We start from the raw sequence: 285,007 nt of genomic DNA on the forward strand, positions 1-285,007 counted from the left end.
TATGTCCTTCTCACCCTACACCATGACACCTGTGTGTATGTTTGAGTGTGTATTAGTTTGAAGGAAAGTTAGGGTGCTCATTATCTCAGCTCACCTTGCCACTGTGTGTGTGTAAGACAGAGAGATGTGTACTGGCACCACAGAACTGTGATGTTGATGGTGGAAACGTCACAGTGAAACTTCTGGACCTGTTCTGATCCTACATTATCTCACTGTGATGCAGGGATGTCCCAAATAAAACCTATCGACTTGTAAGAGAAATGCAGGTGTGTCTGTGAATAAGTGATGGTCCAGTGCCAACTTGGACAACGCCTTGCATTCACACAGCATTTTCCAGTTTTTGTGGTGTTACACCTTGTAACTGAGACGGACTTACTTGGGATTTTATATCATGGATCTAAAGCTGGTGGTTGGAGAAATAATGTAGTTAAATAAATAAATAAAAGTTCTGATTGCTTAATGAACTATTCACCCCATTGCTGTGAAACCCCTAAATTAGTTTTGGTGCAAACAGTTGTCATAAGAAGTTAACTGAATGGAGTCCACTTTAGTGCAATTAAATTGTCATGTGATCTCAATATAAACAGTTTGAGAGCACGCCTAGACAGACAGCATCATCACCACCCAAACAAAGCAACATGGCCAGGTAAAGAAGGAATTGTACAATTATACAGAGAAACGACCACAAAAACAACGATGCTCCCGCCACCATGCTTCACTCTGTGGATGCTGTTCTTAGGGTCCTAAACAAACACAGTGTCTGTTTTTACACTGCATCCTTGAAACAAATCCTAGTTCTAGTTCATTTTCCATCAACTTGACAGATGATGTAACCATGACAAAAATAAAAAAAAAAGCCTGCTTCATCACTACACTGACAACACCGTTATAGAACTAGTGCAGTTTAACATTTGTTTTCTAACCAGACCGAAAACAAAGTATTTTTTCATGCGTTATGTTGTAGGAATCTTTGCCTATGCTAATGCATATTTCTAAGAAGGCATGTGTGTTTCCAGCAGGGGCGCAGATAGGATTTTTGAACTGGGGGGGACTGAGCTGTCAGCAAATGATTCCATTTTGTGTATGTGTGTGTGTGTGTGTATATATATATATATATATATATATATATATATATATATATATATATACACACACACTACTGTTCAAAAGTTTGGGGTCACTTTGAAATGTCCTTATTTTTGAAAGAAAAGCACTGTTCTTTTCAATGAAGATCACTTTAAACTAATCAGAAATCCACTCTATACATTGCTAATGTGGTAAATGACTATTCTAGCTGCAAATGTCTGGTTTTTGGTGCAATATCTCCATAGGTGTATAGAGGCCCATTTCCAGCAACTCTCACTCCAGTGTTCTAATGGTACAATGTGTTTGCTCATTGCCTCAGAAGGCTAATGGATGATTAGAAAACCCTTGTACAATCATGTTAGCACAGCTGAAAACAGTTGAGCTCTTTAGAGAAGCTATAAAACTGACCTTCCTTTGAGCAGATTGAGTTTCTGGAGCATCACATTTGTGGGGTCGATTAAATGCTCAAAATGGCCAGAAAAATGTCTCGACTATATTTTCTATTCATTTTACAACTTATGGTGGGAAATAAAAGTGTGACTTTTCATGGAAAACACAAAATTGTCTGGGTGACCCCAAACTTTTGAACGGTAGTGTGTATACATGTTATTTCACCTCCCTCACTGCCATCACCAGGAACTACCTGCAGGCCAGGACAATGATAACATTTTAACATAGCCTGTGGAAATCCAAAGTTTACACATTATCATCACGCACAGAAATTGCAAAACTGCAAAACTAGTTTTAAAACCGCTAAGTTCCAACTGTTAACCATAGCGAGAGGCTGGGCTACGTGTGTGTGTGTAAAGTGTAAACCAGTGCATTCTGACTTTCTAACTATGCCTGTGTGTTGCGTGAGCGGCAGTCAGTCAACAACTCTTCGCAAAGTTTCCTTATGAAACAATATGCTCGCTGAAATTATGGCAGGGAACGCCAGATTAAACATTAAAACTGCCTTCTGAGCACTGTATCTACAGGCTACCACCGAAAGAAGGAGGCTACCAGAAAGGCATCTCTACTCCGTACGATTTTACTTTCACTACGACATTACTTTGAACAGACTATCAAAAAATTGCAAGGTGATATGATAAAGTAAGGCACAGTTTACTTACAGTTTTTTGAAAAAATGATGCAATCGTTTTCTGCCTTTTGGCACCCTTCATCATGTCGTGTTGGGGTCCTGAACTAGGAGGAGCTGTCCCTGATATGCCTGTCAAATTTGTTGTGGGTAACCATAGCAACCAAGCTCGAGCTCGCAACCTGTGCAGTCTGCGCAGTTGCAACTATGTCTGTACTGCTGTGCACCTCAATAAACCGAATGGTAATTAGTCTTTTGATTTTTCCGTGAGGTTTGCCTTATGCAAAGAAAGACAGCATAGATGTTTTTTCCTCCCTATAAGTGGGGAGGACCGAACGAGGTGAATTTAAATCTGGGTGGGACGAATCCCCCCCGTCCCTCCCTCTATCTGCACCCGTGGTTTCTGGTAAAGGAAATATCTCACAAATAAACAAATTGAGCTAAAAGTCAGTCATTATGTCTGTCCTTTATAAAAAAAAAAAGCTGCATGTTGAATTTGTTCTTCACGATATAACCACTAAAGTGATGAAAATAGACGGAACCACAAATCCACAATCTTCTATAAAATGCTCACTGCACAATTTACTGCTTTTTCCAGGAGTAAAGATTTCTCACTTTACTTGATGAAGCTACATCTTGGTTCTTTCAGAGGATAGCCATGCCATGACAGTCTCTGTGTTTTCTTGGGTCCCGAATCATGGGTTTCACACTTGTAAGCGGTGCGTTTACGCATCTTTGAGAAGATATAGCTGGAGACACTGGGAAGCCATGGCTTAATGGTTAGAGAAGCAGCTTGGAGACCAAAAGGTTGTCAGTTCAATTCCCTGGATCAGCAGGAATGGCTGAAGTGCCCTTGAGCAAGGCACCTAACCCCCAAATGCTCCCCAGGCTGCTCTGGGTGTGTTGTATGTTACTCTGGATGAGTGTCTGCTAAATGCCTGTAAAGTAAAGACACTGCTCCTTCACAAAGCACTAGAATTATACAACTTGAAATGTAATACACAGACAAAATAAGGCTTGAAAAAAGTGGACGGTAATAATAGCTTTGGCTGCAGGCAATGGCAGATCCAGGATGGAATGAAGAAGACGTACGGAATCCTATGTCACGCAGTGCCACCCTCTTTTTCGTCTCCTAATACATCTGGCTAATCCAGTATGGCATGACTGTGCCTGGGGAAATGGCCCAACAGACTGATCTTACAACTTTAATGTTTTTTAAGCTAAAGTCCGTTTAAAGCGAGACAGCCTTTTGAGTTCAGAAAATTGGTGAAATTTATTTCCCTCTGAAATGTGGTCATTGTGATATATGTTTATTTCTGTAATATCTCACAAAATATCAGGCCGTTCTGTTCTGTGGCTGGGAAGTGATTTAATTTGAGGGGATTAAAGCAAATAATGTGCATGAAATCACTTGCTTCGCACAGTCAAGCAGACAGAGGAAGTCCATGTGTGCGTATGTGTGTGTGCGCATGAGCAGGTTTACCTTTGAGCGTGCACAGACAGTTCCATCATTCTGTTGCTAAACGAACAGCTGATCACACTGAGGTGCTCGCTGAGCGCCGATATTTATTAGTTTAGTCCTGCGTTTCCTGTCCTTCGTATATAATGTAATGTCTTTTCTTCTTGCTTTCTTTCCGTTACTGTAGTCGGTCTTTCACGTTTCATTCGCACACTCACGTCCTCCATTTTTCACTCCTGTTTCAAATTTGCATCCCACAATGTCTTATGTGAACGGGGAAAGCCCACCGCGTGATGCATGACGTAGTATCTTGTATTGGGTCATGGTGAAGCAGGAAAAAATAGTGGAGAATTTAGAGCCATGTGGCCTTAAATCAGGGGCGATTTCTCAGAGACAACAAGGGAAGCCGAGCTTCCCCTAAAATTCTCTCCCCAAACTGCGGCGTCTACGACGTTGAATTCTCATTAAAACAATAACTTGTATAACATAATATATGCCCAAGATTGTATTTATGTTCATAACTATCCTGTAACTTATTTGAGTGATGTCTGACGAACTTGCAGTTTGCTACGAGAATCACCTTTGCTGCCAGGCTGTAACCTTTCTTATTTCAATGGGCTCTATGGACTGGCAGCAGTGTTGCCAGATTGGGTGGTTTTAAGTGCATTTTGGCGGGTTTTGAACATATTTTGGGTGGAAAACGTCAGCAGTATCTGGCAACACTGACTGGCAGCCGGGTATCCGTTGCAGTCTACGAGACGGGTCTGAACAGCCAATTTCGGCTAGTTGTTATTGGTTAAAATCAACAAAATCGTTACTTCCAGGGAAGCCGGGCTTCTCTGGGACTAAACGAGACAGTGGGAGGGACAAGAAGCTGGGCTGATAAAGGATTATTGGAGGTAGTGTTTGAAAGACATGAGGAGGGCGGTACTTCGGCGAGGAACACGGAAGTATGATCAGTCAGTCCCTAGAGGATGTTGAGAAAGTGTAGTTGTGTGCCAAAGTGCTGTCCGAATTTCTTTTCATATAAACGGTTCTTCTCATTGATGTCTCTGTACATTACTCTGTAAATAAATGTAAATATTACTCGTTGTGCTCCATTAACTTTCATCCATTCTATCAGTTTGATCATTCGTGAATTCACTCATTTATTTCATTTGTAGTTCAATCTGGTTGTAGGCTAGCTTGAGCCTTATTGGGATCTGCAGTGCTAGCTGCTAACAGAAATTGGTAAAGTCTCTGGAAAGCACAACCAGCTGGTATGACAGGGTCACAGACCATTTTCTGGAAAAGGAGCGGAGGGCAGAATTTGTGTATAAATAGTGTTCATGTTCATGAATCTGAAGTGTGTATATTGTTCAGTAATGTTAAGAGAATGGTGGGCTCTGTGTTATAGGTTATACCTGGGTATAATATTCAAGGTTCTGTGTGTTGCATAGCCTACCTGGTTATGAATTTCCAGACTGTGTTGCAGAAGATGTTCAAGGATGTGTTGCACAGCTGGGTGTTGTGTTAAAGACTCTGTGTTGCATATCAGGGTATGATGTTCAAGGCTCTTCGTTGAATAGGCAGTGATTTTTGGATGTTTGATATTTTTGATTAAGGTTTGGGCTTCCATGCTTAGACTGCTGCCTCCGCGACCCGGTCCTGGATAAGCGGAAGAAGACGAGGACGAGGATATGAGGCACTAGCCTGGCAAACCAGACTATAACATGAAATGTACAAGCAAAAATACTTTCTGCCACTAGGTAGGGTTGTCTAGTTCACTATGCTAATGGGGCACACCTTTCTATGCTTTGATATCCGGCCTACAGGTTTTACGATGAATGCGTAAAATGGGCTTCCCCTGTTTTAAAAACCAGCAGCCGCCACTGCCTTAAATTCATTAATTGTTCTATTTAAAAAAAAAAAAAATACAATTGGAAGTCTGTGATTTGAATTTAGTAGCTTTCGGTCCACTAAACAAAAATAATTGTGTGTCAGGGAAAATTCTTTTTATGACCGACACTTGTAAAATCCTTTAATTTTTTCATCTAGAACATTTTGTATTAATGTATAATGTCAGCATTTCATAACCCTATAATTTCAAAATTTCCTGGTTAATCAGTTTAACTATGATCCTGTAAAAGCTTGAAGTTGAAGCTGTTGTTGTCCTCGGTCAAAGACATAGTGACATTTGCTGTCATTAATTAAATTAAAAAATATATATTTTATTGTCTTTGCAAACACATGTCCATGTTTAGAGAAACTGAAAAACTCTAAACAAGCTTTTTTGTTTGTTTTGTTCCCATTACTTTTTCCACACCTCGTTGTTAGCGAAAGTCTAACCAACCGCGGACCAACATATTTTTTGACTTTGCATTAAAGAACTGATTGGGAAGCCCCACTGAAATGTGTTGACGTCTCAAAAGTGTGTTATGTTGTAAAAGTTTTAAAAATGTAAGGTGACCATATTAACACCCAACATTTTGGATCTTAAAGGGTTAAGTGATTCAACTTTTTATAGAAGACTCTTATATTTTGAACAGTTCATCCTTTCTTCTCCTCTAACCTCCTTTCATGCCCGTAAGTTTTGTAGATGCAGACACGATAATAAATCTTGATCTAACATGCAGCAGGTATGCGACGCAACTGAAAAGTTGGAACACCTGGAGCTTCTTGTTTTACTGCAGTTAAATCACTATCAAGCAAGAATGACAGGTAAAGAGGGAGAGAAATGAGGGCAAAGGTTTGTATTCCCCACTGGGTTTAAAAGGAAAATGTGTGTATTGTGCAACAAGGCAACAATAAAAAAAATAATAAAGTCAGCAGAAAAATAGTTTAAAAAGAAATTTTACCCAAAGGGTCTTAGTTTCCAAGTAACATCTGTGTCCTTTATGAAGGGGGTGCAAACTTTTGCACTGAACTGTAAACACTGGTGTTCTGTTCATGTTTTTTGAGTTTAAGTCATGTCAAGTTTATTTGTATAGCACTTTTAACAATAAACACTGTCGCAAAGCAGCTTTACAGAATTTGAACGACTTAAAACATGAGCTAATTTTATCCCTAATCTATCCCCAATGAGCAAGCCTGCGGCAACGGTGGCGAGGAAAAACTCCCTCAGATGACATGAGGAAGAAACCTCGAGAGGAACCAGACTCAAAAGGGAACCCATCCTTATTTGGGCAACAACAGACAACATGACTATAACATTAGCAGTTTTAACATGAAGTCAGTTTCGTTGATGTTATAAACTCTTCATTGATGGAAACTTGAGTGCAAAACTGTTCATGACAACTGCAGTCCTAAAGTTAGCAAGTCAACTGTAGTCCTCAGCCATAAAAGCATTACTGTAAGAGTCCAGAGCGTCCTCCAAGTGCGACTTTCAACTGTCCACATGGGGCCGTCCTCTACAGGAGCAATGTGATGAGACTCCAATCAGACACAGGGCACCAGGATGGATCAGGCAGGTCCGAGGAGCAGAAGAGGTCAGCATCTCAATCCCAGGACCAACATGTAACTCAGACAGACAGATTGGGGGGGGGACACAGGTTGTTAGGTATGCCCAATGTCACCTGAATAAGTAGGAACAGTATACATATTGCACTGAGTACAAGCAGGGACTCCGGCAAAACTAACTATGACAGCATAACTAAAAGGGGAGAGCCAGAAGGTAACACAGGCATGAGGGAGCCCCGGGACATAAAGCAGCAGCCACTACACCGTCAACAAACTCGAGTGAGCAGGTGAGTGGGGACTGACAGCATCCATACATCCCAGTTTACCAAAACACTCTGTCTGAGGACCCTCCAGATCTACACCTTTACCTCATAAACACCATTAACACATGGCTTGACTAAACAGATATGTTTTCAGCCGAGACTTAAACGCTGAGACTGTGTCTGATTCCTGAACACTACTTGGAAGGCTGTTCCATAACTGTGGGGCTTTGTAAGAAAAGGCTCCGCCCCCTGATGTAGCCTTCACTATACGAGGTACCAGCAGATAGCCTGCACCTTTTGATCTAAGTAGGCGTGGCGGGTCATAGAGGAGCAGAAGTTCACTCAGGTACTGTGGTGCGAGACCATTCAGTGCTTTAAAGGTCAATAGTAGTATTTTATAATCAATACGAAATTTGATTGGGAGCCAATGCAGTGTGGATAAGACAGGGGTGACGGGGTCATATTTTCTAATTGCTGCTGCATTTTGAACTAACTGGAGGTTGTTTATGCACTTATTGGAACATCCAGACAGTAAGGCATTACAATAATCCAACCTGGAGGTGATTAAAGCATGAGTTTTTCCGTGTCATGTAGTAACATTAAATTTCTTATCTTAGCAATATTTCTGAGATGAAAGAAAGCTATCCGGGTAATGTTATCAATGTGAGTTTCGAATGAAAGACTGGGGTCAATAATCACTCCGAGGTCTTTTACTGCTGCACGTGAAGAAACAGAAAGGCCATCCAGAGTTACTGTGTAATCAGAAAACTTACTTCTAGCTGCATGTGGTCCGAGTACAAGTACTTCAGTCTTGTCAGAGTTAAGCAGAAGGAAGTTAATAAGCATCCAGTGTCTAATGTCCTTCACACATTCCTCAATTCTATTAAGCTGGTGTCTCTCATCAGGTTTTGCAGAAACATACAACTGTGTGTCATCAGCATAACAGTGGAAACTAATACAATGTTTACGAATAATATCACACAGAGGTAATATATATAAAGAAAAAAGCAGTGGACCCAAGACAGAACCTTGTGGAACACCAAACTTTACCTCAGTATGTCTAGAAAAATCACCATTTACATCAACATACTGATAGCCATCAGTTAAATAAGAGCTGAGCCAGGAGAGGGCCGTTCCCTTAACTCCCACAGCATTTTCTAGTCTATCCAGAAGAATGGAATGATCAATGGTATCAAATGCTGCACTAAGGTCAAGCAACACAAGCAGCGAGACACAGCCCTGATCAGACGCCAACAGTAGGTCGTTTACTACTTTAACCAGAGCTGTCTCTGTGCTATGATGAGGTCTAAATCCTGACTGATACATTTCATGGATGTTATTCCTATGTAAATATGAGCATAACTGCTGTGCCACAGCTTTTTCAAGGATCTTGGAGATAAAGGGGAGGTTTGATATTGGCCGATAATTGGTCAGCTGACAGGGCTCAAGGTCAGGATTTTTAATCAGGGGTTTGATAACTGCTAGTTTAAAGGATTTGGGTACATAGCCAATCCTAAGAGAAGAATTTATTATTTTTAGAAGCGGTTCAATTACTTCAGGCATTATCTGTTTGAATAGACGTGTAGGTAAGGGATCTAGTACACAAGTTGAGGCTTTTGATGCGGAGATTAATTAAAGTAATTTAATTTCTCTAAGGGGAGTAAAACATTCTAATTGCTGATCTGATACAGTTATATTGTTAACTACAGGGTCACTTACATTGTCTGACCTTAAATTAGTAGTTTGAATTTTTTGTCGGATATTCTCAATTTTGTTATTAAAAAAATTCATGAAGTCGTTGCTACTACATACTGCAGGTGTGCGTGTGTCTATAGTGGACTTATTCCTGATTAATTTTGCTACAGTATTAAATAGGAATCTAGAATTATTTTTGTTATCTTCTATTAGGGAGGAGAGATATGTTGATCTAGCAGCACTAAGAGCTTTTCTATACTTCACAAAGCTCTCCTTCCACACGAATTTGAATCAGGGGCGATTTCTCAGAGACAACAAGGGAAGCCGAGCTTCCCCTAAAATTCTCTCCCCAAACTGCGGCATCTATGATATTGAATTCTCATTAAAACAATAACTTGCATAACATAATATATGCCCAAGATTGTATTTACGTTCATAACTATCCTGTAACTTATTTGAGTGATGTCTGACGAACTTGCAGTTCGCTACGAGAATCACCTTTGCTGCCAGGCTGTAACCAGCGTTGCCAGATACTGCTGACATTTTCCAGCCAAAATATGTTCAAAACCCACCAAAATGCACTTAAAATCGCCCAATCTGGCAACACTGGCTGTAACCTATTTCAATGGGCTCTATGCGCTGGCAGCCGGGTTTCCGTTGCAGTCTATGAGAGGGCTCTGAACAGCCAATTTCGGCTAGTTGTTATTGGTTAAAATCGACAAAATCATCACTTCCAGGGAAGCCGGGCTTCTCTGGGACTAAACGAGACAGTGGGAGGGGCAAGAAGCCGGGCTGATGAAGGATTATTGGAGGTAGTGTTTGAAAGACATGAGGAGGGCGGGCTCTGTACTTCGGCATTGGCGAGGAACACAGAAGTATGATCAGTCAGTCCCTAGCGGATGTTGAGAAAGTGTCGTCGTGTGCCAAAGTGCTGTCCGAATTTCTTTTCATATAAACGGTTCTTCTCATTGATGTCTCTGTACATTACTCTGTAAATAAATGTAAATATTACTCGTTGTGCTCTGTTAACTTTCATCCATTCTATCAGTTTGATCATTCGTGAATTCACTCATTTATTTCATTTGTAGTTCAATCTGGTTGTAGGCTAGCTTGAGCCTTATTGGGATCTGCAGTGCTAGCTGCTAACAGAAATTGGTGAAGTCTCTGGAAAGCACAACCAGCTGGTATGACAGGGTCACAGACCATTTTCTGGAAAAGGAGCGGAGGGCAGAATTTGTGTATAAATAGTGTTCATGTTCATGAATCTGAAGTGTGTATATTGTTCAGTAATGTTAAGAGAATGGTGGGCTCTGTGTTATAGGTTATACCTGGGTATAATATTCAAGGTTCTGTGTGTTGCATAGCCTACCTGGTTATGAATTTCCAGACTGTGTTGCAGAAGATGTTCAAGGATGTGTTGCACAGCTGGGTGTTGTGTTAAAGACTCTGTGTTGCATATCAGGGTATGATGTTCAAGGCTCTTCGTTGAATAGCCAGTGATTTTTGGATGTTTGATATTTTTGATTAAGGATATGAGGCACTAGCCTGGCAAGCCAGACTATAACATGAAATGTACAAGCAAAAATACTTTCTGCCACTAGGTAGGGTTGTCTAGTTCACTGTGCTAATGGGGCACACCTTTCTATGCTTTGATATCCGGCCTACAGGTTTTACGATGAATACGTAAAATGGGCTTCCCCTGTTTTAAAAACCAGCAGCCGCCACTGATTTGAACGCTACCAATTTTGTTTGATGCCATTTACGTTCCAACTTTCGAGTCGTCTGTTTTAAAGTCTGAGTGTCATCGTTTTACCAGGGTGCTAATTTTTTTGTCTCTGACCATTTTCCTTTTAAGAGGAGCTACATTATCTAAAGTATGGCGGAACATTGACTCTAAGCATTCAGTTGCCTGATCGAGTTCTGCAGGGGCTGACAGTGACCCAATCAAAGTTGATAACTCTGGGAGATCATTTATAAAGCTCTGTGCAGTAGTTGACGTGAATGTACATTTAACACAGTAGCGTGGTGAGGTGCATATATTATTACTCAGACATAGTTTGAATGAGATAAGAGTGAATGAGATAAGCGTGAGATCTGAGTGAACTTCAGACTGTGGAAGTGTGACTATATTTTCTACGTTTAACCCGAATGTTAGTATTAGATCGAGGGTGTGACCACCATTATGGGTCGGTCCTATGACATTCTGATTAATCCCTACTGAATCTAAAATGGACACAAACGCTGTTTTCAAAGAATCTTCTGAGTTATCGAAGTGAATATTAAAATCTCTGACAACTAAAGCTTTGTCTAAGGAAATAACCAGATCTGAGATAAAATCTGCAAATTCAGAAAGAAACTCAGAATATGGCCCCAGGGGCCTGTAAATAATAAGTAACGGAACTGGGTAGACTTATTTTTCGAGGCTACATACATTATATGAGTATGAAGAACTTCAAATGTATTAAATTTATAACCAGGTTTGTGTGTTACACCTAGATAATCATTATAAATAACCGCAACGCCTCCTCCTCTGCCAGTTAGACGAGGCTGGTGTATATAACTGTATCCAGGAGGACTAGCTTCATTTAATGCTATATATTCATTTGGCTTAATCCATGTTTCAGTTAAACAAAGTACATTAAACTCCTGATCAGTAATGAGTTCATTAACCATTAGCGCTTTAGATGTAAGAGATCTAATATTTAATAGCCCCACCTTTAGATCAAAGGTACTGACAGCGGCTGTACAGTCAGTCTGATCTAATTTTATATTGATTAGGTTACTGGAACAAACTCTCTGAGTATTTCTACTCTTTTGCTGATCTCGGGGAACAGACACAGTCTCAATGTAGTTTAAGGACTAAGAGATGGAGCTTGGAACGTAAACCAGATTCGCCTAAAGAGACAGTGTTAGTATTCATGGTGAGATAAATATGCTTATAGTGGGGACAGAAAGTCTGAGACCACACTGAAACTCTGGGACTTTTTAAAATTATTTTAATCAGTTAAAACTGGAAATAAACAACAAGTTTTAGAAAGTTTAAATATTTAGAATGAGGAAAGTAAATGTTCAATATCTTGAATATTTAATAGATGTGTGATATTGACCATGTGAGCTGAAACATGTGACATGAAACTCATGTAAATATTTCAGAGGTTCCACTGTTGACTCAAGTTGTTTTCAATGACATTTGTAATAAAAATAGTCCTAAATGAGAAAAGAATGCAACAGGAGCATTTTCACTCGCACTCTCAGACTTTTGGATCCCACTGTACAGTGGTGCTTGAAAGTTTGTGAACCCTTTAGAATTTTCTATATTTCTGCATAAATATGACCTAAAACATCATCAGATTTTCATACAAGTCCTAAAAGTAGATAAAGAGAACCCAGTTAAACAAATGAGACAAAAATATTATACTTGCTCATTTATTTATTGAGGAAAATTATCCAATATTACATATCTGTGAGTGGCAAAAGTATGTGAACTGTTGCTTTCAGTATCTGGTGTGACCCCCTTGTGCAGCAATAACTGCAACTAAACGTTTGCGGTAACTGTTGATCAGTCCTGCACACCGGCTTGGAGGAATTTTAGCCCATTCCTCCGTACAGAACAGCTTCAACTCTGGGATGTTGGTGGGTTTCCTCACATGAACTGCTCGCTTCAGGTCCTTCCACAACATTTCAATTGGATTAAGGTCAGGACTTTGACATGGCCATTCCAAAACATGAACTTTATTCTTCTTTAACCATTCTTTGGTAGAATGACTTGTGTGCTTAGGGTCATTGTCTTGCTGCATGACCCACCTTCTCTTGAGATTCAGTTCATGGACGGATGTCCTGACATTTTCCTTTAGAATTTGCTGGTATAATTCAGAATTCATTGTTCCATCAATGATGGCAAGCCGTCCTGGCCCAGATGCAGCAAAACAGGCCCAAACCATGATACTACCACCACCATGTTTCACAGATGGGATCAGGTTCTTATGCTGGAATGCAGTGTTTTCCTTTCTCCAAATATAACGCTTCTCATTTAAACCTAAAAGTTCTATTTTGGTTTCATCCATCCACAAAACATTTTTCTAATAGCCTTCTGGCTTGTCCACGTGATCTTTAGCAAACTGCAGATGAGCAGCAATGTTCTTTTTGGAGAGCAGTGGCTTTCTCCTTGCAGCCCTGCCATGCACACCATTGTTGTTCAGTGTTCTCCTGATGGTGGACTCATGAACATTAACATTAGCCAATGTGAGAGAGGCCTTCAGTTGCTTAGAAGTTACCCTGGGGTCCTTTGTGACCTTGCCGACTATTCCACGCCTTGCTCTTGGAGTGATCTTTGTTGGTCAACCACTCCTGGGGAGGGTAACAATGGTCTTGAATTTCCTCCATTTGTACACAATCTGTCTGACTGTGGATTGGTGGAGTCCAAACTCTTTAGAGATGGTTTTGTAACCTTTTCCAGCCTGATGAGCATCAACAACACTTTTTCTGAGGTCCTCAGAAATCTCCTTTGTTTGTGCCATGATACACTTCCACAAACATGTGTTGTGAAGATCAGACTTTGATAGATCCCTATTCTTTAAATAAAACGAGGTGCCCACTCACACCTGATTGTCATCCCATTGACTGAAAACACCTGACTCTAATTTCACCTTCAAATTAACTGCTAATCCTAGAGGTTCACATACTTTTGCCACTCACAGATATGTAATATTGGATAATTTTCCTCAATAAATAAATGAGCAAGTATAATATTTTTGTCTCATTTGTTTAACTGGGTTCTCTTTATCTACTTTTAGGACTTGTGTGAAAATCTGATGATGTTTTAGGTCATAATTATTCAGAAATATAGAAAATTCTAAAGGGTTCACAAACTTTCAAGCACCACTGTATGTTGTAAGTTGATGTAAAAGTTTACAGACTTTGAAATTTGTCATTACAATTTTTTTGTCTGATGATATATTTTTTCGGACGACTATAAAAGTGATGTTTATTTTTTCACAGCAGGTTTGATTTTGCAAATATTTTGTCCACAGAAGGAATGTAACCAATCAGGGAGCCAATCAGGGTGCCAACTCAACTAATCAGGACACCAATTCAATCAGTTGGGGGGCCAATCAGGGCACCAATTCAACCAGTTGGGGGGCCAATTAGGGCACCAATTCAACCAATGAGGGCACCATTTCAGGGCACCAATTCAACCACTCAGAGCACCAATCAGGGCACCAGTTTGACCACTCAGAGCACCAATCGGGGCACCAATTCGACCACTCAGGGCACCAATTGGGGCAGCAATTCGACCACTGAAAGCCCCAATTGGGGCACCAATTCAACTACTCATGGCACCAGTTCAACATGTCCGGGCGCCAATTAGGGTACCAATTCAACCAGTCAGGGTGCCAATCAGGGCATCAATTCAACAAGTCAGGGCACCAATTCATCCAATCAAGACACCAATTCAACTAGTTAGGGGGTTAATCAGGGCACCAATTCAACCAATGAGGGCACCATTTCAGGGCACCAATTCGTCCATTCGTCCAATCAGAGCACCAATCAGGGCACCAATTCGACCACTCAGAGCACCAATCAGGGTACCAATTCGACCACTCAGAGCACCAATCGGGGCACCAATTCAACCACTCAGAGCACCAATCAGGGCACCAATTCGACCACTCAGGGCACCAGTTCAACATGTCTGGGTGCCAGTTAGGGTACCAATTCAACCAGTCAGGGTGCCAATAAGGGCATCAATTCAACAAGTCAGGGTGCCAGTCAGGGCACAATTCATCCAATCAAGACACCAATTTAACCAGTTAGTGGGTTAATCAGGGCACCAAGTCATCCAATCAGGGGACCAGTTCAAACTTTTAGAGGGCTAATCAAAGCAGAAATTCACCAATGAGGGCATCATTTCAGGGCACCAATTCAACCACTCAGGGTGCCAAACAGGGCACCAATTCATCCAATCAGGGCAGCAATTCAACCAGTTAGGGGGCCAATCACCAATTCATCCAATCAGGGTACCCATTCAACCACTCAGCATGCAATCAGGGCACCAATTCAGGGCACCAGTTCAACCAATCAGGGCACCATTTCAGGGCACCAGTTCAACCAATCAGGGCACCATTTCAGGGCATCAGTTCAACCAATCAGGGTACCAATTCAACCTGTTGGGGGCCAATCAAGGCAGAAATTCACCAATGAGGGCACCAGAAGCAATCTCAGTGATACCACTAAACCCAGGCCTGGGCTATAGATATTGTTCTGGTGTGACCACCAACAACATACACTGCAGGGGACCAATTTATTTATAGTTATCATTATAGTTTTAATTATAGCTATCGGTATTGTAGGACCAGACCTTAACCCAATTCCAGTCATTTCAGTAATCTCTTTAGTTGTTTTCTTTGCTTGGTTCAGGTCAATAATTTGAACTTCTGAAACACAGGAACATCTTTTCCATGAGCAAGAGATACATCTTCCGAGATGTTTGTTTAAGAAATGAGAAGCTACTCACTGCTTCAGTGAGGGTTAAAAGACTTCTTGTCAGCTGAAGCACATTAATCACTGCAGTAATTATCTAATCAAAGACTCTTATGTATTTGCTTATTTAAATCCAAATGGTGACTTGCTTTTTTTTTCCCATCTAAATGCTCAGTCTAAGTACAGTTGTACAGAAATGGCTCAAAGAGACATTCCGGAGTTGTGTACATCTGCGATCCTCTTTCTCAGATCTGCACTGAGCTCCCTGGACTTTCCCACTGTATTGCGTGTTGGTCAATTCAATGAGTGCTGTAAACAAACCCTTTTTATGAAGGCACAGAGAAGCTACCAGCCGTAGTCAATCATGATCACTAACAGGAAGTTAAGAGACCTCGGCCATGGCAAGATAAGAGACATTTTGGAAGTTTCAGCACCTCTGAATTAATCATCTAAGTGAGCGTATGTAAATTTTTGACCTTGTATGTATAATTTTGACCCTGTGTTGATTTCAGAAAACCCAAAGAAAATTAAAACTTGTGCACTAAATTCTAGTGTTTTTTTTTATTAAAGCTGTATGCTGTACAATCATTCTGCCACAGAAAAAGAACAGTTCAAAGAAATTACTGAAAGCCCAAATATTGCCATGACATTCATATCCAAGATGACATTCATGTCACTGTATCTAAACTTCTGACCATAACTGTATTTATCACAGGTTTACCTTTATAATAGTGATGTGCCATTTGTGAACGGGTCAGACGAACAATGATCTCTAACTTGTGTGTGTATACACTACCGTTCAAAAGTTTGGGGTCACCCAGACAATTTTGTGTTTTCCATGAAAAGTCACACTTTTATTTACCACCATAAGTTGTAAAATGAATAGAAAATATAGTCAAGACATTTTTCTGGCCATTTTGAGCATTTAATCGACCCCACAAATGTGATGCTCCAGAAACTCAATCTGCTCAAAGGAAGGTCAGTTTTATAGCTTCTCTAAAGAGCTCAACTGTTTTCAGCTGTGCTAACATGATTGTACAAGGGTTTTCTAATCATCCATTAGCCTTCTGAGGCAATGAGCAAACACATTGTACCATTAGAACACTGGAGTGAGAGTTGCTGGAAATGGGCCTCTATACACCTATGGAGATATTGCACCAAAAACCAGACATTTGCAGCTAGAATAGTCATTTACCACATTAGCAATGTATAGAGTGGATTTCTGATTAGTTTAAAGTGATCTTCATTGAAAAGAACAGTGCTTTTCTTTCAAAAATAAGGACATTTCAAAGTGACCCCAAACTTTTGAACAGTAGTGTATATACATACAGTATATGAGTAATTTATTTTTGTATCCATCGACAATGCTGTAACTCTTGCAGTGCGGCATCCACAGAAATCTCAGTTTAACCTCAGAGCTGTTCGTTGTCTGATACAGAAATAAAAATGGCAATGAATCATTTAGGAGTCAAACGATCTGAGTCAGCATTCCCATCCCTACTTTAAAATAGAAACACATCAGATGTCTTTTATCTTTGTCCTAATCACACTTTCTGCTCCATTGTCCTCCTTTTATGCACGTAGGTGTCCAAAATGTAAAGACAATAACTGCAGACTGATTCGACGTGCAGTGAAGATGCTGATTGGACAGATAGGCGGGATGAGCTACGTGTCCTGAGGAACACTCACTCACATTCCAGAGGACATCTACATCTCATCTCGTCTCGTCCATCAGTTCATCGCTTCCACCCTCAGGGACATCCTCCTGCATTTTAGCCTTTCTTTTTTTGCTTGAGGAAGATGGTTAAGTAATTTCTGGCTCTGTTTAGTTTTTTCCTCGTTTTCTGTCCCTGGTCTCAGAGAGTAAAAAAGAAAAAAGGTGTTGACCTTTAAGCGGTAATGTGTTTCACAGGATCCAATGTGCTGCTGAAAAAAAAAAAAACAAGCAACTTATAAAAAGCTGTCTGTAGTTTCATTACAGGGATAAATGGCACACACCTTTATGAGAGCAAGAAAGGAGCAGAGCTTCGGAGGCAGAACAGCTGATTAATCGCGACTAATTCTACCAGGAATTGTGTGGTGCGGAGTGAAGGAGTGTAAAAGTGATAAAGTGTGAGCCTGAAACTCTGAGATTTATCCGTTCCCTGAACAGATTAGGCCCTCTAACAAGACCTGTATTAAGGGTGGAGGAAGGAAAATGATTTGTCATTCGAACAGCTGGCGCTTGCGGCCTTGAGATTTACGAGCTCGCCTATGAAAGCTGACGTAGCAGAGTGGAGGATTGTGGGGTAGCACAGCTAGCAGGGAGGTGATATCCAGGTGTAGGAGATCGAGACTCACCCTGCTTGGTATGCAGGTGAGTTACGTGTCTGTCGACACACACACATACACACACACGTAATCCTGATCTCCTGCATCACTGCAATCTCAGCGATCCCCATCTCCTCTTCACTGCCTGCAGTTCCGCCAGTAGGACCTGCTATTTTTAGCTAATCATCTTATCCTGAACTGCATAAGGAGTGAAATGGCCCAAATCTGTCCTGTGTGTCAGGGACGACCAAAACCATGACTACGACCAAAACTGCTTAAACTGTTACACCAAGAGACATACAGATTTAAACAGCTTTAAGTTACGATTGATCAATTTTACACAAACCCACCTGGATAACGAGACCGTCAATGATAGCATAGCTCACTCCGGCCCCGTCTAGTCCAGAAGGAATGATCTAAAAGTTGCGCAATAAATGTTGTGAGCTATATACACTATACAGTATACAAGCTATATATACCGTAGAACCAATATCCACCCTAGGAATACCGACCTATTTGCCAGAAAGAATCCAAAACAGTGAGGAATTGACCGAGAAGAAGCGATTTTTGTTGAACTGCTCATTAAGGCTTAATTAGTCCATAACTTCATTAATAATTGTAATGAAGCAAATCTGGGTAGAGGTTATATGCACCCTAGGTACCCCGACCTTCATGCCAGAAGGAATCAAAATCAGTGAAGAATTAAGAGAGAAGAAGCGATTTGTGTGGAAACGGCTCGTTAGGGATTGATTAATTACTCCATATCTGCATTATTAATTGTAATTATGCAAATTTGTGTGGAAGCTATTCATATGCACCCCAGGCAGACTGACCTTCCTGCCAAAAAGAATAAAAATCAGTGAAGAATTGAGACAGAAGGAGCAATTTTTGTGAAATGTGGACGACGGACAACACATAATGGGATAAGCTCATCACCCACCAGCCAGATGAGCTAATAATGTTAGCACAATAACAGATTGGAATGATCTCATCTCATCTCATTATCTCTAGCCGCTTTATCCTTCTACAGGGTCGCAGGCAAGCTGGAGCCTATCCCAGCTGACTACGGGCGAAAGGCGGGGTACACCCTGGACAAGTCGCCAGGTCATCACAGGGCTGACACATAGACACAGACAACCATTCACACTCACATTCACACCTACGCTCAATTTAGAGTCACCAGTTAACCTAACCTGCATGTCTTTGGACTGTGGGGGAAACCGGAGCACCCGGAGGAAACCCACGCGGACACGGGGAGAACATGCAAACTCCACACAGAAAGGCCCTCGCCGGCCCCGGGGCTCGAACCCAGGACCTTCTTGCTGTGAGGCGACAGCGCTAACCACTACACCACCGTGCCGCCCGATTGGAATGATATAATAGAAATATAGCACTACTTTTATCGGACATTAATCAGTAATCAGGTGGGGTGGGGTGGGGTGTTGAACTTACTGTTAATACCCTGAAGGAAAAAAATGCAGCTTTGCCTCTCTGATGGTTATGGTGTGTTTAGACCAAATGTAACCAGAGCGTCAGAACAGAATTCACTTTGGCTGCCCTGCCAATGACACCATCAAAGTCCGGAGATGATGTAGATGAAACAAGCAGCTACAAGCTTGGTCTTGATCTTGTGAACTTTATTTAAACTGGGAAATTTGCACCAACTGACCAGTTAACCACATAAAATTATTTTAAGGTAAGAAATCTTTTTTTTTTTTTTTAACAGCTTTATTGGCCTTCAAACAACAAAACTAAAAATTTACAAGACATGCAAATGAAACAAAACCATATAAAAAAAAGCAAAAAAGTAAGGTCCAAAAGGGTAGGCGCAAACGAGACCTAGAGTCCCACCCATGCAAGACACCCGCCGTACTAAAATGTTAAAAATCTCAAAGAACTTCGAGAAAAGAAAAACACAAGTAAAATCTATTGTGCCAATGGCAATCACAATTACGACCAAGGCTCCACAAGCAAGGCTGGTCAGTATCAAAAACATTAATTAACTGATCCTCGTACACATTAGTAACAAAAACCTTGAAAGACTTTAAACTAAGGAGATTACTAGGTGTAGATAATTTGCATATGAGGTTCCAGAGTTTAGTACCGCGATTGAAAAAAAAAGAGGACTGAAGAGTAGCAGTTTTACAAAAAGGTGTTTCTAAGGACTTAGTTTCACTAAACTGGGATCGTTGTGTGTGTGTGAGCGTGACCATGACTTACATACTTTAAGAAACTAGTATCAGTGTCAGCATGTCCGTATAAAGCCTTATAAAGAAAAATTAAGTCCTTTACTTTGCGGTCAAAGGTAAGAGGTAACAGATCCAGCTGAAAAGTCTTTCAATCAATAAAGGAAAATAATGAACAATTACTGTATGATTATATGTTCTGCCTCACTTGGGATCACCACCTTACTCGTGGTGGGGTGGTTTGCGTGTCCCAGTGACCCCGAGGGCTATGTCGGCTGGAGCTTCATGCTCCTGTTAGGGCCACCCATGCCGAACAGGTTGAAGGGTAGGGGCCAGACGAAGAGTGATCCCCCATCTCCCCCCCCTCCCCTCGGGAGGAGGTTGGTCTAGGGCTAACAACCCTATATCGTAAAAAGTAGATGTTACAAAATCATCGATGAGTAACTTTCAGCAACTGGGCCTGGGCAAGGTAGGGCCTTCAACACGAAGGTTTATGATGTGACACAGTGAAAGCCAGACAGAAACCATGGGGCCAAATGTACTCATACTCTGCGGATGCCTGCAAACAACATCATGTGGCAGGCTCTCGCTTGGAACCCACAGGGGAAAAGGAGAAGAGGCCACCCAAGGAATAGTTGGAGGAGGGACTTAGAAAGCTAGCTCCAGGGGTTGGGACTAAGCTGGACTGAACTTGGAAGGAGGGCCCAGAACCGTGTAAGCTGGAGGAAACTTGTCGCTGACCTATGGTCCGCAGGGGGCGACGGGCCCAAGGAAGTAAGTATGAGTACATGTTTGGTAGGAAAACAAACTTATTAAAAGCCGTTTGTGTGGAATTTGTGTGTTGATGCTAAGTCAATTTCGTCATGCAGTTTATAGGATACTTTTACTAGCCTTGGGTTTTAATCAACATTAATGTTACTTTGCGTGTAGCCTTCATTGGTCCAGTTGTTTTGAACCAATGATTTAGACGCATCATAAATAAATATTGAAACCCACCACCACAGTTATTCATTTCTCCACCATTGTACTCGGGAACATTTTGAATGGAATCCAAATTTACACAACTGTAAGGGACCAAACAGCAACACAAGAGGACACAGGAGTTTTTGATTCAAAAGGCAGGGTTTTATTTAGCCAAACATGTTTGAAAAAAGTTTACAAAGAACAAAATTAATAATAACTAGGCCTATAAATGAGGACGACTTAACTCTACTCACAGCCATCCAACATGATGTTAACTGAACAAAACTGACCCTCCCACAATGAGACAAAAGGGAACATATATCATAGCTTGGCCAAAACAAATAACACAGAAGGGGTAAACAAAACTACAACCCCGATTCCAAAAAAGTTGGGACAAAGTAGAAATTGTAAATAAAAACGGAATGCAATAATGTACAAATCTCAAAAACTGATATTGTATTCAAAATAGAACATAGACAACATATCAAATGTCGAAAGTGAGACATTTTGAAATTTCATGCCAAATATTGGCTCATTTGAAATTTCATGACAGCAACACATCTCAAAAAAGTTGGGACAGGGGCAATAAGAGGCTGGAAAAGTTAAAGGTACAAAAAAGGAACAGCTGGAGGGCCAAATTGCAACTCATTAGGTCAATTGGCAATAGGTCATTAACATCTCATCTCATTATCTCTAGCCGCTTTATCCTTCTACAGGGTCGCAGGCAAGCTGGAGCCTATCCCAACTGACTACGGGCGAAAGGCGGGGTACACCCTGGACAAGTCGCCAGGTCATCACAGGGCTGACACATAGACACAGACAACCATTCACACTCACACCTACGGTCAATTTAGAGTCACCAGTTAACCTAACCTGCATGTCTTTGGACTGTGGGGGAAACCGGAGCACCCGGAGGAAACCCACGCGGACACGGGGAGAACATGCAAACTCCACACAGAAAGGCCCTTGCCGGCCCCGGGGCTCGAACCCAGGACCTTCTTGCTGTGAGGCGACAGCACTAACCACTACACCACCGTGCCGCCGGTCATTAACATGACTGGGTATAAAAAGAGCATCTTGGAGTGGCAGCGGCTCTCAGAAGTAAAGATGAGAAGAGGATCACCAATCCCCCTAATTCTGCGCCGACAAATAGTGGAGCAATATCAGAAAGGAGTTCGACAGTGTAAAATTGCAAAGAGTTTGAACATATCATCATCTACAGTGCATAATATCATCAAAAGATTCAGAGAATCTGGAAGAATCTCTGTGCGTAAGGGTCAAGGCCGGAAAACCATACTGGGTGCCCGTGATCTTCGGGCCCTTAGACGGCACTGCATCACATACAGGCATGCTTCTGTATTGGAAATCACAAAATGGGCTCAGGAATATTTCCAGAGAACATTATCTGTGAACACAATTCACCGTGCCATCCGCCGTTGCCAGCTAAAACTCTATAGTTCAAAGAAGAAGCCGTATCTAAACATGATCCAGAAGCGCAGACGTCTTCTCTGGGCCAAGGCTCATTTAAAATGGGCTGTGGCAAAGTGGAAAACTGTTCTGTGGTCAGACGAATCAAAATTTGAAGTTCTTTATGGAAATCAGGGACGCCGTGTCATTCGGACTAAAGAGGAGAAGGACGACCCAAGTTGTTATCAGCGCTCAGTTCAGAAGCCTGCATCTCTGATGGTATGGGGTTGCATTAGTGCGTGTGGCATGGGCAGCTTACACATCTGGAAAGACACCATCAATGCTGAAAGGTATATCCAGGTTCTATGTAGAGCAACATATGCTCCCATCCAGACGACGTCTCTTTCAGGGAAGACCTTGCGTTTTCCAACATGACAATGCCAAACCACATACTGCATCAATTACAGCATCATGGCTGCGTAGAAGAAGGGTCCGGGTACTGAACTGGCCAGCCTGCAGTCCAGATCTTTCACCCATAGAAAACATTTGGCACATCATAAAACGGAAGATACGACAAAAAAGACCTAAGACAGTTGAGCAACTAGAATCCTACATTAGACAAGAATGGGTTAACATTCCTGTCCCTAAACTTGAGTAACTTGTCTCCTCAGTCCCCAGACATTTACAGACTGTTGTAAAGAGAAAAGGGGATGTCTCACAGTGGGAAACATGGCCTTGTCCCAACTTTTTTGAGATGTGTTGTTGTCATGAAATTTAAAATCACCTAATTTTTCTCTTTAAATGATACATTTTCTCAGTTTAAATATTTGATATGTCATCTATGTTCTATTCTGAATAAAATATGGAATTTTGAAACTTCCACATCATTGTAACATAGTGTTAAAATGTGTGCACTCCATATAAAACATCCATCCATCATCTGTAGCCGCTTATCCTGTACAGGGTTGCGGGCAAGTTGGAGCCTATCCCAGCTGACTATGGGCAAAAGGCGGGGTACACCCTGGACAAGTCGCCAGGTCATCACAGGGCTGACACAGAGACACACAACCATTCACACCTACGGTCAATTTAGAGCTACCAATTATCCTAATCTGCATGTCTTTGGACTGTGGGGGGAAACCCACGCAGACATGGGGAGAACATGCAAACTCCACACAGAAAGGCCCCCGTTGACCACTGGGCTCGAACCCAGAACCTTCACGCTGTGAGGCAACAGTGCTAACCACTACACCACTCTCATATAAAACAATGTAAGTTTAAAGCTAAAGTATAGGCCTACTGTCTTTCAGATTTTTCAAGTGTAGGTCATAAACAGAATTTTCCCGACACCCAGTTATTTTTGTTTAGTGGACTGAAAGCTACTGAATTCAAGTCACAGACTTCCGATTTTATTAGTTTTTTTTAACAGAACAATTAATGAATTTAAGGCCATGTGGCTCTAAATTCTCCACTATTTTTTCCTGCTTCACCATGACTCAGTTCAAGATACTACATCATGCATCACATGGTGGGCTTTCCCCGTTCGTGCAAGGCATTGTGGGATACAAATTTGAAACAGGAGAGAAAAATGGAGGACGTGAGTGTGCGAATGAAACGTGAAAGACCGACTACAGTAACAGAAAGAAAGTCAGAAGAAAAGATGTTATGTTACATACGAAGGAAAGGAAACGCAGGACCAAACTAATAAATATCGGCGCTCAGCGAGCACCTCGGTGTGATCAGCTGTTCGTTTAGCGACAGAATGATGGAACTGTCAGTGCAAGCTCAAAGGTAAACATGTAGATGGTAGTAATGCAACACTGTGGATGCCAGCTGCCGTAAAACCCAAAAGAAGAAGTAGAAGGTAAACCTGCGCATGCGCACACGGACTTCCTCTGTCTGCTTGACTGCGCAAAGCGAGCAATTTCATGCAAATTATTTGCTTTAATCCCCTCAAATTAAATAACTTCCCAGCCACAGAATGGTCTGATATTTTATGAGATGTCACAGAAATAAATATATATTAACAATGACCACGGGCAGCACGGTGGTGTAGTGGTTAGCGCTGTCGCCTCACAGCAAGAAGGTCTGGGTTCGAGCCCCGTGGCTGGCGAGGGCCTTTCTGTGCGGAGTTTACATGTTCTCCCCGTGTCCACGTGGGTTTCCTCCGGGTGCTCCGGTTTCCCCCACAGTCCAAAGACATGCAGGTTAGGTTAACTGGTGACTCTAAATTGGCCGTAGCTGTGAATGTGAGTGTGAATGGTTGTCTGTGTCTATGTGTCAGCCCTGTGATGACCTGGTGACTTGTCCAGGGTGTACCCCGCCTTTCGCCCGTAGTCAGCTGGGATAGGCTCCAGCTTGCCTGCGACCCTGTAGAACAGGATAAAGCGGCTAGAGATAATGAGATGAGATGAGGCAATGACCACATTTCAGAGGAAACTAAATTTCACCGATTTTATGAAATCGAAAAGACGTCTAGCTTTAAAGCAAATAAACTGTATTGTGTTAATTATTTGAGTTTGATTGTATAGATGACTGTAAATGATAAACTGTGCAGCAAACTAACAAGGTGCAAAGGTAGAATGTGGGATGATGTTACCCTGTGTGGCTTTGGCCATCACAACGAGTTTACAAAATTTTCTAGGATACTTTAGAGCGGAGCACTTCTAATTTCCGTTTTGGTTGCCGCTGAACGATGTCATAGCTCATTACCAAAAAATTAATGAAACTTAGCCTTCAACTTTATTCTTACGCCTTCATCACCGAAGACACGCCACCACTAGTCATGCTGCTGTTCACCACTAAGAAACGCTGTCTCACATAGGCAATGGCTGTGTCCAAAATCACTCATTCGTTCACTACTCCCTACTCACTATCTAGGGAATTCTATATAGAGGACTATATAGTGAGCAAAATACCAAAAGCAACCCTAAGGAGAGTTATTGACGTCACATGAGTCGTTGACCCTCTCAGCCACCCTGTAGGTGTTAGGGTCACTGGAGGCTGGGTGTGAACGGTGCTTTTGGTCCACTATATGATAAATACCTGGAACTCCCCACTAGTCAGATAGAGCTGAAGAAGCCTTTTGGATGAGAGGTGAAATGTCTTCTACCCCTTTTCCACCAAATCAGTTCCAGGGCTGGTTCGGAGCCGGTGCTGGTTCACAACTCGTTCAACTTGCGAGCCAGCTGAGAACCAGTTTGCTTTTCCATAGCTCGCGGGGCTAAGCGGAGCCACGTCATTACGTCACTGCATACGTCATTACGTCGCTGTATACGTCAGTTACGTCGCTGTATACGGAAGTTACGGCGCTACGTTTGCATAAACCTTGGCGCGAATATCGAAGCAAAAACAACATGGAAGAAGCAGCAGCAACAACAACAATAATAATAATGGATGACTTCGCGTTTGTACAGCTGCTGCTTCTCGTCGCTTAAAAATGGCGATCTTTCGCGGTCTTGTTATTGTTGTTGGTCTTAACAACTCCGCCCCCCCGCTGACGTAAGCGGTTCTTTCCTCTGGCCCAGCAGAGAGTTGGTGCGAGCCTGGAACTGGTTTTTCTGGTCCCAGAGCCAGTTCTTTGTCAGTGGAAACAGAAAACCCGGTTCCAAACTAAGCACTGGCCCTGAACCAGCCCTGGAACTGCTTTGGTGGAAAAGGGGCATTCAAGGATTTCAAGCAAGTCCAGTTGCTGTCTTTAGCATCTATGGTAGTCCTCATGTAGCACTTTATAGCCCTCACCTTTTAGCCTTGTCGCCGATATTCCCAACATATCCCAATGTTTCTCTCTCATGAGGTCGATAACTTCTTCTTCCTTACTGCGTATAGTCCCAACATTTATAGTAGCCAATTTTAGGAATGGTTTAGTTTTTCCTTTTTTCTTCTCTTTTCCTCTGTCGATTATTCCAAGTGTATCCATCCTTTCGATGCTTATCTTGAGTAACTTGAGCAATATTTATCCAGCAGTGGCTTGCTCAGTCTATGCTGCCTTCACCAGAGTCCCTTTAGTCGCCCCGTCCATAGACAAGAGCGTTATCCAGGATGCACCACAAGGAGTTGGGGCTGGATTTTGCATCCTGCATATTTAGTTGTCTTGCATTTTTTTTAATAAAATAATATTGTTCTTTAACTAGAACATGCTTGTTGTTTAATATTAATTATACATACCAGACACTTTTTCAATGGAAAAAAAAACATGCTTTCTATTCTCTTCTAGCAAGTTTCATTAATTTGGTTTGATAGCATGCAATATTGTTAGCATATCGCTTATCCTACGTGTATTACATCACTCCACCCAATGGAGAATGAGCATCGAATATGGTTTACAATATTGCATGGTTGTTTTACGTTGGAGATGTAAAACTTCTGCACTAGCAAGCAACTGTGACAATTTGTAAACAAACATGGCCACCAGGTTTGCTTCATTAATTATGGAAGATTTTGAGAGAATAATAATAATAATAATAATAATAATAATAATGGTTGGTTTTGTTTTGTGATATGTCTGATATATTCTTTTCAGCTAGCATGATATTGAACTTGTCTTCAACTTGTTCAGTATAAGGCTAGCTGAATGGAATATATCTGGTATACCACTCAACGCCAGCCAAAATTTTTTAATTATTATACATACGGGCCACTTTTTTCCATGGAATAAAAACATGTATTATATTCCCTTCTAGCAGGTTTATTGATAGCATGCAATATTGTTATCATATCGCTTATCCTCCATGCATTACGCCACTCTACCCAATGGAGAATGAGCATGCAATATTGTTATAATATTGCACATTGTCAAGACAACACGACATCGCATGGCAGAGCTCATGCAAGGATCCAGTGGCAAAACTTTTCTGTTGCGCATTAACACAATCATTTCTTTGTTGGGTGGGAAAGAGAGAAGATGGGGTTAATTCAGTGCTCGATTTAAGCACGAAATAAATAAACTGAAACTAAAGATGAACTGAACACCCGAAAGGCTACCAAAACTTTATTATATATTCTTCACGCATATTTACAAGAGAAAAACATACCAACAGACATCAAAAAACTGGAAAAGAGACACGTCGGAGATGTAAAACTTCCTTGCTAGAGAGTGACTGTGACAGTTTGTAAACAAACATGGCCGTGAGGTTTGCTTCATTAAAAGCAGAAGATTTAAAGAGAAAGACGCGCTGGACACCCGAAAGGCTACCAAAACTTCACTGGATATTCTTCACACATATTTACAAGAGAGAAACAGACAAACGGACATCAAAAAACTGGAAAAGAGAGCAATGGCAGAAATATTGTCAAAGTTCTACTTGGAGGTGAGGAAAAGTGATGGAGACTTTTACAAGAGGACTTCACTCGTGGACTTCACTCAGCAAAGCCCTTTTGTTTTGAACAACTGCAATGTAACGATAAAATACAACCAAAAGTAACTGTGAACTTGAACTGTAACCTGGATATCGCTTGTATATACAGTAAGTTGGGTTGTTGTTCAGGCTTTTTGGATTTGTACCATTTGTATTGTTAGAACTTTGACTTTATACAGTGCATTGGATTGACAGAACATAGAATTACATTTGATCAGAATCATCATTCAATATTGGTAAGTTACCGCCCTGTTCTTAACTTTTTGTAAAATCTATAATTGTTCCATCGAATGTGTATGTAGTATAATAATAATAATAATAATAATAGGGCGGCACGGTGGTGTAGTGGTTAGCGCCGTCACCTCACAGCAAGAAGGTCCGGGTTCGAGCCCCGTGGCCGGCGAGGGCCTTTCTGTGTGGAGTTTGCATGTTCTCCCCGTGTCCGCGTGGGTTTCCTCCGGGTGCTCCGGTTTCCCCCACAGTCCAAAGACATGCAGGTTAGGTTAACTGGTGACTCTAAATTGACCGTAGGTGTGAATGTGAGTGTGAATGGTTGTCTGTGTCTATGTGTCAGCCCTGTGATGACCTGGCGACTTGTCCAGGGTGTACCCCGCCTTTCGCCCGTAGTCAGCTGGGATAGGCTCCAGCTCGCCTGCGCCCCTGTAGAACAGGATAAAGCAGCTAGATGAGATGAATAATAATAATGGCTTTTTTCATGGTCTATCAGATATATTCCATTCAGCTACTCATCTTCGACTCATTCAGTATCGTGCTAGCTGAATGTAATATATCTGATATACCACTCAACACCAGCCAATATTATTTAATTAGACAACACTTAATTCCATGCCAATAATTTGACTGTTTGAGCAGTATTCCAAAAATGCTGATACAGTATTTACTTGTGAAAAGTATGCACACGTGATACATGGGTGTATCACGGCGCTCGTCCGTGTCCTGTGCTTAAAATTCCACTTTCTAGTTTGAAACGGTTGCTATAGTAGTGTTAGCGATATTATTAGCAGACATGGCTGTAGTAATTTCCCTGTGGGTGGGTGGAGCACAGAGGACGGCAAGACAGAGATCAGGTGTAAACAAGGCTTTTATTGCCACACTTTTCAGTCTAACAATATATGTCGGACGCACAGAGACACACACATCAGCGTCTCGTCCAGGGATGAGCTCCTTCCTCTCTCGCTCTCCCTCCTGATATAGGGCGCGGTCACTGGGAAGACACACAAACACAGGTTAATTGCTCTCAGGTGTAGTGATTCTGCCACTTACCTTCCCTGACTCCGCCCTTCTGTCACAGACTGGCACTTGACCACGCCCCCACTGCCACAATGGCATTTGATACTTTTCAGGAATATAACTTTTTTAAAAAATATCAAAGCTCGTCAGATGAAGAAGAAACAGAAGAAGGGAGACCAAATTTACCAGAAACGTTTTTAACGTGAATTGGGAATGTACGAATCAATGTGAGCTAGCTAGCCAGCTAGCCGACGTGCTATAAAGTGAGCGTGGCTTCTTCAGGATATATTTCTGGCAGTGAGTGAAGGAAAAGTAAACAGAACATTTGGCCATATTGTGTCCAAAATTTCACGTCGTCAGTATTAATTTCTTGTTTGTTGAACTGTTGTAGGGAAGAGATATCACATTCGAGGTCGAGGTCAGCACGGCTGTGATTAGCTACGGCATATCACAATCAGTACAACAGCACTTTGCTATTGCTCACACACACACACACACACACACACACACACACACACACACACACACCCCCCCCTGTTTACCAATGCAGATATGTTCCAATACACGATGTATTTAGGTGAAGGGTTGTGCTCATACCTTTTAAACTCAGGGTGTGTGTGTGAGGTGACTAATGACATGTTTCAGCTTTTTCTCTTCTCACACATTCACTATAACACTTTACACACGTCGCTCCTCAGCTGCGTAGTTAAGTATCATCAAACCGAACAATAGGGATAAAGAAGACTGGACATGTTTTGTTTTCTTTCCTCCTCTTTTCCTTTCACTTTTTTTTTTTTTTGCCAGAGAGAAAGACAGCGCCAAGTTGCAGCACAAGAAGGAAGAATGAGGTTCTGGGAAAAGCAGGAAAGAAAAGGAGGAGAAGGACGGTTGGCTGGTTGACTGGTGGAGAGGAACATGCTGCATATGAAGGGGAATTCGGGTGTGTGTGGGTGTGTGTGGGGTGGGCGTATTGGGGTGTGGGGATGGGCGCACACAGAGGAATGCAGCGGCGGTTTTCAGCCTGTTCTGTTTCCCTGCACTGGAGAACACAGCTCCCTCCTGACGAGCAGCACATGGCCGTGCCTGTACATGTGCGTCACACACTCCGCAGCTCCTAACACTGACTCTTAAACATCATGTTTATTATCTGGTGTCATACTATCCATAGACACGCATGTGGTGGGGTGAAATATGGACAGAGTCTTACATAATTTTCTGCTTTGTGGAAGGAATAAAACACTCCAGGGCATGCAGTTATAGGAAAATAAGCAGCAAAGGCATGATGTGACGAAGTGGAGTTACTGTTATAATTCTGAAGTTTATTCTTATATTAAAGACGTCCTTTATATTATACAGTGTCTTGCAAAAGTACTGTATTCATCCCCCTTGGTGTTTCTCCTGTTTTGTCGCATTACAAGCTGGAATTAAAATGGATTGTTGGAGGGTTAGCACCATTTGATTTACACCACATGCCTACCACTTTAAAGCTGCACATTGTTTTTTATTTGTGACACAAACAATAATTAAGATGGAAAAAAAAAAGGACAGAAATCTGGAGTGTGCATAGGTATTCCCCTGCAAGTCTCTTGGGGTATGTCTCTATTAGCTTAGCACAGCTAGCCACTGGGATTTTTGCCCATTCCTCGAGGCAAAACTGCTCCAACTCCTTCAAGTTAGCTGGGTTGCATTGGTCTACAGCAATCTTCAAGTTATGCCACAGATTCTCAATTGGATTGAGGTCTGGGCTTTGATTAGGCCATTCCAAGACATTTAAATGTTTCCCTTTAAACCACTCCAGTGTAGCTTTAGCAGTATGTTTAGGGTCATTGTCCTGCTGGAATGTGAACCTTTGTCCCAGTCTCAAACCTCTGGCCGACTCAAACAGGTTTTCCTCCAGAATTGCCCTGTATTTAGTGCCATCCATCTTTCCTTCAGTCCTGACCAGCTTTCCTGTCCCTGCAGATGAAAAACATCCCCACAGCATGATGCTGCCACCACCATGCTTCACTGTAGGAATGGTGTTCTCAGGGTGTTGGGTTTGTGCCACACGTGGCATTTCCCATGATGGCCAAAAAGATCAATTTTAGTCTCATTTGACCAGAGAAGCTTCTTCCATGTGTTTGGGAGTCTGCCACATGCTGTTGGGCAAACTCCATACGTGTTTTCTTCAGCAGTGGCTTTCTTCTGGCCACTCTTCCATAAAGCCCCACCCACTCTGTGGAGTGTACGGCTTAAAGTGGTCCTATGGACAGATACTCCCATCTCCGCTGTGGATCTTTGCAGCTACTTCAGTGTTATCTTTGGTGTCTTTGTTGCATCTCTGATTAATGCCCTCCTTGCCCGGTCTGTGAGTTTTGGTGGGTGGCCTTCTCTTGTCAGGTTTGTAGTGGTGCCATATTCTTTCCATTTTGCTATAATGGATTTAACGGTGCTCTGTGGGATATTCAAAGTTTGGGATATTTTTTATACCCCAACCCTGATCTATACTTCTCCACAGCTTTGTCTCTGACCTGTTTGGAGGCTCCTTGGTTTTCATGTTGCTTGCTTGGTAGTGTTGCAGAGTCAGGGTCCTTCCAGAACAGGTTGATTTATACAGACATCATGTGACAGATCATGTGACACTTTGATTGCACATAGGTGGATCTTAATCAACTAATTATGTGACTTATGAAGTGAATTGGTTGGACCAGATCTTATTTAGGGGTTTCGTACGAAAGGGGGTGAATACCTACTGTATGCACACTCCGGATTTCTGCTTTTTTTTCCATCTTAATTATTGTTTGTGTCACAAAAAAAAAACAATTTGCACCTTTAAAGTGGTAGGCATGTTGTGTAAATCAAATGGTGCTAACCCTCCAACAATCCATTTTAATTCCAGTTTGTAATGCGACAAAACAAGACAAACACCAAGGGGGATGAATACTTTTGCAAGACAGTGTATATTAACAAATGAAATGAAGTTGACCAACAAAACATGAAATATCTGGGGTTCATTCTGTCTGCAATGAAATACAAGTCAAAGTAAATTTAGAAATGACTGGTTTCTTTTTTTATTTGCATTTTCCAGACCATCCCGAGTTTTTCTGTTTTGTTGTTGCAACGTTACAGTATTATTTTCTATTCTTACAGCATTTATTTGCTTGTTTTAAATACATTTTTACAGTCTTGATACTCAACTTTTAGTCTTTATTTTCTAACTTTACAACATTTATTATTCAAATTTGTTGAAATTGCTGAAGCAAACCAATATTAGCTCCAATAAAACCCAGACATTGCCTCACAGCCAGAGCTAATAGTTGCACATTCGTTTTATTGGTTTGGTTTATTAATACAGTGGTTATTTTAGCCTCAGGGACTTTCACAGACAAAATAAACAAAACGTTTATAAAACTATAAACATAAAATATAGCTTTCTGACAATACAATACCTCTGGCTCAGTCACTATTTATACAATACAAGCATCTTGCACGCATATAAACACAACAGCGCTAATACATTTGCAAACTCTGGATAGTTTTCTTTCTTTATAAAATGATTTACATATGTTTATACTATGAATAATTACCACCTTGTAAAACTGGGAGAAGGTGATTGGCTGACCACAGTAAGAGGAAATAAACACTGTTGAAATGAGACCACTGGAATACCATGTGCTAGAGTTTCAGAGTTCAGTCCTGCAGCTGAAGTGCCAAAGGTTCGAGCAGGTTGCTAGTGTGCAGTGGTCTGCCTGCTCGACACCACCGAGACATGGAGGCAGGAGGGAGCGAGAGCGGTCTCGTTTCATTTCAGTCACACGGCTACCTCGCAAGAAAGAAAGAAAGAAAGAAAGAAATATCTTGTCTCAAGATTGGACTTTGCCATGTAATCAATAATGAAATGCACAAGAGGAAAAGAAATGTTAAAGGACAGGAAAGGGAAATAAATTAAGGACAGAAAAAATAAAAGAATAAAGAAAAATACAAACTAAAGAGAAAAAAGTTAGAATTAATAAAACAAAAAAAAGAAAGGAAACATATCAGCAAAATAAAAGAAACTGAAAGAATAAAATGAAATAAAGAAAGCAAAGTAGAAAAAGGTAATAAAAGAAAACTATAAAAGAAATACAAAAGCAAAGAAAAGAAGATAAAAGTGTAACGGGCTTATTGCACCCTTATCCATTGGGCCTCATTTATCAATCTTTAAGTAGTGTTGTTTTACAAACGTTTTCGTGACTTTTTTTCATGCTCATACAGTATATAAGCGATAAATCACCAAGTGTGTTTACAGAACATTTACATTTAGCCACACCCACAAATATCCATAAAAGGCTCACAGAGAGCTGACAAATGACAAAATGGCGAAAGAGCACCTGCTTTAATCGCTCAGTGATGCGGCTCAGTCGTTACAGCGCGTCATCTATACATAGGGCGCTATTACTTTTGTCATAATTAATCGGCTAGTCCGATTTATCTTAATTTATGGGTTATATTTTGGAGTTGCTTTCTGATCGAATGAAGACGAAGAGACTGAGTGTATGTAACTGAAATAAATACGTGATTTAAACTTGACGGTGTAATATACAGCGTGTATAAGATGGCGGTAACTCTCGGATAATGATACGATTATCGAACTGGATTTTCCTAAACACCAAATTTCTCGTGGAAATGCTCCTGCGAGCGAGTTAGAAATAAATTTATTTGTATGCAGTTTGATAAATGAAGCCCAACATCGGTTGTAACCACAGAACTCTTGTGATTGGTCAGTACATCTGCCTGTGAAAGTGGCATTGCTCCAATAAGCTGCAGGCGATTGACCTGTGGATTCCCCACTTCCTCCACAGAGGCTCCTGTATAAGTGTCACTACGGAATAATACAATTATTAGCAGCTTCGTCTATATATATTTACTGGATTTGAAGTAAAATATACACAAGGCTCACATAAAAGACAAAACAAAAAAAAAACAATAATATCTGTATTATATATCTTATTTATGCAGGACTTGTAGGCAGTGGGTCGGTGTGTGTATGTGAGTATGGACGTGAACACATTCTTCCGATTCTTCCTCTGGACATCCTCCTTCTCCTCTTCCTCCTCACCGACTCTCTCTCATGTCCATCATCTGACATCGTTCGGTTCGGTCCACGTGAAGGCAGCGCCGTGTGTCCGCGCGTCCCAGGACGGATGCTAGCACTCTGTCTGCCGGCTGGACAGAGACAGAGGGCTGTCCAGGGAGAGACTAGTGGGAGAGCGGTCTGCGGGACACGTTTTAAACATGGAGGAGATATGGAACGCCTGCAAACAAGACACACAGGGAGAGATGAGACCTAAAAACACACACGAAGATGGAAATGTAAACATAAATGCGAAAAGGACAGTGAGGGTCTCGTACCACCCAGTACGCAGTGATTCCTCCCTGCAGGAAGCCGGTGAGGACGTCCGAGGGATGATGGCGGTAGTCTGAGATCCGGGAGAGCCCGGTGTACAGGGCTAGCATCACCAGCAGGAACTGCAGCAGCGGCCGCAACAGTCTCGCACCGCGCCACGAGAACCGCGCCTGAAGGTAGAACTGAGACACACAGACAGGAAGTCATTGAAAGTCAATTGAAAGTCAGTTGAGCCCATGTCTTTTGGCAACTTGATAAGCACACACACAAAAAACTTTAGAAAAACTATCATCTGGAGATATCAGCGAAAATTCTATGCTATATACAGTATATCAGTGGCTGGGAGTCCAAAAGAGCAAAATGGTGCTCTCTGGGTGGGAGGGAGCTGTTGTTTGATAGGGGAGAACTGGCTGGTGGGGAAACTGGCAAAGACTAAGGAGAAAACTAGGGAGAAAATGTGGGGACTAGACCCCCACCCCCGACCAATTAAAAGTCAATGTAATTTCAAATTCATTAAAAAGATAATATTTCGTCTCTGATAATTTCACTGTAATAATACCACTACTTCTACCACTACTACCACTACCATCACTACCACTACCAGTGTTACTACCACTACCATCACTACCACTACCAGTGTTACTACCACTACCATCACTACTGCTGCTACTACTACCACCACTTCTACCACTACTATCACTACTGCTATTACCACTACCAATGCTACTACTACTGTTACTACCACTACCATCATTACTACTACTACTTCTACTGCTACTACCACTACCAATAATACTATTACTACCATCACTACCACCACCACTACCATCACTACTGCTACTACCACTACCAATACTACTACTAGTCACTACCACTACCATCAGTACTGCTACTACCACTAACAATACTACTACTACCACCACCACTACCATTACTACTGCTACTACCACTACCAATACTACTACTACAGTCACTACCACTACCATCACTACTGCTACTACAGTACCAATACTACTACTACTACCACCACTTCTAGCACTACTACTACCACTACCATCATTACCGCTACTACTACTACCAATACTACTACTACCACCACCATCACTACTACCACCACCACCACCATCACTACTACTACTACTACCACCACCACCATCACTACCACTACCAATACTACTACAGTACCTCTACCATCACTACTGCTACTACTACTACCACCAATACTACCACTACCATCACTACCGCTACTACCACTGCTGCTACTACCACTACTACCACTTCTACCACCACCAGCAATACTACTACTACTACCGCTACTACCACTACCAATACTACTACCACTACTATCACTACCACTACTACTACTACCACCATTACCATCACTACCGCTACTACCACTACCGATACTATTATTACTACCATCACTACCATTACCAACACTACTACTACCACCACCACTACCATCACTACTGCTACTACCACTACCAATACTACTACTACCACCATCACTACCACTACTACTACCACCACCACCATCACTACCACTACCAATACTATTATTACTACCATCACTACCATTACCAATACTACTACTACCACCACCACTACCATCACTACTGCTACTACCACTACCAATACTACTACTACCACCATCACTACCACTACTACTACTACCACCATCACTACCAATACTACTACTACCACCACCATCACTACCACTACCAATACTACTACCACTACCATCACTATTGCTACTACCACTACCAATGCTACTACTACCACCATCACTACCACTACTACTACTACCACCACCACCATCACTACCACTACCAATACTACTACCACTACCATCACTACTGCTACTACTACTACTATCACCAATACTACCACTACCATCACTACCGCTAGTACCACTGCTACTACTACTACTACAACCACTTCTACCACCACCAGCAGTACTACTACTACCACCACCACCATCACTACTACCACTCCCATCACTACCACCACTACTTCTACCGCTACCACCACTACTACCACCACCACCATCACTACCACTAGCAATACTACTACCACTATCATCACTACCACCACCATCACTACTATCACTACCACCACTACTTCTACCACTACCATCACTACTACCAGTATTACTACTATCACCACCAACATCACTACCACTACCAATACTACTTCCACTACCATCACTACCACAACTACTACTACCACCACTTCTACCACGACTCCTATCACCACCAATACTACTACTACGTCTACCACTATTACTGCCACTACCACCACCACCATCACAAACAATACATTAGATTAGATTAGATTAGATTAGATTAGATTAGATTAGATTAGATTAGATTAAACCTTGTCATTGTACATGTCACAGGTACAAGACAACGAAATGCAGATTGCATCTAACCAGAAGTGCATAGCAGTAAATAACATGTATAATATACAAATATAAATGTACAGAAATTACAGGGTATGGAATGGTATAATGATATGATAGGTATTTACAGTATGTACAAACATGCAATATGAATATACTATGGTATGATATGATATAGATATTTGCAGTATATACAAAACACAGTATGAATAAACAGTAGTGCAAATAGTGATAGTGCAGTGAAGTCATCCATCCATCCATTATCTGTAGCCGCTTATCCTGTCCTACAGGGTCGCAGGAAAGCTGGAGCCTATCCCAGCTGACTATGGATGAGAGGCAGGGTACACGGGCTGACACACATAGACAACCATTCACACTCATGGTCAATTTAGAGCCACCAGTTAACCTAACCTGCATGTCTTTGGACTGTGGGGGAAACCGGAGCACCCAGAGGAAACCCACACGGACACGGGGAGAACATGCAAACTCCACACAGAAAGGCCCTCGCCGGCCACGGGGCTCGAACCCGGACCTTCTTGCTGTGAGGTGACAGCGCTAACCACTACACCACCGTGCCACCCCTTGCAGCGAAGTCAGTTCAAATCAATTCAGTTTGTTCGGGGGGGATGTTGGTGAGTGTGTGAGTGTGTGTGTGTGGAGGGGGGGACCGTGGGGGGGCGGAGTTCAGCAGTGAGACAGCTGAAGGAAAAAACTGTTCCTGAACCTGGTGGTTTTGGTCTGAAGGCTCCTGTAGCGCTTTCCAGAGGGCAGGAGAGTGAACAGTTTGTGTGCTGGGTGGCAGGAGTCTTTGTAAGAATAATAACAGCATTTTTACTGGAAAACGTAGTTTGTCATATGATTGCCATGTGATCTCCAAAATTCCAAGATGGCAGAAGTCTTTGTGATGAGATGTGAGTTTTATATATCTGCATATCTGTATCTATATTAAATATATTAATGTCATGGCTGCATAGTGTAAAAGCAATGCCAGTACATGCACGGATGTATGAATTATATTTTTCATCTGCCAAATAAAAATAGCAGAAATTGCATTAGGGTTGTGACTGACATCCAGTGCGTAATGTGCATCCTGACATTCACTGACGTCTTCACATTTCATCGTAGACAGGAAACGTTTGGGTAAATGGACTGAAAGCATTTGCTAATTTTTAACTAAATGACTCACACCATGATTTCATCATCCTTGTTGCCGAAATGACATTCTGTACATGTGGCTTCACAGAATAAAATACGTAATTGCCTAAAAACAGAGCATGTGTCTTGCGTAGGCCTCGCTGTGTTGTGCATGTGGTAGCTGGCTAATGCCCGTGGACAAACACTGTACGTGAGAGAGGATATGATTCATGATAGCTAAAACGAAGCCACAGGCACTGTGCAATCTTATGCTTGAGGAAGTGGTTTTAGTTGCTCACAACCCTCGCGAAAGTTTGATTTGCACCTCGGACGCTTTTTATTATAAATAATTTTGGACTGAATCTGAATTAGACATGAGCTCATTACTGAAACCAGCTGGAGGGAACAGATTGTTGGTCGAAGTGAAGTGTTTTTTTTAAAGTTTCAGCAGTAAACTGAAGTCGAATGATGAGTTGATGCGTTTTTGCCAGAGCATTCCTGACTTTGATTTATTCATTCTTTTTTTGTGTGTTAAATCCAGTCACAGGCGGCACGGTGGTGTAGTGGTTAGCGCTGTCGCCTCACAGCAAGAAGGTCCGGGTTCGAGCCCCATGGCCGGCGAGGGCCTTTCTGTGCGGAGTTTGCATGTTCTCCCCGTGTCCGCGTGGGTTTCCTCCGGGTGCTCCGGTTTCCCCCACAGTCCAAAGACATGCAGGTTAGGTTAACTGGTGACTCTAAATTGAGCGTGAGTGTGAATGGTTGTCTGTGTCTATGTGTCGGCCCTGTGATGACCTGGCAACTTGTCCAGGGTGTACCCCGCCTTTCGCCCGTAGTCAGCTGGGATAGGCTCCAGCTTGCCTGCGACCCTGTAGAACAGGATAAAGCAGCTAGAGATAATGAGATGAGATGAGAAATCCAGTCACTGACAAGCCAGACAGGATGACAAAGAAAATGTCCAGCCTGTTGGAAGACATTTCATATAATTCAATTTCATACTGTTTTATTTGGCTTGTGATATTAGAGTTGTGTGAAGTTTACCGTTATTACGTCGTCCGCGACAGAGTCAGCAGGGCGAGGTATTGTAATCAATGTGGTTTGTTTGTTTGTGCGTCTGTCTGTTAACAATCTAACGTCTAGACGGTTGCACCGATTGACTTCAAATTTTTAGGGTAGGTGGGCAATGGTCCGTAGATAACCTGATTAAATTTCGGGGGAAATTGGGTCAAGGTGAAGGTCAAGCTCACCGGAAAGGTCAACCTTTCGGTTAAAATAACATTTTCCATTATAACTCAAAAACGGTTGCCGATAGACAGATGTTTACTATTATGAGCATATAGGAACTCCCATATGGGCTTTCATTTGGCACCACAACCTTTGACCTTGAGTGACCATGAAAGGTCAAACTCAAGGTCAAGGATTTTCAGAGGGCTGTAACTTGAAAACGGTTGATGGTAGACAGATATTTACCCTTATCAACTTACAGAAAGTGCCATATGGCCTTTCATTTGGCACCATGATGTTTGACCTTGAGTGACCTTAAAAGGTCAAACTGAAGGTCATGGGTTTTCAAAGGGCTATAACTTTAAAATGGTTCATGATTGCTAGATGTTTACTATTATCAACATATGCCGGTAAGACGTGTCATATGGGCTTTCAGTTGCCGCCATAACCTATGACCTTGAATGACTTTGAAACGGTCATGGATTTTCATAGGACTATAACCTGACATCTGATGATTGAGAAATATTACCATTATCAACACATAGGTATAAAATAAGTGCTGTCGGGCGAGGTTTGTTTTGCCTGGCAACACTTGTTAAAAAGTCTAACAATTACCAAAAGCAAAAAGTGTAATCTGGGGGCTATTTCTAAACATTTCCGCTAATTTCACGTTGTCAGATGTCGTAATGTTGCTTAAAATCAACAAAGTGATCTTAACCACCAGCAGAACAAGAGAATAGGTTGAATAATCTGATATGTCTTTTTCTCCTGACCTCATCATAAGAATTATTAAATAATTTTGACATTTTCCATGATATTTTCACTCGATATCAGTTGTAGGTCTGTATTCGCACTAGTACAACACGTACTGTAGGGTGTGTATGGAATGGAAGTGAGAGTTCCTGCACAAAGATATTTCCTGCTGCACTTGTTGTTCATCTGGGAAAATGTATCCATTAGCTGAAACTAAATCCAAATGAGCACTTAACCTCTCCACAACACTTTATCAGCTTCACCTACCAGTCAGGTCACTCAGTACATGTACAGTTCCTCGCTGTAGTCCGCATATTGCTATGGATAACATATTGGCACCTATTTAATGCTACATGGTGATCGACAGGCTCAGAAGGGTGCCAATACTTTCTCTTTGCAACAGCGCAGAAGGCCAGCTAAGGCGTGCACGATAAAGAGCCTGAGACCCGATTTCAGAGGGTCCTTCATCAGCTATAACCCCATCCCCTTCTTCCCACCTCTCTCTCTCTCTCTCTCCAATCAGCACCGCAGCTCTCCCGCCCGGACCGGAGACATGAACCCGTGAATGGATGGGCAAAAAGAATGGAAGAAAACGGCTCATTTTCAGATTTCCCAAAATCACAGCCACCTCCTGACACATGACTGGCGCAGAGCGCAGGAGGGAGGAAAAGAAAGAGAAGAATTGAGAGAGAGAGAGAGAGAGATGGTGAAAGGCAGATTTGAGTGTAGTTGAGTGTCAGCGTGGGTGAGCCTCACATCATTTTTCCCTTTTCCCTCTCCATCAGAGACAGAGAGAGAGAGAGAGAGAGAGAGAGCAGAGACAGAAAGCTAAAGAGAAACAACAGAGGGATGGAAAGAGTTATAGAGAAATGGACAGAGTAACAGAGAGAGAGACAGAAAAAGAAAGATAAAGAGCAGAGACAGAATGAGAGCTAGACAGGGAGAGAGAGAGAAAAGAGAGAATGAAAGAGAGAGAAAGGGACAGAAAGAAAGAGGTGCAGAGACTGAGGGAAAGAGACAGAAAGAGAGAGAGAGAGATACAGCTCGAGAAAGAGAAAAATAGATAGGGAGAATCAGAGAGAGAGAGAGACAGGAAGTGAAAGAGAAACAGCAGAGGGACGGAAAGAGTTATAGAGAAATAGACAGAGTGACAGAGAGAGAGAAAGAACAGAGAGTGAGAGAGAAAAAGAAAGGTAAAGAGCAGAGACAGAATAAGATATAGACAGGGAGAGAGAGAGAAAAGAGAATGAAAGAGAGAGAGAGAAAGGGACAGAAAGAAAGAGGTGCAGAGACTGAGGGAAAGAGACAGAAAGAGAGAGAGAGAGATACAGCTCGAGAAAGAGAAAAATAGATAGGGAGAATCAGAGAGAGAGAGAGAAAGGAAGTGAAAGAGAAACAGCAGAGGGACGGAAAGAGTTATAGAGAAATAGACAGAGTAACAGACAGAGAGAGAGAGAGAGAGCAGAGAGTGAGAGAGAAAAAGAAAGATAAAGAGCAGAGACAATGAGAGCTAGACAGGGAGAGAGAGAGAAAAGAGAATGAAAGAGAGAGAGAAAGGAACAGAAAGAAAGAGGTGCAGAGACTGAGGGAAAGAGACAGAAAGAGAGAGAGATATACAGCTCGAGAAAGAGAAAAATAGATAGGGAGAATCAGAGAGAGAGAGAGAAAGGAAGTGAAAGAGAAACAGCAGAGGGACGGAAAGAGTTATAGAGAAATAGACAGAGTGACAGAGAGAGAGAGAGAGCAGAAAGTGAGAGAGAAAAAGAAAGATAAAGAGCAGAGACAGAATGAGAGATAGACAGGGAGAGAGAGAACAGAGACTGAAAGAAAGAGAGAGAGAGATGCAGATCAAGAAAGAGAAAAACAGATAGGGAGAAATACAGACAGAGAAAAAGAAAGAGAGAAAAAGAAAGATAAAGAGCAGAGACAGAATGACAGTTAGACAACGAGAGAGAGAACAGCGACAAAAAGAAAGAGATAAATGCAGACTGAGAAAAGGAAAATAGATAGGGAGAAAGAGAGAGAGAGAGAGAGAAGGGGTCAGTTGTGAAAGAAGCCTGTCCATCTCTCAGCAGGCCAAGTCCCTCCTCCCATCTCTACGCTCGACAGCCCAACCCATAACTAAACAAGGCTTCCTCTGTCCTCTCTCTCTCTCTCTCTCTCTCTCTCTCTCCATCTATTCATCCAACCTTTGGAGAGCTTTCTCTTTTTTCGTCTTGTCTTTGGCCTTTCTCTTTCATTTGAAACAAGATGCCTTTGGGGATGTGCCGTTCTCAGACCTTTTTCCTTTCACTCTGTGTGTGTGTGTGTGTGTGTGTGTGTGTGTGTGTGTGTGTGTGTGTGTGTGTGTGTTTTTGCATGTTTATTTGTGAGCCAGAGTGAGAAACAGACATTTTTGGCAGCCTCCCATATGGCAGCACTGGAGGCCTACAGCGGTAAATCTCATCAGCGCAGCCGAGCCAGGATGCTCTGTAATTAAAGCTCAGCTACAGCTGTTGGCTAAATATCTGTTCACGGATGTTTCTTTGTGTGTGTGTGTGTGTGTGTGTGTGTGTGTGTGTGTGTGTACTCACAGCAAGGTAAAGCATTGTGTACATGGCGAAAGAGGCGTGGCCTGAGAAAAAGGATTTCCTGTAAAAGAGGAAAAAGCGGGAAACAATGTATACACTGAAGTTCTCTTGTGCCAGCAGTCCCACCCTGACATCTGCACATCATCACGTACATCTCACGCACATCTGTTCTACATCAACACTCATATTTCTAAGACGCAACAATTAAAAAGCCTAACAAAGAGTCTTGACGCTGTTATACACTCTTTTTCATGATTTGGTCTATTTTTTAATCATACAGCTGCTATATGTGGAATAACACACTTCGTGCTCTTCTGTTAGAGGAAATTAATCAGTGATAATGTGATATTGGTGGTGGTGAAGTTACTGTTACCAGTGTAAAGTTGATTATTTTCCTGTAGCGGCATGTGTTTTATTCCACTTATACCTCAGGAGTTTGCATAGAGTATATGTACAGTGGTGCTTGAAAGTTTGTGAACCCTTTCGAATTTTCTATATTTCTGCATAAATATGACCCAAAACATCATCAGATTTTCACACAAGTCCTAAAAGAAAATAAAGAGAACCCAGTTAAACAAATGGGAAAAACATATTATACTTGGTCATTTATTTATTGAGGAAAATGATCCAATATTACATATCTGTGAGTGGTAAAAGTATGTGAACCTCTAGGATTAGCAGTTAATTTGAAGGTGAAATTAGAGTCAGGTGTTTTCAATCAATGGGATGACAATCAGGTGTGAGTGGGCACCCTGTTTTATTTAAAGAACAGGGATCTATCAAAGTCTGAGCTTCACAACACATGTTTGTGGAAGTGTATCATGACATGAACAAAGGAGATTTCTGAGGACCTCAGAAAAAGCGTTGTTGATGCTCATCAGGCTGGAAAAGGTTACAAAACCATCTCTAAAGAGTTTGGACTCCACCAATCCACAGTCAGACAGATTGTGTACAAATGGAGGAAATTCAAGACCATTGTTACCCTCCCCAGGAGTGGTCGACCAACAAAGATCACTCCAAGAGCAAAGTGTGTAATAGTCGGCGAGGTCACAAAGGACCCCAGGGTAACTTCTCAGCAACTGAAGGCCTCTCTCACATTGGCCAATGTTAATGTTCATGAGTCCACCATCAGGAGAACACTGAACAACAATGGTGTGCATGGCAGGGTTGCAAGGAGAAAGCCACTGCGCTCCAAAAAGAACATTGCTGTACATCTGCAGTTTGCTAAAGATCACGTGGACAAGCCAGAAGGCTATTGGAAAAATGTTTTGTGGATGGATGAGACCAAACTAGAACTTTTTGGTTTAAATGAGAAGCGTTATGTTTGGAGAAAGGAAAACACTGCATTCCAGCATAAGAACCTTATCCCATCTGTGAAACATGGTGGTGGTAGTATCACGGTTTGGGCCTGTTTTGCTGCATCTGGGCCAGGACGGCTTGCCATCATTGATGGAACAATGAATTCTGAATTATACCAGCGAATTCTAAAGGAAAATGTCAGGACATCTGTCCATGAACTGAATCTCAAGAGAAGGTGGGTCATGCAGCAAGACAACAACCCTAAGCACACAAGTCGTTCTACCAAAGAATGGTTAAAGGAGAATAAAGTTAATGTTTTGGAATGGCCAAGTCAAAGTCCTGACCTTAATCCAATCGAAATGTTGTGGAAGGACCTGAAGCGAGCAGTTCATGTGAGGAAACCCACCAACATCCCAGAGTTGAAGCTGTTCTGTATGGAGGAATGAGCTAAAATTCCTCCAAGCCGGTGTGCAGGACTGATCAACAGTTACCGCAAACGTTTAGTTGCAGTTATTGCTGCACAAGGGGGTCACACCAGATACTGAAAGCAAAGGTTCACATACTTTTGCCACTTAGAGATATGTAATATTGGATCATTTTCCTCAATAAATAAATGACCAAGTATAATATTTTTGTCTCATTTGTTTAACTGGGTTCTCTTTATCTACTTTTAGGACTTGTGTGAAAATCTGATGATGTTTTAGGTCATATTTATGCAGAAATATAGAAAATTCTAAAGGGTTCACAAACTTTCAAGCACCACTGTATTTTATGTATTAAAGAATGACATGCTGTACTTTTTATCCATTTATTGTTACATTTAATGGAATTGAGTCCACTGTGTCTATATAAGGAGAATATTCTATTCAAATTCACTCAATATGAGCAATCATGCGCTCTGACTGACTATTACTAGAATATCAGCTCATATACCGTGAGTAGAGAAAAACAAAATGGCAGAGCGTGTTGCTGAAGCAACCGAGGATGAAAAAAACTCTACTCAAAAACAAAACCCTGAAAATACAGAAAAAATAAAAAATAAACGAAATATGGAATGAAAGTATTTGATGGTAAGAATGTATCGTTTATTTTTCAATAATAATAATAATAATTATTATTATTATTATTATTGCATTTTTCACAAATTGCTCCCGTCATTTTGCTGCCGGTTTGTTTACATTCTTCATCTTTAAGCATTAAAGAAGAACTGAAGGCCAATTTTTTTATGATCAAAATTCTATTTATCTAATTTCATTAAATATCGGAATGCATTTCTGATTGCTATTTTCTCGCTGCTATAGCAAGTTCTGAGTGTTTGAAATATGCTCTGTAATATATCAGTCCATATGTCAAAGCAATGGCCATAAAAGAGATTCGCTGAGACCTGTGCGAGACATCGTAGGACGGAAGTAAAACGTACAGCGGAAATCAAAGTGACCAACATCTGCCAACGTCGTCAAAAGACGCACACGCCCTCTTTCGAATGCTGATGTAATCAAGCCGGAAGTTTTGTTTGTTTTGATAGCAATCAGGAAAGTTTGAAAAAAGTAGGCAGTAATCGTCATTTAAACTCGTTTTTGTGCAATATTTCGTTTGGAAAGCAGTTTTCAAAATGGCGGCACTGACACCTGGCTGACACTAAACGTTTCGAAGTCTCGCACAAGTCTCGTGAAGATCGCACGGATAAGCGACGCCTGCCGTGGACCAAACGAACTAAATTCAACACGGCTAAAAACCGAACAGGCCGATAAGTATAATATTTAATTGCAATTAGTTGCCAATACGAGTCACGATATAAGGTTACTAAAACCGAAAACGTCATTGAATAACACGTTAATTAAGAAATAAAGCAAGTTTCAGAATGACTTCAGTTCCCCTTTAGTATTTGTTGAATTTTTTTTAGACTGGTTCAAAAACTCAAAGAAGTTTGAAAATTACGGAACTGAAATGTCCAAGGAAGAATTAAATAAATGTCTAAAGTTATTCTATACCTCGACAGCATGACAGCAAGACGGCGCCTTCTACAAAAAAACAGCACTAAAGTCAATTCGTGCCGCCATCGATAGGTTTTTAAGAAGAATGCCTAAACGGAAATTATTTTGTTGGACGTTTTGTATGAAGTTTTTATTTAACGAATTTGCAAAAGCATAAAAATAAAAATGCTCCATTTCTCAAAATCTAGTGAAAGTGGATAGAATAAAACAGTTATTCCACTCAATTTCGTCATACACGGATTATATGCTTTATGACTTCCCACTAACCAGGGTAGAAGCAATGGAGAGAGTCTTTAGCAGGTTTATCCGGAAATGGCTGGGTGTCCCTCCAGCGTTTAGCTCAGTCAACCTCGACAGCAAGTCATCAGTACTCTGTTTACCATGCTCCTCCGTCGTTGAAGAATTCAAGGCAACCAAGGCAAGGGCAGCATGCACGCTTTTACTCTCCAAGGACGCAAAAGTCAGGCATGCCAACACCGCTATCAGCTGCGGCAGGAAGTGGAAACCCCTGGAAGTGGTGAAGGAAGCAGAAGCCTACTGGAGGCATCGGGAAATCGTGGGCGCTGTGTGTCGGGGACGTCTAGGGCTCGGCAACTACAGCGTCAAGAGCTGGGCGAAAAGTAGCACACCAGATAGAAGGGACTTGGTGGTGCAAAGGGTCCGGGAGACAGCCGAAGAAGACCGTCGTATTAAAGCGGTGGGGCTGGGCTCCCAGGCACGTTGGATGCAGTGGGAAGAGGCGCTCGAGAGGCCACTGTCTTGGAAAGAGTTGTGGGCTACTGACCAAGGCAAGCTGAACTTCCTGCTGCGTGCTGTGGCTGATCTCCTACCCACACCAAGCAATTTGAAGATCTGGGGCAAGGAGCAGGAGGCATCCTGCAGTCAGTGCAGTGCCAGCCTCTGCACACTGAACCACATTTTGACCAGCTGCCCAAAAGCTCTCGCGGATGGGCGCTATAGGTGGAGACACGACAAAGTCCTCACCGAGGTCGCTAAGTGGGTCGAACTGCAGAGAGGCAACGTCAACAAACAGCCGCCAGCACCACCAAGATTCACAGGCTTCCATTTAGAGGGCAGCAAGGTTCCGAAGGGAAAAAGACCTAATAACCTACCATCTCTGCTGCACCGTGCAACAGATTGGGAGCTGCGCGTGGATCTCAAGAAGAAGTTGGTCTTTCCTCAGAAGGTCGTGGTAACTACCCTCCGACCGGATATGATCCTTCTTTCTAGGAGTTCAAAGTCCATCATTCTAGCCGAACTCACTGTTCCCTGGGAAGACAGGCTAGCCATATCCCACCAGGCAAAGAAGGCTAAGTACCAGGACATAGTGGAAGAGGCGAGCCTTGCCGGGTGGTATGCCACCCTCTATCCAATCGAGGTCGGTGCTCGGGGTTTCCCTGCAACGTCGTTGCGCAGTTTTCTGCAGAAGATTGGGCTTGATCCCAAGCAACTGCGGAAGGCTATCAGGGAGATAGCCACAGTAGCCGAAACCAGTTCCAGGTGGCTGTGGTTGTCAAGGAATCGTAGCTGGACCCCTTCTGCAGGTGAAGGCTAACTTAGCCTTTGCCGCCCCACTCAGGAGAGGTGTACAGGTTAAGGGGCGAAACACCTGTGACCCTGAGATGCCTGCTGAGGATGCGGAAGGGGTCCCTAGGAACATCACAATACTCCACCAGTTCGATCTTTAACTTCCACATCCTTAGTTGCTCCTGCAGGTTCTGCTTGTAGCAAAGCATCTTTGGTGTTTAATTCATCGCCAATCAGCTCATGTATGACTCAATTTCATGGGATAATGGTTAAATATACTATATATAGTCATATTAAACATTCTCTCTCTCTCTCTCTCTCTCACCTGGCCTCCTCCACGTCTTTCTGGTCGTTGTTGCATTGCACGTTATCCACATAATCGCCCTTGGAGCAGTTCAGCGATGCGTACGTCACATTGCACACTGCTAAAAAGTTGGGGCGGAGCCGGCCCACGCTCAGCTTGGCCATGTTGGTCAGCGATTGGCCGATGCAGCAGCCAAACAGGAAGCTGCCCAGCTCTTTGTAGAGGGAGGAGATGTAGGGGTTTCGTATGAAGGCACGGGAGTTCACGCGGCGGGAGCGCACGCAGTAACACTCAGCCAGCGCGATCTGAAACACACACACACAAAACACTTTAGAGAAGCAGATCATAATTACACAATTATAAAACCATCTCTTTTGAAACATACAATTTAACTATGTTTTATACACTCTCTTCAGTTTACACTTCAAAGCCACACCCACAAAACACCTCCCTAGACTGTGCAACGCCGGCTCAGAGGTCAGGACTCTGAAATACTGATCGTAACGTCATGACTTTGTATCCTGATAGTGCTCAGGTTCCTCCACCAGGTCCTCAATTAAGATCCTTAACCCGCATCTGGTCAAGTCACTACTCCGTCTAAAAGCATCTACAACCCCGATTCCAAAAAAGTTGGGACAAAGTACAAATTGTAAATAAAAACGGAATGCAATGATGTGGAAGTTTCAAAATTCCATATTTTATTCAGAATAGAACATAGATGACATATCAAATGTTTAAACTGAGAAAATGTATCATTTAAAGAGAAAAATTAGGTGATTTTACATTTCATGACGACAACACATCTCAAAAAAGGCCATGTTTCCCACTGTGAGACATCCCCTTTTCTCTTTACAACAGTCTGTAAACGTCTGGGGACTGAGGAGACAAGTTGCTCAAGTTTAGGGATAGGAATGTTAACCCATTCTTGTCTAATGTAGGATTCTAGTTGCTCAACTGTCTTAGGTCTTTTTTGTCGTATCTTCCGTTTTATGATGCGCCAAATGTTTTCTATGGGTGAAAGATCTGGACTGCAGGCTGGCCAGTTCAGTACCCGGACCCTTCTTCTACGCAGCCATGATGCTGTAATTGATGCAGTATGTGGTTTGGCATTGTCATGTTGGAAAATGCAAGGTCTTCCCTGAAAGAGACGTCGTCTGGATGGGAGCATATGTTGCTCTAGAACCTGGATATACCTTTCAGCATTGATGGTGTCTTTCCAGATGTGTAAGCTGCCCATGCCACACGCACTAATGCAACCCCATACCATCAGAGATGCAGGCTTCTGAACTGAGCGCTGATAACAACTCGGGTCGTCCTTCTCCTCTTTAGTCCGAATGACACGGCGTCCCTGATTTCCATAAAGAACTTCAAATTTTGATTCGTCTGACCACAGAACAGTTTTCCACTTTGCCACAGTCCCTTTTAAATGAGCCTTGGCCCAGAGAAGACGTCTGCGCTTCTGGATCATGTTTAGATACGGCTTCTTCTTTGAACTATAGAGTTTTAGCTGGCAACGGCGGATGGCACGGTGAATTGTGTTCACAGATAATGTTCTCTGGAAATATTCCTGAGCCCATTTTGTGATTTCCAATACAGAAGCATGCCTGTATGTGATGCAGTGCCGTCTAAGGGCCCGAAGATCATGGGCACCCAGTATGGTTTTCCGGCCTTGACCCTTACGCACAGAGATTCTTCCAGATTCTCTGAATCTTTTTGATGATATTATGCGCTGTAGATGATGATATGTTCAAACTCTTTGCAATTTTACACTGTCGAACTCCTTTCTGATATTGCTCCACTATTTGTCGGTGCAGAATTAGGGGGATTGGTGATCCTCTTCCCATCTTTACTTCTGAGAGCCGCTGCCACTCCAAGATGCTCTTTTTATACCCAGTCATGTTAATGACCTATTGCCAATTGACCTAATGAGTTGCAATTTGGTCCTCCAGCTGTTCCTTTTTTGTACCTTTAACTTTTCCAGCCTCTTATTGCCCCTGTCCCAACTTTTTTGAGATGTGTTGCTGTCATGAAATTTCAAATGAGCCAATATTTGGCATGAAATTTCAAAATGTCTCATTTTCGACATTTGATATGTTGTCTATGTTCTAGTGTGAATACAATATCAGTTTTTGAGATTTGTAAATTATTGCATTCCGTTTTTATTTACAATTTGTACTTTGTCCCAACTTTTTTGGAATCGGGGTTGTACTGAATGAGTAAATGATTGACATGTGACGTAGAAATGCCTTCTTTTTTTTCTTTTTCTTTTTTTTTGCCAAACAGAATTTTTGGCTGCGTATAAATAGAGACGTGTATTTTTAGCGTGAACACAAAAACAAATCGAACAACAGGAAGCAGCAGGTAAAGACATTAAGCTGTTGTTCTGGGTGTTCCTTGAACAGATATCATCTCTGGCAGCAGTTGCCGAAGCACTGGAGCAGATCAGATTTTGTGTGTGTGTGTGTCTCACCGTTAGGCCCGTAATGATGATTCCTCCTGTGATTAGCACGCTGTCCGGGATGGCCTCCCTCTCCACGTAGGGGTAAGTGATGCTCGGGTCTTCGCAGAAGAAACCCCTCTTGTACGCCTTCACAGTTTTCAGTTCACACGCAAAGAAAGGGATAGATGCTAGAGAGAGGGAGAGAGAGAGAAATTTTAATTTCATGAAATATTTGAATATACAGTGTCTTGCAAAAGTATTCATCCCCCTTGGTGTTTGTCCTGTATTGTCGCATTACAAGCTGGAATTAAAATGGATTTCTGAAGAGTTAGCACCATTTGATTTACACAACATGCCTACCACTTTAAAGGTGCAATTTTTTAAAATTATTGTGACAGAAACAATAATTAAGATGAAAAAAAACAGAAATCTGGAGTGTGCATAAGTATTCACCCCCTCTCGTACGAAACCCCTAAATAAGAGCTGCTCCAACCAGTTCATTTCATAAGTCACATAATTAGTTGATTAAGATCCACCTGTGTGCAATCAAAGTGTCACATGATGTCTGTATAAATCAACCTGTTCTGGAAGGACCCTGACTCTGCAACACTACCAAGCAAGCAACATGAAAACCAAGGAGCCTCCAAACAGGTCAGAGACAAAGCTGTGGAGAAGTATAGATCAGGGTTGGGTTATAAAAATAAATATCCCAGACTTTGAATATCCCACAGAGCACCGTTAAATCCATTATAGCAAAATGGAAAGAATATGGCACCACTACAAACCTGACAAGAGAAAGCCCCGCCCACCAAAACTCAAAGACGGGGCAAGGAGGGCATTAATCAGAGATGCAACAAAGACACCAAAGAGAACACTGAAGGAGCTGCAAAGATCCACAGCGGGGATGGCCGTATCTGTCCATTGGACCACTTTAAGCCGTACACTCCACAGAGTGGGCGGGGCTTTATGGAAGAGTGGCCAGAAGAAAAAAAAAGTCATTGCTTAAGAAAACAAATTTGGAGTTTGCCCAACAGCATGTGGCAGACTCCCCAAACACATGGAAGAAGATTCTCTGGTCAAATGAGACTAAACTTGATCTTTTTGGCCATTATGGGAAACGCCAACCCAACACCCCGAGAAAACCATTCCTACAATGCAACATGGTGGTGGCAGCATTATGCTGCGGGGATGTTTTTCATCTGCAGGGACAGGAAAGCTGGTCAGGATTGAAGGAAAGATGGATGGCACTAAATACAGGGCAATTCTGGAGGAAAACCTGTTTGAGTCGGCCAGAGGTTTGAGACCGGGACGAAGGCTCACATGCATGTATCTGCGCAGCTTATTACATAAGAAAGCACTTTTCAGATTAAAAAAGAAAACATAATGAAGGCTGCTGGGTTTTGGTGCAAAATGAAAACGCGAGTGTGACAGCCAAAGTGTCCAGAAGAACCGTGGCTGGTTCTGTAAGATGCTCAGTAAAACCTACAGCTCATTTCTGCATAAAACTGCACTCACTGCAATCACTGAGACGACTATTGTTTGTCTGTTTTTTTAAAACAAAGGGTCGTCTCACACCAAATATGGGCTTTGTTATATTCATTTATTACGGCTTACTGATTACTGTTTATAGATTAGATTAGATTAGATTAGATTAGATTAGATTAGACTTTATTGATCCCTTTGGGCGGGTTCCCTCAGGGAAATTAAGATTCCAGCAGCATCATTACAGATAAACAGAGAAAAGAAATAGAGGAAAAACTTCTAGATAAATTAAAATAAATTAAGTATTTACATATACAAATATAAAAAGAATAAGATATGGGGAAGAGAGGAAAGGGGGAGGAGGAAAAAAAGGGGGACGGGGGCAGCAGGAGAGATATTGCACTTTATATTGCACATTATATTGCACATTGTCCGGTATTGCTTTTTGTCAGGCTAGGCTACTGCTCCTTCCTGTCCTCTGTCCTCCTGTTACCCCTCCTCCCCCCCAGAGAGGAGTTGTACAGTCTGATGGCGTGAGGGACAAAGGAGTTTTTGAGTCTGTTCGTCCTGCACTTGGGAAGGAGCATTCTGTCACTGAACAGGCTCCTCTGGTTGCTGATGATGGTGTGCAGAGGGTGACTGGCATCGTCCATGATGTTCAGTAGTTTGTCAAGTCAAGTTTATTTGTATAGCGCTTTTAACAATAAACATTGTCGCAAAGCAGCTTTACAGAATTTGAACGACTTAAAACATGAGCTAATTTTATCCCTAATCTATCCCCAATGAGCAAGCCTGTGGCGATGGTGGCAAGGAAAAACTCCCTCAGACGACATGAGGAAGAAACCTCGAGAGGAACCAGACTCAAAAGGGAACCCATCCTCATTTGGGCAACAGACAGCATTACTATAACATTAACAGTTTTAACATGAGGACAGTTTCGTTGATGTTATAAACTCTTCATTGATGGAAACTTGAGTGCAAAACTGTTCATGATAACTGCAGTCCTAAAGTTAGCAAGTCAACTGTAGTCCTCAGCCATAAAAGCATTACTGTAAGAGTCCAGAGCGTCCTCCAGGTATATCCCTCAACTGTCCTCATGGGGCCGTCCTTCACAGGAGCGATGCGATAAAACTCCGACCAGACACAGGGCACCAGGATGGATCAAGCAGGTCCGAGGAGCAGAAGAGGCCAGCATCTCAATCCCAGGACCAACATGTAGCTCAGAGGGACAGATTGGGGGGACAAATTGACATCATTTACCCCACCACACACACACACACACAGAACGTTAGTTTGTCCATAGACCTCTTCTCTGCCACCGTCACCAGAGAGTCCAGCTTCATGCCGACCACAGAGCCGGCCCGCCTGATCAGTTTGTCCAGCCTGGATGTGTCCTTCTTGGATGTGCTGCCCCCCCCAGCACACCACGGTGTAAAACAGGACACCGGTGACCAGAGACTGACAGAACATCCACAGGAGTTTCCTGCAGATGTTAAAGGACCGCAGCCTCTTAAGGAAGTATAGCCTGCTCTGTCCCTTCCTGTACAAGTGATTGGCGTTGCAAGTACTTTTTAATGTTGAAACATTTCATTATATTACTTTTAAGCCATTTTTTTTTCATCTGCAGCATTTCTTTACGTGCCTAAGACTTTTGTACAAGACTGTATATTCAGAATATATTTCAAAATTAAGATGGCTTGTTTTACAGCATTTCACTGCCTTTGTTCGTTCTTACTTATGCAATTTATTTTCAGATTGACTCCAGAGCGTTTTTTATCCAAACTTGTGACATCATTTACCCCACCACACACACACACACACACAGAACGTTATACTGTACATATATCTTCCTCCTTTGATTGACTTTTCACCAAAAATCTTCCTTGATTGATCACGACAGACTCACTATTTAGACGTGCGAATGAGCTCTGTAGAGTTTGGAACTGAGTAAATGAAGGTCTGGAAGTAGAACACGTAATGTGTGTGTGTGTGTGTGTGTGTGTGTGTGTGTGTGTGTGTGTGTCATGAAACACTCAATAAATTGACAGGGAAATTCTGCGAGACACAAGTTTCATTATCCTTATTATGTGCAATTAGACTGTACTTAAGCTCTTTGCTGTGTAATTCCTGTCTTTATGCTGAAATGAAGACCTGACATTCCTCAAATAACTTAGAGAGAGAGAGAGAGAGAGAGAGAGAGAGAGAGAGAGAGAGAGAGCAGGACGACAGCTTTGAAAGATTAAAGAGAAAAAGGAGACGGTCTTAAAGAACAAAAAGTGATTGTGAGCATCAAGGAAGCTGAAAATGAGAATCAATCCGTGAAGAGAGCTTTCATTGAGAAGAAAAGAGAAGAAAAGTAGGAGAAAGGGTAAACTCAGCTTGATAAACTCACTGTATAAGAACCGTACGACTGAATATCAGGGTTTTCATTAAGCGCCCAACATTTACTCCTAGGCATGTAACAATTCACCCGATTCAAAATATTCATTTCGCGATGCAATTTTTCCACGATATTTAAATAAATAAAAAATAAATGAAGAAAATTTTATGACCAACAGAGATACAATATTTATTTTCCTATTCTTTATCAACTTACACTACCGTTCAAAAGTTTGGGGTCACCCAGACAATTTTGTGTTTTCCATGAAAAGTCACACTTTTATTTACCACCATAAGTTGTAAAATGAATAGAAAATATAGTCAAGACATTTTTCTGGCCATTTTGAGCATTTAATCGACCCCACAAATGTGATGCTCCAGAAACTCAATCTGCTCAAAGGAAGGTCAGTTTTATAGCTTCTCTAAAGAGCTCAACTGTTTTCAGCTGTGCTAACATGATTGTACAAGGGTTTTCTAATCATCCATTAGCCTTCTGAGGCAATGAGCAAACACATTGTACCATTAGAACACTGGAGTGAGAGTTGCTGGAGATGGGCCTCTATACACCTATGGAGATATTGCACCAAAAACCAGACATTTGCAGCTAGAATAGTCATTTACCACATTAGCAATGTATAGAGTGGATTTCTGATTAGTTTAAAGTGATCTTCATTGAAAAGAACAGCGCTTTTCTTTCAAAAATAAGGACATTTCAAAGTGACCCCAAACTTTTGAACGGTAGTGTAAATCTTCCTTTAGTTAAATTAAAAATAAACTCTTGTTTCATTTTCATATTAAGATAAAACTTTATTAATCCTGAAGGAAATTCTTGTGCCAAAAATCACTCCATAAAAATACAGCACAAGTTAGAATACAATAATACAACTTAAAAACAAACTGTACGTAAAATAAGAACTGTACAACAAATAAGGCAGATTCTTCAGCAGAAAGGACAAAATTATGAAATTATTAAAAGGTCGACTGCCTTCCAGATTTTTCAACTGTAGGTCATAAAAAGAATTTTCCCGACACCCAGTTATTTTTGTTTAGTGAACCAAAAGCTACTGAATTTGAATAACAGACTCATCTCATCTCATTATCTGTAGCCGCTTTATCCTGTTCTACAGGGTCGCAGGCGAGCTGGAGCCTATCCCAGCTGACTATGGGTGAAAGGCGGGGTACACCCTGGACAAGTCGCCAGGTCATCACAGGGCTGACACATAGACACAGACAACCATTCACACACACATTCACACCTACGCTCAATTTAGAGTCACCAGTTAACTTAACCTGCATGTCTTTGGACTGTGGGGGAAACCGGAGACAGTGAGTCTCACTCACTCACTGTCTCACTCACTCACTCACTCACTCACTCACTCACTGTCTCACTCACTCACTCACTCACTCACTCACTCACTCACTCACTGTCTCACTCACTCACTCACTCACTCACTCACTCACTCACTCACTGTCTCACTCACTCACTGTCTCACTCACTCACTCACTCACTCACTCTTTCACTCACTGTCTCACTCACTCACTCACTCACTCACTCACTGTCTCACTCACTCACTCACTCACTCACTCACTCACTGTCTCACTCACTCACTCACTCACTGTCTCACTCACTCACTCACTCACTCACTCACTCACTCACTGTCTCACTCACTCACTCACTCACTGTCTCACTCACTCACTCACTCACTCACTCACTGTCTCACTCACTAACTCACTCACTCACCCACTCACTCACTCACTCACTCACTGTCTCACTCACTCACTCGATCACTCACTCACTGTCTCACTCACTCACTCACTCACTCACTCACTCACTCACTCACTCAATCACTCACTGTCTCACTCACTCACTCAATCACTCACTGTCTCACTCACTGTCTCACTCACTCACTGTCTCACTCACTCACTCACTCACTCACTCACTCACTCACTCACTCACTCATTCATTCACTCACTCACTCACTCACTCACTCACTCACTCACTCATCCTCTCACTCATTGTCTCACTCACTCACTTACTGTCTCACTCACTCACTCACTCACTCACTCACTCACTCACTCACTCACTCACTGTCTCACTCAATCACCCTCACTTACTCACTCACTCACTGTCTCACTCAATCACCCTCACTCACTCACTCACTCACTCACTCACTCACTCACTCACTCACTGTCTCACTCACTCACTCACTCACTCACTCACTCACTCACTCACTCACTGTCTCACTCACTGTCTCACTCACTGTCTCACTCACTCACTCACTCACTGTCTCACTCACTCACTCAATCACTCACTGTCTCACTCACTCACTCACTCACTCACTCACTCACTCACTCACTCACTCACTCTTTCACTCACTGTCTCACTCACTCACTCACTCACTCACTCACTCACTCACTCATTGACTCATCCTCTCACTCATTGTCTCACTCACTCACTTACTGTCTCACTCACTCACTCACTCACTCACTCACTCACTGTCTCACTCAATCACCCTCACTCACTCACTTACTGTCTCACTCACTCACTCACTCACTCACTCACTCACTCACTCTTTCACTCATTCATTCACCCTCTCACTCATTCATTCACCCTCTCACTCACTCACTCACTCACTCACTCTCTCTCTCTCTCTCATTGACTCACCCTCTCACTCACTGTCTCACTGACTCACTCTCTCATTGACTCACCCTCTCACTCACTCACTCATTCATAATCATGATTATTATGATTATTAAACTGCGTAATCTTTGTTTTTCCAAGCTGTAATTGCATTGTTTAGAGAGCAGAGGGCGAAATAGCTAATGTACAATCACAGGAATGCACATGACTTCACTGTAAACACAGCTCTAATCCTGCAAAAAGACACAACAAGAAACAGATCTACAATGGGAAACAGCTGTTGTGTGATTGTGTACAAATAGATTTAACAGGAAATGAAGTAAGTTTTTTAGGTTAGTCTCTCACGTAACTTTCCTTATGTCTGTTGTTAGAATGCTAACCATTTGGTACTGGTTTTTGCATTTTCTTTTCCATCTTATTTTTTCTAATGTTTACATGTGAAGCTGTGTTTCCGTACGCTCGGCCCTGAAACTGCTCTTCAACACAAGGAACCGTGTGACACCAGGTGAATAGCGTGATCACGTCTGAGAAAACAATCCACATTAAAAAAATTATTTTTTTAAAAAGCATGCTTGTAAAATTCCATACGTGAAGCATTTAAAATCCCGACGATGATTTGCACGTTAAACACGTGTGATGTTTCTGGCTTCTGTATGGGGAAATACTGAAGTGTGACTTCGCAACAGGAAAGAAAAAATACATTCCTACAACATTAATGATTAAACTGAGCTTAAAACGAAGCGGCTCGCTCACAGCACCTGTTAGCTATCACCTGTTACTTATCACCTGTTACCTGTTAGTTATTACCTGAGCCACTTCCTGTTGGATCCTGATAAGCAGACTACAAAGAATTCTGGGAAGACCAGGACTTTCTCAAGGTCTGAGTGAAACTGAAAGAAACACACACTACAGTGGGTGAGTGGAGTATGCACTGTATGTCGGGTGTGTAGGAGACGGACTCTGAGAAAGAGAGAGAGAGAGAGAGAGAGAATTCCAGCTTGCTTTCTCAGAAAACTCTTTCCCTCTTTTTCTCAAACTGACCTTGTTCGGTCCCATGCCCTCTCTCCTCAGAGCTCGACCCGTAGAGAGCATGGGATTGATCATTAACCCTCCCCTCATTCCCTCACCGCACCCTTTGGAACCAAGCCACACACACACACACACACACTGGTAAGGAAGGTTTAGGAGTACGTGACTGAAGCATGCACAACAGGACACAAAGTTTTATTCCAAACACACACACAGTGTGGATCAATACAGTTGAAAGTGCAACACTGGACAAAGATTTTTTTAAGGAACAAAACACTCCGTGTCACGTTGTTAGAGGAAAATAATCAACGAGGCAGCAGTGCAATGAAGTGGACTCACTGTTAGCAGCCTGAAGTGGATTATTTTCCAAGAACAGCGCGTCCTGAAGTGCTTTATTCCTCTTATACCGCAGCAATTAGTCAAGTCTCTCTCTATATATAATTTATTAAAAAACTAGTTGTACTTTTTATCTGTTTACAGTTACATAATGTCCTTGAAACAAGTTAATTCCTGGTCTCACTATAAACAGCAGCAATAAAGTCATTCCATCTCCGGCCTCTCGTTATTCTTTTTTGAGAAGTGAATAAGACAAAAAACAACATAAAACACACACACACACACACACACACACACACACACATCTCGTCATATTACTGAGAAACCACCAAGTGTAATCTCCTCTCTCCTGAAGAGTTTCCTGTGTCGGAAAATGTACAGCTTTACCATCTGCTTCCTGTCCTTCCTCATGTGGCGCTCTCACTGCGCCAAAACACCAAGAACACGACGGAGAAAGGGTTTGAATTATTTTTTTTCAAGAATCTGGAGATTTTTTTTCCTTGTTAAACAATGCCATGATCGGAGAGTTCCGAACATTTCATCGGATTTCATCAGGCTGTATACAGGCCAGAGATTGAAATATCCGGGCGAAACAAAACCAGCTCTGGATTCTGGAGAATTTTGTGCAGTGACTGCCACAATTTTCTGAGCAGTATTTGTGGCAGGAGAATCAGTGAAAAAAAACCAAACTTTTCAGCAACAAGAACATAAATAAATAAATAAACAAATAAACCCTACATATTAAGGAGAAATGTCCATATTTCTCCTACATTTAGTGGATGAAATGTAATACAAAAATTAAAATAAAAACAACCCAAGAAGCAATTACAAAAAAAAGTTTAAAATTTATTTATTTATTTCCCATCCATTATCTGTAGCCGCTTTATCCTGTTCTACAGGGTCGCAGGCAAGCTGGAGCCTATCCCAGCTGACTACGGGCGAAAGGCAGGGTACACCCTGGACAAGTCGCCAGGTCATCACAGGGCTGACACATAGACACAGACAACCATTCACACTCACATTCACACCTACGCTCAATTTAGAGTCACCAGTTAACCTAACCTGCATGTCTTTGGACTGTGGGGGAAACCGGAGCACCCGGAGGAAACCCACGCGGACACGGGGAGAACATGCAAACTCCACACAGAAAGGCCCTCGCCAGCCACGGAGCTCGAACCCGGACCTTCTTGCTGTGAGGCGACAGCGCTAACCACTACACCACCGTGCCGCCCTTATTTAGTTAGTTAGTTTAAAAAAACTACATATTAAGGAGAAATGTCCATATAGTCACATTTAGTGGATGAAATGTAAAAAAAAAAAGAAGCAATTAAAAAAAAATAGTTTTGAACAATTAATCAATTAAATTGTTTATTAATTAGTTAGTCAGTCAGTTAAAAAAATATATTAAGGAGAAATGTCCATATAGTCACATATAGTGGATGAAATGTAAAACATAAATAAATAAATAAATAAATAAATAACCCAAGAAGCAATTATAAAAAAAAAAGGTTTAACATTTATTTAGTTAGTTAGTTAGTTTAAAAAAACTATATATTAAGGAGAAATGTCCATATAGTCACATTTAGTGGATGAAATGTAAAAAAAAAAAAGAAGTAATTACAAAAAAGGTTTAATTAATTAATTATATAATTATATAATTAGTTAGTTAGTTAGTTAGTTAGTTAGTTAGTTAGTTAGTTAGTTAGTTAGTTAAAAAAAACCTTACATATTAAGGAGAAATGTCCATATAGTCACATTTAGTGAATGAAATGTTAAAAAAAGAAGTAATTACAAATAAAAAAATTTTCAACAACAGCAATTAGATAGATAGATAGATAGATAGATAGATAGATAGATAGATAGATAGATAGATAGATAGATAGATAGAAACCCAAGAAGCAATTCCAAAAATAAATAAATAAAGGTTTTAGACAAATACAGAGTACCAAAAATGTGGACGCAGTTCAGACCTGTTCACAGTAATGAATACTGTAATACTGTACAAATAAGAAGTTTAATAATAATAATAAGAATAATATTCTGGTTGTTTATTAATGTAAACAGCTCTCGACGTTGATTTGGATATTAATTTGCATATGAGGAATAAACTCAACAGAAGAGACAATCGCATCATTTTTCACCGTCATGTACATGACAGTTAATCACCCACAATACTTTATAACCGTGACACGTCGAGTTCCGCGTAACACACTGAGAGAAAAACCCCAGATCATTCCCGTGAGCCGAAAAGGAAGCTCGGGTCACAAACCAAACACTACAGTTCTCAGAATGAGCGTGAAGTCAGTAATTGGAGTTCATCATGGGTGGGGGACGCAATATGTTACACAGTATGTCACGGCCTGAGGGAACGTGAATCACGACAGAATTATTGACTCTCTTATGGAAGGTGACAAACAGAGCAGCGAGGCAAAATCTGAGTCTAAAATTCGTCTTTATGCGATTATTCTCTAACGCTAACGCTCTGCCAGTGGAGTGTGTAATGTGTCGTCGTACGAATGAGGGATTTTAGATGCTTCGATTTCATGAAACATCAATTTCAACAATTTAATGTTCAAACAATGACACGGTACTCATAAGTAAATAGATAGACATGCAGCCGAAGAACCCGGCCCAACCCACACTAGTATTAATAAAAATAATAATAATAATAATAATAATAATTTTTATTTAAAAGCGCCTTTCAAGACACCCAAGGTCATGTCACAAAAAAAAAACATGCAATGCAATTAATAAAGTATTAATAAACAAAAATCTCAATTTTACAAAGTAATAAAACCAAGTCATAGTGAAAACGCCAGCTTATTATATATAGATATTTTGTTGTTGTTGTTGTTTTTGTTGTTGCTTTTTTATTTTACTGACATATGACAGCATACGAGGATTACTGTAGGTAAAACAAATGCAGTTGGGGAGGGGGGTAATATTCTCAGAAAAAAAAAAAAATAAATAAATAAACTCAGAATTTTCAAGATTCAAGTTGTAAATTAATTAATGATAAAAAAAACTCAGATCTTGTCTGAAACTAGAAACTCGTACACTTGTGTGAAAAAAAACTCAGAAATTCCGTGAGATTAAAGTCATAAGTTGATGATGAAAAAAAAAAAAACTCAGAAAAAAACCTGTTGTTGTTGTTTTTTTTTTCAAGGAAACCGATGCGTTCACTTCGCAAGGTCAAATCAAGGTCATCACACCACAGATGCCACGGTTGAGCTGAGAGTTACAGGAAATGCAGGCTTTAGTCCTCGATCACGCAATACAAAAGAACAAAACATGAGGAGATTTTCAGCTGTATATATACAGTGCGCTCCATAATTATTGGTACCCCTTGTAAATATTAGTAAAATGGGTTAGAAAGAGGCGGCACGGTGGTGTAGTGGTTAGCGCTGTCGACTCACAGCAAGAAGGTCCGGGTTCGAGCCCCGTGGCCGGCGAGGGCCTTTCTGTGTGGAGTTTGCATGTTCTCCCCGTGTCCGCGTGGGTTTCCTCCGGGTGGTCCGGTTTCCCCCACAGTCCAAAGACATGCAGGTTAGGTTAACTGGTGACTCTAAATTGAGCGTAGGTGTGAATGTGAGTGTGAATGGTTGTCTGTGTCTATGTGTCAGCCCTGTGATGACCTGGCGACTTGTCCAGGGTGTACCCCGCCTTTCGCCCGTAGTCAGCTGGGATAGGCTCCAGCTTGCCTGCGACCCTGTAGAACAGGATAAAGCGGCTAGAGATAATGAGATGAGATGAGATGGGGTTAGAAAAAAAAATCCACCTTTTAGTGAAGTCGCTTCATCTCACACTGAAAAAATGAGCCACTATTATTGGCACCCCTGCATTTAATACTTTGTATACCCTTCCTTTGGCAGTGAAACAGCACTGAGTCTCTCCTGTAACATTCTACAAGGTTGGAGATCCAGAGCAGGGAATCTGAGCCCGTTCCTCTTTACACAATCTCTCCACATCATCCAAGGTCCTCGACCCTCTCTTGTGCTCTCTCCTCTTCAGGTTTTCACTGGGGTTCAGGTCAAGAGACTGAGACGGCCAGGGCAGAAGCTTGATTCTGTGCTAACCATTTCTGTGTTGATTTGGACTTCGGACCATTGTCCTGCTGGAAGATCCAACGACAACCCAGTTTTAGTTTCCAAAAATACAGAGGAGCCAGATTCTGATTTAAAATGTCCTGGGATTTCATGGCGTCCATGATGCCATGGACCCTAACAAAGTTTCCAGGGCCTTTGGAGGAAAAACAGCCCCAAAACAAACATCACAGAACCTCCACCATATTTTCCAGCTGGGATCGGGTCCTTTTTTAATTATAGCCATCCTGCTTTTTACACCAAACTCAGATTGAGTGTTTACTGGGGGAAAAAGCTCTGTTTTTGTTCCATCAGACCAGAGAACACGGTTCCAGTCAAAGTTGTCGTAGCGTTTCACAAACTCCAGGTGTTTACGTTTGTGGTTAACTGACAGAAAAGGCTTTTTTTTCTGGAACCTTCCAAATAATCTGCTGGTATGGAGGTGGAGTCTGATGGAGATTTGGAAACCCCAAGGTTTTACTTTTCCTTGTAATTCACCAACAGTGATCCTTGGGGATTTTTTTTCCTCTCTTACCCTCCTCCTTACTGTACATGGGAGAGAAATAAACTTGACTCCTCTTCCAGGCAAGTTTGCACCAGTTCCAGCTGATGTCCACTTTTTTTTACACTACTGTTCAAAAGTTTGGGGTCACCCAGACAATTTTGTGTTTTCCATGAAAAGTCACACTTTTATTTACCACCATAAGTTGTAAAATGAATAGAAAATATAGTCGAGACATTTTTCTGGCCATTTTGAGCATTTAATCGACCCCACAAATGTGATGCTCCAGAAACTCAATCTGCTCAAAGGAAGGTCAGTTTTATAGCTTCTCTAAAGAGCTCAACTGTTTTCAGCTGTGCTAACATGATTGTACAAGGGTTTTCTAATCATCCATTAGCCTTCTGAGGCAATGAGCAAACACATTGTACCATTAGAACACTGGAGTGAGAGTTGCTGGAAATGGGCCTCTATACACCTATGGAGATATTGCACCAAAAACCAGACATTTGCAGCTAGAATAGTCATTTACCACATTAGCAATGTATAGAGTGGATTTCTGATTAGTTTAAAGTGATCTTCATTGAAAAGAACAGTGCTTTTCTTTCAAAAATAAGGACATTTCAAAGTAACCCCAAACTTTTGAACGGTAGTGTATTTTTGCCCTAACAGGACACAGGAAATGAACATTTTCAGGCGAGTAGCTTTTTTTTGTTTAATAATCATCCCCTGACTTATGAAGGTCAACATACTTCTCCCTCATTTGGTTTGTGTGTCTCTTATCTTTCCCATGTTGATGTTGAGGGAATTTGGCCTCTGTGTCGCCTCATATTTGTTCCCCAGTTTATCAGGAAGTCATGGATTACAGCTTGAAAGTTCCTACACACTCCAATCAACTCAAAAATACTGTACGATTTAACCGGGAAACATGCTTCAGTTACCGTACATTGTGTTCACTATCATTTCATTTCCAGGGATGCCAATAACACTTGTACATGTGTTTGTGTTGAAAATAATTTCTTGATGACGGCTTTGCTAGGGCGGCACGGTGGTGTAGTGGTTAGCGCTGTTGCCTCACAGCAAGAAGGTCTGGGTTCAAGCCCCGTGGCCGGCGAGGGCCTTTCTGTGCGGAGTTTGCATGTTGTCCGCGTGGGTTTCCTCCGGGTGCTCTGGTTTCCCCCACAGTCCAAAGACATTCAGGTTAGGTTAACTGGTGACTTTAAATTGGCCGTAGGTGTGAATGGTTGTCTGTGTCTATGTGTCAGCCCTGTGATGACCTGGCGACTTGTCCAGGGTGTACCCCGCCTTTTGCCCGTAGTCAGCTGGGATAGGCTCCAGCTTGCCTGCGACCCTGTAGAACAGGATAAAGCGGCTACAGATAATGAGATGAGATGAAGAAAAACGAGTTCGTCTAAAACCCGCTTGCATTAAATATCATCAATTATTTTACATACAGGACACTTTTTCGATGGAATAAAAACGTGTTTTATTCCCTTCTAGCGGGTTTCATTCATTTGGTTTGATAGCATGCAATATTGTTAGCATATCGCTTATCCTACGTGTATTACGTCACTCTACCCAATGGAGAATGAGTGTTGAATATGGTTTACGATATTGCACGGTTGTCAAGACAATATGACGTCACACATCGGCGCTGATACAAATATCTAATGAGAGTTTTCTGCTGTGCATGCACAGAAGCATTTCTTTCTTTGCCGGGAAAGAGAAAGACATGTTGAACACCTGAAAGACTCCCAAAACTTCATTATATATTCCTCACGCATATTTACAAGAGAAAAACATACCAACGGACATCGAAAAACTGGAAAAGAGACATGTCGGAGATGTAAAACTTCTGCGCTTATGAGTGACTGTGACAGTTTGTAAACAAACATGGCTGCCAGGTTTGCTGCGTTAAATACAGAAGATTTTGAGAGAATTTTGGCTGCCAGGTCGCTCCGTTGTGTGTAGATGTTGATGTTGATTTTAAAAGTAACTCAGTAAATTACACAGGGAAATGAATACTTAAGTCTGAGTGAAAAATACTGTAGCGAGCATGCAGCGTGAAAGAAGAGTCTGGAGACAGAAAGCTTAGTTTCTTGGTCGTTAGCCTGTAGCTCTCAATAGCACTGGCTTGACTGCTTTATTAGCATTCGCTAACAGTACTGATGAACGCTACACCGGCTGGAAGGTGACTTCACTGCTGCGCTGACGGCACCGACTCGCGGTTAAGCTAGTGTTGGCCTTCAAGAATGCTCATATGAAGACAGTGTATGTATAATAATAATAATATTGGCTCACTTTTTTTCATGGTCTATCAGATGTATTACATTCAGCTACTCATCTTCGACTCGTTCAATATCATGCTAGCTGAATGGAATATATATCTGATATACCACTCAACACCAGCCAATATTATTTAAAGGTAGACTGCCTTCCAGATTTTTCAAGTGTAGGTCATAAAAATAATTTTCCCAACACCCAATTATTTTTGTTTAATGGACTGAAAGCCACAGAATTTGAATCACAGACTTCCAATTTTATTAGTTTTTTTTTAAATAGAACAATTAATGAATTTAAGGCCACATGGCCCTAAATTCTCCACTATTTTTTCCTGCTTCACCATGACCCAATACAAGATACTACGTCATGCATCACGTGTTGGGCTTTACCCGTTCACGCAAGGCATTGTGGGATACAAATTTGAAACAGGAGAGAAAAATGGAGGACGCGAGTGTGCGAATGAAGCGTGAAAGACTGACTACAGTAACGGAAAGAAAGTGAGAAGAAAAGACGTTATGTTATATACAACCCCGATTCCAAAAAAGTTGGGACAAAGTACAAATTGTAAATAAAAACGGAATGCAATGATGTGGAAGTTTCAAAATTCCATATTTTATTCAGAATAGAACATAGATGACATATCAAATGTTTAAACTGAGAAAATGTATCATTTAAAGAGGAAAATTAGGTGATTTTAAATTTCATGACAACAACACATCTCAAAAAAGTTGGGACAAGGCCATGTTTACCACTGTGAGTCATCCCCTTTTCTCTTTACAACAGTCTGTAAACGTCTGGGGACTGAGGAGACAAGTTGCTCAAGTTTAGGGATAGGAATGTTAACCCATTCTTGTCTAATGTAGGATTCTAGTTGCTCAACTGTCTTAGGTCTTTTTTGTCGTATCTTCCGTTTTATGATGCGCCAAATGTTTTCTATGGGTGAAAGATCTGGACTGCAGGCTGGCCAGTTCAGTACCCGGACCCTTCTTCTATGCAGCCATGATACTGTAATTAATGCAGTATGTGGTTTGGCATTGTCATGTTGGAAAATGCAAGGTCTTCCCTGAAAGAGACGTCGTCTGGATGGGAGCATATGTTGCTCTAGAACCTGGATATACCTTTCAGCATTGATGGTGTCTTTCCAGATGTGTAAGCTGTCCATGCCACACGCACTAATGCAACCCCATACCATCAGAGATGCAGGCTTCTGAACTGAGCGCTGATAACAACTTGGGTCATCCTTCTCCTCTTTAGTCCGAATGACACAGCGTCCCTGATTTCCATAAAGAACTTCAAATTTTGATTCATCTGACCACAGAACAGTTTTCCACTTTGCCACAGTCCATTTTAAATGAGCCTTGGCCCAGAGAAGACGTCTGCGCTTCTGGATCATGTTTAGATACGGCTTCTTCTTTGAACTATAGAGTTTTAGCTGGCAACGGCGCATGGCACGGTGAATTGTGTTCACAGATAATGTTCTCTGGAAATTATTCCTGAGCCCATTTTGTGATTTCCAATACAGAAGCATGCCTGTATGTGATGCAGTGCCATCTAAGAGCCCGAAGATCATGGGCACCAGGTATGGTTTTCTGGCCTTGACCCTTACGCACAGAGATTCTTCCAGATTTTCTGAATCTTTTGATGATATTATGCACTGTAGATGATGATATGTTCAAACTCTTTGCAATTTTACACTGTCGAACTCCTTTCTGATATTGCTCCACTATTTGTCGGCGCAGAATTAGGGGGATTGGTGATCCTCTTCCCATCTTTACTTCTGAGAGCCGCTGCCACTCCAAGATGCTCTTTTTATACCCAGTCATGTTAATGACCTATTGCCAGTTGACCTAATGAGTTGCAATTTGGTCCTCCAGCTGTTCCTTTTTTGTACCTTTAACTTTTCCAGCCTCTTATTGCCCCTGTTCCAACTTTTTTGAGATGTGTTGCTGTCATGAAATTTCAAATGAGCCAATATTTGGCATGAAATTTCAAAATGTCTCACTTTTGACATCTGATATGTTGTCTGTGTTCTATTGTGGATACAGTATCAGTTTTTGAGATTTGTAAATTATTGCATTCCATTTTTATTTACAATTTGTACTTTGTCCCAACTTTTTTGGAATCGGGGTTGTACGAAGGAAAGGAAACGCAGGACCAAACTAATAAATATCGGCACTCAGCGAGCACCTCGGTGTGATCAGCTGTTCGTTTAGCGACAGAATGATGGAACTGTCAGTGTACGCTCAAAGCTAAACCTGCGCATACACACACACACGAACTTCCTCTGTCTGCTTGACTGCGCAAAGCGAATGATTTCATGCACATTATTTGCTTTAATCCCCTCAAATTAAATAACTTCCCAGCCACAGAACAGAACGGCCTGATATTTCGTGAGATATTACAGAAATAAACAGATATCACAATGACCACATTTCAGACGGAACTAAATTTCACCGATGTTGTGAAATCGAAAGGCCGTCTAGCTTTAAGGTAGAAATAAAGTTTTACAGAGTATAACTGCTGTTTAGAATAATGATTCACATTTCAACATCTAAAACAAAACAAAACAAAACAAAACACATAATTCAGGAATAAATATTGTCTCAATGAACAGGGAAAGTGGCAGCAAAGAAAGAAAGAAAGAAAGAAAGAAAGAAAGAAAGAAAGAAAGAAAGAAAGAAAGAAAGAAAGAAAGAAAGAAAGAAAGAAAGAAAGAAAGAGAAACAGAAAGATGACAAACATGTCTGCTTTGAGTCAGATCCCTTCCTCAGTTCCAGTGCCAGCAGCACCACATGTTCCACAGTGCACTTCTCTCCAGGCCTCGTTAAGCTCTCTGTGTGTGTGTGTGTGTGTGTGTGTGTGTTAGACTATCTGCTAGTGTTGCTGTACTACCTGCTACGGTTCTGTAGTTCATTAAAATGGAAGACGCTGAGCCTGCTGAGGAAAAGCGACTGCCTCGAGTCAACAGAGCCGCCTAATTACACTGTGCATCAAATGCACAGGAGTAAAATAAAGTTACATAAGCAACTGATATGACTATCAGCTATTTCCCTATAAACTCAACAGCGGGAGAAGAAAACCCTGTGGTCAAGCTGACTTTTCTATCTGGATTAAGAACACTGCTGAAACGACAGAGAGATCTGTATATACAGTCCTGTAAAAAAAAAAAAGTCTTAGGCACACGTAAAGAAATGCTGTCGACCAAAAATGGCTTACAAATAATGAAATGAAATGTTTCAACATTAAAAAGTACTATAAACAGTAAGCTATAATAAATCAATATACACTACCGTTCAAAAGTTTGGGGTCACTTTGAAATGTCCTTATTTTTGAAAGAAAAGCACTGTTCTTTTCAATGAAGATCACTTTAACCCTTTGGTGACTGACCCCTTGAAAATGGTTCCTCCAGGAACCATGACGTTTCAGTTGTCAAGACAACGGAAAAACTAAAATACAAATACAAATACAAGAGCATTTTGTTTTGTGCACAAGAGCATTGTGACGTATCTTTCTGTTTTTGTATTTTAGTTTTTCCGTTGTCTTGACAACTGAAATGTCATCGTTCCTGGAGGAACCATTTTCAAGGGGTCAGTCACCAAAGGGTTAAACTAATCAGAAATCCTCTCTATACATTGCTAATGTGGTAAATGACTATTCTAGCTGCAAATGTCTGGTTTTTGGTGCAATATCTCCATAGGTGTATAGAGGCCCATTTCCAGCAACTCTCACTCCAGTGTTCTAATGGTACAATGTGTTTGCTCATTGCCTCAGAAGGCTAATGGATGATTAGAAAACCCTTGTACAATCATGTTAGCACAGCTGAAAACAGTTGAGCTCTTTAGAGAAGCTATAAAACTGACCTTCCTTTGAGCAGATTGAGTTTCTGGAGCATCACATTTGTGGGGTCGATTAAATGCTCAAAATGGCCAGAAAAATGTCTTGACTATATTTTCTATTCATTTTACAACTTATGGTGGGAAATAAAAGTGTGACTTTTCATGGAAAACACAAAATTGTCTGGGTGACCCCAAACTTTTGAACGGTAGTGTAACAAAGTCAATATTTGGTGTGAGACGACTCTTTGCTTTAAAAAAAAAAATAGTCTCAGGTCCAGTGAGTGCAGTTTTATGCAAAAATGAGCTGCAGGTTTTACTGAGCATCTTACAGAACCAGAACCAGCCACAGTTCTTCTGGACACTTTGTCACACTCGCGTCTTCATTTTACACCAAAAATTTTCCAGTAGCCTTCATTATGTTTTCTTTTTTAATCTGAAAAGTGCTCTCTTATGGAATATGCTGCTCAGACATATTACAAACTTTTAGTTTTCTGTAACGTTTAATTTTGCGCCAGGGGAAAAAAAAGAATGGAACTCTAAAATGTTTTTTTTGTAACATTTTGACTCGATAATGTACAGTGGTGCTTGAAAGTTTGTGAACCCTTTCGAATTTTCTATATTTCTGCATAAATATGACCTAAAACATCATCAGATTTTCACACAAGTCCTAAAAGTAGATAAAGAGAAGCCAGTTAAACAAACGAGACAAAAATATTATACTTGCCATTTATTTATTGAGGAAAATGATCCAATATTACATATCTGTGAGTGGCAAAAGTATGTGAACCTTTGCTTTCAGTATCTGGTGTGACCCCCTTGTGCAGCAATAACTGCAACTAAACGTTTCCGGTAACTGTTGATCAGTCCTGCACACCGGCTTGGAGGAATTTTAGCCCATTCCTCCGTACAGAACAGCTTCAACTCTGGGATGTTGGTGGGTTTCCTCACATGAGCTGCTCGCTTCAGGCCCTTCCACAACATTTCGATTGGATTAAGGTCAGGACTTTGACTTGGCCATTCCAAAACATTAACTTTATTCTTCTATAACCATTCTTTCGTAGAGCAACTTGTGTGCTTCGGGTCGTTGTCTTGCTGCATGACCCACCTTCTCTTGAGATTCAGTTCATGGACAGATGTCCTGACATTTTCCTTTAGAATTCGCTGGTATAATTCAGAATTCATTGTTCCATCAATGATGGAAAGCCGTCCTGGCCCAGATGCAGCAAAACAGGCCCAAACCGTGATACTACCACCACCATGTTTCACAGATGGGATAAGGTTCTTATGCTGGAATGCAGTGTTTTCCTTTCTCCAAACATAACACTTCTCATTTAAACCAAAAAGTTCTATTTTGGTCTCATCCATCCACAAAACATTTTTCCAATAGCCTTTTGGCTTGTCCACATGATCTTTAGCAAACTGCAGACGAGCAGCAATGTTCTTTTTGGAGAGCAGTGGCTTTCTCCTTGCAACCCTGCCATGCACAACATTGTTGTTCAGTGTTCTCCTGATGGTGGACTCATGAACATTAACATTAGCCAATGTGAGAGGGGCCTTCAGTTGCTTAGAAGTTACCCTGGGGTCCTTTGTGACCTCGCCAACTATTACACGCCTTGCTCTTGGAGTGATCTTTGTTGGTTGACCACTCCTGGGGAGGGTAACAATGGTCTTGAATTTCCTCCATTTGTACACAATCTGTCTGACTGTGGATTGGTGGAGTCCAAACTCTTTAGAGATGGTTTTGTAACCTTTTGCAGCCTGACGAGCATCAACAACACTTTTTCTGAGTTCCTCAGAAATTTCCTTTGTTCGTGCCATGATACACTTCCACAAACATGTGTTGTGAAGATCAGACTTTGATAGATCCCTGTTCTTTAAATAAAACAGGGTGCCCACTCACACCTGATTGTCATCCCATTGATTGAAAACACCTGACTCTAATTTCACCTTCAAATTAACTGCTAATCCTAGAGGTTCACATACTTTTGCCACTCACAGATATGTAATATCAGATCATTTTCCTCAATACATAAATGACCAAGTATAATATTTTTGTCTCATTTGTTTAACTGGGTTCTCTTTTTTTACTTTTAGGACTTGTGTGAAAATCTGATTATGTTTTAGGTCATATTTATGCAGAAATATAGAAAATTCTAAAGGGTTCACAAACTTTCAAGCACCACTGTATGTAGAAGTCATAAAATAGAAATCTATCACAAAGTTTGTATGAAAAAAATTGCCAAGACTTTTGCACAGTACTGTATATTGAGGAATAAATAATTATTAAGACAGTTTCTCAGGTTATATCGACATAAACTAAAGCAGATCATCACCTACTTGTGAAGAACACCAATAGCAAGTGCACACGTGTAACGTGAAAGTGAACAGCAGTGTTGGGCAAGTTACTCAAGAACTGTAATGCATTACTTATTACTTTTTGCTGTCATTTTTAAGTAATGCATTACATTACAATATTACTGCATTTAAAAAGTAAGGCATTACACTACTTTTACATTACTTTATTTATTCTCGCCAAAATGACTGGAATGGATTTTGGTAATCTACAGAGCAAATCTAGCTCATGAGTCATGACTCTTTCACCTCCCATCCAGGAAGCCTGCAGACTAAAAACCAGCATGTTCAGGAATAGCTTCTTACCCGCCCACAATACCAAGGATAAATCATCCTTTCCCTTCTTGCCATACCTTACCATGCACACACCGGCACCAGCACCAGTTCAGTGCCGTCCTCTTCAATTCTGTAGCAATCTGCATTTTCACAACTGCACATCTGGTGTTATATACACGTCTGTGAATGTAGCCCTTCTCTATAGGACATCTATTAAGATAGTTCCAGCTGTATTACCCTCTGTTAATCATAATTTATACCCATTTTTTCATTGTTCTACCTGTACATTCTGCACCCATAACTTACCTGTAAATAATCTGCACATAACTATTGCCCTACATATCAATGGCCATACTACATGTGCATGAGCACACACACACACACACACACACACACACACACACACACACACAATAACACACACACACACACACACAATAACACACATACACACAATGACAGAAATATATAATTTATTTTCACTCTCACTTTCACGCATGTGCGCGCACACACACTCTCTCTCTCTCTCTGTTTGCTATGTGGCTGTTTTTTGTCAACGTATATGAGTGTGTGTATGCGGCCCCTCATAGAAAAGTTCTGCGCGGACTTTTATCAGTAGCTAATCTCGCGGTGATCCGCGAACTTTGTAAGAAGAAAACACACAAAACCCACAAAACAATCCAGGTTAAAAATGCATTGTAACGTGCGTTACTGGCACTGTAACGAGTAAATATTACCAGTTTTCTCTCCTGTAATGCCTTACATTACTGCGTTACGCCAAAAAGTAATGCATTACAGTAATTAATTACTTTTGTAACGCGTTACTCCCAACACTGGTGAACAGAAATCATAGTGAAGCTTATAACGTGCACAAATAACCATAAAGTTAAAATAAATTCGATGAGTCATTGTTTGTAAAGTAAAACAAATAAGTAATTTTAAAGTAAAGTTCATTTCTACGACTAATTTACAAACAGGTTAGTCGGTTTTACTTGATGAAACTATCATAAAACTTTGTAAAGTTGTAAAGTAAATGTTTATCAATTCAAACTGATCTGTAACATTTTGCAAACTAGTTGTAAAGTAAACCGATAAATCTTTGTAAAGTAATCCAAACAAATATCGGATTGTAAAGTCGGCCAACTGATGTTTATAAACCAGAATGTTAACTGATTGTCAAGTAAAAGCGACCTGCGACTATACGGTCCATAGAAACGTAAAGCAGAGCGATAACTGTTTTCAAAGTGAAACTGAACAGTATAAATAGTAAACTTTACTTAAGTAAACTAAAGGGAACAAATTCCTGTAAAGTTAAATTGAGCAGTAACTGTTTATAAAGAAAATGTATTAATAACTGTAAAGCTGTAAAGTAAAATAAACCAATAATTGTTTGTACAGTAAAATAAATCAGTTACTGTTTATAAAGTAAAACTAAACAAATTACAGTAAGTGTTTGTAAAGTAAGTCAGACAAATATTGGATTGTAAAGTAAACCAACAGCTGTTTGGTGGACAAACAGCTGGTATGTGATAAAACTGACCCACATCTTTAGACTCAAATAACTGTAAAGTGAAATGTTTAAAAATGTTTATATAGAATCACTGGACTAACCAAAAAAATGTTTTGTTTTTCATCCAAACACCATTATCAGTTGTAAAAGTGTTACAGGAAGTAACACTGGCACAAATACAGACAACGAAGTCACATGATCATGATGATGGTGTTTGAATGAACACGGAAAAGTCTTGTTTGTTTGTTTTTGGGTGGTCCAGTGAGTCCAAATAAATATTTTTAAAATTTTTAAACCTGGATGTCTTAAAACAAACTTAGATAGAAACCGTAAAGTAAAACTAAAATTGTAAAAATTCAAATCAACCCCTAACTATTTGTAAACTGGTTGTAAAGTAAAACAATGTACTGTAAAATCAATATTTACTTGCAACTGTTTGCAGAGTAAAACTGACCAATAACAGCTGATAAACTGGTTGTAAAGTAAAACTAGATTTCTTTTGTAACTTAAAACTGAGATCCTGCACTCCTTTTTAACACCTTATCCAATTAATCCATCCATCCATCCATCCACTCATCCCTTTCAGCTCATTGTGAGAGCAGTATTTCTGTCAGGAAGTATTTATTGGATTTAACCAGGTGTTAGGAAATGACCACCGAACAAGAGCAGTCATCACTGTGAAACATGAAGCCTGGTACTTTTGGCAGTTTTCCAGCATACAACAGTGAGAAGTGTGAGTACCTTCACACTTGGTTATCAATACAGACTCACTCTGCTGCTAGAAATTAGCATACCTGTAACGTAGACTGGAGCGAACATCGCCGGCCAGTTTAACACCGCAACTCTTCAAGTGACAGATTGCCATGTAACCTTGTTCATATCTTGTCATTTGATTCACGCATGACATTTTCTGCTAAAATTAACTTCTCTATATAGAGAGTACATAGTAATCCCTGTATTAGCCCACACGTCAGAGCCAACTGTTAAGAGACACCGTGCAGCCGGTCCATGTCAGAGTGAGGAACTGGAATAGCAGAGCATGTTGGCACACAGGGAACACAAACATCCCACTCAGACAGAGAGAGAGAGAGAGAGAGAGAGAAACCAACAACACATGCCCTAAAACCCAGCCCTGAGGTACACAATCCTGTCAAGTTCAGCTGCAACTTTAAACACACCTTTCTGAGATCATTAAAGTTGTACGATGATGAATATTAGATGTAAATCTCTCAGGTCAGTGCTAAAACTGAACCTCATTGGGTTGGGCCTCCTGACACATCTCGGTTAAGTAACGTCGCCAGAGGACATCTGTAGTCATTACGATTAATTCACTCAGGATAAGTCATGCCTGGATAAATAAAGAGACGGGAGTGTATTCATAAAATACACATGGTTGTTACAGTAAATTAATTCCATGACTACTAGATATGCCTCATTTTAAGACAAACTGATTGTTCTGACCCTGTTGGCGGGGGCGTGGCCACACATGTTGCACCTTATACCTTTGCTAGGAACCCTGTTTCTCTAAAAGCTCTAAGAATTTGAGTTAATGCACCGATGAGATCCAGTTTCAAGCAGATGTTCACCAAAACAAGGATCCTAGTAAGATAATCTCTATATAAAAAAGATATTAATTAGAAATGCAAATAAACATATAGAATATTTACATATGAAAGAAAAGAAATGCAGAGTGGATTTTTTTATTTGCAAGTAATGCTTTTCCAAATTATACAAGCAAAAAAAAAAAAAAAACTAGATAGAGACTAGGGCTGGGTATCACCAGATACCTCACGATACGATGGCGATATTTTGCCCACGATAACGATAATACAGTGCCATGAGAAAGTTTGGGCACCCTTGACAAATCCCAGTATTTTTCATTCATATATAATTGGGTGTTTGATTCTACAACTTAGTCTTGACATATGAAATAAATAAAAGACACAGACATATTTCAGCATTGAAGAGAAGTTTATTGGGCTAACAGAAAAAGTGCAATATGCAGCAAAACAAAAATAGGCCCGTGCATAAATTTGGGCACCCTAACAGAAACATTCCATCAATATTTAGTGGAGCCTCCTTTTGCAAAAATTACAGCCTCTAGACGCTTTCTATAGCCACCAATGAGTGTATGGATCTTGGACGAAGGCATCTTGGCCCACTCCTCCTTGCAAAACATCTCTAATTCCTTGAGGTTTGAAGGTCTACGAGCATGGACAGCTTGCTTCAATTCATCCCACAGATTTTCAATGATATTCAAATCTGGGGACTGGGATGGCCATTCCAAGACATTGTACTTGTTCCTCTGCATGTATGCCCGAGTGGATTTTGAGCAATGTTTCGGGTCATTGTCTTGTTGAAACATCCATCCCCGGCGCAACTTCAACTTTGTTACAGACTCTAGCACATTATCCTCAAGAATCTGCTGGTATTGAGTGGAATCCATGCGACCGTCAACTTTAACAAGGTTCCCAGTACCAGTACTCGCCACACAGCCCCACAGCATGATGGAACCTCCACCAAATTTCACTGTGGGTAGCAGATGTTTCTCTTGGAATTCTGTGTTCTTTTTACGCCATGTGTATTGCCTCTTGTTGTGACCAAATAACTCGATTTTTGTTTCGTCAGTCCACAAGATCTTATTCCAAAAGGATACTGGCTTGTCCAAATGTGCTTTTGCATAGTTCAAGCGACTCAATTTGTGGCGACTGCGAAGAAAGGGCTTCTTCCTCATCACTCTCCCGTACAGTCTTTCCTCATGCAAATTGCGCTGTATTGTTGCCCTATGCACAGTGACCCCATCTGCAGCTAGATCCCTTTGCAAGTCTCTGGTGGTGGTCTGTGGGTTGTTTTTAACAATTCTCAGCATCCTTCGTCTTTGCCTCCCTGAAATTTTTCTTGGCCTACCACTTCTGGCCTTGACAAGGACTGTGCCTGTGGCTTTCCATTTTCTTACAATGTTCCTCACGGTAGACACTGACAGCTGAAATCTTTTGGAAAGTTTTTTGTAGCCTTCCCCTAGTCCATACTGCTCTATAATCTTTGTTTTGAGGTCATGAGAAAGTTGTTTTGAGGCCCCCATCTTGCAGCTCTTCAGAGGACAGTCAAAGAGAAAGAGAACTGGCATTTGGCCACCTTAAATAGCCTTTGTCATGATTGGATGCACCTGCCTATTAAGTTCAAGGCTTAATGAGCTCACTTAACCAACTTGATGTTTTCAATTACTCTGTGATGATTAGTTACAGGTTTTCAAAGCAACAAAATGTCAAGGGTTCCCATACTTTTGCACAGCCTATTTTTCACATTTGATTTAATTTCATACAAAGGAATACACCAATAATTAAAATCAGTGTCTGCAAAACAACCCAGCACTTGGCTCTGATGGGCAAAGGAAGGACATGCCACTAGAGTGTTTTTCTGTGGAGACAGAGTCAATTATTGTACAACCTCAGACGGGGTGCCCAAACTTTCTCATGGCACTGTATCACGGTACAGCGATTCTGTGATAATCGATATATTGCAAGAAATTTCAACCACATCACGATATCTGTGTCACTGAAGAAAATCAGAATTTATTGACCACTGTAAAATTACATTTCACATACATAACTACACACTCTTGCCAGACATATATTTGTCTCTATTCCACTGCTGGCAAAACCAAGAGTTGCTTCGCTACAACATACAGAAAATTCCCATTTCTGTGCTAGTATTATCAACTTTTTTGTAAGCATGGACACATCAGTGCTGCTTAACAAGCAGAATCAGATTGTTTTATGAAAACTTAAAACTTGCACTGCAGACTGCACATACATTTCAGTGCTAACACTAATATCAATTTGTTCTTTGTAAACTTGAGAACATACACCTGAGAACATTTAACTTGTGCTTATTTTGCAGGAACAACACACTGTCTGAAACACATTGAAAAGTGCAGTGGGCATCTTATGGCCCTTTTCCACTACCCTTTTTCAGCTCACTTCAGCTCACTTCAGCCCGACACGGCTCGCGTTTCGACTACCAAAAACCAGCACGATTCAGCTCGCTTCAGCCCTGCTCAGCCCCTAAAACTCGCACCGTTTTGGAGTGGGGCTGAAGCGAGCCAAACCGTGCCGAGTGAGGCTGGGGGCGTGAGCAGACACTCCCCTGTGCACTGATTGGTGAGGAGGAGTGTCCTCACATGCCCACACACGCCCCGCGAGCACGCTGGGATCTGTAAACACCATAAACCCGGAAGAAGGAGAATTACGAATTACGAGAATTTCTGAAGCCTTATGCGCCTCGCCTCATCTATACACTCTTGCCAGTATCTGTTGGCGTTGTCAGTGACAACAAGCCACAGAACCAAGACCAGCAACACTAACGACTCCATGTCCTCCATGTTTATTGTTTACTATTCGGGTCGTGAGACTACCACTTAAAAGATCACTGATGTCACTGTTTGCGCTGCTTAACGACATCACGTGACGTCCACCCACTTTCGCTAACTCCACCCAATGTGTCCACCCACTTCCAGCCAGCACGGTTCAGCGCGGTTGTAGTCGAAATGCAACTCCAACAGCCCCGCTCAGCCCGACTCAGCACGGCACGGCTCAGCCCGACTCAGCCGCGTTTGTAGTGGAAAAGCGGCATTAGTCTCCCTGAGCACAATTATGAAACAAAGTGCAGTGTGGGTCAGTGTCCACACACTGAAACTGAACTGAAACCTCAGTGAATCATGTTTCTTCTGAACTTTGAGTAAATACTCAAAATAAAATGCAGTGTCTCACACACACTAAAATTGAAAATGCAAGATAAAGTGCAGCTTCTTGCCTTTGGCCTTAAATGACCAAATTAAGTTCACAGTTACAGTAAGTCACACATCACTGAAGTAGACGGGAGGACTTTGGCGCTGTCCAGTGTAGTTTGCTTCGGGTCGGGTTTCGGTGGCTCCGGCTGAGCTAATATGTCGGGGTGGTGTCGTGCTAAGTAAGTTCGCAAGTTTGTTGTGTTACCTGAATATCTAATTGGAGCGAAACAGGTTTTGCAGAGTGCGTACTCTTTGTCCGGCTCACTGTTTTTTTCTCCTTTCCTTTGGAATCCAAAGTGCCTCCAAACATCTGCCTTAAAGTTCGGCGGCGTCTCTAGGTTTACGTTAACAGCCATGCTTGCTTGTTTTTTTTTTTCCTCACTGCAACCGCCGGGGAAAAAAAGAGAAGATGAAGAGTGCCTTGCAGTGAGGGAGCGGCACAGCGACACCTCGCGGAGCGGAGGTGCGGAAGTCGTACTGGATTTACAACCCGTCTGAAACATGATTTATTATTTGAAAAAATATCGATATTCAAATTTTGAGTATCGATATTGAATCGGAAGACAAAGTATCGCGATATATCGCCGTATCGATATTTTTGCACACCCCTAATAGAGACGATGACTAAAGTCACAGTAATTTGTGCTAGCTGTTACAAACCAGGACGTCTGGTCACCGTACACTATAGATCCCGAATGGTAAGAGATAGAGAATGACGCTTAGTGAGGAAAAGTTGCGCCCTACCGCCCTGAACCTCATCTCATCTCATTATCTCTAGCTGCTTTATCCTGTCCTACAGGGTCGCAGGCAAGCTGGAGCCTATCCCAGCTGACTATGGGCGAAAGGCGGGGTACACCCTGGACAAGTCGCCAGACAACCATTCACACTCACGGTCAATTTAGAGTCACCAGTTAACCTAACCTGCATGTCTTTGGACTGTGGGGGAAACCGGAGCACCCGGAGGAAACCCACACGGACAACATGCAAACTCTGCACAGAAAGGCCCTCGCCAGCCACACGGCTCGAACCCGGACCTTCTTGCTGTGAGGCGACAGCGCTAACCACTACACCACCGTGCCGCCCGCCCTGAACCTAAATAAATAAATAAATTATAAAGATTGAAAAAAATCATGAAAATTGACAAAGTGATTGAAAAAAAATCCCGTTATTCACGGATCATTCTGGATCAGTGATCCAGATCAGCACCAAAAGTCATAGCAATGTAATTCAGCCCAGAGGTATTCTTCATGTAAAATTTGGTGATGATTGGTTGAAAACTGAAGGAGGAATAGCATCCTGAAAAACGTTAGAACAATAATAAGAAGAAGAAATTAGAAAGATTCTGCGCGAGAATAACAATTTGCACCAGCACTGCTAGTGCAAAAAAAAAAAAAAAATTAAAGCAATTTAATTTTTAATAACGAAACTGCATAACGTTTGTCAGGAATTCACAGACAGGTGGATGCAAACGCAAGTGCAAGCGTGACCTTTATTAAAATCCAAATTGTCAAGCAGGATCATGGGCAAAAGCAGGTTTAAAATAAATCAAACAATCAGGGAGACAGGAATAAACACAAGACAGCGAAAAGGTCAAACCCAAGAAAGCAGTCAGGAAATAATGCTGAGAGTTGTTAAGTGTTACGACGGCAAGACTTCGCCAAGAATGGGAAGGATCAAGTTGTTTAAATACACAAAGTTCACTGAAGATAAACAGGAAACAGGTGTTTTAGTGTTTAGGGAGTTATGTGCGTCGTGGTAAAGTCCGGGCTGGATTCGCTTCAGGATGAGGAGCCGTGACTCGTGAATCCGCGGTGGCACAAAGTCAATAGTTCAGTTTTCAGATATTCAGAAAACTGAATTCAGGTTGCTCAGAAACAGACAAAGCCAATCTAAGCTGACTGTGTACTCGATTGCCTGGATATCGATTCACTTGAAGCATTCCAAACTTTTTTTTTTTTTTTTAAATACGCTATATGTGGACCCCTGGCCATGAATGAATAACTTTATTTAAGCACAATAAGTTGATCAGCAGAGCTGGTGGGGTCATGCATGTACAGATACTAATAATTACAAACACAAAAAAAACTAGAAATATACACAATCTCATCTCATCTCATTATCTGTAGCCGCTTTATCCTGTTCTACAGGGTCGCAGGCAAGCTGGAGCCTATCCCAGCTGACTATGGGCGAAAGGCGGGGTACACCCTGGACAAGTCACCAGGTCATCACAGGGCTGACACATAGACACAGACAACCGTTCACACTCACATTCACACCTACGCTCAATTTAGAGTCACCAGTTAACCTAACCTGCATGTCTTTGGACTGTGGGGAAAACCAGAGCACCCGGAGGAAACCCACGCGGACAACATGCAAACTCCGCACAGAAAGGCCCTCGCCGGCCACGGGGCTCGAACCCGGACCTTCTTGCTGTGAGGCGACAGCACTAACCACTACACCACCGTGCCGCAATATACACAATCTTTTAAAAAAAAAAAAAAACTTAAAATCTGTTGATTACTGTGAACGTGACACAGGTCGATCTGCTGGTTCAGGAATCATTTAATCCACGCCTCTTTCTGAATTGTTTGAGCTGATACCCATCCCCATAACTGGTACGCATCATCTTGTTTCAGTACATTTTATTTCCTAATGTGCGGGAGTAAGCCAGTCGAAAATCTGGGTAAGTCTGAGTCAATATGTGTTGGAACAAAAGTTTAGTCTCTACAATGTCGTCTACCAACACAGATGAGTCTACACACGAATTCTTCAGCACTAGTGTCCCATGAAAGTCCATATAATATATAAGGGGAAGCCATGGCCAAATAGTTAGAGAAACAGCTTTGGGACCACAAGGTTGCTGGTTCAATTCCCTGAACCAGTAGGACTGGCTTAAGTGCCCTTGAGCAAGGTGCTTAACTCCCAACTGCTCTGGCAAGAGTGGTGGCATACCTTGTGTCTGATTAGCCAGAGAAAAACTGATGATGCGATTATCAGTTTGGGCAAGAACCCAGCCATAACTAAGAATAAATAATACCCTCAGCCCTTGCATGGATTTCTTCCAGGTTGCTTAAGTGCGTCTTGTTGCACAATCCCCAAACTATTAGACCATACAGTGGTGCTTGAAAGTTTGTGAACCCTTTAGAATTTTCTATATTTCTGCATAAATATGACCTAAATATCATCAGATTTTCACACAAGTCCTTAAAGTAGATAAAGAGAACCCAGTTAAACAAATGAGACAAAAATATTAGACTTGGTCATTTATTTATTGAGGAAAATGATCCAATATTACATATCTGTGAGTGGCAAAAGTATGTGAACCTTTGCTTTCAGTATCTGGTGTGACCCCCTTGTGCACCAATAACTGCAACTAAATGTTTCTGGTAACTGTTGATCAGTCCTGCACACCGGCTTGGAGGAAATTTAGCCCGTTCCTCCGTACAGAACAGCTTCAACTCTGGGATGTTGGTGAGTTTCCTCACATGAACTGCTCGCTTCAGGTCCTTCCACAACATTTCCATTGGATTAAGGTCAGGATTTTGACTTGGCCATTCCAAAACATTAACTTTATTCTTCTTTAACCATTCTTTGGAAGAATGACTTGCGTGCTTAGGGTCGTTGTCTTGCTGCATGACCCACCTTCTCTTGAGATTCAGTTCATGGACAGATGTCCTGACATTTTCCTTTAGAATTCGCTGGTATAATTCAGAATCCATTGTTCCATCAATGAGGGCAAGCCGTCCTGGCCCAGATGCAGCAAAACAGGCCCAAACTATGATACTACCACCACCATGTTTCACAGATGGGATAAGGTTCTTATGCTGGAATGCAATGTTTTCCTTTCTCCAAACATAACGCTTCTCATTTAAACCAAAAAGTTCTATTTTGGTCTCATCCGTCCACAAAACATTCCAATAGCCTTCTGGCTTGTCCACGTGATTTTTAGCAAACTTCAGATGAGCAGCAATGTTCTTTTTGGAGAGCAGTGGCTTTCTCCTTGCAACCCTGCCATGCACACCATTGTTGTTCAGTGCTCTCCTGATGGTGGACTCATGAACATTAACATTAGCCAATGTGAGAGAGACCTTCAGTTGCTTAGAAGTTACCCTGGGGTCCTTTGTGACCTCGCCGACTATTACACGCCTTGCTCTTGGAGTGATCTTTGTTGGTCGACCACTCCTGGGGAGGGTAACAATGGTCTTGAATTTCCTCCATTTGTACACAGTCTGTCTGACTGTGGATTGGTGGAGTCCAAACTCTTTAGAGATGGTTTTGTAACCTTTTCCAGCCTGATGAGCATCAACAACACTTTTCCTGAGGTCCTCAGAAATCTCCTTTGTTCGTCCCATGATACACTTCCCCAAACATGTGTTGTGAAGATCAGACTTTGATAGATCCCTGTTCTTTAAATAAAACAGGGTGCCCACTCACACCTGATTGTCATCCCATTGACTGAAAACACCTGACTCTAATTTCACCTTCAAATTAACTGCTAATCCTAGAGGTTCACATACTTTTGCCACTCACAGATATGTAATATTGGATCATTTTCCTCAATAAATAAATGACCAAGTATAATATTTTTGTCTCATTTGTTTGACTGGGTTCTCTTTATCTATTTTTAGGACTTGTGTGAAAATCTGATGATGTTTTAGGTCATATTTATGCAGAAATATAGAAAATTCTAAAGGGTTCACAAACTTTCAAGCACCACTGTACATAACTGATGGCAGTACAACCTTCATGTACGGTAGAAGTCCTCCAGTTGTTTCCAGGGAAGAACTGGCCATTACACCTACCCATGTGCTCTTTCCTCAAACTGTTACCACAAATTTGGAAGCGCACCATTTATCCAGAATGTCTTTGTATAGCCTGATGTAGATTTATAATTTCCCTTCCTTGGAACTAAAAGGCCCAACCCTGTTCCAGCATGACAATGTTTGCGGTTTCTAGAAGGAAATCAAACTTTTGAACACAGCAAAATAAAGCCAGTCCTTGTAGTCACTGGACTGAAAAAAAAAAAAATTGGCAAAATACTTCCTTCAAGTAGACAGGATGTTCTGCTGGCGTCAACATGCAAACACTGTGTGTACACATGACACATGAGAGTTGGACGAACTCCATGGATGTATGTGGGTCATTCTAGAATTCAGGGTATGTTTCACATCTCCGAGATCTCATCTCATCTCATTATCTCTAGCTGCTTTATCCTTCATCTCCGAGATGATAAACCTTTTGCTATTTCCCACAAAAGAAATCTTTACTGAATCAGTTTTGAACAATAACGCAAATTATGACAAGCTTTCACCAATAGCGATGCTTGGTGTATATTTTAGACCCAATGGATCCATAAAATATTCACTAAATGACTCCCACCCCTCCCCCCAGCATTACTGGCCGTCTTCGACTCCTGATTTATCCATTCAACTCAAATAAACAGGAAGTGATTCAGTCTAACAATCTGTTTGTTTGGGATTATTCTATTAACTGCTCTAAAATCCATTGCACAGGAAGTCTGTTTTGTGTATTATGTGAAATTTCAGTCATAAAAAATACGTCCCAATGTTATTGTCAACTCTGTTGACCCTGTTATAAAACTGCATCAAATCCACAAAGACTTTTAATAAATAATACGCATGACACCTGCACCGAGTGATGTCACTTCCTCTGGCGGGAAACCTCAGAAAGGCAGTGAGGTGTATTATGTGATGTTTCTTCTGTCGTTAATTTGAACAAAATGTTGCTCCAACAGGAGATTAATGATTCGTCAAATCCATTATTGTGATATTGGGATGAATCTGTCACTCATTTTTTTTTTAAAACAGTAATATGATTAACATCCATAAAATTCTCGCGTTATCAAAGGTGCACAAGAACGAGTGGCGAAGCCATGATATCATCGTGTTGTAAGAATGAGTGTACGGTAACAATAGCGAAACTTCGTAAGCAATCAGCACTTTATCCTGATCGAGTTCGATTACCCGTTCTACTTCTTGATAAACTTCGGAACCAATCAGAATCAGAAACGAAATAAGAGAAACCTCGTTATAACTCTGTTGTATCGGAGATAATCTGCAGATAAAAAGATAAACGAAATTCACCGCGTGGTTCGCCGAGGCTACTGATTCGATATCGAGTAAGTGGTGTTTATTTTAAGAAAATTTACCTTTTGATTATCGCAGTGGGCGGCACGGTGGTGTAGTGGTTAGCGCTGTCACCTCACAGCAAGAAGGTCCGGGTTCGAGCCCCGTGGCCGGCGAGGGCCTTTCTGTGCGGAGTTTGCATGTTCTCCCCGTGTCCGCGTGGGTTTCCTCCGGGTGCTCCGGTTTCCCCCACAGTCCAAAGACATGCAGGTTAGGTTAACTGGTGACTCTAAATTGAGCGTAGGTGTGAATGTGAGTGTGAATGGTTGTCTGTGTCTATGTGTCAGCCCTGTGATGACCTGGCGACTTGTCCAGGGTGTACCCCGCCTTTCGCCCGTAGTCAGCTGGGATAGGCTCCAGCTCGCCTGCGACCCTGTACAACAGGATAAAGCGGCTACAGGTAATGAGATGAGATTATCGCAGCTTTTTTCTTTGGTCCTTCTGAAAGGTCAAATGAAAGGTTTTGTAAGTTTTTTTGAGCTTTTGGGCAGATATTTACGCCAAGCCTTCCAGCCATTCAACAAAAACTGGAGAAGGCAGCGAAGACAACGTTGGACTCTTTTGAGCGATCCGCTCGGTTTACAATTACAAAAGTCCCATGTGGGAATAAATCAGATCCTTTGTGAAAACTAAGAATAAATGTTAAAAGTATAATTGGTCACACTTCTGATATTCGCTTTAATTTTTTATTTTAGAGTCTTTACACTACACTTGTGAAACAAAATGTGCTCATTCGTACTAAACAATGCTTCTAAGACACTTCATGAACAAGTGCTTTCTTACTATTTTAAAAATAGTTCACAGCACTGTATTTTGAAAAAAAACACAGTAAACAAAATCGGTAACCAAAATACTCCGAGCCCTGATGCTGCTCACAGCTCGGTGATGCTTGAGGCGAGTATCGTTGATAACACACATATATATATATATATATATATATATATATATATATATATATATATATATATATCTCATCTCATTATCTCTAGCCGCTTTATCCTTCTACAGGGTCGCAGGCAAGCTGGAGCCTATCCCAGCTGACTACGGGCGAAAGGCGGGGTACACCCTGGACAAGTCGCCAGGTCATCACAGGGCTGACACATAGACACAGACAACCATTCACACTCACACTCACACCTACGCTCAATTTAGAGTCACCAGTTAACCTAACCTGCATGTCTTTGGACTGTGGGGGAAACCGGAGCACCCGGAGGAAACCCACGCGGACACGGGGAGAACATGCAAACTCCACACAGAAAGGCCCTGGCCGGCCCCGGGGCTCGAACCCGGACCTTCTTGCTGTGAGGTGACAGCGCTAACCACTACACCACCGTGCCGCCCATATATATATATATATATATATATATATATATATATATATATATATATATATATATATGCGCAATATTTACTGTATGGACATGGGATCAGAAAACAGTTTTATTTATAAGCAGGAGCCACATGGACCCATAGGGGACCTATTTTTATACATACCATGTGGTAGCTGGTTTGAGGTTAGTTAGCATGCGGAGTTAAGACATGAAATGGTGGCGAATATCAACTCTGCTTTCGTCAATCGCCCAGTTGGATGATAACAGAGCTGACGCTGACTAACAGAGTCAGCACTTGAAATGTACCCGCAATCACAGAATGGGCCACATGCATAGAATGGCCATGCCTCTATCTGGGGACTCTCTAGCAAAAGGCAGACATCTGTCTCACAGGACTGTGACTTGTAGCTCGATTTCGACTATGATTTAGAGACTCGGAGAGTAACTTGGACTTTGCTCTGCTGTGTGAATTAATATGTAATTGTTTATCTGGACTTGTTTGAATCTCCACTTGGACTTGAGGTTAAGTGTCCTCCTGCTTCTACTTCAGGCTGTAAATAATGCCGGAAACAGCATAAGCTATTCGAACTGCAGGACCTCCCAAAGATTTATCTTAACTTCACTGACCTTCACGGAACACACTATTTTGACTCACAGTTTATTGAGGAAACAAACATGCCTGTATAACTTCGTGACTCACTACGAGCCAAGATCCGAGTTTGGGGGCTTTTTGCACTGGCTACAAGAATGTATTCGTTTCACAAACACGGCTTACAAATCCACAGCTGTGGATTTCTCAGAGTGACTAGAGCTCACTACATTTATAATTATTGTTCATGTTCATTAGGGTGCATCAGTTGCCCCCTAAAAATGAAAAGTTCCTCCGATCATGATGCATTTTTGTTTTTATGTTCCTTTTGGTAAGAAAACACACTGGGTGAAATATTTTGACAAATAGGGAGGCGCTACAGGGCACACATCGCAAGGAAAAACATATACAAACACTCATTTATACCAAACGCAATTTCCATGGTCAACAAGCAATGGAAAAATTAGACAGGTGTAGGCTGGAACTGGTGCTGACCTTGTTTATGATGTGTATACTGGGAGGGGCGACTGGGGTGGGGGGGTAGAATGATCTATGTATGTATTTATGTTTTTGTGCAATGGTATGAATCAGGGGCGATTTCTCAGAGACAACAAAGGAAGCCGAGCTTCCCCTAAAATTCTCTCCCCAAACTGCGGCGTCTACGACGTTGAATTCTCATTAAAACAATAATTTGCATAACATAATATATGCCCAAGATTGTATTTATGTTCATAACTATCCTATAACTTATTTGAGTGATGTCTGACGAACTTGCAGTTCGCTACGAGAATCACCTTTGCTGAATTCACAGCTATGCAACAGCTATACAGATGTATTTGGTGATACAGTAAGTGAGCTAAATTTTAACAGTGCAAACAATGCCACAGAAAGAAAAGATTCATGCCGTTATCATGATTCGTTGTCATGCCGACCGAGGCTGTTGTGTTTCCCGCTTGTGGTCTCGTCACTCGTCACTTCCGGAAGGGGCAGTGCTGAAGTAAGTAGCTCGACTACGTAGCTCGATAGGGTTTACATGCACTAAGTAGCTCGGCTACAATCGCATAATCTAGGTCGCGTAGCTCGATTACGAGAAATCAAGTTCGGTTCAATTTCAGCCGAGCTAAGGTGTTTCCATGGCATTTAGAACTTCGATTTCAGTCGAGCAATGGCAGAAATTCGATTTTCTCTATGTGCATGTAAACGCACTGACTGTATTTTAGCCCTCTAGGTTTGCCCTAGACAGATCACATGCTATTGCATAGGGACACTCGACAAACAAATCAACAGAACCGTAGTTCCAGAAGAACTATAGCGTGAACAGAAAGAGGGCTGAGTCGTCTTTTAAGACCCGGTCCCATAATACCGATAACTATAACTATAATGATAACTATAAATAGATCAGTCCCCTGCAGTTTATGTGGTCGGTGCTCACACCAGATCGATAACGATCCCTATACGGCATGCTGGTGTAAGTGGTTAGCATGGTCGCCTCTGGGTTCGAGCCCCGTGGCCGGCGAGGGCCTTTCTGTGCGGAGTTTGCATGTTCTCCCCGTGTCTGCGTGGGTTTCCTCCGGGTGCTCCGGTTTCCCCCACAGTCCAAAGACATGCAGGTTAGGTTAATATGGGACGGCCTTGGGCTGAGGTGGCCTTGAGCGAGGCACCTAACTCCCAACTGCTCCCCGAGCGCTGTTAGCATGGCTGCCCACTGCTCTGGGTATGTGTGTGTGTGCTCAGTGCTCACGTGTGTGTGTTCACTGCTTCAGGTGGGTTAAACGCAGAGAGGAATTTCACAAGTGTGTGATGAATAAAGTTATGCTTTCTTTCTTTCTTTCTTTCTTTCTACCCCAGGCCTGGGTTTATCCGTATCGGTGAGATTTGCTTCTAGAGCAATTTTTCCAAACCTGGATCTGATCCGATAAAACATCTGACCAATCAGAGAATTGTTTACGTGACGTTGTCTGAGCACGTGCTATTTTTCCTGAACATCTTTGTACATCCTTGTTGCATCATGAATACAGATTTACGGAAAATAAAAAATATAACACAAAGCATGGATCTTTTATTCACGGATATGTGATTATTTTCCGTGAAATATCAACAGTAAATTAATAAAGTAAACATATAAATGCAGGGAAGATATATTTAATTATGAACTTCAGCAGTCCAAACATTTAATTGTTTTAGGGGTTTTTTATCCGTGATTAATCATCCGTATGAAATCGCTAACCAGTGTGTAATATACTGAAACGTCCGTGACCGATCCGTAAATTATTAGCATCCGTGATGCATCCGTATTAAAATCCAGAACCATGCCGTTTTTATTTTGTAGCCTTTTTTATTATATTTCTGTAATCCGTGACCTATCCTATATATTATATCAATGACCAGAGTGTGTGCATGGGTTGTTTTGGAGTCCAAGCTGTACAGTACGACCCGGAATAAAGTGCTACTACTTGGAAAAATCTTCCATGACTATTCCTAAGTTGCATGTGTTTATTTCCCTGAGTGTCAGGACCAAGCGATATTATAGTATACAGTATAGTATACAGCAATAGTGACACAGCCATCGTTGGGTGTATCAGTGACGACAGAGAGGAGGAGTATAGGAGCCTGGTGAGGGACTTTGCTGTGTGGTGCAACAGGAACCATCTGCAGCTCAACTCCTTGAAGACCAAGGAGCTGGTCAGTGACTTTGGGAGGTCCAGACCAAGGTCACGACCAGTTCTGATCGAGGGAGTCGAGGTGGAGGCTGTGGATTCCTACAAGTACCTCGGGCTGTGGCTGGACAGCAAGCTGGACTGGACTTGCAACACCAAACACTTATACAGGAAGGGACAGAGCAGGCTATACTTCCTTAGGAGGCTGCGGTCCTTTAACATCTGCAGGAAACTCCTGTGGATGTTCTATCAGTCTGTGGTCGCCAGTGTCCTGTTTTACACCGCGGTGTGCTGGGGGGGGCAGCACATCCAAGAAGGACACATCCAGGCTGGACAAACTGATCAGGCGGGCCGGCTCTGTGGTCGGCATGAAGCTGGACTCTGGTGACGGTGGCAGAGAAGAGGACTATGGACAAACTACTGAACATCATGGACGATGCCAGTCACCCTCTGCACACCGTCATCAGCAACCAGAGGAGCCTGTTCAGTGACAGAATGCTCCTTCCCAAGTGCAGGACGAACAGACTCAAAAACTCCTTTGTCCCTCACGCCATCAGACTGTACAACTCCTCTCTGGGGGGAGGAGGGGTAACAGGAGGACAGAGGACGGGAAGGAGCAGTAGCCTAGCCTAACAATAAGCAATACTGGACAATGCGCAATATAAAATGTGCAATATAAAGTGCAATATCTCTCCTGCCGCCGCCCCCTTCCCCCCCCTTTTTTTCCCCTCCTTCCCCCTTCCTCTCTTCCCCATATCTTATTCTTTTTATATTTGTATATGTAAATACTTAATTTATTTTAATTTATATAGAAGTTTTCTCTATTTCTTTTCTCTGTTTATCTGTAATGATGCTGCTGGAATCTTAATTTCCCTGAGGGAACCCTCCCAAAGGGATCAATAAAGTCTTATCTAATCTAATCTAATAGTCGGGATTATAGTTGTGGTGTTTCTGCTCCAGACTGGAACTAAATTCAGGCAGAGGGATCGTCAGAGTTGGAGTTATAGTTATCGTGTTGTAGGACCGGGCCCTTAAATGTACTCATTACCGTATGTGAACGCAAAAGTACTTTCTGGTGCACTTTAAGAGGACCGAAGGTGTTTTCACCAAACTCAGTCCTCTGAAAGTGGACCAACAGTTCACACTATGGGCGTATTCACACCTACGTTGTTTGGTCCGGACCAAACGACCAAACGAACCAAATTTCCCTTGGTCCGGACCTTTTGGGTTGGTCTGAATACAAACCACCGAACTCTGGTCCGGACCAAACAAGCGGACCGAGACCGAGCTGCAAGGTCAGACTCGGTCCGGACCAAAGGAACTCTGGTGCGGACCTTTTGGAGGTGTGAAAGCAGACCGGACCTAATCCGACAGTTTTGCTTTTTTGTACCTCGGGAGCTTCCGTCGTTTGTCGAGCATTATGGGAAACAGAGTCTTGACACTCCACCGCAAAGTGCAAACACTGTTTCGGTTGTCAAGGGAACCTTATAACAGTAGTTCAGTCATTCAGACCAGTGGTAGGCTCGACTACAGAGTACAAAAAATGAGTAGGGGGCAAACGTGGGCCGAGGAAGAAACGCGTACCCTTGTGGATATATGGGCAGATGTCCACATATCTGAGCTTTTGGAGAGAACACGCAAAAATGCCGACGTGTTTGCTGTATTCAGTGAGAAAATGAAGGAGAAGGGGTTCACGCGCTCCCCAGAACAATGTCGGCTAAAAGTGAAGAAACTCCGTCAGACCTACATTAAAATCAGGGACATTCTTTCAGAGAGTGGCGGTACTAGCGACGCAAAAAAGAAATTCATCTATTGCGTGAAGAGCCAGAACTGTCACAACATGATGTACGCTCATCAGCGCTATCCTCCGTAGCCGCCTTGCCCTTTGTCGTCGTCGTTGATAAATTACTTGTACAACAGCATCGTAAACGCACAATTGTGAAAACAGTAAAAACTGGAAAAAACATATAGCTTTGATGACATTAAAAAGAATAACAGCACGGAAAGCCTCCATGACTACTTTTGAACTTAACGCTTTGTGCGCGTGTCGTCTCTGACCAATAGCTGAACGACCTCAGGGCGCGTGGCTTTGTTGACAGATTTTGGTCCGCTTATTAAAATGTACAGCGTGAAAGCGAACCGCACCAAAATGAAAAAATAAAAAAAACATTTGGTTCGGACCAAAGCAAGTGAACTATCGAACTATCCTGGTCTGAATACACCCTATAACTCATCTGGAGCTCTCAGACCTTTACTGCTTTGGATTATGGGTTGCTTTGACTTGGAGCATATGATCTACGGCAAACCTAGAGGGTTAAAATACAATGCTGAAAGGCAAAGAGAACCTAAAGGGCTTTGTGTTTGCAGTGCACAGGTTGAGCAAACATCAAGTACGTAATGTTAAATAAAAAATGTAAACCACAAGAATTCTTAATGAATAACAGAAATATATTACAGTTTGATGTCGAAAAAGCTCTATTGTTCATGATAACCGAACCCTAACAGACATGAATTGATATTTTTATAGCGCCAAATTTCATTTCTCAGTAAGCTTTGCTGGATACGTCAGGGTGTTGTTGTTGTCTCATCTCATCTCATTATCTCTAGCCACTTTATCCTGTTCTACAGGGTCGCAGGCGAGCTGGAGCCTATCCCAGCTGACTACGGGCGAAAGGCGGGGTACACCCTGGACAAGTCGCCAGGTCATCACAGGGCTGACACATAGACACAGACAACCATTCACACTCACATTCACACCTACGCTCAATTTAGAGTCACCAGTTAACCTAACCTGCATGTCTTTGGACTGTGGGGGAAACCGGAGCACCCGGAGGAAACCCACGCGGACACGGGGAGAACATGCAAACTCCGCACAGAAAGGCCCTCGCCGGCCCCGGGGCTCGAACCCAGGACCTTCTTGCTGTGAGGCGACAGCGCTAACCACTACACCACCGTGCCGCCCTGTTGTTGTTGTATTATTCACTATTTTAGGATGAATATCAGAGCCAGATGTGTAATATTAGAGTTGAAATTCACTGCTCTTCAGAATCCAGCCTCCAAACTCTAGAGGTCCTCACTGCACGTACTGTTATTAAAACTCGACAGTTTGTCATAGAGGTTGCATAAAAAGCATTGAATCATTTGACTTGGAAAAAAAACGAGCCCTGAGTAGCTTTTCTGTGATCAGTGCGAGATTTCTCTGAAACTGGTTCGTTTAAATCCAAACACATTGTTGATGTCATCACCATATGACATGCCAAGTCGATTAACTCTTACGTGTGAGTGATTTACCCATTAAATATGAGTGTTGCGGATAATTAAAGTGTCACAATGAAAGTGAAATCGACTCACTGAACTGGCATCGTTTCAAAGTGCAAAGGAAAGAAAAGAAAGTAGCAGTCTGGAAAAAGGAAAAACCCTAAACTGAGTGAGAATTTACGGTTGTAAAAAATGAAGCAGAAATGGTTACTTGGCATGACAGCTGTAATTATAACCTCTCAGTAACTGCATGCATTAATTCGTCACGGCATGGTGTTCGGTGTGTGGACAGAGAGACTCAAACTCAGCAGATAACACGCCTGAGAAAAGCCAGGCTGGACGTGATTGATGCTTTAATTTGTTTTCTGTGAAACATTGCAAGCTGGACTTATCTGAGAAATCTATCATCGAGTACGGCATCACAAAACAACTGCAGAGAGATGCAGCAGGACGATCAGCTCTTCGTAACGCGCAGGGTTACGGCACCGAAAGAACGCGTAACGGGAGACAACCAGGAGTCTCTTCACTCATCACTTGTAAGCTGGGCTGAGTCAACTATATCGACTGGACTGCATCCTACAGGCCGATCCATTTGTGTGTGTGTGTGTGTGTGTGTGTGTGTGTGTGTGTGTGTGTAGTCCCAAAAGATCAGAGCGAAAGGGCAGTGGTTTGTGCACATTGTGCTGTCCTCACTCACTTCACAACAAGCCTCTAAACCAACAGTGTAACGTCTCACACAGCAGAGAGAAAACAGCAAAGAGGAGGACAGGAGAGAGAGAGAGAGAGAGAGAGAAGGATGCATGTCTCTTTAAGAGAACGCACCATTTCTAATTTACACTTCAGTGAACTATGGCACAGAATGAGGTCACCATGAATCAAGAAGAACAAAACAAGAGGAGAAGAGAGAGACAAAGAGAGAGAGTGAGACAGAGAGATTGAGAGACAGCGAGACTGAAACAGAGAGAGAGAGACAGCAAGAGTGAGAGAGAGACTGAGACAGCGAATGTGAGAGACAGCGAGAGTGAGACAGAGAGACTGAGACAGAATGTGAGAGACAGCGAGAGTGAGACAGAGAGACTGAGACTGAGAATGTAAGAGACAGAGAGAGTGAGACAGAGAGACTGAGACAGCAAATGTGAGAGACAGTGAGAGTGAGACAGAGACACTGAGACAGCGATTGTGAGAGACAGCGAGAGTGAGACAGAGAGACTGAGACAGAATGTGAGAGACAGCGAGAGTGAGACAGAGAGACTGAGACTGTAAGAGACAGAGAGAGTGAGACAGAGAGACTGAGACAGAGAATGTGAGAGACAGCGAGGGTGAGACAGAGACACTGAGACAGCGATTGTGAGAGACAGTGAGAGTGAGACAGAGAGACTGAGATAGAGAATGTGAGAGACAGCGAGGGTGAGACAGAGACACTGAGACAGCGATTGTGAGACAGTGAGAGTGAGACACAGAGACTGAGACAGCGAATGTGAGAGACAGCGAGAATGAGAGACAGCCAGGGTGAGACACAGAGACTGAGACAGCGAATGTGAGAGACACTCACTACGTTTACATACACATCCAAATCGAGCTACTGTCAGTAATCAAGCAAAGGGTCCCAGCAGGGGTGCCAGAGAAATCCAATCCTACATGCACAGCGTTTAAATCGAGCTATTGTTATGAGGTGCATTGTGCACCCGAGCCACAGGTGGCGCTACACGCCCCATCGTGTTGGTACACTTCCGGTTGTCGTCATGAAGAAGAGCTATTCAAGAGTATAAACAAAGGGACTACAGGCGGAAATTAGCATGTACCGCTATAACCTGGGACAGACATCTGTCCTGACCACAAGGATAATGTTTAATTTGTGCACTGTCCCTTTTAAAAATAAAATAAACTCTAAGAAGAGTGTTTGTAGTTTGTATGTACGAACAGAAGTGTTCCTAATAAAGTGGGCGGCTAAGGTGAAGTGTCATGCCGACCGAGGCTGGGGGGTTTTTTTTTCGACCGAGGCTGTTGTGTTTCGTCACTCGTCACTTCCGGAAGGGGCAGTGCTGAAGTAAGTAGCTGGACTGCGTGGCTTGATAGGGTTTACATGCACTAAGTAGCTCGGCAAAAATCGCATAATCTAGGTCGTGTAGCTCGATTACGAGAAATCAAGTTCGATTCAATTTCAGCCGAGCTAAGGTGTTTCCATGGCATTTAGAGCTTCGATTTCAGACGAGCTACGGCAGAAATTCGATTTTCTCTATGTGCATGTAAACGCACTGAGTGAGAGTGAGACGGAGAGAGGGAGAGACAGCCAGAGTGAGACACTGAGACAGCAAATGTGAGAGACAGCGAGAGTGAGACAGAGAGACTGAGACAGTGAATGTGAGAGACACCAAAAGTGAGACTCTAAGGCTACGTTCACACTGCAGGCTGAAGTGACTCAAATCCGATCTTTTCGCCCATATGTGACCTGTATCCGATCTTTTATTGACAATATGAACGACACAGATCCGATTTTTTCAAATCCGACCCAGGCCGTTTGGATATGTGGTCCTAATTCCGATTCCTATCCGCTCTTTTCATATGCGACTTCAGTCTGAACCGCCAGGTCGCATTCATCCGACTTACACGTCATCAACAAGCCACAAACGTCACTATTCTGCGCTGAAGTAGGCGGCGGGTCTCTCAAAAAAGTTACAACAACATGGCGCATAATCACGGGCGCAGATAGAGGGTGGAACGAGTCATATTTAAATTCACCTCGTTCGGTCCCCCCCACTTATAGGGAGGAAAAAACGTCTATGCTGTCTTTCTTTGCATAAGGCAAACCTCACGGAAAAATCAAAAGACTAATTACCATTCGGTTTATTGAGGTGCACAGCAGTGTATACATAGTTGCAACAATTCACATAAAACAAAACAAAGACTGATATTCGGTTGGTTGAGCTGCGCAGACTGCACAGGTTGCGAGCTCGAGCTTGGTTGCTATGGTTACTAACAACAAGTTTGACAGGCATATCGGGGTTGGGGTTGGTTTGCTTTGTCCCCCCCAGTTCAAAAAACGTATCTGCGCCCCTGCGCATGACATCAATGCGAGGGACGCTTCGGGCTGTGAAGGTTCTGAATCTTCTCAATGGAAGGACGCAGAGGTTAGGGAGCTGATTTCCATTTGGGGGGATACAGCTATTCAAGCTAGATTGGATGGGTCATACCGCAACCGGGCGGTTTTACTTCCGTAAACACTGGCCATGCTCACTGCGTGTGACGTCGTCGTATCCTGCAATGCGCATGCGGAACACTTTTAGGTCGCTTTTCGTTCATACTGAGGATCACATACAAGTCGCATATATTTGTTAATGTGAACGACCTCACAAAAAAATCGGATTTCACAAAAAAATCGGAATTGAGCATTAAGCCTTGCAGTGTGAACGTAGCGTAAATGAACTCAGACTTTTCAGAAAGGAACCGAACTCCAGCCCTTAGGGGACGGTCTCAGTTGGGTTCGGTTCACTTCAAATCCGCATTGCAGTTTGCTGAACCTGTGCACTCCAGGCTCGTTTGCCTTTTATCATTGTATTTTAGCCCTCTAGGTTTGCCGTAGACAGATCACATGCTATTGCACAGGGACACTCGACAAACAAATCAACAGAATCGTAGTTCCAGAAGAACTATAGCGTGAACAGAAAGAGGGCTGAGTCGTCTTTTAAGACCCGGTCCCATAATACTGATAACTATAACTATAAATAAATCAGTCCCCTGTCACACCAGACCGATAGCGATCCCTATAGCCCAGGCCTGGGTTTATCCGTATCGCTGAGCTTGCTTACGGAGCAACAGCGAGAGACAGAGAGACTGAGACAGCAAATGTGAGAGACATTGAGAGTGAGACAGAGAGAGGGAGAGACAGCCAGAGTGAGACACAGAGACTGAGACAGTGAGAGTGAGACAGAGAGATTGAGAGACAGTGAGAGGGAGACAGAGAGAGGAAGAGACAGCCAGAGTGAGACACAGAGACTGAGACAGCGAATGTGAGAGACAGTGAGACAGGAGAGATTGAGAGACAGTGAGAGGGAGACAGAGAGAGGAAGAGACAGCCAGAGTGGGACAGAGAGACTGAGACAGCGAATGTGAGAGACACCGAAAGTGAGACAGAGAGAAAGTGGAACAGAGAGAGAGACATCAAGATTGAGAGACAGCAAGAGTGAGACAGAGAGAGGGACAGATAGCAGCCAAAGAGAGACAGCCAGAGTGAGACAGAGAATAAGAAAAAGCAAGAGTGAGACAGCCAGAGACAAAGTAAGAGACAGAGAGAGTGAGGCAGAGAGATTGAGAGACAGTGAGAGGGAGACAGAGAGAGGAATAGACAGCCAGAGTGAGACACAGAGACTGAGACAGCGAATGTGAGAGACAGTGAGACAGGAGAGATTGAGAGACAGTGAGAGGGAGACAGAGAGAGGAAGAGACAGCCAGAGTGGGACAGAGAGACTGAGAGAGCGAATGTGAGACAGAGAGAAAGTGGAACAGAGAGAGACATCAAGATTGAGAGACAGCAAGAGTGAGACAGAGAGAGGGACAGATAGCAGCCAAAGAGAGACAGCCAGAGTGAGACAGAGAATGAGAAAAAGCAAGAGTGAGACAGCCAGAGACAAAGTAAGAGACAGAGAGAGTGAGACAGTTATAGTGAGACAGCAAGAGTGAGACAGAGAGAAAGTGAGACAGAGAATGAGAAAAAGCAAGAGTGAGACAGCCAGAGACAAAGTAAGAGACAGAGAGAGTGAGACAGTGATAGTGAGACAGAGAGAAATTGAGACAAAGAGAGAAATACAACTTAGACTATAAACTAGGCCCCAACTCACCATTACATCTCTCTCTTCTTACTGATCCTTCTGTTCTCTCTCTCTCTCTCTCTCTCTCTCACACAAACTGTTTAAAAAATTAAAGTGTCTTTAACTGTATAACTGTAAATATTTGAACGTGTTGAACATTTCTGAGTCTCTAACAGACGGAGTGATCATCACCTGTCACCCCACGCTGCACTCAAAACTGTCTCACTTTCTGAAGCGATCGTTAAAATCGCGAGCATGTTATCCGTTTCAGCACAGGAATGTTTTATCTGGCTCAGTTTCGTATTTTCGATATAAACACAACACCCAGAGACCTCGAGTCATTTGACTTCCTGTTCACTACAACATTATCACAAAAAACCCCACAGGCATTTCTGACATGACACGCATCAGCTCTCTTTTAATACAGAAGATCAACTGAGCCCGGGGTCAATGAGCGAAGAAAAAAAAAATAATTACTGATACAAAAAGAGGAACATGTTTAAATATTAAAAGATGAAAAATAAAATTGTTTTAGTGGTGAAATTCTGACAGCTCTAACAAACACGCGCTGAACAAATCAACACTGTCGTTCAACTTTCAACACACACACACACACACAGAGTGTAAACTCCATCGAGCATCACCACGGAAACCACCAGTTTCGCTCAGCGTATGCAGTACAGGGCTTCATACACACGCCACACACACGTCAGCCAGCCAAACGGACCACAGAGCAGGAGCTGCAGCTCAGGAACCGACAGAGAACGTGACCAACACTCAACCAAGTCACACACACACAAAACTTGTGATTATACAAGACCACACAACTAGAGCCGGTCTTCGCCTTGACCAAACGAGAGCTGTATTTTGCAGTAGTGTGTGTGTGGACAGTAATGATAGTTCTGGATGATATAACAGTACTAACACAGCAATAAATTCACATCATGGTGCGCATTTTTTGTCGTTGTCTGTAGTCAGGTGTCGCTCCACTGCCACGATGTACCGAGTAACTTCCTTTTTTCTCCTGATTATATCCTCTTCTACTGCATCAGTACTCATTCCAATACTATGTGTCTGGCATGGGTGTTGGTTTGAGCCAGACGGACTGCTTTGAGTATTTCAGAACCTGCTGATCTCCTGGGGTTTTCACACACACAGCCTCCATACACAGAATGGCGCGAAAAACAAAAAACATCGAGTGAGTGAGAGACAGTTCTATGGATGGAAAAAACAAACACCTTGTTGATAAGACAGGTCAGAGGAAAATGGACAGATCGGTGGTTCGAGCTTTTTTGCCAGGAAGGATATAGTAACCCAAATAATCACTCTTTACAACCGTGGTGAGCAGAAAAGCATCTCAGCATAGTCTGGCTAACGCGACTTCAAAGCTCTGCGAGCATTTGGTCTGGCAAAGATATTAAGCCCAACCGTTTCCCAAAGCGCGTGGTTGACCCGCCTCCCTGAAATGCCTGTTTGCTACTGGTCGAAGCCAGAAAAGGCTGTGACGAAGCTTAAACCAATCACATCACTCTTTCCTCTGACGTATGTGATGCGACGGAAACTGCTTGAGTAACAGGAAGAAGATAAATACCTCCAGGGCTGCTCTTTGCTCCGTTTTCAATGAGAACTTCCCGTTGAATGCTTTCAATAAGCTGCGTCAAAGGCTTGCCGCTGCTCCGTGTTCGTAATGTTTCTAGTGAATGAAGCGCTTCCGGCATAGATTCTGTAAACAATCTATGGCTTCCGGTCGCAGTTCTACTACGTCACTGCCTTGAACACGCCTCTACCCAGGGCCATTGGAGATGCTCAAAGTTGATTGGCTCCCGATTTTTAGGGAGCTTGGAAGAGCTGGAGATCGCTTGCCTTGCCAAACTAAGCTCGCAACAGGCCCTCGTGTTGCGTCACGCTTAGGATGGGCAGGCCCAGGCTAATCTCAGCATGCAACAGCAGAAAGAAGGACACATTGGATTCCACTCCTGCAGCCAAGAACAGGGATCTTAGAATCAAGTTCCTATTAAAGTGGCTGGTGAGTGTAATTTGACCCTGATAATAAAGATTAAAAACGTCTCGCTATCTAATATTTATGGAAGGAGTCTCCAGTGTAAGGACGTTGTCGTAGGGGTAAAGCTGTAACTTTTCCGTCATCTTCAGGACAGATGAGTTTAGTCTTTGCAGTTTCTTGCAAAGTCACACAAAAAAGCTGCGTTTTTTTTTTGTCTTATCAACTTCAAGAGAGAGAAGTAAAGACAGGCTGGTGAGGAAAACACAGTTTATAGACGCTGTAGTGGAAGTGAGAACAGGAACTAACCTGTTTCACGGACATAACTTAACATTAAATGTACTGTAACTCGAGTTGTACATGAGCTGATGGCTGACGAGGCGCGTAGCACCGAGCTGATTGGCTATAATCCATGTACGACGAGATTGAGTGGAATAACTGTTTTATTCTATCCATATTCATTGGATTTTGAGAAACAGAGGCTTTTTATTTTTTGCAAATTCGATAAATTAAAGCTTTATACAAAACATCAGGGGCGGCACGGTGGTGTAGTGGTTAGCGCTGTCGCCTCACAGCAAGAAGGTCCGGGTTCGAGCCCCGTGGCCGGCGAGGGCCTTTCTGTGCGGAGTTTGCATGTTCTCCCCGTGTCCGTGTGGGTTTCCTCCGGGTGCTCCGGTTTCCCCCACAGTCCAAAGACATGCAGGTTAGGTTAACTGGTGACTCTAATGCTACGTTTACATTACGTCGAATCAGCGGATCATCAGATTAACGTTCTTAAAACGATTTGCGTTTACACTAAAACCGTTAGCCGTGCACACAGCAACACCAATACACGGATACGCTCGGCTCCGCAGGCATCCTGCGCTCCAAATCACTCCGCCCTGAACAGCGAGTGCCCTCTGGAGGGTGCGCACTCCGGCCCTGCGCAGCTCACACAGCGCGCAAGTGAAGTGCACAAGCCACGATTCGGGACTGAGCCGCTGTGTGTGTGATCCCAGCGCAGATCACTTACCACTTGCAAGTGGAAGGATGGCAAGCCTAAAGACAATCATAGCTACACAATGGGCAGTATTTGCATCAGTATTTGCAGTATTTTCATACTTTTATACTCTTTAATGAAAGGTGATACAAGGCGGAAGTCCGCTCCGTTTTTCAGCAGTCGCGTCACATGACCAACGCCAGCGAATCAGGAAGGTGGATGTCACAGTGACGTTGTCCAATGACGACGCCAGCTAGAGCTCAGCACAGCGTATCCGCGTATTCTCAATGTTTCCACAGCACCGGACCAGATACGATCTAGATTGAATACGTGGACGCTGGCGGATTCCCGTTTCCCGGCTTTTCCAGGTGGTTTAATGTAAACGGACAGTGCATCCGCGAAGAAAACGAGACAGATACGGTCTAATGTAAACGTAGCCTGAATTGAGCGTAGGTGTGAATGTGAGTGTGAATGGTTGTCTGTGTCTATGTGTCAGCCCTGTGATGACCTGGCGACTTGTCCAGGGTGTACCCCGCCTTTCGCCCGTAGTCAGCTGGGATAGGCTCCAGCTTGCCTGCGACCCTGTAGAACAGGATAAAGCGGCTACAGATAATGAGATGAGATGAGACAAAACATCAGACAAAATCATTTCCGCTTAGAATGTAAACAAACCGGCAGCGAAATGACAGGAGCAATTTGTGAAAAATGCAATAATAATAATTCTTGAAAAATAAAAAAAGATCATAATAATAATAATTCTTACCATTAAATACTTTCATTCCATATTTTGTTGCCTTTTTTTTTTGTATTTTTTGGGTTTTCGAGTAGAGTTTTTATTTTGTCCTTGGTTTGTTCAGTAACACGCTCTGCCATTTTGTTTTCCTCTACTCACGGTATATGAGCTGACAGCCTAGTAGTAGAGGAGCCAATCAGAGCGCACGATTGCTCATATCCAGTGAATGTGGATAGAATAAAGTATGATACTTATCTCATCCCTTAATAAATACAAACTGTTATCGCTGTGGTATGAGACAATTTAAACACTTCGGGATGTGGACTACTACAGGACAATAATCAGCTTCGAACTCCGCTTCGTTACCCCACCCAGTTTCTCAGCGCTCACCACACTGATCAGATTTCCTTTCCTTGGGAAACGAACCATCATTAATGGACTAATGGACTGTTTCGTTTGACTATTTCAAAAATAAAGTATCTGGTTCCCTTTCATTAAACTCTCCTCTCCTCTCATCGGCTACAGCTGGGTGATGATCACTGATAAGTTTCGCTGATAATGCAATTTATTCTGGAAAATTCTGAAATACTGTCGATAAATTCATGGCATGCGCATGAATAAGTGTAGTCTGGTTAACACCAGACCATATCACAAGTGAAATATGGTCTGGAATCCGCCTATTGAATTTCTCGTAGGGGAGGTGTGGTTTATGACTGTCAACGGCCGTTTATTGGACGTTGCGAATGTCTATCATTTGGCGTATACGTAGCCCATGGCCAATCATGGCAGTTGTACCCGGTAACGTAGTTAGAGCGACGAAGAGGTGAAGAAGAGAAGGAAAGAGTTTTTTAAAACAAACTTTCGCTCTAAACTATTCAGAACAGTGTCTAAAGCTTGATCGAAAGTTTGGTTCGTATCGCTCGCCGCCATGTTAAACGTGATCCGTAAACAGTCCCAAATAAACTACAAGCTTCCGTTTGTCGAGTAGTACGCATCACTGTCTTTCCACCCCTCCCCACTCTCTGATTGGCTCCCTAACTCAGGCGAGCCTTTAGACCATAGTTTCCATGCTGTCTTTTCAGATCGGAACGATTGTGCAAAGCAGCATGGGATTTCCCAGGCTAGAATAAGTGTGTTCAGTGCAGTGTGTAATAGCACTGTTAGGCCCAGTCAACTGGTTACTATGGACGATACATGACATAGAATTTTCCCTTACGATACACCAGTGGGCGGCACGGTGGTGTAGTGGTTAGCGCTGTCGCCTCACAGCAAGAAGGTCCTGGGTTCGAGCCCCGGGGCCGGCGAGGGCCTTTCTGTGTGGAGTTTGCATGTTCTCCCCGTGTCCGCGTGGGTTTCCTCCGGGTGCTCCGGTTTCCCCCACAGTCCAAAGACATGCAGGTTAGGTTAACTGGTGACTCTAAATTGACCGTAGGTGTGAATGTGAGTGTGAATGGTTGTCTGTGTCTATGTGTCAGCCCTGTGATGACCTGGCGACTTGTCCAGGGTGTACCCCGCCTTTCGCCCGTAGTCAGCTGGGATAGGCTCCAGCTTGCCTGCGACCCTGTAGAAGGATAAAGCGGCTACAGATAATGAGATGAGAATGAGATACACCAGTGATTGTAAAAACGTGGAGAAAAAAAAAGTGAAGCAGTGACAGGTCTAGCGCCCCTGCTGGCTGGCTGCAGTATAATGTTTATCTCCGCCCATCCTCATGTGTTTCAATGACAAACCCCAGCTTATTTTGCATGTCATCTAAACTGTCTTTCAGTCCGCAGTGTCTCGTCTGGATAGTTGGTTTTCTCAATGCTGATATCTGCATATCTTTTATTTGCCTCCAGAAATTATTTTCATCTCATCTCATTATCTCTAGCCGCTTTATCCTTCTACAGGGTCGCAGGCGAGCTGGAGCCTATCCCAGCTGACTACGGGCGAAAGGCGGGGTACACCCTGGACAAGTCGCCAGGTCATCACAGGGCTGACACATAGACACAGACAACCATTCACACTCACATTCACACCTACGGCCAATTTAGAGTCACCAGTTAACCTAACCTGCATGTCTTTGGACTGTGGGGGAAACCGGAGCACCCGGAGGAAACCCACGTGGACACGGGGAGAACATGCAAACTCCGCACAGAAAGGCCCTTGCCGGCCCCGGGGCTCGAACCCGGACCTTCTTGCTGTGAGGCGACAGCACTAACCACTACACCACCATGCCGCCAGAAATTATTTTTTAAATTTAAATTTTGTTCTACTTTGCCGTAAGAAGGCATGAATACACTTGGGAATGAAGTGACTGATAGCCTTGGTTGCGTGCTGGACCTTGGTATTGGGAGAAGGGGGCGGGGCCTATCATACCAAATAAGAAGGTGTACCTGGTTTCGACTCTCGTCTCTACTGCACAGACTCTGGCTCTAAATGGCTTCATTTCTGCACTCGTTCCCCCTGACGCTATGGACGCACCACTGTTTCTAAAGAGTCGCATTTATTGCACTGTTGTACAAGAGAAGTATTTTTTCTGCAAAACTAGCAATGGGCTAACAAAGGATAGTCTGTCCTGCTACCTGGTGGTGCACTGCTCACACTGCTAGATGATACATGGCTCATTCTATAATTGCGGGTACAGTTCAAGTATTGACTCTGTTAGTCATCTCTGTTATCATTAAACTGGGCAATCCATTAACAGAACTGGTGACAACAGAGTTGACCTTTTCCACCATTTTGTGTCTTAACTCCACATGCTAACTAAACTCAAACTAGCTACCACACTGCATGTCTCATCTCATCTCATTATCTCTAGCCGCTTTATCCTTCTACAGGGTCGCAGGCAAGCTGGAGCCTATCCCAGCTGACTACGGGCGAAAGGCGGGGTACACCCTGGACAAGTCGCCAGGTCATCACAGGGCTGACACATAGACAACCATTCACACTCACACCTACGGTCAATTTAGAGTCACCAGTTAACCTAACCTGCATGTCTTTGGACTGTGGGGGAAACCGGAGCACCCGGAGGAAACCCACGCGGACACGGGGAGAACATGCAAACTCCGCACAGAAAGGCCCTCGCCGGCCACGGGGCTCGAACCCAGGACCTTCTTGCTGTGAGGCGACAGCGCTAACCACTACACCACCGTGCCGCCTCCACACTGCATGTATAAAAAAAAATTTAAAAACAGAATTTTATGGATTTTAATCGTCATTATTGTTTTTTAAAAAATGAGCAAGAGATTCCCTCCAATACGACAATAACAGATTTGACAAATCATTAATCTCCTGTTGGTGTAAAATCCTCAACATTTTGTTCAAATTAATGACAGAAGAAACATCACATAGTACACCTCACTGCCTTTCTGAGGTTTCCCGCCAGAGGAAGTGACATCACTCAGTGCAGGTGTCATGCGTATTATTAAAAGTCTTTGTGGATTTTATGCGGTTTTCTAACAGAGTTAACAGAGTTGACAATACCATTGGGAAGGATTTTTATTATTATTATTATTATTATTATTACTGAAATTTCACATAATACACAAAACAGACTTTCTATGCAACTGATTCGATAACAGTTAATAGAATAAGCGCCCAAAAAAACAGATCATTAGACTGAGTCACTTCCTGTTTATTCGAGTTGAATGGATGAATCAGGAGTCAAAGATGCCCAGTAATGTGTGTGTGTGTGTGTGTGTGGGGAGGGAGTCATTTAGTTAAGGTTTTATGGATAAATTGGGTCTAAAATGTACATTGAGCATTGGTACATTGGTGAAAGTTTGTCATGATTTGCGTTATTGTTCAAAACTGATTCAATAAAGAGTCATTTTGTGGAAAATAACAAAAGGTTTATCATCTCAGAGACGTGAAATGTGCCCCGAATTCTAGAGGGACCCATATACAGTAAACCAGTTTGGTCTGCCATAACTGTTATTATTAAAAGAGCTTTAGATATGTTGAGATATTTAGATTCAGAAAGAGATTTAGATCTGTTCATTCATTGATTTCCTAACCACTTACAGTGGTGCTTGAAAGTTTGTGAACCCTTTAGAATTTTCTATATTTCTGCATAAATATAACTGAAAACATCATCAGATTTTCACACAAGTCCTAAAAGTAGATAAACTTTTCTCGCCTACAAAAACTATTTGTAGATCAACAAGTCTCGCCTGATGTCAGCTGGGATTGGCTCCAAATTCCTCGCGATCTACAATGGATACAGTGGTGCTTGAAAGTTTGTGAACCCTTTAGAATTTTCTATATTTCTGCATAAATATGACCTAAAACATCACCAGATTTTCACACAAGTCCTAAAATTAGATAAAGAGAACCCAGTTAAACAAATGAGACAAAAATATTATACTTGGTCATTTATTTATTGAGGAAAATGATCCAATATTACATATATGTGAGTGACAAAAGTATGTGAACCTCTAGGATTAGCAGTTAATTTGAAGGTGAAATTAGAGTCAGGTGTTTTCAATCAATGGGATGACAATCAGGTGTGAGTGGGCACCCTGTTTTATTTAAAGAACAGGGATCTATCAAAGTCTGATCTTCACAATACATGTTTGTAGAAGTGTATCATGGCACGAACAAAGGAGATTTCTGAGGACCTCAGAAAAAGCATTGTTGATGCTCATCAGGCAGGAAAAGGTTACAAAACCATCTCTAAAGAGTTTGGACTCCACCAATCCACAGTCAGACAGATTGTGTACAAATGGAGGAAATTCAAGACCATTGTTACCCTCCCCAGGAGTGGTCGACCAACAAAGATCACTCCAAGAGCAAGGCGTGTAATAGTCGGCAAGGTCACAAAGGACCCCAGGGTAACTTCTAAGCAACTGAAGGCCTCTCTCACATTGGCTAATGTTAATGTTTATGAGTCCTCCATCAGGAGAATACTGAACAACAATGGTGTGCATGGCAGGGTTGCAAGGAGAAAGCCACTGCTCTCCAAAAAGAACATTGCTGCTTGTCTGCAGTTTGCTAAAGATCACATGGACAAACCAGAAAGCTGTTGGAAAAATATTTTGTGGGCGGATGAGACCAAAATAGAACTTTTTGGTTTAAATGAGAAGCGTTATGTTTGGAGAAAGGAAAACACTGCATTCCAGCATAAGAACCTTATCCCATCTGTGAAACATGGTGGTGGTAGTATCATGGTTTGGGCCTGTTTTGCTGCATCTGGGCCAAGACGGCTTTCCATCATTGATGGAACAATGAATTCTGAATTATACCAGCGAATTCTAAAGGAAAATGTCAGGACATCTGTCCATGAACTGAATCTCAAGAGAAGGTGGGTCATGCAGCAAGACAACGACCCTAAGCACGCAAGTCATTCTTCCAAAGAATGGTTAAAGAAGAATAAAGTTAATGTTTTGGAATGGCCAAGTCAAAGTCCTGACCTTAATCCAATCCAAATGTTGTGGAAGGACCTGAACGAGCAGTTCATGTGAGGAAACCCACCAACATCCCAGAGTTGAAGCTGTTCTGTACGGAGGAACGGGCTAAAATTCCTCCAAGCTGGTGTGCAGGACTGATCAACAATTACCGGAAACGTTTAGTTGCAGTTATTGCTGCACAAGGGGGTCACACCAGATACTGAAAGCAAAGGTTCACATACTTTTGCCACTCACAGATATGTAATATTGGATCATTTTCCTCAATAAATAAATGACCAAGTATAATATTTTTGTCTCATTTGTTTAACTGGGTTCTCTTTATCTACTTTTAGGACTTGTGTGAAAATCTGATGATATTTTGGGTCATATTTGTGCAGAAATATAGAAAATTCTAAAGGGTTCACAAGCTTTCAAGCACCACTGTATATTTGAGTTGAATAATCTGGCAAAAAATACAACATAGTACCTGAAGGTGTCAATCTCCCATCTTTTAATAAAATTTTGGGATAATCCTGTAAACTGTGATAAAAACTTTGGTCCTTATCATGATGGCGCATGTTTACAGTGTGTCACCGTAACTATCCTGGATTATCAGTGATTGGTCACCGTCTCGCTGTCTCCTTGGCATGTTTCAACCAGAAAACAGCAGCCTTTGTGGAAAAGCCTGGATGCGAGAAGAGATTGGATATTAGCTGGCAGTGTTTTGGATCAGAATGTCACCCCTCACAGTGTTGTGAGAGGGGGTGATGGGAGATCTCTTGTCAGTGGGAGTTCTGTTTAGTCTGCCCTGATCCGCTCGGAAAAGACAAATCACACCAAGAACAAAGACACGACAGAGAGACAGAGAGACAGAGTGAGAGAGAGAAAGAGAGGGAGAGAGAGAGGGGGGAAGAGGATAAGGGCAAGAAAGGAAGATAAAAACCATCCTTTACATCCCAAATAACCCTATCTCTCATCATCTGAGGCTACAGAAGCTCCTTACACACACACACACACACACACACACACACATAAACACACACGTTGATTCCAGGAAACACTTAAAAGACAGACAGTGCTTCGGAGCCTCAGCTGCTAAGTTAGTAAAGTAGGCGTAACTTGGGCTCTTTCTCTGACTCCCAGGGAAGTGGGCGTGGTCTCTGTGTCTCAGTCCCAGTGAAGTGGGTGTGGTCTCTGCACCTCAGTTCCAGTGAAGAGGGTGTGGTCTCTGTGTCTCAGAAACAGTGAAGTGGGTGTGGTCTCTGCGTCTCAGTTCCAGTGAAGTGGGTGTGGTCTCTGTGTCTCAGTTCCAGTGAAGTGGGTGTGGTCTCTGTGTCTCAGAAAGTGAAGTGGGCGTGGTCTCTGCACCTCAGAAACAGTGAAGTGGGCATGGTCTCTGTGTCTCAGTTCCAGTGAAGTGGGTGTGGTCTCTGTGCCTCAGAAACACTGAAATGGGTGTGGTCTCTGTGTCTCAGTTCCAGTGAAGTGGGTGTGGTCACTGTGCCTCAGAAACAGTGAAGTGGGCATGGTCTCTGCACCTCAGTCCCAGTGAAGTGGGTGTGGTCTCTGTGCCTCAGAAACAGTGAAGTGGGTGTGGTCTCTGCACCTCAGTCCCAGTGAAGTGGGTGTGGTCTCTGTGCCTCAGAAACAGTGAAGTGGGTGTGGTCTCTGCACCTCAGTTCCAGTGAAGTGGGTGTGGTCACTGTGCCTCAGAAACAGTGAAGTGGGCATGGTCTCTGCACCTCAGTCCCAGTGAAGTGGGTGTGGTCTCTGTGTCTCAGAAACAGTGAAGTGGGTGTGGTCTCTGCACCTCAGTTCCAGTGAAGTGGGCGTGGTCTCTGTGTCTCAGTTCCAGTGAAGTGGGTGTGGTCTCTGCGCCTCAGAAACAGTGAAGTGGGCGTGGTCTGTCTCAGTTCCAGTGAAGTGGTTGTGGTCTCTGCACCTCAGTTCCAGTGAAGTGGGCATGGTCTCTGTGTCTCAGTTCCAGTGAAGTGGGTGTGGTCTCTGTGCCTCAGAAACAGTGAAGTGGGCATGGTCTCTGTGTCTCAGTTCCAGTGAAGTGGGTGTGGTCTCTGTGCCTCAGAAACAGTGAAGTGGGCATGGTCTCTGCGCTTCAGTTCTAGTGAAGTGGGCATAGTCTCTGTGCTTCAGAAACAGTGAAGTGGGCGTGGTCTCTGTGCCTCAGTTCTAGTGAAGTGGGCATAGTCTCTGTGCTTCAGAAACAGTGAAGTGGGCGTGGTCTCTGTGCCTCAGTTCTAGTGAAGTGGGCGTGGTCTCTGTGTCTCAGTCCCAGTGAAGTGAAGTGGGTGTGGTCTCTGTGCTTCAGAAACAGTGAAGTGGGCGTGGTCTCTGTACCTCAGTTCTAGTGAAGTGGGCGTGGTCTCTGTGCCTCAGTTCTAGTGAAGTGGGCGTGGTCTCTGTGTCTCAGTCCCAGTGAAGTGAAGTGGGCGTGGTCTCTGCACCTCAGTCCCAGAGATGGAGGCATGGCCTCTTAAGGCCTCTGCATGCTCTTGCGACAAGGCTTTCGCAGACAGCTTTTCTCAGACAGTTGTAATTTATTGTTGAGCGGGGAGTTTAGGCGTGCGCGATGTTATTCACCGGCACAACGCAAGGGGGCGCGAAGTCGCTAGGAGTAGTTGGTGGGTGTGGTTAGTGGAGTGTTTATCCTCCGGTTACTTATAATGACTAGAACTTTTTTTTTTATTTTTATAATGACTAGAACTGGAGTCGTATAGATGTCCGTACTTCCTCACTTCCTCAATCAACCGCTCTTCATGCTGCTCCATCTTCGCTCGTGTTTTTAAAAATGCCGGTCGTGAAAACAAAATAAACCGGGAAAGTAGGGAAGCGGAAGTGCGTGTACAGCGGCTGTAGAGTGGACCAATCAGAGCCCTCTTGTCTGCGACGCTGTCTGCGAGGCTTCTGCGGTGGTCACAATTTTTGGGAGGTGCGCGCAGAGCGTCTGCAAAGGTGGGGGGGCTACGCAGACGCTATCTGCGACACCGTCTGCGAGGACTGCGTTGTCAGCATAAATTGGCCTTTACTTCTTATCCGTACTTTTTTTTTTAATTTAAACAATACTGAATCACAGTCTTTTACCATATATCAGCATGTACACATCATCTCACCACATCTCACACACCTGGAGCCAGTTCCTGTAAAAAGTCAGCATCCCTGCCAGGTACTTCACTTTCAGTTTTGCAGGCAGGAAAGAAAAGATTCTCACAGTAGAACAAGTGGCTCTGGAAGAATGAAAAGGAGTGAAATAATGAGGCAAACAAAAGGCGCAGCTGAAGTGAGGGATAAGCCGCAGCATGCCGGAGTTATTCTCGCCGAGTCTAGACTTGTTTCCCAAAGCTGTTAATGCACACAAACATCTGCCAGGAAGGATTTTCTTGAGGAATGTGTGTGTGGTAGGACCTGACTGATCACAAACTCTTGTTACAGGAGCTAACATTTCTCTCTGATGCAATTTGTCAATAAACGTACTCTATTTTTATAGAAAGATACAATTTGATTGACACGACAGAGGATTCTGTAAACGTTTTTCAATCCAGTGATTGCATCGGGCTCCGAAATGCTCATCTGTGTTCAAATAGTGTTTCGTCGTTCGAAACCGGTCTACAGTCGTGCGTACAGACAGAAATACAAAGCACCAAGCATCAGACTACAACCTTCAAGATTCTGAAGCTCGTGGCCAGAAAAGTCTACAACAGATATCAGATGCTTTGTGAGCCGTGGGCGGAGCTTCTGAGGCTGAGACTCATTGAAAAGTTGATTGAAAAGTTTTTCTTTCTTTCGTTTGTGTTGTGTCACGTTAGTCACATTACTGATGGCTTTAACTAATGGTAGGATGAATGTGAGTATTATGGGATGTATTTGCACTCTCGCAAAGGTGTTCACTCCTTCACTGAATACACACACTGGCCACTTTAATAGGAACTTGTCCTTGATTCTAAGATCCCTGTTCTTGGCTGCAGGAGTGGAACCCAATGTGTTCTTCTTTCTGCTGTTGCTTTTCTGATTCTGAGATGCTTTTCTGCTCACCACGGTTGTAAAGAGTGATTATATGAGTTACTATATCCTTCCTGGCAAAAAAAAAAAAAAGCTCGAACCACCTCAAATCTGGCCATTTTTCTCTGACCTCTCTTATCAACAAGGCGTTTGTTTTTTCCACCCACAGAACTGTCGCTCACTGTCGGCCACTTTATTAGGTACACCCATACACCATCACCCAATCCCTCGACAGCAAGAGCTTCAGTTAATCCTCACAATGTTCAAAACTTTGTGATCTCAAAGTTTTGACTTTCACTGTGGCGTGGGTGTTGGTTTGAGCCAGATGGACTGCTGGTTTGAGTATTTCAGAAACTGCTGATCTCCTGGGGTTTGTTTTCACACACAACAGTCTCTAGAGTTTACACAGAATGGTGCGAAAAGCAAAAAGCATTCATGGAGTGAGTGAGAGACAGTTCTGTGGGTGGGAAAAACAAACGCCTTGTTGATAAGAGAGGTCAGAGGAAAATGGACAGATTGCGAGCTTTTTTTTCCCCCAGGAAGGATATAGTAACTCATATAATCACTCTTTACAACCGTGGTGAGCAGAAAAGCATCTCAGCATGCAACAGCAGAAAAAAGAACACACTGGGTTCCACTCCTGCAGCCAAGAAAAGGGATCTTAGAATCAACAAGAAGTTTGTATCAAAATGGCCAGCAAGTTCACAACAGGCCTACCTGAGGAGCTCTGACAGAGGCAGATCCTGATGCTAATGTGGAGGAAACAGAAATAAAAACCAAGGCAGGATGAAGAGGAATGTGTGGATTGAAGGCCAGAAGGGAAGTGGGAGCCTTGCCAACATAACACAACAGCGTTCTCTGAGAACTAAAGAACTCCAGCACTGTAAACACACAGCATACAAACTTAGAGAAGATGCATATTTGCAGCAATAGTCTGGTGTTGGTGCAATGAGATAATTGCAGATCTTGGGTATTTTCCTGACACTGCAGCTTCCTCTGCTTTCAGGTTCTCAAATTGTGATCCCAAACCTCCTTGCAGGATTACGAACATTCTCACTCACACACACACATGCAAGCCTCAGGTCGTGTCCTCGTTCAGACCTGTCTCCCCGTGAATCCATCGACCACTTGAAACAGGATCTAGATTGGGACTAATCACCGAGTGTATTTACTTGCACAATAATAATCTGATCATTATCTGATTTCAGCACGTTGTTCAAACAGGTATGTAAATGCTATACTACAGTAATTTAACCCTCTGGGGTCTGAGGGTATTTTCTGGCACTCTAATGATTTTGGTATGCTCTGATGTTGTTGTCAATTTCAACAAATCCAAGCAGTATTTTCAAAGTCATATGAATTTTTTTTTGTATTCAGCACAAGTTCAGCTACAATAATATCTGTTTAGTCTGTATGTCATGATTGTACTTAAAAAAAATAAGAGATAAATGAAGATGTTGTAAAAAGCAGTTTTAGAACTGAGTTGGAATGTGTGAAAAAAACATGACCTTACCCATTGTGACGAACCGTTTTGATCACTTGAGGTGATTTTGTTCAGTCTGAGGAATGGCTCGAGCACAGAAACTTAAATCTGCTCCATTGATTTGGACAATAAACTGGCCATCAAGAAATGTATGTCGTATTGTTTTGGGATAAAGGGTTGGCATTCAATGAGAAGGGTAAAAAATTCCATTCCATTCAATGAGAAGAGTGAAAGCCCCCCACACCGCCAATTCTTAATCCCATCAGATTAACTCTTAATCCCATACACTACCGTTCAAAAGTTTGGGGTCACTTTGGAATTTCCTTATTTTTGAAAGAAAAGCGCTGTTCTTTTCAATGAAGATCACTTTAAACTAATCCGAAATACACTCTATACATTGCTAATGTGGTAAATGACTATTCTAGCTGCAAATGTCTGGTTTTTGGTGCAATATCTCCATAGGTGTATAGAGGCCCATTTCCAGCAACTATCACTCCAGTGTTCTAATGGTACAATGTGTTTGCTCATTGCCTCAGAAGGCTAATGGATGATTAGAAAACCCTTGTACAATCATGTTAGCACAGCTGAAAACAGTTTAGCTCTTTAGAGAAGCTATAAAACTGACCTTCCTTTGAGCAGATTGAGTTTCTGGAGCATCACATTTGTGGGGTCGATTAAATGCTCAAAATGGCCAGAAAAATGTCTTGACTATATTTTCTATTCATTTTACAACTTATGGTGGGAAATAAAAGTGTGACTTTTCATGGAAAACACAAAATTGTCTGGGTGACCCCAAACTTTTGAACGGTAGTGTAAGGTCAAGTCCCAATGGGTAAGGTCATGTTTTTTTCACACGTTCCAATAGTTCTAAAACTGCTTTTTACAACACCTTCATTTATCTGGTATTTGACATTATTTTGGTATTTGACTCTATTCAATGTGTCTTGAAATTAACTCTTGTACTATTTTACTCAGTTCAGAGCCACAACCAACTCTGTTACACAATTACTCTGTAATTGAGAAACCTCGACATGAGGTTTCTGTCTCATGTCGAGGTTTCTTCCTCATGTCGTCTGAGGGAGTTTTTCCTTGCCACCGTCGCCACAGGCTTGCTCATTGGGGATAGATTAGGGATAAAATTAGCTCATATTTTAAGTCATTCAAATTCTGTAAAGCTGCTTTGCGACAATGTTTATTGTTAAAAGCGCTGTACAAATAAACTTGACTTGACGACTTAATTTTGCTCCCACTCCAACTCCACATTTTACTCTCTAAACTCAAAATAGAGCAAAATTAACTATTTTTGATGCAAATACTTTTAACTCTGGAAAAATTGCTCTGTCGTGTTTCCTGTGTCTGCACTACAGCGCACGCATATCAACCGACCTGCTCATCAGAAACAGGAGAAATATTTACACTTACTCAAGTTGATCTTTGGCCGGATTGAGTCGAAGTAAAAAAACGTGCTGCTCATCATCAGTGTCGCAGTTCTCAAGATTGAATTGAATCACTGTCCTGAATCATGAATTGAATCATGAATTGATTCGCTGTCCTGAAATTGAATCACTGTCCTGAATCATCCGAAGCGCATAAAATCCACGTGCCATCTTGCAACAAGTTTTACCTCCAAATAGCCTAAACTGTGGCTGACATATTTTATCCTGTTTACGGTGGGTGTTCCCACCATGAAAAAGAAACCAATCGAAGCTGAAAGAGTGAAAGTGATTATCATGCCGTTACCATGGGAACAGTCTTTTATGAATGCGTAATTGTGCGCCCAGTGTGCCAACTCCAGTGTGACTGACGAAGGTGATAAGTTTTATGTTTCAACTAATTTAGGTAATTTAAAAAACTATGATATTATTTGGCAGTGGGCACATAGGAAAGTGTAAAGTATAAAGTTTCTGTTAATATGTTTATCACAGTTGTATGATAAAAAACTCGTGAATATATTTATCTAAATACGAGGGTAAGTCAAAAAGTTCGAAGACAGATGGTATAATTTCAAAAGGTGTGAAAGACATCCCCCAGAATTCTACAAAGCAGGAATTCTCCAATGGAAACACCGCTTGCAGAAGTGTTTAGACTTAAATGGAGGATATGTAGAGAAATATCTTTGGGCAATTCCATGTAAATGTCAACCTCACCATGCAAAAATAAAGCAACATGTAATACATCAAAACCACTCCCAGAGATATCACCTAGGCCTGTATTTTACAGATGTGAATAAGTTGAACCAATTTGTAACCAACCTAATATGTCACAGTCAGTCTTTCTTTCTTATAATGTAAAACCCAAGCTAAAATCAACTTTGATCATGTACAATTCTATATTATTGCCACAAGCCACAGAAATGTATGCTAAAATCCACAAAACAGCAAAACAATAGCCATCCTAAATATTATTTAAGAACTTTGATAGTTTTAGCTGATATTTAGAGAGTTTTTCAAAGGGTTATGGTGGTTAAATTGCTGATTTTCTAAACATATGCCATGTCTATTTCAGACGCGTCACATCCATAACGGAATTTCGTCACATCCATAACGCTGACTTTTCCTTCCGAAACTCTGCATGAAATACAAAATATTTTAAACAAAGATTTTTTAATATTCACCTTGGACCCCTCTATCAAACGGATATCTCCATTTCGACATTAGGTTTACAATTTCACAGAGTTTGATAAAAATGTACAGTCACCCAAGAAAAGTGATACTTTTTCTGTCACATCCATAACGCATCTTTTATTGGCGTTTTCTGGCATGCCCTAGATGTACTATGGGAATTGTTCTTGTTCTATCACTTCTCCAGTATGGTACAGCCTTAAAATATGCAACACCTGTTTAAATACTGGGAGACAATAAAACATGCACTGGGTCATTTGTTGCCATTTTGAGTTCAAGTGCCACGTCCATAACGCTGGAATTGCCCCTTTGTTATTTTCATAAATAAAGATTTTTTTTTTCAATTTGTCTTAGAACTTTTTGACTTACCCTCGTGCATGACCTACTCATTCTAAACCTGCTGAGCTTCGCCGGCAAAGCTCTCGACCCCAGAGAGTTAAACAGAATTAACAGATTTGAAAAAATGTGATGCAAAAAAAAAGCGTATCAGTTACGTTACATCAGCCTACATTGTTAATCCACAGTTCAAACATGCTAGGACGTCATGCAAAGGGTCAACCACAGAGCCGTAAACCACGGTTTAAAAAAACTAAAGAGGAACCGCAAGTTCAGTAAAGACGATATGAATATAAGAAATAAAGACTTATTTGAACAAGTAAACAGTTTGGAGTGTATTAAAGTGGTTGATGTGTCATGAAATAATCGTTGTGCACAGAATTAAAGAAACTACTTCAAATTATCATGTAATTAAACTCTACTTCATTTTTTCTTGTGTTTGTCATTGCCCAGAAAAGTCCTGTTTAACTTGTTGAGCTTGTGTTGATGTCTATGTTTGGGTTACCAGATCTGCATCACAAAAGCAGCTCAAATTGGACCAGCAGTATTCATGCTACGTTTGAGGTGACGTTGCAACCTGTAATTCCACATCTACAACCGGTAACAGCCACCACAAACACCCCAACTACCAGCTTGGGGTGGTTACTCAACTACCAGCTCCTTCGCTGTTTACCGAGTGACATCGAATCAGGAAGGCCACAGACACTGCAAACAGTGTAAAAGTTTCCTTTCTCTACTTTATAATTAGTTTACAGCAGTGCTGGCGGATACAGTACTTGGTTCAATCTGTAACACTGTCCATATTAATCACTGCTTTGAGAATTTTGTCACTAATCCTAGCTAAGTAACTTGTTGCTAACATTACCCAATACTGTCCACTGGCTAGCTTGTTGCTAAAGCTAATCACCGTTGTCTGAAGTTGTTGCTGTGCTGCATGTTACTTTATAGTTATAGTAGAACAGAACTAATACACCCTCAGGCCTGAATCTGTAAAAGTGCACTCAAATGAGATTTTTATCAGCTTTACGTTCTCTGACAGAGCAAACAAGACACACTTTCATGGAGGACATCTCATCTCATTATCTCTAGCCGCTTTATCCTGTTCTACAGGGTCGCAGGCAAGCTGGAGCCTATCCCAGCTGACTACGGGCGAAAGGCGGGGTACACCCTGGACAAGTCGCCAGGTCATCACAGGGCTGACACATAGACACAGACAACCATTCACACTCACATTCACACCTACGCTCAATTTGGGCTACATCCACACGACAACGGCAACGAGATGTTATTTAAAAAAATATCGCGTCCAAATGGGCAACGATCAGTAAAATATCAGGTCCATATGGCAACACAACGCTTGCTGAAAACGATACAATACACATGCCACACCTCAAGGGGCGCTGTAAGATGGTCCCTTCGGAGACACCAGAACAATAGAAGAAGTAAGGACGCATGCGCATAAACTATTATGCGCAAGACTTCATATTAGCCACAAAGTCAGAAAAATCTGTTCGTAAAATTACATTATAATGACCAAATACAATGAAAAGTATTTTTCCAGTCTCACCTGTGAAAGGTAATCCCATGTGATCTCGTTTGGACGGTAAACCTGTTGGTACAGTTAAACGCAGCACATGAATGAGGCATCTTTATTCTCCGCTTTGACCCATCCAATATGGCGGCGAGGATGACGTATGATTCTACGCGGAACGCGGCGTCTTTAATGGTCCGGAATAAATTGAATGCTACACGTTGATGGATTAATTTGTTCTTCTACGCCCTTTTTGAGGAATGTATTGTAGGACTTAAACCAACATCTGAAGAGGTGAGATCGCTCCTTTTTTTCCCTATTTTTGCTGGCGGGATTGACTCTGCCCTAAGGGCTATTCTCTCTCTCTCTGTCTCTCACTTTGCACCATTACACAATAAATATTCACAGTGAAAATATTTTGTAAGCGCGTTTCATGAACCAAGTTATAGGATTTGTTGACAACTCGCATCGAGTTCGATACACTTCTACCCGGCGTGAAGCACTCACAGTCATGTGGTTGTGACGTCATCGTAAACAAATCCGTTCTACTCATCCAGACGACTTCGCAACGGCAACGTTGCCAGATCTTTCCACTCTGGAACCCGTTCTCAAAAGATTGCGTTTTGGGGCACCCAAAACGCCGGTGCCGTGTGGACGCCAGGCCGAAACGATAAACAATTGTATCGGATTCACCTGAATCCGTTGCTGTGTGGACAGGGCCTTAGAGTCACCAGTTAACCTAACCTGCATGTCTTTGGACTGTGGGGGAAACCGGAGCAAACCCACACAGACACGGGGAGAACATGCAAACTCCACACAGAAAGGCCCTCGCCGGCCGTGGGGCTCGAACCCGGACCTTCTTGCTGTGAGGTGATAGCACTAACCACTACACCACCATGCCGCCCCCATGGAGGACATGTTTTTTTGTTTGTTTTTCCTCCACTTCGCATAACTTAAAATGCACCACGTAAATAAATTAGAATTGCATAAATCTTTACAGAGGAATCCGGACGTCCGTTAAGTACTGGAGCACTTGCGTGAAATAAAATGGAAATTATGTAAAAAATGATACACATTTGTGACACCTCTTTGCAAAATTTAAATAATTAAGGTTTTCATTCAGGCTCGTATTATGTATTATACATTTTGTCAAATTAAAAATTAATTAAATTTATTCTGTGACAATGAATTTTTAAAAATCTGCTCTGGCACTTCAAGCATAACTCAGTTCTGCTGTTGCACATGTGGCAACACTGTTTATAAAACACTGAGACTGCGTCCACATTAATACCTTTTAGTTTTAAAATGAAAATGATTTTTCAGATGAGTGTTTTTCTCTCCGTATTACATTAACGGCATTTATCAGACGCTCTTATCCAGAGCAATGTACAACGTTAGGTGCCTTGCTCAAGGCACTTCAGCCATTCCTGCTGGTCCAAGGACTCAAACCAGCAATCTTTGGCCCCCAAAGCTGCTTCTCTAACCATTAGGCCATAATCTCCTTCCATACTAACACTAACACGCCTGAAAATGCATATCACATGACCGTTCACGTACACTGGGCATGCACATGCTGGAATAAACACCTGATGCTGCTAGTTTTTGTCCTGAAAAGGGTCACGTGAAGAATATGCCGTGACTGATGAGACCCAGTCAAGAAGTGAACGTGAGCATCTGCGTCATTGTTTCCAAATCTCTCCGTTTTTCAGGGTCGGAAATTCCGGAGCAGTGTGGAGCAGGACACCAGGTGTAAACGTAGCGAAAGTGATGCGTTTTAAAACTAAAACGTATGAATGTGGACGTAGCGTAACCTAAGCAACATGCATGGCACTGTACAAAGCACAGACATACGGTATATACCGTTCAAAAGTTTGGGGTCACTTTGAAATGTCCTTATTTTTGAAAGAAAAGCACTGTTCTTTTCAACGAAGATCACTTTAAACTAATCAGAAATCCACTCTATACATTGCTAATGTGGTAAATGACTATTCTAGCTGCAAATGTCTGGTTTTTGGTGCAATATCTCCATAGGTGTATAGAGGCCCATTTCCAGCAACTCTCACTCCAGTGTTCTAATGGTACAATGTGTTTGCTCATTGCCTCAGAAGGCTAATGGATGATTAGAAAACCCTTGTACAATCATGTTAGCACAGCTGAAAACAGTTGAGCTCTTTAGAGAAGCTATAAAACTGACCTTCCTTTGAGCAGATTGAGTTTCTGGAGCATCACATTTGTGGGGTCGATTAAATGCTCAAAATGGCCAGAAAAATGTCTCGACTATATTTTCTATTCATTTTACAACTTATGGTGGGAAATAAAAGTGTGACTTTTCATGGAAAACACAAAATTGTCTGGGTGACCCCAAACTTTTGAACGGTAGTAGATATATATACAGTATACACACACACACACACACGTTTTTTTTAATTATTTGTTACATTTTTTTTCTTTATATTGTATAGTGGGATTGTTCTTGGGATTTTTGTTGTTGTTGTTGTTATTGTTTTGGTTTTTGTTTAAATTCTATTATGTTGTACAGTGTGTCTTTTTCTTTTCGCATGTCTGATAACTTGCTGCTGTAACAATATGGAATCAATTTTGTGCCAAAATGTTCATAGAACACTTTTGAAATATCAAACAAAAAGGACAAATCAAAATACAAAAAAAGAAAAAAAAAGTCAATTTTTTTAGACTGGCAAACAAATTATTCGTGTAATCGTGCAAAATATCAGTCTATTACTCTTCAGAAACCTTTTATTTTTGTTCCGCGTCTTTCTCAGTTTTGTTTGACGTAATTTATTTTGGTTGCGATTCCAGCTTTCTCGTTTGCGCTCCCTGACTTTTTGCTTCACGTGTGGGCGGGCTGTCCAGGAATGCATTCCCATTGGGTAACTTGTGTTTGACTGACAGCTACGCTCAGCCATTCCCTACTCGGATTTTGGCGGACTGTTTGACGAGTGACCGATCCATTGACGGTAAACAAGGATCGAGTGGACTTCAGTGGCGACTATGATATTGAATTTACACTTTGTTGAATTAATTCAATATCATAGTCGCCACTGAAGTCCACTCCATCCTTGTTTACCGTCAATGGATCGGTCACTCGTCAAACAGTCCGCCAGAATCCGAGTAGGGAATGGCTGAGCGTAGCTGTCAGTCAAACACAAGTTAGCCAATGGGAATGCATTCCTGGACAGCCCACCCACACATGAAGTTTGTGCCAAAACTGCAAGCAAAAAGTCAGGGAGCGCAAACGAGAAAGCTGGAATCGCAACCAAAATAAATTACGTCAAACAAAACTGAGAAAGACGCGGAACAAAAATAAAAGGTTTCTGAAGAGTAATAGACTGATATTTTGCACGATTACACGAATAATTTGTTTGCCAGTCTAAAAAAATTGACATTTTTTTTCTTTTTTTTGTATTTTGATTTGTCGTTTTTGTTTGATATTTCAAAAGTGTTCTATGAACATTTTGGCACAAAATTGATTCCATATAACAAAACAACTTCCCATTTTGGAAGAAGAAGAGAAGAAATAAAGGGGATCAATAAATTGAATCAATCAATCCATCTGTCTGTTTATCTATCTATCTCTCTGTCTATCAATCTGTCTATCCATCTGTCTGTCTGTCTGTCTGTCTGTCTACACCTGGATTTGAGAAGCACTGAAATCACGCACAAACCTGAGTGCAGGTAATATCCCAGAGTGGAATATGTGATCAGCCGCACTTCCCATTTCTCCACCCTTTATTCAGTGACTTCTCACTTTTTGAACGATCGTCCATCATTTGCATATTCATGAGGGGAAGAAGCACACTTCATACACCGGAATTAAATTATCCATTTGGGCTTGTGCACCTAAATTAAACCTAAAAACAGGTACAAACAGCTTTATACATCTGGCCTTGGCAATAATAATAATGTGTGTGTGTGTGGGTGTGTGTGGGTGTTACTGTTGCGAATCTATTCAAAGGGCAAGTAAGAGCAAATGTTGAATTTATGTAGACAGATAATGATATGTTATCAATCTTTTTTGCAGTTTGTCACGATGGTATATGATTTGAAAGAAATAATCGCTGAGCTGAATGTCGTCCGCTGTTTGATTTTACTCTGAACTACTGGTTATGAGAGAAGGGAAAGCATGGCAAACATGTTCACCTTCAGAAAGCGTCAGGAACATGACACTGTGTACATGAGGAGAAATGGAGTGGGCGGTGACGGTGCGGTGAAGCCGCATTCTACTGCCTCATTTTCCCTCAAACGATCATCCGTGATCTCGACGCGAGTCAATGTTTGGTTGGCTGATCAAATAAACCATGATTTTCAACACAGTACATTACATTACAGGCATTTAGCAGACGCTGTTATCCAGAGCGACGTACAACGGACCCAGAGCAGCCTGGGGAGGGAGCAGTTGGGGGTTCGGTGCCTTGCTCAAGGGCACTTCAGCTATTCCTGCTGGTCCAGGGAGTCAAACCAGCAACCTTTTGGTCCCAAAGCTGCTTCTCTAACCAAAGGTCAACACAGAATGGGAAAAAAAATTGTCAGAAGGTTCTTGAAACTGTATTACAAATTTCCTTCCAAGCAAAAATTTTTAACCGTTTATAGTTACATTCCAGAGCTCGACGTTAACTCTTTAATCCACTCGTCCATTCGGATGACAAGCAGCAAGATTTTCCACTTGTCCTGACCGAAACCTTTTTATTCCTATGCATTTACTAGTTCAATGAAAGGAGAGTGATTAACAGGGTTTATCAAAAAGCAGGTGTAGTTATAATCATCATTATGCTTTTTCATTATGAGTCATAATTTTTCAATAAAACTCAAGCTTTAACTGTAACAATAAACAAAAACTATCCAAAGCCCCATTATGGTGCGTGTGTTGTTCTCACCCATTACCTGATCTGCAGCTTTAGTTAGACTCACCTAAATTCGAAGCTTCTGGAGGAAATAAAGTTAAATCCTGATTAATCCAGTAAAACTTGAAGTATAAATTAATTTTATTTAAAGAAAACGAGTTGGACATGATAAGGGTAACAGAATCACGCTGTGAATGAAAACAGACCGTGAGTGAGTTCAGTACTGCCGTAAAATTCCCACGAAATATGACATTTTATAACACTTGTGATCGTTAAAGCTAGACTGTCTATCAGATTTTTCAACTGTACATATGTCATAGAAAGAATTTTCCCAACACCCAATTATTTTTGTTCAGTGGACCGAAAGCTACTGAATTCGAATCACAGACTTCCAATTTTATTAGTTTTTTAAAAATAGAATAATTAACGAATTTATCTCCACGTGGCTCTAAATTCTCCACTATTTTTTCCTCCTTCACCATGACGCAATACAAGATACTACGTCATGCATCACATCACGTGGTGGGCTTTCCCCGTTCACGCAAGGCATTGTGGGATACAAATTTGTAGCAGGAGAGAAAAATGGAGGACATGAGTGTGCGAATGAAACGTGAAAGACCGACTACAGTAACGGAAAGAAAGCGAGAAGAAAAGACGTTATGTTATATACGAAGGAAAGGAAACGCAGGACCAAACTAATAAATATCGGCGCTCAGCGAGCACCTCGGTGTGATCAGCTGTTCGTTTAGCGACAGAATGATGGAACTGTCAGTGCACGCTCAAAGGGAAACCTGCGCATGCGCACACACACACACGGACTTCCTCTGTCTGCTTGACTGCGCGAAGCGAGAGATTTCATGCACATTATTTGCTTTAATCCCGTCAAATGAAATAACTTCCCAGCCACAGAACGGCTTGATATTTTGTGAGATATTACAGAAATAAACAGATATCACAATGACCACATTTCAGACGGAACTAAATTTCACCGATGTTATGAAATCGAAAGGCCGTCTAGCTTTAAAGTAGAAATAAAGTTTTACAGAGTATAACTGCTGTTTAGAATAATGATTCACATTTCAACATCTAAAGCAAAACAAAACACATAATTCAGGAATAAATATTGTCTTAATGAACAGGGAAAGTGGCAGCAAAGAAAGAAAGAAAGAAAGAAAGAAAGAAAGAAAGAAAGATGACAAACGTCTGCTTTGAGTCAGATCCCTTCCTCAGTACCAGTGACTGATATTTTGTGAGATATTACAGAAATAAACATATATCAAAATAACCACATTTCAGACGGAACTAAATTTCAATGATTTTATGAAATCCAAAGGCCATCCAACTTTAATGTGAACTATACAAAAGAAAAATACAGTAAAAAGTCCGAATGAAATGAACGAAGATTCACCACAGATATGTATTTTATTGAGGTATTTGATCACCATTTCTCCAATTTCGATGAGTCTAATAATCTATAATTAGATATTATGGTGTGATTATTTTTACACACGCACCTGCTGCACTCGGCTTCCTCTGAATTTCGTATCACTGAGGGGATTGAACTCATTTTGTTGGAACTTTATAGATGTAACTCTTGAATAATTACTACACAAATGCCGATCTCATCTCATCTCATTATCTGTAGCCGCTTTATCCTGTTCTACAGGGTCGCAGGCAAGCTGGAGCCTATCCCAGCTGACTACGGGCGAAAGGCGGGGTACACCCTGGACAAGTCGCCAGGTCATCACAGGGCTGACACATAGACACAGACAACCATTCACACTCACATTCACACCTACGGTCAATTTAGAGTCACCAGTTAACCTAACCTGCATGTCTTTGGACTGTGGGGGAAACCGGAGCACCCGGAGGAAACCCACGCGGACACAGGGAGAACATGCAAACTCCACACAGAAAGGCCCTCGCCGGACCCGGGGTTCGAACCCAGGACCTTCTTGCTGTGAGGCAACAGCGCTAACCACTACACCACCATGCCGCCCCCGCAAATGCTGCCCCCGCAAATGCTGCTATTCAACAAATATTCAACTCGTCCTGTCAGACAGGCAGATGCAGATTTGACTTGTCCGGATCAAACATTTGGTTGTCCCGGACAGTCGGACTACCGTTAATGTCGAGCCCTGTATTTAATGTTGTGGAACATCGAGCTATGAGCTTGTCATGTTACTAAGAAACCAAGTCAAGTTTATTTGTATATAGCACTTTTAACAACAGACATCGTCATAAAACAGCTTAACAGAAAATTAAGGACTTTAAACATATGAAATAATTTTATCCCTAATAAATTTATTTATCCCTCCGTCCTGAATCCGGAAGACCTTCCCATGGCAGAAAACTTGGACACTCGAGATTCCTTCCTTAAATGATAACTAAAACATACAATCAACCATTATGTTAACAATCATATGTTACTATAGAAACTATAACGCATTCAAACGAGTACACTGTGGAAAAAAAGAAAGTTATATCCACAGGAGTCAAAGCCAAAGGTCATGGAAGGGTGTAAGCAGTCAGGCCTCGGCTCAGGCGTGCTCAGACCTGCTTGTGATTCGTCGTCTCGCTCCTTATGTAGTTGAAAACATAAACTCTGGCACAGAGACACACCTTGAAAACACACACACACTCTCGATCACCTCCAGCACGCCATGTGTTGGGATGTGTGTCTGAATGCAAGAAGGGAAATGGACGAGACGTTTCCTTTCCTTCGGTGTGCTCTGTTTCTGTTTCTGATCGCTGGCTTAGATGGAAGCTAATCATTCCATGTATCAGGTTCCCTCTCTCACTTCCCATTCATCATCGTCCAGACCTGCTTCTTTTATGTCTCGTTAGTTTCCTGATGTTTCATCAGCTTCCTGCCATAATCTACTAAATCTACCTTAATGCAAACATCAGAGCTACATAAAACGTTTAAAGGTGCAGTTAGTGATTTTTAAATCAGAAGAGTGTTTCTAATATTGGCTGAACTTTCTACTTACAATGCACATGCTTCAATAAAATGTTTGCTCTGATATTAAACATTACCTCATGGCACCCGATGCTCTAAATGCAAGACAAAAATTACACAAGGTGGACCACCACCTACTACATGCAACCAAGCCGTGATGTAATGATAAAGAAGCAGCATTTGGACCAAAAGGTTGCTGGTTTGATTCCCTGGACCAGCAGAAATGGCTGAAGTACCCTTGAGCAAGGCACCGAACCCCCAACCGTTCCCCAGGCTGCTCCGGGTATGTTGTACGTCACTCTGGATAACAACGTCTGCTAAATGCCTGTAATGTAATGTAATATAGACAAGGAGCAGACTTGACTCATCCGTCATTCACGTATTCTGACTCTTGTGCTAGTTTATACAATTAACTTGTCTCTAGTGCAAGCTTATACAACATAAATTGCAGATTATACAGCAGAGCCAAATTGACAGGAGCACAAATCTGGGTGTGAGCTTATTATCGTAAAACAAGAGTGCCCTGAGAGCACAATATACCCCGCTGGCAACGATACCATAACTCTGGTAAAATGTGACGGAATTGCAATATGAGTATTACCGACATATAACAAAGAATCCTGCCAAATTTTGTGAAATTCCGTCAAAAATTGTGAGAGGAGTTGATTTCAGAAGGTGAGTACCCTTCCCGGGACGGACGGACGGGTGGACATCGCCACGACGTAATCCCCCTTCGGGCCTTTTGGCCAGCGGGGGATAAAAATCGTGAGGGAAGTTGATTTCAGAAAGCAAGCGCACCTTGATGAAATTGCCAAAGTACAAGTTTACTAATTATCAAGGGTAAAATTTGCCCAAATTAAACGAAATTTCAATATGCGTATAGCTGTCATATAACAAGGCTATTTGCCAAGTTTCGAGAAATTCGTCCAAAAATTGTGAGAGGAGTTGATGTCCGAAGGCGAGCACACCTTCATGAAATTGTGAAAGTACAAGGTTGTTAATCAAGGGCTGTAACTCTGGTAAAGTGTGACCGAATTTAACAAAATTATAATCTGCGTATTACCGACGTATAACAAAGAATCCTGCCAAGTTTCATGAAATTCTTCCAAAAATTTTGAGAGGAGTTGATTTCAGAAGGTGAGTACCCTTTCCGGGACGGACGGACGGATGGACGGAAGGACGTACATCACCATGACATAATCCCCCTTCGGGCCTTTCAGCCAGTGGGGGATAAAAAGCTCTGTGGAATTCTTGATTCAAATTAATCACATGATTGGCGTACTTGGCCACAGGTTTATATACATGGACTTTCTTGGGAACATGACATGCTCAGGCTTGTAGTACTCGAGTCCGACTCGTGCCCTAATTTTAAGGACTCATGACTTGACTTGGACTTGAGCACTGATGACTCGGACTCGTGCATTAACTGCATTCAGACTCATAAATTGGAGACTTGGACTTGGATTTTTTCTTTATTTTTTATAACGTGCCATAATAATTTGGCATAAGATGTTCATATCTACATTAATTTTTATACTAATTTTGTGCAAGAGAATGCACATTCACCTGTTCATACGTCATGTTCAGGAACAAACTAACGTTAATGGCGCTAAAATGCCTGGAGAGACGCCGCTAGGGTTGGCAGCTTTGCTTATACAGACTTCTCGTGCAGTGGGAAAAATGCACTGCTATGTGTTCCATATGTAGAAGAACTATCGAGGAGATGACGGGGACGACCTCGAACTTCAATCGTCATTTGGTAAGACTCCACCCAGAGAAGGAAGTGACACGCTATGTTCATTGTTCTGTTGATAGTGGGCAGGGCTTGCTGATCAATGAACAAGCTTTAAAATCTGTAGCCTGTTAACTAAAATGGGGCAGTCGAGCAGGAACGTTAGTCCAACACAGTAGCAGAGACGCTTTCACATAAAGGCAGCAACAGACACCGTCACATGGTGCCATTGGAGTCTTGTTCTCGGACTCGACTTGAAATTTTTTTTAATGACTCCGACTTGAACACTTGGGACTCGACACTGGACTTGGACTTGAGTTTTACTGACTCGACTACAACACTGTACACATTAGGGTTTAGGGGGGTTTTTTTGCTTATTAACTGGTGGTGTAGTGGTTAGCACTGTCGCCTCACAGCAAGAAGGTTCCGGGTTCGAACTTTCTGTGCGGAGTTTGCATGTTCTCCCCGTGTCCGCGTGGGTTTCCTCCTGGTGCTCCGGTTTCCCCCACAGTCCAAAGACATGCAGGTTAGGTTAACTGGTGACTCTAAATTGAGCGTAGGTGTGAATGTGAGTGTGAATGGTTGTCTGTGTCTATGTGTCAGCCCTGTGATGACCTGGCGACTTGTCCAGGGTGTACCCCGCCTTTCACCCGTAGTCAGCTGGGATAGGCTCCAGCTTGCCTGCGACCCTGTAGAACAGGATAAAGCGGCTAGAGATAATGAGATGAGATGACATAACTTCTGGCAAAATTATAAGTGAAGATTCAGAAAAACAAAGTGTGCTAAAAATGAATGAAAAGAGCGTGACAAGTCGGGCCTGTAAGGAGTCCGATTGCACGTTGAGAGTTGAGAATCGGACTCCTTACAGGCCAAACTTTTTGTTTAGCATTCTGCTAATCGATATTTTTTAAATATGTTTTGACACTGACTTAGTGTACAAACACTCGCTTGATAATGGTGTCCGAGCGGCACTGAAATGTCACGCTGTTTTCCTTAATTTTTAGTCAATTCTGGCAAATCGCTGTTGTATATGATGAATAAAACACTAAGCAGATGCGCTGTTATTGGAAAACGATACCGTCAGTGACGGCGTAGCTCACTCCGGCCCCGTCTAGTCCAGAAGGAACGATCTAAAGTTGCGCAATGAATGTTGCGAGCTACCGGTATATACACTATATACAAGCTATATATAGAAGCAATATCCACCCTAGGAATACCAACCTATTTACCAGAAAGAATCCAAAATGGCGAGGAATTGACCGAGAAGAAGCGATTTTTGTTGAACTGCTGTTGAATTAAGGATTAATTAGTCCATATCTTCATTAATAATTGTCATGAAGCAAATCTGGGTAGAAGTTATATGCAGCCTAGGTCCACCTACCTTCACGAGAGAAAGAATCAAAATCGGTGAAGAATTGAGGGAGAAGAAGGAATTTATGTGGAAACTGTTCGTTAGGGATTGATTAATTACTCCATATCTTCATTATTAATTGCAATTATGCAAATTTGGTTTGAAGCTATTCATATGCACCCCGGGTGGGCAGACCTACCTTCCTGCCAAAAAGAATAAAACTCAGTGAAGATTTGAGAGAGAAGAAGTGATTTTTGTGAAATGTGGATGACGATGGACGACACGTGATGGCATAAACTCATCACCTGTCGGCTGGATGAGCTGATAATCACTTTCCCAAAAGTGGTGGTCCTTTTCATGGACCTTGCATTTAATAAAATGGAGACAAGTTGTGCAGTACGTTTCTGAATTTTGGAGACTTCAGTACAAACTGTAGAGTTGAAATAAAATAATTTGGTCCAGGGGAAGCCATGGCCTAATGGTTAGAGAAGCAACTTTGGGACCAAAAGGTTGCTGGTTCGATTCCCTGGACCAGCAAAAATGGCTGAAGTGCCCTTGAGCAAGGCACCTCACCCCCAACTGCTCCCCAGGCTGCTCTGGGTGTATTGTACGTCACTCTGGATAAGCGCGTCTGCTAAATAACTGTAATGTAATGAGGAACATCAGAAGGCACAGTGACCTCTGTGACCTCTGATCAAACCCGGGCGTCACCTTTCAGGCTTGTGATGATTTCCTTACAAACCACAACAACTTTAAGTGCCCCATGTTCCCAGTTACCACTCTCTCACACACACACACAGCTGCCAAGCTTACGAACTGAGTGCCAGCGTGGGTGAGTGATCTTCTCAGTATGTCCAAAGGCCTTCACACACAATGCACCTTGTTGTTCTCCGGAGGCCTGCGGCGCTTTTCACAAACACAGCAGGCATTTCTGAGACAGATCTGCATTCGGAGCCTCGCTCACTCGGATTTATTAAAGGAGGATCGGAATGCCACGCTATGAATACTCTATTCACGACCCGCGCTAAACGCCAAGACGACAAATGAACTGTAACGAGCTACAGAACGGCCATGTTGGTTTGGATGTGTAGTAGTGTCACAGCTGAATGTGTGAGTTGTCTGATTAATATATTCTTGACGTTGTGCTGGCCAATCCTGCTCCACAAAATCCTCAGGGGCTCAGAAGAGATCCTGATTAGCTGGCTCGAGTGTGCTAGTTTAGCCCTGGACCTAATCCAAGTGGGGTCATATGTCAACTCGGTCATGATTAGATGGAAACATTGCAACGGTGGAACTTTTTTTTATAGTGTTGACCAAGTTCAAAGGTTGTGACATGGTACTGATGTTTCTCAATGCAGTGGAACCCGTGGAAATTCAGCATCATGCGTACAGTAATTACAGACATATTTGTCATGGGAAGGTTTCTCTTGGGTAATTAACAACACATCAGGGAAATGCTGATATTCCCAGTATTTCTGTGTTATTTATACTTGATAAAAGACTTAGCGCCTATGTGCTAGCTTGCTAGTCAGATTATTTGTTTCAGTCATTAGCTTGCTTGCATGTTCAGCAGCTATATTCCCATGTTGTCCAGTTCTCACAACTTAACTCACTCAGAAACAACAGTTTTTAATGCACCCTTTTTAACTTCCTCTTGCACCATAGCCCAGTTTCCCTTGAGGTAATTCCTGAGGCTATGTTCGGGGGTGTTACGTTATTGCTGCAAAATACGTTATTGCTGCAAAAATGAAGTGGCTTTTAGCAAGATAACTTTTTCATCTGTTGATGAAGGGTGATGTATCTTTATTATGTTTTCGTAATAATTACTTGGGTAGAAGGTTGATATAACAGTGTTACCGTGATACTCGGGTAAGTCTTCTCCAATTATAAACAACAGCCTGCTGTACTGCCAGGTGACACTTGGGGATATTAAACAGATTTCCATCCAATAATTTCAGACAAATTTTAAAGCTACACTGTAAAAAATGTCCGTAGAATTAACAGTGAATTTATGTAAAATCATGACATAAAAAAACTGTAAATACAAAAACAATGAAGCAGTGTGTAATTTACATCAATATACTGTAAAACTCCCAGGGCTTTGAACCAGAATTTTTTTCCTATTGGTTCGTTCCGAACAGAAACGGAATTTTAACGTTTCCGGTTTTGGGTTCCACCATGAAATAGACGTTCCCGAACCGGTTAGAACAAAAAAATTTCGTTCCCGGAACGGTTAATTACGTTCCCTGTCAGCTGTTTAACAAATGGCTATAAAATTATGTCTCTGTCTCATCCAGCTTAAGCCAAATGTAGGCTAATTCTATTACAGCCTTCATTAAATAAGACAAGAAATAATTCAAAACAATTATTATTTCAAATGTTGGCGATTTGGATTCTCAGTATGTCTTCCCATCTACACAAACAGAAAAAGTGCCAAAAATGAAAGATAATTCGTTTAGTGTGTTACCAAAGGCTAGTCAGGCCCTACGCATTGATAGACTAACAGAGGTTAACGTCATTTAATGTTCGCGAGCCTCTCATTAATGTGGACAAATATATTGATATCGTGTTTGAAATTGACGTTTTTGAATAACGATAGACTGCAATATTTACCTCTTATTTAAGACGCGGAGACGTGATAGTAGTCCACCCTCCCGCTCTCTCCATTCAGTCAGCGAACGTCACACAGGAAGTGAACCCCAGCGGGTCATAGAAACTTGCGCAGGAGAAGAATGACTTCATTTGTAGGCTACGGAAACTTTGAGGAACGAAATAAAAACCGGTATTAACCGGTTACCATTATTTTTAATAAGCGTTTCTGTTCCGGAACATAAAAAATAATAAAGTTTCTGGTTTCGTTTCTGTTCCATGTGAAATGGAAAAAGTTCCCGGTTTTCGTTTTCGTTCCTTGAACCGGTTCAAAGCCCTGAAAACTCCTAACCAAATACCACTGTTAATTTAACTGTAAGAATATGTTGAATTGATCATAATTTTTTGTAGAATTTACAAATTGTTGTAGTTTAAACAAAGACAAACTGTAATACTAAAACAAAATGTGATAGTTAAAATTACATCATTGCCCTGTTAAAAAAATTTAAAAAATGTCAGTAGAGGCTCATTTCATAAAACTCTAAATCAAATAAAATATCTGTCTAGTAGATCATTGCTTGTAACCATCATTTTGGAGCCACAAAAAACAATAATCGAGAACACTCGCAATTCATTCCTAGATGCTTTTTTTATTGGCGGCACGGTGGTGTAGTGGTTAGCGCTGTCGCCTCACAGCAAGAAAGTCCGGGTTCGAGCCCCGTGGCCGGCGAGGGCCTTTCTGTGCAGAGTTTGCATGTTCTCCCCGTGGGTTTCCTCCGGGTGCTCCGGTTTCCCCCAAAGACATGCAGGTTAGGTTAACTGGTGACTCTAAATTGACCGTAGGTGTGAATGTGAGTGTGAATGGTTGTCTGTGTCTATGTGTCAGCCCTGTGATGACCTGGCGACTTGTCCAGGGTGTACCCCGCCTTTCGCCCGTAGTCAGCTGGGATAGGCTCCAGCTCGCCTGCGACCCTGTAGAACAGGATAAAGCGGCTACAGATAATGAGATGAGATGAATATCTGTAAAATTAACAGTTATGTGTTGATTATTGTACATTGAATACCTGTAAAATTTACATTTAGTTATCATTAATTGTACATGGAATCCCAGTGAAATGTACAAGTTATTCTGTAATGTTGTTTACATTTCACTGTATTTTTAACAGGATTATTCTGGCAACCACAGCTGCCAGTATTTTTCCATAAAAAAAAACTGATTTTTTTTTACAGTGTAGACCGCCTTTCAGATTTTTCAAGTGTAGGTCATGAAAATAATTTTCCCCGACACCTAATTATTTTTGTTCAGTGGATCGAAAGCTACTGAATTCAAATCACAGACTTATTTGGGTTTTTTTAAAAAACAAACAATAAATGAATTTATCCCGACATGACTCTAAATTCTCGGCTATTTTTTCCGGCTTCACCATGACCCAATACAAGATACTACGTCATGCATCACATCACGTGGTGGGCTTTCCTCGTTCACACAAGGCATTGTGGGATACAAATTTGAAACAGGAGAGAAAAATGGAGGATGTGAGTGTGCGAATGAAACATGAAAGACCGACTACAGTAACAGAAAGAAAGCGAGAAGAAAAGGCGTTATGTTATATACGAAGGAAAGGAAACACAGGACCAAACTAATAAATATCGGCGCTCAGCGAGCACCTCGGTGTGATCAGCTGTTCGTTTAGCGACAGAATGATGGAACTGTCAGAGCACGCTCAAAGGGAAACCTGTAGGTGGTAGTAATGCAACACTGTGGATGCCGCATGATGGAAAACCCAAGGCCCAAATATATCTCTGACATGCTTGTGATATATGAACCTTCTCGCACCCTGAGGACATCTGGGGCTGGTTTACTGACCGTCCCAAGGGTTAGAGCAAAGCATGGAGAAACAGCAGTGTTTTGTTATCACGCAGCACAAACCTGGAATAACCTCCCAGATGATGTGAGACTCTGACCAACTTTAAGACAAAACTAAAAATGTTTCTTTTTTTTTTTTACTCTGCCTACTCCACTGTATAATGACTACTGTTTTATCTCTTCTTTTTTTAAACTCGATTTTAAATCATTTTAAATCTTTTATTCTTGCACCTTGTCTGCACATTTGCTATTTTTAATGAACTTTAAATTTAAATTGTAAATCAATTTTACCTTTTATATTTTTACCTGGGCGGCACGGTGGTGTAGTGGTTAGCGCTGTCGCCTCACAGCAAGAAGGTCCGGGTTCGAGCCCCGTGGCCGGCGAGGGCCTTTCTGTGCGGAGTTTGCATGTTCTCCCCGTGTCCGTGTGGGTTTCCTCCGGGTGCTCCAGTTTCCCCCACAGTCCAAAGACATGCAGGTTAGGTTAACTGGTGACTCTAAACTGACCGTAGGTGCGAATGTGAGTGTGAATGGTTGTCTGTGTCTATGTGTCAGCCCTGTGATGACCTGGCGACTTGTCCAGGGTGTACCCCGCCTTTCGCCCGTAGTCAGCTGGGATAGGCTCCAGCTCGCCTGCGACCCTGTAGGACAGGATAAAGCGGCTAGAGATAATGAGATGAGATATTTTTACCTTTTACTCTGTTATTGTAAATCTATAGGGGAAGCCATGGTCTAATGGTTAGTGAAACAGCTTTGGGACCAAAATGTTACTGGTTCAATTCCCTGGACCAGCAGACTGGATTAAGTGCCCTTGAGCAAGGCACCTAACCCCCAACCACTCCGGCAAGAGTGGTGGTGTACCCTGTGTCTGATTAGCCAATGAAAAACCGATTATCAGTTTGGGCATTGAACCTGACTGACTGATTATAAATCTGTATCCTTTATCACATTTTTGCTCTGTAAAGCACCTTGAGTTGCCTTAGTGTATGAAGTGTGCTATACATTTCATAAAGCTGCCTTGCCTTTTTCTTTTTCTTTTTTTGGCCCAAATCTCCAAAGCACGTGACATTCCTGCAGTGTTACGGATCTGCTCTTTGTCTCAGTACAACAGCTGACGTCGACAAGAAAAATGCTGAAGTCCAAAACATGTGGCATGTTCGTGAGATGTTCAGAGTTCTTATAGAGTTCACCTGGATGTGAAACAAGACCGCCTCGCTCAGATGCTTTCGGAGAAGTGTTTCTGTTCTCACCTGACTGAAGAACCACACTGATTGGACAAACACATTCAGGTTCACTAAATATTCACAGATGAATAGAAACCTGGCTATCAATTCGCTGTCCTGAGAGGCGACGTAAAAAAGCTAAAAGCTAAAAGCACTACTGAAACTCAAGCGTGTCTGAAGGCGTGGCTTAATGGTTAGGGAAGCAGCTTTAAGACGATAAGGTTGCTGATTGGATTCCCTGTACCAGTAGGAATGGGTGACGTCCCCTTGAGTGAGGTACCTAACACCTTACTGCTCCCCAGGCTGCTCTGGCTATGTTGTATGTCGCTCTGGATAAGAGCGTCTGCTAAAGGCCAATTTATGCTGACAACCCAGTCCTCGCAGATGGCGTCTGCGTAGCCCCCCCACCTTCGCATTCGCTCTGCGTGCACCTCCCAAAAATGATAGGCCAATTTATGCTGACAACCCAGTCCTCGCAGATAGCGTCGCAGACAGTGTCTGCGTAGCCCCCCCACCTTCGCAGACGCTCTGCGCGCACCTCCAAAAATTGTGACCACCGCAGAAGCCTCGCAGACAGCGTCGCAGACAAGAGGGCTCTGATTGGTCCACTCTACATCCGCTGTACACGCGCTTCCGCTTCCCTACTTCCCCGGTTTGGTTTGTTTTCACGACCGCCATTTTTAAAAACACGAGCGAAGATGGAGCAGCACGAAGAGCGGTTGATCGCGGAAGTGAGGAAGTACGTACATCTATACAACTCCAGTTCTAGTCATTATAAGTAACCGGAGGATAAACACTCCACTAACCACACCCACCAACTACTCCTAGCGATTAGCTGGCATCCACAGTGTTGCATTACTACCATCTACATGTTTACCTTTGAGCGTGCACTGACAGTTCCATCATTCTGTCGCTAAATGAACAGCTGATCACACCGAGGTGCTCGCTGAGCGCCGATATTTATTAGTTTGGTCCTGCGTTTCCTTTCCTTTGTATATAACATAACGTCTTTTCTTCTCGCTTTCTTTCCATTACCGTAGTCGGTCTTTCACGTTTCATTCACACACTCACGTCCTCCATTTTTCTCTCCTGTTTCAAATTTGTATCCCACAATGCCTTGCGTGAACGGGGAAAGCCCATCACGTGATGTGATGCATGATGTAGTATCTTGAATCGGGTCATGGTGAAGCAGGAAAAAATAGCGGAGAATTTAGGGCCACGTGGAGATAAATTCATTAATTGTTCTAGTTTTAAAAAAATGAATAAAATTGTTAGTCTGTGATTCAAATTCAGTAGCTTTCGATCCACTAAACAAAAATAGCTGGGTGTCGGGGAGAATTCTTTTTATGACCTACACTTGAAAAATCTGAAAGGCAGTCTAGCTTTAAACCGGTTGTGATGTAAGATCTTGAAACCTGCTTACTATGCAGTAAATACTATGAATTATTTAGTAATTAAACACGAGGAAGATAAGTGCGGATGGCTCATCTGAGCTTTTGTCAAATCACCAGATGTTTGAGTCGAGTGTAACCAGTAACTCAGGCAACCACAAGCAAAGAGGAAGTCACCTAGCTACCTAGAAAAAAGGAAGATGATGCATGTGACACTTGGCACACTGGCATACCGCAAATGACGCCTTCGTTTATAACGTCAACAGTCATTCGAGCATGGCTCACTTCTTTCCTTGCTGTAAAGGAGAAAGGCATCAACCTGCATCCGGACTGACATTCTGCTTCATCATGATGAGCGTGCAAATCTCTATCATACCATGTGACTGACAAAAAGTGCATCAGCGAGTCAGAATATCTGCTGGGCTCCAAACATGATGGCACTACACGGCATCAAGGAAAAATCACTACAGATCTGAGGAATAGTTTGGATAGTGGCCAATCATCGGCTCAGTCAGGGTGCTTCATTTCTGCTGACGGACACTCGGGGGTGGAAACAGAAGTGTTCATGGTGGCTCAGTAGTTAAAATGTTGACCTAGTGACCAGAAGGTCATGAGTTCAAATCCAAGAACTGTCAAGCTACCGCCACTGAGCAAGACCCTTAAGTGCTCAGTTATAGAGATAATGGTGTCTGCCAAATGCTGTAAGTGTGTGTGTGTGTGCAGGCTAAGGGGAAGGACAAACAGAATTTTATCACGTCCTTGGATCACTGTCATGGAGCTCAGGGAACCGTACCCGACAACGTTAACGTTACACAGACCTGTTGGTCTGCCTGGACAGGTTGAGCTGGGCTTAACAAACAACACAATTACGGCCATTATCTGTTTATTAGCTAAAAAAAAAAAAGAATGTTCCTTGTAGATTATTTACCCAAAATCCCAAAATGTCTGTATTGTGGATCATTTCTTTTCAAATTTGGAGAAATAAAGCAGTAGAAAGAGGTTGCCTAGCTGCATTTTCTCTGAATTGTACTGGCTTATGTAAGCTCCAAAAAAAAAAAAACTGGCTCAAAAACACACTTGGGATGCGAGCAACAACTTTCAGCATCTAAACAATAACAAGCTTCATGTTGTTCAACTTCCGCACTCTTTCTTTTTCCGCACTGTTTTCCCTTTCAGCTGCCATGGATACAACTGAATGCAAGTTTGCACATTCTTGCTTCAAAAAGATCCCAAGAAACGGCTCCAACGAAGAAAAATTATGATCTTGTGTTCTCTTTGTGTTCATTTTTCATCCGTTTCTGTTGGAAGCGATCTCCCGAAAATCTCTGAGCTCTGAAATGTCAAACGTTTTTCTGTTTAAACCCTTCCCTTCTGAAAGCAAACTGTTTTCCTGATCACGCCAAACTGTTTTCAACTTTCCATGTGACTTATAAGAAAGCAAACATCTTGTTAGTTTAAGATAATTAGCACGGCACTGCAGTGGATTAGCGCTGTCACCTCACTGCAACAAGGTTCCAGGTTCGAACCTTGTAGAGTTTGCATGTCTGTGTTTGTGTGGGTTTCCTCCGGGTGCTCCGGTTTCCTCCCAAACTTCAAAGTCATGCAGATGAGGTAAAAATACCCGGCGGAGGCAAAGACAGGTTTTTAATTTGGGCACCATGGCGAGCGTAGCGAGCCAAAAATTTTTTATTTTTATTTTTATTATTTTCGCGCGTAGCGTGCCGAAAATTTTTGACGTATCATTTTTAGTAATTTTTTTAACCAATTATAAATATATCGAGCGATAAAAATAATAGAAATTACATAATCATGTGCAAGTAGTGCTGTATCTAAAAAGTCAAAAGTTTTCTCCAACATTCTGAATAAATAAAAAAGATACAAATAGTTCATGAATTTTTTATATGCATGAAAAATGGGAAACAATATGTAATATCAATCTATTTGCACAAGAGTATGGGCAGCAGAGAACTTTAAAATCTCAAACAGTGAAACAATAATGATCTAGAACAATAAAAATATCAAAAATATGACATATGTATCTGTCTAAATTAAGCTATTGATACATATCGAAAAAGCTAGAATATGTCAATTCAACAATATATCGATTAAACTAAAACAAGATATCAATATATATTATAACCACATAAAATAGCTTGTAGTATGTCTTTACATATATTAATAATACGTCCAGTAGTATAATTAGTATAACAGTCATTCAACAACACAAAGTTCTTACTCTTAGAATTATCACAAACCGACAGCCATGTGTTCTCATGAATCGTTGAGAATTTCACAGCATAAACAAAGGAAGTATATTTTATGACATTCAGACGTCAGAGACTCAGACACGGTTTACGGTAATCGCTAGACGCATTTCATGTTCACGGCATGTTATGAAGCGACTGAACAACAAATTGAAATATATATGCCAAAAAATGACATTTAACAATAATTTAAAAATATTTTGGGTTCTCCACCCTTATGAAACAGGATTTTTTCTTCTAATTTGGGCGATTTTCGTATGTTCTATTTTGGGCCTTTTGACAAGCCCGTAATTTGGGCGCCGTTATACGGTATGTAATTGGGGCTGTATTTGCCCTTGCCCAGCTTCCAATGACTGGGGTTGCACAAGCCAGTGCAGACTTAGTGCCAGTCCCAGGCCTGGATAAAAGCGTCAGGAAGGGCATCCAGTGTAAAAACCATGCCAAATCAAATATATGGAACAGATCTGCTGTGGCGACCCGTAACGGGAGAAGAATTAGGCACTTTCAGCTGAATTAACTAGAGAATGTGAGGATACAAACTTTTGAGCTTGTTAATAAAGATTACAGTTTAGTAGGCTGTCAGAATAAGAGTACTAAACTTCCTTGTCTCTGGAGTGATATTGGTACCTTCTGTACCGTTAATATGCATCTTTCACCTGGAAACTTGGATATAATTTAATCTCATCTCATTATCTCTAGCCGCTTTATCCTGTTCTACAGGGTCGCAGGCAAGCTGGAGCCTATCCCAGCTGACTACGGGCGAAAGGCGGGGTACACCCTGGACAAGTCGCCAGGTCATCACAGGGCTGACACATAGACACAGACAACCATTCACACCTACGGTCAATTTAGAGTCACCAGTTAACCTAACCTGCATGTCTTTGGGGGAAACCGGAGCACCCGGAGGAAACCCACGCGGACAACATGCAAACTCCGCACAGAAAGGCCCTCGCCAGCCACGGGGCTCGAACCCGGACCTTCTTGCTGTGAGGCGACAGCACTAACCACTACACCACCGTGCCACCTTGGATATAATTTATCTTTAAAAAAAAAAAGTTTTAATGTGCATAATTGCATAGGAAGCCATGGCCTAATGCTTAGAGAAGCAGCTTTGGGACCAAAAGGTTGCCGATTTGATTCCCTGGATGAGTAGGAATGGCTGAAGTGCCCTTCAGCAAGGCATCTAACCCTCACCTGCTCCGCAGGCTGCTCTGGGTATGTTATACGCCGCTCTGGATAAGAGCGTCTGCTAAATGCCTGTAATGTAATATAATTGGACTGTAATTACCTTTAAGAGTGACGTTTTAAAGCTGCACTACATACAAACTAACGGTATAAAACGTGGACCAACCCAGCAGCAATGAATGGTACCAGCAAGTTCAGTACCTTTTTTTTTAAGAGTACAGGTAAACTATTAAAGTGCAACTTCACTCTTAGATCTGAGCCTCACTTCAGCCACGACATCATTTTGAAAAATGCTAAAAAGTGGGCTGGGTAGGTTTTACAGGGCTGATGATGGGTATTGATCAATCTCGATATTCAGCCTCCCTCTGAAGTTCAGCCTCCCTCTGCGGAAGATGGGACACCTATCTCTGATTAGAGGGTGTTAAAAAATAAAAATCATTTTGTTCTGTTTTTTAAATAAAAAATTAATGACGTAGAGAAATACCAAGCGATGGACTCTACATCAACATCAGCATCAGCCTTGCAAGATTCAGGATGATATTAAGTAGTAGACTACAGTGAGACATTTTCAACCCAACCAAAAAAAAAATGCTGATTTTTTTTTTTTTTTTTACAGAATGGTCATTTTGTTAATATCAACACCAGCGCTGAAGTGTTCCATCACAATACAGTCATATCATTACGTTTAGAGCCCATAAAACATATTGAAGTCTGCACTACATGTTTATACTAATCTCACTGATCAAAGGGATGGAACTTAATTTTCCAGACCAAGTGGAACTCCATACGTGGTCCAACCCGATCGGTTACCATAGTGACCATGGATAGCATGTTATTGCGACATACTAATTATAATACGTTTGTAGATATGTTGCTTCATTAAGTTCAATTGGTGTCTTCTTCTTCTTCCTCCTTGTCCAGCACTATTGCCAGGTCAGGGTCCATATAGACCCTACTGATCAACGTCATACTAACTGGAGCATAGTTTTACGCCGGATGCTCTTCCTGCCGCAACCTTCCCATCTCTGGGCTTGGGAAACAACACAGCAAATTCCTCAGTGTTGAATTAACACTTTCAGAGTTAATTTGTGTCCAACTGGACCTATATAAACACAGTAGGGTGTTAAATCAACACTCTGGGTGTTAATTCAACACTGGGGATTTTGCTGTGAACCAATCACGCACACGTTCACACCTAGGGGCAATTTAGAGTAGACAATTAATCTAACTGCATGTCTTTGGACTGCGGGGGAAACCGGAGCACCTGGACGGAACCCACACAGACACGGAGAGAACATGCAAACTCTACACAGAAATGAAAGCCTCCACTGGCTGTGAACCCAGAACCTTCTTGCTGTGAGGCAACAGTGCAAATCTTCCATCCATCCATTGTCTATAGCCACTTATCCTGTGCAGGGTTGCGGGCAAGCTGGAGCCTATCCCAGCAGACTATGGGCGAGAGGCAGGGTACACCCTGGACAAGTCGCCAGATCATCACAGAGCTGATACACAGAGACAAACAACCATTCACACACCTTCACATTCACACCTACGGTCAATTTAGAGCCACCAATTAACCTAAACATGTCTTTGGACTGCGAGGGAAACCGGAGCACCTGGACGGAACCCACACAGACACGGAGAGAACGTGCAAACTCTACACAGAAATGAAAGCCTCCACTGGCTGTGAACCCAGAACCTTCTTGCTGTGAGGCAACAGTGCAAATCTTCCATCCATCCATTGTCTATAGCCACTTATCCTGTGCAGGGTTGCGGGCAAGCTGGAGCCTATCCCAGCAGACTATGGGCAAGAGGCAGGGTACACCCTGGACAAGTCGCCAGATCATCACAGAGCTGATACACAGAGACAAACAACCATTCACACACCTTCACATTCACACCTACGGTCAATTTAGAGCCACCAATTAACCTAAACATGTCTTTGGACTGCGAGGGAAACCGGAGCACCTGGACGGAACCCACACAGACACGGAGAGAACGTGCAAACTCTACACAGAAATGAAAGCCTCCACTGGCTGTGAACCCAGAACCTTCTTGCTGTGAGGCGACAGTGCAAACCTTCCATCCATCCATCCATCCATCCATCCATTATCTGTAGTTGCATATCATGTGCAGGGTCGCGGGCAAGCTGAAGCCTATCCCAGCGGACTATGGGCGAGAGGCGGGGTACACCCTGGACAAGTCGCCAGATCATCACAGAGCTGATACACAGAGACAAACAACCATTCACACACCTTCACATTCACACCTACGGTCAATTTAGAGCCACCAATTAACCTAAACATGTCTTTGGACTGCGGGGGAAACCGGAGCACCTGGACGGAACCCACACAGACACGGAGAGAACGTGCAAACTCTACACAGAAATGAAAGCCTCCACTGGCTGTGAACCCAGAACCTTCTTGCTGTGAGGCGACAGTGCAAATCTTCCATCCATCCATTGTCTATAGCCGCTTATCCTGTGCAGGGTTGCGGGCAAGCTGGAGCCTATCCCAGCGGACTATGGGCGAGAGGCGGGGTACACCCTGGACAAGTCGCCAGATCATCACAGAGCTGATACACAGAGACAAACAACCATTCACACACCTTCACATTCACACCTACGGTCAATTTAGAGCCACCAATTAACCTAAACATGTCTTTGGACTGCGAGGGAAACCGGAGCACCTGGACGGAACCCACACAGACACGGAGAGAACGTGCAAACTCTACACAGAAATGAAAGCCTCCACTGGCTGTGAACCCAGAACCTTCTTGCTGTGAGGCGACAGTGCAAACCTTCCATCCATCCATCCATCCATCCATCCATTATCTGTAGTTGCATATCATGTGCAGGGTCGCGGGCAAGCTGGAGCCTATCCCAGCGGACTATGGGCGAGAGGCGGGGTACACCCTGGACAAGTCGCCAGATCATCACAGAGCTGATACACAGAGACAAACAACCATTCACACACCTTCACATTCACACCTACGGTCAATTTAGAGCCACCAATTAACCTAAACATGTCTTTGGACTGCGGGGGAAACCGGAGCACCTGGACGGAACCCACACAGACACGGAGAGAACGTGCAAACTCTACACAGAAATGAAAGCCTCCACTGGCTGTGAACCCAGAACCTTCTTGCTGTGAGGCAACAGTGCAAATCTTCCATCCATCCATTGTCTATAGCCGCTTATCCTGTGCAGGGTTGCGGGCAAGCTGGAGCCTATCCCAGCGGACTATGGGCGAGAGGCGGGGTACACCCTGGACAAGTCGCCAGATCATCACAGAGCTGATACACAGAGACAAAAAAACGTTCACACACCTTCACATTCACACCTACGGTCAATTTAGAGCCACCAATTAACCTAAACATGTCTTTGGACTGCGGGGGAAACTGGAGCACCTGGACGGAACCCACACAGACACGGAGAGAACGTGCGAGCTCTACACAGAAATGAAAGCCTCCACTGGCTGTGAACCCAGAACCTTCTTGCTGTGAGGCAACAGTGCAAATCTTCCATCCATCCATCCATCCATCCATTATCTGTAGTTGCATATCATGTGCAGGGTCGCGGGCAAGCTGAATCCTATCCCAGCGGACTATGGGCGAGAGGCGGGGTACACCCTGGACAAGTCACCAGATCATCACAGAGCTGATACACAGAGACAAACAACCATTCACACACCTTCACATTCACACCTACGGTCAATTTAGAGCCACCAATTAACCTAAACATGTCTTTGGACTGCGGGGGAAACCGGAGCACCTGGACAGAACCCACACAGACACGGAGAGAACGTGCAAACTCTACACAGAAATGAAAGCCTCCACTGGCTGTGAACCCAGAACCTTCTTGCTGTGAGGCAACAGTGCAAATCTTCCATCCATCCATTGTCTATAGCCGCTTATCCTGTGCAGGGTTGCGGGCAAGCTGGAGCCTATCCCAGCGGACTATGGGCGAGAGGCGGGGTACACCCTGGACAAGTCGCCAGATCATCACAGAGCTGATACACAGAGACAAAAAAACGTTCACACACCTTCACATTCACACCTACGGTCAATTTAGAGCCACCAATTAACCTAAACATGTCTTTGGACTGCGGGGGAAACTGGAGCACCTGGACGGAACCCACACAGACACGGAGAGAACGTGCGAGCTCTACACAGAAATGAAAGCCTCCACTGGCTGTGAACCCAGAACCTTCTTGCTGTGAGGCAACAGTGCAAATCTTCCATCCATCCATCCATCCATCCATTATCTGTAGTTGCATATCATGTGCAGGGTCGCGGGCAAGCTGAATCCTATCCCAGCGGACTATGGGCGAGAGGCGGGGTACACCCTGGACAAGTCACCAGATCATCACAGAGCTGATACACAGAGACAAACAACCATTCACACACCTTCACATTCACACCTACGGTCAATTTAGAGCCACCAATTAACCTAAACATGTCTTTGGACTGCGGGGGAAACCGGAGCACCTGGACAGAACCCACACAGACACAGAGAGAACGTGCAAACTCTACACAGAAATGAAAGCCTCCACTGGCCGTGAACCCAGAACCTTCTTGCTGTGAGGCGACAGTGCAAACCTGATTGGTGGTAAATCTGGTCTGTCAGGAACTTGTTATATTGTAAATAAGCGGCTTAGTAACCTGATGTGGTTCATAATAAAACAGGAAAACATTTCTGTAAATATTATTGATGTTTGTTTCCAAGCCCTGATCCTACCAGTGAGGATCTTCATGCACCTTCATCAAACAATGGTTCTTACCCACAATGAGACACAAGATGTCCAAGCCGACCAGCATCCTGGGGTTGGAGCTGTGATCCCGGGTCACGGTTCGGTTCTGACCCGCTCCAGCCTTCCCGTTCTCGCGCAGCGGCTCCTCGGCTTCTCCGATCTCCAGGTCCCGCTCCACGTCTCCAACACCACCACTGTTCACGGCAAACTTCTCCATCTTAGCTGAACGGACCACGAGCGCACGTCTTCCTTGGTGTTCGGTGGCTTGTGCAGTCCAGCCTCGGCGCACATGAAGCGTTGTTGTCTCCTCCACAGGTATGAAGGTCAGTCCAGCCTGAGTGAGATCAGATCTTCCTGAAAGACAAGCACGAAGTCTAACTACAGCGGCTCATGTTTACAGACAGACCCTGCTTTAACCGAGCAGATTAATAAGTCACAGATCCAGCAGCTGGAGCCAAGTCCCACATCTGGAGCCAGGAGTCACTTTTAGGAGGAAAAATCTCGCCATCCTCATGCTGGACTAAACCCGGTCCAGGATCTGTGCAGGTCCGGTTTCAGACACAGAAACCCAAACACTCCTCATTCTTCAACCCAGCCGAGTCTGTGATCTCCATACAGGAGTTCCTCCTTCTTCACAAGTCAACTCCAAGAGCTAGAAAAACTTTTCTTTTCTGTTGCGGTGTGTGCTTTCATTCCGAGTATTATCCTCTACTCCTCCCTCCTTCCTTCCTCCCTTCCTCCCTCCCTCCTCTCTCTCTCTCTCTCTCTCTAGTTCAGTTGAGTTGAATAACAGGAACAATAATAAACACTCACAACATCACAATAACATCAGTAGTAATAATTCCAGTGTTATAAACACGACTGCGTCTCAAACAATCAGAATATCATGAAAAAGTTCAATATTTTCCAGCCCATATACAGTGAGTAGAGAAAATCAAAAAGCGTGTTGCTGAAGAGGACGAAATAAAAAAATAAATAAATAGTAATAATATGGAACGTGGACGGCACGGTGGTGTAGTGGTTAGCGCTGTCGCCTCACAGCAAGAAGGTCCAGGTTCGAGCCCCGTGGCCGGCGAGGGCCTTTCTGTGTGGAGTTTGCATGTTCTCCCCGTGTCCGCGTGGGTTTCCTCCGGGTTCTCCGGTTTCCCCCACAGTCCAAAGACATGCAGGTTAGGTTAACTGGTGACTCTAAATTGACCGTAGGTGTGAATGTGAGTGTGAATGGTTGTCTGTGTCTATGTGTCAGCCCTGTGATGACCTGGCGACTTGTCCAGGGTGTACCCCGCCTTTCGCCCGTAGTCAGCTGGGATAGGCTCCAGCTCGCCTGCGACCCTGTAGAACAGGATAAAGCGGCTAGAGATAATATAGAATGTATCTTTTTATTTATTTATTTATTTGAGTCTTGGAGTCGGGCAGCACGGTGGCGTAGTGGTTAGCACGGTCGCCTCACAGCAAGAGGGTCCAGGTTCGAGCCCCGTGGCCGGCGAGGGCCTTTCTGTGCAGAGTTTGCATGTTCTCCCCGTGTCCGCGTGGGTTTCCTCCGGGTGCTCCGGTTTCCCCCACAGTCCAAAGACATGCAGGTTAGGTTAACTGGTGACTCTAAATTGAGCGTAGGTGTGAATGTGAGTGTGAATGGTTGTCTGTGTCTATGTGTCAGCCCTGTGATGACCTGGCGACTTGTCCAGGGTGTACCCCGCCTTTCGCCCGTAGTCAGCTGGGATAGGCTCCAGCTCGCCTGCGACCCTGTAGGACAGGATAAAGCGGCTAGAGGTAATGAGATGAGATGAGATAATATGGAACGTATCTTTTTATTTATTTGAGTCTTGGAGTCGGGCAGCACGGTGGTGTAGTGGTTAGCACGGTCGCCTCACAGCAAGAGGGTCCAGGTTCGAGCCCCGTGGCCGGCGAGGGCCTTTCTGTGCGGAGTTTACATGTTCTCCCCGTGTCTGCGTGGGTTTCCTCCGGGTGCTCCGGTTTCCCCCACAGTCCAAAGGCATGCAGGTTAGGTTAATACGGGACGCCCTTGGGCTGAGGTGGCCTTGAGCGAGACACCGAACTCCCAACTGCTCCCCGAGCGCTGTTAGCATGGCTGCCCACTGCTCTGGGTATATGTGTGCGTGCATGTGTGTTCACTGCTTCAGATGGGTTAAATGCAGAGAGGAAATTTCACAAGTGTGTGATGAATAAAGTTGTGCTTTCTTTCTTTTTCTTTCTTTCTTATTTATTTATTTACTTATTTATTTTCCAAGAATTATTATTATTATCGCATTTTCCACGAATCGCTCCTGTCATTCCGCCGGTTTGTTTACATTCTAAGCGGAAATGATTTTGTCGGATGTTTTGTATAAAGTTTTTATCTATCGAATTTGCAAACAATTAAAACAAAAATGCTCTGTTTCTCAAAATCCAGTAAATGTGGATAGAATAAAACAGTTCTTCCACTCAATCTTGTCGTACATGAGCTTATAGCCGACGAGATGCATAGCTCCGAGTTGGCTATCAGCTCGTGTACGACTTGATTTTGTGGAATAACTTAAGTGTTTCAAGCATTTTTCCATTTTAATTTTCATAATTATGGCCTACAGCGCAAAAAAATCTCAAAATACAAGAATATTTCATTTCCAGTTTGAGTAAGACAGTATAAATATCAACAGTGTATCTCTCGGTCTAGTTCAGTCCATGCAACAACGATCATGAGGACTTGAGGACTGCTGACTTGACAGTTGTCCAGAAGATGATCATCGACCCCATCGACAAGGACAGTAAGCCACAGAAGGTCATTGCTGAAAAGGCTGGCTGGAAAAGGTGCACAAGCAACAGGGATGACTGCAGCCTTGAGGGGATTGTCAAGAAAAGTTAAGATTGTCAAGAACTTGGGTGAGCTTCATAAGGAGTGGACTGAGGCTGGTGTCAGTGTATCAAGAGCCACCATGCACAGATGTCTTCAGGAAAGGGGCTACAACTGTCACATTCCTCATATCAAGCTACCCCTAAACCAGAGACAACATCAGAAGTGTCTTACCTGGGCGAAGGTAAAAGAGAAAGAACTGCACTGTTGCTCAGTGGTCCAAAGTCCTCTTTCAGATGAAAGTAAATTTTGAATTTAATTTGTAGCCCAAGAGCATTAGCTCAAAATTGAGTCCAACCCGGAACAAATTAGTAACAAGCTGAATTTTTCAGAATGTGTTCAGAATACCCTTAGGAATAACATACTAAAAGTCCCCGGGAATCCACCTTGTGCTCTCTGAGAAATTCAAGATGGCGTCCAAAATGGCCGCCGATTGGAGATTTTTTCAATATCTCAGGGATAAAACATAATATAAATGCAATTAAAATGTTAAATTATATGTTCTCTCATACAAGCAATGCAAATTCACCATTGTCCCACTGTTAAAATTAAAATTAACCAAGATTAAAAGGTCATTAATGTGGAAATTACATGGAATTTGATGGTTGACATGATTGACAGATTAGCTTAGTAGGCTACCTACATACATGAACATAATGTAAGACAACAATTAGACATCAATTTCCTTAATATTTAGTGCATCTTTAAGCTTTGATAAAATATTAAAGGGAAATTAAATTTGAGAACTCTATCTTCTAAAACTACAATGGCAAGCTGTTTCAGTACACTTCTTCAACATTCCGGCGACTTTCATGACAAAAAGGTCTGCGTCAATAAAAGCTCTTGCTTATAAACAATGAGTAGACTTAAACACTTCTCAGTGCCTCAGTTGTAATGCTTGGACCTTCGTTGTACCATCAATGAAGTAGGGAATTTATTCAAGCTTGTTTAAGGGTGGAAAAAAATTAATCTTTGAGTTTCTAGCGCCAGTCTTTACTACTAGCAATGCCAGTGTGTTCGGACAAAAAATGACTAAACTCAGCATGACCTTTTAAAAATGACTGAACTCAGCATGACCTTTTAACATGCCATTTTTCATTTTACACCACCAATTTACTTTAATTAATATTAATGAAAATAAGTGCTCCAACCCCTAGTAATTGTGTTTGTTGTTTTGTGAACAGAATAGGATGATACGGCGTGAACGAGTAACCAATGGATCCACACTCTATAATCGGTAGTGTACATTAAATAGCACATGTATAGATTTACAATTATAAGTCTGTAATTATTAGTCCTAAACATTAAGAACTGAAGCCATTTCAGAAACATATGAGATATCTTCATGATACCATAACGATTATTTTGTCATAACAGTCATTGTTATTTCTTCTTGGATGTGAATTTATGGGCCAGGGCGTTTCAAGATTGATACTTGATTCAAGGATCGGACTGGATGAAACCTACACACATTCATAGTACTGTGCACGTTCATAAATGTGAACTGGTGAAGTGCCAAAAATATGACAATCTAACCAGACATGGCAAGCGAACACATTATACACAAATATACTGTTATAATAATGTGTACATTGTTATTATATAATGTTAATACACAATGTAATTAATACACACATGTTGGAATTCACTCTCCTACCCTACAAAACATATATTCTGACCTTTTAATTGCATTAATATTTTGTTTTGGGCCTGAGATATGGGCAGATCTCCATTTGGCGGCCATTTTGGATGCCATCTTGAATTTCTCAGAGAGCATAAGGGGGATTTCCGGGGACTTTTAGTATGTTATTCCTAAAGGTATTCTGAACATATTCTGAAATTCTCAGCTTGTTACTAATTTGTTCCGGGTATAACCCTATTACTCCTGGGCTATTGGAAATCGATGTCCTAGACTCTGGACGAAGAGTGGATAGGCACAGAATCCAAGGTGTTTGAAGTCCAGTGTGAAGTTTCCGCAGTCTGTGATGATTTGGGGTGCCATGTCATCCGCTGGTGTTGGTCCACTGGAACCAACTTTCTCAAGTCCAAAGTCAACACAGCAATCTTCCAGGAGATTTTAGAGCACTTCACGCTTCCATCTGCTGCACTGAAAAAAATGGCCTGTTAAATTAACACAAAAAAATATTGTACATCGGTTGCACTTATTAAAATCATATCCACTAAGACCAATTAAGTCATGTTCTGTTTGACGAACATGACTTAATTGGTCTTAGTGGATATGATTTTAATAAGTGCAACCGATGTACAAGATTTTTTTGTGTTAATTTAACAGGCCATTTTTTTCAGTGTGATAAGCTTTATGGAGATGCCGATTTCCTTTTCCAGCAGGACTGACCACCTGCCCACAGTGCCAAAACTACTGCCGAATGGTTTGCTGACGATGATATTACTGTGCTTGATTGGCCAGCCAACTCACCTGACCTGAACCCCAGAGAGAACCTATGGAGTATTGTCAAGAGGAAGATGAGAAACACTCGACCCAAAAATACAGACGAGTTGAAGGCCGCTATCAAAGCAACCTGGGCTTCAGTAACACCTCAGCAGTGCCACAGGCTGATCGCCTCCATGCCACGCCCCATTGATGCGGTAATTTGTGGTAAAGGAGCCATAACCAAGTATTACATGTATAAAAGAACATACTTTTCAGAAGTTGGACATTTCTGTAATTGTAAATACTTTTTAGGAAATATTCTAATAATTTGAGATTTCTGATTTTCATGAGCAAAAAGACAATCATCAAAATTAAAACCACAAAATGTTTAAAGTATATTTCACTTTATATGTACTGAATATAGAATATATGAAAGTTGATTTATTTTTAAATTTGAGATGCACTAGTATGATTATGGAGTAGGAGTACAGTAGTACTAACTGTAATAAAATAAATGAACAAATATCTGTGTGTGACTTGTTATAATGCTTGTTATGACGGGTCATAGTGTGTATTGTATTGGTCAAGGTAAGCGTTACGAGGACAAATGACAACAGGAATAAATTTCAGGAGTAAATTTTATTTATTTATTTACTTCATTACATTCAGCCCTGTTTTTTTCTTTTCTAGATACAGTTTATTTGTTTGTTTGTTTTTATTAGTTCTACTGATAATGCTTATTTTGTTCATTAGACAATCTTTCGTCTCTTCAGTACTCCACTGCCTGTCCAGTTGAAGTCATATTTATGACGAGTTACATTACGATGCACAGTTTGAACGTAGATTACAGACTACAGAGCCCTTTGCTTCAACTTTGTCCTCGAGAAAACCAAAACATTCCTCATTACAAGACCTCACATTGATGTAGTGGTCAGTGGTTTGATCTGGGGGGGAAGAAAAAAGAAATCGAATGTGAGTGTGAATGGTTGTCTGTGTCTATGTGTCAGCCCTGTGATGACCTGGCGACTTGTCCAGGGTGAACCCCGCCTTTCACCCATAGTCAGCTGGGATAGGCTCCAGCTTGCCTGCGACCCTGTAGAACAGGATAAAGTGGCTACAGATAATGAGATGAGATGAGATTCTGACTTGTGTTTTGGACTCTGTGTTTGGTTAAATAATTTTCACAGCGCCCTCTGCAGGTCAGGTGTGCTCTTGTCTTTCTTTAACAGCTTTTGGAGAAATTACACTGAAATAATTCTTTATAGTAAATAGAGATAGAATATTACAATAAAGTATGCAAAATTAAAACCATGAAATCTGTATATATGCTTTCAAATAAACTAATAGGGTTCAGTGGCTGCAGAAGCATTTTTTTTCTTGTCTTTTCTACAGTTCCGGATAGCTTTTTTGTAATTTTTCATAGAGTTGGAGTTTGTCTAGATGTGTTAATGATGTTATCATGATGTTAAAAAAGTATTTGAGAGCCATTACATAGCTAGTTAGCCTTAACCTTATGTTATAAGTGGATTATTATTATTATTATTATTATTATTATTATTATTGGGGCGGCACGGTGGTGTAGTGGTTAGCGCTGTCGCCTCACAGCAAGAAGGTCCTGGGTTCGAGCCCCGTGGCCGGCGAGGGCCTTTCTGTGTGGAGTTTGCATGTTCTCCCCGTGTCCGCGTGGGTTTCCTCCGGGTACTCCGGTTTCCCCCACAGTCCAAAGACATGCAGGTTAGGTTAACTGGTGACTCTAAATTGAGCGTAGGTGTGAATGTGAGTGTGAATGGTTGTCTGTGTCTATGTGTCAGCCCTGTGATGACCTGGCGACTTGTCCAGGGTGTACCCCGCCTCTCGCCCATAGTCAGCTGGGATAGGCTCCAGCTTGCCTGCGACCCTGTAGAAGGATAAAGCGGCTAGAGATAATGAGATGAGATGAGATTATTATTATTATTATTATTATGGGAAGGGATAGCTGGACAGAGTATTCTGGTTCCCGGCCATGCCTTAGACCACCAGCTCATGTCAGGGTCCCATCATCATCATCATCATCACCATGGCATGAGCTGGTGGAACGGCAGTGATTAAAAAAAGGGCGCCATTTAATGCCAGGCCCTGAGCTGTTGGATATCAAAGACGCATGCAGAGTCCAATGGCCTTTTGATAAGACATGCAAACTGGTGGTTAACTTATCTTCTTACAGTCATACTCTTTCTTTTTTCTTTTTTTTTTTTAAATCAGATTAATTTAACCAGGCAATAACCACAAAACCATGGCTTGGTTTCATGCCATTCAGGGACGTGACAGTCCCAGTGTCCTACTGATTCATGGACTTGGGATTAAGAAATACACCAATAAATATTCCCTGTGTCCAAAATCATTCACTACTCACTATATAGTGGATGATATAGTGAGTTCACCCTTTTGTAGTGCTGTCCAAATGTAGAGTGAGAATTATTACACCCTATATAGTGGGCTCATGGTATCCCACAATGCACGGTGAAAAGTAGTGTATAAACGATGGTCACTAACCAAGCAATATATCCCATCATGCATTGTGATCACGCTGAAACAAAAAAACTGTTGGGGTGAACGGATGGAGGAAGAAACACATTATAAACAGACATTCAAGTACAATTAAAAATAGTAAGAGAACAGAAAATAAGCTAAAATAGAATAAGACAGATAAAATACAAGAATAAAAGTTACAGTGTAGAGCGAGGAATTAATCAAAAGCACCAAATTTGATTTAATAAAAGGCAGCGGCAAAGAAGAAAGAAAGGATTCAGCCTTGATTTAAAAGAAGTGGAAGATACAGCAGACACAAAGTACTTTTGTATTTATTAATGTGGGAAATACGCTCAGTATAATATGCATTTATCACAAAAATACATGCCTGTATTTATTATTTTGAAAACCCACCAGCCGACTGAACTGGCACGTTTTAACTGTGCGACAGTAATGACGTAAATAACAGCATGATGGAGTAGTGTCGGAAAGGGTTTGTTTTGTTTTGTTTTTACCAATGAGCTCACTATATAGTCCTCTATCTAGTAATTCACTATATAGTGAATAGGGAGTAGTGAACAAGTGAGTGATTTTGGACACAGGGTCTGTGTTTAAATTATTTCAGGATATATATATATATATATATATATATATATATATATATATATATATATATATATATAGTAGATATAAAATGTCCACACACCCTGTTCACTGTGTTAAAATTTCAGGGTTTAATCTTTAATGTGATATCGTAAACAACAGAATTCAAGTGAAAAACCCCCGAAATGTTTTAGGAGAAAAGAAAGAAAAAGAAACGTGTGCACACCCCTTAAGGAATACAGTGGAGCTTGAAAGTTTGTGAACCCTTAAGAATTTTCTATATTTCTGCATAAATATGACCTAAAACATCATCAGATTTTCACACAAGTCCTAAAAGTAGATAAAGAGAACCCAGTTAAACAAATGAGACAAAAATATTGTACATGGTCATTTATTTATTGAGGAAAATGATCCAATATTACATATCTGTGAGTGGCAAAAGTATGTGAACCTCTAGGATTAGCAGTTAATTTGAAGGTGAAATTAGAGTCAGGTGTTTTCAATCAATGGGATGACAATCAGGTGTGAGTGGGCGCCCTGTTTTATTTAAAGAACAGGGATCTATCAAAGTCTGATCTTCACAACACATGTTTGTGGAAGTGTATCATGGCATGAACAAAGGAGATTTCTGAGGACCTCAGAAAAAGCGTTGTTGATGCTCATCAGGCTGGAAAAGGTTACAAAACCATCTCTAAAGAGTTTGGACTCCACCAATCCACAGTCAGACAGATTGTGTACAAATGGAGGAAATTCAAGACCATTGTTACCCTCCCCAGGAGTGGTCAACCAACAAAGACCACTCCAAGAGCAAGGCATGTAATAGTTGGCAAGGTTCCAAAGGACCCCAGGGTAACTTCTAAGCAACCGAAGGCCTCTCTCACATTGGCTAATGTTAATGTTCATGAGTCCACCATCAGGAGAACACTGAACAACAATGGTGTGCATGGCAGGGTTGCAAGGAGAAAGCCACTGCTCTCCAAAAAGAACATTGCTGCTCGTCTGCAGTTTGCTAAAGATCATGTGGACAAGCCAGAAGGCTATTGAAAACATTTTTGTGGACGGATGAGACCAAAATAGAACTTTTTGGTTTAAATGAGAAGCGTTAGTTTGGAGAAAGGAAAACACTGCATTCCAGCATAAGAACCTTATCCCATCTGTGAAACATGGTGGTGGTAGTATCATGGTTTGGGCCTGTTTTGCTGCATCTGGGCCAGGACGGCTTGCCATCATTGATGAAACAATGAATTCTGAATTATACCACTGAATTCTAAAGGAAAATGTCAGGACATCTGTCCATGAACTGAATCTCAAGAGAAGGTGGGTCATGAAGCAAGTCAACGACCCTAAGCATACAAGTCATTCTACCAAAGAATGGTTAAAGAAGAATAAAGTTAATGTTTTGGAATGGCCAAGTCAAAGTCCTGACCTTAGTCCAATCGAAATGTTGTGGAAGGACCTGAAGCGAGCAGTTCATGTGAGGAAACCCACCAACATCCCAGAGTTGAAGCTGTTCTGTACGGAGGAACGGGCTAAAATTCCTCCAAGCCAGTGTGTAGGACTGATCAACAGTTACCAGAAATGTTTAGTTGCAGTTATTGCTGCACAAGGGGGTCACACCAGATACTGAAAGCAAAGGTTCACATACTTTTGCCACTCACAAATATGTAATATTGGATCATTTTCCTCAATAAATAAATTACCAAGTATAATATTTTTGTCTCATTTGTTTAACTGGGTTCTCTTTATCTACTTTTAGGACTTGTGTGAAAATCTGATGATGTTTTAGGTCATATTTATGCAGAAATATAGAAAATTCTAAAGGGTTCACAAACTTTCAAGCACCACTGTATTTTGCTCCTTTTGCACGTAATGCAGCCGGCAATCAGTCTTTTTTTTTGTACTTACTTACTTACTTATGGTCCCTCTCATGTGTGAGAATGGGGGACCCTTCTATGTCGTCGTTCTCTACGCTCTTCAGCTCGTTTTTGCAGTCTCAACTCCGACAGTATTTTGCCATCGGAAATTAGGTTTCTCCATTTAGGTCGTTCCACTGTGGCTTCATACCATTTATCATCAAAACCAATTATGGATAGGTCCTCTTTGATACAATCTTTCCACCTTTTCTTTGGGCGGCCGCGGGATCTTTTGCCTTTGGCGAGCTCACTAAAGAGCAGTTGTTTTGGTATCCTATGATCTGGCATCCGGCATACATGGCCTAGCCAACGGAGGCGGTTGCTCCGAATCATGGTCTCTATTGTTGTTGATTTAGCTCGCCTGAGGACCTCAGTGTTAGTTACATGGTGCCACCATTTTACGTTCAAAATCTGTCTCAATGATCTTTGATGAAACATCTCGAGAAGGTGGATGTGGGAAGCAAGAGTGCTCCAGGTCTCGCTGCCGTATAGCAGGCATGGGAGGACGATGGCTTTGTAGACTGTAACCTTGGTGGTTATGGTGAAGCCTTTACGGTCCCAGCACCTGCTCGAGAGTGAGTGGAATGCGGCTGCTCCTCTAGCAATTCTCCTCTTAATCTCGGCGTCAAGTGAGGCGTCAACGGATAGTTCACCACCCAGATAGATGAAGTGGTTGGAATTGGTGAGTTGGTGGTTCTCAATAGTAATTGGTGGAGGATCTTCGCATCCGAAGTGCATGACTTCAGTCTTGGGCTTGCTTTTTTTTGTAAGAATGTACAAACTTAACACATCATGATTTGGCAATTTTATTCCTCCCTTACTTGGAAAAATGCTACAGCTCTATCAAACTGTAAGGGAATCTCCTGTGCACAGCTCAGCCAATTAAGCCACAGCCTAATGGTTAGAGAAGCAGCTTTGGGACCAAAAGGTTGCTGGCTCAATTCCCTGGACCAGCAGGAATGACTGACTTGCCCTTGAGCAAGGCACCTAACCCCCACCTGCTCCCCAGGCTGCTCTGGGTACGTTGTACATCATTCTGGATAAGAGCGTCTGCTAAATGTCATATAATGTAATTAGCCATTAATTTGTTGACATGGAATTGTGCTTTGGGTCATTATCATGTTGGATGGTCATTTTTTCCATCTTCACCTCTCCAACAGAGACCTGCAGGTTTTATGCCAAAGTACCGTAGATTGCTATTTGCTTATCCATGATTCCCTCTACCTTGACTAGAGCCTCAGTCTGAGCTGAAGAGAAGCAGGCCCACAGCATGATGCTGCCACCACCATGCTTTGCCATGGGTATAGTGTTCTTTGGACAATAAGGTCTTGTTTTTGCACCAAAATTATTTTTTGGAAGTTCTACTTTGTTTTCATTCGACCATAAAATATTTTGCCACATGCTTTTGGCAAAATCTAGGCAGGCTTGGATGTTTTGTTGTTGCTGTTTTTGTGAGAAAGAGCTTCTATCATGTCTTGCCGTTCAACCCCACAGCCGAGACTCCAAAAGCATAGAGTTTCCAGTACGTACCAGATATTCCTGTAGCTCTACAAATGTTGTCAGAGGCCTCTTGGCAGCCTTCCTAATAGCTGTTTGTCTTGTTGTTTTGCCAGTTTTGGAAGGATGTCCTGTGCTATTCTTGGTAATGTTACCTTTTGACAATGTTCCTTTGGAAGCCATACAGACTTTCTCAGCTCTTTGTTTACAAACAGCTTACGCCATTGGATGAAATCAAGAAGATATTTTTTTTAAAAATCCCCACACAAACAGCTGATCTTTATATATCTTTATTTGGGTTTAATTAGAGCCACTTCACTGATAACAGATTTATGAGAATTATTTTTGGACGCGAGTTTGAATATGATTGGTTAATTCTATTATTACACCCATTATAAGTGTGTGTGCACACTTATACAATGAGGTTAACATTAGTTTCTTTCATTTCTTTTTTTCTTTTTGACTAAAATGATTTGTTTTTTAATTTGAATTCCGTTGACTGTTGTATGATGTTAAAAGTGGGAACAAGATCTGACATGATTTATCTTGGTTTCATTTTAACAGGAGCGTGTGGACTTTGTCACACATAATTTCTTCTTTTATTAATTTGTCACCAATATACATACATACACCGCAAGCACCATGCATTTTTCAAAGCATGAAATGCACTAGTTAAAGATATTTTACAATCATATTATTTAAAGTGCATGGTACAAGGTCTCCGGTTCGACTCTGAGGGTTAGCGTCTGTACAGAGGGTTGCCGTTTCTCCACCTGCTTGTGTGGGTTTCCTCTGAGTTCTCTGGTTTCCTTCCATTCTTCTGTCTAAAAGTACACACTGATCCTTTGTGTAAAATAGGGATCCTTGCTCCTGTATTTAAAAAAAAAAATCATTTAAAATGTCAAACTACAGTATGCTATATTTAACCTGCAATAAAATTTCATCTGAAGTAGAGTTTAGTTTTGTGAAATACAGTATATGAGTGTTTCTGTGAATACTGAGAAATTTGGGGTGGGCAGTTTGGCAAAAATGAAGGATGTTGGATTTTGGTATAAATCCTGCCGAATGATAAGATCACATCCCAAGTGAAAGGTCCACAGCAGAGCCGTGCTCAAATGCATTTATATTTTTCAGGATACAACACTAATCACATATATCATTTTGTGAGACGTCAACTCTGTGACAAGTAACCCAGCTACTACAGTGGTGCTTGAAAGTTTGTGAACTCTTTAGAATTTTCTATATTTCTGCATAAATATGACCTAAAACATCATCAGATTTTCACACAAGTCCTAAAAGTAGATAAAAAGAACCCAGTTAAACAAATGAGACAAAAATATTAGACTTGGTCATTTATTTATCGAGGAAAATGATCCAATATTACATATCTGTGAGTGGCAAAAGTATGTGAACCTCTAGGATTAGCAGTTAATTTGAAGGTGAAATTAGAGTCAGGTGTTTTCAATCAATGGGATGACAATCAGGTGTGAGTGGGCACACTGTTTTATTTAAAGAACAGGGATCTATCAAAGTCTGATCTTCATAATACATGTTTGTAGAAGTGTATCATGGCACGAACAAAGGAGATTTCTGAGGACCTCAGGAAAAGCGTTGTTGATGCTCATCAGGCTGGAAAAGGTTACAAAACCATCTCTAAAGAGTTTGGACTCCACCAATCCACAGTCAGACAGATTGTGTACAAATGGAGGAAATTCAAGACCATTGTTATCCTCCCCAGGAGTGGTCAACCAACAAAGATCACTCAAAGAGCAAGGCGTGTAATAGTAGGCGAGGTCACAAAGGACCCCAGGGTAACTTCTAAGCAACTGAAGGCCTCTCTCACATTGACTAATGTTCATGAGTCCACCATCCGGAGAACACTGAACAACAATGGTGTGCATGGCAGAGTTGCAAGGAGAAAGCCACTGCTCTCCAAAAAGAACATTGCTGCTTGTCTGCAGTTTGCTAAAGATCACATGGACAAGCCAGAAGGCTATTGGAAAAATGTTTTGTTGATGGATGAGACCAAAATAGAACTTTTTGGTTTAAATGAGAAGCGTTATGTTTGGAGAAAGGAAAACACTGCATTCCAGCATAAGAACCTTATCCCATCTGTGAAACATGATGATGGTAGTATCATGGTTTGGGCGTGTTTTGCTGCATCTGGGCCAGGACAGCTTGCCATCGTTGATGGAACAATAAATTGTGAATTATACCAGCGAATTCTAAAGGAAAATGTCAGGACATCTGTCCATGAACTGAATCTCAAGAGAAGGTGGGTCATGCAGCAAGACAACGACCCTAAGCACACAAGTCGTTCTACCAAAGAATGGTTAAAGAAGAATAAAGTTCATGTTTTGGAATGGCCAAGTCAAAGTCCTGACCTTAATCCAATGGAAATGTTGTGGAAGGACCTGAAGCGAGCAGTTCATGTGAGGAAACCCACCAGAGTTGAAGCTGTTCTGTACGGAGGAATGGGCTAAAATTCCTCCAAGCCGGTGTGCAGGACTGAGCAACAGTTACCGCAAACGTTTAGTTGCAGTTATTACTGCACAAGGGGGTCACACCAGATACTGAAAGCAAAGGTTCACATACTTTTGCCACTCACATTATGTAATATTGGATCATTTTCCTCTATAAATAAATGACCAAGTATAATATTTTTGTCTCATTTGTTTAACTGGGTTCTCTTTATCTACTTTTAGGACTTGTGTGAAAATCTGATGATGTTTTAGATCATATTTATGCAGAAATATAGAAAATTCTAAAGGGTTCACAAACTTTCAAGCACCACTGTATCTGTTCCTGTAATGCAATCGGAGATGGGGACATTGGTCTACCATTAACTTTGCTGCCAATGGCTGGAACTCCTCTCTTAGAGAAGTGCCTACTTTAGCAGCTTTTAAACGTGGCCTAGCTAGAGCTTCAATTTAATGTATCAATGAGTCTACTTAAGGTCATTGCTATTGTATTATTCATGTCGACAGGGTCTTTTTTAGTTTATCTTTTATGATGAGCTGGAAGGGATTCTGGTGATCGTGATTGTGGTGATGTAGTATGATGGCAGTGATCTGATCTTACTTTACTTTTGGATAAATAATATCGAATTTAATATAGAATCTAATTATTTTACTTATAATTCTATGTTTAATGTATTGTTATGATTTATATTATCATATATTTATATGCTTATTTTGGAGTACCCCTCTGTAAATCACCCCGCAGTGTAGTTGGCTTCCTCAATAAAGATCCATCCATCCATTATCTGTAGCCACTTATCCTGTGCAGGGTCGCAGGCAAGCTGGAACCTATCCCAGCTGACTATGGGTGAAAGGCGGGGTACACCCTGGACAAGTCACCAGGTTATCACAGGGCTGACACATAGACACAGACAACCATTCACACTCGCATTCACACCTACGGTCAATTTAGAGCCACCGTTTAACCTAAACATGTCTTTGGATTGTGGGGGAAACCGGAGCACCCGGAGGAAACCCATTCAGACATGGGGAGAACATGCAAACTCCACACAGAAAGGCCCCCATTGGCTGCTGGGCTCGAACCCAGGACTTCTTGCTGTGAGGGGACAGTGCTAACCACTACACCACCGTGCTGCCCCTCAATAAAGATTATTATTATTCTCATCTCATCTCATTATCTCTAGCCGCTTTATCCTGTTCTACAGGGTCGCGGGCAAGCTGGAGCCTATCCCAGCTGACTACGGGTGAAAGGCGGGGTACACCTTGGACAAGTCGCCAGGTCATCACAGGGCTGACACATAGACACAGACAACCATTCACACTCGCATTCACACCTACGGTCAATTTAGAGTCACCAGTTAACCTAACCTGCATGTCTTTGGATTGTGGGGGAAACCGGAGCACCCGGAGGAAACCCACGCGGACACGGGGAGAACATGCAAACTCCACACAGAAAGGCCCCCATTGGCTGCTGGGCTCGAACCCAGGACTTCTTGCTGTGAGGGGACAGTGCTAACCACTACACCACCGTGCCGCACCTCAATAAAGATTATTATTATTATTATCATTATTATTATTATTATTAATAATAATAATGCTGGTGGCTGTGTTCCTTAAGTAGTTTGATCAAATGGCTTGTTGTCTAGAATTTGGCTTCATCAGTAAATGTTGTAGGTGGAACTGTATCCTGCACTGCAGTATCCAGCAGCATCAGCAATGCTAAATCCACCTTCAATTAACCATCACATAGTTGACAAATTTGGGGCTTTTTGGCTTGCCATGTCCATCGGTATCAACCTGTTATCACCCAGGGTCATGTGCATGAAGAGAGTGGGCTGCCATTTTGTTTCATCATACTGACTACTTACCACAGTTCATTACGCAGATGTAATCACCATCACAGAGTTGACACACAAAAAAAGGTATGCTTCAATTTTCACACACTCAACTCCACGCAAAAAAAAAAAAGCAGTACACCCGACCATGTGTACGAGATGTTGTTCTGTTGCCCTCCCTGCCAGATAACACGAGGCAGATAACACGAACCTTGTATCTGAGTAACCGTTGCAACGCTGGGGCTGAATTCAGCACTGTCACAGAGTTGACCCCAAGTTCGTGGGACGCCTACTTTGGCTGAGCTGCAGCCGAAATGATTAAAAGACGCATTGAGTTTTGTTGTATTTTCTTTACATGCACTCATACCCATGACATGCAGAGAGGGTAATCCTGTCTGCTGGCTTTCAATGGAGAAATAACACTGTTAGTTCAAACCAAAGTTGCAGGTGGGTAGGACAAGCCAAGCTGGCCATTTTCAGACTTATTTCAAAATGTCCAAGAGGTCTGCTGAATTTTTCACAGTAGGTCCCAGGGAGTTCTTGCTGTACGCACAGGTTTTAGATTTCTCCACATTACATAGGCTGAGAGATGGCTCTGGGACACGAATTTCTCAGTATTCACAGAAACACTCATTTAATGTGTATATTTATCCACTTATCCCAAGCCAGGACATGTTTGGAGACTTTAGTTTTTGGAGCTTTACTGCTTTGGTGTTGCACTGAAGCTATAAAGCTACGGTATTTTTTTGTAAATATGTTGTACATGCCTTCATACTGAGCGGCACGGTGGTGTAGTGGTTAGCGCTGTCGCCTCACAGCAAGAAGGTCCGGGTTCGAGCCCCGTGGCCGGCGAGGGCCTTTCTGTGTGGAGTTTGCATGTTCTCCCCGTGTCCACGTGGGTTTCCTCCGGGTGCTCCGGTTTCCCCCACAGTCCAAAGACATGCAGGTTAGGTTAACTGGTGACTCTAAATTGACCGTAGGTGTGAATGTGAGTGTGAATGGTTGTCTGTGTCTATGTGTCAGCCCTGTGATGACCTGGCGACTTGTCCAGGGTGTACCCCGCCTTTCGCCCGTAGTCAGCTGGGATGGGCTCCAGCTTGCCTGCGACCCTGTAGAAGGATAAAGCGGCTTGAGATAATGAGATGAGATGAGATGAGTTATTCCATGAAATCAAGCGATCACTCCAAGAGCAAGGTGTGTAATAGCCGGCGAGATCACAAAGGACCCCAGGGTAACTTCTAAGCAACTGAAGGCCTCTCTCACATTGGCTAATGTTAATGTTCATGAGTCCACCATCAGGAGAACACTGAACAACAATGGTGTGCATGGCAGGGTTGCAAGGAGAAAGCCACTGCTCTCCAAAAAGAACATTGCTGCTCATCTGCAGTTTGCTAAAGATCATGTAGACAAGCCAGAAGGCTACTGGAAAAATGTTTTATGGATGGATGAGACCAAAATAGAACGTTTTGGTTTAAATGAGAAGCGTTATGTTTGGAGAAAGGAAAATACTGCATTCCAGCATAAGAACCTTATCCCATCTATGAAACATAGTGGTGGTAGTATCATGGTTTGGGCCTGTTTTGCTGCATCTGGGCCAGGCAAATTCTAAAGGAAAATATCAGGACATCTGTCCATGAACTGAATCTCAAGAGAAGGTGGGTCATGCAGCAAGACAACGACCCTAAGCACACAAGTCATTCTACCAAAGAATGGTTAAAGAAGAATAAAGTTAATGTTTTGGAATGGCCAAGTCAAAGTCCTGACTTTAATCCAATTGAAATGTTGTGGAAGGACCTGAAGTGCGCAGTTCATGTGAGGAAACCCACCAACATCCCAGAGTTGAAGCTGTTCTGTACGGAGGAATGGGCTCAAATTCCTCCAAGCCGGTGTGCAGGACTGATCAACAGTTACCGAAAACATTTAGTTGCAGCTATTGCTGCACAAGGGGGTCACACCAGATACTGAAAGCAAAGGTTCACATACTTTTGCCACTCACAGATATGTAATATTGGATCATTTTCCTCAATAAATAAATGACCAAGTACAATATTTTGTCTCATTTGTTTAACTGGGTTCTCTTTATCTACTTTTAGGACTTGTGTGAAAATCTGATCATGTTTTAGGTCATATTTATGCAGAAATATAGAAAATTCTAAAGGGTTCACATACTTTCAAGCACCACTGTACATGAACTGATAGCCGACAAGGCACGTAGCACCAAGTTTTCTATAATCCATGTACGACGAAGTTGAGTGGAATAACTGTTTTATTCTATCCACATTCACTGGATTTCGAGAAACAGAGCATTTTTATTTTTTGCAAATTCAATAAATAAAAACTTTATACAAAACATCTGACAAAATAATTTCTGCTTAGAATGTAAACAAACTGGCTGTCAGGATAAAGGTACTTATGGATGTATGTACAGAGGAGAGCGGGGTGCAAACTGTAAACAGAGCCAAGACATGAGACTGAAATCAGAACCAGAAAACTAGCGAGGGTTGGGCAATCGGCGAACAATGTGGTAGAGGGAAGACAAAGAGCGAAAATGTGAGATGAAGAGCAAAGGGTCAGAAAATCGAGAGGCAGTCAGAAAATACAAGGCTTGGTATGAACTGAGAAAGCAGAACAATACTTCACAATGGTGTGTGTGAGAGAGAAGCTTAAATAGGGAGACACGTACAGTAATTAGGGAGACGAGTGACAGCTGATTTCAATAGGCTGGTGACAGGGGGCGCTGTGGTGCTTGGGAACTGTAGTTCAAGGTGTCTATGTATGTAGTTTGTTCGTTCTCAACAGGTTTACTGACAGAACATCCCCCCCCGAGGAGCTACCTCTGGGAGCTACATTCTTTCTAGGACAACCCCTACCTCTCGGTGCTGGTTTGTCAGGATATAGAGCATAGAATTCTTGTTTGAGGAGTGGGTCTAGAATGTCCTCAGCAGTGACCCAACTTTGTTCCTCAGGTCCGTATCCTTCCCAATCTACCAGGTATTCAACTTGGCCTCTTCTTCATCTTGCGTCGAGGATCTTATTTACCTGGTAGATGGGCTCACCCTCTAAGTTGAATGCTGGGTGCTCCTGGACTGGTGTGTTTCCAGCAAGAGGGCCCAGGATGGTAGGTTTCAAATTGGAGACGTGGAAAGTTGGGGATATTTGGCTGTGAGGGGGAAGTTCAAGACAGTATGAGACCTCATTGATACGATGCAATACCTTGAATGGCCCAATGTAATGTGGTTGGAGTTTTCTACAGGCGTTGGGTTCTCTCAGGTTTCTTGTAGCCACCCATACTCTGTCACCCGGGGAAAAGTTTGGAGTGTCTCCTCTATGTTTATCTGCATATTCCTTATACTTGGCATTGACTGACTCTAGATGTTGATGTACCTCCTCCCAGATTGTCTGGCTGCGTGCAAACCAGTCATCTATGGCTTGTACCTGGCTAGGTGTGTCATTCCAGGGAAACAGGGGCGGTTGGTAGCTGAGTATTCACTGAAACAGTGTTAACTGGGTTGCAGAGTGTTTGAGGGAGTTCTGTGCATACTCGGCCCACGGAAGAAAGCGTGCCCAGTTCCCCTGGTTATGCATGCAGAAGATCCTCAGGAAACAGCCGATTTCCTGGTTGGCTCTCTCTACTTGGCCGTTAGACTGGGGATAATAGCCAGATGCGAAGCTCACTGATACCCCTGATCTTTCTATGACGCTTGTCCAAAAACGTGAAATAAATTGAGAGCCCCAGTCACTGACTATATCTTTGGGAATACCATAGTACCTGAAGATTTGTTGGAACAGTAGTTCTGTGGTTTGAGAAGTCGTGGGGATGCCAGGTAAATGGATGAGTTTTAGTGCTTTAGAAAATGAATTGATGGTTACCATTATAGTAGTGTTGTCTTGTGAGGGAGCAAGATCCGTGATAAAATCAATGGCTATATGGGACCAGGGTCTCTGAGGAATTGGGAGAGGGCACAGTTTGCCAGCAGGTGGGGTTCTGGGAACCTTCACTTGGGCACATTCAGAACATGAGGCAATGAACTGGTTAATTTCCATGAGCATGTTCTCCTACCAGTATTTGTTTTTTAGCATTTGGTGAGTGCGTTGACTGCCAGGGTGCCCCATGGCAGGAGATGCATGGGCCCAGGTGATGAGTCTGCTGCAAAGATGCTTAGGCACATAGAGAAGACCAGGTGGGAGATGAATGGGACTGGTTTGTGTCTGTGATCTCCTTATTTCTCTGTCCAGATCCCAGGTGATTGATTTGTAAAAAAACACTGTGGTGGGAGGATGGGATAGGTAACAGAATCTTGGTGAAATGGACCGAAGGTTTGAGATAGGGTATCTGCCTTTGTATTCTTGGAGCCTGGACGAAATTAAATTGTGAAATTAAACCAGGTGAAAAATAGTGCCCACCTGGCCTAATGTGGATTTAACCTCTTGGCTTTCTTGAGATATTCAAGGTTTTTGTGATCTGTGAGAATTACAAAGGGGTGAGTGGCTCCCTCTAGCCAATGTCACCACTCCTTGAGGGCTAGTTTAACCCTTTGGTGACTGATCCCTTGAAAATGGTTCCTCCAGGAACGATGACGTTTCAGTTGTCAAGACAACGGAAAAACTAAAATACAAAAACAGAAAGATACATCACAATGCTCTTGTGCACAAAACAAAATGCTCTTGTATTTGTATTTGTATTTTAGTTTTTCCGTTGTCTTGACAACTGAAACGTCATGGTTCCTGTAGGAACCATTTTCAAGGGGTCAGTCACCAAAGGGTTTTAATGGCAAGCAGCTCTGTTACCCACATCATAATTTCTTTCTGCTGAAGATAGTGTCTTCGAAAAGAAAGCCACTGGGTGCAGCTTATGTTTCTCCCCGAAACGTTGAGATAGGATTGCCCCCACCCCTGTATCAGATGCATCAACCTCTAAGATGAAAGGCTTGGTTGGATCGGGATGCTGAAGGATAAGGACTGAGGTGAAAGCTTCTTCTGCCTCGGGGTTCCGCTGGAGGCGCTTGGGTCCCTTCTTTAGCAGCGCTATTAAGGGAGCGGCAATTGTGCTGAAACCCTGAATAAACCAGCGATAGAAGTTTGCAAAGCCCAAGAAACACTGAAGGTCCCTTACGGACATGGAAGTCGGCCAGGAAGTGACAGCAGAGACCTTGGATGAGTCCATGCTTACTCCTTCTCTGCTGATGATATAACCTAGGAAGGAGATTTGGCTCTGATGGAACTCACACTTCTCTGCTTTTATGTAGAGATGATTCTCCAGCAGATGTTTGAGAACAGCTCTGACGTGTTCCTGGTGACTTTTTTCATTCAGGGAGTATATCAGGATATCATCTATGTAGGTGATGGCATAGCTACCTAACATGTCCCATAGCACGTCATTTATTAGGCACTGGAACACGCTGGGAGGTGAAGAAAGGCCATAAGGCATTATCTGGTACTCAAAATGGCCTGCGGTAGTGCTGAAGGCAGTCTTCCATTCATTGCCCTTCTTTATCCTGATCCAGTTATATACACTGCGTAGGTCAAGTTTAGAGAAGATCCTAGAAGATCTGAGTTGCTCCAAGGCTGCTGGAACAAGGGGAAGAGGATAAGGATATTTAACAGAGACCTGGTTTAGACCTCTGTAATCGATGCAATGTTTCTTTTTGGTGGAGCAACCTGGTTTCTCCACAAAAAAGAAACCGGCAGATATGGGAGACTTGGAAGGGCAGATTTATCCTTGCTTGAGGGCCTCTTGAATATACTCCTCCATGGCAGCATGTTCCTTTTGGGAGAGGGGATATATACGACCACATGGTGGTGACATACCTGGCAGTAGGTCGATTGCACTGTCATATGGCCAGTGTGGTAGTAGCCTGCAGGCTTTCCCCTTACTAAAGACCTCTGAAAGGTCCCTATAATGGTCAGGAACATTGTCCATGGAGTCTGGTTGTGGACTCTCCACTGAGGTGGAAGATAGATTGACCTGGGGACGAAAGAGACAACTTTGAAAGCAGGTAGGTGAACATTGGAGAATTTCCTTATTCTGCCATGAGATGAAGGGGTCATGCAGTTGTAGCCAGGGATAACCAAGAATAATATGATGATCCACAGTTGTAGTCACATACAGGGAGATGAGTTCTTTGTGCAATGCTCCAACTTGGATCTGAACTGGGATGGTACGTGTGGTGACAAGACCGTCTCCTATGGGTCCTCCGTCGATGGTCCTAATGCTGAGTGCACTGTGCAGAGGGGTGGTAGGCAGGTTGAACCTCTGAATGATCATACCGCTGATAAAGTTCCTCTCTACCCCTGAATTGACAAAAGCAGAGAGGACGTATGTGGATGATACCACCTTTAATAAAACTGGAACCTTCGATGATTTTGAATTGAACTTTCTCACCGGACTCACAGGTCGTGCTGGGCCTTCTGCTGGAACTACATGGGGTGGACGGATGGGACACTGTCTGACGTTATGCTCGGAGCTCCCGCAGTAGAAACACAAACCCTCTTTTCGTCTTCTTTCACGCTCTGCATGGGTTAACCGGGTGTGTGACACCTCCATGGGTAAACTGTGTTTGGAGGGTTAAACAGGCTTGGCACTTTCTTGAATAGAGGGTCGGTGTGACAACAGATGGTCAAGATGAATAGCTAAGTCAATGAGAGAGTCCAGTGTGAGATTCTCATCTCTACAGGCCAGTTCGCTAATGATCTCAGGGCTCAGACCTTGGTGAAAAACTGCTTTCAGGGCAGGATCATTCCATTCACTGGCAGCCGTGAATGTTCTGAAATCCAGGGCATACTCCACAATGCTTCTAGAACCTTGAGAACTGGTAAGCAGACTTTCACCGACCTCAATCCCTTCAGGTTCATGGTCGAACACTCTCTTGAATAGGGTGAGGAACTGCTCATATGACATGGTCTGCTCACCACCCTTGTCCCAAACGGCAGTTGGCCATCATAGTGCTTTGCCAGTGAGAAAGGATAGAAATTAGAGATTTTGTGCTCGTCAGACAGGTTAGGCATGGTAGCTAAATACATGGAGCATTGAAGTAAAAAACCTTTACATGTGATAGCATCTCTGGCAAATTTCTCCGGTGTGGAGAGCTGCAGCGCTGGTTTAGGAGGAGACTCAGGGTGTGTTAGGAGGGCCTGCGACATCACAGTTACGAGTTGTGCCATATGAATGTTGAGGTCTGTAAGCATCTGTTGATGTTCTCCTAGTAAATGCCCCTGCACATTCAGAGCAGTCTGCTTTGCTTCTTCCGCTACATCCTTGTTTGGCGAAGTATCCTGTCAGAATGCAGGCACTTACAAATGTATGTGCAGAGGAGATCGGGGTGCAAACTGTAAACAGAGCCAAGACATTAGACTGAAATTGGAGTCAGAAAATTAGCAAGGGTCAGGCAATCAGCGAACAACGTGGTAGAGGGAAGACAAAAAGTGAAAATGTGAGATGAAGAACAAAGGGTCAGAAATTCAAGAAGCAGTCAGAAAATGCAAGGCTTGCCATCAACTGAGAAAGCAGAACAATACTTCGCAATGGTGTATGTGAGAGAGAAGCTTAAATAGGGAGACCAGTAATTAGGGAGACGAGTGACAGCTGATTTCAATAGGCTGGTGACAGGGGGCACTGTGGTTCTTGGGAACTGTAGTTCAAGGTGTCCATGTTTGTAGTTTGTTCATTTTCAACAGGTTTACTGACACCGGCGAAATGACAGGAGCAATTTGTGAAAAATGTGATGATGATAATAATAATTCTTGGAAAAAAAAGATACATTCTTACCATGAAATACTTTCATTCCATATTTTGTTGCCTTTTCTTTGTATTTTTGGGGGTTTTGTTTTCAAGTAGAGTTTTTATTTCATCCTTGGTTGGTTCAGCAACACGCTGCACCATTTTGTTTTTCTCTACTCATGGTATAGATGACTTGCAACCACGTGATCAAAATGTGCTACGTCATGAGCGTCTGCCATGATGGTGAATATACAAAGCAACTAGGATGGCAGCCGCTGAAAGCGTGTCTGTAAACAATGCTGAATTTTCTCAGTATTACCACGATTTGAACGATTAAGTGAAGATTCGATACAAAGAGATGATAGATATGTGTGATTTTGACCTGTATTATTTGAAAAAGTCAGACTTTTCTGAAGACAAGACGCCTATACCGACCATCGAGTACCCAGATATCGTGTTCTATCTGGTTTGGCTGCCGAAGAATCAAGTCCGACCTTGGATGAGACATAACCCATGTTCTGAGTGGGTGTCCAGTCTGGATTGTTTCTATCGTATAATTTTGCTGGCGCTCCTAGAAGCGAAATGGTAATACACGTGTTAAAATTATAACAATGACCGAGTGAACCACGACAAGAGAGAACGCTCATTTTACAGCAAAATTCTAGCAACACGAAATAAAATTCTTCCATGATATTATTGAGAAAGCTTTTGAATCTCACCTGAAATAAAATGATGACTGCAAACACGAGCTGTTTTGGTTTTAGCCTCTGTTAGATCAGCCCTGCTGATGTTGTTCAGCCGTGCTCGTCTCCTCTCCGTACTAAACCTCAGAGTTTCCTTGCCCTCTTTCCGAATCACGGACGGAATTCTAAAAATTCGGAACATACCACGGTCATGAGTACTGTTGTGGCCACAACCATATACAGCACAAAGATATGGCCGAGCTAACAGAACACTTAAAACAGTGGAAAAACAGAGTTGCGCATGCATGACTATGTTTTGTATGGAATGTCGCTTGAGCCCGCATTTGTATATCCACCAACATGGCCGACATCCGGGTTTCTATTTTGCTTTGACGTCACTTGTAATTCAAGGATATGAGCTGATAGCCTAGTAGTAGAGTAGCCAATCAGAGTGCACGATTGCTCATATCCAGTGAATGTGGATAGAATAAATTAATTTATTTGCCATGGACATGGCTTAATGGTTAGAGAAGCAGCTTTGGGAACAAAAGGTTGCTGGTTTGATTCCCTGGACCAGTCGGAATGGCTGAAGTACCCTTGAGCAAGGCAGCTAACCCCCAACTGATCCCCAGGCTGCTCTGGGTATGTTGTATGTCACCTTGGATAAGAGCATCTGCTAAATGCCTGTAATGTATTGGTTGAGCATTCCTTAAATACAATTTCATTGTTTGCCTCACAAGAATATCATAAAGAGGTGAAGAAGATTCAAGTTGGCAGAACTCTCGTCTAAACTTGAGAACATTAGTAAAGTCAATAACAGCAGTCAAAAGTTGAGAAAACTCAAAAATCTCTTGCAGCACGTTGCCTTGATATTTTGAGTTTTCTCAACATTTTTGTTTTTACCGTGTAGTTATTACAACCCTGATTCCAAAAAAGTTGGGACAAAGTACAAATTGTAAATAAAAATGGAATGCAATGATGTGCAAGTTTCAAAATTCCATATTTTATTCAGAATAGAACATAGATGACATATCAAATGTTTAAACTGAGAAAATGTATCATTTAAAGAGAAAAATGAGGTGATTTTAAATTTCAGGACAACAAAACATCTCAAAAAAGTTGGGACAAGGCACGTTTCCCACTGTGAGACATCCCCTTTTCTCTTTACAACAGTCTGTAAACGTCTGGGGACTGAGGAGACAAGTTGCTCAAGTTTAGGGATAGGAATGTTAACCCATTCTTGTCTAATGTAGGATTCTAGTTGCTCAACTGTCTTAGGTCTTTTTTGTCGTATCTTCCGTTTTATGATGCACCAAATGTTTTCTATGGGTGAAAGATCTGGACTGCAGGCTGGCCAGTTCAGTACCCGGACCCTTCTTCTACGCAGCCATGATGCTGTAATTGATGCAGTATGTGGTTTGGCATCGTCATGTTGGAAAATGCAAGGTCTTCCCTGAAAGAGACGTCGTCTGGATGGGAGCATATGTTGCTCTAGAACCTGGATATACCTTTCAGCATTGATGGTGTCTTTCCAGATGTGTAAGCTGCCCATGCCACACGCACTAATGCAACCCCATACCATCAGAGATGCAGGCTTCTGAACTAAGCACTGATAACAACTTGGGTCGTCCTTCTCCTCTTTAGTCCGAATGACACGGCGTCCCTGATTTCCATAAAGAACTTCAAATTTTGATTCGTCTGACCACAGAACAGTTTTCCACTTTGCCACAGTCCATTTTAAATGAGCCTTGGCCCAGAGAAGACGTCTGCGCTTCTGGATCATGTTTAGATACGGTTTCTTCTTTGAACTATAGAGTTTTAGCTGGCAACGGTGGATGTCACGGTGAATTGTGTTCACAGATAATGTTCTCTGGAAATATTCCTGAGCCCATTTTGTGATTTCCAATACTGTATGTGATGCAGTGCCGTCTAAGGGCCCGAAGATCACGGGCACCCAGTATGGTTTTCCGGCCTTGACCCTTACGCACAGAGATTCTTCCAGATTCTCTGAATCTTTTGATGATATTATGCACTGTAGATGATGATATGTTCAAACTCTTTGCAATTTTACACTGTCGAACTCCTTTCTGATATTGCTCCACTATTTGTCGGCGCAGAATTAGGGGGATTGGTGATCCTCTTCCCATCTTTACTTCTGAGAGCCGCTGCCACTCCAAGATGCTCTTTTTATACCCAGTCATGTTAATGACCTATTGCCAATTGACCTAATGAGTTGCAATTTGGTCCTCCAGCTGTTCCTTTTTTGTACCTTTAACTTTTCCAGCCTCTTATTGCCCCTGTCCCAACTTTTTTGAGATGTGTTGCTGTCATGAAATTTCAAATGAGCCAATATTTGGCATGAAATTTCAAAATGTCTCACTTTCGACATTTGATATGTTGTCTATGTTCTATTGTGAATACAATATCAGTTTATGAGATTTGTAAATTATTGCATTCCGTTTTTATTTACAATTTGTACTTTGTCCCAACTTTTTTGGAATCGGGGTTGTACACTTTTAAAAAACAAATCAACTTAAATCTAATAATTTTAATCAAAATGAGTTGTGTTGATGGACAGATTAGAAATAAAAAGTTGAAATGTTTTGAAATAACTACCTGTAAATAACTAAAATATGAAACACATTTGAATAATGCTCCTTAGTTTTTTTGATAGTTTGTAAAATAAATCTGCACTAAGGCAGTTTTTTAAACAGTTAAACAGTAAAACATTCGAGGCTCTCCATTTACATCACTTATTTTTTATTTTTTGTCTTGCTTTACATTTACTATAATCAGTATCTACATTATTACACTCAAAATATTAGTGGTGTTTATTTTTAAGAGGAATATTGTACATACTCGTACAGACAGTTGCTTGTGGGACGTGACAGTCTGGGGGAATTTTGGCTCTGCAGACAGTTTTTGGTGTTGAAATCAGTAGTGTTTCATGTGGTTTTCTTGGGTTTGTTGTTATTAGGTTGATTTGTGTGAATAACAGCCAGGAACCGCCTGTGAAGTTCATTACCACGCCAGAAATTTCCTGTCACATGGACCAGATTATATTATGGCCTGTAGATGGAGACAAACACTGTCGATGTCTGGGGGACAGGGTCCGGGCTCCAGGGCTGCCAATAACAGCTGGGGGGGGGGGTAGTAAAAGTGAAAGAGTTTGACTCAGAAAGGACCATGTTTTTACCAGCCTGATATTGGTGTATCTCTGGTTGTAATGAGGGAGTGTATGGGGTCACAGGCATGCCATGAAAAAAAAAAACCTGCAAAGAATAAGAAAATGAACAAAAATAAATTAGTACAAAAAATATAAATGCTTTTCTTTATTGCGATTCCTGATTGATTTTTCTTTTGCTTGATGGGCCGAGCTGTCAATCAACTTCCTTTTTTATGGAAATTATGTTTTAAGTGCTCACCAGAGCTGAGCCTCAAACCAGCAACCATCGAGCTCTGAGGAATTGACACTACTCACTACGCTACACAACCATTTACATATTACATTGCAGAAATTTAGCAGACGCTCTTATCCAGAGTGATATACAACATACCCAGAGTGGCCTGGGGAGAAGTTGGGGGTTCGGTGCCTTGCTCAATGGCATTTCAGCCATTCCTGCTGATCCAGGGAATCGAACCAGTGACCTTTTGGTCCCAAAGCTGTTTCTCTAACCATTAGACCTTGTATTTACATAGAAGTAAATATCAAGGAAAATAATGTGCGGAAATGGGCGGCACGGTGGTGTAGTGGTTAGCGCTGTCGCCTCACAGCAAGAAGGTCCGGGTTCGAGCCCCATGGCCGGCGAGGGCCTTTCTGTGTGGAGTTTGCATGTTCTCCCCGTGTCCGCGTGGGTTTCCTCCGGGTGCTCTGGTTTCCCCCACAGTCCAAAGACATGCAGGTTAGGTTAACTGGTGACTCTAAAATTGACCGTGAGTGTGAATGGTTGAATGTGTCTATGTGTCAGCCCTGTGATGACCTGGCGACTTGTCCAGGGTGTACCCCGCCTTTCGCCCGTAGTCAGCTGAGATAGGCTCCAGCTTGCCTGCGACCCTGTAGAACAGGATAAAGCGGCTAGAGATAATGAGAATGATGATAATGTGTGGAAACAGAACACAGGTCATAGGATTGCCATTAAAAAGGCTAAAATTGTAAAAGAATGAAACTACGTCAACTACGCAGCTTGGGCAGGAAGACCCGCACACAGGCAGTTGATTCAGAAGCAAATGAGAAAGCAGCACAGAAAAAGTAAGGCCAAAAAAAAAAAATAGGGAAAAGCAAAAGCAATATTCTTGAATTTTTCATCCTTTTATTTTATTTTTGATTTATTTTTGTATTATTTTATTTTCGTTTACGCATTTATTTCCCTGTTTTTTTTTTGTTTGCTTGTTTTTATCTTCATTCCTGCATTTAATTTTCTGGTTATTTTATTATCTCGCCCACAATGGAGTAAGCAGGGTGAGGTACTGTAATCATGCGGTTTGTTACTTGTGAAAATCGGGGATTTTTGCAAGTATGTTGATCTGTCCGTTTGTCCGTTTGTCTGTTGGTGCTCTTGCGTCGTCATTTCTTGACCCATCTTCACCAAAATGCACAGGACAACTCACGAGGGTCACACAAAGACATCATTAGTTTTTGATGGGTCAAGGTCAAAGGTCAAAGTCACCAAGGTCAAATCTTGTAAAAACACCTAATCGGCCATAACTTCCGTTCCTTTGTGATTTTCGCAAGTATCGTGCTGTGCATGACTTTTGATTTGTTCGTTTGTTTGTTTGTCTGTCTGTTAACAATCTAGCGTCTAGACGGTTGCACCAATTGACTTAATTTTCAGGGTAGGTGGGCAATGGTCCATAGATTACCTGATTAAATTTTGGGGCTAATTGGGTCAAGGTGAAGGTCAAGGTCACCGAAAAGGTCAACCTTTTGGTCAAAATAATATCTTTTCCATTATAACTCAAAAATGGTTGCCGATAGACAGATGTTTACTATTATGAGCACATAGGAACTCCCATTCATTTGGCACCATGATCTTTGACCTTGAGTGACCCTGAAAGGTCAAACTTAATGTCATGGGTTTTCAAAGGGCTATAACTTTAAAATGGTTCATGATAGCCAGATGTTTACCATTATCAACATAAAAGAAGTCTCATATGGGCTTTCATTTGCCGCCATGACCTTTGACCTTGAGTGACTTTGAAATGTCAAACTTAAAGTCATGGATTTTCTTAGGACTATAACCTGACAGCTGATGATTGAGAAATATTACCATTATCAACATATAGGTATAAAATAAGTGCTGCCGGTCGAGGTTTGTTTTGCCTGGTAACACTTGTGATTTTTCATTTTCTTATTCTCTTGCAGACTGATTCTTCACAGCACTCCTGTGACTCTATAGGATTGTGTAATATGTTCAGCAAAATCACAATTAGAGAAGCTCAGCTGAAATCGGGTCATGTAACAAGACAGTAATCCCAAGCACACCAGCAAACCGACATCTGAGAGGCTAAAGAAGAAAAAAAATATAAAGGTGTTGGAATGGCCAAGTCAAAGTCCAGACTTCAATCCCATCAAGATGCTGTGGCAGTGTCAGAACTTAAAGTCAAACAAAACCCAAAAATAAACACTGTTTGCCCATCACAGCAAGTTCTCTGATGTTCCCAACTACATATTTAAATTAAAAATAAAATTCCAAGTCCTGACCAACTTTCTAGTCCCTGCAGATGAAAAATATCCCCACAGCATGATGCTTTTGGGGGGTGGTGAATACCTATGTACACTCCAGATTTCTTTTTTTTTTTCATTTTAATTATTGTTTGTGTCACAATAAAATAACAATTTGCACTTTTAAAGTGGTAGGCATGTCAAATGGTGCTAACCCCCAAAAATCCATTTTGAAAAGGTGAAAAGCTGGACTGATGAGGCTTATGAGGCTTTGAAGGACTGCTTTAGCACTACGGACTGGGATGTTCTTCATGAGCCCCATGAGGACGTAGACAGCCTCATGAGCTGCATCATGGGCTACATAAACTTTTGTGTGGAGAACACTGTGCCCACTAAAACAGTACGGTGCTTCTCAAACAACAAACCCTGGGTCACTCTTGAGCTGACTGCTCTCCTGAATGAGAAGAAGAGGGTATTCAGATCAGGAAACAGAGAGGAATTCAGGAGGGTACAGAAGGAGCTGAGAAGAAAGATCAGGAAAGGCAAAGACCACTACAAGAGGAGGATGGAGGACCAGCTGCAGCAGAGCAACGTGAGTGGAGTCTGAAGGGGCCTTCAAACCATCTCAGGGCTTAAGGAGTCCAATAGGCAGCTTGGAGGTGAGTTGCAATGGGCAAACAACCTGAACAACTTCTTTAACAGATTTGATCAGGCACCAGCCCTCCCCCCAGATCAGCCCACTGTTACTACTACTGTCTCTTCCTGGTCATCATCACCCAGCCCACAGACCTCCTCCTCACCCTCTCAGCACCCCTCAACCATCATACCTCCAGCTCAGTGCTTCACACCTCCATGCGTAACACCAAGCACTCAGCTGTGCTCTTCCTTGTCCTGGACTCAACCCTGGACTCCTGAGGCATTGTGCTGACCAGCTGTGTGGAATAGTGCGGGACATTTTCAACTTGAGCCTGGAACAGGAAAGCGTGCCGGTCCTTTGGAAGACGTCGTGTGTAGTTCTGATACCAAAAACTGCACACCCCACTGAGTTTAACGGATATAGACCAGTGGCGCTGATCTCTCACCTGATGAAGGCTCTGGAAAGACTTGTTCTGGCACATCTCCGCACACTGGTGGGGCCAGCTATGGATCCCCTGCAGTTTGCCTACCAGCCAGGCATCGGGGTGGAAGATGTAGTCATCTACCTGCTTCATAGATCTCTCTCTCATCTTGAAAAGGCAGGAAGCACAGTTAAAATCATGTTCTTTGATCTATCCAGTGCCTTCAATACCATCCAGCCAACTCTTCTGAGGAGTAAGATGGAGAGCGCAGGGGTGGACCATCATCTTACCTCGTGGACTATGGACTATCTCACAAACAGACCACAGTATGTGAGACTAAAGGACTGTGTGTCAGACACCATTCTTTGCAGCACAGGGGCTCCACAGGGGACAGTCCTGGCCCCATTTCTGTTCACATTTTATACTGCGGACTTTAGATACAATACAACTACCTGTCATCTACAGAAGTTCTCCGATGACTCTGCTATAGTGGGCTATGTCTTAGATGGCGATGATGGTGAGTACAGAGAACTGACAAGGAGCTTTGTGGACTGGTGCCAACGGAACTCCCTCCAGATCAATACAAGTAAAACCAAGGAACTGGTGGTGGATTTCCGCAGGATGAGGTTCTCTTCACCTACCCCATTGAACATTCAGGGGAAGGACTTTGAGATCGTTAGGAGCTGCAAGTACCTGGGTGTTCATCTGAACAATAAACTGGACTGGACTGATCACACACCCTGTACAAGAAAGGCCAGAGCAGCCTCCACCTGCCCCCACACTCTTTTTATGACTCTGTGGTGGCATCAGCCATATTCTATGGAGTTGTCTGTTGGGGAAGCAGTATCACAACAGCAGAGAGGAAAAAACTGAACAAACTGATTCAGAAGATAGGATCTGTCCTGGGCTGTGCACTGGACTCAGTGGATGTAGTGGGGGAGAGGAGGATGTTGGCCAAGTTGTCATCCTTAATGGCAAGCACCTCCCATCCACTGCAGGAGACAGTAGCAGCACTGGGCAGCTCCTTCAGTGACCGGCTCCTCCATCTGCAATGTGTTAAGGAGAGATATAGCAGCTCCCTTCCTCCCTACTGCTGTGAGATTGTACAACTGGCACCTCACCAAGCACAGCACCAGACACTCCTCACAATAATGAACAATACTTTCCAGATCACTTCTACATCCATAGAAACCCCTCTGAACGTATACTGTGTGCACTGACTATCAGCATCCGTACTTTACAGCAAACTGCTAGCTACACATAATTAAAATGGCTCTTGTGCAATATACCGACTACTTGTGCAATACTATCTGGGTAATACTGGTAATAATACCTGTGCAATACTTACACGTGCAATACCACCTTTAACCATTTAATTTATGCAAATTTGTTGATTTTTTAATTTCCTTAATTTGTAGTTTATTTCTTATATATACATATATCCTTTTTATATGCTTAGTACTTTTGCACTACTCTTTCACTGTCTTATATTTTTCTCTTTATATATTTTGCTGCTGTAACTATGTAAATTTCCCCCTGTGAGATAATAAAAGGCTATCTTATCTTAATTCCAGCTTGTAACGCGACAAAACAGGACAAACACCAAGGGGGATGAATACTTTTGCAAGACAGTGTATGTTTATGTAGGAAGTGACAGATGAATTAACCAATCAGATTTTGATTTATAGTGGGAGGGACCAAAAACGTATCACCCTCAGCCTTCTCAAAGGCCAACGCGAGCTTAACCGTGAGTCCACGCCGTCAGCGCAGCAGTGAAGTCACCTTCCAGCCGGTGTAGTGTTCATCAGTAGTGTTAGCGAATGCTAATTATGCAGTCAAGCCAGTGCAATCGAGGGCAAGTAGCACAGGCTAACGACCAAGAAACTAAGATTTCTGTCTCCAGACTCTTCTTCCACATTGTACATTCACTACAGTATTTTTCACTCAGACTTAAGTATTCATTTCCCTGTGTAATTTATTGAGTTACTTTTAAAATCAACATCGACAGCTACACACAACGCAGCGACCTGGCAGCCTGCAGCTAACCCCTTACAAAATCTTTTGCTTTTGCTGTTGCTTTTTTGTTGTCTGGCTAAGTTTTGGCTGAGCTCAAGTCCCAGCTCTAATAGTAATGGTTCACCATTGGATTCCAGTAATACCAGAAGCCATAATGGATTAAACAAACATAGAGGCCATACGAGTCGGCCTGTTCAAGAGTGGTGAGAGTGTACAAAATGCCACCCTGTGTCAAGCCAAGCTGTGTATAAACAAATACCGTGAAATATCAATGAACTGAAACAATGGAAAAGAAGAGTGGGCTAAAATTTCTCCAAAACAGTGTGAGAGATGGATAAACTCCGAAAAAGAAAATGTTTACTCAAGTTATTGTTACTAAAGGTGGTTCTACATGTTATTGAACTGTAGGGTGTACTTGTTTTTTCCTACCTGGTTTCTGAATGGTGGTTTACTTTTTTGTGGAAAATAACTACACACTGAAATGTCTTGTGGTTTTGTGTTGTCACCTGAAGTTATTTGTGTTTGTTTATAGAAGTTGGTGAGGCCCACGCAATAGTGACTCAGGCCTTGATAAACAAAAACATACGGTAAAACTGAAGATGAGTATACTTTCTTTTCCCCCCATAACTACTATAGTTTCTCATCTGAATCAAAAAATATGCTAGACACAAGTGATATCACTGCACGTTAAGCAGCGCTAATGTGTCACTTTACAGTATTACACCATCATTTAATTATTATATTTGTTAAAGCACCATTTCTAAGTGTTAAAGATGTGTATAGAAATTTTATTGTTTTTTGAAAATATATATGCTCATTTTGAATTTGATGTCAGCAACACGTTTCAAAACAGTTGGGACAAGGGCAACAAAAGACTGAAAAAGTTGTGCAATGCTAATAAATCCTAATTTGATTAATTGTCAGCAGGTCAGTGACATGATTGGGTATAAAAAGAGCATCCCAGAGAGGCGGAGTCTCTCAGAAGTAAAGATGGGGAGGGGTTCACCGCTCTGTGTGGGCAAACAGTGCAACAATTTCAGAATAACATTCCTCAATGTAAAACTGCAAAGAATTTGTGGATCACATCATCTATGGTCCATAATATCATTAAAAGATTGAGAGAATCTGGAGAAATCTCTGTATGCAAGAGTCAAGGCTGAAAACTAACATTGGATGCCTGTGATCTTCAGGCCCTCAGGAGACACTGCATTAAAAGCAGGCACGTGTCTGTAGTGGAAATCACTGTATGGGCTCAGGAACACTTCAGAAAACCATCATCTGTGAAAACACTTCATTACTGCATCCACAAATACAAGTTAAAACCAGATATAAACAATATCCAGAAACACCGCCACCTTCTCTGGGCCCGAGCTCTTTTATGATGGACTGAGGCGAAGTGGAAAACTGTCCTGAGGTCTGACAAATCAAAAGTAGAAATTCTTTTTAGAAATCATGGACACCACGTCCTCCAGGCTAAAGAGGAGAGGGACCATCCGGCTTGTTATCAGTGCACAGTTCAAAAGCCAGCATCTGTGATGGTATGAGGGGGCATTAGTGCACGTGGCATGGGTAGCTTGTACATCTGGGAAGGCATCATTAATGAATAATGATATCTATACGTTTCAGAGCAATATGCTGCCATCCAGACAAAATCTTTTTCATGGAAGGCCCTTCTTTCAGCAAGACAATGCCAAACTGCTTTCTGCACATATTAAAATTGCATGGCTCCGTAGTGAAAGAGTCTGGGTGCTAAACTGGCCTGCCTGCAGTCCAGACCTGTTTCCTATTTAAAACATTTGGTGCATTATGAAGTGCAAAATATGACAAAGGAGACCCCGAATTGTTGAGCAAATGAAATTGTATATCAGGCAAGAATGGGACAACATTTCTCTTTCAAAACTACAGCAATTGGTCTCCTCAGTTCCCAAATGTTTACAGAGTATTGTTAAAAGTAGAGGTGATGCAACGCAATAGGAAACATGCCCCGTCCCAATTTTTTTTTTTTTTTGCCATCAAATTCAAAATGAGCATATATTTAAAAAAAATAAATAAATAATAATAATAATAATAAAATAAAATTTCTCAGTTTCAACATTTGCTATGTTGTCTTTGCACTATTTTCAATGAAATGTAGGGTTTACATAATTCGCACATCATTGCATTCTGTTTTGATTTACGTTTTACACAGCATGCCAACTTTTTTTGGAACTGAAGTTGTATTATGGTTAACACTGAAACAAGTACTGAAAAAAAAGCCCCATCTTATTACAACAACCTGTTTCACAGTGTATATGACATTAGAGACTTGGTACAGAGCATATCAAGTCCTCACCGCCTTCGCTTTATTTCTTTTCTTATCTACAATGTCAGATTCCACTCGTTTGGTTCTTTAGTAAAATGAGGTCGAGGTACGTAGGCCTGAAGTAAAACACCTGTAACCACCACAAGAGAGGAAAATAAACTGGCTTGGCAGGACATTAGTCCTCACCCACGCGTGCTAACAACGAGACAACTTTTACCCCAGGAAATCCCCAGTGGACTTGTTGCGTATGTAAAACCACAGACAGGTGCTAGAATTATTTATCTGGAAAATGGTGAGGTTTACATCTCATGGTCACATCAGGTACATCAAAACTGTGTAGTTAGTACCCCCCGATAAAACAGCCCCCAATCTAATTATTGTAAAATTCATGTTTTATTGTCTATCCTGTAGTTTTGCATTTTCCAAATACAGACTATAGTTTATGTGGTGACATCATCATGTATACCAATACTCCAGGAAGTCTGACTGACTCATCAGAGAGGAAACTGAGCAGTTTGCAAAAGAAACAAAACTGATATTACTGGATGTTTAATAAGTGCTTAAAACATTTCACGCAATTCTGAATGTCTTTTATTTTTTGCTACTGTATATACTGTAGCACACTTGATGCCTCGCTAGAAAGTGAAGCTGCTATGATCCTGTAGCCATATTAAGTTTTCATCGACACATGGAGGAAAAAAAATAATAAGTAAGATTACCAATTTCTTTTGAACATGGCAAACTGTGTGTGTGTGTGGGGGGGGGGTCATCTTGCTTTGTTCGCCAGCATCAAAAAGTACGACATGCTGTTCATTGTAACTGCTGGCAAATTGCTATGTAAGAGGAATAAACCCTTTTGGGATATGCTGTTCGAAGAAAATAATCATTTTAAGGGCGTAACAGAAAATCATGTCTGAAGTGTTTTATTTCTTAATATATTTCTCAGCTGTAGTATTTGCTAGTTATTGTGATTCATTACCATTGAGTATTTCATATTTAAATAATATTGGCTGACTTTTTTTCGTGGTCTATCAGATATATTCCATTCAGCTACTTGTCTTTGACTCATTCAGTGTCATCCTAGCTGAATGGAATATATCTGATAGACCACGATAAAAAGCGAGACGATATTATTATTATTATTATTATTATTATTATACATACACACTCTCTTTTCCAGTTTTTCGATGTCCGTTGGTATGTTCTTCTCTTGTAAACAGAGAAGAACCATCAGGGCCTTCTAGGCGTTCAGAGATGACTCAAACATACCAGCATTTCAAATATTATATTTAATTTATTTAATTCTTTCATAATTTCATGATGGGGCGGCACGGTGGTGTAGTGGTTAGTGCTGTCGCCTCACAGCAAGAAGGTCTGGGTTCGAGCCCTGTGGCCGGCGAGGGCCTTTCTGTGCGGAGTTTGCATGTTCTCCCCGTGTCCGCGTGGGTTTCCTCCGGGTGCTCCGGTTTCCCCCACAGTCCAAAGACATGCAGGTTAGGTTAACTGGTGACTCTAAATTGACCGTAGGTGTGAATGAGAGTGTGAATGGTTGTCTGTGTCTATGTGTCAGCCCTGTGATGACCTGGCGACTTGTCCAGGGTGTACCCCGCCTTTCGCCTGTAGTCAGCTGGGATAGGCTCCAGCTTGCCTGCGACCCTGTAGAACAGGATAAAGCGGCTAGAGATAATGAGATGAGATAATTTCATGATAATTATTCTATTCCAATTCAAATTTGGCCTCATTTTCAATCAAATTTGCTTCAGAAATGAAAGGGTTACCGTTTTGAAAATAGTAAAATCGAGCTATCCAGTGGTATTGTTTGTTTTGTTTGTTGTCTGCAGGCTAAGAAGAGTTTAGAGTGGGCTCAATCATTGGTTAGGACTTCATTGCTGGGAGAGAAGGACATGGCAGTGTATGTTTATGTAGGAAGTGACAGATGAATTAACCAAACGAGGGACCAGAAATTTATCACCCTCAACCCTCTTGAAGGCCAACACAAGCTTAACTGCGAATCGGTGCTGTCAGCGTAGCAGTGAAGTCACCTTCCAGCTGGTGTAGCGTTCATCAGTAGTGTTAGCGAATGCTAATAAAGTGGTCAAGCCAGTGCTATCGGGAACTACAGGCTAACGACTGAGAAACTAAGATTCCTGTTTCCAGACTCTTCTTCCACACACACTCAAAACAGTATTTTTCACTCAGACTTAAGTATGTATTTCTCTGTGTAATTTACTTAGTTACTTTTAAAATCTACATCAACAGCTACACACAACGGAGCGCTAATCCTTTACAAAATCCTTTGCTTTTGCTGTTGCTTTTTTGGTGTCTGGCTAAGGTTTGGCTGAGCTCAAGTCTCAGTTCTAATAGTAACAGTTCGCCACTGCTTGTAAATATGTCTGAAGAATACCTAAGGAAGTTTTGGTAGCCTTTCAGGTGTTTAACACGTCTTTTTCTTTCCCGGCAAACAAAGAAATGGTTCTGCGCATGTGCAGCAGAAAACTTTCCCACCGAATATTCGCATCAGCTCCGACGTGTGACGTCATGTTGTCTTGACAACCATGCAATATCGTAAACCATATTCAACACTTATTCTCCATTGGGTAGAGTGACGTAATACATGTAGGATAAGCGATATGCTAACAATATTGCGTGCTATCAAACCAAATGAATGAAACCCGCTAGAAGGGAATAGAACACGTTTTTAATCCATCGAAAAAGTGTCCTGTATACATAATAATAAAAAAATATTTTTGCTGATCCCTGCCTGAACACTTTTGGATGCTAGGTACAAAGATTAGCTGTGGAACAGTGGAACGTGTGTAGGCCAGAGCTGCCCTTTCCAGCCTATAGCACCATCTTCCCCTGACTACTCTCAACGTGCCTCTTTACATTCCTCTTTTCTGAAATGGTGTGTACTTAATCCCCGGATTTCCACATTCCTGAAGACTCCTTGCCCTAAAAACAGATCTGCAAGTTTATTTCCACACACGTACATGTATTTTCCCAGTTCTATTCTACTTTTGCCATCTGAAGAAAATCTTTGTCCAGTTTCTTTTGTTGTTGCTGTTGCTGTGTTTTTGCTTATTTTCCAAAACGCTGGCATCTTTACCATAAAGCTTGTGCTCCATCGACCAGAAGATTGACCTCAAACCCCACTTTAAAGCATGGCACATTATTTCCGTTTCACAGAGGTATGATGAAGAATGAAAAGCAGCTGCTTTTCATATTATTGTTGTGAAACTTTCCCAGGCAGACCACAGCAAGCCACAATGCCGCAAAGGCACGACATGTCCTAACATGCACATTATTACAATAAATCCAGAAAGAAATGATATATGGCATATGTGAATCAGAAAAGTGAGTATACAGACTATCGAGATGTTAGTGGATTTATCGGGTGATGTGCAAAATGTCTATTTCATTAATGACTCAAGATCTGATGTACTGTCACACAATGGGTGTATTATGAGAAGCTTGATCAGATCAGTGCAGGATGGAAAATCAGAGCAAGAAAATGATTAATAAGCCAGGAGAAGTGATGATTGTGTTGATTCAACCTCCGCTATCAGAATTATTGTAAAAAACAGTTCCTGATCTACAAGTGAATCAAGTGCATCAAGTCATTACTTGGAGGCTTAAGAAATCCTTTTAATATCCATCCTATTGAATGACTTTTTACTCACCTTTTACACTTACACCATGACGGAGGGAAGAATGGTTTCTGTGTGGTTTCAGTTGTAGGCAATTCTCTGCAACTTATTTTTAGTCATCACCAACTGGGCTGCAGACCTGATCAGGTATATGTAAATTTCTGACCTATTTCCCCGGGAAAGTTAAGAAAAAACCACAATAGATAAGACTAGAGTGAGACTGTGACTAAAGTCACAAGAATTTGCTCTAGCTGTTACAAACCGGGACGTCTGGTCGCCGTACCCTGTAGATCCGGAACGGTAGGAGACAGTGATGAAAAGTTACACCCTGCCGCCCTGAACAAAATAAAAAACTGATTGAAAACATCATGAAAATTGATAGAGTTATACAGTGTCTTGCAAAAGTATTCATCCCCCTTGGTGTTTGTCCCGTTTTGTCGTATTACAAGCTGGAATTAAAATGAATTGTTGGAGGGTTAGCACCATTTGATTTACACAGCAGGCCTACCACTTTAAAGGTGCACTTTTTTTTTATTGTGACACAAACAATAATTAAGATGAAAAAAAAAAACAGAAATCTGGAGTGTGCATAAGTAATCCCCCCCCAAAGTCAATACTTTGTAGAGCCACCTTTTGCTGCAATTCCAGCTGCAAGTTTCTTGGGGTGTGTCTCTATTAGCTTAGCACATCTAGCCACTGGGATTTTTGCCCATGTCTCAAGGCAAAACTGGTCCAACTCCTTCAAGTTAGCTGGGTTGCGTTGGAGTACAGCAATCTTCACGTTATGCCACAGATTCTCAATTGGATTGATGTCTGGACTTTGACTAGGCCGTTCCAAGACATTTAAATGTTTCCCTTTAAACCACTCCAGTGTAGCTTTAGCAGTATGTTTAGGGTCATTGTCCTGCTGGAACATGAACCTTCGTCCCAGTCTCAAACCTCTGGCTGACTCAAACAGGTTTTCTTCCAGAATCACCCTGTATTTAGTGCCATCCATCTTTCCTTCAGTCCTGACCAGCTTTCCTGTCCCTGCAGATGAAAAACATCCCCACAGCATGATGCTGCCACCACCATGCTTCACTGTAGGAATGGTGTTCTCAGGATATTCGGTTCGCGCCACACATGACATTTCCCATGATGACCAAAATGTTCAATTTTAGTCTCATTTGACCAAGAATCTTCTTCCATGTGTTTGGGGAGTCTGCCACATGCTGTTGGGCAAACTTTAAACATGTTTCCTTATTTTCTTTCTTTAAGCAATGGCATTTTCCTGGCCACTCTTCCGTAAAGCCCCGCTCTGTGGACTGTAAAGCTTAAAGTGGTCCTATGGACAGATACTCCCATCTCCGCTGTGGATCTTTGCAGCTCCTTCAGTGTTATCTTTAGTGTCTTTGTTTTATCTCTGATTATTGCCCTCCTTGCCCGGTCTGTGAGTTTTGGTGGGTGGCCTTCTCTTGTCAGGTTTGTAGTGGTGCCATATTCTTTCCATTTTGCTATAATGGACTTAATGGAGCTCCGTGGGATATTCAAAGTTTGGGATATTTTTTATAACCCAACCTTGATCTATACTTCTCCACAGCTTTGTCTCTGACCTGTTTGGAGGCTCCTTGGTTTTCATGTTGCTTGCTTAGTCATATTGCAGAGTCAGGGTCCTTCCAGAACAGGTTGATTTATACAGACATCATGTGACAGATCATGTGACACTTTGATTGCACACAGGTGGCTCTTAATCAACTAATTATGTGACTTATGAAGTGAATTGGTTGGACCAGATCTTAGGAGTTTTGTATGAAAGGGGGTGAATACCTATGCACACTCCAGATTTCTGGGGGTTTTTTTTTCATCATAATTATTGTTTGTGTCTCATCTCATCTCATTATCTCTAGCCGCTTTATCCTTTTCTACAGGGTCGCAGGCCAGCTGGAGCCTATCCCAGCTGACTACGGGCGAAAGGCGGGGTACACCCTGGACAAGTCGCCAGGTCATCACAGGGCTGACACATAGACACAGACAACCATTCACACTCACATTCACACCTACGCTCAATTTAGAGTCACCAGTTAACCTAACCTGCATGTCTTTGGACTGTGGGGGAAACCGGAGCACCCGGAGGAAACCCACGCGGACACGGGGAGAACATGCAAACTCCGCACAGAAAGGCCCTCGCCGGCCACGGGGCTCGAACCCGGACCTTCTTGCTGTGAGGTGACAGCGCTAACCACTACACCACTGTGCCGCCCATTGTTTGTGTCACAATAAATAAAAAAAAATGCACCTTTAAAGTGGTAGGCATGTTGTGCAAATCAAATGGTACTAACCCTCCAACAATTCATTTTAATTCCAGCTTGTAATGTGATAAAACAGGACAAACACGGGGGGGGGGGGGGGGGGGATACTTTTGCAAGACACTGTAAGTGATTGAAAAAAAAAAAGCCTGTTTTTTCATGGATAATTCTGGATTGATGATCTGGATCAGCATGAAAAGTTATAGCAACTTAATTAAGCCCAGAGGTATTCTTTATGTGAAATTTGGTGATGATTGGTTGAAAACTGAGGGAGGAGTAGCATCCTAAAAATGTTTTATGAAGAAGAAGAAAGTAGAATGATCCTGAGTCAGAGTAACAATTTTTGCCAGTGCTGCGAGCGCAAATTACGGTTACAAATCACGGTTATTACTGTAATATTAATCCAGTATTTCATTCACGATTTTTCTGATACGGTACATCTGTCAATGACTAAATCTAATGGCACATCGAGCCTCAATATGAGACTTTAAAAAAGGAAGAAAAGCCCATGTGCCTTGGTCAAGAGACACGTTCGTCAGTTAGATCTGACTATCATGAGTCACTGATCAGCCAATAACCAAAAAACACTATTGTCCTGATATCAAAGGGGAATTCTGGCTCCTAAGGGAAAGGGAAAACAGAAAACAGAAATAACTCTCATTCATTTTCTCATTATCTGTAGCCGCTTTATCCTGTTCTACAGGGTTGCAGGGAAGCTGGAGCCTATCCCAGCTGACTACGGGGTGTACCCCGCCTTTCGCCCGTAGTCAGCTGGGATAGGCTCCAACTCGCCTGCGACCCTGTAGAACAGGATAAAGCGGCTAGAGATAATGAGATGAGATATTGTCTGAGTGTTTAGTCTATGTCTTGTTCTTATCTAGTGTTTATACTGTTTATATTGTTTGAGTGTTTAGTCTATGTCTAGTTCCTATCTAAAATGTTTATACTGTTTATTTATACTGTTTATATTGTTTGAGTGTTTAGTCTATGTCTAGTTCCTATCTAAATTGTTTATACTGTTGATATTGTTTGTTTTTTTCAATTATTCTATTTTTATTTATTGCATTGCCTGTTTGCACCGTGGGTCAGAGAGGACTGAAATTTCATCTGTGCTGTATGTCGAGCATGTATAGCATATTTGACAATAAAGTTGACTTGACTTGACTTGATGTTTATCATTTCTAGAAAAGCCATTTGTCTGTAGGCTGGCCATTTTTTTTTTCAAAGTTAATGTATGACACACCCACGTCTCTTCTGTGAAATTGTTGTAATGCAGCGTGTTTCCGTCATGTTATGTCTGCATCGTTCTTCCTCCGTGCGACTTCTGACATCGGTGAGAGGGCCCGTCCCTCGACTGTGGGAAGGCATTTCTCTTTCTTGTTCTGTGCTCTGTGTTCCCCTTCACTTTCATCACCTTTGCTCAGGAAAGAAAGTACGATTAATCTCACCTCCTGAACACCCAGAAAGGAACTCGCCGCATTCAAACACTTTATTTTGCCCTCACACACTCACGCGCAACAGCAGCAGCACAGGAAACAAACCTCAGCCCGGAGTTTCTCTGCAGAAAAAGCTGAAGCCTGACTCACTTCTTTTTATCTCTTTTCATTTCTGACATCACTCATCTGCGTGCCGTTAGCTCATCTGCTCGCCTGGGCTATGTGTGAATCTGGAAAGCACTGTTATGACGGGGAATGCTGCAGGACACACGTGGATAAGCTGAAGAGACTCATCTGGGCGATCATGATCTGGGTCTCGATCCTTTCTCTGGGCCTGGGAGCCTCCATCACTTTCCACTTCATCTTCTGTCAGAAATCCAACACAGAGGTATGGTTTTATTCTTCTTTACTGATTACGATATTTGGCATCAGGATGAACGGTTGGACATCATGACCTCAGACGAGTGCAATCAGTGATTTTAGCAGCATTTAATAAATCCGGATTATCGGTATTAACAAATACTAGAAACAGACAAATCTGTTTACGAATTTTAATGAAAATGTAATACATATATATACACAATATTTATTCTCAATTGAAATAATCGGTATTGATCCCTGAGGCTGTGATGAAGTGACGGCGTGAGAGCAACAATGCAGCACAAAGGGAAACCGTGTAACAGAGGAAACACGTGGATTAGTGTAAGATTGCGCAACAGGTTATGTGCAAGCAGGACGTATATATCAGCACTTCTCACTGTGGTATATTTTTAAAGGTTTGGACCAAATGAATTGCAGAACTAAACAAAGCATGGGTTTCCCAAAGCCTCAACGCTAAGAGTGTCTTAACTAGGAGAGAGAGAGAGCAAGAGAGAAGGTTTATTGTGCTGCTCGCTCGACCGTTTAATGATGATCTTTGTGCTGCGATGCTTTTGGGAAACTCAGCACAGGTTTTTCTTTACGATAAATGAATAAAATCCACGTGATGGATTTCTGGGCTTATTTCAAGATCGTTCAGAAAGAAAGAAAGAAAGAAAGAAAGAAGGAAAGAAAGAAAGAAAGAAAGAAAGAAAGAAAGAAAGAAAGAAAGAAAGAAAGAAAGAAAGAAAGAAAGAAAGAAAGACGTCCAGGTATGACTGAATCTGGTTTTGGATTATTAAAAGCTCCAAATAATAAACAAAACAGTCAATGTCTTTTCGGATAATATACATATTATTGTACTGCTTGTAACAGAACTGGACAGTGTCCTGCACCTCTATGCCTTTTCAGTTTGTTTAAAATTTAAAAATTGTGAAGAAATGTTTCATAATCTCCTGACAGCTTCTCTGGTGATGTGATTAAATTCAGTAGTGAAATAAAACCTTTGCTCCCAGAGATTGAAAGGGAACAAAGTGTGCTTTTGAAACCATGCAAAAAAAAAAGAGACAGAGAAACACAACTTGTGCAAAGACAGACGCTATAAACTCAGAGTCGGTTTCAGATGTTCATACATTTGGGATAGTTGGATTGGTGCCTAGTTGTGCTTAGACTCAGAATGAAATCTGATGAACTATGGCTAATTTGTTGACAAAGACCCATGGAAACCTCCGTCTTATAACTAATACCAGTGGTTCTGGTTATCCCAGTGGAGTCATGGACCCTCACGGAGAGTCATGGACCCACTTTGAGAACCATTACATTTACATTCTTATCCAGAGCGACATACAACAAACCCAGAGCAGCCTGGGGAGCAGTTGGGGGTTAGATGCCTTGTTCAAGGGCACTTCAGCCATTCCTGCTGGTCCAGGGAATCAAAATGGTAACTTTTTGTTCCCAAAGCTGCTTCTTTAACCATTAGGCCATGGCTTCCATGCCATTCCCTTTCCCACTGGAGTATATTTGGGACATCAGCATGACTCTAAGTATAAATCTAGCACATCACCATCATCTCTCAGATCCACCAACACAAAACTTCCAGTGTTAAATAAAACTCTAAAGCCCCATTTTAGCTGTGTTTATATATATATAGTCCTTCCCACACCATGGTTGCATTGGGTAGTGCCAATCTCTGTTTCCATAGCCCTCAGCCTCTCACCTATACAGCTAGGGTTACAGTGTGGGCTAGTTCTCTGGTAACCACAAGAGTTTGACTCCCCACTCACATCTGTATTGCAGCATACCTTGCCAGACAGCAGTAGGTACCATTTTTATGGTGGTCTTTGGTATGACCCAACCTCAAGTAGAACTCGCAATCTCCTGGTCGAGAGGCAGACACACTAGCCACTAGGCCAACTCATGGTATACCACTACAACTGGCCTAATGGGGGAAGCCATGGTCTAATGGTTAGAGAAACAGCTTTGGGACCATAAGATTGCTGGTTCAATTCCCTGGACCAACAAGAATGGCTGAAGTGTGCTTGAGTGAGGCACCTAACCCCCAACTGCTTTGCAGGCTGCTGTGGGTATGTTGTACATCACATCTGTCAAATGCTTCTAATGTAATTACAACCCTGATTCCAAAAAAGTTGGGACAAAGTACAAATTGTAAATAAAAATGGAATGCAATAATTTACAAATCTCAAAAACTGATATTGTATTCACAATAGAACATAGACAACATATCAAATGTTGAAAGTGAGACATTTTGAAATTTCATGCCAAATATTGGCTCATTTGAAATTTCATGACAGCAACACATCTCAAAAAAGTTGGGACAGGGGCAATAAGAGGCTGGAAAAGTTAAAGGTACAAAAAAGGAACAGCTGGAGGACCAAATTGCAACTCATCAGGTCAATTGGCAATAGGTCATTAACATGACTGGGTATAAAAAGAGCATCTTGGAGTGGCAGCGGCTCTCAGAAGTAAAGATGGGAAGAGGATCACCAATCCCCCTAATTCTGCGCCGACAAATAGTGGCGCAATATCAGAAAGGAGTTCGACAGTGTAAAATTGCAAAGAGTTTGAACATATCATCATCTACAGTGCATAATATCATCAAAAGATTCAGAGAATCTGGAAGAATCTCTGTGCGTAAGAGTCAAGGCCGGAAAACCATACCGGGTGCCCGTGATCTTCGGGCCCTTAGACGGCACTGCATCACATACAGGCATGCTTCTGTATTGGAAATCACAAAATGGGCTCAGGAATATTTCCAGAGAACATTATCTGTGAACACAATTCACCGTGCCATCCGCCGTTGCCAGCCAAAACTCTATAGTTCAAAGAAGAAGCCATATCTAAACATGATCCAGAAGCGCAGACGTCTTCTCTGGGCCAAGGCTCATTTAAAATGGACTGTGGCAAAGTGGAAAACTGTTCTGTGGTCAGACAAATCAAAATTTGAAGTTCTTTATGGAAATCAGGGACGCCGTGTCATTCGGACTAAAGAGGAGAAGGACGACCCGAGTTGTTATCAGCGCTCAGTTCAGAAGCCTGCATCTCTGATGGTATGGGGTTGCATTAGTGCGTGTGGCATGGGCAGCTTACACATCTGGAAAGACACCATCAATGCTGAAAGGTATATCCAGGTTCTAGAGCAACATATGCTCCCATCCAGACGACGTCTCTTTCAGGGAAGACCTTGCATTTTCCAACATGACAATGCCAAACCACATACTGCATCAATTACAGCATCATGGCTGCGTAGAAGAAGGGTCCGGGTACTGAACTGGCCAGCCTGCAGTCCAGATCTTTCACCCATAGAAAACATTTGGCGCATCATAAAACGGAAGATACGACAAAAAAGACCTAAGACAGTTTAGCAACTAGAATCCTACATTAGACAAGAATGGGTTAACATTCCTATCCCTAAACTTGAGCAACTTGTCTCCTCAGTCCCCAGACGTTTACAGACTGTTGTAAAGAGAAAAGGGGATGTCTCACAGTGGTAAACATGGCCTTGTCCCAACTTTTTTGAAATGTGTTGTTGTCATGAAATTTAAAATCACCTAATTTTTCTCTTTAAATGATACATTTTCTCAGTTTAAACATTTGATATATCATCTATGTTCTATTCTGAATAAAATATGGAATTTTGAAACTTCCACATCATTGCATTCCATTTTTATTTACAATTTGTACTTTGTCCCAACTTTTTTGGAATCGGGGTTGTAAATCCAGCACAGATATGTGGTGTGCAACAGAACCAAATGTATAACTGGAAAGATAAAGCATGATTCATGTGCAGTCATTTTCATCCAGTAAAGGAAATACGATATAGTATGATATCCTGTAATGAAGCACTGACTCTCTAATCTCCTGTATATCAGTTACTCAGCTTTATTCTACCAGAAGTTTATTTTGCTCTTTCCAGACTCCACTCTGAAACACATTAGATAGATTTACTTTGAGATATATGGGCTGTAGTTAGTGAAGTGCGAAGGCACTTCAGTAAATGCTGTGATGATCTTAAAAGCATTACAATGGTGTACTTTTTAAGAAGAATAAAAAAAAAGTAGCTAAATACTGTGATTAAAGTCACAGTAATTTGCATTAGCTGTTACAAACCGGGGCATCTGGTCATAGTACCCTATAGATCTGGAACGGGCCTGCTGCCCTGAACAAAAATTTTTTTAAAAATGACCGAGTTATAAGTGATTGAAAAAAATTCTGATTTTTATGGAGCATTCCGGATCAGTGATCCAGATCAGCACCAAAAGTCATAGCAACATAATCCAGCCCAGACGTATTCTTCTTGTGAAATTTGGTGATGATTGGTTGAAAACTGAGGGAGAAATAGCATCCTAAAAAATGCTATAATAATAATAATAATAATAATAATAATAATAATAATAATAATAAAGTAGAAAGATCCTGAGTGAGAGTAACAATTTGCGCCAGCACTGCTAGCGCAAATTAATTTTGTATGATCTCAAGCATTACACTGTTTAGCTCCGAAAAACAAAAGAGCAAAAGCTTATTTTCTCCAGCGATATTCATTTCCCAGCGATATTCGACAGCATATTAATAAGACATTCTGTGTATAAATAGTGGCACAAAATACTGCACTGTGTTACGGCAGAGACCCGGCTCGGCTAGTCAATGATCTAGAAGATGGTGAGCACCATGGTGATGTTGGCGTTGTTAGTGTGAAAGCTGAAGCTTTGAAAGCCGATCTGTTTGAGCAGAGCGTACAGATGAGGAGGTGAGAGAACTGGACAAGACTAAAGAGCTAAAGTGCCACTGCATCACTTTCTTTAGGTAGAGAGTTAAATTGGTGGTGTAGTGGTTAGCGCTGTCGCCTCACAGCAAGAAGGTCCTGGGTTCGAGCCCCGGGGCCGGCGAGGGCCTTTCTGTGTGGAGTTTGCATGTTCTCCCCGTGTCCGCGTGGGTTTCCTCCGGGTGCTCCGGTTTCCCCCACAGTCCAAAGACATGCATGTTAGGTTAACTGGTGACTCTAAATTGACCGTAGGTGTGAATGTGAGTGTGAATGGTTGTCTGTGTCTATGTGTCAGCCCTGTGATGACCTGGCGACTTGTCCAGGGTGTACCCCGCCTTTCGCCCGTAGTCAGCTGGGATAGGCTCCAGCTTGCCTACGACCCTGTAGAACAGGATAAAGCGGCTAGAGATAATGAGATGAGATGAGATGTTGCTGTCAGCAGGTCATCCAGTGGGATTGTGGGTAATGTAGGAAAAGTGAAAATATACCAACATGTCCGTGAAGTTCAAAACTATAAATTAATAAACAAACAAACTCAATCTAATCATGAAGTAAACCTTTTGATTAATATCATTTCATATACTGTATATCTCAGGCAAAAGTCAGGTCTGAAAGACAACTGTTTTCTTGTTATCACAGTTACAAACAGCCTCTTTTTCCTGTCTCTTGAACATTTTTTATTAAAAATAAATAGATCCTCATGTGACTGAGAAACCAGAAAGCACAAACTCTTCTGTACTAAAGAATAAACCCATTTATTATTAGTCTTAAAACATGCGCCGAGTCTGCCGTATGGGCCCCTGCGTATGAGCCGTTACTGTCCAAATAACATCATGTTAGAATGAGCATATTAATATAAACCTATGATTTATGTTATAGCTAGAACTACTGTCAGACCTGCATTGTGTTCTATGCTAGTTTGGGCAGACCGCAGGACTGGACCACAATCCCACACGAATCGATGGTGAAGTTCAGTTCGGGTGTAAAGCCATAATAGAAACAGGAACAGAATAAGAGCAAGAAAATTTGGTTTGTTGGTCGAAAGCTAGCTTTCTTTTATCATGATCAAAATGATTACATGACAGCATGATAATGTCCATGATAATATGATAACATCCCAATGAGACCGTCAGTGACGGCGTAGCTCACTCCGGCCCCGTCTAGTCCAGAAGGAACGATATAAAGTGGGCCACCTTGGAGAATAAATGTTGTAAGCTATATACACTATATACAAGCTATATATATATATATATATATATATATATATATATATATATATATATATATATATATATATATATATATATATATATAAGCGATATGCACCCCAGGAATACCGACCTATTTGCCAGAAAGTATCCAAAATGGCAAGAAATTGACCGAGAAGAAGCAATTTTTGTTGAACTGCTCATTAAGGCTTAATTAGTCCATAACTTCATTAAGAATTGTAATGAAGCAAATCTGGGTAGAAGTTATATGCAGCCTAGGTACCCCTACCTTCCTGCCAGAAAAAATCTAAATCGGTGAAGAATTGAGGGAGAAGAAATGATTTGTATGGAAACTGCTCGTTAGGGATTGATTAATTACTCCATATCTTCATTATTAATTGCAATTATGCAAATTTGTGTAGGAGCTATTCATATGCATCCCAGATCAGACCGACCTTCCTGCTAAAAAGAATAAAACATATGATGGCATAAACTCATCACCTATCGGCTGAATGAATCACCATTTCGGTCCATTGTATTTGTTCATACCTTTAGATTTTCATTGACAGTGTTAAACACCATGTACTACTACTGAAGCAGAAAGTGCAAGAATATCCTCAATATCCTTCAGACTTGGTAAAAAATGTATGAAAACAATGTAGAAACATCGTTTTTGAAACTGAAGTCTATTTTAAGTCATAAGCACAGAGATTTGTTTTTCTGTTTGAGATCCTGATGTAGAGTCGTGTGAGACCAATATAAAGGAAAACCAATGATCATGACAAGCATCACTGGAGACATGAAGACTTGTCAAAACTCAAAGTCCCTCCTGTGCCAGGACCTGGTCTTCCCAGGCAGTCTCCTATCCCAGTCCTAACCTGGCCCTTAAGGCAGCACCGATCTCCACTTTTACCGCCCTCGGCCTCTCGCCTATACAGCTAGGGTAACCGCGAGAGTTTGACTTTCTCCTCACATCTGTATTGGTACCTTGCCAGATGGTAGTAGGTACCATTTTTATGATGGTCTTTGGTATGACCCACCCGCAAGTAGAACTCACGATCTCCCGATTGAGAGGCAGACATGCTAAGCACTAGGCCAGCTCGTGGTACCTGAAGACTTCAGATGTTTTCACTTTTCAAAACACACATACATAGACAGATGTTGGTTAATGCCAATATGTCAACTTAGGGTATGGCCTGAAGGTTAGAGAAGCAGCCTAGGGCCCAAAGGGTCGCTGGTTCGATTCCTAGGTGAGGGGAGTTGAGTGAGTGAATGAATGAATAGCACTTCCCCCTCCCTCTGTATTATGGCTGAAGTGCCCTTGAGCAAGGCACCTATCCCCCAACTGCTCCCTGGATGCTATAGCATAGCTGCCCACTGCTCTGGGTATGTGTGTGTACTCACTGTTCACTTGTGTGTGTTCACTGCTTCAGATGGGTTAAATGCAGAGGAGGAACTTTGCTGTGCATGAGTGGCATGTGACAAATAAAGGTTTCTTCTTGAACTCATTTGTTGCACATACTGTAAATCCCACAACATATAATGTATAAATGGTTGAAAAGTACTGCGAGCCGGCCTAGTGGTTAGCGTGTCCACCTCTTGACTGGGATATCGCAAGTTCTACTCACGATCGGGTCATACCAAAGATCATCATAAAAATGGTACCTACTGCCATCTAGCAAGGCACACTGCAATACAGATGTGAGTGGGGAGTCAAACTCTCGCGGTTACCAGAGGACTAGCCCCCCACTGTAACCCTAGCTATATAATAGGCGAGAGGCTGAGGGCTACCAAAATGGATATCGGTACCGAGGAGTACCGATTTTGGTACTCAAGGAGTTGGGTAGTACTGGGACAGGAGAGTGCCTGGGAAGACCAGATCCTGGCGCAAGAGGGACTTTGGTTGAAAAGTACATGAATACGTTACAAATTGTAATCATTATCAAATCTCTGCAATATCAGCGAAATAAAACACTTACAGGTTTGAATAATTTCAGGATGGCAACAGTAACGTTACTTAACATACCAACACATCAATTATTTCCCTATAACATCACAACACAGTGTTTTATTCCTTACAGAAGTTTATCTGACCCTTTTTTGTATGGGGTGTCAAGTGTCACCGGGCCCATTTCGTGGACGAAATGCATTTCGTCCTTCACAGAATGCATTTCGTCATCACAAAATGCATTTCGTCGGACGAAATGCATTTCGTCCATCAAGAAATGCATTTCGTCCATCACAGAATGCATTTCGTCATCACAAAATGCATTTCGTGATGGACGGAATGCATTTTGTGATGACAAAATGCATTCTGTGATGGACGAAATGCATTTCGTCCATCACGAAATGCATTTCGTCCACAGAATGCAGTATGGTAGATCACGAAATGAATTTCGTCAATCACAGAATGCATTTCGTGATGGACAAAATTCATTTCGTGATGGACGAAATGCATTTCGTCCATCACAGAATGCATTTTGTGATCACGAAATGCATTTCATCCCACGAAATGCATTCTGTGATGGACAAAATGCATTTTGTCCACGAAATGGGCCCGGTGACACTTGGCGCCCCATATTTTTGGAGGCAGCTCTTATGTCGGTGTCTTTGATGGAGAAAACTGATGCACGTGTTCACTTTATTACTTCCTTTTTCAGAATTCCCCTGACAGCACCACCGGAAAGTCTCCACTCAGTTCATATGACTGCTTCGGTAAGACACTTTTTGGCTGCTGTTATTTATTTATTCTAAATCCAAGGCCATATTTACTAAGTGACACCAGATACAAATTTCTGCTGCTACATATCAAGATCATAATAATCATTCTCTTTGCTTTTAGGCGAGAAAAATATAAGCAGCAGTGAACTGAATGTGGTGTGGCGAAAACAAAATGAAAACGTTGACAAAAATACTACAATAGAAATAGAGGAGGATGGCAATTATTTCCTCTTCCTCAAAGTAACCCTGCAGTCCAAGAAGCAAGGGGTTAAATACACGGTCACAGTTAAAAAGAAGCCACATGGTAACCATGCCACACGTATCACTGACGGCCATATCAATGAAACAAATAACTCGACTGGATTCATAGGTATACGAGTGCTTTTAACTCAAAACACATCAGTAACTGTTATCTGCAGCCCCACAGCAGAAGTGGATCAACAAAACACTTACTTGGGTTTGATCAAATTCTGATTCATCATACTGCCTTCCTGGATGTAACTTCTTGGGAGTAGTCTACACTTTTAAAGGCCAAGTCCACAATCATTATTCTACCAATTATGGAGATTGAGATGACCATTGTGATACAAGCTTGTTGGAATTCACTGGATTCGACCTGGTTTGAATAGGAGACATTTCCAACATGGCCATATTTCCACAAAACTGTTCACAAAAAAAACAATATCATAATATTTAATTTGATTCTTCATGGTTCTTCATGCTCAAGCTTATTTCCCCCCTCATCACACACACTTCGGCTAGCCAAAAGTCGTATTTGGACAAAGTTCATTTTTCATGGAGAGCTCAGGTAAATCTGTCCTTTAGAGGTACCACTGTGATTTTACACATTACATTACATCACAGGCATTTAGCAGATGCTCTTATCCAGGTATGATGGACAACATACCTAGAGGCAACAGTGATGACCAATGCACCACCAACCTACAAAATAACAGACATGTCTATGATTTTTACAAGCAGATTTTAATTGCTGCTACATAATAATAATAATAATAATAATAATAATAATAAACTTCATCAGGCACAGGGTCTCAAAAGCTAACACTTATTTACATGAAAGCTGTGCAAAACATAAATATAAATGAATGGCAAATACAAGGGATCCAACCCAACATGCTGTACATGCTGTACATCCAACCCACGGGATCCAACCCAGCCCAACATGCTGTACATTCAATTCATGGGATCCAACCCAACTCAACACACTGTACATCCAACCCATGGAATCCAACCCAACCCAACATACTGTACATCCAACCCTTGGGATCCAGCCCAATGCAACATGCTGTACATCCAACCCACAGGATCCAACCCAACATGCTGTAGCTCCAACCCAACCCAACATGCTGTACATCCAACCCAAGGGATCCAACCCAACCCAACATGCTGTACATCCAACCCAAGGCATCCAACCCAACGCAACATGCTGTACATCCAACCCACGGGATCCACCCCAACATGCTGTAGCTCCAACCCAACCCAACATGCTGTACATCCAACCCAAGGGATCCAACCCAACCCAACATGCTGTACATCTAACCCAAGGGATCCAACCCAAGTCAACATGCCATACATCCAACCCATGGGATCCAAACCCAACGCAACATGCTGTACATCCAACCCATGGGATCCAACCCAACATGCTGTACATCCAACCCAAGAGATCCAACCCAACCCAACATGCTGTACATCCAACCCAAGAGATCCAACCCAACCCAACATGCTGTACATCCAACCCAAGGCATCCAACCCAACATGCTGTACATCCAACCCAAGGGATCCAACCCAAGTCAACATGCCATACATCCAACCCAAGGGATCCAAACCCAACGCAACATGCTGTACATCCAACCCATGGGATCCAAACCCAACCCCACATGCTGTACATCCAACCCATGGGATCCAAACCCAACGCAACATGCTGTACATCCAACCCAAGGGATCCAACCCAACCCAACATGCTGTACATCCAACCCAAAGGATCCAATCCAAGTCAACATGCCATACATTCAACCCATGGGATCCAAACCCAACCCCACATGCTGTACATCCAACCCAAGGGATCGAACCCAATGCAACATGCTGTACATCCAACCCACGGGAGCCAACCCAACCCCACATGCTGTACATCCAACCCAAGGGATCGAACCCAATGCAACATGCTGTACATCCAACCCATGGGATCCAACCCAACCCAACATGCTGTACATCCAACCCACGGGATCCAACCCAACCCAACATGATGTAGCTCCAACGTAACCGAACATGATGTACATGTCTGTGTGTATAGAACACTTTTGGCAGCCATAGAACAATGGATCCTCTGATAGGGTCTCTCATATTTACATTTTACTTCATTTCCATATTGTGCTCACAAATAAAATGAAATCAGTTAAATGTCCTATTGGCATAAAACCTTACCTGTGTAGGCTAATAACCTGCTGGATGTTTTCATTTTATAGAATTTATCTCTTGTGTTTTTCCTGGTATTATTACATTATAGCTCCCGTCCATATCAGTGTGTATTTAGGAGTGCAAAATACACAGAATTCAGCACTACCCACTTTTTTTTCTTTACCTGTAACCTAGTAGGCCATGATACAGACTTTATTAGAAAGAATCTTGTCCAAGCTAACAGTAAAAGGAGTTGTTGTTGTTGTTGTTGTTGTTGTTGTTGTTGTTTTTTAAATTCCAGCTGCATGTGCAATGTGTTTTCAAAATTTTGCAAAATGAATGTATTTTTTCTTTATGAATCAGTTCACAGTGCTATTGTACACAATTTCTCTAGTTTTAATTTCTTTCGTGATGTGCACTGATTTGTACTGATGGTGAAAACGGCACTGTTCCGGTTTATTATATACATCAACGTAATAGCAGAGCTAATGTTTTTTGGTTCACTAAAAATGAGTGATATTCTGTATATATATTTGAATTCTTTGTTTATATTATGTTTTGCTTAATTTATTTTTTCGTTCATTAATGCTGATCATTCAAAATGTACATAGTTCCTTTTAAACAATTTCAACATGTCAGTATGAATGTATTATTGTTAAGACCTGGCAGGTTACTCATCTTGTTGCACACATGAATGTATAGTCCTTTTTTAATGAATGAAAAAAATGATTAAAATGATAAGACAACATAACATGTCGGTGTCTAATCTTTCTTTCCTTCTTCCCTTTTTAAAAGCATCTAAAAGTTCTTTTACACTGGGATATAAACTCACTTTATGCTGCGTATCAGACTCCTATCATCATTCATCTGCTCCCTGTGGATTTTTCCACACACACACACATCACATTATCTCTAGCTGCTTTATCCTTCTACAGGGTCGCAGGCGAGCTGGAGCCTATCCCAGCTGACTACGGGCGAAAGGCGGTGTACACCCTGGACAAGTCGCCAGGTCATCACAGGGCTGACACATAGACACAGACAACCATTCACACTCACATTCACACCTACGCTCAATTTAGAGTCACCAGTTAACCTAACCTGCATGTCTTTGGACTGTGGGGGAAACCGGAGCACCCGGAGGAAACCCACGCGGACACGGGGAGAACATGCAAACTCCACACAGAAAGGCCCTCGCCGGCCCCGGGGCTCGAACCCGGACCTTCTTACTGTGAGGCGACAGCGCTAACCACTACACCACCGTGCCGCCCCCTGTGGATTTTTTGTTGATGTAATTGTTTTTTCTCAGTTTAAATACCATCTGTTTTCCATGTTAAAGAGGATATGCCACTGACTTTTATATTATTCCCTGATTCACTTTTATAAAGTTTTACACCTTGATTCTATTTTCTCATGCCGTTTTAACATGGCATGAAAACCCTATAGGATCAGACAGGCTAATTTTGCAGCTGTGCTTTTAAATATTAATTCAATATGTAAATAGCTTCACTCTGATTGGCTAAACTCTTTAAACAGGGACTCGAAACAAGACGGCCACACCAACAGAATTATTTTGCGACAGTCTTCACATTGCTGTTTTTATGATCCCAAAACAATACACATGGGGCGGCACGGTGGTGTAGTGGTTAGCGCTGTCGCCTCACAGCAAGAAGGTCCGGGTTCGAGCCCCGTGGCCGGTGAGGGCCTTTCTGTGCGGAGTTTGCATGTTCTCCCCGTGTCCGCGTGGGTTTCCTCCGGGTGCTCCGGTTTCCCCCACAGTCCAAAGACATGCAGGTTAGGTTAACTGGTGACTCTAAATTGACCGTAGGTGTGAATGTGAGTGTGAATGGTTGTCTGTGTCTATGTGTCAGCCCTGTGATGACCTGGCGACTTGTCCAGGGTGTACCCCGCCTTTCGCCCGTAGTCAGCTGGGATAGGCTCCAGCTCGCCTGCGACCCTGTAGAACAGGATAAAGCAGCTAGAGATAATGAGATGAGATGAGACAATACACATATAATAATTTATTCTATCCACATTCACTGGATACGAGCAATCGCGCATTCTGATTGGCTACTCTACTACTAAGCTATCAGCTCATATACCGTGAGTAGAGAAAAAACAAAATGGCGGCGCATATTGCTGAACCAAACGAGGACAAAATAAAAAATCTACTCGAAAACAAAACCCAAAAAAGCAACAAAATACAGAATGAAAGTATTTGATGGTAAGAATGTATCTTTTTTTATTTTTCAAGAATTATTATTATTATTATTATTATTATTATTGCATTTTTTCACAAATTGCTCCTGTCATTTCGCCGGTTTGTTTACATTCTTCATCTTTAAGCATTTTTTTTAGACTGGTTCAAAAGATCAAAGAAGTTTGAAAATTACAGAACTGAAATGTCCAAGGAAGAATTAAATAAATGTCTAAAGCTGTTCTATACTTCAGCATGACAGCGAGACGGCGCTTTCTACAAAAAAAAATCCAACACTAAAGTCAATTTGTGCCGCCATCGATAGGTTTTTAAGAAGAACGGCTAAGCGGGAATTATTTTGTCGGATGTTTTGTATGAAGTTTTTATTTATCGAATTTGCAAAAAATAGAAATAAAAATGCTCTGTTTCTCAAAGTCCAGTGAATGTGGATAGAATAAAACAGTTATTCCACTCAATCTCATTGTACATTGCTCTGGATAAGAGCATCTGCTAAATGCCAACAATCAGCTCATGTACGACTCGATTTTGAGGAATAACTTAAATAATTTGTGTGCCCTGTTACATCCCTAACACTGGATACACTACCCTGAAGTGGTGATAAAGAACCCTGGGTAATGTTAGTGCATACAGGAGTCACCTTGGTGCATGGTGGCTAACAAATTTAATTCAGGTAATTCAGGTAATGTTACCTGAGGGCTTTGTGACTGGTCATGCAGGTGACCTAGGGAAGCCATGGCTTAATGGTTAGAGAAGCAGATGTGGGCACAAAAGGTCACTGGTTCGATTACCTGGACCAGCAGGAATAGCTGAAGTGCCCTTGAGTAAGGCACCTAACCTCAACTGCTCCCCAGGCTGCTCTGGGTATGTTGTGCATTGCTCTGGATAAGAGCGTCTGCTAAATGCCATTAATGTAATGTAACTAAGGTTCAGCCCAAAAGGAGAAATCTATTACAAAATACCCAATACAGCATTTGATTTTTCTGGGAATTCTGAATGTTTTCCTTCCAGTTTGTGGACCGGTGGTCAACTCCAACAGAGCTGGCACGGCTCCATCTTTTGGATTCAGATTGCTATGGGTGGTCATATGTTAATGAGGGGCGGTGCCATAAAAATATGAGAGGAGAGTCTACTTAAGGCGGCATGGTGGTGTAATGGTTAGCACTGTCGCCTCACAGCAAGAAGGTCCGGGTTCGAGCGCCGTAGCCGGCGAGGGCCTTTCTGTGTGGAGTTTGCATGTTCTCCCCGTGTCCGCGTGGGTTTCCTCCGGGTGCTCCGGTTTCCCCCACAGTCCAAAGACATGCAGGTTAGGTTAACTGGTGACTCTAAATTGACCGTAGGTGTGAATGTGAGTGTGAATGGTTGTCTGTGTCTATGTGTCAGCCCTGTGATGACCTGGCGACTTGTCCAGGGTGTACCCCGCCTTTCGCCCGTAGTCAGCTGGGATAGGCTCCAGCTTGCCTGCGACCCTGTACAGGATAAGCGGCTACAGATAATGGATGGATGGATAGAGTCTACTTAAGAAGCCTGCACTTTTATAACTGGCCTGTTCTCTTTAAATATTTTCTTTCTATGGCTGTTACAGACCCGCAAGGTAACAGTCCACTCTAAAAGGTCCCTGTCACACATCTTATTTCAAAAACAGCAAGAAAAAAAACTAGAAAGTTTTCCACTGCATGCCCTTTTTTAAGAAATGTTATGGATTATGATATGATTATTAACCCTTTAATCATTAGAATATAATAATAATAATAATAATAATAATAATAATAATAATAATAATAATAATAAAGTAACATTCTATTTATTTTTTGAATACAAAATTACAAAAACTATTATTTAGAAAATGTTTTAATGACACAAGGAAAACAGCTTTGAATCCAATAAACCCTCGACCAATACAATTGTATTAAAATTTCTCTCTCTCTCTCTCTCTCTCTCTCTCTCTGTATATATATATATATATATATATATATATATATATATATATATATATATATATATATGCAGGAAAGTCTTTTTCTTCCTTGATGTAATCAGCATGTTTGACTATCGGAAAGTAAAGAGTAGGATCGTGTAGATGAAAGGTCTCGCAGCAATTTAGTTTTCTACGGAAAGAAAACGCATAGAGAAAAATATAATAAAAGTAATTTATGAAAAAGTAGTATTTAAAACGTTTTTAAATAACAGCATTTTTAATTTTGTATTCAAAAATAATTAGAAATTTATGGAAAAAATATTTTTAAAAATCAAAAAATCTCAGAAATTTTATGGATTATGATATGATTAATCCTTGAATAATAATAATAATAATAATAATAATAATAATAATAATAATAATAATAATAATAAAAATTTAGTAACATTCTAATTATTTTTAAATACAAAATTAAAAAACTATTATTTAAAAAGTTTTAAATAATATTTTTTCATAAATTACTTTTATTATATTTTTCTATATATAGTTTCTTTCTGTAGAAAGCTAAATTGCTGCGAGACCTTTTGTCCGCATGATCCTACTCTTTACCTTCTGCTAGTCAAACATGCTGATTACATTTTTTTAAAAAACTTACGTGCATAAAGAAAATATTATTTGAGAGATTTTAATACACTTGTATTGGTTGAGGGTTTATTGGATTCAAAGCTTTTTTTTTTTTGCTTGTGTCATGTATAAAATATATATTTTTTAAAAATCCCCTAAATAGTTAATATTGCTCTATATGTAAAATGAAATAAAAGTTGTTGTTGTCACGAGTGACACAGGAGCTAAACCTTGGTGTAGGAGGGGGATCACAAGCCTTGCTTGTCTCACCGTGGCTATGAGTCATCACCGCAAACCCCCAACAGAAAGTATGAGTCAAGTGGAGGCTCCCACAAGTCATGAAGGAGCAAACGGTGGATTGTTTAAACATTAATAATTGTGCGTATTTATTGTACAACGTGCTCTATTGTTCATGGGCCCACCAACATGCCCCCCCCCCCTCACATCCATACACCATGAACTTATTGCTGAAGTGTGAATTCTGAGACCGCGTGTGATGTGTGATGTGATATGATGGGGTAAAATACTGTTTCACAACAATGACTCAACCATGAGACCCCTGCTACAAAGAGAAACCAAAATAATACGAGACTGAGTTTTTTGCCACATAATACTGTCAGCTGATCAACAGCTTTCGAAGAACGATGAGCTGTTCGAAGCGCCTCTGTCATACACATGCTGGTGGTACTTTTCCCATGCTATACAGCATGATGCCATTATTTATTCAAATGTAACAAGTGAAGTGTGTTGTGGGGTTTCCTAATTTTCCGGGAAACATATTTAAATTGCCAAATTTGTCCAAATGATGTCAAGCAAAAAACCACAAGCCTGTCCCAGGAGTACACCATGCTTCTCAAGAAGGAGCACTTTAAGCAACAATGGCATCTATGGTGACCAGAAGGTTCTGCTAAGGCAAAACCACCAGTTTGAAAAACTGCAGGAACATGAGGTGTTGTTTTTAAAGCTAGACTGCCTTTCAGATGTTTCAAGCGTAGGTCATAAGAATAATTTTCCCCGACACACAATTATTTTTGTTTAGTGGACTGAAAGCTACTGAATTTGAATCACAAATGTCCAATTTTATTAGATTTTTACATAGAACAATTAATGAATTTAAGGCCACATGGCTCTAAATTCTCCGCTATTTTTTCCTGCTTCACCATGACCCAATACAAGATGCTATGTCATGCATCACATTGTGGGCTTTCCCCGTTCACGCAAGGCATTGTGGGATACAAATTTGAAACAGGAGAGAAAAATGAAAGACGTGAGTGTGCGAATTAAATGTGAAAGACTGACTACAGGAACGGAAAGAAAGCGAGAAGAAAAGATGTTATGTTATATACGAAGGACAGGAAACGCAGGACCAAACTAATAAATATCGGCGCTCAGCGAGCACCTCGGTGTGATCAGCTGTTCGTTTAGCAACAGAATGATGGAACCGTCAGTGCACGCTCAAAGGGAAACCTGCGCATGCGCACACACACACACGGACTTCCTCTGTCTGCTTGACTGCGCGATTTCATGCACATTATTTGCTTTAATCCCCTCAAATTAAATAACTTCCCAGCCAGAGAACAGAATGGCCTGATATTTTGTGAGATATTACAGAAATAAACATATATCACAATGACCACATTTCAGAGGGAACTAAATTTCGCTGATTTTATGAAATCAAAAGGCCGTCTAGCTTTAAAATGGTTAATGGAATCTGGGGCCAAAGATAACCAAAACACAATCAACCCTATCTTTAGCTTATTCGTTCATCTTCAGGAAGAGCTTTATTAAATTATTTTATTTATTTATTGGTTTATATGATAAGGACAGCGCACATCAATGAACAACAGTATAAAATATGTAATGTAAATATTACGGAGTTAGCATAATTGCTAATTTTCATCCGTAGTCCCAAGGCAGCTGACAGAAAAGCAGAATGGGATACAAATACACATACAACACTACACTAATTAGGGACAGATACGATACGATATGCAGTCCGCCGAGACGACGATGACTGTTCCATGTTACTATCTCGGTCCTGATCATACTTCTCCATTTGACCCTGCCATTTGTGTATTGTTTCCAAGTATTAGGCTTGATACCTCTCCATTTCATGCTTTTCTTTGCTGTATCTTTGAATCTAAGCCGTGGCCTTCCCTGGTTTCTCCTTCCTTTGCACAACTCAGAATACAGCAGTTGCCTAGGTAGGCGTTCATGTTCCATTCTCTTCACAAGGCCTCGCCATCTGAGATTCATCATTATGATTATTCAGTTTCATGATTATAGTTAGGGACAGATACAGCATCACTATCCACTGTTCACAAGTCCAGGACAGTGACAGAACCAGCAAAAACAAATAACACAATACACAATATACAACAACATGGAGTTTTAAGGCTTTGTCACACTTAATGTGGAGATGGCATCTGACAGAACTGAGTGAAATCAAATCCACCTGGAAAACTTACTGCAGTCTTGTAATGGCCGTTGAAATTGTGTGCTCCAGTCCTGCAGGTGGCACTATTAACATTTCATGATGATTTCCATGAGTTGACTCAGGAATGCCTGATGGTGTAGCTGGCTTACCTGCAGAGTTCTCCCAGCTGTAATGCACATGACATGCACGTTGAGCCTTGGCATCTCATCCATTTACTCCGTAGTTAGGTCTTCATTTGGGTGGACGCCAACTGAATGCCGGTCAGAGTTGCAGTGCATCTGGTGTCTATCTCAGGAACACCAGGTGTGAAAAGCAGATATCAACCTAAATGGGATGTTATTATGTTGGCCAAACGTCTTTAAGTTGTGCTTCCAGAAGAAAAGTGATGCACATTTTAGGACACACTGGGGTTGGTACCCTCAAGAGGATTTTCTGCTTTTCTGCTCACCACGGTTGTAAAGAGTGATTATATGAGTAACTATATCCTTCCTGGAAAAAAATCTCGAACCAATCTGTCCATTTTCTGACCAATCTGACCGCTCTTATCAACAAGACGTTTGTTTTTTCCACCCACAGAACTGTCCTTCACTCACTCGATGAATGTTTTTTGTTTTTCGCACCATTTTTTTCTGCGTAAACTCTAGAAACTGTTGTGTGTGAAAACCCCAGGAGATCAGCAGTTTCTGAAATACTCAAAGCAGACCATCTGGCTCAAACCAACACCCATGCCACAGTGAAAGAAAGTCACACAAAAAATTGAGATCACAATTTTTCCCCATTCTGATGTTTGAACGTTGTGAACATTAACTGAAGCTCTTGACTTGCATCTGCGTGATTTGATGCATCAAGGAATCGGCTGATTAGAGAGCTGCGTCAAACAGCTGCAGGTGGATGGATGTCCACTGTTAGGGTGTTCCTAATAAAGTGTCCGGTGAGTGTAGTGTATATCTTGAGCAGAATGTAACTTTACAACGCAGCTGCTGTAGTCATAACCCATACGAGGGTGTGAAACCTCCGCAACTCTGCACTATCATATTTGTTTTTCGAAACAAGCTGTTGGTTGACTGTTTGGTTTCATTTTTTTATAGAACTGACTCAAGCATGAGCTGCTGCTCAGGAAACAAGCGACAAAGACAATGATTTCCCCTCTATCAGGGATTTTCATGTCATGATTACAGGGGCCTCAAGATGCTTTTTCAGTGGAATGAAATCTCCCACGCAGGCAAATACGTTGCTAATAATTACGCCACTCGGTGTCAAATAAGCAAATGCTATAAAGGTCATTCAGCTCCTACATCACACTCACACACACACCAGATCAGTTGACGTGATATCTCCTGTGGTGTGTTTCAATCTTGGCTGCGTCTTTGTATCGCTGGGCTGCAGAATGAGATCTAAATTATTGAAACATAAACACACGAAATCTTGCCCGCTGTGATATTTCGGTTTGTGTAAAACTCTGGTTTCAGACAATAACACACATGTGCAGTGAGGTAATGACGCACAGAGAGCTTTGTATTTTACTTGTGTGGGCACTGAGAGCAATCAAATTACTGTCACATGAATTCAACAGAGTATTCAACATGATTGTCACTTTTGCCCACTCTTCTGTACTACAGACTCAGCTGTGTTCCATGCCGGATGACAAAGACATGAGAGAAAAGAAAGAGAGGATAGAGATAAAGAGTGAGGTGAAACATGACCGAAACAGAAAAAAAAGTGTGAGAAATGGAAATAATACAGCTATGAATAGAAATTAAATAATGAGAAATAACGTTGCATTTATGGACTACATGTTCTTATTTTGGTAAATTTGTCTCCGTTACTGTAAAGGGTCGATAAGGCCGAGGCATGTTTGTGTCATTCTCATTCATAGCCGAATCTTGTTTTCACTCAAACTCTGTTATGACGATGCATTTCCCCTCCTGCTTTCGTTCTGGTCTTGTTCTTTCTCGGGTTTTGTTTTCTCTTTCCCACAAGTGGAACAAGAAACTGAAAAAGGTCCATGACATGCTGGATCAAAAAAGGAGAAAATGGACAAACTGTAAGCACTTGTGTGCCCCTGTGCACCTCTCCTAGATTCTTAGGCTACCCTTTAGTTTAAGAAGCTGACTTTGATGACATGAGATGTTGTAGATCAGTAGATAGATAGGTAGAGCAGTTGTGGTGGCATGCTGGATAACTGTGGGGCCAAGCTGTGTAGGCACCGATTATGTTTCTACCTCCTCTTCTTCTTCCTCTTCTTGCAACCCAGAAGCCTCTCTACCTCTCTTTCAACATCAGAAAATCTAAAGAGATGATTGTGGATGACAGGAGACAGCAGGGGAGTGGATACCTCCCCATCCACATTGGTGATTTTGAGGTTGGAAGGGTCAACAGCTTCAGGATCCTCAAGTTCCTCGGTGTGTACATCACAGAGAACCTCTCTTGGTCACTACACATGGACAGTGTGGTCAAGAAAGCTCATCAGCAGCTCTATTTCCTGAAGAAGTTTGGCATGAATGCCATCATCCTCACAAACTTCTACAGGTGTACCATCAAGAGCTTACTGACGGACTGCGTCACGGTCTGGTATGACTGGAACTGTTCTGTCCACAGCTGCAAATCAATTATGTAGATGGGACAGCACATCACAGCCAACAGACTCCTGGCCATTCAGAATACATTGCACCTGCAGTGCCAACTCATCAAGGACCACGGCCACCGAGCACACAGACTGTTCTCACTGTTACCGTCTGGCAAAAGATTCAGGAGCATAGCTGTACACACCACCAGCCTTAAAGACTGTTAGGCCTGTTGAGGGAAGCCATGGCCTAGTGGTTAGAGAAGCAGTTTTTGGACCAAAAGGTCACTGGTTCAATTCCCTGGACTAGCAGGAATGGCTGAAGTGCCCTTGAGCAAGGCACCTAACCCTGAATGCTCCCCAGGCTGCTCTGGATATGTTGTATGTCACTCTGGATAAGAGCATCCAAAATTGGCCAGAATAAAGATGCACTACCAACCATTTCTGCTATGACTGAACCACAACTGACTACTACACATCCAATATGTGACACTGTTGTATACACTTGCTACTTTCACCCCCTCTGGACTCCATTGAGGTGGTGGGTGAGAGGAGGATGTTAGCCAAGCTGACCTCAATCATGGATAACCCCTCTCACCCCCTACATGAGGCTGTGGGGGCTTTAAGCAGCTCTTTTAGTCGTAGACTGCTACACCCACGGTGTAAGAAGGAGAGATATCGCAGATGATTCATACCTGCTGCTGTCAGACTGTATAACATCCACAACTTGTAATGTAGCACCAATAACCTGTTTGTCGTTTAATTTGCACTACTTCACCACTACTACCTCTGCCATCTCTCATCGATGCAATTATTATGTGCAATAATATAGGCCCTAAACTATTTTTATGCATATATATATCTCATCTCATTATCTCTAGCCGCTTTATCCTGTTCTACAGGGTTGCAGGCAAGCTGGAGCCTATCCCAGCTGACTACGGGCGAAAGGCGGGGTACACCCTGGACAAGTCACCAGGTCATCACAGGGCTGACACATAGACACAGACAACCATTCACACCTACGGTCAATTTAGAGTCACCAGTTAACCTAACCTGCATGTCTTTGGACTGTGGGGGAAACCGGAGCACCCGGAGGAAACCCACGCGGACACGGGGAGAACATGCAAACTCCACACAGAAAGGCCCTCGCCGGCCACGGGGCTCAAACCCGGACCTTCTTGCTGTGAGGCGACAGCGCTAACCACTACACCACCGTGCCGCCTGCATATATATATATATATATATATATATAATTTATGTATATATGTGTGTATATATACAGAGTCTACCTGTAATGTGCAATTTTTCCGAGCCTCTCAATAAGGCAATTTTTCTATACTTTTTCACGGTAGATAATGCAAAGCCCTCTGTATTTAATCCTTCGTTTGTCTAATTTTTATTTCAGTTTTATTTGTTATCTGTTTGACATTTTCTTGCTACTGTAACATGTGAATTTCCCCGATGTGGGATGAATAAAGTGAATCTAATCTAATCTAATCTAATCTAATCTAATCTAATCTAATCTAATCTAATCTAATCAATCGTCTAATCAGCCAATCCCTCGACAGCAATACAATGCATAAAATCACGCAGATGCAAATCAAGAGCTTCAGTTAATGTTCACAATGTTCAAACATCAGAAGGGGAAAAAACTACACTGCAAAAAATTGAAAACTGAATTTGAGGAGAAAATTACTGAATACTAGTGAAATTATCTTGCTGCATGGACAGATATTTTTACTTGATAAGACATCTTAGAATACGTTGGTTGCAATCTAGAACGAGGTTTAATATTCTCAGAATTGGTGTCTTGTGTTTTTCGAAAAGGAAATGCGAAATCGTTTCAACTATTTTTTCAAGATATTTTCACTTGCTAAGACATCATTTTTTGCAGTGTGTGGTCTCAAAGTGTGACTTTCTTTCACTCTGGCATGGGCGTTGGTTTGAGCCAGATGGACTGCTTCAAAGAAACTGCTGATCTCCTGGGGTTTTCACACACAACAGTCTCTAGAATTTACACAGACAGAATGATGTGAAAAACAAAAAATCAAACATCGAGTGAGCGAGTGAGTGAGTGCACTGCAAAAATTTGAAAACTGAATTCGAGGAGAAAATTACTGAATACTAGTGAAATTATCTTGCTGCATGGACAGATATTTTTACTTGGTAAGACATCTTAGAATAAGTTGGTTGCAATCTAGAACTAGGTTTAATATTCTCAGAATTGGTGTCTTGTGTTCTTCGACTAGGAAATGCTAGATCGTTTCAACTATTTTCAAGATATTCTAACTTGCTAAGACATCATTTTTTTTTTACAGTGTGGAAAAAACAAACGCCTTGTTGATAAGAGAGGTCAGAGGAAAATGGACAGATCGGTGGTTCGAGCTTTTTTGCCAGGCAGGATATAGTAACTCATATAATCACTCTTTACAACCGTGGTGAGCAGAAAAACATCTCAGAATGCAACAGCAGAAAGAAGAACACATTGGGTTCCACTCCTGCAGCCAAGAACAGGGATCTTAGAATCAACAGCAGGTTCCTATTAAAGTGGCCGGTGAGTGTATGTACTCTGTATAATGTGATATTTCTATTTAAATCTAACCTCACTTTTTTTAAATTTCCCTTGTTTTTAATTTCATATGACGGTGGCTGGGCAGCACGGTGGTGTAGTGGTTAGCGCTGTCGCCTCACAGCAAGAAGGTCCGGGTTCGAGCCCTGTGGCCGGCAAGGGCCTTTCTGTGTGGAGTTTGCATGTTCTCCCCGTGTCCGCGAGGGTTTCTTCCGGGTGCTCCGGTTTCCCCCACAGTCCAAAGACATGCAGGTTAGGTTAACTGGTGACTCTAAATTGACCGTGGTGTGAATGTGAGTGTGAATGGTTGTCTGTGTCTATGTGTCAGCCCTGTGATGACCTGGCGACTTGTCCAGGGTGTACCCCGCCTTTCGCCCGTAGTCAGCTGGGATAGGCTCCAGCTTGCCCGCGACCCTGTAGAACAGGATAAGCAGCTACAGATGATGGATGGATGGACATCCAGGGTTGTAGTATGCCAGTATGAAGGGTGGAGAACATGCATGCTCTCTCTCTCTCTCTCTGAAGTCGTTTTTAAGTCACACTTAAAAGATGGCTCTGGACACGTACAGTAATGCATTTATGGCTGAGGACTACAATCACCACAATAACTTTAGGTCTGCAGTTGTCATGAACAGTCTTGGACTCAAGTTTCCATCAATGAACAGCTGATAACGTCAACAAAACAGACTTCATGTTAAAAGTTTAATGAATTTCCTGGTTTCACAGTTGCACTTTGTGACTATAGGACACAGTTATAGAAACGAGTTATTTATAATCACGCTATCTGTTATCTGGCTCCTCTCAAGGTTTCTTCCTCATGTCGTCTGAGGGAAAATCTTTACATGGGTTGTTAGTTTTTAGTAAGGATGAATCAATGTCAGTTTTTCATTTGCAATACAACACAAAGGCCAGAGTTCTCAGTATCAGATGTCTGATATCAATCTACAGTTACAACCTATAAATACATAGCATTTAACAGATGCCCTCATCCAAATCAAGTTTCAGAAGTCATAGTAATGAAAAGATTTTCCGATCTGCCCACATTCTCCCACACAGCCTGTATTACCTCATTTGCAGGCCAAACATGTCACTGCTACTCATTCGATACCAAAACCCACAGTTTTAACCCACAGCAGCTGAAAAGTGCCTGATGACCTATTTATATGACCAATTAATTGCATGACCAAATTCATGTTGTCAGCAAAGGAAATCTCACACACTCTAAAAAATAATGGGGCCAGTACTGGTTCTTCAGGGCGATGCCATAGAAGAACCTTTTTCAGGGCTTCAAAGAACCGTTCATGCAACAGTTCTTTAAAAAACCATTTAAACCCTTTGTTTGAGCAGTGAAGACAGATTTGTGTAAACATAGCCTATGTGTTGGGGCGCGTCATGGCTCAGGTGGATAAGGCGCCATACCATAAATCCGGGGACCCGGGTTTGATTCCGGCCCGAAGTCATTTCCCGATCCCTCCCCGTCTCTCTCTCCCCCGCTCATTTCCTGTCTCTACACTGTCCTGTGCATTGACCAGCAAATGGTAAGAGAATGCCAGGCTCTGAAGAACCTTTCGCATAATGTAATGGTTCATCACAGAGTTTTGACTCTCCATGGAACCATCCAGAGATTTGAAGAACCACCTTTATTTTTTAGAGTGCAATGCAAGTCATTGCTAGAAATCTCATCTCATCTCATCTCATTATCTCTAGCCGCTTTATCCTGTTCTACAGGGTCGCAGGCAAGCTGGAGACTATCCCAGCTGACTACGGGCGAGAGGCGGGGTACACCCTGGACAAGTCGCCAGGTCATCACAGAGCCGACACACAGACACAGACAACCATTCACACCTACGGTCAATTTAGAGTCACCAGTTAACCTAACCTGCATGTCTTTGGACTGTGGGGGAAACCGGAGCACCCGGAGGAAACCCACGTAGACACGGGGAGAACATGCAAACTCCGCACAGAAAGGCCCTCGCCGGCCACGGGGCTCGAACCCGGACCTTCTTGCTGTGAGGCGACAGCGCTAACCACTACACCACCGTGCCGCCCATTGCTAGAAATCCATTTTTAAAATGGACAAAAAAAACAAAGGTTAATGTACAGGACATTATACGAGTCTTATCCAGGGTGTATTTCAGACGCCCCCAGAAGAGGTAGGGAAGAAGCAGAATAGGCACCTTTGACATTGCCGTAACACAGGTCAAGTGTTTTGTTTTTCCTTGTGTGGCAGTTTACGTATTGGTGGTAGGTGCGCAGAGAGTCCTTCAGTGAACAATTATTAAAATCTCCCAGAAAGAATTTTGGGGCATCAGGAGAAATAGATTTGAGTTTTTGAGACAGGTGGAATATAATCTCTGATGCTTTGGCTGCGTTGGCCTGAGGATGAATATACACCACTGTAAAAAAAGAGTTGAGGGAATTCGCGAGGGAGGTAAAAAGGATGAAGTGACAGACAGAGAAGCTTGATGTCGGGGGTACAATGACTCTCTCTCACTGCCACCGATCCACTCCCACACCAGCTGTTCCGAACAAGGAGACTGACCCCGCCCCCTCAGTACTTTCCGGTAGTGTTTGGATCACGGTCCATTCTGAACGCAGTGAAACCAACCGGCTCCACCTCAGTAGATGGTGTATTGCTGTCCAGCCACGTCTCCGTGATCGCCAGCATGCAGACGTCTCGGTATTCGTGCAGGTACCTAAAATTTGCAGCGATTTCATCCGTCTTGTTCCTCAAAGATTGGGCGTTGATTAACAAACAGGTTGGTGGGGGAGTCAAGTTTTTGTTCTTTTCAGTCTTTGTCTAATCCCCCCTCTCTTCCCTCGTTTACGTTTTGGCCCATGGTTGTGAGGGCAAGCTCGTCGATAATTCGGTGCAAAGTTAAAAATCAATGGTTTTTGAAGTATACAGTATAAAAGTAAGTATACAGCACTAGCATAGCCAGTTCTTACTTTTATTTACAATCAGCACGTGATCTGGGGTGTATTCCAGAAAGCAGGTTTAACAAACTCTGAGCTTAATCCTTAGTGTTTCAGTTGGGAAACTCTGCGTTTTCAGTTCCAGAACAGCTGATCCGAGTTAATTCAATCAACTCTGAATATGTTCATTCTGAGTTAAGCATGTGTGTGAAAGCATAAGCCTAATGGCTAGAGAAGCAGCCTTGGGCCCAAAAGGTTACTGGTTCGATTCCCTGGACCAGCAGGAATGGCTGAAGTGCCCTTGAGCAAGGCATCTTATGGTGCGTTCATGTGCTATGGGAATTATGGTAAATACCAAACGTCGACATGGAAAGCACACATGAACGCCCCCTCTTGTGGTATTTTCCACTGGGCAACTCGTAGAAAATTTTGATACACGAGTTGCCAAGATGAGACGAACTTTAACCTTTTCAACATGGCAGCAAGCGGTACAAGACACTTGAATGGTAAGCATTGTACGCTACTAAAGTTTTTTTTTACTAGTACTAGTGGGTAGTTTTTGGTGTCTATGCAATGTTGCGTCATTAACAAGTGTAATATAATACGTTAGAAATCCGTTTCCTTTAAAAATGTGTTATGGTTTGTTTTTACCTATCCAGAACAGACACTATTGCTAACGATAGCTAACTGGTCCACCATCTTTAATTTGTCAACAACAACAAAAGCATGTGAACACAACACACTGGTAAATACCACTTCCCAACTGGAAAATATCATCTTCCCATAGCACATGAACGCAGCATTAATCTCAACTGCTCCCCAGGCTGCTTTGGGTACGTTGTACGTCACTCTGGATAAGAGTGTCTGCTAAATATCTGTAATGTAACGCGTGATGCAGTGTTGGGAATTATCACCCGCTACCTGCCAAATCCGGGTGATATAAATAGCATATACAAAGAAATAATGCAATTGTAACAGAACTATTTGTGACATTCCACAACACAGGTTGAATCACAAGCCTGCTTGTTCCACTCGGACACTTTAACGAGAACACGATGTCCTCATTAAAGTGTCTGCGTGAAATAAGAAGTCTCAGATTCAATGTGGCAACTTGAGCATAGAATGCTAACTACCGCTAAGCATAAAAAGCTAATGAGCATAGACTGCTAACTACCAACTGACGGTTAAAGAGAATTCCCTCAGGTCAAGCAGCCTGGGCTAGCGTTGTAGCAGACACGCAAGAAAAGTTACATCATAGGGGTTCAGAGGTCTGCAGAGAAAACCTCCCAGGAGACACAAACCAAAGAAGCAAAGGTCGAAAAAAAATTTTTAAATGAGATGCGGAGAAAAGCCAACAACGGGGAGTCCCATGAATGGTTCGTGGTTTCTTTTTAATCTGCCCAACTCATCAAATGAACTTCCATCAGTTTACAGTTGTGTGTATGTATGCGTATGCATGCAAAATATATATATAGAGAGAGAGTCAGTATTTTCCTTGAGTTTAAATATTTAACTTATGAAATAAAATAGCCTATTTACTTAAATAATCATGCTTGAATATTGTGTAGCTCTTACTGTATTACCAGTGAGGGAAAAAAAATAATAATAAAGCTTGTCTTGTTTCCGGGTTTCCCCAAAGTACGGTGTGTACACCCGTGGATGTATTCGGATTACCTTTAGGTTTAGGGGGTGCACAAGACAACAAATTGTCCTTGATGAGCTGTGTGCGTGCAGACCCCCGTCCAGACAAGACAAAAATTGTCATTTGAAAGTGTCTCGGGCGGCACGGTGGTGTAGTGGTTAGCACTGTCGCCTCACAGCAAGAAGGTCCGGGTTCGAGCCCCGTGGCCGGCGAGGGCTTTTCTGTGTGGAGTTTGCATGTTCTCCCCGTGTCCGTGTGGGTTTCCTCCGGGTGCTCCGGTTTCCCCCACAGTCCAAAGACATGCAGGTTAGGTTAACTAGTGACTCTAAATTGACTGTCGGTGTGAATGGTTGTCTGTGTCTATGTGTCGGCCCTGTGATGACCTGGCGACTTGTCCAGGGTGTACCCCGCCTTTCGCCCGTAGTCAGCTGGGATAGGCTCCAGCTTGCCTGCGACCCTGTAGAACAGGATAAAGCGGCTACAGATAATGAGATGAGATGAGATGAAAGTGTCTCCTGTCCAACTTTATTCCAGTGTGTTGAGAAAGTTTTCTGCATCTCTTTGTGTTTCGAACTTGTGCTCAGTGCCGTTGCGGTTCACGATGGGTGTAGCCAGGAAGTGGATGTTAAAGCGGATGCCCTTTTTTTTATCAGAGCCTGACACACACCACTGAAAGCCCACTGTCTCTCTCATATTCCAGATTAGGCAAAGCCCTCATTGCTGCAATTATCCTCGGTTTATCCTTGGAGTTGTGAAGTTTGATAATCACCGGATGGGGACGTCCATTCCACGACCCCAGGCTCCCGTGAGCCCGGTCAATTTTAATACGTTTTTTAACACCGGGGCTTGCTTCTAGGCCAAGCACAGTGGGCAGCCAAGTCTCAAAGAAATGGACAGGGTGTTTTCCTTCCATGCCTTCTTTCAGATTGGGAACACGGATGTTATCCCACCTGCTCTGATTCTCCAAATCATCTATGTTAACAGCCTTTATTTTCTTCTCTGCTTTGGCAAGTCTCCCCTCCAGACCGGTCACCACGTCCTCTACATCCGAGACTCTCTGTTCTGCCTCGGTAATGCATTTCAACTGGCTTTCCAGTGTCGTGGATATTTTTTCCAAAGTCTCCATGAACTTGGAGAGCTTGTCTTCCATTATGTCGCTAAAGTTTTGAGTCATCTCACGAATCAGAGCCACAATGCTCCCTGCCAGCAAGGTCTCACCTCCTGTTGAGGGCAAAGCTGCAGTTTGGCTAGTATTATCAGTCATCATTTTTTGTGAGTTAATTTTCGTTTGTTTCGACATCACTTGTTGTCGGAAGGGCACCTTTTCTTCTCGCCGCAGATTCTTACGCCACTTAATCAATATAATAAGCCCAAATGATAATAATAACTTATGTTAAATATGATTAAAGATGAGTGGGAGTGGGAGCTCTGTGTAAACACATCTTCTAGCCAGCCATCATCACGTGGTCCCCCAAGACAACAAACTGTAATGGCAGAAATTAGGAATAGTAATTTTTTAAACTCTAAACACTGTTTGAAGTGTTTTTGTTTTCAGGCATTTAGAAAATATCATAAACTTTTAATGTACTGCAGTGTACTGCATCAGACTACAATAAATTGAAATGTTATGATATTTTACATAGCACATCCTATCAGGCTCTCAGAATTTGTCTTGACATGAGATTATTTAAATTAATTATGTCACGTCATGGGCGGCACGGTGGTGTAGTGGTTAGCGCTGTCGCCTCACAGCAAGAAGGTCCGGGTTCGAGCCCCGTGGCCGGCGAGGGCCTTTCTGTGCGGAGTTTGCATGTTCTCCCAGTGTCCGCGTGGGTTTCCTCCGGGTGCTCCGGTTTCCCCCACAGTCTAAAGACATGCAGGTTAGGTTAACTGGTGACTCTAAATTGACCGTAGGTGTGAATGTGAGTGTGAATGGTTGTCTGTGTCTATGTGTCAGCCCTGTGATGACCTGGCGACTTGTCCAGGGTGTACCCCGCCTTTCGCCCGTAGTCAGCTGGGATAGGCTCCAGCTTGCCTGCGACCCTGTAGAACAGGATAAAGCGGCTACAGATAATGAGATGAGATGTCACATCATTAGGGGCGGCACGGTGGTGTAGTGGTTAGCACGGTCGCCTCACAGCAAGAAGGTTCCGGGTTCGAACCGAGCGGCTGGCGAGGGTCTTTCTGTGTGGAGTTTGCATGTTCTCCCCGTGTCTGTGTGGGTTTCCTCTGGGTGCTCTGGTTTCCCCCACAATCCAAAGACATGCAGTTAGGTTGACGTGGTGCGGCCTTGGGCTGAGGTGCCCTTGAGCAAGGTACCGAACCCCTGACTGCTCCCCGGGCGTTCTGGTGTGGCTGCCCACTGCTTTGAGCGCGTGTGTTCACTGCTTCAGATGGGTTAAATGCAGAGGATGAATTTCACTACGCTTGAAGTGTGCATGTGATAAATAAAGGTTTCTTTAAAAATTAAATTAAAAAAATTATTTTCTTTAATTCAGCTTCACCATCAATCGAATTAACAAGGAAAGGACACCCCCATGTCCGACAGCTGTTTCAGGCTCAGCAGGAGGGAGGCAGGAGGAGATAGTGAGAAAGTCAGGGTTTGTTAAAGAAAACCTGTCAGTGAGAAAGGTAGGTTCACAGTCTGTTACCGTGGCAACTGATCCAGAGTTTGGCTACCTTTCTTTCTGGAACAGAAAACTCAAAAACAAGTTGGATGATAATGTAACTTAAATCTGATGAGTTCAAATAGGACAAATTATCATGGTACACATTTAGATAATGTTCTTATAAATCAATCAATCAATCAATCCTGTCCTTAGGGTGGACCGATTTCTGCCTTAGACTGTTATTGGGTCTGAAGTGTACAGGGATGTTGTCTTTGTCAAAGTTCTTCCAGAGTTTCTCAGACAGTCCAGAAATGTAGGGAATTACAATGTTCTTGCGTTTCTTGCTGTTTTCTTCCCTGTCCGTTATGTTTATTTTTCTGGTCTTTACAAAAGCCCAGTTGAGATACCACATTTCTGAAGTTCTTCCTTGATGTATGAGGAGGATCTTCTACAAACACAACATCCCTGTACACTTCAGACCCAGTAACACTCTGAGGCAGAAGTCGGTCCATCCTAAGGACAGGCTACCCAGACACAAACAGGACAATGTAATGTACGCAATTCAGCGCAGTGAGGAATGCATGGACCTGTACATTGTGGAAACAAAACAACCGCTTCACAGGCGCATGGCTCAACACAGGAGAGCCAGTTCCTCAGGCCAGGACTCTGCAGTCCATCTTCATCTCAACAACAAAGACACTCATTTCAGGACTGCAATGTATGCATTCTAACCAGAGAAGACTGGTGGTTTGAAAGAGGAGTAAAAGAAACCATCTTCGTCAACCTGGAATGTCCATCACTGAACAGAGGAGGTGGTCTGAGACACCACTGAGACATCAGCCACCTACAATGCAGTCCTTGGCACACTTCCCAGAAAACTGAATACACATCCACACCAAAACTCAGCTGACTTCAATGACTCACATGATGGCAGAGAGCCAATGACCCAAAGATCAAGTCAAGTCAAGTTTATTTGTATAGCGCTTTTAACAATAAACATTGTCGCAAAGCAGCTTTACAGAATTTGAACGACTTAAAACATGAGCTAATTTTATCCCTAATCTATCCCCAATGAACAAGCCTGTGGCGACGGTGGCAAGGAAAAAGTCCCTCAGACGACATGAGGAAGAAACTTCGAGAGGAACCAGACTCAAAAGGGAACCCATCCTCATTTGGGCAACAACAGACAGCATGACTATAACATTAACAGTTTTACCATGAAGTCAGTTTCGTTGATGTTGTAACTCTTCATTGATGGAAACTTGAGTGCAAAACTGTTCATGACAACTGCAGTCCTAAAGTTAGCAAGTCAACTGTAGTCATGTCTGTGAAGATTCTCAGTCATCCAGGTCATAGTAACTGTGGGTGGTAAAAGAGAGCAACTGGACTTGCTTGAAGATTCTTGAAGACGTTTCACCTCTCATCCGAAAGGCTTCTTCAGTTCTGTCTGACTAGTAGGGAGTATCAGGTATTTATCCTCTCATGGATGAAAAGCTCATCTAAGGTGTCGTTGAGTCATCCTGTTGGTGTGGGTCACCGGGGGCTGGATGTGAACGGCCTCGAGAGTCATTAGGGTGATCAATGGATTGCCCGTTAAGGTGATCAATGGAATGCTGATTCTCTCTGTCCTCTTGTGAGTCACTGAAAACAGCTGGGTTTTGGTGTGCATTCAGTTGTCTGGGAAGTGTGCCAAGGACTGCATTGTAGGTGGCTGATAAATGATGTCTTAGACCCCCACCTCTGTTCAGTGATGGCTGTTCCAGGTTGACAAAAATGGCTTCTTTAACTCCTCGCTCATACCAACGATCCTCTCTGGCTAAAATGCGTACATTGCAATCCTGAAATGAGTGTCCTTTGTTGTTAAGATGAAGATAGACAGCAGAGTCCTGGCCTGAGGAACTGGCTCTCCTGTGTTGAGCCATACGCCTGTGGAGCGGTTGTTTAGTTTCCACAATATATGAGTCCGTGCATTCCTCACTGCACTGAATTGCATACACTACGTTGTCCTGTTTGTGCCTGGCTATTCTGTCCTTAGGGTGGACCAGTTTCTGCTTCAGGGTGTTACTGGGTCTGAAATGTACCGGAATGTTGTGTTTATAGAAGATCCTCCTGAGTTTCTCAGATAGACCAGAAATGTAGGGAATGACAATGTTCTTGCGTTTGTTCCTGTTATCCTCCTTGTCCGTTATGTTCCTTTTTCTACTCTTGAAGAAAGACCAGTTGGGATACCCGCAGTTCTGAAGTGCTTTCTTGATGTGATTCTGCTTCTTCTCTTTTCCCTCTACCATTGTAGGGATGTTCTGAGCTCTGTGTTGCAAGGTCCTAATGACCCCCAATTTGTGTTCCAGTGGGTGGTGAGAGTCGAAGAGTAGGTACTGGTCTGTGTGTGTGGGTTTCCGGTAGACCTCGATGCTAAGGCTTCTGTCTTGTCTAATGTGTACATCACAATCCAAGAAGGCTAGATTATTCCCACTGACGTCCTCCCGAGTGAAATTGATGTTGATATCCACTGCACTGATGTGCTTAGAGACTGTAGTCCTCAGCCATAAAAGCATTATTGTAAGAGTCCAGAGCATCCTCCAGGTGTAACTTTCAACTGTCCTCATGGGGCCGTCCTCCACAGGAGCGATGCGATGAGACTCCAACCAGACACAGGGCACCAGGATGGATCAAGCAGGTCCGAGGAGCTGAAGAGGTCAGCATCTCAATCTCAGGACCAACATGTAACTCAGAGGGACAGATTTGGGGGGGGAGGGAGAGAAAACACAGGTTGTTAGGTATGCCCTAAAAATGACACAAGTATTAAGTCTGTGTGGTAGGCTCGCAGAGACGAGAGTCTTGACATCAGGCATAATACACAACAATGGCATGTTAATATGGTTAAAAAATATCATGACCTGCTCTGGCTGGATGCTTGATTGGGATGCAAAGATCATCCTAACAACCCTCTAGGCTGCTAACACTGTTTCACACCCAGCCTCCAGTGACCCTAACTGTCATGCTCCGCCCCAGACATCCACTCCGGAGATTACGGATCTCTCACACCAGCGCCGATCCGGATCCAGGACAGGAATTCCTTCTCACCTGCATTCACTTCCTGGTTTTCACCTGCTTATAAATACACCGTTCTCAGACTCAGACCTTGCCAGAACATCTTGTTTGCTTCTCTAGTTATTTCTGTGCCTTTCTTGCTTCTCATGGTTTTTCTCTCTCACAATCTTCTCTTGTTTATGGTTTTTGCACTAGCGTTTTTCTGGTTCATGGTTTTCTGCACTAAGGGTTATTCCTGATTCATGGTTTCTTGCACTAAGGGTCTCTTCTTGTTCAGGTTTTTTTTTTTTTTTGCGCTAGCGTTTTTAGTCTTTGCCTGGCTCATGTTTTTGTCAAGTTGTTTGTTCTCATTTTGCCTGGACTATTTTTGCCATTTGTTTTTTGTCCTGTTTGTTTACCTTTTGCCATGCCCTTTCTTCCCTGTATTAAATCATCTTATTTATTGGATTACTGTCTGTGTTCTGCATTTGGATCCGAACTTCACCATACCTCCACCCACCCTAACACTAACACCTACAGGATGACTTGGAGCATCAACGACCCAGGTGACCTCCACAACTCTCCTTAGGGTTGTTTATGGTCCACTAGAGGATAAATACCTGGAACTCCCCACTAGTCAGACAGAACTGAAGAAGCCTTTCGGATGAGACGTGAAATGCCTTCAAGAATTTCAAGCAAGTCCAGTTGCCTTCTTTAGCACCTATGGTTAACTAGGGCGGCAACTGACAACTGAAACTCACTGGTTGCAAATGGGAGCACGCAGTCACGACACAATTGTCACAGGTTGCCATTGTCCGTAAACAAAGGTGCGATGCTGGCAGAAATGTTTTCAAAGACACTGCTGGTGAATGATGATTGGATCAACATGGAGATCTGGGAAAATTTTGAAGTGCGGAAGTTCCTAGGGCGACACAGTGGTGTAGTGGTTAGCACTGTTGCCTCACAGCAATAAGGTTCTGGGTTCAAGCCTACTGGCTGACAGGGGCCTTTCTTTGTGTAGTTTGTATGTTCTCCCCTTGTCTGAGTGGGGTTTCCTCTGGGTGCTCCGGTTTCCCCACAGTCCAAAGACATGTGGTTAGGTTAACTGACTACCCTAAATTGTCCATAGGTGTGAATGGTTGAGAGGAGAAAACTTCTATAATAATCTGGTAGAAGGCAAGAGGGAAACCACTACTGTAATGTCCCCTAGAAACTCTGAAGGACGTCAGAGCCGGATCTGCCATCAAGTGGAACACTAAAGAAAAGGGAGTTCCTAGCTATGTGTGGTGATGAAGAGATCAAGAGGCAGATAACTGTGGTAAGGAACAACACTGTCTAAGCAAACGGTGGAGAAAGTAGACAACAGTAGCTGTCCACTGAATATAACCTGTAAACCTACATCCGTTTCCAGCCTGTGAGTTAACTGTTATGCACCACTCTGGGGTTGTGACACAGGTCCTATTTTTGTCATGACTAGGGATTACCTTGTGTTGACCAACTTTCTTTGAACATTGGTCAAATAACCCCTGTCTGACTGGGCGTTGATGTGAAAGAGATCACTTCACTCTCGGGCTAGGTATTGGCACAAATGCCCCGTTTCGATACCATTTCCCAAGCTAACAAGTTGATTCGATTCAATTCAGTCGGAATGAGATGAAATACTGTGTAGCAAAAGTTAACCGAGTGTGTGGCATCTAAAGAGGGAGGGTTTTAGTACTTGCCTTTAATACTAGTCAGTACCTGTCTATTTAATTCTCTAGCTATGAAATTAACCTAGGAAACCATTCATTGAAAAAAATGCATATTAGCCTAAAAGATGGATCCATATATTTTACAGATTGAGATCAAATTGGACGAATTTTAAAGCTAGACGGCCTTTCGATTTCATAAAATCGGTGAAATTTAGCTCCATCTGAAATTTGGTCACTGTGATACATGTTTATTTCTGTAATATCTCAAAAGAAATTTATCAGGCCATTCTGTGGCTGGGAAGTTATTTAATTTGAGGGGATTAAAGCAAATAATGTGCACGAAATCACTTGCTTTGCACAGTCAAGCATACAGAGGAAGTCCATGTGTGCGCATGCGCAGGTTTACCTTTGAGCGTGCACTGACAGTTCCATCATTCTGTCGCTAAACGAACAGCTGATCTCACCGAGGTGCTCGCTGAGCGCCGATATTTATTAGTTTGGTCCTGCGTTTCCTTTCCTTCGTATATAACATAACGTCTTTTCTTCTCACTTTCTTTCCGTTACTGTAGTCAGTCTTTCACATTTCATTCGCACACTCACGTCCTCCGTTTTTCTCTCCTGTTTCAAATTTGTATCCCACAATGTCTTGTGCGAATGGGGAAAGCCCACCATGTGATGCATGATGTAGTATCTTGAATTGCATCATGGTGAAGCAGGAAAAAATAGCAGAGAATTTAGGGTAGGGTGACCAGACGTCCCGGTTTTACCAGGACAGTCCCGATTTGGGGTTGTGTGTCCCGAGTCCCGACAAAAGTCTGTTGGGACACGGATATGTCCTGGTTTTCGCCACTTGCGGCGTTTGCGACTGAGCAGCGTGGGAATCACTAGCGGAGAAATGTCTGCATTTACTATTTTGATGAATTGACAGGAATCGCAAACTTTCCTGGTTACTGCCCCCTGGCCCTGTGGCATGGGTGTTTATTTAGCCACATTATTCCAGACAACAGAACGGGTTGCCATGCAACAATAAAATAAACATTAACTGGCGCGAATGTTCTTTGTCTAGCAGCTAGCAGCAGTAATGCCGCAGCAATTATGCCGAAAAGAAAATGTACCTTTTCCAAAGATTTACAGGGCACCTACCCCTTTCTCCGAGAGGTGCAGAACAATGCGCACGAAGCCGACTGCACACACTGTAAGTGCTTTGTACTTGTACTGAGTTGGGTAGCCTATGTTGCAAATGCTGTGCGCTCCTGTGGGGGCTTTCCTCGGGCTGTCGCCCCTCTCCTCCTTTACTGCTGTTTTGTTTGAGTGTATATTTACGGAAGCCGCGAGAGGCCCTTCATATAATCTTTTTTTACTCACCTTGTTATCCCGAGATAACGACATAATTCAGGATCTCGAGAAAACACCACAACTAATTCGAGATCTCGAGAAAACAAAACCGTTATTCCGAGATCTCGAGAAAACAAAACAATTATTTCATGATCTCATCTTATTAAAAGACTTAATGCAATCTCTCCCTGTGTCAACCCCTGATCAAAATATCGCCTTATTAGGTGATCGATTATTCCAGACATTCTAATGACCAAAGTTGCGTCTATACAGAATGAGAAATAGCCCCAAAGTCAGCATATCACAAGTCTCTTGGCGCACCTGAATGAACCATTTCTCAGCTGTTTACTCGATCATGAAATAATTGTTTTGTTTTCTCGAGATCTCGGAATAACGGTTTTGTTTTCTCGAGATCTCGAATTAGTTGTGTTGTTTTCTCGAGATTCTGAATTAATTATGTCGTTATCTCGGGATAACAAGGTGAATAAAAAAAAGGATTATATGAAGGGCCTCTCTCGGCTTCCGTAGTATATATTCTCAAATCACTTGTCTCTTTTTTGTTTCTGTTTAACATACCATTCTGACAGTTTGGCCATATTGAACAGCTTGTTGGACCTTCCATTAAAGCGTTCACTTTTGTCCACATCTTCTTGCTTTATTCATTCAGTTGTGGGGAATGGTTAGTAAGGGTGATTCTGACCTAGGCTATGTTGAGGTCACATATCTACTTTTTAAGTTCATGCTATAGTGCATACAATTTTAGAGATATAGCCTACATGTGCATATGCATTCTTCTTGGTGTTCTCACAAACAGGTGAAATAAATCAGTTTAAATGTGGCCTATGGACATAGCCTGGCCTATTCTCAGCCATTACAAAATCTGTTGTCTGACCATAATTTAACTGATCTGTACACCACTATGCTACTAGATAACAAAATGCCTGTTTGCTTTATTTCATGTGAGATGTTGATAAATGTGAACTTCAACAAAATGATAAGAGCACCTCTCTGAGTGTCACGTTTACGTAAAAAAAAAAAAAAAGTGTGCATGCACGAGCATGGTCGCACGCAAAAGTGTCCCGGTTTCAGACTAGGGAAATCTGGTCACCCTAATTTAGGGCCATGTGGCCTTAAATTCATTAATTGTTCTATTTTTAAAAAACTAATAAAATTGGAAGTCTGTGATTTGAATTCAGTAGCTTTTGGACCACTAAACAAAAATAATTGTGTGTCAGGGAAAATTATTTTTATGACCCACACTTAAAATCTGAAAGGCAGTCTACCTTTAAAGGTCAACTAAGTTAAAAAAAAAATTAACTTTCATAATATGTTTATTCTTATCTAAAAACATAAAACCCGACTTGGAAGTAAAGCAAGAAAGTTGTTCTTCTCAAAATCGTATATTTTTAGTGAAGTTACAAAATATCCCTTTCTGATTGGACAACAGGTGATGACGTATGTTTCAGAATACAATGCAGAAAGTACCTGAAGAACTCCCTGCAGTTTTTGTGGAAATGATCAATAAGGATCGAAATAAAAGGGACACATTGTGTTGTGGGCGGCACGGTGGTGTAGTGGTTAGCGCTGTCGCCTCACAGCAAGAAGGTCCTGGGTTCGAGCCCCGGGGCCGGCGAGGGCCTTTCTGTGTGGAGTTTGCATGTTCTCCCCGTGTCCGCGTGGGTTTCCTCCGGGTGCTCCGGTTTCCCCCACAGTCCAAAGACATGCAGGTTAGGTTAACTGGTGACTCTAAATTGAGCGTAGGTGTGAATGTGAGTGTGAATGGTTGTCTGTGTCTATGTGTCAGCCCTGTGATGACCTGGCGACTTGTCCAGGGTGTACCCCGCCTTTCGCCCGTAGTCAGCTGGGATAGGCTCCAGCTTGCCTGCGACCCTGTAGAAGGATAAAGCGGCTAGAGATAATGAGATGAATGAATGAGACATTGTGTTGTGCATTGTTTTCCATAGTGTTTCACAACAGGTAATACGCCCCGAATGTGTCCTGCATCATGCTTTTTCATTTTTTTTTTTTTATCAGGTAGGGTAGGGTACATAAGTGACGCGCATGCGAGTAGAACATTTGTGAGGTGGTGAGTGATTGAGCTGAACGACATGGCATCCAGTTCCAGCGATATATCCGACCAAGATGAGCCGAGGAGAGGTGTCATCACTACTGTAGTAAAATAATAATAATAATAATAATAATTATAAAACCACACACAAAGTAAATTCATAAAGTACATTGAATAATGGTTGGAATTCCAAATGACCTATTATTAATGAAGGCACATTCTTGGCATTTCTTTGCTCTACAGGAAATTCAGACATACTGTATATCGGCAGCTGGCTAGATGGTTCTGGGAGTACCTAGGCCGTCATGTTCGCGTTCCAGTGCCATCCTGTGCAGTCACAAAGATCCAGGAGACCTTCCCATCCACTGAATATACAGGTTTCCAGGATGTGGTGTAATGTGGCAAATAAAGACGTTCGAATGTATACTTGAATCAGATTTATTTGTTCTAATGCATTTGTTAACCCTATAACAAAGATAAACCAGAGGTCCAAAGACCTGGGAAAAGGATTCACACAGCAATCCTTCCCAATCCAGTGTGGATACATTATATGTCCATAATCAACACTAACACTTGCCTGAAATAACCTCAGCAATGATAACAAAAAAAAAGAATAATAATAATAATGGGCGGCACGGTGGTGTAGTGGTTAGCGCTGTCGCCTCACAGCAAGAAGGTCCGGGTTCGAGCCTCGTGGCCGGCGAGGGCCTTTCTGTGTGGAGTTTGCATGTTCTCCCCGTGTCCGCGTGGGTTTCCTCCGGGTGCTCCGGTTTCCCCCACAGTCCAAAGACATGCAGGTTAGGTTAACTGGTGACTCTAAATTGAGCGTAGGTGTGAATGTGAGTGTGAATGGTTGTCTGTGTCTATGTGTCAGCCCTGTGATGACCTGGCGACTTGTCCAGGGTGTACCCCGCCTTTCGCCCGTAGTCAGCTGGGATAGGCTCCAGCTCGCCTGCGACCCTGTAGAACAGGATAAAGCGGCTAGAGATAATGAGATGAGATGAATGAGGTTCTAAACAACAACTTTTGAAAATTAATCCTTGTACAATTCGTGTTGGTACTACTGATATTAAGCCTGCTTCTGCAGTACGTAATTTAGGATTCTGGTTTGATACTAACTTTACTATGTCTACCCAAATATCTAAGTCTTGCAGCTCAGCTTTCTTTTGGTTGCATAACAGTAGGCGCGTAAGCAAATTTCTACCTAAGGATAAGCTGGAAATGGTTCTGCATGCATTTGTTACAACTAGAATTGATTATTGTAATAGTCTTCTTTATGGTTTACCTGATTGTGAGATAGTTAAGCTTCAAAGAGTACAGAATGCTGCAGCAAGGTTATTGACATCCACTAGCAAATATGATCACATAACGCCCGTTCTTCGGGACCTACATTGGCTTCCCGTTAGATTTAGAATACATTTTAAGATATTACTTTTAAGGCTTTACATGGTATGGTGCCACCTTATATTACTGATCTAATTAATATTAGACAACATGCGCGTTATTCATTGCACTCAGGTGCTAGCACTGTTTTACTATTTCCCAAAGGAAAAATGCTGCGCACTTTTGGTGATTGTTCTTTTAGCATGGCGGCACCAAAATTATGGAATGAGATTCCTGGCGAACTTCGCAATGTTTCATCCCTTGTTACTTTTAAATTGCGCCTTAAAACTTATCTTTTTATATTAGCTTTTAGTTCTTAGGAAATAGTCATTAGAATAGCATTATTCCATTGCTATCTTTTATTATTGTTATATGTACGTTCATGATTGTTGTTGGTGGAGTGCATCGTAGCCGTGAGGGAGATGCAGTGTTGTTGGTGGAGCCAGTGCATCGTAGCCGTGAGGGAGATGCAGTGTTGTCGGTGGAGCCAGTGCATCGTAGCCGTGAGGGAGATGCAGTGTTGTCGGTGGAGCCAGTGCATCGTAGCCGTGAGGGAGATGCAGTGTTGTTGGTGGAGCCAGTGCGTCGTAGCCGTGAGGGAGATGCAGTGTTGTTGGTGGAGCCAGTGCATCGTAGCCGTGAGGGAGATGCAGTGTTGTCGGTGGAGCCAGTGCATCGTAGCCGTGAGGGAGATGCAGTGTTGTCGGTGGAGCCATTGCATTGTAGCCGTGAGGGAGATGCAGTGTTGTTGGTGGAGCCAGTGCGTCGTAGCCGTGAGAGAGATGCAGTGTTGTTGGTGGAGCCAGTGCATCGTAGCCGTGAGGGAGATGCAGTGTTGTCGGTGGAGCCATTGCATTGTAGCCGTGAGGGAGATGCAGTGTTGTTGGTGGAGCCAGTGCGTCGTAGCCGTGAGGGAGATGCAGTGTTGTTGGTGGAGCCAGTGCATCGTAGCCGTGAGGGAGATGCAGTGTTGTCGGTGGAGCCAGTGCATCGTAGCCGTGAGGGGGATGCAGTGTTGTTGGTGGAGCCAGTGCATCGTAGCCGTGAGGGAGATGCAGTGTTGTCAGTGGAGCCAGTGCATCGTAGCCATGAGGGAGATGCAGTGTTGTTATGGACGCGTGTGTGTTTCTTTCATGGTCATGATGCGTTCGCTCTGTCATCATCTTTTCTATGTGGTTTATTTTTGGTTTGTATGACATTGGTGTGACTTAGTTTGTATATGATTTATTGTTCTGTTTTCGATTTGTTATGCGCTTTTGATCATTTTATGTAAAACGCGCACTATAAGTTAATTTATTATTATTATTATTATTATTATTATTATTATTATAGCTATGCTAAGTTTCTGGTATCAGGTAAGTAGTTAGTTAGCTCGAGTGCTAATTTTAGCAAGACATTTTTAGCCAACTGTGTGGTTGCTAACCCAGCTAAGCTGAAATTTATTTATTTTTTCATCATTTAGGTATTAATATTTATTTCAGTTCGGGTGAAAAAGGTGGAGAAATATTTCATAAAAAAGAAAAATACCAGCAAACTCACTACAGTCATTGCTGACATTACTGACGCGGGCGAAAAAAATGATTCGCCAATGAGTCGGTTACTTGAATCGGCTCGTTAAATCAGCTCTTTGAATAGGAGTCGACACTCACTGAGAAGTAACTGTCAAAATTCACGTGTTTATTTTCAGAATTTGACTGCGCCGATAAGGAAACTGGTACTATTGCATTAAGTAATCAGGATAAGTTTATCCAAACAATAAAAGGTGTGTGTGAGAGAGAGAATGTTGACAGAACCATTTATAATCAAGAACAGTAAGAGTAGTCCCAAAATGTTTCTGCTTCGTTATTATTCACCACTAAAGATAAGCACCAGGTTTTCAAAATGGCTGCCAGCATGAAGCTCCGCCCACAAAAGGAAATACAAATCTAACAAAATCTTGATTTTAGTCAACGTTTTAGTTTATAATTAATTCTCACTCAATTCAGTCCTATTAAAAATCAGATGTAGAGGTAAAATGCTAATGTTTAGTGTGAAAACAGCTATAGATAAAACACTTTGGGGTGTGCTGTTAAAGAAAAAATTATCAATAATGATGGGGTGGTGTGATGCTTTACCAGTTTGAAGTTGATTAATTTCCAATAACTGCGTGTCCTGAAGTACAACCCCGATTCCAAAAAAGTTGGGACAAAGTACAAATTGTAAATAAAAACGGAATGCAATGATGTGGAAGTTTCAAAATTCCATATTTTATTCAGAATAGAACATAGATGACATATCAAATGTTTAAACTTAGAAAATGTATCATTTAAAGAGAAAAATTAGGTGATTTTAAATTTCATGACAACAACACATCTCAAAAAAGTTGGGACAAGGCCATGTTTCCCACTGTGAGACATCCCCTTTTCTCTTTACAACAGTCTGTAAACGTCTGGGGACTGAGGAGACAAGTTGCTCAAGTTTAGGGATAGGAATGTTAACCCATTCTTGTCTAATGTAGGATTCTAGTTGCTCAACTGTCTTAGGTCTTTTTTGTCGTATCTTCCGTTTTATGATGCGCCAAATGTTTTCTATGGGTGAAAGATCTGGACTGCAGGCTGGCCAGTTCAGTACCCGGACCCTTCTTCTACGCAGCCATGATGCTGTAATTGATGCAGTATGTGGTTTGGCATCATCATGTTGGAAAATGCAAGGTCTTCCCTGAAAGAGACATCGTCTGGATGGGAGCATATGTTGCTCTTGAACCTGGATATACCTTTCAGCATTGATGGTGTCTTTCCAGATGTGTAAGCTGCCCATGCCACACGCACTAATGCAACCCCATACCATCAGAGATGCAGGCTTCTGAACTGAGCGCTGATAACAACTTGGGTCGTCCTTCTCCTCTTTAGTCCGAATGACACGGCGTCCCTGATTTCCATAAAGAACTTCAAATTTTGATTCGTCTGACCACAGAACAGTTTTCCACTTTGCCACAGTCCATTTTAAATGAGCCTTGGCCCAGAGAAGACGTCTGCACTTCTGGATCATGTTTAGATACGGCTTCTTCTTTGAACTATAGAGTTTTAGCTGGCAACGGCGGATGGCACGGTGAATTGTGTTCACAGATAATGTTCTCTGGAAATATTCCTGAGCCCATTTTGTGATTTCCAATACAGAAGCATGCCTGTATGTGATGCAGTGCCGTCTAAGGGCCCAAAGATCACGGGCACCCAGTATGGTTTTCCGGCCTTGACCCTTACGCACAGAGATTCTTCCAGATTCTCTGAGTCTTTTGATGATATTATGCACTGTAGATGATGATATGTTCAAACTCTTTGCAATTTTACACTGTCGAACTCCTTTCTGATATTGCTCCACTACTTGTCGGCGAAGAATTAGGGGGATTGGTGATCCTCTTCCCATCTTTACTTCCGAGAGCTGCTGCCACTCCAAGATGCTCTTTTTATACCCAGTCATGTTAATGACCTATTGCCAATTGACCTAATGAGTTGCAATTTGGTCCTCCAGCTGTTCTTTTTTTGTACCTTTGACTTTTCCAGCCTCTTATTGCCCCTGTCCCAACTTTTTTGAGATGTGTTACTGTCCAGAAATTTCAAATGAGCCAATATTTGGCATGAAATTTCAAAATGTCTCACTTTCGACATTTGATATGTTGTCTATGTTCTAGTGTGAATACAATATCAGTTTTTGACATTTGTAAACTATTGCATTCTGTTTTTATTTACAATTTGTACTTTGTCCCAACTTTTTTGGAATCGGGGTTGTATTAATCAAATATCACAGCACTTTGGTATGATTATAATGTTTGACAATAAACAAGACATTATACTTACTTACTTTTTTGCCATTTATAGTTACACTTCATATGATGGAATGCCCCCCAAAAGACAGCTGGTTCAGGTCATTTCAATTCAGTTTTATTTGTATCATACATTTAACAATGGATATTGTCCAAATTTGGTCCACAAACCAGAACAGAACATGTTCTGTGTTGGTCAAAAAGGTGTACCAGAAGTAGGGCATCAGGGTGGATCAGGCAGGAGAGCAGAAGGAGTCACTGGTACCGGTATCTCCAGGAGTAGCCTGTGTAGCTTCCTGTTAGCATTTACATACATAGCAGCAGCTGGAAATTTGTTTCCGTATAAGCTTCTTTTTTTTTCTCTTTCTCGAATGACAAAAAACCTTGAGAAAACGGAAAGCACAAAGTCCTCTGCCCTGAAGAATTTCCAGTGGTGTAAAAGTTACTGATGTGAGGTGAAATGCTGCCATGCATCAGTACTGCACAGCTTCAAATGGAATAACACTAACCTGCAATAATAATAATAATAATAATGAGACCATCAGTGATGGCGTAGCTCATGGCCCTGTTTCTAGTCCAGAAGAAACGATCTAAAGTGGGCCACCTGGCACAATAAATGTTGCAAGCTATATACTGTACACTATATACAAGCTATATATAGAAGCGATATCCACCCTGGGAATACCAACCTATTTGCCAGAAAGAATCCAAAACGGTGAAAAATTGACTGAGAATAAGCGATTTTTGTTGAACTGCTCATTAAGGCTTAATTAGTCCATGTCTTCATTAATTGTAATAAAGCAAATCTGGGTAGACATTATATGCACCTTAGGTACCCTTACCTTCATGAGAGAAAGAATCAAAATCAGTGAAGGAATGAGGGAGAAGAATCGATTTATGTGGAAACTGCTCGTTAGGGCTTAATTACTCCATATCTTCATTATTAATTGCAATTATGCAAATTTGGGTAGAAGCTATATGCACCCTAGGCAGACCAACCTTCCTGCCAAAAAGAACAAAAATCAGTGAACAATTGAGACAGAAGCAGTGATTTTCGTGAAACATGGACGACGCTGGATAGACGATGGACAACACATTATGGCATAAGTTCGTCGCCTGTTGGACGGCTGAGATAAATTAATAATAAATTTTTACATAATAAAACTTTTATTCTGCACTTCTGTTTATTATTAAATAGCCTACTAGCACCAATCGTCGTCGGCTGTCCATCGCTAGCGATGATGACTTCTTCATTAGGATGCGCAGAAACGCAGATGGGCTACACGTAATTCTCCTTTCCTAACAAAGCACCTTGCATAGTAAGGTAACAATGTCATGCCCTCATCATGTTGTCTCTCTGGACCTCCAGACCTGATGCCAAGTGGTGCACAAAAGTGCCACAGACCTGACAGGTACGGAAGTTGCCCTGCAGTGACAACTGACTTGCTGAGTGATGCCATCTGTTGGCCATTTGAGTGGCTCTTCTGCATGCTATAAGGTGGTGCGCCATTGACCCTGTTGGGTTCATCTGCCACAATGCATTGAAATGCGCCCTGCTGCCAGCACTTTTTTGGTGATGTACTATTTAACCCATAGCTGGAACCCAGGCAGGTGCTACCACTCCGGGTCAGAGCGGACCTGGGAGCAATGGTGATGAAGGGGTAACTCCACTTTCCCCAATACTCAAGTCCTCCTGGACCTGAGACTCACCACCGATTGCAGTTTAAAGTCATACCCAGGACATATACATATTCTGTATAGAATTGAATGACAATATCATCGAATTATCACTGTATAGAATAGGATAGAAAGCATTATGAAGATGTAGAAACAGAACACGACAAAACACTACACATATTCTCCACAGAATCTAGCACCAGTACTATCCATCCCTCCATTATCTCTAGCCACTTATCCTGTTCTACAGGGTCGCAGGCAAGCTGGAGTCTATCCAAGCTGACTACGGGCAAGACGCGGGGTACACCCTGGACAATTCGCCAGGTCATCACAGGGCTGACACAGAGACAAACAGCCATTCACACTCACATTCACACCTACGGTCAATTTAGAGTCACCAGTTAACCTAACCTGCATGTCTTTGGACTGTGGGGGAAACCGGAGCACCCGGAGGAAACCCACGTGGACACAGGGAGAACATGCAAACTCCACACAGAAAGGCCCTCGCCGTCCGCTGGGCTCAAACCCAGGACCTTCTTGTTGTGAGGTGACAGTGCGAACCACTACACCACCGTGCCGCCCGCACCAATACTAGGATGTTAAAAATAAACAAGCAAACAAACAAAGAAGTGGACAGTCCTGAAGGTACTCTGGTGGAGGTGCTCTTGTCCCACCAGTCACTTTTTTTTTGAGTGTTCTGCAAAACATTTTGTTACTTGTTTGTTTGTTCTCATCTCATCTCTCATCTCATTATCTCTAGCCGCTTTATCCTTCTACAGGGTCGCAGGCAAGCTGGAGCCTATCCCAGCTGACTATGGGCGAAAGGCGGGGTACACCCTGGACAAGTCGCCAGGTCATCACAGGGCTGACACATAGACACAGACAACCATTCACACTCACATTCACAACTACGGTCAATTTAGAGTCACCAGTTAACCTAACCTGCATGTCTTTGGACTGTGGGGGAAACCGGAGCACCCGGAGGAAACCCACGCGGACACGGGGAGAACATGCAAACTCCACACAGAAAGGCCCTCGCTGGCCCCGGGGCTCGAACCCAGGACCTTCTTGCTGTGAGGCGACAGCGCTAACCACTACACCACCGTGCCGCCCTGCTCTTGAAATATGGAACCAAAATTAGCAATTACAAATGAAATTAAATCACTTTATGATATTGTGTGTCTGATTTTCCCCTTTTCGATAAGCTAACAGTTTGCACTTCTGAGCACCCGAGGGCGCTGTTTGCTTTTTTTGAACGGGTTCTTTTCCCAAATCTGCCACTAACTTAAACACTGACACTGAGAAGTCCTTGCTTTGGATGAACTCAGTAACAATATGAACCATTAATGAAACAAAATGCTAGTGAATGTTACTGCGACCAAATTCATGAGCCAACAGCCAAATAAAAAAAAAAAGTTTGTTTAACCTGAATTGAATTGAATAATTGAATAAGCAGAGGCCTTTGATGGTTTTTTTTTTCTGTTTAAAGGCAATCCATTTTTCTCTGCAATATCGATTCAGATAGAAAGACATTGTGTGGTTCAGAAAGTATAGACAGGGAAAATCCAGCAAAATACACAGCAGAGTATGAATGTGTCACTGCTCTTAGTTTCAGTCTGAACCACAGCAGAGCAGTGAGAATGAAAAGCAAGTCCTATATGTACAGTGTACAGGAACATATATGACTAATATCACAGCATTATGCACAATCATTTCTGTGTGTGTGTACTTATATGTTCCTTACACAATGCTGCAGTTCCATTTTCTTACTTGAGTTTTCACTTTTCATTCTGTGTCTTGGTGAGTATTAAAAAAAATGCCAAAATGTTATATTGTCATACCGTGTGCAAAGATCATCTACTCATGGATATACAGTGGTGCTTGAAAGTTTGTGAACCCTTTAGAATTTTCTATATTTCTGCATAAATATGACCTAAAACATCATCAGATTTTCACACAAGTCCTAAAAGTAGATAAAGAGAACCCAGTTAAACAAATGAGACAAAAATATTGTACTTGGTCATCTATTTATTGAGGAAAATGATCCAATATTACATATCTGTGAGTGGCAAAAGTATGAACCTTTGCTTTCAGTATCTGGTGTGACCCCCTTGTGCAGCAATAACTGCAACTAAATGTTTCCGGTAACTGTTGATCAGTCCTGCACACCGGCTTGGAGGAATTTTAGCCCGTTCCTCCGTACAGAACAGCTTCAACTCTGGGATGTTGGTGGGTTTCCTCACATGAACTGCTCGCTTCAGGTCCTTCCACAACATTTCCATTGGATTAAGGTCAGGACTTTGACTTGGCCATTCCAAAACATTCACTTTATTCTTCTTTAACCATTCTTTGGTAGAACGACTTGTGTGCTTAGGGTCGTTGTCTTGCTGCATGACCCACCTTCTCTTGAGATTCAGTTCATGGACAGATGTCCTGACATTTTCCTTTAGAATTCGCTGGTATAATTCAGAATCCATTGTTCCATCAATGATGGCAAGCCGTCCTGGCCCAGATGCAGCAAAACGGGCCCAAAACATGATACTACCACCACCATGTTTCACAGATGGGATAAGGTTCTTATGCTGGAATGCAGTGTTTTCCTTTCTCCAAACATAACGCTTCTCATTTAAACCAAAAAGTTCTATTTTGGTCTCATCCGTCCACAAAACATTTTTCCAATAGTCTTCTGGCTTGTCCACGTGATCTTTAGCAAATTGCAGACGAGCAGCAATGTTCTTTTTGGAGAGCAGTGGCTTTCTCCTTGCAACCCTGCCATGCACACCATTGTTGCTCAGTGTTCTCCTGATGGTGGACTCATGAACATTAACATTAGCCAATGTGAGAGAGGCCTTTGGTTGCTTAGAAGTTACCCTGGGGTCCTTTGTGACCTCGCTGACTATTACACGCCTTGCTCTTAGAGTGATCTTTGTTGGTCGACCACTCCTGGGGAGGGTAACAATGGTCTTGAATTTCCTCCGTTTGTACACAATCTGTCTGACTGTGGACTGGTGGAGTCCAAGCTCTTTAGAGATGGTTTTGTACAGTGCCTTGCAAAAGTATTCATACCCCTTGAACTTTTTCACATTTTTCCACCTTACAACCACAAACTTAAAAGTTTTTTTTTTTTTTTGAGATTTTATGTGATAGACCAACACAGAGTAGCACATAATTGTGAAGTGAAACGGAAATGATAAATGGTCTTCAAAATTTTAAACAAACAGAAATCTGAAAAATGTGGTGTGTATTAGTATTCAGCCCCCTGTACTCTGATACCTCTAAATACAATCCAGTGCAATCAATTGCCTTCAGAAGTCATCTAATTAGTTAATAGAGTCCTACTGTGTGTAATTTACTCTCAGCATAAATACACTTGTTCTGTGAAGGCCTCAGTTGTTTGTTAGAGAACACTGGAGAACAAACAAGCATCATGAAGACCAAAGAACTCACCAGACAGGTCAGGGATAAAGTTCTGGAGAAGTTTAAAGCAGGGTTAGGTTATTAAAAAAATATCCCAAGCTCTGAACATCTCAAGAAGCACTGTTCAATCCATCATTCAAAAATGGAAAAAGTATGGCACAACTGCAAACCTACCAAGACATGGCCGTCCACCTAAACTGACAGATCGAGCAAGGAGAGCACTGGTCAGAGAAGCAGCCAAGAGGCCCATGATCACTCTGGAGGAGCTGCAGAAATCCACAGCTCAGGTAGGAGAATCTGTGCACAGGACAACTAGAAGTCGTACACTCCACAAATCTGGCCTTTTTGGAAGAGTGGCAAGAAGAAAGCCATTGTTGAAAGACAGGCATAAGAAGCCATGTAGGGGACACATGTGGAGGAAGGTGCTTTGGTCAGATGAGACCAAAGTTGAACTTTTTGGCCTAAATGCAAAGCGCTGTGTGTGGCGGAAAACTAACACTGCTCATCACCCTGCACACACCATCCCCACTGTGAAACATGGTGGTGGCAGCACCATGCTATGGGGATGCTTTTCTTCAGCAGGGACAGGGAAGCTGGTCAGAGTTGATGGGAAGATGGATGGAGCTAAATACAGGGCAATCCTGGAAGAAAACCTGTTGGAGGCTGCAAAAGACTTGAGACTGGGAAGGAGATTCACCTTCCAGCAAGACAATGACCCTAAACATACAGCCAGAGCTACAATGGAATGGTTTAGATCATGTGTTAGAATGGCCCAGTCAAAGTCCAGACCTAAATCCCATTGAGCATCAGTGGCAAGACTTGAAAATTGCTGTTCACAGACGCTCTCCATCCAATCTGGCTGAGCTTGAGCTATTTTGCAAAGAAGAATGGGCAAAAAATTTCAGTGTCTAGATGTGCAAAGCTGGTAGAGACATACCACAACAGACTTGCAGCTGTAATTGCAGCAAAAGGTGGCTCTACAAAGTATTGACGCAGGGGGGCTGAATACTAATGCACATCACATTTTTCAGATTTTTATTTGTTTAAAATTTTGAAGACCATTTATCATTTTTGTTTCACTTCACAATTATGTGCTACTCTGTGTTGGTCTATCACATAAAATCTCAATAAAAAACTTTTAAGTTCGCGGTTGTAAGGTGGAAAAATGTGAAAAAGTTCAAGGGGTATGAATACTTTTGCAAGGCACTGTAACCTTTTCCAGCCTGATGAGCATCAACAACGCTTTTCCTGAGGTCCTCAGAAATCTCCTTTGTTCGTGCCATGATACACTTCCACAAACATGTGTTGTGAAGATCAGACTTTGATAGATCCCTGTTCTTTAAATAAAACAGGGTGCCCACTCACACCTGACTGTCATCCCATTGATTGCAAACACCTGACTCTACTAATCTTAGAGGTTCACATACTTTTGCCACTCACAGATATGTAATATTGGATAATTTTCCACAATAAATAAATGACCAAGTATAATATTTTTGTCTCATTTGTTTAACTGGGTTCTCTTTATCTACTTTTAGGACTTGTGTGAAAATCTGATGATGTTTTAGGTCATATTTATGCAGAAATATAGAAAATTCTGAAGGGTTCACAAACTTTCAAGCACCACTGTAGATCTTCTCCATAGTTTGGGTATGAAACAAAAAGAGTGGTGAAACAGATTTTTTAGTAGCGAAAAACATATTTTACTTTAGAACTAAAGCTTTTAATTAGTTTATTATTATTATTATTATTATTATTATTATTATTATTATTATTATTAACTTTCACTGGCATGTTACTTTTACATTGTGTTTAAATTATTTCAGTTATTATACTTCTATTGTCACACACCTTTATTATTTATTATCACTGTTATTATTTATTTCATTAGAATTATTTTACTATACAATTTGTAGCATTATTTCCTTTTTTTCTTTTTACTTTACACACTTTGAACATATATTTAAAAAAAAAAAACTCGACCTCTGCTTGTTATTTGCTATCTTTGCCACCCTGGGCCTGTTTGATTAAAAAAAAAAAACCCTCCTTATCATGACACATGGCACCTTCTTTTCATAGCATTTTGTGAAATTCTCTCGATGAGTTGTAGGCACATGTTCATTCCTCCATGTCGTATCCCATTCCCCCGTTCCGAAGTGCTAAATGGTCTGTCTGTGGTGTACCGGCCGGAACGTTCCAAGGGGCGTCAGAGATAGGTTTTTCTGTGAGATCTGAGTCAGCGAAAGAGTCATTCTAAGGTACCTGTCGTAGACCTCTTCCCCCACCCCCCTACTTCCTCTCCACATTACCCAAGAGCCCTACGACTCAGAGCAGGTTGGGCCTGCAGCGTGGGCGAGCTCAAAGCCACCACTTCTTATAACAAGACACAGATGAAAAGAAACCCAAGCCAGACCAAACGGTTTACTCTGAAAGCCTGAGATAAAAGCTAGAGGGGGAAAATCTGATATGTTTTTCAGAGATGCATGATGCACTGTTTCGAACTGCAGGTCAAGAAAGCTGGAAAACAGACAGAACAACATACACACAGGTTCGAAGGAAGTTAAAAGGTTAGATTTGCACATCCGGAGTGTCAAGCAGTGCTAGCAACACTTAGCCTCTGGGCCGAATGGATGTGGTCAACCACATGCTTGTGTCTTGTACACAAGAACTGTTCTTGCATAACGTACAAGTGGCTCGGGGATGTAGTGTCAATTCAACTCAAAGAAATTTGTACATACTGTAAAGCCACATGCAATTTTTAATTATTGGAAATGTTTATTTTGAACAAGAAAAGATGACAAAAAAATAAACATTTAAATCGAAGGCAGCAAAGTTTGCATTGCAGATTTTTTTTTTCTTCCATGGCATTATATTATTCATTCAAACACATGACAAAAAATGATCACTAGACAAAAAATTATGTTTCATCTAAAAGCCTTATATTATATGGACACGACACGAGTGTTTTACCTGGAAATGCACCACTCGTATTTTTCATCCGAGCTCCATCCAGGACATGGAGAACCAAATTTCATAAATCTCAAAATGTCATTCGTAAGGAAATCAATGAATTGTTTTGATAAATTTGGGTCCTTTTTGTTTGTGAAGGTGTCGATATAATAAAAAGAAAATCACACGTTGACTCAAAGATACGACGTTTATCTTCTCGTGTTGAAAAACTTACATTTTTCAGACAAAATAAATCACGGATCTGAGTGACATGTTTAAATAATATTGGCTGGCTTTTTTGCGTGGTATATCAGATTATATTCCATTCACCTACTCATCTTCAACTCACTCAGTATCATGTGAGCTGAATGGAATATAACTGATATACCACGCAAAAACGCCAGAAAATATCAGATATATTCCATTCTGCTAGCATGATACTGAATCAGTCGAAGACGAGTAGCTGAATGGAATATATCTGATATACCATGAAAAAAAGCCAGCCAATATTATTATTATTATTATGATACATACACATTCCTTTCGGGTGTTCAACGCGTCTTTTTCTTTCAAAATTCTCTCAAAATCTTCCATATTTAACAAAGCAAACCTGGCGGCCATGTTTGTTTACAAATTGTTACAGTCGCTCCCTCGCTAGCACAAGTTTTACGTCTCCGACGTGCGACATCATGTTATCTTGACAACCGTGAAATATCATAAACCATATTCAACGCTCATTCTCCATTGGGTAGAGTGACATAATACACGTAGGATAAGCGATATGCTAACAATATTGCATGCTATCAAACCAAATGAATGAAACCCGCTAGAAGGGAATAAAACACGTTTTCATTCCATCAAAAAAGCGTCCTGCGTGTATAATAATTCCCGATATTTCACTCCAGTGACGTCACTCCCAGTGTTTTCTCGCTGCGTTGTCAAAATGGCGAACCGGTACAAAATTAAAATCCTTTTGATTCACTTGCAATTTTTTTTCTTTGTGGATGTGTCCATATAATATAAAGAACATTACACAGTGGAGCAAATATATGAAGTTTATCTTCTCGTGTTGAAAAATATACCGTACATTCATCACTTGAAGACAAACTTCATATCTTCGCGCCACTGTGTAATATCCTCGATTACAACATAAACTATAACAAAGGCTACTAACAAAGATAAAATAGGAATAAATTATAAAAGTAACTACGGTAACATTGTGCAAAAAGAAACCCCTTTTTGACCTTGTTCAGGAGCCAAAGAATCAGTATGGTTTCAAAAAGATTTATGCTAATATTAGATTGAAACAATGCGAAAATAATTTTGTGGGAAAAATACAACTGTAAATATTGTATTTCGTACATACATTATACAAAATAATAATGTTAGCCCAACCCCTTGTGTTGTGAAAGGGCTACGCAAAATATCAGGAACATTTATGGCTATCTGGTGTACGACTGTCAGCTTTTGGTGGTAATATTATGTGATGCGATGTGATCATGGGATTATTAGCTTTAAAATACAAAGCCAGTTGTGTAGAAGCTTCTAGCTAAGTATTATTGCTTCATTTATTGCACCTCTGATTCCAAAAAAAAAAAAAAATCCCAAAAGTTTACTGTGTTGGTTGAAATTCATTACCATTGTTTGCTGTTATAAACATAGACACCAATGTATAACTTCATTGTGGGTGCTCATAACGCCCTACAAGTGTGTGACATCATACAATTCATGACAGTGGTATTCCAGCCAGTGTTGCAAATTTGGCAAATTGATCCTCGCATGTCGTCACATGTTGACTTTTTTGCAACTTGGAGTTATTTTAAACAACATTGTATAAGCTCTATTTTCAGATTTTTACCTATTTTCAGAAACGCTACACTACCTACACGTACGGTATGCAGTGGATTAAACATCCATGCCCTATTGTACACCTACTTTTTTCTACACATACAGTGCTGAGCGTAAATGAGTGCACCCCCTTTGAAAAGTAACATTTTAAACAATATCTCAATGAACACAAACAATTTCCAAAATGTTGACAAGACAAAGTTTAATATAACATCTGTTTAACTTATAACGTGAAAGTAAGGTTAATAATATAACTTAGATTACACATTTTTCAGTTTTACTCAAATTAGGGTGGTGCAAAAATGAGTACACCCCACAACAAAAACTACTACAGTTAGTACTTTGTATGGCCTCCATGATTTTTAATGACAGCACCGAGTCTTCTAGGCATGGAATGAACAAGTTGACGACATTTTGCAACATCAATCTTTTTCCATTCTTCAACAACGACCTCTTTTACTGATTGGATGCTGGATGGAGAGTGATGCTCAACTTGTCTTTTCAGAATTCCCCAAAGAAAATACTTTATTTCCACCAAAAAGGTGAAGGCTACTAGAAGATCAGCAAAGCTTTACTTATCAGTCAGAATACTGTAGCAGAAGTGGTACAAAAATTTAAGAAAGATGGAACTGTAACCATCTCACAGAGACGTCCAGGTCATCCATGGAAGTTACCACCTCGATAGGAGCGTCTTCTGATGAGAAGGGTTGAAGAAAATCGGCATGCGAGTTCACTGCAGTTATCTAAAGAAGTAGAAAGCCAAACTGGGGTGACTATTTCCCGTGACACAATACGGCGTACACTGCAGAGGAATGGCATGCATGGATGCCGTCCACGAAAGAAGCCTCTCCTAAAGCCCAGGCAAAAAAAAGCCCGCCTAGAGTTTGCCAGGGCCCAAGCTGACAAAGATGAAGACTACTGGGACTCTATACTCTGGAGTGATGAGACCAAGATAAATGTTTTTGGAACTGATGGCTTCAAAACTGTATGGCGTCGCAAAGGTGAGGAATACAAAGAAAAATGCATGGTGCCTCCAGTGAAACATGGTGGTGGTAGTGTCCTTATGTGGGGCTGCATGAGTGCTGCTGGTGTCGGGGAGCTGCATTTCATTGATGGCATTATGAATTCACAGATGTATTGCTCTATACTGAAAGAGAAGATGCTATCATCATTCCATGCCCTTGGTCGTTGTGCACTTTTCCAACATGACTAAACACACATCTAAGGCCACTGTTGGGTTTCTGAAGAAGAACAGGGTGAAAGTGATTCAGTGGCCAAGTACATCTCCTGATCTGAATCCAATCGAACACCAATGGGCAATTCTGAAGAGACAAGTTGAGCGTCACTCTCCATCCAGCATCCAGTCACTAAAAGAGGTCATTGTTGAAGAATGGAAAAAAGATTGATGTTGCAAAATGTCGCCAGCTTGTTCATTCCATGCCTAGAAGACTTGGTGCTGTCATTAAAAATCATGGAGGCCATACAAAGTACTAGATGTAGTAGTTTTTGATGTGGGGTGTACTCATTTTTGCACCACCCTAATTTGAGTAAAACTGAAAAAAAATTAAATCTAAGTTATATTATTAACCTTACTTTCACGATATAAGTTAAACAGATGTTATATTAAACTTTGTCTTGTCAACATTTTGGAAATTGTTTGTGTTCATTGAGATATTGTTTAAAATGTTACTTTTCAAAAGGGGTGTACTCATTTACGCTCAGCACTGTACTTTACACATACCGTTGATCCACATTTCACCAGCCAATGAATCTACAACCCCAAATCAGAAAAGTTGGGACAGTGTGGAAAATGCAAATAAAAAAGAAAGCAGTGATCTCTAAATTTACTTTGACTTGTATTTCATTGCAGGCAGAATGAACCCAAGATATTTCATGTTTTTTTTCTTTTTAAATTAATTTCATTTCTTAATATGCATCCATTCCTGAGTTTCAGGCCTGCAACACATTCCAGAAAAAGTTGGGACGGAGCAATTTAGAGCTAGGGATGACAATTAAAACAATGAAATAATGATGTGATTTGAAACAAGTGATCATAATCATGATTTGGTATGAAATCAGTATCCAAGAAAGGCCTAGTCTTTGAGGAGCAAACATTGGCCGAGGATCTCCAGTTTGTCAATAAATGTGTGAAAATTATTGAAATGCTTGAAAACAAATGTCACTCAAAGAAAGATAGGAAGGGATTTGGATATTTCACCCTCTACGGTGCATGATATCATTAAACGATTCAAGAAATTGGAGGAATTTCAGTGCATAAAGGGCAAAGGGCTCAAGCCTAATCTGAACACCCGTGATCTCCGATCCCTCAGACAGCACTGCATCAAGAACCGTCAATCATCTATAGCTGATAGAACCACATGGGCTTGGGATTACTTTGGCAAACCTTTTGTTAAGCTACAATACAGAGTTACATCCACAAATACCAGTTAAAATTTTACTGTGCAAAAAGGAAGCCTTATGTGTCCCAAAGCACAATCGACTTTTCTGTGCTCGGAGGTGTCTGGGATGGACCATCACACAGTGGAAATGTGTTTTGTGGTCAGATGAATCAGTATTCCAGGTGTTTTTTGGCAGAAATAGATGCCGTGTGCAAAGACTAAAAGGACCATACAGATTGTTACCAGGAACAAGTCCAAAAGCCAGGGTGTGTCATGGTATGGGGTTGTCAGTGCCCTTGGCAAAGGTACATAACTTACACTTCTGTGATGGAGCATTAATGCAGAAAAGTACATTGAGATTTTGGAGCAACAAAAAGTCAAAGAGTCCCATATACATTTTTGTACGTACGTTGGGGAGTGCCTGTTAGAGAGCACACTCTGTCTAGGCCATCGGCATAGTGAGGTAGGGTGGCCAGTTCCTTTCCTCACCGCCTTTAACTTCACCAGTGTTTCCAGCAGGTCCCCATTCACTGCTGGGTGGACAGGAGGCGAGCCCCAGATCACCATCCGAGGCAAGGCTCAAACCGGGGACCGTTCGCTTGGCGGTCAAGCGCTCTAACCACTTGGCCACCTCGCCTCTTTGGAGCAACACATGCTGCCTTTAAGACGACATCTTTTCCAGGGAGATTTCAACAAGACAATGCAAAACCACATTCTGCACACATGGCTGTGGAAGAACAGGGTGTGTCCCTTCTGTCCCCAATAGAGAATGTGTGGAGAATTCTGAAACAACAAGTATGACAGTGACGACCCCATACTGTTAGACACCTTAAAACCTGTTTGCAGGAAGAACGGGACAAAATAACACCTGCAACACTTCATCACTTGGTATCTTCAGTCCCTAAACATCTTTTAAGTGTTGTGAGAAGGAATGGGAACATTATGAAGTGATGAACGCTTTAGTGTTCCATCTTTTTTTTGAAATGCGTTGTAAGAATCAAAAGTGAAATGTTTTGAATTGTTTTGGGGTTTTTTTAATCATGAGGTAAAAGATCAAATAATGCGCTGGTGTATTGTTTTGAGCGGAATACAGGTCAAAGATTATTTACAAATCATTGTTTTCTGTTTTAATTTCACTTTAAACATACCGTCCCAACTTTTTCTGATTTGGGGTTGTAACTACAGTACACTACCGTTCAAAAGTTTGGGGTCACCCAGACAATTTTGTGTTTTCCATGAAAAGTCACACTTTTATTTACCACCATAAGTTGTAAAATGAATAGAAAATATAGTCAAGACATTTTTCTGGCCATTTTGAGCATTTAATCGACCCCACAAACGTGATGCTCCAGAAACTCAATCTGCTCAAAGGAAGGTCAGTTTTATAGCTTCTCTAAAGAGCTCAACTGTTTTCAGCTGTGCTAACATGATTGTACAAGGGTTTTCTAATCATCCATTAGCCTTCTGAGGCAATGAGCAAACACATTGTACCATTAGAACACTGGAGTGAGAGTTGCTGGAAATGGGCCTCTATACACCTATGGAGATATTGCACCAAAAACCAGACATTTGCAGCTAGAATAGTCATTTACCACATTAGCAATGTATAGAGTGGATTTCTGATTAGTTTAAAGTGATCTTCGTTGAAAAGAACAGTGCTTTTCTTTCAAAAATAAGGACATTTCAAAGTGACCCCAAACTTTTGAACGGTAGTGTATATTTGAGCAGTCACTGAGTATTTGCTGAATGGTGAGCTTGTTTACTTAATAATTCCCTGTGCGGGTCGTATGCAGTTAAAATGCCAGAGAATGTAATACAAGCAACGCTTTCGACATTGTTGGATGAGCTCCAGACTTTTTGCGAGGTGTTTATGGATTCTTTGCACTGCTGAGGAATAAGCTGATGCAGAAACCGAGTGCCTATAGTTCTGGTATGTTTTCAAGGTTTTCATGTTTGGTGACTTGTGGTAAATTTAAAATAAATAAATAAATAAAAAGTGGAATTTTGTGGGTGGTACCGGAAATTTTCAGTGGGCGTAGTTATTGCAGTGTTGCTTAATGTTGTATAAAAGTACATTAATCAATCTTTGCCTTTCTGCTTTGACAGAAAAAGGAAAACCCACGCATTGATACGGTTCTGTTTGGGTAATCACCATTTCTAACAGTACAACGAGACTCGTCCGTTAATTCAGGAGGCAGAAAAAGAGAATAATCTGGCACCAAAAAACATGGATAATGTTTTGACAGTTGTTTCCTCCTTCGGTTTCTGGCTGCATATCAAATCACATACCAGAGCAATAAATACAACGAAATTATACACTGCCCTAAATGACCTATTACCTTCGCACTGGGGTTCTCAAAAGTTTTGGAGCCAAGGATCCAATGCTGATTTGGTTTCTAAACCTCATCCAACTATTGAGATATGTACAGTAATATTCTGGCTATTTCTAGATTGCATTAAGCCCAAGTACATTAGTTACTGTATAGTCTTACGGTATATTTTAAAGCTAGACGGCCTTTCAATTTTATAAAACCCGTGAAATTTAGTTCCGTCTGAAATGTGGTCATGTTTATTTCTATAATATCTCACAAAATATCAGGCTGTTCTGTTCTGTGGCTGGGAAGTTATTTAATTTGAGGGGATTAAAGCAAATAATGTGCATGAAATCGCGCAGTCAAGCAGACAGAGGAAGTCCGTGTGTGTGTGTGTGCGCATGCGCAGGTTTACCTTTGAGCGTGCACTGACAGTTCCATCATTCTGTCGCTAAACGAACAGCTGATCACACCAAGGTGCTCGCTGAGCGCCGATATTTATTAGTTTGGTCCTGCGTTTCCTTTCCTTCGTATAGAACATAACGTCTTTTCTTCTCGCTTTCTTTCCGTTACTGTAGTCGGTCTTTCACGTTTCATTCGCACACTCACGTCCTCCATTTTTCTCTCCTTTTTCAAATTTGTATCCCACAATGCCTTGCGTGAATGGGGAAAGCCCACTATGTGATGTAGGACGTAGTATCTTGAATTGCATCATGGTGAAGCAGGAAAAAATAGCGGAGAATTTAGAGCCACGTGGGGTTAAATTAATTCATTGTTCTATTTTTTTTTAAATTAACACAATTGGAAGTGTGTGATTCGAATCCAGTAGCTTTCAGTCCACTAAACAAACATAATTAGGTGTCGGGGAAAATTATTTTTATGACCTACAGTTGAAAAATCTGAAAGGCAGTCTAGCTTTAAGTGACCAGTCCAACAATACACTTTTAAAACAGTCACACACCTTCTGGTTATACGTCATGGCCCTGGAGTTCCCCAGACCCACTTTAAGAACCGATACCATCGGAGTGGTTTTACCTCACTATAAAGTACGGTAGTCTCCAATTTGGAACACAACCTTTAAATGCCACTTTATTGTGTCACATCACTGATGGTGTGAAAAAACAAAACAGAAGACAGAAACTGTATCTAAAATGGACGCTACAGCAGATAATATTATTATATTACAACAGGTGTTGTCTTTACCAAAGTATGGTCTATATTTTTAACTTACAGTACCAGAAAAAAAAATGTGAACACACCTTCTGATTCGATATTTTTCCTTTATTTTTATAAATTAAAAATCACTTCATGTCTTAAAGTAATGATGGATGTCGATTCTCTTGACTTAGTTTAACACTTCTTGATATTATATGGATTACGACAGTTGTGGATGGAATAGGGATATTTTATTATTTATATTTTTATTATTTACTTTTCACTGTTTGATCTCAAACGCATTAAGAAGGCGAGAAACTCGTCCACTAATTAACTTTTGACGAGGCACAGCTGTTAATTGAAAAGTATTCCAAGTGACTACCTCGTGAAGCTGGTTAAGACAATGCCAATAGTGTACAAAGTGTCATCAAGGTAAACGCTGGATATGCTGAAGAATCTAAAATATGAAAAATATTTTGTTGTTTTTTTTAACACTTATGCTTACTTCATAATTTCATATACGTTCCAGGTGTTGTTTCATAGTTTTGATGTCTTCAGTGTTGTTGAAAGTAGTCAAAATACAGAAAGACCTATGAATGAGTAGAGTAGGGGTGCACAAACTTTTGACTGGTACTGTAAAAATGTCTAAATATGGCATATTTAAAGGAGCCAGCCCACTCTTACGCAAAATCCTCTATACCCAAGTATCAAGTCACCATTTTCAATGCTAACAATAATATAAAAACAATCCACAATAATTCGGTAACGTTCTCGGCCATAGAGCTTAAATCGTAACATGAAACTGAAGATATTTCGTCAAAGCATCTATATTTTAAACTCTTTCAACTGATCCGTTCCATTTTCGTCTTGCAGCTACGAAGGGAAAAAAAAGATAATGCATATTTTGTTCAAAGCGTCCACATATAACACGTAGATAAAGGAAAGTTTGAGATGGGTTTCGAACACTGAATTTGTGGTTTTGCTGCACAGAGAGCTCACCGGTAGAAGTCATGTGCTTTCAAAACAAAAACAACCAATTGGATTCTGGGAAGGTTGAGCCAGCTCCTTGAAATCCTAAACATTTATGGGGTGGTGAGCTCCCGAGCATCCTCAAAACTGGCGCCTATGGTTATAAATACAGAGCTGCACTCTGTCTACAGCATAAACATGCCGAAAAAGTTATCAGCTGCATTATATAGACGAACCAAAGAGCCGTTATTGACATAAACAAAAACAGCATCGTCCTTATGCAGATGGAAGACCCCGCCCAGGTAGCTGCTCCTCATGGTGCCTTTTTGGACCAAGCTTGGACTGTGTCTTCGGTACGTAAGCAGCGGGATCTCCCCACCCATATAGAGTTGCGTGGTCTTTTTCACCGTCTGGATGAAAGAAGAGCCATCTGCACTGAAGCTAAGTTTGGCGTACACGTAGTAGAAGCCCTCTTTCTGAATGATCAGATTTCCATTGTTGTACTTGAGCTCGTAAATAGGACTTGCATCATCATTCCATTCCATGGCTCCACCCTTTTCAGGTTTCTTAGAACCAGCTTTAAAATAACAATAAAAACATAGTTAAAAATGTTCGAAAAGGTGAAATGCACAGTGAGAATTATAGAAAAAGGTGACGAGGTGTGCAGTGTGATGTGGAGAAGCTCATCCTGACCTGTCAGATGCGCGAGAGGTTTCGAAGGATGCAGGGTTCTATGTGGCTTTGACTTTGGCTTCTTGGTGACAGGATGCATGTCATATCGTTCCCCTGAAACACAGTTACACCAATGGGTGTTGGTATGATCATCTGAAATAGTACTGGATTTTGTCATAGAAATCTACAGATTACTTCCTGGTTTACCTCAGCTATACTGTGTCTACAGTAGGGCTGCGTACCTAAACGTAACATCAGGTACAGGTACCGGTACAGAGGTTTAGGTACAGGTCCAGACCTGTACCTGTACCTGAACAATTTGACAAATTCTTCTGAACTTCTTCAATAATGACAGAAACATTAATAAACTGTTGACAACTTGTCAGTATCTTTATTCAAAGAAAACCGAACATAACTAGGTTTCCTACCTCACTTCTCAGTCACACTATAGTTAACTTGGGACAAAAAGTCATAAGTTGTCTCACAGCGAGAAGTGACTACACAAGAGTACTACAGACTACGCGCAGTCCGCGGCCTTTAACTTACGCGGCAAAATTACACAAAGCATCAAAGGCTGCCAATGCCAGCAAAGGAAAAATGGCTGACCTGCTTTTGAGTCTTTTTGACCAATCAGAACGCTGGATCAGCCAAGCTCTCGCAATGTCTCATGAGACTGTGGCGAGAGGATCTCAAATCAAAGATGGCTCCGATTTCAAGTTTCAGCGCGGCATTTTACATCTTTTCCAGTGCTAAATTTTCGTCTTTGTGGTAGGATTTACGCATCTTCAGTCACAAAATAAGCAGATACTTGGTGTAAATTTATATCGGTACAGTACCGGTACTTCATGATCCGGTATTTTGGACCTGTACCGAATCGATTTTCACAGTACAGTACCGGTACACAGTACCGATACGCAGCCCTAGTCTACAGTGTAACTTTAGAGAGTCACAGACTGTATATTGCTATTAAAGGAAAGTTCTGGGATTGTTTTTTTGTTTGTTTGTTTGTTTGTTTGTTTGTTTGTTTGGGGTTTTTTTTAGGGTGATGGTCCTATTTTCCCATCACTTTGGGTTCAAATATTTTCTAGAAACAAAACTGATTGAACTTGGTCCAGTATTGAGTCAGAACACTCAATACTGTGGTGGCACGGTGGTGTAGTGATTATCACTGTTGCGTCACAGCAAGAAGGTTCTGGGTTCATTCCTTTTGAGGGCCTTTCTGTGCGGAGTTTGTGTGTTCTTTTCGTGAATGTGGGTTTTCCTCAAGGTGCTCCGGTTTCCCCCACAGTTCAAAGACATGCAGATTAGGTAAAATACCCAGACACTGGGGTTGCACAAACCACTGCAGACTTAGCACCGGTTCCACGTCTGGATAGATCATGGAGGGTGTCTGGTGTAAAAACCTACGCCAAATTAAATATGTGGAACAGATCTGTTGTGGGTGGCATGGTGGTGTAGTGGTTAGTGCTGTCGCCTCACAGCAAGAAGGTCCTGGGTTCAAGCCCCGGGGCCGGCGAGGGCCTTTCTGTGTGGAGTTTGCATGTTGTCCGCGTGGGTTTCCTCCGGGTGCTCCGGTTTCCCCCACAGTCCAAAGACATGCAGGTTAGGTTAACTGGTGACTCTAAATTGAGCGTAGGTGTGAATGTGAGTGTGAATGGTTGTCTGTGTCTATGTGTCAGCCCTGTGATGACCTGGCGACTTGTCCAGGGTGTACCCCGCCTTTCGCCCGTAGTCAGCTGGGATAGGCTCCAGCTTGCCTGCGACCCTGTAGAAGGATAAAGCGGCTAGAGATAATGAGATGAGATGAGATCTGTTGTGGTGACCACAAACAGGAGCAGCCAAAAGCAGAAGAAGATCGAGTTAGAACGCTATAACTGGCTAAAGCAAAATGGCGATACAGTGTAATCCTGCAGGGAAATCAAATCATCCATGTTAAAGTGAAACAGGTCGATGTGCTGGTTCGGAATTGTTTGCGCTGATTCCCAGTCCCATAGCTGGTATGAATCATCTTGTTTCAGTACATTTTATTTCCTAATGCGAGGCGTCCTAACCACGTCTGTTTACAAACCAGCCATTTCCGAAAAGTCACGTGAGGTCATGCGCGGGTCAGAGGTCACGACCGCAGAGCCAAAGCAAACATGGCGGATCACCCAGATTGAACAAAGACTCCTAAACTGAGACAAAAAAACGATGATTTTAAGGAAGTATCTGACATTGTCAGAGGCAAAACACGCCAGAAAAGAGAAAAACACAGCAAACAAGCCGAGTAAATATCGCTCACTTCTGTGTCAGAGGCCACCAATTCCGCCATGTTTGTTGCAACCTCGCTCATTATAATATTATAATGAGGATAAACTTCAGCCATTTCTGTACCCAAGTGTAAACATTAGTGCCTGGTGTTTTTCCAGCTCATTCTCCTTCATGGCCATGAGGTTCTGGTGAGCGGTGAGGAGTCCGGTTGAACCAGCAGGTAACATGATGAGTTACACCTGTGTCTAATTACTGGCTGTCTGTTAACGTGTCTTCCAGAGAGCCAGTAACGAGAGAGAGCGAGAGAGAGAGAGAGAGAGAGAACTGTGTTCCCCAGTGTTTGGCGTGTGTATGTGTGCGTTAGTCGTCACTGAAAAGTGAAATATAAAATAAATGCACCCGTTCTGAAGCTTGCCCCCAGTTCTTCTGTATCCCAACCATGGAAAGTCGTTACACATCCCTTTTGTTCTTCTTTCGGCTGTTCCTGGTAGGGGTTACCACAGCGGATCTGTTTCGCATATTTGATTTGGCAAAATCTTTTACACCAGATGCAACCCTCCCCGATCTGGCTTGTGGAACCCCAGTGGCTGGATATTTTACTGAATCTGTATGTCTTTGAACTATAGGGGAAACCAGAGAACCTAGAAGAAACCCACACAGACACGGGGAGAACATGCAAACTCCACACAGAAAGACCCCCATTGGTGATGAGGTTTGAACCCAGAACCTGCTTGCTGTGAGGCAACAGCGCTAACCACTACACCACCGCACCACCTGAAAGGATCCCTTTTGTGCACATCACAAAACAGCCCCATGTGATAATCAACTACAGGTCTGTTTATCAATTAAGTAAGATGTCTGAAATGACCTTTGCACGCGTGCAGGGACAGCATTTGCAGGTAGTTTGTTTCCGCACCAGGTAACAAGTCAAAAGTCAAAGTCCTTCCCATGCCAGGGGCTGGTCTTCCCAGGCAGTCTCCCATCCTAGTACTAACCAGGCCCTTAAGGTGCATTAGGAGGCGCCTATCTCCACTTCTATAGAGGATGTGCAGTCACGTGACTCGTCCGTGTTGACTCCGCCATATTGGACGGCTTCAGGATTGTTTACCTTGCGCGATAATTCGGAAAATAACCTTGCGCGAAAATTCGGAAAATAACCCATCTACATTGCGCGATAACTTGTCTAAGTTTGTTCAGCATCTTGAAGGTGACGTGAGGCAGCGTTACGTGGAAAAGTGTTCCAGGTTGGGGATTGCAGATCCGTACAACTTGCCGCAATCCTTGTTCAGGGAAATTCGGAGCTGCGGTGCCGGCGATTTGCCCGATCTGGCCTACCACGACATTTACAATTTTCTTGTTAATCGTGAATTGTGTTACACTGGCAAAGCCCTCAAAGCTTACAAGAGCCTGGAAGCTTATAAATATTTTGTTGCGGGATGGGTATCCCAACTATACCTCTGGAAGGTTCCGAAGAAGAATGTCTACTTGATAACCTCACGGGTAAGTAGCATTAAGACGTTTATCATAAAGAGACTATGCAGGACGTTTTATCATAAGAATGTTCGAAATCTAAACTCAGTTCCAGATAATGACAGGGTTGTAAATATGTATGTTTTTGTCTGAAAAAAATATCACAAATCACAGCTATCTTTATCTGTGCAGAATTATTATTCAATATCAGATATAAATGTATAGGGGTCACAGATATGTCCAGCTTCTATATTCAAACAAATTTAAAAAATATTTTCTTGCACCTCTATGTGCCTAAAATAGCATACATATTCTTTTTCAGTACTTTACACAATCTGATAGGAGGAACTTTATAAACAAGTTATGCATTTGTATACATATTTTATTATGAACATTAATATTACACGTCCATGTGAAAACCAGTTATATTTTTTTGATCACAACTTGGTGATGGGTGGTGCAGTATACTACAATTATACAGCAAGTTCTAACTAATATTTTGAAAAGACCCCAATGGTCCAATAAAGTGGGCAGTGACTAAAAACAGCGTCTCTCCTCGTCTGCGGGGAATCTATAAAATGACAGGCCCTCCTTTTGGCCCTGTCTATTGGTACAACCAAATGCTGAACAAGATATAACCATTCTCGAAAGATCTACTCCCACACACTTGATAATTAGAACGGGTTCGTCTAAGTTCTATGCGCGGCCATGCCGTCCAAGATGGCAGATAAACAAATATCAAGTGACCTCGTGACGTCACGTGCACGCTCTCTATAGCCTTCGGCCTCTCGCCTCTTCAGCTTGGGTTACAGTGGGGGGCTGGTCCTCTGGTAACCATGAAAGTTTCAGAATCAGAATTACTTTATTAATCCCTGGAGGGAAATTCAAAAATTTGATCTCCTACTCACATCTGTCTTACAGCGTGCCTTGCCAGACGGCAGTAGGTACCATTTTTATGATGGTCTTTGGTATAGAACTCACGATCTCCTGGTCAAGAGGCAGACATGCTAACCACTAGGCCAGCTCGCGATAGGTAACAAGTCATGATTTTTTTTTTTTTTTTTTAATTTTAGATGATGTCTGGTCTACCAAGTCTCTTCTTCTGTAGTTAACTCTGTTTGTTTGTTTGTTTATATCATGCCCTTGAAAAATCCTGCTATTATTACTGCAAGTGATCTTTAGTTTCCTGTTTCATTACTTCTTCCTGTATTTGATGTTTTCAGGTTTTGGCACCGTCTTTAATATGTTTTTAAAAAACTGAGCACAAACTGTGTCAGTGACAGGATGCGTTCTCTACCTTTTTGTGCTTCAATCTTTGGCTTATCAGGAATCTGCAAAAGAGAATAAAGTCATGGTTTAGATCATATCTCATAAGGATTCTGCAAATCTAGATTGCCACCGAGATGCAAATTTTTTGAAAGGTCACACAGATCTATTTTAAGTAATCATCAAACAGAAGAAAACTATATTCAGTATTGGAAAAATGCACATGCATAAAATGAACACAGCTACACAATAACCACAGCAGGTGGACCAGCCCACCCATAAGGCACCAGCATGCGGGTCTGAGCAAGGAAGTGAAAGAAAGCAAGCATGCCATGTGGTCTGTTTAAAGCAAACCTCGTGCATCTGCATAGTCTTGCTTGAAAGTGGTTAGGTCATGTTTAAGGTCTTACTTATATACAGGCTTATAATGGAACACAAATGACCACTGGAGGTAATTCAGAATGATCAGTGTCAGTTTGAACAGCACTGTGTGTGTTTCTCACATGTTTTTGTGAAAAAAGTACTTGAAAAACCAGTAACACAGAGAATTACTTTTTTATAGTAAGAGTATACACTCATCGGCCACTTTAATAGGAACTTGTTCTTGATTCTAAGATCCCTGTTCTTAGCTGCAGGAGTGGAACCCAATGTGTTCTTCTGTTCTGCTGTTGAATGCTGAGATGCTTTTCTCCTCGCCATGGTTGTCTCATCTCATCTCATTATCTCTAGCCGCTTTATCCTATTCTACAGGGTCGCAGGCAAGCTGGAGCCTATCCCAGCTGACTACAGGCGAAAGGCGGGGTACACCCTGGACAAGTCGCCAGGTCATCACAGGGCTGACACATAGACACAGACAACCATTCACACTCACATTCACACCTACGCTCAATTTAGAGTCACCAGTTAACCTAACCTGCATATCTTTGGACTGTGGGGGAAACCGGAGCACCCGGAGGAAACCCACGCGGACACGGGGAGAACATGCAAACTCCGCACAGAAAGGCCCTCGCCGGCCACAGGGCTCGAACCCGGACCTTCTTGCTGTGAGGCGACAGCGCTAACCACTACACCACCGTGCCACCCACCATGGTTGTAAAGAGTGATTATATGAGTTACTATATCCTTCATGGCCAAAAAAAAAAGCTCGAACCACCTCAAATCTGTCCATTTTCTTCTGACCTCTCTTATCAAGGCATTTGTTTTTTTCACCCACAGAACTGTCGCTCTCTCACTCACTCACTCACTCACTCGATATTTTTTGTTTTCTTGACCATTCTGTATACGGAGACTGTTGAAAACCCCAGGAGATCAGCAGGTTCTGAAATACTCAAATCAGCAGTCCAGCTGGTCCATCTCAAACCAACACCCACGCCACAGTGAAAGAAAGTCACACTTCACTGTGAGATCACAATTTTTCCCATTCTGATGTTTGAACATCGTGAACATTAAAGGAGAACTGAAGTCATGTTTAAACTTGCTTTATTTCTTAATTAACATGTTATTCAATGACGCTTTCGGTTTTAGTAACCTTATATCGTGACTCGTATTGGCAACTAATTGCGATTAAATATTATACTTATCGGCCTGTTCGGTTTTTAGCCATGTTGAATTTAGTCCGTTCGGTCCATGGCAGGCGTCGCTTATCCGCGCGATCTTCACGAGACTTGCGCGAGACTTCGAAACATGAAGTGTCAGCCAGGTGTCAGCGCCGCCATTTTGAAAACTGTTTTCCAAACGAAATATTGCACAAAAACGAGTTTAAATGACGATTACTGCCAACTTTTTTCAAACTTTCCTGATTGCTATCAAAACAAACAAAACTTCCGGCTTGATTACATCAGCATTCGAAAGAGGGCGTGCGCGTCTTTTGACAACGTTGGCAGATGTTGGTCACTTTGATTTCCGCTGTCCGTTTTACTTCCGTTCTACGATGTCTCGCACAGGTCTTAACGAATCTCGTTTACAACCATTGCTTTGACATATGGACTGATATATTACAGAGCATATTTCAAACACTCATAACTTGCTATAGCAGCGACAAAATACCGATCAAAAATGCATTCCGATATTTAATTAAATGAGATAAATAGAATTTTTTGTGACGGCGTAGCTCACTCCGGCCCCGTCTAGTCCAGAAGGAACGATCTAAAGTGGGCCACCTTGCACAATAAATGTTGTAAGCTATATACACTATATACAATATATATATAGAAGCGATATCCACCCTAGGAATACCGACCTATTTACCAGAAAGAATCCAAAACAGCGAGGAATTGACCAAGAAGAAGTGATTTTTGTTGAACTGCTCATTAAGGCTTAATTAGTCCATAACTTCATTAATAATTGTAATGAAGCAAATCTGGGTAGAAGTTACAGTATATGCACCCCTACCTTCATGAGAGAAAGAATCAAAATCGGTGAAGAATTGAGAGAGAAGAAGCGATTTGTGTGGAAACTGCTCATTAGGGATTGATTAATTACTCCATATCTTCGTTATTAATTGCAATTATGCAAATTTGGGTAGAAGCTATTCATATGCACCCCAGGTGGGCAGACCTACCTTCCTGCCAAAAAGAATATAAATCGGTAAAGAATTGAGACAGAAGAAATGATGTTCATGAAATGTGGACGACGCCAGACACCATTACAATGGAATTTAAGAGGAGAAAAAAGAAAAATCTCCAACGTGAGTGGGAAAAAAATCCCGTCACCATTCAATATTATTGTGTTATTCTAAAATCTAGTAGACGTAGCGACATTTGTGTACATGCTGGACTTCAAACCTCCGAGTCCAATGGAGCTCGACGACACAAATGCAATGAAATACTTTTACAAAGTCTTCCACCCAGATGTGCTGATATACGGTACTGTCGAGATGATGCAACGATATATTCTTCTTACTGCATCTACACACGTGTCTACACTACCGTTCAAAAGTTTGGGGTCACCCAGACAATTTTGTGTTTTCCATGAAAAGTCACACTTTTATTTACCACCATAAGTTGTAAAATGAATAGAAAATATAGTCAAGACATTTTTCTGGCCATTTTGAGCATTTAATCGACCCCACAAATGTGATGCTCCAGAAACTCAATCTGCTCAAAGGAAGGTCCGTTTTATAGCTTCTCTAAAGAGCTCCACTGTCTTCAGCTGTGCTAACATGATTGTACAAGGGTTTTCTAATCATCCATTAGCCTTCTGAGGCAATGAGCAAACACATTGTACCATTAGAACACTGGAGTGAGAGTTGCTGGAAATGGGCCTCTATACACCTATGGAGATATTGCACCAAAAACCACACATTTGCAGCTAGAATAGTCATTTACCACATTAGCAATGTATAGAGTGGATTTCTGATTAGTTTAAAGTGATCTTCATTGAAAAGAACAGTGCTTTTCTTTCAAAAATAAGGACATTTCAAAGTGACCCCAAACTTTTGAACGGTAGTGTATGTATGGATAAATTTCTGCTGAGCAGCTTTCATCTGACCCTATTTTCAAACCAAATAAAGACTACACCTCAGACAGGTTTCGGTTGCTGTAGGTCAGTCCTGGTGTGTGTTTTACAGGAAGCTACAGCTCGTCTGTGGGGGGCTTCGAGTAAGAGGAGGAGTCTGATCGAGCCATCTGATTTTTAAACTATTTTTTAACTATCATGATATTGATATGTGATTTGGATAAATAATACGACATGTTAACCTTGATATGAAAAGCCGAGGTTCGTTATGTGCAGGAGTGACGTTTTAATCAGAAAACAAATGAACCCTTGATAATAAAACGATCATAATGCAAGCTCAAGAATATTTAAAAGCGTTTTAATATGAGAGTTAATTGTCCCGTCGTCTTTCTAAACACAGTGGCATAAAATTAACGATAATAGTTACTGTTAATGAACTAGTCACTCATGTAGTGCATATATATATATATATATATATATATATATATATATATATATATATATATATAGTCACTTCCTTTAGAAACTGATGCAAAAGAATATATGAAAAGAAATATAGGAAATAAAATATAAATATGAAAACAGGAAGAGAAATATATGAAATATAAAGTTAGGAATACATACCACAGCTTCATATGCTGTAACTCACTCATTACACAATTAAAACCTGCAGTTATTTAATCCAGCTACCGTGAGTAATATGTTTCAGGACTGTGTGTAATAAGGAAAGTGGATCACAATTCAAAACCACACCATTGATTAAAAATAGAAAACTATGCTGCAAAACAGAAAGCAAAGATAAAGACATGATGCCCGTTAAAGTGTGAGAAAGTTCAGCAGACATGAGTTCCTGAAAGTAAGAATGAGTAGAAGGAGCCGTGATGGACAGCACGCCAGCATTTTCACTTACAGAGGTTGTGTTAGTCTTGTGGAGTTTGTAGATGAAATAACCTTCCACTAACAAGCCAAGCAAAGCCAGACACACCAGCACCAAGAGTGTGTTCTGGATCAGGCATTTCCTCCGGTTCTGGATTCGTGTTTGTCCTGGTTTGGGGGGCAGCGGTGGTGGGAACTTGGTACCGCTGTCCACCACAAACACCGAGGGATACGAAGCATGACCATCAGCCATGCCCATGGAGTCCTGAAGGTTAAAATTTCTGTGAAGCACAGGTGACAGAAGATCCTCTAGACAAGATAAGATGCTGAGGAATGGCTGAGGAGGCAGAGTCGCAGATAACGCCCACTGTGGCACACACTCTCGCTCACACACACACACGCACACATATATATATATATATATATATACCTCTGTATACACACTGAGAGAGACACACAGCGTGTACGCGCTCTCACATTAAGGTGGGTGGATGGTTGCAACACAATGAGTGTAAAGACAAAAAGGCCCAATTCGATAATTGGGCAATAAAAAAAAGAGTAATATCCATTTCTGAAAATAAAAATAAAAGTTTTGGTTTCTGTTCTCATTTTGCAAACTGTTCAATTTCAGTATGAGGAAATTATATCAAAGGTGTGATGACGGAAGCACAGTGTGCACGTACACACACACGCACACACACAGTCACAGACGCATGGCCTGGATGAAAAGTGCCCTCAATTCAACTCAGCGTCGCTGCTCAGTGTCACACTGCGAAACATCCGTCAGCATGACTTCGCTAACAAACACTCTACATGAGCTGTTTTCACCTCTGAGTACACCTACAAGGCAAACCAACAAGCTAGGTGTCTCTAATTTAGGCCTGTCAGTAAGTCTACACAGCAGTAAGTTACACCAAATAATATCAGCTCAGTGGTGGTCTTATCACGGCTCCTTTTCCACTGACTATGGAACATATTTTGTGCGGAGCAACAGAGTGCTACAGTCAGTAACTGGAGCTTAAAATGTGCACATACTAGTAATAATGAAAGCACATCATAATGTAATCATGTTGGCAAGTCCCAAATCTTTCAAACCAAACACACACGCACACACAACTGTCTGTCCAATCAAATTCTACACCACAAGGTCATAATGTCCTTATATTATTCTATCCACATTCACTGGATATGAGCAATCGCGTGCTCTGATTGGCTACTCTACTAGTAGGATATCAGCTCATATACCGTGAGTAGAATGACAAAAACAAAATGGCGGAGCGTGTTGATGAAGCAACTGAGGACGAAATAAAAACTCTACTCGAAAACAAAACCCCAAAAATTGTTATCGTGTATTTAAAATAAACAGAAATAGCTGAAAGAATATAGTCATGGTCCCCCCCCCCCCCCCCCAGTCGGTGGCGGTAATGCACCTTTAAGTTGGTTTGCCAACTGCCAAAAAAAAAAACCCTAAAGAAGAAGAAAACCCCAAAAATACAAAAAAAAGCAACAAAATATGGAATATAAGTATTTGATGGTAGGAATGTATCTTTTTATTTTTCAAGAATTATTATTATTATTATTATCGCATTTTTCACAAATTGCTCCTGTCATTTCGCTGTCGGTTTGTTTACATTCTAAGCGGAAATTATTTTGTCAGATTTTTTGTATAAAGTTTTTATTGATCAAATTTGCAAAAAATAACAATAAAAATGCTCTGTTTCTCAAATCCCAGTGAATGTGGATAGAATAAAACAGTTATTCCACTCAATCTGGTCGTACATGGATTATAGCTATCAGCGAATCATGTACGACTCGATTTCGTGGATTAACATAACCGAGCCTGCGCAAGTCCTGTCTCCCAAAATATTCAAAATATCCAGTCATCTTTTCTTTAAAGTCACCAAGTGCGAGAGGAATGGAGCAACAACTAATTCAGGCACATTTCAGAGAAACACGAAAGAAACCGTGTTTTAAAAAAAGGGGGGGGTTCTAGTATGCTGTTTATTTTCATGGGGGTGCCAATAGTTATGGAATTAACTGTCTGACTGGTTAAATTTCCAGCAAAAGTAACACAGTGATGTCTATAAAATATAGATTTTTTTTGTATAAAGTTTTTATTGATCAAATTTGCAAAAAATAAGAAAAATGCTCTGTTTCTCGATGTGGATAAAACAGTTATTATATAATAAAACAGTTATTCCACTCAATCTGGTTGTACATGGATTATAGCTATCAGCTCATGTAAGGCTTTATATAATACAGATTATGGATAGAACCAAATAACATGTTCTAATCTGATACAAATACAGATATGAATCAACTATTATGATTATTGTTTGTTTGTTTGTTCGAACAAAATCTTGCCAGAAAGGTTCACAGAGTATTTGGTACATTTGAAACCAGTGATGTGCAGCAGGATCAGGGATCTCAATGGTTGCAAAAATTAAAAAAAAAAAGACACAGTTGTGAGGTTTTGTCTTCTGTGGGTGCAAGAGATCGGTCAGATATGAAGCTCATGGGGGGAAAACAAAGATTATGTCTGTTCATGTGAATGTGTCGGCTGCATGATGATAGAAACAGTCTAGTCAGGGTTGTAGTGATTTAAATTGGACTATTAATTTATTTATACAGGATGTTGGAAAAAAGGACCGACTCAATTCGTCCAGAAATATTGTAGGCAGGTACAAACTAAAATGATTTGAAAAGAAAGAAAGAAAGAAAGAAAGAAAGAAAGAAAGAAAGAAAGAAAGAAAGAAAGAAAGAAAGAAAGAAAGAAAGAAAACAGTGGACATCTCTGGTTAAGACCAAGTATGAACTGGAGTGATGTAGCTGAGGTTGAGGAACTTTCAGAGCCAGGATTCGTACACCATACTGACAAAGCTGCATTTCCTAAGGTTTATATTAACATTAAAAAAGAAAAAAAAACTTTTAAATCTAAATACAGATACAGCGACAGGTAATTAGTGCACAAAACAGATAGAGATACTGTGTAAAGCATAAATAAAAACAGAATGTGATCATTTGAAAATCATGGAAATCCTATATTTTATTTAAAATAGTACAAAGACAACATATCAAATGTTGAAACTGAGAATTTTTTTTTAATATATGCTCATTTTGAATTTGATGTCAGCAACATGTTTCAGAAAAGTTGGAACAAGGGCAACAAAGGACTGAAAAAGTTGTGTAATTCTAAAAAAAAAAAAACCCACTAATTAGTTTAATAGGCAACAGGTCAGTAACATGACTGGGTATAAAAAGAGCATCCCAGAGAGGCGGAGTCTCTCAGAAGTAAAGATGGGGAGGGGTTCATCACTCTGTGAAAGACTGCGTGGGCAAACAGTGCAACAATTTCAGAATAACATTCCTCAATGTAAAACTGCAAAGAATTTGTGGATCATATCATCTATGGTCCATAATATCATTAAAAGATTCAGAGAATCTGGAGAAATCTCTGTATGCAAGAGACAAGGCTGAAAACTGACAATGGGTGCCTGTGATCTTCAGACCCTCAGGAGACACTGCATTAAAAGCAGACACGTGTCTGTATGGGCTCAGGAACACTTCAGAAAACCATCGTCTGTGAAAAAACAGTTCATTATTGCATCCACAAATGCAAGTTAAAACCAAATATAAACAATATCCAGAAACTCTGCCCCCTTCTCTGGGCCCGAGCTCTTTTACAATGGACTGAAGTGGAAAACTGTCCCGAGGTCTGACGAATCAAAAGTAGAAATTCTTTTTAGAAATCATGGACACCACGTCCTCCAGGCTAAAGAGGAGAGGGACCAGCCGGCTTGTTATCAGTGCACAGTTCAAAAGCAGCATCTGTGATGGTATGAGGGGGCATTAGTGCACATGACATGGGGAGCTTGTACATCTGGGAAGGCATCATTAATGCTGAATGATATCTACACGTTTCAGAGCAATATGCTGCCATCCAGACAAAATCTTTTTCATGGAAGGCCTTCCTTCTTTCAGCAAGACAACGCCAAACCGCTTTCTGCACATATTAAAACTGCATGGCTCCATAGTGAAAGAGTCCAGGTGTTAAACTGGCCTGCCTGCAGTCCAGATCTGTCTCCTGTTTAAAACATTTGGCGCATTATGAAGTGCAAAATACGATAAAGGAGACCCCGAACTGTTGAGCAACTGAAATTGTATATCAGGCAAGAACGGGATAACATTTCTCTTTCAAAACTACAGCAATTGGTCTCCTCAGTTCCCAAACGTTTACAGAGTGTTGTTAAAAGTAGAGGTGATGCAACACAATTGTAAACACGCCCCTGTCCCAACTTTTTTGCCATCAAATTCAAAATGAGCATATATTTTTCGAAAAACAATCAGATTTCTTAGTTTTAGCATTTAATATGTTGTCTTTGTACTGTTTTCAATGAAATACAGGGTTTCCATGATTTGTAAATTATCACATTCTGTATTTATTTACAGTTTACACAGCGTCCCAACTCTTCTGAAATTGGGGTTGTACATATCGAATGCAACCATTTTATGTCAGGTTTTAAGTAGAAGATAGTTTGCATCCAAAAGCCAAAATAGTAGCAGCATGTGCACAAAAGACCTCTGTAAGGCATAATGTCGTGCTTTGTTATATCATCATAATCACCTTTCAATCTGTCCCCACACATAAAAGATCAAAACCCGAAAGTGAAACTAAAATATGTACAATTTGAATAAAACCTAACAAAAAACACTCAAAACTAAACTATATTACAGATGAAAGTTTTCAAAAAAGAGAAAAAATCAGTGACAGCAAAGTGCAATGTTAGCATCCTGTTTGGTTTCTGTTGTCAAGAAATGAAAGAAATACTTTGATTTTACAAACTATCTATAAAACATCATTCCATGTTCATGTATTGGTGTTTTCTTATTAAAAACTTTTTTATAACATATCACAGAAGTGGGCGGCACGGTGGTGTAGTGGTTAGCGCTGTCGCCTCACAGCAAGAAGGTCCGGGTTTGAGCCCCGTGGCCGGCGAGGGCCTTTCTGTGTGGAGTTTGCATGTTCTCCCCATGTCCGTGTGGGTTTCCTCCGGGTGCTCCGGTTTCCCCCACAGTCCAAAGACATGCAGGTTAGGTTAACTGGTGACTCTAAATTGACCGTAGGTGTGAATGTGAGTGTGAATGGTTGTCTGTGTCTATGTGTCAGCCCTGTGATGACCTGGCGACTTGTCCAGGGTGTACCCCGCCTTTCGCCCGTAGTCAGCTGGGATAGGCTCCAGCTTGCCTGCGACCCTGTAGAACAGGATAAAGCGGCCACAGATCATGAGATGAGATATCACAGAAATTTACATCTCAGGAATTTTTTGTAACCAATCCTCTTTATTCACACGCTGCGAAGTTTTCTCCTCTGTTGACATGCTGTAGACACCTCGCTGGTTCACATATGATGTAAACCAGAACATATTGATCTTTGATCAAGCCAGAGAAGGGAAGGAAAAGATAGCAGAGTCTTCAGGGGAAATGTTAGTAACAGTGAAAACCATTACGTAACAAAAAAAGAAAGAAAGAAAAAAATGGGAAACACAGACACAAAGATAACGACCAAAGAATGGAAATAATGAGAAGGGGAAAAAAACCTGGAGAGAGATTAACTAAAATCTAAAATAAAAAACAAAATAATTTATCAGATTGCAAAGTATTATTTTGATTTGTTCACCATTAATATCTTAATGTTAGTATGTTAGCATTTGTTAGTATGCATTTTTGTTATTTGTTCTAATAAAGGGAACATCTGTCAAGCCTAACTCACAGTCATTTCTTGCTAGTGTCAGGATGTTGAAGTGAGGGTGCACAAACTTTTGCATTGTATAACATCAGGGGCCTGATTGCACAGAGCTTTGAGGTCGCCATCTGCTGGACCTTCTGCTCCAGTGCTAATCTATTAAACCATTGTATACACACACACACACACACACACACACACACACACACACAAATACCGTAATACAATAGAGGTCAGGACTTCAGAATAGGGGAGAGTGGGGTACATTGTCACACTGCTTGCAACTGAGGCGCTAACTAAAAAAAATTAAATAGCTGTGTTGTGTGACTTCATCAGTACAGAAGAGCTACTGTCACACACATTTCTGAAAAGCTACTGATGGCGATGATAGAAAGGATCAGGGGCCTCATGTACAAAGCTTGCGTACGCACAAAAAAGCTACGTACGTCACTTTCTGCGCAAACATTCGTATGTACAAAGATTGACTTGGCGTGGAAAAGTGTGGTACTCTACGCAAACCTCATGGCTGGCGTACGCACATTTCTGGTGCATCTTGGTACTTGGCGACACTTAGAGGCAGAGCAACGCAACTACATTTAGGCCTACTCGGTCAAGAGTCATGACATGGCGATAAGAGGCATCCAAAAATGCATCGGAACATCAGGATGCGTGAATTGAAATGTATGTCAGTCATACGACGTTGTCGAGACACATAATGCGAGACTGTTGGGTAAATACCAACAGATCCATCAACCATCCCTTCCATATTGTAATTACGGGAAATGAGAAACCCCAGCAATATCATTTCGATATTATTCCCATTGACTATTGGTTAATTAATTAAATTAAAGAATGCACATGCAGGACCATGCATTGCAGCTAGCTTAATAGATCTTCCTCGCGCATTTGCCGAGAGGTGTCAGACTGAAATATTATTAGTTGATGTTGCGTGGGGTAGCCTTATCACATAATTACCAATCTTTTACCTCTTACAATCTTTTACCAAGATCAATATATGAAACGATTTCCAAGTGCGTACAAATCAGACACAACCGCAGTGTGTGGCGTGTTACACAATGTGGCGCAGCAGCATGGCGTGCCAATAATGGAGCGAGACCTGCCGGAGGACCCAGACCCTGGGCCTCACAACGAGGTGCCACAGCGACATGGCATACAAACCCGGCAGCGCTTAATAGCCACAATGTGAAAAGGTAAGGACAGACGGGACACGGGACACCATTCATTTTTTAAGATATTCTTTTAATGTGTTATTCAGTTCCTTCAATTCCTCGCGGATTCCCTCGAGGTTGTCGTTAATCGCCTCTATCCCCTTTAAAATTTCCCCCTGCGACTCAAGGACCGCGGGCGTCAGTACCCGGCCTGTGGACCCGGCGACAGGGGCAGGCGGTGGAGAAGGGGGGCAGGTGACAGTGACGCTGGATCCGCTCGGCTGGGGGTCCTCTTCCTGCTCGGGTGGGATGGACTGGGGGCCTCCTGTTGTTCCCTGGCACCCTGCTAGAATACATTTGTCATTAAAATCCTTTTGTGGAAAATATGTGCACATGTTTTATTTCTGGTTACATGTGGCTAGGAATATTGGGCCTACTAAGAGAGGAAGACATTTCCTCAAATACAGGGTGTCCCCGAAAAAATGTACACATTAGAGCACTAAAGGTGTTTTTTTTGTTTTCAAAACCCATGTAACTCAAATAGACACTCATTGTGGCGCAGGCACTGCAGACGATGCGAATCATACCGTTATCTTGGTATAGGCTACATTCACATTCAGTGGCATACAATCAGTGACTGTTGCATGTCTCATAGCATACACTTTGAACATCACTTTAATTGGAGGTGACAGAACAATTAAGTGATGTATGTGAATTCTATTACACTGTGCTAAAGGCAGGGATTAACGCGAATAAATGTTAATGTTAAATGTTAATAATAAATGTTAATTTGATTAACGCGAGATTTCTAACATTTAATTAACATTAACGCGTTAGTAAAAGTTGCCATGTCTTTTACCTAACGCGGGCCTTACTGCAGGTCTATTTATACTAATTAACATATTCAGTGTGGAATAATTGAGGGAGGAGACAGGGCGGGGAACGGGGCTCGTGCATGTGTGCCGAATTCCACGTTGATTGGGATGTACAACAGGAGAGTGCATGGAAACCTTCGTACGCACTGATTGATACATCCGGATTTTTTTGGTCGTACGCAAATTTCCCGATTTTGACGTGCGCACATATTTAGTGGGAAATCCACGCAGGTCTTTGTACATGAGGCCCCAGAACACAGTGTATGTGTCGGCCTCAAAATACCTTTTTAAGAAAAACCCTTTTGAATTTAGACAAATGCCCAGGACACAGAAGAAACACAGAAACAGATTTAAAAAAAAAATACTACAATTTTATTAATGGAAATATAAATAGTCCTTTAAAATAGCCTAAGCTAGTAAGTAAACAAAACAAAAAAATAAACGTCAGTTCAATTGTGGCGCACGTGGCACGCCTTAGAAGTCCAATCCACGATCCGAGGTGCCAGTCGTGGGGGAATCCCAGGTGCGTGGGGAAGCCAGCCTCGTGACGTCAGTACTCCGACGCTCAGGTGGCAGGGGGATCCCCGATGATGTCAGTGGCTCGTCCGGAACCGGCACAACCTCGGACAGCAAAGAGGAACGTCAGCGGGAAACCAGCGCACAGCGACAGCAACAACACCAAGAAACAACAGTAGGGAAGGAGGAGTCTTACTTCCCTTTTTGTTGTTGCTAGCGAGCGTTGAATTTAAGGTATGCCGGTGTCAGGTCCTTGTGGTCCGGTCTCGAGTCTAGGAGCCAGCCGCCGCGTCGCACCTTGAGCAAAAAGCAGGGATCAGAGACGACACAAATGCAAACAGAGGAAGTGTAATAGTGCGCGCGTGCACGGGAATTGCTCACATTCCTTTGGGAAAATAGTGCAGGTGTTGTATAGAGCTCGTCCGGGCCGCGATGCTTCGGTTTGTCCGCTCTCGTCCTGCCTCCCGGGTTCCCACCAGTGCCGGCTCATCTGCTGCTGCGTCCGATCCCCGCTGACTCCCCCATAAGTCTGCAAGCATACCTATTTATACCCAACCCCTTCAACTTCCTATAGTCAGGATAGGATGAGTAGTAATTGTCCAGGTGCAGGTCTAATGCAAAGCAATTTGGAGTCATTAGTAAGCCGCCAATGAGGAGTCAGTGTGTGGGTGGCAGTCAATTAAAACACAGCACTTCAATACTCACAGCAATCCAATAAGTGAACACAACAATCCCATAGTTTCCACAGCACAGCAACCAGTATAAATGAGCACAGCAACCGGAATGTAAACACAGCAAACACTACATAAAACACAGCAAGCCATATCACTGCAAGCAAAAATATGAAACAAAATCCCCACACCTCCCAGCAGGCTGACATATGTGGCTGCGTCGCTGCAGATTGGTCAGCGTGCCCATGCAGACCCCTGTACACCACCGAAAGCACCTACAATAGGCATGTGAGCTTCAGAACTGGACCATGGAGCAATGGAAGAAGGAGACCTGGTCTGATAAGTCATGTTTTCTTTTACATCATGTGGATGGCCAGGTGTGTGTGCATCACTTACCTGGGGAAGAGATGGCACCAGGATGCATTATGTAAAGAAGCCAAGCTGGTGGAGGCAGTGTGATGCTCTGGGCAACGTTCTGCTGGGAAATCTTGGGTCCTGGCATTCATGTACAGTGGGGCAAAAAAGTATTTAGTCAGTCACCAATTGTGCAAGTTCTCCCACTTAAAAAGATGAGAGAGGCCTGTAATTTTCATCATAGGTACACTTCAACTATGAGAGACAGAATGAGAAAAAAAATCCAGAAAATCACATTGTCTGATTTTTAAAGAATTTATTTGCAAATTATGGTGGAAAATAAGTATTTGGTCAATAACAAAAGTTCATCTCAATACTTTGTTATATACCCTTTGTTGGCAATGACAGAGGTCAAACGTTTTCTGTAAGTCTTCACAAGGTTTTCACACACTGTTGCTGGTATTTTGGCCCATTCCTCCATGCAGATCTCCTCTAGAGCAGTGATGTTTTGGGGCTGTCGCTGGGCAACACGGACTTTCAACTCCCTCCAACGATTTTCTATGGGGTTGAGATCTGGAGACTGGCTAGGCCACTCCAGGACCTTGAAATGCTTCTTACGAAGCCACTCCTTCGTTGCCCGGGCGGTGTGTTTGGGATCATTGTCATGCTGAAAGACCCAGCCACGTTTCATCTTCAATGCCCTTGCTGATGGAAGGAGGTTTTCACTCAAAATCTCACGATACATGGCCCCATTCATTCTTTCCTTTACACGGATCAGTCGTCCTGGTCCCTTTGCAGAAAATCAGCCCCAAAGCATGATGTTTCCACCCCCATGCTTCAGTGGTCTTGTATGTCTTCCATTTTCTAATAATTGCTCCCACAGTTGATTTCTTCACACCAAGCTGCTTACCTATTGCAGATTCAGTCTTCCCAGCCTGGTGCAGGTCTACAATTTTGTTTCTGGTGTCCTTTGACAGCTCTTTGGTCTTGGCCATAGTGGAGTTTGGAGTGTGCCTGTTTGAGGTTGTGGACAGGTGTCTTTTATACTGATAACAAGTTCAAACAAGTGCCATTAATACAGGTAACGAGTGGAGGACAGAGGAGCCTCTTAAAGAAGAAGTTACAGGTCTGTGAGAGCCAGAAATCTTGCTTGTTTGCAGGTGACCAAATACTTATTTTACCGAGGAATTTACCAATTAATTCATTAAAAATCCTACAATGTGATTTCCTGGATTCTTTCCCCCCATTCTGTCTCTCATAGTTGAAGTGTACCTATGATGAAAATTACAGGCCTCTCTCATCTTTTTAAGTGGGAGAACTTGCACAATTGGTGGCTGACTAAATACTTTTTTGCCCCACTGTAGATGTTACTTTGACACATTCTTTGACCTTTTAGTTATGCTGTCATAGTTAGTTTTGCCGGAGTCTGTGCTTGCACTCAGCGCAAAATGTATACTGTTCCTACTTATCAGGTGGCACTGGGCATACCTAACAACCTGTGTTGTCCCCCCCCCAGCCCCCCCGAGTTACATGTCAATCTTGGGATCGAGATGCTGACCTCTTCTGCTCCTCGGACCTGCCTGATCCATCCTGGTGCCCTGTGTCTGGTTGGAGTCTCATCGCATTGCTCCTGTGGAGGACAGCCCCATGTGGACAGTTGAAAGTCACACTTGGAAGACGCTCTGGACTCTTACAGTAATGCTTTTATGGCTGAGGACTACAGTTGACTTGCTAACTTTAGAACTGCAGTTGTCATGAACAGTTTTGCACTCAAGTTTCCAACAATGAAGAGTTTATAACATCAACGAAACAGACTTCATGTTAAAGCTGTTAAAAATGTTATAATCACGTTGTCTGTTATCACCCAAATGAGGATGGGTTCCCTTTTGAGTCTGGTTCCTCTCAAGGTTTCTTCCTCATGTCGTCTGAGGGAGTTTTTCCTTGCCACCGTCACCACAGGCTTGCTCATTGGGGATAGATTAGGGATAAAATTAGCTCATGTTTAAAGTCATTCAAATTCTGTAAAGCTGCTTTGAGACAATGTCTATTGTTAAAAGCGCTATAGAAATAAACTTGACTTGACATTCAAGTCAAGTTCAAAGTCCCTTCCCATGCCAGGACCTGATCTTCTCAGGGAGTCTCTTGTTGCAGTACTAACCAGGCTCTTGAGGCACATTGGCAGCACCAATCTCCATTTCTATACCCCTCGGCCTTTTGCCTATTACACAGCTAGGGTTACAGTGGGGGTCCAGTCCTCTGGTAACCGTGAGAGTTTGAGTCCCTACTCGCATCTGCATTGCAGCATGCCTCACCAAATGGCAATCGGTACCATTTTGATAATGGTCTTTGGTATGACCCAACCAAAGACCCAACTTTGACACATACCACCTATCTAAACATTGTTGCAGACCAAGTTTACCTCTTGGTCTCTTTCAGCAGCATAATGCTCCCTGACACACTGCAAAAACTGTTCAGGAATGGTTTGAGGAACATCACAGAGTGTTCATGGTGTTGACTTGGCCTCCAAATTTACCCAGATCTCAGTCCGATTGAGCATCTATGGGATGTGCTGGACAAACAAGTCCGATCCATGGAGACCCCACCTCACAACTTACAGGACTTAAAGGATCTGCTGCTAACGTCTTGGTGCCAGATACCACAGCACACCTTCAGAGGTCTTGTGGAGTCTATGCCTCGATGGAGCCGTTTTGGTGACACAATATTAGGCAGGTGACTTAAATGTTAACATTTTGATGCCAACCAACACCTTCTCCTTCTGGCCCCATTAAATCTTTGATTTAATTGTATTGTGATTCTGAATTTCAATTTAAAAAAATAAATCTTTACAATCATATGTCTTTTATTTGTTTTGAAAAATCCACTGTGACTTACCCACCGTTGGGGCAAAATGTCACAAGTGCACACCTTCTACTGTCCCTGCACTGAAATAAGGCATGAAGATGTAAATAAAAACAAAATGGACCTCATTTATTAATCTACAGTCATGTAGAAACCAGTGCAGATCCGAGTGCAGAAATCATCATACGACAGGGTTCACATGTGGTTCATTAAATATTCGTATCTTGCCAATCACAGTGTAAGAATGATCAGGTGTTAATAAACATGGCAGCTTTAAACCATCTCATCTCGTTATCTCTAGCCGCTTTATCCTGTCCTACAGGATCGCAGGCAAGCTGGAGCCTATCCCAGCTGACTACAGGCGAAAGGTGGGGTACACCCTTGACAAGTCGCCAGGTCATCACAGGGCTGACACATAGACACAGACAACCATTCACACTCACATTCACACCTACGCTCAATTTAGAGTCACCAGTTAACCTAACCTGCATGTCTTTGGACTGTGGGGGAAACCGGAGCACCCGGAGGAAACCCACGGGGACACGGGGAGAACATGCAAACTCCGCACAGAAAGGCCCTCGCCGGCCACGGGGCTCGAACCCGGACCTTCTTGCTGTGAGGCAACAGTGCTAACCACTACACCACCATGCCGCCCCGCTTTAAACCATCATCGTTAAAATATCACACCTAGTGGAGCTGCTGAACCCTAATATGCGTGTTGTGTCCAATAACTGTCGGGGGCTGCGTCTTGGTAGGAGTGCAGGTGACAAGGCACGATGGAGTGTAGTGGATAATCTGCTGCAAACATGTGACATTTTATGTCTGCAGGAAACGTTTCTATCCAAACAGGATCTGGGAAAATTGAACTCTCTTAATGACAGTTTCCATGGTGCTGGGGAATCCACAACGGACCTTGCTATGGGAATAGTGAGAGGATGGATAGCAGGGGGTGTGGCCATCTTGTGGCATAAAAAACTGGATTCTGTGATTAATGTTATAAGGACTCAAGTTGACTGGTGTGTTGCTGTACAATTGAAGCTTAAAACCAAAGAGCTCATTATTCTCAATGTATACACACCATATGAGTGTCCACAGAATGAAGATATTTATATGGATAGGCTTGGGTTTTTAAATTCTTTTATTCATGAGCACCAGTTTACAAGTGTTTGTGTAGTTGGTGATATGAATGCAGACCTGTCAGATGGTCAATCTCTGTTTGCCAAACACATGCTGCAATTTTGTGATGATAATAATCTCATAATATCTAGTCATCTGTTTTTACCTGAAGATAGCTATTCTTAAATAAGTGAGGCTTGGCATACAGCATCATGGCTTGATCACTGTATCAGCACTGCTGATGCTCATGCAGCTTTAAAATCTATGGAAATTTTATATGGGACAACCGTGGCTGATCATGAGCCTCTTGCCATGACATTTGAGGTAGAAAGCCTTCCTGAGTTGAATCTTGAACTGAATGGTAACAACTGGGCCAATCTGGACTGGTCGAAACTCTCAAATGAAGACCTTTTATCTTATTATGAGAAAACTGACGTAGCTTGAAGTAACATTTCTATACCCCGAGATGCTATTTTGTGTCCTGATGTGGGCTGTAAGGATATCTCTCATGGTAAAGCCCTTTGTGGCATGTACGGTATGAGCGTACTGTGGAAGCTGTGTATGAGGCCAGTAAACCATTCTGTAGACACACTGGAAAATCTAATAACATCAAGCCAGGATGGAATAGATATGTGGCAGCCTACCATGCAGAACCTAAGGAGGCTTTTATGGCATGGGTCCAGGCAGGCAGACCCAGAAATGGGCCTGTGCTAGAGTATAAAAAGCTTACTAATGCTAGGTACAAATATGCCATCCGTTACATTGATAAGCATGAGCAGGTCATGAGAGCAGATGCTATAGCCAACAAACTTTTATGTAACAATGTTACTGGCTTCTGGAAGGAGGTGAGAGCTCTGAACAGGACAAACACATCACTTCCTGGTGTCATAGAGGGTGTCTCTGGGGGTGACAACATAGCTGAGCTGTGGAGGCAACACTACCTTATTTAACTGTGTAAAGAGTGACCCCTGTGAAATGAATAATATCACTGACGGGGGTGGCACGGTGGTGTAGTGGTTAGCGCTGTCGCCTCACAGCAAGAAGGTCCAGGTTCGAGTCCCGTGGCTGGCGAGGGCCTTTCTGTGTGGAGTTTGCATGTTCTCCCCGTGTCCGCGTGGGTTTCCTCCGGGTGCTCCGGTTTCCCCCACAGTCCAAAGACATGCAGGTTAGGTTAACTGGTGACTCTAAATTGAGCGTAGGTGTGAATGTGAGTGTGAATGGTTGTCTGTGTCTATGTGTCAGCCCTGTGATGACCTGGCGACTTGTCCAGGGTGTACCCAGCCTTTCGCCCGTAGTCAGCTGGGATAGGCTCCAGCTTGCCTGCGACCCTGTAGAACAGGATAAAGCGGCTAGAGATAATGAGATGAGATGAGATGGGTCTGACCACATCTCAGCGGAACACCTCAAGTTTGCAAGCCCCAGGGCTGCAGCACTGCTTGCCATTTGTTTTACTGGCTTCATGACTCATGGACTGCTGCCTATGTTGTCTGTTACTTTAGTGCCTGTCATCAAGGATAAGGCAGGCAAGGTTGGTAGTGTGGATAACTATAGGCCAATAACATTAGCCAGTGTAGTGTCAAAAATCTTGGAGAAGATTTTACTAGATCGCCTTAGTCAGTATTTGGGTACCACTTGTAATCAGTTTGGCTTTAAAGCAAAGCTTGGTACAGATATGTGTATTTATGCCCTGAAGGAGGCGTCATATATGTACATGAGGCAGAATTCTTCTGTTTTAATTGGTTTTTTTGATGCCTCTAAGGCATTTGATAGAGTTAACCATTATAAACTTTTTAAGAAATTGAGGCAAAGGGGTGCCCCTGAGAGTATTGTTAGGATTCTGAACTATTGGTATGTCAAACAGAGAATGCAGGTCAAATGGGGTAACAGTGTCTCTGCTTCCTTTGGTGTAGGTAACGGTGTGTGCCAGGGGGGCTACTTTCACCAGCTCTGTTTAACTTGTATATGGATGAATTATCTAAACAACGAAATGAATGGGGCGGCACGATGGTGTAGTGGTTAGCGCTGTTGCCTCACAGCAAGAAGGTCCGGGTTCGAGCCCCGTGGCCGGCGAGGGCCTTTCTGTGTGGAGTTTGCATGTTCTCCCCGTGGGTTTCCTCCGGGTGCTCCGGTTTCCCCCACGGTCCAAAGACATGCAGGTTAGGTTAACTGGTGACTCTAAATTGAGCGTAGGTGTGAATGTGAGTGTGAATGGTTGTCTGTGTCTATGTGTCAGCCCTGTGATGACCTGGCGACTTGTCCAGGGTGTACCCCGCCTTTCACCCGTAGTCAGCTGGGATAGGCTCCAGCTCGCCTGCGACCCTGTAGAACAGGATAAAACGGCTAGAGATAACGAGATGAGATGAGACGAAATGAATGCAAAACTGGTTGTATGATTGGTAACACTCTGGTAAACCATCTTATGTACCGTATGCTGATGACTTAGCTATTCTCTCTCCTAGCAGTGCTGGCTTTCAGCAGTTACTGAATATATGTTCTGAGTATGGGATGAAATATGATGTGCAATATGATGCTAAAAAGAGTGTGGTATTAATATGCAGAACTAAAGGCGACAAAGAGCTGTGTTTTCCAGAATTCTATCTTTCTGGTCAAGCATTGAGCATCTGTAAGAAAATAAAATACCTGGGTCATTACATTACAGACCAGATATCTGATGATGATGATGATGATGATATAGGCAGTGCCGCATGTTATATGCCCAAGCTAATATTTTGGCGAGGAAATTTCATACGTGCTCAGAGGAAGTAAAAATCAAACTGTTTAAAGCATACTGTATTCCACTGTACACTGCACCCTTATGGGCAAAGTTTAAAAAGGCAAGTCTACAGAAGGTACAGTTAGCCTATAATGACTGTTTAATGATCCTACTCAGGAGACCAAGGTGCTGTAGTGCTAGTGCCCTGTTCTGTAATGCAGGGGTCAGCACCTTTAAAGCTTTACTGAGGAACCTCATCTCATTATCTCTAGCCACTTTATCCTGTTCTACAGGGTCGCGGGCAAGCTGGAGCCTATCCCAGCTGACTACGGGCGAAAGGCGGGGTACACCCTGGACAAGTCGCCAGGTCATCACAGGGCTGACACATAGACACAGACAACCATTCACACTCACATTCACACCTACGCTCAATTTAGAGTCACCAGTTAACCTAACCTGCATGTCTTTGGACTGTGGGGGAAACCGGAGCACCCGGAGGAAACCCACGCGGACACGGGGAGAACATGCAAACTCTGCACAGAAAGGCCCTCGCCGGCCACGGGGCTCGAACCCGGACCTTCTTGCTGTGAGGCGACAGCGCTAACCACTACACCACCGTGCTGCCTACTGAGGAACCTGATATATAAATTTATATGTTGCTTAAACGTCACAGAATGACATTATAATGGTGCTGATCAATCCCAGCTATAGTGTAATTCGGTATCAGTCACCAGTGTGTAGGTGCTGGTATGAATGTCTTTTATAAGTTTTTTTTTTTTTTAATTGATTGGTGTTTGTGTTTGTCTATGTTCTTGTTTGTTTGTCTGTTTTTATATTGGGCATGTGTAATGTGTGTGTGTACTTGGACCTTGAGTCTGGCAAATAAAGATGATGATGATGATGACACCCCCAAATACTCTCTATTTAGAGGCCACGCCTCCAGACTTTACGACATGGAGAGGCATAATACAGCCAAGAAGAGAAACTTCTCTGCTCTTGAAATAGAAGCTCTAATGTCTCAAATCTGACTGAACAAATTATTTCTATTTAGCAGCCTGAAAAGTAGCATCATAGGAAGTCAACAGTGTTGCTGTATACAATTGAACTCCAGGTGATGTTTGAATATATTTTGAATTTATACCAGTACACACCCGTGATACGGTATGTATATCATGCAGGCTTGTAGTACTCGAGTCCGAGTCGTGCCCTAATTTTAAGGACTCGTGACTTGACTTGGACTTGAGCACTGATGACTCGGACTCGTAAATTGGAGGCTTGGATGTTTTTCTTTATTTTTTGTAACATGCTATAATAATTTGGCATAAGATATTTATATCTACATCTCATCTCATTATCTCTAGCTGCTTTATCCTTCTACAGGGTCGCAGGCAAGCTGGAGCCTATCCCAGCTGACTACGGGCGAAAGGCAGGGTACACCCTGGACAAGTCGCCAGGTCATCACAGGGCTGACACATAGACACAGACAACCATTCACACTCACATTCACACTTACGGTCAATTTAGAGTCACCAGTTAACCTAACCTGCATGTCTTTGGACTGTGGGGGAAACCGGAGCACCCGGAGGAAACCCACGCGGACACGGGGAGAACATGCAAACTCCACACAGAAAGGCCCTCGCCGGCCCCGGGGCTCGAACCCAGGACCTTCTTGCTGTGAGGCGACAGCGCTAACCACTACACCACCGTGCCGCCATATCTACATTAATTTTAATACTAATTTTGTGCAAGAGAATGCACATTCACCTGTTCATACATCATGTTGAGGAACAAACTAAGGTTAATGGCGCTAAAATGCCTGGAGAGACGCCGCTAGGATTGTCTGCTTTGCTTATACAGACTTCTCGTGCAGTGGGAAAAAATACACTGCTATGTGTTCCATATGTAGAAGAACTATCGAGGAGACGACGGGGACGACCTCGAACTTCAATCGCCATTTGGTAAGACTCCCACCAGAGAAGGAAGTGACATGCTATGTTCATTGCTCTGTTGATAGTGGGTGGGGCTTGCTTGCTGAGTGATGAACTAGCTAGTGTTAACCCTCTCTCATGTTATTTGCCCTGTTGATAGTGGGCGGGGCTTGCTGAGCGATGAACAAGCTTTTTATATGTAGCCTGTTAACTAAAATGGGGCAGTTGGAGTCTTGTTCTTGGACTCAACCCGAAATTTTGTTTAATGACTTGGACTTGACTCGAACTTGAACACTGGGGACTCAAGACTGGACTCGGGCTCAAGGTTTAGTGGCTCGACTACAACACTGATATCATGTGTACCTTTACAGTGGTGCTTGAAAGTTTGTGAACCCTTTAGAATTTTCTATATTTCTGCATAAATATGACCTAAAACATGATCAGATTTTCACACAAGTCCTAAAAGTAGATAAAGAGAACCCAGTTAAACAAATGAGACAAAAACATTAGACTTGGTCATTTATTTATTGAGGAAAATGATCCAATATTACATACCTGTGAGTGGCAAAAGTATGTGAACCTCTAGGATTAGCAGTTAATCTGAAGGTGAAATTAGAGTCAGGTGTTTTCAATCAATGGGATGACAATCAGGTGTGAGTGGGCACCCTGTTTTATTTAAAGAACAGGGATCTATCAAAGTCTGAGCTTCACAACACATGTTTGTGGAAGTGTATTATGGCACGAACAAAGGAGATTTCTGAGGACCTCAGGAAAAGGGTTGTTGATGCTCATCAGGCTGGAAAAGGTTACAAAACCATCTCTAAAGAGTTTGGACTCCACCAATCCACAGTCAGACAGATTGTGTACAAATGGAGGAAATTCAACACCATTGTTACCCTCACCAGGAGTGGTCGACCAACAAAGATCACTCCAAGAGCAAGGTGTGTAATAGTCAGCGAGGTCACAAAGGACCCCAGGGTAACTTCTAAGCAACTAAAGGTCTCTCTCACATTGGCTAATGTTAATGTTCATGAGTCCACCATCAGGAGAACACTGAACAACAATGGTGTGCATGGCAGGGTTGCAAGGAGAAAGCCACTGCTCTCCAAAAAGAACATTGCTGCTCATCTGCAGTTTGCTAAAGATCACGTGGACAAGCCAGAAGGTGATTGGAAAAATGTTTTGTGGACGGATGAGACCAAAATAGAACTTTTTGGTTTAAATGAGAAGCATTATGTTTGGAGAAAGGAAAACACTGCATTCCAGCATAAGAACCTTATCCCATCTGTGAAACATGGTGGTGGTAGTATCATGGTTTGGGCCTGTTTTGCTGCATCTGGGCCAGGACGGCTTGCCATCATTGATGGAACAATGAATTCTGAATTATACCAGCAAATTCTAAAGGAAAATGTCAGGACATCTGTTCATGAACTGAATCTCAAGAGAAGGTGGGTCATGCAGCAAGACAACGACCCTAAGCACACAAGTCGTTCTACCAAAGAATGGTTAAAGAAGAATAAAGTGAATGTTTTGGAATGGCCAAGTCAAAGTCCTGACCTTAATCCAGTCCAAATGTTGTAGAAGGACCTGAAGCGACTGATTACTGTTTATGGTATTTTTTTTTAATGTTGAAACTTTTCATTTAATTATTTTAAGCCATTTTTGTTCAACAGTATTTCTTTACATGTGTCTGACTTTTGCACAGGACTGTAAATTAAAAAAAAAAACTTTGTCGCTACACACTTGGAAGTCGAGATGTGTAATGGTCTAATTTGTCATCCCAGTCCAACACAAGTCTGACCAGTTCAACCCGTTCCCGAAAGTACTCTCAATTACAACTCTGAAAAGGATATCTTTGGGAAATTTAAGGAGGACAAAAAGAATTCTATTGGCAGCACTGAATCAAAGTTTTTCTTCGACCCAAATTTAATCTAAAAACTAACCAAACCCAAATGATTAAAATGTGATTTAAAACTATGGTGTATTTTTGATGAAAGACGAAAAAGTAAATCCAAATTAATTGTCAAAACACAACACTGTTTTGTGGGAAACATTTTGCAGTAAGATAGATTTCCTTTAACTGTTAGCTACAACAGCTTTGTAGCTTCAGCGCTAAACTAAACTAAAATAATTATAATAATAATAAAGTACACTTTAGGCACTAATATGTTAATAATTAACGGGTCTTCCACAAAATCGAGTCGTACATGAGCTGATAGCCGATGAGGTGTGTAGCACCAAGTTATCTATAATCCATGTATGACGAGATTGAGTGGAATAACTGTTTTATTCTATCTACATTCACTGGATTTTGAGAAATTTTGATTATTTTTTTTGCAAATTTGATACATAAAAACTTTATACAAAACATCCGACAAAATCATTTCCACTTAGAATATAAACAAACCGGCGAAATGACAGGAGCAATTTATGAAAAATGTGATGATGATAATAATAATTATAATTATAATAATTCTTGAAAATTTTTTTTTAAAAGATACGTTCTTACCATCAAATACTTTCATTCCATATTTTGTTGCGCTTTTTTTGTGCAATTTTTGGGGGTTTGTTTTCAAGTAGAATTTTTATTTCATCCTCGGTTGGTTCAGCAACATGCTCCACCATTTTGTTTTTCTCTACTCATGGTATATGAGCTGATATCCTAGTAGTAGAGTAGCCAATCAGAGCACGCGATCGCTCATATTCAGTGAATGTGGATAGAATAATACTCAATATACTGATTGAGTAGTCAGGGTCAGAGGTACACTGTATACATTTAGCTTACTTTGAGTGTAATATTTGAGTATTTAACTAAAAATAAACCACCACATGAGCTCCAGTAGAGTGTCTTGAATATTTTCAAGGCCCATGTTTGCTTGAAAAAAAACAAAAAACACATTCATGTTCAATGTAATAAGCTTTACAGAAGTCGAAAGACTTTCAATCAACTCAAAAAAGCGTTTAATAAATTAAGCTTCGCAGTAACATTTCAGCAATGGAGTTAAGAATTAATCCCATCAGTAACTCATTTCCTCTTTTTAATTAAAATCATTTGAGATTCAGGTGACTCGAGACTATTTGTTTCAATTTTTTAGCTTTAGATTCAAAAGTAATGGAAATGTCCTGAAGGTCGCACTTGTAGTTTGCACACATTGCAGTTAAAATCAGGTTTGCAGAAGCATAATGAGAGAATCAAAGCACAAAAATGCGTATAAACACGACGACACTGTTACTTTTCTGACCATTAAAAAAAAAACCCACAATGTAAAATATGAACATCGTTAAAGAGCAGTGTAGAAACTGTAGAAACTTGTCTGCTGTATCGGGCTCCCACAATGCACTGCAGCACAGGTTTTCTGGATGTTCAGGGTCACCACTGGTTCCGTCGTGGAGCTGGACGTCTGTTTGAGAACAACCGTAATGAGAGCAATAAGAAGAGAGAGATGAGAACCATGCAGACGTTACAAGCAACAGCAGCCTGAAAAACCTGTTTTCTTTGACACGTGGGTTGGTTTCAGAAAGTCAGTGTTTACTAACGTGAAGTGACACGAGCATCTTGCGGTGACCTACTTTCAGGTTTGACCACATGAGCTGCAAAAAGCAAGCCAGCACTTTTGCGGTGTTTTACGATGTGTACAGTAAATGTACTGACCCCCTTCCTTGGGCTTGATTCGGATATGCATCTTCAAGTGTAAGAATCTCGAACTAATATGATTCAGGGATTAAAGCCAATGGGGTGGAGGTAGGTACAATTTCAGTGCTTGGAACCACAGGGGTGGAAACACTTGACTAATTGCACTTGAAGAAGTACAACCCCAATTCCAGAAAAGTTGGGACACTGTGTAAAACATAACTAAAAAACCAAAATGCAATCATTTGCAAATCATGGAAACCCGATACAGTATTTCATTGAAAATAGTCCAAAGACAACATATCAAATGTTGAAACTGAGAAATTTTATTGTTTTTTGAAAATATATATGCTCATTTTGAATTTAATGTCAGCAACATATTGAATAACATATAAAAACTGCATGGCTCCGTAGTAAAAGAGTCCAGGTGCTAAACTGACCTGCCTGCAGTCCAGACCTGTCTCCAATTTAAAACAGTTGGTGCATTATGAAGCACAAAATATGACAAAGGAGACCCCGAGCTGTTGAGCAACTGAAATTGTGTATCAGGCAAGAATGGGAGAACATTTCTCTTTCAAAACTACAGCAGCTGGTCTCCTCAGGTCCCAAACGTTTAGTGTTTTTAAAAGTAGAGGTGATGCAACACAGTGGTAAACACGCCCCTGTCCCAAATTTTCGAAATGTGTTGCTGACATCAAATTCAAAATGAGCAGATTTTTTCTCAGTTACAACATTTGATATGTTGTCTTTGTACTATTTTCAATTAAATATCATCGGGTTTCCATGATTTGCAAATTATCGCATTCTGTTTTTATTTACAGTTTACACTTTTTTTGGAATTGGGGTTGTACTCGTGAAATTGAATACTTTTCTTCTTCTCTCATCCAACTAATGAATGCAACGATCAAATGGACTTAATTTACACCAACTCATATCATCTCTGGTGACCTTGTGAGTGCAATGTAGTTAGCAAAATAACGATCCATGGGAGTCTGAAGAAGGAGAATCCACCAGACTGCAGTGTTGAACTTGAGGATAAGTGTCTGCTTTCAGTAAAGTTTCATAAAATTCCTTAAACCCTAATTTGAAAATGCAGGCTGAGGTGAGTTTTGTTAATATGCTAACATTTATCTCAGTTTGACTGTTTTTTTTTCTTTGCTAATGTAATGCTTGGTTCGACTAGCATCGATTCCAGAAGCTAACACGATTAGCTATGTACAACCCCGATTCCAAAAAAGTTGGGACAAAGAACAAATTGTAAATAAAAACAGAATGCAATAATTTACAAATCTCAAAAACTGATATTGTATTCGCAATAGAACATAGACAACATATCAAATGTCGAAAGTGAGACATTTTGAAATTTCATGCCAAATATTGGCTCATTTGAAATTTCATGACAGCAACACATCTCAAAAAAGTTGGGACAGGGGCAATAAGAGGCTGGAAAAGTTAAAGGTACAAAAAAGGAACAGCTGGAGGACCAAATTGCAACTCATTAGGTCAATTGGCAATAGGTCATTAACATGACTGGGTATAAAAAGAGCATCTTGGAGTGGCAGCGGCTCTCAGAAGTAAAGATGGGAAGAGGATCACCAATCCCCCTAATTCTGCGCCAACAAATAGTGGAGCAATATCAGAAAGGAGTTCGGCAGTGTAAAACTGCAAAGAGTTTGAACATATCATCATCTACAGTGCATAATATCATCAAAAGATTCAGAGAATCTGGAAGAATCTCTGTGCGTAAGGGTCAAGGCCGGAAAACCATACTGGGTGCCCGTGATCTTCGGGCCCTTAGACGGCACTGCATCACATACAGGCATGCTTCTGTATTGGAAATCACAAAATGGGCTCAGGAATATTTCCAGAGAACATTATCTGTGAACACAATTCACCGTGCCATCCGCCGTTGCCAGCTAAAACTCTATAGTTCAAAGAAGAAGCCGTATCTAAACATGATCCAGAAGCGCAGACGTCTTCTCTGGGCCAAGGCTCATTTAAAATGGACTGTGGCAAAGTGGAAAACTGCTCTGTGGTCAGATGAATCAACATTTAAAATTCTTTATGGAAATCAGGGACGCCGTGTCATTCGGACTAAAGAGGAGAAGGACGACCCGAGTTGTTATCAGCGCTCAGTTCAGAAGCCTGCATCTCTGATGGTATGGGGTTGCATTAGTGCGTGTGGCATGGGCAGCTTACACATCTGGAAAGACACCATCAATGCTGAAAGGTATATTCAGGTTCTAGAGCAACATATGCTCCCATCCAGACGACGTCTCTTTCAGGGAAGACCTTGCATTTTCCAACATGACAATGCCAAACCACATACTGCATCAATTACAGCATCATGGCTGCGTAGAAGAAGGGTCCGGGTACTGAACTGGCCAGCCTGCAGTCCAGATCTTTCACCCATAGAAAACATTTGGCGCATCATAAAACGGAAGATACGACAAAAAAGACCTAAGACAGTTGAGCAACTAGAATCCTACATTAGACAAGAATGGGTTAACATTCCTATCCCTAAACTTGAGCAACTTGTCTCCTCAGTCCCCAGACGTTTACAGACTGTTGTAAAGAGAAAAGGGGATGTCTCACAGTGGGAAACATGGCCTTGTCCCAACTTTTTTGAGATGTGGTGTTGTCATGAAATTTAAAATCACCTAATTTTTCTCTTTAAATGATACATTTTCTCAGTTTAAACATTTGATATGTCATCTATGTTCTATTCTAAATAAAATATGGAATTTTGAAACTTCCACATCATTGCATTCTGTTTTTATTTACAATTTGTACTTTGTCCCAACTTTTTTGGAATCGGGGTTGTAGGAAGTCCAGCTGAACGTTGACACTGAACTGTTTCGGCTCAAACAGCAGATTTTACATTACGGGCATTTAGCAGACGGTCTTATCCAGAGCGACGTACGACAAGGGGGTACAGGACACAGTGCTCCTGGAGCAGAGAGGGTTGAGGGCCTTGCTCAAGGGCCCAGCAGCGGCAGCTTGTCAGTGCTGGGGCTTGAACCCATGACCAGTAACCTAGAGCCAAAACTGTTGAGCCACCACTGCCCCTTTTACTTTAATTTCACAAGTTATCAATATTTTTTCACTTTTTTTTGAATATTTGGGTAGATTTTAAACGTAGCAACTTTCTTTCTTTCTTTCTCTTTACCCATTTCTGGACATACACTTGGGATGGAGTAAGAATTAAGCACATTATCTTTCACTTAAAGGAGTGACTCGCCCTTCCCAGAATCCAATTCGTTGTTTTTGTTTTGAAAGCACGTGAACGCTACTGTGCTAGTTTTCTGCGCACCAAAAACCTCAGCAAATTCACGATTAGTGAGCGATCCCTTCGAAAGCCATCTTGAATTTTTTCTTCATCTATATGTCATATGTGGATGTTTTGAATGGAATAGAATAGAACATGGCGGATATTTTCTTTCGACGTGTGACGTCATGTTATCTTGACAACCGTACAATATCGTAAACCGTATTCGATGCTCATTCTCTATTGGGTAGAGTGACGTAATACATGTAGGATAAGCGATATGCTAACAATACTGCATGCTATCAAAACAAATGAATGAAACCCGCTAGAAAGGAATAGAACACGTTTTTATTCCATCGAAAAAGCGTCCTGTACGGATAATAATTCCTGATAGTTCACTCCGATGACATCACTCCCACTGACTTGTCAAAATGGCGAACTGGTACAAAATAAAAATTCTTTTGATTAACTTGCATATTTTTTTTTTGTGGAGGGGCGGCACGGTGGTGTAGTGGTTAGCGCTGTCGCCTCACAGCAAGAAGGTCCGGGTTTGAGCCCTGTGGCCGGCGAGGGCCTTTCTGTGTGGAGTTTGCATGTTCTCCCCGTGTCTGCGTGGGTTTCCTCCGGGTGCTCCGGTTTCCCCCACAGTCCAAAGACATGCAGGTTAGGTTAACTGGTGACTCTAAATTGACCGTAGGTGTGAATGTGAGTGTGAATGGTTGTCTGTGTCTACAGTGGGGCAAAAAAGTATTTAGTCAGTCACCAATTGTGCAAGTTCTCCCACTTAAAAAGATGAGAGAGGCCTGTAATTTTCATCATAGGTATACCTCAACTATAAGAGACAAAATGAGAAAAAAAATCCAGTAAATCACATTGTCTGATTTTTAAAGAATTTATTTGCAAATTATGGTGGAAAATAAGTATTTGGTCAATAACAAAAGTTCATCTCAATACTTTGTTATATACCCTTTGTTGGCAATGACAGAGGTCAAACGTTTTCTGTAAGTCTTCACAAGGTTTTCACACACTGTTGCTGGTATTTTGGCCCATTCCTCCATGCAGATCTCCTCTAGAGCAGTGATGTTTTGGGGCTGTCGCTGGGCAACATGGACTTTCAACTCCCTCCAAAGATTTTCTATGGGGTTGAGATCTGGAGACTGGCTAGGCCACTCCAGGACCTTGAAATGCTTCTTACGAAGCCAGTCCTTCGTTGCCCGGGCGGTGTGTTTGGGATCATTGTCATGCTGAAAGACCCAGCCACGTTTCATCTTCAATGCCCTTGCTGATGGAAGGAGGTTTTCACTCAAAATCTCACGATACATGGCCCCATTCATTCTTTCCTTTACACGGATCAGTCGTCCTGGTCCCTTTGCAGAAAAACAGCCCCAAAGCATGATGTTTCCACCCCCATGCTTCACAGTAGGTATGGTGTTCTTTGGATGCAACTCAGCATTCTTTCTCCTCCAAACACAAAAAGTTGAGTTTTTACCAAAAAGTTCTATTTTGGTTTCATCTGACCATATGACATTCTCCCAATCCTCTTCTGGATCATCCAAATGCTCTCTAGCAAACTTCAGATGGGCCTGGACATGTACTGGCTTAAGCAGGGGGACACGTCTGGCACTGCAGGATTTGAGTCCCTGGCGGCGTAGTGTGTTACTGATGGTAGCCTTTGTTACTTTGGTCCCAGCTCTCTGCAGGCCATTCACTAGGTCCCCCCATGTGGTTCTGGGATTTTCGCTCACCGTTCTTGTGATCATTTTGACCCCACGGGGTGAGATCTTGTGTGGAGCCCCAGATCGAGGGAGATTATCAGTGGTCTTGTATGTCTTCCATTTTCTAATAATTGCTCCCACAGTTGATTTCTTCACACCAAGCTGCTTACCTATTGCAGGTTCAGTCTTCCCAGTCTGGTGGAAGTCTACAATTTTGTTTCTGGTGTCCTTTGACAGCTCTTTGGTCTTGGCCATAGTGGAGTTTGGAGTGTGACTGTTTGAGGTTGTGGACAGGTGTCTTTTATACTGATAAGTTCAAACAGGTGCCATTAATACAGGTAACGAGTGGAGGACAGAGGAGCCTCTTAAAGAAGAAGTTACAGGTCTGTGAGAGCCAGAAATCTTGCTTGTTTGTAGGCAACCAAATACTTATTTTACAGAGGAATTTACCAATTAATTCATTAAAAATCCTACAATGTGATTTCCTGGATTCTTTCCCCCCATTCTGTCTCTCATAGTTGAAGTGTACCTATGCTGAAAATTACAGGCCTCTATCATCTTTTTAAGTGGGAGAACTTGCACAATTGGTGGCTGACTAAATACTTTTTTTCCCCCACTGTATGTGTCAGCCCTGTGATGACCTGGCGACTTGTCCAGGGTGTACCCCGCCTTTCGCCCGTAGTCAGCTGGGATAGGCTCCAGCTCGCCTGCGACCCTGTAGAACAGGATAAAGCGGCTAGAGATAATGAGATGAGATTTTTTTGTGGACGTGTCTGTATAATATAAAGAACGTTACACGGTGGTGCGAAGATAAGTTTATCTTCTCCTGTTGAAAAATTTTCACTCGTTCGCTTCACTGACTCGTGATATATACGTTCACCACTCGAAGATAAACTTCATATCTTTGCGCGACTGTGTAATATCCTCTCTATATGTAATAGAATTTTTCGAGAACCACTGTGTGCCAAATACAGCCATGATAATAAATCTACTTGGAAACTGAAGTGCCTTTTTCCGCTGTGCCGTTTTTTTCTCTCTTTTCTTTTCTTTCCTGGAATCTTCAAGTAAATTATTCTTCGATATACAGCCTGGATTTTGGTCTTCAAAAGAACTTTTAAGTAGCATTAAAGATTTTAAAGACCTCAATCATTGGTATCGTACAATTTAAAACATGTCACGTTACACCAACACATAAGAACACATCAACAGCTCCTTTTAAATCTGTCCATTATCCGTGTTTATCTTGATTATCGCTGCTCTGAAAGCACAAACAGTTCAAGCTTGTCACCTAAAAAACACATGAACGGACTGCAATTCATCATTTTTTATGGTCACTGCCTACATGCACACCAAGTTTCATCCAGATATCTTGAAATCTTGATCTCTGCGATCTTGAAATTGCTCAGGTTTTGTGTACACATCGTCGTAGTAGCTCGACAAGGGTCATTTCTCACTTAGTTTTTAAGATATCTGGATGAAACTTGGTCGGTAGTGACTATCTGTGATCTCCATATCATGGATTACGTCACATGATGTCATTTTATGACGTCATAATATTTTCAGGAATGGGAGCGCCTGGTACAGTACCAGGACACGCGAGACAAAATTCTTTCACGCTATGTTCCATGGTCCTTATACCTGAATACTTTTTTGCACTCATTTGACCTCTGACCTTGACCCTTTGCCAGAATTAGGTCAACGGTCACTTGTGTGTTAAATCGCTACTCCTTCCTAATTTTTTTCATGAATTTTCACCAAATTGGGTACGGAGAACCTATTTGAGGGGCTTCAAAATAGTTCTCATCGGTTAAGCGATTTGACCCGTTTTCACTGAGTTACGGGACCTTGAACTTCTCAATTAGGCGACTCGATAGCAAAAAGTCAGAGTTTTGTCTATTTTTCATGGTCTTTGAGCGAGCCTTGCTCCTTTGCCATAGAAAAACAAGCTTTAATGAATATTCATAGTTTTGACCCAAGTCAATATTGCATGTAGGTCATATACTGTATAGTCAATGGCCTATATCTCAAAAACGGAGCAAGATAAGGCCGTAGTTACTATTAACCATGAATAGGAAGTCATATATGGACTTTCTTTTGGCTTGACCTAGAGTGACCTTGAAAGGTCAGATCGGTGACCCCCATATTTTCAAAGGCCTGTATTTCATAAACTATGCTAGATAGGTCCATAGTTACTATTAATCATGAATAGGAACTCATATATGGACTTTCAATTTGGGAGCATTGGTTTTGCCCTGGAGTGACCTTGACAGGTCAGATCAATGATCTGCATATTTTTTCACTGGCATCAAGAAATTGGTGAAAGATAAGAACTTAGTGAATATTATTAACCATGGAAGTGTTCTATCCTTTTCCCTTTGTCATCAGATTCCAGACAAGTGACCTCATTTCTGTGACCTTGACCTTTGTCCCAAGGCCTCAGGCATGGAAATGAGATACCACTGTGCCCTTGGCACAGTACCTCTAGTTGTTATTATTATTATACTATGACTTGCTAAAGTTTTCACCCACCCCCTTGAACTTTTCCACATTTCGTAGTGTTACAATCTGGAACTGAATTGGAGCCGGTTGGATTATTCGATTATATACATCATGAAGCACAAATCATAATGAAGTCGTTCAGCAGTTTTCACCTTTCGACAGCTCTTTAAGAAAGAGACGTGGACACGGTCTATAAAATTTCTACTCAGCACATTCTGAGAGCAACTAATTTTTCCTCTCGCTAAGTGGAATGACAAACTATTTTTCGAACCTTTCCATTCCATTTCTGTCCACAAGACATTCCTGTGGGCTGCATGTTTGACACCTCTGATCTAAAGCCAGGACAGACAAATATATATATATATATATATATATATATATATAAAATGTGTACATCACACGGCCCAGTGAAATCAATGTGAGTGTGTGCTTGAAGCCTGGGAATCCATGTGAACTGGACTGAAAAACAACTCAAAATAATTAAACTCTAACACCAAAACACTTAACCACTTCAGTAGAAGTTCAGTCAAGCTCCTGAGTCCTGAAAAAAAACGGGGTTCAAAATCCAATCACAGCAG

General features: G+C 42.0%; 3 protein-coding genes and 2 long non-coding RNA genes across 5 annotated transcripts; 2 read left to right on the top strand and 3 right to left on the bottom strand.

Annotated features, from left to right (window-relative positions):
- Positions 1-32,260: 32,260 nt before the first annotated feature.
- Positions 32,261-142,204, bottom strand: ppap2d (phosphatidic acid phosphatase type 2D). Its single transcript, XM_060942477.1, has 6 exons — positions 141,528-142,204; positions 50,009-50,166; positions 47,560-47,843; positions 42,418-42,475; positions 34,341-34,517; positions 32,261-34,243 (listed from the first exon to the last, which is right to left on the bottom strand). Exons 1-6 carry the CDS (start codon positions 141,712-141,714, stop codon positions 34,136-34,138), a joined length of 972 nt encoding a protein of 323 aa, XP_060798460.1. The 5' UTR covers positions 141,715-142,204; the 3' UTR covers positions 32,261-34,135.
- On the top strand, positions 98,241-114,951 carry LOC132899928 (uncharacterized). The gene is made up of 3 exons (XR_009656732.1): positions 98,241-98,284; positions 110,359-110,576; positions 114,301-114,951. It is a non-coding gene; the product is annotated as an uncharacterized LOC132899928 (long non-coding RNA).
- Positions 142,205-153,848: 11,644 nt separating the features above from the next.
- On the bottom strand, positions 153,849-180,879 carry LOC132899929 (uncharacterized). The gene is made up of 3 exons (XR_009656733.1): positions 180,692-180,879; positions 166,010-166,158; positions 153,849-154,128 (listed from the first exon to the last, which is right to left on the bottom strand). It is a non-coding gene; the product is annotated as an uncharacterized LOC132899929 (long non-coding RNA).
- A 3,414-nt stretch (positions 180,880-184,293) lies between these two features.
- On the top strand, positions 184,294-193,919 carry tnfsf18 (TNF superfamily member 18). Its single transcript, XM_060941979.1, has 3 exons — positions 184,294-184,767; positions 193,385-193,439; positions 193,567-193,919. Exons 1-3 carry the CDS (start codon positions 184,600-184,602, stop codon positions 193,917-193,919), a joined length of 576 nt encoding a protein of 191 aa, XP_060797962.1. The 5' UTR covers positions 184,294-184,599.
- Positions 193,920-244,320: 50,401 nt separating this feature from the next.
- Positions 244,321-255,772, bottom strand: tnfsf14 (TNF superfamily member 14). The gene is made up of 4 exons (XM_060942478.1): positions 255,407-255,772; positions 251,072-251,105; positions 246,076-246,168; positions 244,321-245,959 (listed from the first exon to the last, which is right to left on the bottom strand). Exons 1-4 carry the CDS (start codon positions 255,629-255,631, stop codon positions 245,568-245,570), a joined length of 744 nt encoding a protein of 247 aa, XP_060798461.1. The 5' UTR covers positions 255,632-255,772; the 3' UTR covers positions 244,321-245,567.
- Between the last annotated feature and the right edge of the window lie 29,235 nt (positions 255,773-285,007).

Source organism: Neoarius graeffei, chromosome 16 (assembly GCF_027579695.1).
Source record: "Neoarius graeffei isolate fNeoGra1 chromosome 16, fNeoGra1.pri, whole genome shotgun sequence".
Classification (NCBI taxonomy): domain Eukaryota; kingdom Metazoa; phylum Chordata; class Actinopteri; order Siluriformes; family Ariidae; genus Neoarius; species Neoarius graeffei.

What these genes read in the sequence shown, in the direction of transcription:
- tnfsf18 (XM_060941979.1), top strand. Translation starts at nt 184,600, where the DNA reads ATGTGTGAATCTGGAAAGCACTGTTATGACGGGGAATGCTGCAGGACA. An exon ending in GTCAGAAATCCAACACAGAG is followed by an intron (nt 184,768 to 193,384) that starts GTATGGTTTTAT and finishes TTCCTTTTTCAG; the next exon opens with AATTCCCCTGACAGCACCAC. An exon ending in CAGTTCATATGACTGCTTCG is followed by an intron (nt 193,440 to 193,566) that starts GTAAGACACTTT and finishes CTTTGCTTTTAG; the next exon opens with GCGAGAAAAATATAAGCAGC.
- ppap2d (XM_060942477.1), bottom strand. Translation starts at nt 141,714, where the DNA reads ATGGAGAAGTTTGCCGTGAACAGTGGTGGTGTTGGAGACGTGGAGCGG. An exon ending in TCATCATTACGGGCCTAACG is followed by an intron (nt 47,844 to 50,008) that starts GTGAGACACACA and finishes TGTGTGTTTCAG; the next exon opens with ATCGCGCTGGCTGAGTGTTA. An exon ending in AAAGACGTGGAGGAGGCCAG is followed by an intron (nt 42,476 to 47,559) that starts GTGAGAGAGAGA and finishes CCTCTTTTACAG; the next exon opens with GAAATCCTTTTTCTCAGGCC.
- tnfsf14 (XM_060942478.1), bottom strand. Translation starts at nt 255,631, where the DNA reads ATGGGCATGGCTGATGGTCATGCTTCGTATCCCTCGGTGTTTGTGGTG. An exon ending in AAAGATTGAAGCACAAAAAG is followed by an intron (nt 246,169 to 251,071) that starts GTAGAGAACGCA and finishes ACTGTGTTTCAG; the next exon opens with GGGAACGATATGACATGCAT. An exon ending in ACCTCTCGCGCATCTGACAG is followed by an intron (nt 245,960 to 246,075) that starts GTCAGGATGAGC and finishes GTTATTTTAAAG; the next exon opens with CTGGTTCTAAGAAACCTGAA.